Source organism: Astyanax mexicanus, chromosome 2 (genome assembly GCF_023375975.1).
Source record: "Astyanax mexicanus isolate ESR-SI-001 chromosome 2, AstMex3_surface, whole genome shotgun sequence".
Lineage (NCBI taxonomy): Eukaryota > Metazoa > Chordata > Actinopteri > Characiformes > Acestrorhamphidae > Astyanax > Astyanax mexicanus.
In genome coordinates, this window is record NC_064409.1 from 58579439 (window position 1) to 58826552 (window position 247114).

Genomic DNA, 247114 nt, shown 5'->3' on the forward strand with positions numbered 1-247114 from the left:
ATATATTAATTCTAAAAACTGGGGTGTCATAGACATCTTTATACAAGTAGACAAGTTATCTATGGTGCTGTTGTCACTCCCCGATCTGTACCCCCTGCCCGATTTGTGCCGCGCATGCGCACTGCAAAATGAGCAGGGGGCACAGATCGGGCAGTCACGGCTGTCAACAGTTTTCGGCGCTGTGAGATCCCTGATCAAGCTTAACTTCCGTTTTCTGAATTATAGATAGACTGATTGGTGTTTAAAACTAATTATAATTGGAAAATAATCTGTTTAAATGTATAAGCCTGTGGTGTTTTTATTTATTTATTTTTACATATACCAAGTCTAAACTACTTCACATTTTATTAGTTTATCTTTCTGTAATCTAGATAGACTGGGAGATAAATTACAAACAAAATACAAACATCAACCAGAAAATAATTTATAATTAATAATAATTATTAATTAATAATTATTAATAATTTTCTTTGTCCTTGAGCAGTTGATATATAAACTGTGCATTTTACACTGTGTCAATTTAGTATTAACGGGTGTGTAAGACATTTTAGAAATTTAATGTCTAAGACATTTTAGAAATTAATTTAGTTTACCATTATAACAAACCTATTTGGGTTATACCCATATTATGGAGGTGGTTGTAGTATTTCTCAAGCTAACAAAGAATTTATGTAAAAAAAATATTATTCTTAAAATACACAGCAAATTATTATAAATAACAGGTAAAACACATTAATCAAAATATCAGTTTATTTTACTCTCAGAGAAAGCATGAGAGCGAACCCACATCCCTCTTAACACACACACAAATGTGTATGAGGTGGAGGGACTGTGTGTGGGGAGTGTCCTCAGTGTGTGAGTGAGTCCTGCTCGGGCTGTAACTCCGCCCCCCGAGCAGCTGCAGGAAGATTCTAATGAATATTCAAATATATGTCCAATCACAGCAGAGATCTCAAAGTTTTAGAATACTTAAATGACAAGCTCCTTTTTCATTTTACTTAAGCCCTGTCCACACGGCATTAATTTCTCAGTTTCTCAGGGGTCCTGGGGTAATTTTCTCTTTTATGGCGAGTCCTCTGTAATTTTATTCCATCCAGAACGACTATATAAGTGTTTTTCTCAGGCGTCCTCTGAGAAATTTACAGGCTGAATTACCTACTGTTTTTGCTAAACTTTAATTTTTTATTCCCGTCTGGACGCACATCTGAGTTTCATCCTCACAAACACAAAACCAAGTGGAAATGGATGAGCACGAACGCGATGTCATGTGACTAAGAAAGCCAAAAAAATAACTGGTCCGCCTGTTTTTTCAATTGCAGTCCGGACACAAAAGTTTCATCACTGAGTAGAAGTGTGACATATTTTTTTTTTTTTTTTACAGTTTTTCCCCTTGAAAAAAAAATCCCATCCAGATAGGGCCTATACCACACTCCGGTTTCATATATAATTTCTCTAAAGAAAAAAAAACTTTTAATAGTGTTTTGACTGGTTCAGGGGTATAGGACAGAAAAGTTATAGTGGGGGAATGAAATGTGAAAAAGAAAAAAACACACACACACACAGGGGTTTAAAAAAGCTTCAAACTGTAAAAGTGTTCCTACAACTACTTACAAACAAACAAAAGTAAAAAGCCATCTCTACAGGGCTAAGCAAGACCAAAACATTAACAAAACCCACTCTAACTTCACCCAAAAATCAAAAATAAATTTATCTGCGTTTCTGTCTTTTTTCAGTTATTGTGATGAATGTGTGAATGTGCTGTGTAACTGTTGTGTTGTGTAAATGCTGCAGTAACACCATCTGTTCCAGCACTGCTTTACTACTAACAAAAGCTTTGGAAAATGACATTTTTAAAATCCATTTCCAAAGCTCAGTTTATTTCCATTGCTACTCACCAGCTGCAAGCTTTTAACGAATGAATGAACCAGTGAATCACCCTCTCTTTTTTTTTAACTATATATCATTTACTATTCGGACGACAGCGGCTGAAAAGTAAAGTCAAAATGACTCTGGCGCCCTCTGGGGGCAGACTCTAGTGCAACTTCAACTCGGCCCTTTCTTATCTAATATTTTAGGTTTCCATTATCAAGTACTTTATTTATTTGATTTTTTTTTATTATGAAAGTGAACTGAACTGCTTAAACCCAGATTTGATCATCATGCAATAATACACCAATCAAAAAGGTCATTGGGTGGACAGCACTTGTCTTCAACATTCAACATGCATTTAGTCTCAAGTCTGGAAACTTTCCTTTCTAGATATTTGCACAGCTCTGCACAGCCCTGCATACATACCCCATGCATAATTAAGAAATTACACCACTTCCTGCTGTTAGATCATTTGTGCACAGCTTTACAATTATGAACACACAAGACACAAATGATATCACACAATGTTTTATTTACAGCTTTGAGGTGCTGGTTACTCAAATCATATCTCAGGCGTGACCTGTAACATGAAAATAAAAGATTTGGGTAATTCTTACATTCTTTAATATTTATTTTTTCCATAAATAGAATAACAGATAACAGTTTTAGCAGGCAGGGTCCAAGCTGCAGATGTGATTAAAACGAAAAGCACATTTAATGCTTAAACAAGTTACAACAAATAGAGTGTAAATAAACTATAAGCTCTGACCTTTAAGATGCAGTATGTCTTGTTGAAATAATGTTTACAAGTATTTTTTAATAAACCCTCTAATGGTCAAACTCCTGATGAAAATTGTAAGTGAAGTGTGAATTTACCAACAGGGGAAGAGGGTCTTTCCAAGTCTCCTGTCTGCTGTTGGCCACATCATAGATGAGAGCTGTAATAGAGCCGTAAAGACAAGGTTAAGCAGATTCACTTCTCTAAAATATTAAGAGAAGAAACATAAAGATTTTTTCCAGCATCAGCTGGAGAACTGATTATGTTTTGATGAATTTTAAATATTGCAACACAGTGTACACAGAGAAGCACAACAGAACATTGGAAAACAGTGTAAGGTGTTGGGACCTACTTGGAAGCTTATTCTCTATGCTAATTCTTAACTTTTACAGTGTAAAAATACAAATTGTCTATGTTTAAAGGAAAACACAAAATTCTAAACTCACTGTCAAGCATTGTAAGCACAATCTCTCGTTTCTCCAAAGCACTGTCCACTTCTGCCATCAGCCAGGGGAGGAATCCTGTCTCTATATCTGAGATACAATGGAAAGAATATATACAAAAAATATATAATAAAAAGCATAGACTGATTTAATAGATGTTTAACTGTGTAATCTTCAAATGCCATATTTTAAAAGGATATGAATCACCTCTCTGCACTGGGTCGTAGAAATAGCCCTGGTCTCTCAGAGTGTTGTAGACGGAGGGCAGCAGGTCAGCCAGGTATTGCTGAGCAAATACTCTAGCTGCTATTTTCTCGGCTATCACTCTCTCATTCTCCAAGACCTCTCTCTGCTGCTTAAGTCTGCGAATCTACATCAGGAAAGCAACACACAAGTCTGAAGAGCTGAAGGGATATTATGGCCATATTGTGCCAATTTATGTTTTTTGATTGGCTATTTATGGCCTCCTGGGGCATCACACAGGCAACAAAATCATCAATGGGAAAAGACCTGTAGCACTGGTTAGTATTATGAACAAATATAAAACATAATAAAGCAATGAATAAATAAAATTAAATAGCAAAAACTGTAGTTCTTGGCTTACTAGGAAGATACTAGATCATAGAAGCTCATAATCCAGGTGAGGTTACCTTCTCCTCTCGGTGGCGCCTCTCCTGTTCCTCCAGTCGCTGCACCTCAACAATTTCAGCATTACGCAGCTCCTGGAAGGCGCGCTGTTGAGCCCTAAGAGACGCCAGCTCTTCCTCTTCCAAAACTTCCAGCAGAGCCTGTTCCATGGTCTTTCCTATCAGCACCTCTAACACAGGCTGCACCTCTGTGTCAAAGTGAAACAGCTGTAACAAAAATGGAAAGATTTAGTCTAATGAAGAGTAAACATAAAGCTGTGTAATCCTTTCTAAAAAAGTTTCAAAGGCCTGTTGTACATTATAGATTATTTACTAGTATTCTCTCCCCCAATACCTGAATGGGTTTTACGTGTTACACAAATAACATGACTGCTATGCAAAACCATCATTTAAAAAAAAACAATATGTATATTTTATGAAGGGCAGATTTATAATACTTGATAGTGGTGTTACATCAATTTTTGTTTTTGGTCAGAAACATTTGGAATCTGTGAAATTCTATTGGCTGTTCTTCTCTACAAGAAGCTATGGGTTTAACTTATTGTAGCTGAAGGCTTTAATCTGAAGGGGTGTCCACAAACATTTTAACATACAGTGTAAGTAAGGCTCTGGTAATGTTAAATACATTTTAAAAAACAATAAATGTGTTCGGTCTGTACCTCTCCTTCCTCTATTTGTGTGGCTACATCTTTTCCAGACTTGGCAGGGATAAAGAGAGGAGTGGCTGGTTTGTCTAGGAATGCATCAGTCTGACATCCCACACTGGCATCTTCAGGATGATCACTCAGCTCCTCCAAGTACAGCTCTAAGCCACAAATCAAATATAATAGATTATTTATTAAAATATTTTTGACTCATTAAACTCATTGAAACATGAAGGCTTTGGGTCCATTCCCTTTCATTCTATAACTAGTTTGCCTGGTAAGTACAATGTTTCAACAGTAAAAGTACTATTCTTGTCATTTCTACTGCAGCTCAGCTACTCCATGAGTTGGAAATTAATATACACCGAAAGGGTGTGATGTAGATGACTAACCTCTTCCTGCCAATATTAACAAGAAGCAGCAGCAGCACAGTAATTGTCTCTTTCTAAAATACATAAAGCTCACCGGTCTGCACATCCGTGTGTTTCCTCCCTTCAACTGCTTCTGGGGTTAATAAGCGGAACTGCTCTTTAGCCCTCTTTCTTGCCAGGGCTCTCCTTCTGGCCTCTTGCTGTTTTTGAAGCTCAGCAGGGTCAGGCTGTGACCTCTGTTACACACAGGTTTTTAAATCACTAATTTTGAACAAAGTGACACCTTATATAGCTATATTGTACAGCAGATAAATAATGTCACTTACAAGTGGCAGAGTGTGTGGTGCATAGGTATTTCCTCTGACAACACGCCGATCGTACATAATGTTTCCATATACATATGATTCTTCATTTCTGCATATAATAAAAAAACAAAATAAATATATTTGTACAATTAGTTATACAAACTAATGTCACTTATTGATGATACAAGTCAAAAAGCTATTTTACCATTCAAATCAAACTGAAGAAAACATTCATTTATAGTACACATTCTTATTTAAAAGATTATCAATTAAATGTTTATTATTATTATTATTATTATTATTATTATTATTATTATTATTATTATTATTATTATTTGATCCACAACCCACCCTGACTAGTCATGTTTTAAAGATACATGACCTTAATGTAAGTTGCACTAATAATATGTTACCATTAATTTACTAAAGGGTCCAATAAGATATCCACAATGTATAAATAAATAAATAAATATTTCTAATAATAAAGATGTCTATATTTCTACAGGAAAATGTATATCTATATCTATATATTTATTTACTGAATGGTAAAATATTATTAAGTTAGCAAGTCAGTTGACTTTTTAGTTACATTTTATTATTATTACCTTAGATACACTATTAGACAAAAGTAAAAAAAGAGCGAAAGATAGAAAAACAATAAGTGAATGTTGGTCAAATATAGCTAACCAAGGTAAATGATCGGATATTATAACTAGTAAAACTTTCATAGTTGATTCTAATAGTAAAATGCAGTAACAGTTACAGATATTTCAGTCCGATTTTACTTTAGTAAATAAAGTCACGGTTGGCTGGTTTTACTCTGCTCGCTGTAATAGGTTAAACAATGTCAGGTGAATTAATAGTTACTGTCTTACTGAATCACCGCAGGGTTCTTGTATTTGAGGCGCGTTGGAGCAGGTCGTGGTCGACTAGAGAACACATACGCTCCGTTTGGAGCCTGGTTGTAGGGCTGTAACGGCGAAGCCATTCTTGCTCAGTTAAATATCTGTTGAGATATAATATTTAATGATAATATAAACAAAGAGACGCAGCGGAGTAAACAATTTAATGAACCTCTGCTGCTGCTGTTGTTGTTAATGGTGGTTTCTAGGCAACAGTGACCGCTACAAGTTAGTGACGTGTCGTTTTAGCCCCCCCTTCCCCCCCACTCTCTATTTATATCAGAGTTTATTATACATATTATAGTTCATTATATATATATATATATATATATATATATATATATATATATATATATATATATATATATATATATATATATATATATATATATATATATCAGTGGTGTGCAGTGAGAATGTATGGGGTAATGTAAGGGGTGACAATAGAATGTATAGAATAAACATCTAAATCCCAAATCTAAACCTAAATCCCAAACCTTACGGACATCAGCTTTAACATATTTGTATAGTTAGCATTATGTATCTAGAGTAGCTATAGCTAGCTTATATAGGTTTTTTCTGTTTCTGGCCAGATATTTTCCAAGCCATTACGTGTCTGGCCACAAAAAAATGTTTCAGATACATGAAGCAGGTACACCCAAGAAGAAAGGAAAAAATAAATAAATACCCGTCAAACCTGTCGTCAAAACTCTTGGGGGAAAATGAATGGACAACACTGGATTGAAACAAATCTTGTGAGGTTGCAGAAGCGTATCGAATCAATTCCACAGCGAATGCGTGCTGCGATGGCGGTCCAATGAGATATTAGAGTGTGTGACCCTTTTTTTTGGCCAGCTGAGAGCTGGACAATATATCTATCATATTGTGATACAGTTTCATTGTGAGATGTTCACCAGAAAAAAATATGAATCACTGTATTAAGCACAAAAGAGCATTTGAATAACAGAATAGCAGCAACTATTTTGTCTGCATTTTAAAACATGATAAATACTGTGTATTGTGAAAATGTTGTTAAATATTGTGATAATATTTAACTATACCATATCACCCAACTCTATCAGTGCGTGATTACATAACCAAAGGTGCTGGCTTTTGTATTGTTCATATTAGTATGGAATTGTATTGTATCGGCCAAAATTAAGAAATATATTGTGATCTAGATTTTTTCAGCCCTAATTTTTTAGATCATGTTATACATATATTATACATATATTGGATGCTACGCAGTATGTTTTGCTTTCAATTTTTAAATAATAGCAAATATTTGGTGGTTTTAGAGTTGGAAAATTAAAAAAGAGCCTTTTTTAATTTTAACATTTTGAATATTTACTGTGAGAAATCTTCCTCGTTATATCATATCAGTAAACACATCGAAACGCTAGAGGGAGCCCGAGAGAGAGTACTCAATGAATTAGATGAATGAAGCTAACCGGCTAAAAACCTACTGGAAAATAATGTAACCCCTTCTATTAATTATTTAATTCATGCAGGTACAACGGAGTATTTATTTATACATTTTCCTTTTATACAGGGAATGGGTTTTAGGCAGTAAAGGCGCTAGTATTTCTGCTACTGTGAGCTGATGCTGGAATTACAGTCAGAGCACGTTTAAAACGCTTATAACTGGAGTTTAAAAGCTTTAAAAAATTATGTCTTCGGTACTGAAACATTTTATATTGTTCTGTGTAGAGAAATGTTGTTTTTTTTTTCAAAATAAATATTGTTAAACAGTTATAAACTCAGATTTTGCTTAATTGCTCTATATGAATACATTTGTTGTGGGCTTGTTTGAGAGCGACCTCTGGTGGTCAACCAAACCCAAAAGAGGTTCTTAGTGTTTATTCTCCTCTTTAGAAATGCTCTAGTAATATGTACAGTTGGTGAGCTGTATAATAATTCTTTTGTTTAATATTATTTGTTTGATATTCCTAAATTTTATATAGGAATTTATGGTACAACATTTAAAACATAGGGAACATAGCGTCTGTAATGATAGTTGTGTACAAAGTTTTGGGAATCCCTTTTCAAATTAAAAGAAAACCTTAATCACACATTGGTCCCGTCTAGGACCGACATTGTACAACAGTGTACAACCAAAATGAGGCCCATATTTCATCCCTCCTGGCCCTAACTGACATCCATGTGTAGGGCCAACACGGAAACTGTGTATATATATAAAAAAAGAAAGATCCCACATGGGCATGCACCCCAAAATATTAACTTCAGACTATAAATATTAATTGTATCTTACATTGTGTATAAACATATTCTCTCTAGAGAATGCACATTAATTTCCATTTAGCAATTCAACAAAACATGTTATTTGACTGGGGTGGCCAAATCTTTGCAATACAATAGGGCTAAACTGGATGTGACATTCTTAGGGTGAAAGAAAAAAAATGACACAGGGTATTTTATATTATAAATCCAGTCAGCCATAAAAAATCACACACACAGGGCTTTTTTTGTTGTTGTTAAATGCAGCATTCAGCAATTCTGTGACCCAGTCTCAAAGAAGCTCACAAATCCAACATTTCTACTAGGACAGCAGTTTCTACACTACTTGTCATATAGCCCGCGTCACATAACCTGGTTGGGAAAATGTCATATGTCCAATGATTTGTTTTCATTTCATTTTGTCAGCAGAACGCTGTAAACCACACTGTTGGCAGTGGGGTAAAATGGTGGTAAACAGAAACATGGCTATGCTGAATACAGCCATGGTGGATATTTTTTGTGTTACTTTTCTCACCGCACATGGCTTACAAATACTTCGATAAACAAATTAAAAAAAGGTGTTAAGATTAATTATGTCCATTAGTGGACACATTGTGTAAACATCAAACAGTGAAGGCTAGGAAAATAAATGAAGGCAAAACCTGAGTAAGAATTCAAGTCTAACAGGAGAAATATGTTTGGAGGACAAAAAAAACAAAAACCCTACCCTAACTGTGAAACATGGTGGAGGATTCATCATATAGTCCTGCTTTTCTGCCTCGGGTACTGGACAACTTGTGATCAGGGTGCAAATATGAATTAATTCAAATGTGTATCAAAACAGTTTACATGATTAATGTAGTACAAGAGCAGTAGAACATGAGGGTAAAGAGATGTTTAGTGATACAACAAGAAAATAACTTAAAGAACACAAATAATTCAGGTAATTAATAGTTTACATTAATTGTTGTTTTTGAAATGGCAAGTTCAAATGCTAAATTGAGAAGCTTTTGAGACAACATGACCTGAAGAGGGCTATGCAGGTAAGCAATGTTTTGTGTATTGTATTGAAACATGTTTGGATATCCAAAATTCCTACAAAACACTGTGCAAACTTTATATGCAGATACATAACAGTGCTAGTAACTGTTAGAAACTGTCTAAAGTTGCTACTCTAACTGCTACAAGAAAATGTTTGGTCAAGATAATTGCTGATAAACAATATACATGACTTTTCCTAGCCTGCACGGTGTATTATTAGATTAGTTAGATTGTGATTAGCCATTGTCTTGAGTCAGATAATGATCAGACCACATTTTACAGGAAATCAAATGCAGAAATTGGGTGCTTTCAAATAAAAAATGTTATGACATTATCTCATAAAGTAGAAACATTAATATAACAAAAAACCTTTATAACAACTTTGACATGGCTCACAAGTACAAATCAAATGTGTATGCATACACAGAACAATTACATTTATATAACACAGACATGCACACTCATTTTCTAATAAAATAAACAAACATTTCATTTCTTTGGCTAATTCTCCAGTTCTTTTACAGATTTGATTCTTTTTACTTTATATGATTGTCATCCCTTTATAAATGTTCTATAAGATATGCCACATGTGTAGGTAAAGCTGGTGGACTGGGGTACAATATTTCACAACATACAGATACTATGTAGTGTAAAATTATATTTTTTACATATATAAATTATTATTTTAATGCTGACGCAGCACATAATCAATAATAAACAATGTAGGGCCACAGAGAGCTTTCAGTTCTCTTCTGTAGGGCTGCACATTAAGTGTCGGATTCCCTGACAAGGATTAAGGCGAGTCCTAGACTACATTTTCCTTTCATGGAAATGTGTATTTAAAAAGCTCTGTAGTCCAAGATTAGGCTTAATCTCTGTTTGGGAAACTACACCTTAAGGTTGAACAGAGGTATAAAGGAGTTGCTTAGAGTTACCTTATTAAAACACAGAACAAATGGTCAGAGGAAGGGCACTATAGTTTAGGGTGTGTGTATGTCCATCCATATTGAAATTTCCAGCTGCACAATATCCAGGTTCCCTCACCTGGAAAACCTACCCATGAACTACATTTCCACTTAAATCTTCTTGGTTTAAGCACAAGTATAACAAGTACACACAGATTACACAGTTGTCAGTTCAAAATGGACTGTGGAAAGGGCTTTAACAGCATGTCACCAAAGACAAGCCCATCTATACACTGAATATTATAAGTCTTTTCACAGAAGGTGGAGTATATTCTGTAGCAACAAAATTCCTAATAAAAAAATATACAGTACATCTAAATCCAGCGTTATAAACAGGTGTCCCTTAATTGTGCAAAATTTCCAACAGCAGTGAGATCACACATTTAGGTCCCTTTTTCATAAAGACGAAGCCACGGTAATTTCAGAGTGGAGAGGACAGCAGAGTGTTCGGTGTTGTTTCATACTGAAACGTTTGTGTGTGGGCCTGCTCTCTCATTTTGGCTTTGATCTGTTCTCTCAGTTCACAATGTGCTTTCAAATCCTTCACTTCCTGTGGCAGAGTGCTGCTCCACACCATTAACACAGATTTCTCGTCTGGCACACACACAAAGAGAAAATAATGAACAAAGAAATGAACAAGTCAACTGAAACCTCCTGAAATAACATACAAATAACTGCAATACTAGCCCTTGTTGAGCACCAAGATGTACTTACCAAGCCTGTTCTGCTCTTGAGACATGTGGAGCCGCCTACCCAGCACCAGAATGACGCTTTTCCGGCTTTCTGTTTCTGTAACAAAAAGTAGTATTTAAATCACCCATCTTAAATTCCTGCATACAAGAAACAACTATAATGCATTATGAGCCAGTTTCTTTTTCAAACAAGGATTAAGTCTCATCACCGTTTTCCTTTCGATGCACAATCTCGACTCAGAATTTTATGTAAACCAGGTCAAAGACTAATACCCGCCTGTAAAAGCAGCCCTACAGTATAAGACACTGCACAATTGGACACATTTGGAAATTTGTATCTGAGACATGATCTGTCTTGGACAGATTTACAGAGATACTGTAGATAAGGATGTCCAAGTGTAACAAGTGTTCTACATACACAAACGGAGCCTAAAAAAAACAAAATAAAAAACACAATAAAACATACAGAACTAGAAAATGACTACGTTGGCAATATTGTATAAACCATACTTACAAAATAAAATAATTACATTATCTTTATTATCATTATTGGAGATGTAAAATAACAAAGTAGAACTACTTCACTAATGTACTTAAGTACTTAAATCCTGTATCTGCTATCTGAAAATGGTGTATAATTTTTTTCTCCAACTTCCTATTTTATTTCACTACATATTTTAGATGTTTAATACTTTTACTCTGATTCATTTCTTATGTGCTGTTCAGTGCTAGATGCAGTCCTCCAGGTGGACAACTGTTTTCGGTTGAGCTGCCACTTCTTACGTGTGTGTGTGTGTGTGTGTTTGTGTTGACTATAAATTGTATAAAATATGATACTAAAGTGTCCTTAGGTTTTTAGAAAGGCCCTATATACATGTACCTTCATTCATACATTAATAACTGATTTCTAAACAATAATTTCTATAAACATTAAAGCACTGTGTGAAAAGCCCAGAGCAGAGCAGGTACCTATCAGAACAGAGGCCATACTGCGCACTGAGTGGCAGTTGGGGTTGATTGCCTGCAGCAGCTCACGCGTGGACAGATCCACCAGCAGGATGTGCCCGGCTCTGGTGCCAATCCACAGGGTGCCATTATGCTGCACCAGTAGGGTCTTCACACAGGCCCAGGACGACTCCATTATTCCAGCTGTCTCACAACTCAGTTTGGTCTTCCTGAAACAGCAAGTTCATTAATTCAGAGGTTAATATACCATCTATGAATCAAACTGAATATCTGATAATGTTTCATCATTTTCCTTACAAAGTACTTCAGACATTAATGTAATAATTGACATTATTAACCATAAAAAAACTAAATGTCATTATTATTTACAACATTCTTAAGAATTAAAATTTAGTAACGACTAATAATGTCTTAACTAGTGTCAATTAATTATTAATTGAGATTCATTCTACCCTTATCGTAAAGTGTTACAAAAGTTGAAATGTTTGTGGACATCTAATCTTTTAATGTATGCATTCAGCAACATTCTGAATGTAGCTGAACAATCTATGTTGCACCCACAACATAAATTTTTAACCTAGATGTCATTATGTAGCATTTTATCTAAAACGAGCAGCTTTAAAATCACTGCAATAAGGAGAACTGTGTCTGCTTTTATTATTATTATTATTATTATTATTATTATTATTATATGCAAAAATGTACGTGGTGAAATTTAATGAAAAAATAGAAAGTAACACTTAGTTAAGTATCTATGAGTCCTATTGAACCTATTGAAATGCAACTGAACTGCAATTTAAATGTAAATGATTCACTATTAAACCCTACACCTAGCCCTAACCTTACCATTTACCCTTATTTTAGGATTAGAACTAAGGTTAGATTTAAAGTTTTAGGATTGATTTGTGGTTAAAGTATGGGTAAGGGTTAGACACTTATAGACACTTAGAGTTTAACTACATTTAACAGATATTCAGTTAAATGGTACTTTTAAAACATGCTTGTTTAATCTAAAATGCTTATTTATGAAGTTATGTACACATGTTCACAGCATGTAAGTGTGTGCCGGTGTTTACCTTAACAACTGCACACAATCGATGAGGTCAATCATCTTCCCGCTCTTCTTGTCCCACACTTCTACAATGTGTCCCCCGGTCTTACTCAGATAGATGTGCTTTTCCACCACCAGTCGAGAGATACACGCCTCACTGCTGGTTGATCTTTGCTGACTTTTCAACAAATGAACAGCAAGAACAAAGCATGAGCTAAATGGCATTTAATGCCTACAATCTAAACCAATACACAATACAGAGGAGGAATTCACGCGGGTACATACACAAAGAGTTTGGCAGTCCAGGTGTCTATAGTCTTTGAGATGCTGTAGTCCACAGACAGTGAAAACGCTTTAGTGCCACAGCCGGCCCAGATAGTGCTGCGGTCCTGAGAGTGGCCTGACAGACCCAGACACATCAGCGGTGTATTCACATTCCCAACCTTCACCACCTTCACTGGAGCACCATCTGCACACTGGGTTGGGAAAGACCAGAAAGAAAGCTTAAGTAGCTTTAGCTTAAAGAATTAATTCCAGCAAATATTCCATTGTAAACCATGAGGAGAAATACCTTTATTACTGCATCTTCATAAATGACAATGGTTCCATCTGCTGTCCCCACTAATAGGTATTTCTTTAAACAGCTGATAAAAAGACATAAAAATGAATATTGTACTTAAGATGCAGATACAGTACCGTGGAATTGAAATGATGAAAAATTGTGTGTGTATGCTCTCTGTTTTAATTCAAAAGGATTAATAAACATTTAGCATGAACTGTTAAGGAAATACAGCCATAGTCCTGTTCATGGGAACCGTCAATATGCAGTCAAGCTGATGCAAGATTTTGAGCATTTTTAGAGGTAGGTAGAAATATATTAATCTGGATAGCAGAACTGTAGAAGTTGCCAAATAAAGCCATTATTTACTGGCAAGGAAATGCTTTAGGTGGGCATCTGGGATGCCCATGGGTTTGTTAAAAGTGATGCACATATTTATAATTCAACTTACTGTATTTTTCAAAAGGTGAAACAAAAATTCTTTAATTGTCCCAAAAATCATCAGGGCGCCTTTTGTATGGAGCAGTAAAGCCACTCTGCTGAAGTGCAGCATTATAAAGAGTTTCAGTTTAGTTCTTCAGCAGTAACAGCATTAGCCGCTAACCGTACTAACCGTGATCTGTCAATCTAAGCTTACTGTAAATAAACAGAAGCACTTAACTCACCCAAATTTTCAGAAGAGAAAACATCCAGTATTAAAGTTTGACTTGTTTGACCTGTATGAAATGTTTTTTTAAGAATTACTGTTTTGTTTACTTAGCTTAGCGTAGATGTTCAGGTCTCGCCACCCAGCGGCGAGATCTGCTGAATTGAAAGAAAACATGGCGACAACCCTGTTCCTTACTAGAGAGAATCTGGTACGCCTTATAGTGCGAAAAATACAGTATAATAAAAGTTATATGTATACATGTAATAATTATTTTTGAGCCTGTGAAAGTGGAGGGATGTTAATTTCTAAACGGTTAATATATTATTTTGGTTACACTCTTCAATTTAAATAGAAAGTCTCTACCGTAATCACACAATGATTGTTTCATTTCAAATCCACTGTACTTGTGTATAGAGGCAAAATGACCAAATATTAATGATGTGACTTTACAAAGTAAAGCAACATACAGAAATGAGAAGCCAATGAAAAGCTACCTGCGCTGAGTGGGTGTGTGAAAGAACAAGGAGGTGACTGAATCCTTCACACTCTGCAAATGGTGCAAAACTTGAGCATTCTTTGTATCCATTACAACCAGTGATCCCAGCTGTGTCCCTGCCACCAGCCAATCATGGGACTCCTCAGGCACTCTTACAGTCACCAGGCAGAGCACAGGGCTTTGGTCAATCTCCTGAGAGACGAAAAAACACAAATCAGCATGTTTCAATGTCATTTTACCATGTCATATTAAAAACATATGAATCATTATTTTTTAGTAGTTTAGAAATGTAGTCCTCTGTAGTCTGATATGTATTGTACCTTATCTTATATGACCGTTTTTTTTTTTTTTTGTAGATTTAATGATTTGGCACTACAGTGACAATAGGTAAATAATTAACAAGAACATGTGTTAGCTAAATAAATACTAAAACTTTTTACCAATCTGGTGCTTTTTTCAGTCTCTAGATCCACACAGGTGACACAGCCGAGCTTCTGGCTGCTGCTGCCACCTCCCATCCAAACTCTAGCACCTGCACCTCCGTTCACACTTCTGCCCACACTTCCACCAACACAGGAGACAACAAAACATTCACAGGGCAGCCCGTCCAAAGTCAGCTCCCTAATCAGACACAGCATCTCGCCTGAGCTCAGACGATCAAAGACCTACAATGGGGTAAAAGCAACAAGTTAAAAAAAAACAAAAAAACGGAAAAAACCCTTACACACAAATCACCCCTGTATAAACACATTGCTAAAAGAAAAGTTTTTTTGGGGGGGATGGAAGTAACATCAATGTTACCTGTGCAGAAGTGGGTCTGTCCTGAGGGTTCTCATTCAGACAGTCCTTCATTAGGTTCTGAAATCCTGACCATGGGGAACAGTGGTAGTGCTCTACTGGATCTGTAAAAGTAGTACCAAGACAAGACATATGTTGGGTACTGTTGAATTAATTGTGAATTAATTGTGATTTTTAAACTATCCTGTGCATCACAAAATGTATGATTAAATTGATATATTTTTCATTTGAAAATAGCTTAAACAGTACTAGTAATTTTTGCATGGTGTGTGCATATACAGTGCCCTCCCTTGTGTCTGGGACAAAGACAATTTTTTTCTTTGATGCTCCTAAAGTTGAATTTCCAAATCAAACCAATCAGATGAGATTTAAGGTCTCCTTCTGCTAAAATCCACTTCGAATCGATCAAGAAAGGCTCTCTATGAAGTCTGAAGGAGCTATAGCTAAGGGAAGCTTACAGCTCTGTTTACTGCTTACAGCTCTGTTTACAGAGCTAGTTAGCATTAGCTTTCTTGTGTAAGTAACTATAAGTTTAAATTGGATCTCCGGTGGATTCTGCATTTTACAGATACCTTAAATATACACTAGAGAAGCACGGTTTGACAAGGTAGCACGACTTAACAGAACACCGGTCAAAGCAGGCACCGTTCGCTTATGGATTTTGTGACTTAGAACTGACTCTGGGGCTTTGATGTGGTGAAACTGCACATCAAAGCACAGAATCTTAGTAGCGTTTGTTTAGCTGAAAGAAACGTTATCAAAGGTATCAAACACTATTCATTTTAATAGTGTTAGGTTAAGTGTTCATTGTACAATAACAACATTAATTTAGCTTCATATTTGAGCAAATTATTGTAACTGAAATATTCCTAAATAATTGATACTGAATTGAAGCAAATTGATGCGAAACATGGATGGCATTATCCCACCTTGGGAGAGCAAGGCCAATTGTGCTCTCAGGCTCCAGCTGCTGATTGTAAGCAGAATGATTGTGATTGATTTTCAGATCATAATGACAGATACTTAGTTTGCTGGAAAGAAATAGAATTTTTACAGTAGAAAATAAAAAAAACTTACATTCTGAAAGGAAGTCGATCTAGATTTAAGTTTTTAATCTTTAATAATAAGTTATTTTGTATTATACTGCCAAATCCCAAAATTGGAGATTTTTGCCACCAAGTTTTTTTGTGAAATAGCTAAGAAATAGCTTTAAGGAGTTCTAACATTACCTGGTAGCTTGCCTTGCACAGCAATCTCATCAAACTCGCTGGGGAACTTCACACCATCCGAGATTCTCTGTCCGCAGGTCAAGAGGTCATAAAGCAAAAGACCAAACGAGTAAACGTCCGCCTGAACATCATAGATCACATTACCGCGAGCAACCTCAGGAGCACGGAACCCTGCGAGACACAAAACATCCATCAGTAATGTAGCTGAAGATATAAGACATGAACACACACTGCCTAAAGTCCATGAAACTGGACACAACTGAAGTGAAAAAATAAATAATTGCATTAAAATATCATAAAATGACTTTTATGTGGTTGACCTAGGAGAATCATGCACATGTATGACCATTTATTTTACTTTAAGGCCATGTTGTTGTATAGGTCATCTTTTTAAGTGGTACCTGGAGTGCCCTCTGAGCTCTTGACTCCCATACTGCAGCAGTACTGAACAATGCCGTAATCAGTGATCTTAGCTATGATCTCCGAGTCAGTCTTCAGAGTAAACAGCAGCACGTTGTGAGGCTTCAGGTCTCGATAGATGATCATGGAAGAGTGCAAATACCTGATGTGAGAGTAAAAGAGACAGAGAGAGAGAGTTACCGGTAATTATTTCAAACTGCATTAACTTTTGCGTCTGTTTCTTTAAACACACTGGTGCACGGGGTAGCGTGGCTGTACCTGAGGCCATCTGCCACCTGTAGTGCTATCCTGTGCTTCAGTTTGCGACTAAAGCTGCCATCTTTGTTTTCAAACAGTGAGTCCAGTGAGCCACACGGAGCCAGTTCCATCACCAGCACATGAGGGGAACTTCCTGCTGCTAGCAGAGCCACCAGACTGGGGTGATTCAGCCTGCCCAGCACGGTCAACTCCTGCAAAACCAAAAGATCATGTTATTTTTACATCAAATCCACAAAACTGTAAAATTTACACTGATTTAATCTACAGAAAAAATATTTCCAATAAAAATTGTCATTAATACTCTAAGAGGGTTATCAATCATGTTAACATGCTCCTTGTAGTTAATGGCAGTGTGTAAATCAAGTAGCCACTCCCATCTCAGTCATTTATGCAAAGATTTCTTATTCTCTCTTATTCTTTCATAAATTGTACACACCTCCGTAAAATTACATCACTCCACCCCCCCTCCCACATAAGACTGATCCCATCCAAATAAGACTTTAGAATAACAAAGAAAACTAAATAAGTACAAAACGTAAACCAAAACATACAGTCTTACCTGTCTCACTAGTCTATGAACATAGAGCTCTGACGCATGTTTATTAAAAATCTTAATGGCAACATCTTCATTTTTATATATTGCTCTGTACACCGAGCCAAAGCCTCCATCTCCTGTAATCAAAACATAGAGCAACATTTCATTAGAGTAACAGTAGGGTGACAGAAAGTACATTGCTATGATACATTGGCTTTACAGACCAAGCAGGTACTCTTTGGAGAGTTCCTTCTCCAGTTCTTCAGGGTCCAACATTGTACTGGCAGGCTGATCAATCAGGATCAGGTCGGGGCAGATTTGAGAGATGGGTATTGTACACTGAGGGTCCTCTTTGTTCACCAAGAGACCATCTAAAAAATACAGACACATAATAAATCCTTCAAGAATGTGCACAAAATGCCACAGCATTCATCAGTATTTAAAAAATGAAAGTAATTTCTGGCCTGAATATGGAAGTGATGCAGACCTTTATCAATGCTTTTCAGCAGCTCCTCCAGCTGCATCTTGCTCTGCTCTTGCGCATCATTGAAGCTGTACAGGGCCCATTTCTTCAGCACAGTTTCCCCATCACCATGAATATCAGTGTTGAGGAGGTCAGGATACCACTCCTCCAGCACAGAGTCAATATGATCCACCACCTGCCCCAGTAACACCTGACCTACGAATCCAACAGACAGTTCGGCTTAAATCATTAGAACATTCACATGAAAACCTTTACATCTGCTTTTACATCTGAAAAACTACTGCCATAGGACCTTTAGACCTTTAGCACCCAAGTGACTTTATTACATTTTTCAAAATTTCCAAGAAACACTTGCACTAATATTAGTCATTTAATCTATGTACCACATTTTGAAAAGTTTCTGACCATTTTATATCTACAGGAGGATCTCAGGTAAAAGACATCTAAATATGTATATGTATTTAGTATATGGGGAAAAAGAAATATAATGAAATATAAAGATATTTTCATGACACAATTTTTTTGGTGATATTTTGACAACAGAAAAATAATGTTATTTAATTTTTTCTTTTTTAGCACTGACTAGATTCATGATATGTTCCGATAAAAATATAGTGTAGTATAATGACAAAATGTATCATAATACATTAAAACAATAATGCACAATTTTAATCAGAACAGAATTAAAATAATCAATAAATGATGACCAGTAAAAAACAGTAGGTAATTCAGCCTGTCTTTTTCTCAAAAGTTGAAAGTGAAAAATACTCAAATGGCCAATGCAAACGAATACTCTTTTTAAAAGGTTCTATATCTATTCTACTAACTTACCTTTGCGAGAACAAGGCACAGTAACTTTAACAAAGCTTGAAGGGTTTTTCTCTATTGGGTATGCTTCCACCAGGCAGTAGGTCTCAGCATCCCACGTTAGGTAGATGCCTGTCCTCCAGGTGATAGGTGTGGGCTTTAAAGGGATCTCTGAAAACAGAGAGGGAGAAATGTAACAGTTCACTTCTGCTGCTGTTACATAAGAAATCTGCAAACTTACCTCAGGTTTTAAAAGCCAGTACCGAGGCATGATACAAGCATTTATAGTACTATTGTATTTTTAATCATGTGAGCATGCCAGAGTGTTGTGTAAGCTTGCATTTGATCTCGTTTCAGCCTTACCTCTGCCACACAGCATGAAGGCGGAGACCTCTAGGAGCCGGTTGATCTGCCTGGACCAGTAGCCCATGGGGAAATAGGGCATCTCATAGATCCTCATGATCATCTCAGAGTTCTCAGAGTGAGGGAGGTTAATTACTGGTTTATGATGAAGCAAACTACGGAGAAAAAGAAGAATGAGATACTTGAGAAGTATTAAGAAATATTAACTGGATTAGATTTGTAAGGAAAAGTAAATTTCCTGATTATTGACTAGGCCTGTCACAAAAACTACATTATTGACGTATTGTTATTGTAAGATAATATCGTCCATTGTGTTTGCATTTACAAAATGCACTTACATATATTATGACTGTGGGCGTGGCTGCATTGATGCGGTAGTGCGGAAGCACAGAGAGACATGGATTGAATTAATTCAAAACTTACCTTTATTAGGAAATGCCCTCCATCAACACCAAAAACAACTTAAAGAAACATAGTAACAGCCCAGTGCGGCTCTAGTTGCTTAACTTTAGTGTCTTAGGTTCAAGTTGCCTCAGCAACATTCGCCATCAGCGCATCTCTCGAGTGAAGGCTGAGGCAGGGTCTTTATTCCGCTTCAACGCGGGCCAGCTGGGACTGACCGGGGCTGCACGTCAAAGAGTTGATTCCTTTGTTATGATATTATGTTATAATTTTATTAGTGCCAAATTTGTGGTCTAAAAATGCCAACAATATTGTTTATCGCAATTATTTCTGGGACAAAATTTTGTTCGCAATTTTTTTTATTGTGACAGGCCTATTACTAATTGAGCAAATGCCTAAAATTACAATTAGCATTCATACTAATACCTCCCATCAACATACAAAACAATGCCTGGAATGTTTCCCAAGGTAAACACAGTACAGTACAGAGAGCGTACCTGCTGGGTATCAGCAACTGCTCGTCCCCGAAAGGCAAAGCAATCTGAAACTTCTCCAGCAGTTTAAAGTACTGCATGAGATGTTCCCTGGGAAAGCAGCGGCTCTCAGAGAGACACAGAGTCAACACAGAGCGGAGCACCACCCCCGTGGTGTTCTCACACAACCCTGAACTGCTAAGAATGAGAGTCTAGAACCAAAGAAACAAAACAATAAATTAGAGTTAGGCAAATCTGAATAGGTATGAACTACATAACAATGTTTCTGAAGATGTTTATTTGTAACCTGTGAGATAACGTTGCACAGCCACTGGGGGTCAATAAAATACAAGTCTCTGAGCTGGAGTGCAGGGTCATCAAAGTGCAGGAGCACACCTAGGATTTTACAGACAAACATTAATGTAAAATAAAACGTATATAAACCACAAAGCATTCACCAAGCATTCACCAGCTTTCACCAACATGTGGATTTTCCAACCCGTGGAGCTAACATGCTCGATTGTGTGTATACTAACATTCCCGGTTCGTACAGAGCAGAGCCCCGCCCCCACTACGTCTACTCTGATCATATCACTGTCATGCTCATCCCAGCATACAGACAGCTCAGATGTGCCAAATCAGAGAAGAAGCAAGTTACAACCTAGCCTCCAGGAGCCATCTCTGCCCTTCAGGACTGTTTTGAGCACACTGACTGGGACATGTTCAGAGAAGCTGCTACCTCTGATGACTCCATCAACCTGGAGGAGTACACAGACTCAATGACTGGCTACATCAGCAAGTGCATTGAGGATGTTACTGTCTCCAAAACCATCACAACCCGCCCCAACCAGAAGCCGTGGATGACTGCAGAGGTGCGTGTGCTGCTGAGATCCCGAGACAAGGCCTTTAAGTCAGGGGAAAGGGCTGGCCTCCGAACAGCTAGAGCCAAGCTCTCCCGGGGGATCAGAGAGGCAAAGCGCACCTACGCAAAGAAAATCCACGCCCACTTCCAGGACACTACTGACACTCGGCGCATGTGGCAGGGCATCCAGACCATCACCAACTACAAGTCACCTCCCCCTGCTTGTAACAGTGATGCCTCCCTTCCAGATGCACTGAACTCCTTCTACGCAAGGTTCGAAGCACAGAACTACACGACAGCATGGAAGACTACACCTCCTCCAAACGACCAGGTACTGTGCCTGTCCTCAGCTGATGTGCGGAAAACTCTACTCAGAGTCAACCCACGGAAAGCCCCAGGACCAGACAGCATTCCTGGCAGAGTGCTCAGAGGATGTGCAGAACAACTCACGGATGTTCTCACGGACATTTTCAACATCTCTCTGAGTACTGCAATCGTGCCGACGTGCTTCAAGACGACCACCATCGTCCCTGTGCCGAAGAAGTCTCAAGTGTCCTGCCTTAATGACTACCGTCCCATTGCACTTACTCCCATCATCATGAAGTGCTTTGAGAAGCTGGTCATGAGGCACATCAAAAACCAGCTCCCGTCCTCACTGGACCCTCTGCAGTTTGCGTATCGTCCAAACAGATCAACAGACGATGCCATCTCTACTGCGCTCCACCTGGCTCTCACCCACTTGGACAACAAAGACTGCTATGTTCGAATGCTGTTCATCGACTTCAGTTCAGCATTCAACACCATCATCCCTCAGCATCTGATCGGAAAACTGAGCTTGCTGGGCCTGAACTCCTCCCTCTGCAACTGGGTTTTAGACTTCCTGACTGAGAGACCACAATCAGTCAGGATTGGAAACAACACCTCCAGCACCCCCATACTGAGCACTGGCGCCCCCCAGGGCTGTGTGCTCAGTCCACTGCTGTTCACTCTGCTGACTCATGACTGTACTGCAAAGTACAGCTCAAACCACATCATCAAGTTCGCTGATGACACAACTGTAGTTGGCCTCATCAGCAAGAACGACGAGTCAGCATACAGAGAGGAGGTGCAGTGGCTGACGGACTGGTGCAGAACCAACAACCTATCTCTTAACGTGGATAAAACCAAGGAGATGGTTGTTGACTTCAGGAGAGCTCCAGGTGTCCACCACCCGCTGAACATCAACGGCTCTGCTGTGGAAATTGTGGATAACGCCAAGTTCCTCGGTGTTCACATTGCAGAGAACCTCACCTGGTCCCTCAACACCAGCTCCATAACCAAGAAAGCCCAGCAGCGCCTCTACTTCCTGCGGAGACTGAGGAAAGCACATCTCCCACCCCCCATCCTCACCACGTTCTACAGAGGGACTGTAGAAAGCATCCTGAGCACCTGCATTACCGTCTGGTTTGGGAATTGCAACACCTCAGACCGCAAGAGCCTACAGCGGATAGTGCGGACAGCTGAGAAAATCATCGGAGTCTCTCTTCCCTCCATCACCGAGATCTACACCACACGCTGCATCCGCAAAGCCACCAGCATTGTGGACGACCCCACCCATCCCTCACACGGACTCTTCGCTCTGATGCCGTCCGGCAGAAGATACAGGAGCATCCGAGCCTCCACTACTAGACTCTGCAACAGCTTCATCCACCAGGCAGTCAGACTTCTCAACGCACAGAGACAGAACTGAACCCCCACCCCACCCACCACTCACCCAACACACTCACACAAAACTAAACTGTACACCCCCCCCCCTTTACACTCACAAGAACTGAACTTCACCCACACACACACCCAGTCAGCACACAGAGGCTGACATGACTTTATTTGCTGCACTCTTAAAAACTATAAACTCTACCTCAGTAACTGCTGTGATTATATATGTTCTATATGTTACAGTATGTCACACATCTCTGCACCTTATCCCCACTATACACTTTATTATACCGTATCGGTACTGCACTGTCCTGTCTTTAAATTGTCTCGTCTTTTGTATTTATTGTATTTATTGTTATTTAGTGTTATAATTTTATAATTTTATGTTGCACTGTCGTCACTCCTGCACTTTATGTTGTCTATTGCTTGTTGTTCTATGTTGCACCATGGTTCCGGAGGAACGTAATTTCATCACACTGTGTACCTGTACTCAGATGTAATGACAATAAAAGCCTCTTGACTTGACTTGAAGCACTAAATTCAGTCTTTTTTTTATTTCTAATTTTTCCCATTTTCTCCCCAATTTACAGGGCCAATTATCCAACCCACTCATTAGGACTCCCCCTATCACTAGTGATGCCCCAACACACCAGGAGGGTGAAGACTAACACATGCTTCCTCCGATACATGTGAACCACTCGGCGCCCTAAATTCAGTCTTTTAACAGCCTAAAACTATTATTCAGTTATGTGAAGACACATTTTCACAAACTACTATACATGATTAAGTAGCTATATAGAAATTATTTTTTAAGATATGGGAATATGCCTCGATCAATATATACAATTTCATTCAATTAAACTTAATGCCTAACTCTATACATAGGTAAAACAAACACTGTGCTGGAGCTTGGCAATTCTAGTGATATTCAATGTGAGCTGTTACTATAGTAGATCATCTTTGGCACCCAAAGCAGAAGTAACACTGAATAAAGCTAAAAATGATAGCCTCAATGCTATTGATGTTTTTCTGAGCTGGATTACTCACTGATGTTTGAGGCACTGCTTAGATAGAGTAAGTCTTGCTTTGTGCTATGATAGGTATATTATGTCTATATGTCACTCTGGTCTTTAGTAATGAGGTTCAGAACAATGGCATGTAGCTACCAGCTCAATAGAGCACTTGGGCAGGTTCTGGGTGATACTGAAAGCTAAAAATCTAGATTAGGATTGTGACAAATAATGATACTCGCATTACTGTGTCTATGCCCTATATAAGTCTACAAACAGAGGGAACATCTCACCAGTCTCACTGAGGAACCTGATGGCGTGAGGGAGTTCTCCCTCCTCCAGCTGAAGCTGGCTCTCCTGTATGAGCTGCAGGAGACGCTGGTGTCTGAGCACAGGGAATTCAGGAGGGACGCGTGTCCTCTCCTGCAAAACTCTCCGTTCCAGCTCAACATAGCAGTCAGGAACCAGCTGCCCCATCACTGGCTGCCCCTGGATCTGCACAAAGCAGGAAACAGGAAGTCAGTTTTGTTACATTTGTTAGAAAAAGTATCTAGTGTGTGTGACTTTTTAAACTTGACATATACTTGCATATTTAAAGTGCATATTTTAAAGTTCCTAGTTCAGTTAGTCACCTTAAAACAACTGGCCCCCGAGGCGATGGACTTGCGCAGTTTGCTAATGGAGTCTGACTCCTCACAGGCACACAGAATGGGGCATTCCTTGATGGCTGGGAAACCCAGCTGGATCAGCACATCCTCACGGAGCTTCTGCATACACTCTTGTAATACGTGGTCTTCACACATGTCCACGTGAGTCCCAACAAGTATAACAGGAGATAGAGGGGCTAGTGCCTTTATGGAGGGGAAAACAGAAGACCACAACAGAAAGGAGAAACATTATCTTAAGTGGGTTAATAATAAATTACATTAAAAATGGTTATCCTATATGTAAACACAAATTTGATTTTGCAAATATCACACACTGTTTAAAAATATATGTCTACATAAAAAAATATTTGATCTACATATTTGCTGCAGTTTGTGTTTAAACATAGAGAAGGTTGTATGACTAGAGCAACTCTAGATAAGCTTTAATTGCACCAGAAGAGGAAAAAATAAAAATAAAATATAAAAAACTTAGCAGTGCAAAGTGAAACCCTAAACAACTGGAGTTGAGTAGCACCAACCAAAGTCATAACTCACTTTGATGTTGAAAAGCCAGGGTTTGACTGTGTCCAGCTCACTAACTCCTTTACTCAGGTTATAGAGCACTAAGTACATGGCTCTGGAGCTCATGAAGTGAGGGTGAGTTTCACTGTACTCCTCCCCACCTGCAAAGAGACAGAGAGGAAGATTACACAGGTTTTTATGGTTAGACAATATGTAACAACAATAATAATAGTTATAGATTGGTGATAGGGTATATTAAAAGACAACAAGGCCTTTGGCAACAAGAGAATCTCACCTGGGATATCCCAGACGTTCAGGATCATGTTTTTCTTGTCTCTGTCTCGAACTGTCCAGTCTCTGACACTGATTTTGGTTCCACCGATGCCAGATTTCCACTGGGAGCGCTTATGCTTCATCAGCTGCTGGATCAGCGTAGTCTTCCCACTGCCTGCAGTTCCGACCACTATCAGCTTCATGCGGAAATAGGGAACAGCTTTCTTTAAGCGCTGCTGGAAGTACCTAAAGAGGAGTCGAGGCAGGGAGACAAAACAAACTCAGAATCTTTGGTCTAGAGCTACAGGGTTATATTCATATCACTAGGGGTGGACGATATGGCCATTAAAAAAAAAAAAAACATGACATTTGCTCCCTGCTCTGCTCCCTGCTCTGCTCCCTGCTCTGCTCCCTGCTCTGCTCCCTGCTCTGCTCCCTGCTCTGCTCTCTACTCTGCTCTCTACTCTGCTCTCTACTCTGCTCTCTACTACTCTGGTCTGCTGCTGTGCTGGTTTGCTGCTGTGCTGCTCTGCTGCTGAAAGCTTGCTTTAATCTTCAGCTTCTACACTTTTCTCTGTTTTCTTCTCTTTTACTCTCTTCACACTTACTAATCCACTTTTAGTCTGCTTCCTCTTTGCTCTACACACCTATTAATCCACTTTCAGTCTACTTTTATAGACTTTTTCCTCAGGTTTGCTGGATTAGCTGTTTGCTGCTGCAGTTTGTTTGTGTAAGTTTCTAATTTCAACTGAAACAAGGTGAGTGCTTTTTTCTCCATGGCTTCTGCTCAGGTTTACACCTGTTTAGAGTGTGGCATGTATAGCTTAGATCCCTTATCCACCGATACTGGTAACAATAGTGGTATTTGTACTAAGTGTGAGATAGTTAGCTCCTTGGTGGATAAGGTGAATAAGTTAGAGCTGCACGTCCGGGGTTTAATAAGGGATAGACAGCAGGATTCACTGTTAGCAGCCCCGGGTGTCTCAGGGAGAGTTAGTACCCCCTCGACTCCGGCCTTAGAGCCCTCACAGCGGGGCGAATGGGTAACGTCTCGGCGGCATAGTCGAAAGGCTAAGGCTAATGCTACCGCAAAGGCCACAGCCAGCCCACCTGAACACCACGCTCCCCCAGTTCACGTGTCAAACAGGTTTGCCCCGCTCAGTGAAGCACCAACTGAGGAGCCTGTTAAAGGTACTCTGGTGATAGGAGACTCTATCGTCCGACACGTGAAATTAGCTACTCCTTTAGGGGCACCAGCGGCAACAGTTACTTGTTTACCGGGAGCCAGAGCACCGGACATTAGTGGCAACCTTAGGTTAGGGAATAGGAGATATTCGAGGGTAGTAATTCATGTAGGGGCCAATGATATTCGTCTGCGGCAGTCTGAAGTAACTAAGGCTAATATTAAAGAGGTGATTAAACAGGCCCAGACGCTGTCCGAGGAGGTAATCTGCTCTGGCCCCATCCCAATGAGGCGTGGTGATGAAGCTTACAGCAGGCTTTCTTCGCTGAACCGCTGGATGTCCAAGTGGTGTGCAGAAAATCATGTGGGCTTTATAGATAACTGGCTACACTTTGAGGGCAAGCCTGGTCTTTTAGGTAGGGATGGTGTCCAAGGGTGCTGCCTTACTTTCATGCAGCATAGCTCATAGTCTTTTAGTTAGTCGGCAGAGTAGTATTAGAAGCTGCTGACAATCCAGAGCCGGGACCAGGCCGCAGACAGAGAGGCTTAACCGACCGTCTGCGAGCTGCAAAGAGACGTTACCTAGATACCAATGTATTCAGACTGTGTCTGTCCCCCGAGTCAAACAAAAACATCAAAAAACTAAAACAGTAAATCCAAATAACTTAACTTATATTAAACAATCATATCCAGACTGTAGTACTAACATTTCAAGCCTAAAGATTGGTTTACTTAATATTAGATCTCTAAATTCAAAAGCAGTTCTGGTGAATGAAATGATAACTGATCAGAAATTCGATGTTCTGTGTCTGACAGAAACCTGGATTAGGCCAAATGAATATGTAGCATTAAATGAAGCCACCCCTGCAGGCTATAATTATATACACAATCCGAGATTGTCCGGTAGAGGAGGTGGGGTCTGCATACTTTTCCAAAGTACCTTAGTTAGCAATCAGAAACACTATGAAAATTTTACTTCTTTTGAGCTTCTTTACACCAGTATAATTAATCCAGTTACAAAAAAGAATGCATTTTCTTTAATTAACATCTACAGACCACCAGGGCCCTATTTAGAATTTTTAAAAGAATTTAGTGATTTTGTCACAGACTTAGCAGTAAGTAATGATAAAGTGATTATAGTTGGAGACTTCAACATTCATTTCGAAAAATTGGATGATCCATTAAAAAAGGCATTCACATCGATTTTAGACTCAGTTGGTATTATTCAAAATATAACAGGACCTACTCATTACTGTAATCATACTCTGGATTTAGTTTTGACCCTGGGTGTGAGCATAGATAACCCGAATATTCGTTCTCAAACCTCCGCAATTTCAGATCATTACCTTATTTCATTTAAATTACATCTTAGTCATAATATACGTACATCCCCTAGCTACTCTGTAAAACGTTCAATTACGCCTTTTACAGCCCAACAATTTACAGATAAGCTTCCAGACTTATCAACTCTAATGTACTCTCCTGTAGACCCAGTAGAACTAGACAAACTAACCGAAGGTTTAGAAAATACCTTTCGCTCTACCTTAGATGTTGTAGCACCCCTTAAACACAAAATAGAGAGACAGAAAAAGCTCGCACCGTGGTACAATGATCAAACTCGTACCTTAAAGCAGTTAGTACGAAATTTAGAGCGTAAATATCGATCAACTAAACTGGAAGTGTTTTACTCTGCGTGGAAAGACAGTCTTGTTAAATATAGAAAAGAACTTAATAAAGCCCGCTCAGCATATCTGGCCTCACAGATCGAGATAAATAAAAATAATCCTAGAGTTCTCTTTAGTGTTATTTCCAAATTAACTAAAAACCAGGCAGGTACTGAACCTCAGATTCCAGCCATTTACACCAGCAACGATTTTATGGACTTCTTCAATAGTAAAATTGAAAACATTCGGGATAAAATTAAACAGATAAATATTACATCCTCTCTGTCATCTGGTCTGGCTGATCTAGAACAAAACTCTGTTACTGAAGTTAGGTTGGAAGTCTTTAACCCACTTCCACAGCTAGAACTAGAGAAAATTATCTCCTCTTCAAACAGCACAACCTGCACACTTGATGCTGTTCCCACAAAATTATTAAAACAGGTACTGCCAGATATAATTAAACCTCTGTTAATGATAGTAAACTCATCGCTCGCCCTGGGCCATGTACCCAAAGCCTTTAAAACAGCTGTAATTAAACCTCTGATCAAGAAACCAAATCTTGATCCTAGTGTACTGTCTAACTATAGACCTATTTCAAACTTACCGTTTATTTCTAAGATTTTAGAAAAAGCTGTAGCCCAACAACTTTGCTCTTACCTGCAAAGAAACCAGATCTATGAAAAATTTCAATCTGGATTTAGGCCTTATCATAGCACTGAGACAGCTTTAGTTAGAATAACAAACGATCTACTTATAGCCGCCGACCAAGGCTGTGTTTCCTTACTCGTACTTCTCGATCTGAGCGCAGCCTTTGATACAATAGATCATACTATCCTTTTAGAAAGACTAGAGGACATGGTCGGTGTAACCGGAACTGCCTTAGCATGGTTTAAATCGTACTTAACCGATCGCTATCAGTTTGTGAGGATAAATGATATGTCTTCCAGTTATACCAAGGTAAGATATGGAATTCCACAAGGCTCTATATTAGGACCGTTATTATTTACATTATATATGCTCCCACTGGGCAAAGTTATTAGAAAACACAATGTGAATTTTCATTGTTATGCGGATGACACGCAGCTCTTCATATCAGCCAAACCTGATGACAGAGTGAGATTAAAGAAAATCGAGGATTGTGTAGAAGATGTAAAATCATGGATGTCGCACAACTTCCTCCTATTAAATAGTGATAAAACAGAAGTTCTCCTATTAGGCCCCAAAGCTGCTAGAAATAAATTATCAGACTTAATGCTAAATCTGGCTGACTTCTCAGCCACCCCTGGTTCAGCAGCTAAAAACCTTGGAGTTATCATAGATTCAGATCTAGCATTCGATAAACACATATCTAATGTTACTAGAACAGCTTTTCTACACCTCCGTAACATCGCCAAGCTAAGAAATGCCCTATCACTGCATGACGCAGAAAAATTAGTACATGCCTTTATTACCTCAAGGCTAGATTATTGTAATGCGCTACTGTCTGGATGTTCCGGCAGTAACTTAAATAAACTTCAGCTAGTTCAAAATGCTGCAGCCAGGGTCCTTACTAAAACTAGAAAATTTGACCATATTAGTCCAGTACTATCAGCACTGCACTGGCTTCCAGTCAAATTCCGCATAGACTATAAAATTCTCCTGTTAACGTATAAAGCCCTACACGGACTCGCTCCTGAGTATTTACAAGACCTCATCTCCTGTTATGAACCACCGCGATTACTCAGATCTCAGGGTGCTGGTTTATTAGTAGTGCCTAAAATTCAGAGGAGCTCTGCAGGAGGAAGAGCTTTCTCTTATAAAGCGCCTCAACTCTGGAATAATCTCCCCGAATATGTTCGGGACTCAGACACAGTCTCAATCTTTAAGTCTAGACTGAAAACTTACTTGTTTAGTTTAGCTTTTGGTAATTAATGTTTTTCCCTTTAGATAAGGCTGCAGATTCAGGGGTTCATGGACAGAGGAAATTGTGGTAAACTGAGATGCTGGTGCTGTTGTTCTCCCACTGCACACGGTCACTCAGGTTTGTGGACGGTGGAGTGGGTGGATGCTGGTGTTTCAGGGTGCCTCCATGTCTATGTTACCTTCTGGCTCTCTGCCTTTAGTTAGGCTGTTTTATTCAGTTCTGCCGGAGTAATTTGCCACACTCTGATAATGTTTTAATATTCTCAGTTTTGCATAAATCCAGTCAAAACTAATTCCATCTCTCTGCCTTCCTCCGAGTTACTGACTGCCCACCTGTCTGACCCGATACCGATGTTGGACCCTCAGGCTCTCGCGTCTCCTGTCCGGCCAGACTGATGGAAGTTTCTGAAGTCAGCTCTTCTCCACCACCACCACAGATCAGCTGCTCATCATCCATCTTACTCTCCACTACAGATTACATCCAAGCCATTAGTGGCGCTATTACACTCCTGAGTACATAAAACCTATATGGATGTATAAAAGACTTTTTAAATTTTAATTTAAAAGCCGTTTGACCAGTGGTAGGATGGTCCCCCCTTTAATGTGAGTCTTGGTCCTCCCAAGGTTTCTTCCTCCTCCTGCAGCTCTGAGGGAGTTTTTCCTTGCCTCCGCGCTCACTGGGGGTTCTGTATTCTGTATTTTCTATGTGTAATGTTTTGCCTGATTCTTTGTCCTGTAATCATGTTTCTGTAAAGCTGCTTTGTGCCAACACCTGTTGTAAAAAGCGCTATACAAATAAATTTGATTTGATTTGATTTGATTTGACATTTCAGGGTAGTTTTAAAATAATAATATTTTCGGTGATAATGCATTGCGATTTTTTATTAATTTTAACATACCTGTACTACTGCAACAAAATCAATATTAAAATTTCATTTAATATTAATATAAGTTTCATATCTTCAGTAGAAAAAAAAAATATATATATATATATATATATATATATATATATATATATATATATATATATATATATATATATATAAACCTTGGATTATTTCATAAACAGTAGTAAAAGTAACAAAGACTGTCATTTTGTATAAAATAATAGTAACAAAATGAAAATATAACAAAAATAAAGTAATGTAACAATAAAAATCTACCAAAAAAAATAAAGTGTAGCAAATTTAGTGTATGTAAACGGTAAACAAATAACTTTAAGTAAATACAGTAAATAGCAACATACATACAAACCAGACTGCTTACGAATATTTAGATATCACAATCTTAAATGTTTTTTTTAAATAATATTAGCCTTAATGCAATATTATTGCCCTACCGTAATTATATATTAAATTATTTCCATTATAAAAAAAGAAAATGAATTTGCCTTTTTTTTCCCACTTTTTGACATGGTGTAATCTGGAAGTTTAATGACAAGTGGACCAACAGAAATGCTCAAAAATTTCATAAGAATTATGACAGTCCTTTTTTAATCATTCATTATCCATTTTTTTCAGTTACACTGCTCATATAGGAACATTTTGTAGTTCTATTATTAAAGACCGTAGTCCCTCTGTTTCTCTGTATACATTATTATCCGCATTTTACCCTATTCTTCAATTATCAGGACCCCACAGGACCACCACAGAGCAGCTATTATTTGGAGGGTGGTGTGTTAGTGTGTGTCTAGCTGATACAAGTAAATCATACACAGCAGTGTGGAGTCATAATGTAATGCTTGATCTTTGTACATCATGCCCCTGTGGATAAAAGAACACACACACACTGACTCTGACCTGACAATGTCTTTGGTCTTGTTGCCGATGTGTTTGAGGTCAAGTTGGAGCTGTAGTCCATCCAGGGGAAGATCCCACAGCCGCACCAGTTTTCCCAACTCGTCAGGGAAAGAGCGCAGGCCAACATTTCCACTCACGTCTAGAGAGGTCAACTCCTCCAGCAGCCCAATCTGAGGAGGAATCTAACAACAGTGGAGGAAAGCATATAGTTTTTGAGACATTGAGTACCAGTCAATTCGATCGTGGAGCTGGATTTAGGATGTGTTGGTTTGTCTTTCGTATCATAAGGGTGCAAAAAATATGCCTTGCACAGCACAAAATGCGCAAAAGCCATGTAGTTATTGTCTTATTTAATCATGGGTGTGTTTTGGGGGTAACGTGAAACAAACCAATTAGTGTGTCACTTGCCATTCCCTTTAAGAAGCAGGTGTGCTCTGACTTTGGTGCGTTCATATTTTAACAGTGTGGTGCTTTGTGCGTCTTAGCAGATGATACTGACCTGCGCATTCACGCTGCGAAGGTACACCAGCAGCTCTTTTAAGGGAACATCAATGTTAATTTATTCTTTATTCTGTTTATTGTTGAGTTAATGTTGGCTTTGAGCATCTACAGAAATGAACTGTTGACAACTGACTGTTGTCTAGGTTTATTTCAGTCAGTAGCGCACCTGTGTTTTCCGCCACCAAAATAGCAACACACCAGAAATGTACCTGAACACACCTCACTCCCAGACCACCACATCTATCAGTGTAGATTTATTCCTAAACTCTGACTCTATGGGCACACAGCATGAAAATAGAGTGCCAAAACACACACATACATACTTCATATAAAAATAGAAAGAAACAAACTTAAAGCTTGATCTCATATATTCTAAATTCTGGCCAGAAAAAAAACAAGCCAGGGCTTACCTCAGTAAGCTTGTTATTACTCAGTTGCAGCTTCTCCAGACGGGCCCACTTCTGGACTGGTTCTCTGAGGTCCAGCTCAGCGATCTGGTTCTGACTGAACAGGAGCTCTTTTAGATTAGCACTAGCCCACGCAGAGGGACCAGGCAGGACACTGATACTGTTACTCTTCATGTCCACTGACCGCAAACTAAACAAACAAGACAAGACATTAATGCTCATCTGATGCATGCAGATTTGGAAAAACACTGACATCACCTTAACAAGTCTACATATTATATAGTACTTACTTTGGTAAATTGAGAAGTGCATAGGGAACACTTTTGAAATTGTTCTGGGATAATTTCAACGTTGTAATTTTAGAAGGCAAGTGTGACATAGAGCCTGTAGAAAGAACCAAAAAACAAACTCAAAACTTCAAATTATAAAGCTGTGAATTATTTTGTACATTGCTAAAATATGTAAGAATCAATCAGCATACTGAGCTTATTGTTGGATGCACTGAATGTCTCTAGCTTAAAGCACCCAGACAAGAAGTCATCAGAGATCATTGCTACTCCATTTTTAGAAACATCAAGCGCTTTCATCTCTGCTAGACAGAGAGGGAGCGAGAGTTCAGAGATTTGATTCCTATAAGACACAAAAAGGCAGAAAATAAACATATTAGTAACCACTGCAATTGCAAAAATATTCATATTCACTCTTAGGCCCAATCGCATTTCACCCCTTGGCCCTACCAAGGGCAGAGTTACAAGAGGAGCGGGTGAAATCTCCCCCCTAAAAATTGGGACAATCCTCTCTAGCACCCGATAAGTCATCAGGAGCGCTAAAGTTCAGTAACCTAATTGCTGCTGGTTAACTAGTTAACTTTAGGTCATTGTATGTCTTCAGAAAGGGAGAAAATGGTGCAGAAATTATTTATTATAGTCCATTCTTTAATTCCTCTGTGAAGGGGAGCTGAAATCAGCTTTGTTTAGCTTTTATTTTATTACATTTTTCCGTTCCGCCTTAAATGCTGCAGGCCCTGCCGTCTGTTGCAACATTTAAGGTGGAACAGGAAAGTTAGCTAGCTAGCTAGCTAATGAGACAAAGCACTAGCAACTATTTTAAGCTTGTTATGAAGAATTTGGCCAAAAAAAAAAACAAAACTACATATTAAACTCTGGTAAAACAGTGCTTGTCACTTTTAACAAGGAAAATACTTACATTTGTGTGTTTCTTTTGCCACTTGTTCCACCATCTTACCAGTGATTCTCATATCCCTCGGTTTAAAGTGTGCATCTGAAAATTCTCAATTTGAAGGGCTAACAAGCCCTATCCCTTTCCCCCAACAAGAATCGATACACCCCAACCCCTTGGCGTGCACACAAAAACAGAAGGGTAGGGGTAAGTGGTAGGACCAAGGGGTGAAATGTGATTGGACCTTAAAAATACACGCATCATCTATAACATTTCCTAATCATACTGGTCTTTATTAACCAAGCAAGGTCCATCAAAATACATTTTACTTATTAATTACAGTCATACCCCTCCAGGTTGAGGTCCTCCAGGTTCTCCATGGCCTGGCCCAGCTGGTAAGGGAATGCAGTGAGGCAGTTAAAAGACAGGTTGAGCTGGCGGAGAGTTGGACAGCGTACGTGTGGTTTCAAAAAGAGCACAGGGCCGACACAGTTCTGTGCCACACTGAGCGTGCTCAGAGATGGTAGACTCAGGAGCTCTGCAGTAAGTGACTTCAGTTGGTTGTCTTGAAGATCCAGTCGTGTTAGATTCTGCAAACTCTGAAACATTCATCAGATTATCAGGATACAGACAAGATCATACAGTAATGAGAACACTACACAAGTTCCAGAAAGAGACTGTACCTCACAGAGAGTGCTGGGAATCTCTGATAGCTTGTTGCCACTGAGATCAAGGTGTAGGAGGTGCTTAAGCTGCTGCTGGACAACACTATCACCCATGAAGCACGACAGAGAGTCCAGTTCATTTCCTGACAGATCCAGCAGGGTGATGTGACCATTTACCACACCAGACAGTGGACCACCAGGGGAGGAAGTCTCGGAAAAAAACATTCCTGCACATTTCAAATAAAAAGAAATCCATATAAGGTGCTGAAGGAGTTCTCTATAACGTACACAGTATTTGCATGATTTAAAGTTCTAAAGTTCTGGAGATGCACCTCTTTGGATCTGGCCGTTCCTGTTCAGTCTCCTGTGTAGTGACCCATTAATATCAGATTCACCATGGCTTCCCTATGGAGAAACACACTGATTTTATATTGTGTATAGTCAAAATTTGGACACACCATCTCATTTAATGTTTACATTTTTTTCCCTGTGTTGTAAACAGGGCTGAAACTAATGATTATTTTGGTAGTCGACTATTCTGATGATTTATTTTTTTTTATTAGTAGATTAGTCAACAATTATTTCTGCCATGTCCTCCATCTCTAAAAACAACAGAAAAACAATTAAACATGAGATTTAAAAGGCATTTAAATGTCTAGGTGTTGTTTAAACGTGAAGAGTACTGATATTTAGTGAGTAAATATGTAATCTGTTGTGTTTGGGCACTTTTGGAGACACAGACTAAGTTAAGTGTAAACTGTGTGAGTGAGCCATTTTTACCCATCTCCCATTGCGCTTCTGTCCGATTAGTCGACAATGAAATTTGAAGTCAACAAATTTAAATAATCGATATTTTCAATTATATCAACTAATCGTTGCAGCCCTAGTTGTAAATGAATACTGACAGTCATCTAGACTATGCAGCACACATAGGGAATCCTGTAATAAACTTCATGAAAACAAACCAAAATAACATGTGAAGCATTTAGGTGGCTCTTATCTGAGGTGCTGTTAACTTTCAGATTCTAAGGCTCTTGGTAACTCTTGGTCTTCACTTTCTGTGGCAGTCCTGATGAGAACCAGTTTCATCATAATGTTTCTGATACTTTTTGTCACCGCACTTAAGAATAATTTCATTAAGTTTTCTATTTTTATTGGATTTCAGACTTTACTTAGTCGAGTAGTTCTTGCCATACAATTAATTAAAACATTACTCAAATTATTATTATACAGGTTATTTACTGTATACCAACTCTACTCTTCATAACTTTACAACTGATGCTCTCAAACACATTAAGAGAGCAAGAAATTTAAGTAATTATCCAATAAAGCTGAAATTTGCAAAGTTGTCATCTAAGCATAAGCTGCTACTTTGAAGAATAGAAAATATAAAACATATTCTGTTTTTTGTTTTTAACACATAATTCCTTATGTTTGACTTTAGTATTAATTTACAATGCAGGACATTTTCAAATAATGAAAACCACTGAACTTGAGTTAAGTCCAAACTTTGACTGGTACTGTATAAATACATTCAAGCATCACAGGTATTTAGAAAGACAATAGATGACAATAATGTGATCATGCTTCTGAATTTACCTCAGAAACGGCACGTCTTTGCCGTCCCTGCTGCCTTGCTTTGGGCCGCCCTCTCAACTCCTCCGGTGAATCACAGTAAAGTCTAAAAGCTCGAGCAGAGCCATCGCTTGCTAACAAAAAGGAACATTAACAGCAATATAACCCAGAGAGTCAACTTTTATTATGAAAATACTCACAACAATAAAACCTATAGAAAAGTTTTCAAAAATTACCATCACTCTCTACATCATCAAAGACCATGCTGCCATCTAAAGAGATGTATGAGGAATCATCGCTTTCCTCATCAGAGAAATACCCTGAAGTGTTTACATCACTCTGTAGACCAGAAACTCCAGCCTGACCCCTCTTCCTTTGGAGGGCAATGATGTGCCTCGCAAGCCACTGGCCTTTACCTGCATACACACACACACACACACACACACACACACACACACACACACACACACACACACACACACACATCAGAGGTGGAAAGGTCATATACATTTATATATCTTCAATTAGTTACAATTAGTTTTTGAGTCCCCTGTAAAGTTGCTATTTTATAGATTTATGCGATAAAAGATAGTATATAAATGTTGTCGCTGTTGTACAAAAAACAGATCTGCATCTGGCAGTTCTTTAGTGTTTGTTAAATTTTAATGATTGATAGACCAATAAAATGCTTCAAAATGACTTGGAATAAATCATATATATATATACATATATATATATATATCGTCAACAGACATTAATTAGCTTTCCCCTTCTCCTGTAAAGTTTCTATTTTGGTGACAAAATTATGAATAAACAGTGACTGAATGTTATGTTGGCCAGTGTAATGGTAAACGAACTCTAGTTTAGTAATCAAAAATACAAAAATTTGCTCTGTCAGATAAAAAAAATATAAGGTCTTATTAATCTTATTAAGACTGATCTGCCTTAATTTACATAAAGTAAACTAAGGGTGTTTTCACACTAGCACCATATGGTCCGGTTAAAACAGAACGTGGTTTGTTTGTACGCTTAGTGCGGTTCGATTGAGCAGGTGAAAAGAAAAAAGAAAAAAAAAAAAAAAAAAAAAAAAAAAGAGTAATCGCACTCAGGTGTGGATCAAAACAAACGGACCGAGACCAGCTAGAGGAGGTGGTCTTGGTGCGGTCCCAAATGAACTCTGAAACGGTTCACTTGTGGTGAGAACATGATCTGGTCTTGATCTGCCCCAGCTATCAAATATACTCCTTTTATTTCAGCTAAACTGCTGATAAGTCGCTGTTTAAACTGATATATTAGCCAGATAACGTTAATTACCACAGCTATGAACAAACACTGTCTCTGCAGCTCCATGCTGTGTACACGTTCGGCCAGTGCTGTGTTCATTACTCGCAGCTGCACGTCTCCGTTTACTACATGTATATCTGTGCTGCACGTCCTTTTAAAAACACTGTGTTTGAAAGCTCAGCGTTTCAGCGTTTAGTGTTTAAGCAGCTTTAAACTGCACAGATATTCACACTGAAACACAGAATCTTCTTCCTATATTTACTTTCTTGCTCCCGCCCCAGACAGCTCTGACCAATCAGAGGAGATAATTGGTGCTTATTGCTTATTGGTGCGCATTTTGGTGCGCTTAGGTTTGTGCTTGTGTGAAACCAAACCAAACAGAGGGAGAAAATGCAATCAGAGAAAACCAGAGTAAACTAACTCAAGAACTGATTTGGACCATAAAAAAAAAACTACTGGTGTGAAAACGCACTAAAATGCAGATGTCGACAAGGGATAAAAAATAGACTTCACACAGAGTTTGATCATGTATAATGTGTTCACACAAACATATTTGCACTTCTAAGTTAATAACCTGACACAGTAAATGCAACACAAAGCACATGGTGTGAATTAGTTTGAGAGACTCACTGTTTTTCTTCTGAGCTGTAGAGGGCGCTCTCTGCTCCAACAGGAGTCCACTGATCCACGAGGTCTCCAGACGTCCCAGCTTAAAGCCTCCCAGACAGAGTGCATTTCTGGTGGGTTTTAGACCCAGCCGGCCCAGGAGGAAGGTGACAACAGGGCCGTCTCCCCTCTTCACACACACCGCCAGAGCCCCACGCAACTGCTGCTCATGAACACCACCATCAACCAGCACCTCAACCAGAGCCAGGGCCGGACCATGCTCACACACCTGTAAGATCACACACACACACACACACACACACACACACACAGGGGAGAGAGAGGGCTTAAAATGTGCATTCTATTAACCCACTGATGTTTCTTTCTATTATAATATTCATCATTTTGTACAATTCTAAAAATACAACATACACATTTTCTAAATATTGGTGTATTTTTTCTGTCCAGGTGCTTAAATTTATGCACCTGCCTAATTTTGTTTAAAAGATTATTGCACAATCATTTTACTTCTCAAATATCACTGTGTTCTTCTGCTATATGATATATTAAACTGTAATTGCTGATCTGAATAACCAATAATTTATAAAGGAAAATCCTGAAAATTATCAGGGGTGCCCAAACTTCCCAGAGCCAGTAGATCATAAATAATAACTCTAAAAATTACATGTTTTAGTGTAAAGCTACCTGATGTATCAGAGATTCAGTCTTGGCTTTCTTATTGACATCAGCCCCCAGCTGAATCAGACACTCAGCCATTACCACATCTCCCTCCTCACACGCTCTCTCCAGCAGACGATAACGGATATCACTGTCCACCACCATCTTCGACAGGCACAGGCAGCTCAGCTTCTGAAGCTAACACACACATACACACATACACACAGGCAGGTCATGAATTGAAATCCCATTTGGTGAAGGGTAAATGGGTTTACCTAGGTTGACCTAATTCAACATGTACATACACACATACCGTATTTTTTACACTATAAGGCGCATTATGCAACACTAGTAAGGAACAGGGGTGTCGCCATGTTTTCTCTCTAATTTAACAGGTTTTGCCGCTGGGTGGTGGTGGGGGTAACTTAAGCAAAGCTTGGTAACCAAAACTGTAATTCTTAAAAAAAAAAAAAAAAAAAGTTTCTTTGGAAGCTTCCGTTTATTTACAGTTAGATTAGATTCCCAGATTTCCACTAAAGCTGGGTGCATCAGCATTAGCAGCTAACCTCGCTAGCTGCACTTAGCGCTTGTAAATGCCGCCCAACAGTGCTACACTGAGGAACCATGTAGCTTGTTTTAAAAGACAGTAAAAGTAAAAGATAATACTCGCCTCTGAAAGGCAAAAGAGCTAGTGCTTAGCACAATTAGCCGCTAGCTGGGTTAGCAGCAGGCTACAGGATGTTTTTTTCAGACATAAGGCGCACTGGATAATAAAATGCACTGGTGATTTTTGGGAAAATTAAATCATTTTTATGGTGTGCCCTATAGTGTGAAAAATATGGTTCACACACATACACCACAGATACACCAGCACTCACCGGATCACTTCTCTGATCAGGAGAGCTCTCTCTCAGCTGATGGAAAACTTCCTTCTCAAAACCCTCTTTCCCCAGCTCAGGAGCTGCACCTGAGCAGGTGTCCAACAGCTTCCAGATTACCTGAAAACCCTGTACGACAAAGACATTATTAGTTCTAATAGATCCCTTAGAGATATACACTGCTCAAAAAAAATAAAGGGAACACTCAAATAACACATCCTAGATCTAAATGAATGAAATATTCTCATTGAATACTTTGTTCTGTACAAAGTTGAATGTGCTGACAACAAAATCACACAAAAATCATCAATGGAAATCAAATTTATTAACCAATGGAGGCCTGGATTTGGAGCCACACACAAAATTAAAGTGAAAAAACACACTACAGGCTGATCCAACTTTAATGTAATGTCCTTAAAACAAGTCAAAATGAGGCTCAGTATTGTGTGTGGCCTACACGTGCCTGTATGACCTCCCTACAACGCCTGGGCATGCTCCTGATGAGGTGGCGGATGGTCTCCTGAGGGATCTCCTCCCAGACCTGGACTAAAGCATCCGCCAACTCCTGGACAGTCTGTGGTGCAACGTGACGTTGGTGGATGGAGCGAGACATGATGTCCCAGATGTGCTCAATCGGATTCAGGTCTGGGGAACGGGCGGGCTAGTCCATAGCTTCAATGCCTTCATCTTGCAGGAACTGCTGACACACTCCAGCCACATGAGGTCTAGCATTGTCCTGCATTAGGAGGAACCCAGGGCCAACCGCACCAGCATATGGTCTCACAGGGGTCTGAGGATCTCATCTCGGTACCTAATGGCAGTCAGGCTACCTCTGGTGAGCACATGGAGGACTGTGCGGCCCTCCAAAGAAATGCCACCCCACACCATTACTGACCCACTGCCAAACCGGTCATGCTGAAGGATGTTGCAGGCAGCAGACCGCTCTCCACGGCGTCTCCAGACTCTGTCACGTCTGTCATGTGCTCAGTGTGAACCTGCTTTCATCTGTGAGGAGCACAAGGCGCCAGTGGCGAATTTGCCAATCCTGGTGTTCTCTGACAAATGCCAAGCGTCCTGTACGGTGTTGGGCTGTGAGCACAACCCCCATCTGTGGACGTTGGGCCCTCATACCATCCTCATGGAGTCGGTTTCTAACCGTTTGTGCAGACACATGCACATTTGTGGCCTGCTGGAGGTCATTTTGCAGGGCTCTGGCAGTGCTCCTCCTGTTCCTTCTTGCACAAAGGCGGAGGTAGCGGTCCTGCTGCTGGGTTGTTGCCCTCCTACGGCCTCCTCCACGTCTCCTGGTGTACTGGCCTGTCCCCTGGTAGCGCCTCCAGCCTCTGGACACTACGCTGACAGACATAGCAAACCTTCTTGCCACAGCTCGCATTGATGTGCCATTCTGGATGAGCTGCACTACCTGAGCCACTTGTGTGGGTTGTAGAGTCCGTCTCATGCTACCACGAGTGTGAAAGCACCACCAACATTCAAAACTGACCAAAACATCAGCCAGACAGCATAGGTTCTGAGAAGTGGTCTGTGGTCCCCACCTGCAGAACCACTCCTTTATTGAGTGTGTCTTGCTAATTGCCAATAATTTCCACCTGTTGTCTATTCCATTTGCACAACAGCAGGTGAAATTGATTGTCAATCAGTGTTGCTTCCTAAGTGGACAATTTAATTTCACAGAAGTTTGATTTACTTGGAGTTTTATTGTGTTATTTGAGTGTTCCCTTTATTTTTTTGAGCAGTGTATATTAAATGTTATATATCACATCCAAACAATACATTTATTATTTCCACTTTATTTTCTAAGAATGCACTAAAATTCATATACACATACGTTCTGTATAGTCTCACACCACTGAGAACTGCAGACCACTGATGTTAGATGAACAACCTCCTACTAAAGGCTCATTTATGCTTTATAACGTTAGATATGGATACAGATACGATTACAGAAATAAACACAGCAGTGTCTTTCCAGCAGTGTGATAAATGAAACATTCATGCACACTCACAAAACCTTTATGCCATACTGATCTATAGTATTAAATTAATCAGTTGCTCATAAACTCATAAACTCAGCTTTTCATCATAATACCAGTGAAACACCTTAGCCACTCACCTTCAGAAGCATTGCTGCATCCTCCTTGTGCTGCCTCACAGAGGCGACCAGAACAGAGGCTAATACAGGCACAATCATGCGCGACAGCTTCTTCTTAGAGATCAGGTGAAACAGGAGGCTCAGACCCCAGTAGTGAATATCTACAGATAATAAACAGAATATTAAAGCATAAAGCTCTTCCCACCCCCATGACAGCATTTTCTATTCAGTTCTGCACTGGAGCTCTGAGGTTAATATAGATAACATGTAATTAGTCATTTTAGTACTCTAATAACTTAAAATATCACTGCTTAAAATCAAATCTCAAATCTGAGCTATTAAAATGTTAAAACATTTCAAATAGAGTTTCTAATTGTGTGGGATATTTAGGTTATGTGATATGTTAACTTTCCAACTGTTGGAGCTATTTATATTTCTTATTTTGAAATCTTCATCTTGGGGGCGCTGCCAAGATTTATAGGTGAATGTATGGTAGAGCAGGGGGAAGAGCTCCGCGAGGAAGTCAACAGTATTTTGACCGCACGGTGAACGCTATTGTGTGTGTGTAAAGCGGGACATTTAAAGATCATGAATGCTGGAACTACTGCTGGAATATGTACTGCTGATGTAAGATCAATCAATGGATTGGTATATCCAACGTTTTAAAAGGTATGGGCTTTGTTATAATACCCGCTACAGCGAGACAAAGCCGCTATCACCAGCTCTTCTTCTAATTGTGGTGGCTTAGGTTATTTTAGTTCATTTGGTTTAAAAGGTCACTACACCAACACCATCAACAGAGAACAGTACAATGTATCATTTGTCATTAAAAGCAAATTACAAAAGCTGCACAGGGCTCCCACTCTCCACAAGAAGAATGACTTCATACATTTAAAAGTTTATAACATTTATAAACAGCCCTATGTACATGGCCTTTAGTTTAAGCAAGCAAGTGATAAAAAGCTTGTCCGGTCCCTGTGGAGAAGAATGGCCAATTTCTAGAGCATTTAAACATTAACCTATTAGAACTACTAGCACTATGTCTAGTGCCAGAAATGGGCTAGAGGGATATAAAGCTATGAAACTGTGTTCACTGGAATTATGGAGCTCCATCAAATATCTTTGAAATGAGAGAGTTGTGAATGAGGTGGGTGGAGATTATTCTATGTCCTGCCCTCACTAAATGTTTTATCATTGAATGTAACCAAATTCTACCAGATTTAAATTATTTAAAATCTAGCAGAAAGTCTTCTCTGGAAAGTTGAGAAAAACTCTTTAAATACCCCTGATTTAGAATAAGCAATGAAATGTTAAAGCATCCCAATCCTTTTGTCCATATATTACTTGTGTTCAGACAGTGTACAGTTGATAATTGTAGAAATATTGAGTTAACTAGCCAACAAGCTAATCCTTAAAATGTAGGACTGGTTGTTCAAAACCATCAAACACAGGTCATTTATGCACAAGGAGCCTTTGATTGGACTTGCTATTATTAATATTAAGAAGTTCACAAATGAGATTTAACATGATGTCATTAATGACGACGACTTCTTAGAAAATATCAAATGTGAAGGCAATCATTTAAATAATGATCTTACTCAAGTGATTCAATGCAACAGAAAATCTGATGGGTTTATATAATTAACAGCCAATTATTGTAAGCTTTAAACAGTTCATTTGTGTGTGTGAACATTTAACCTCACATTGGTATGTAGATTAATTAACTGTGTTAATTCAGTCATGGTTTGCACAATGCTAAACTGGTGACAATACGCTTTTATTACTGGAAGCAGTGCAGAAACCAAAAGACGCAAACTCTGGAGACAAGTATCTCTGTTGATCATTTCCACTGAGGTCACAGACACCAGATTAAAAGGTCATATCTAATGAGATTAACTGTGCCCTGCGGGCAGCAGCAAGCACTCACCCCGTTTCCGAGGAAACATCTGTAGTGTGTGCAGCACTGTGTCTATCGCCCCCTGCTGGCACATGACATCAACAGCTCCAGAACAGTCAGCCAGTGCAGAGAGGACACCGAGCCCACACACCTGAATCTCCTCACTGCTGATGAACTGCATATGAGCACAAATAAAGGTATATATAATCCACACCATTTGAACAAGAAACTGAACTAAGATTTATTCTGCACTTTTTTATGTTCTGCATGTTCTACATTAAAAGCACTGAAGTTGCCACTGTAGTCTTTATTTAATCTTATTGATGAACCCTACTGTTTAAAGGTGTGGCATCAATTGACATGTTAATAATGTTGTTTTATTTAACATATGGTTTATTAACTACATATGATTTATACACTTAACAGCACTTTTGAGTAAAATATTTATACGATATTATTAAATTATTAGACATCATAGATTCTTTTTTAATTAAGTAATACGTGAGTATCTGCTAGTCGTATTTTCTTTACACATCATCTTTCTGAGGGTTGACTGCTATATTTTATATAAAAAAACAATATGGATATTACTTTCATTATACATTCAATCTAAAAATGTTATATAGCTTTCTTAATAAATACAAAATCATCTTGAACTTGTTTATAGTTACAAAATAGTTGTGTAATAAAATATACAGTACTATACAAAAGTTGGGACACACCTGGGACACACCTGTTCTCATTCAATGCGTTTTCTTTCTTTTTATGATTTCTTTACATTGTAAATTTAATATTGAAGACATTAAAGCTAGGCAGAAACGCATGCAAAAAAAGAGAAAGGGTTAAATACACAGAATATGTGTTTATACTTTAGATTTAGCTTTGATGACAGATCTGCACACTCTTGGTATTTTCCTATGGGCTTCATGAGGGAGAGTCACCAGGAATAGTTTTCTCAGCATCTTGAAGGAGTTCCTGGAGGTGCTGAACAATAGTTGCTGCTATTCCTTCAGCCTATGCTCTATATGTGTCCCTTAATTATTTTAATGTTTAGAACATAAATTAAATAAAGAAATATAAAAAAAATAAAAATAAAAAGGTGTGCCCAAACTTTTTACTGGTATTGTATCACTGTTATGTATTGGTTTCAAAGCTGTATCTGGCACTATTTTTATATTTTACTGAAACTCAAACTTCTGAACGCATCTGAACACTTAAGTATGTATCTACTAGCTTTTGAACAACAATACTGTGGTAAGTGTAAACAAAAGTACTGATCCTAACCAGTTTACAAATAAGAAATACTGAGATTATAAGCATGTGTTCAAGTCTTACTCTGTTCAAGGCCTCCAGGTAAATGGTATGAGCTTCCTCTACCACACACTGGTTCTTCAGCACTCTCAGAGACACATCTGAAGCGTCTGGATCTGCCACAGACACGCCGTGCTCCCTCAAACTGAGGTCTTCTCACATACACAAACATAAAAAAGCATCATTTAAAGTTACTCATTCACAATTTATTTAGTGTGTGCTGTAGAAGCCATTGGGCACTGCATAAAGCTCTTACCTGGGTTCAGAAGCACCAGGCTGACTCTCAACCCCTCCAGCTGGACCTCAGGCTCAAAGTTATGATCTTTCATTGAGATCAGGATGCGCCCCAAAGCCATAACACTGTCATCCAGACTTACCCTTCTGATGGTACAGCAACAGACAGAGAGGCAGTCATTGGTAAGAGGATTCAGAATTTGATATTACAACTGAAAAAGATATGCTGGAAAAAAAATCTGCATGGAGATAATGAGTGAGCTCGTACCCTCCCTGGAAAAGTATGTGTAGAAACTTGCAGGCACTCTCACACACTTCACTGGAGTCAGCGTGTCTCTTCATCAGTTCCACAATATTGTAATGGATGCCATGGGACAGCAGCAGAGACCTCATCTTACCTGAACAAGAGCACAAACACTGCATGTTCAAGTGTTTATAAAAATATGTTTCCATTTTCCCCCTCATTAGGACTCCCCCTATCACTAGTGATGCCCCAGCACCAGGAGGGTGAAGACTAGCATATGCCTCCTCCGACACATGTAAAGACTCCGCCTCTTTTTGAACTGCTGCTGAGGCATCATTGCCGAGTAACATCAAAGTGCACTCGGAGGAAAGCTCAGCGACTCAGTTCAGATACATCAGCTCACAGATGCCTTGTGCTGATCAACATCACCCTTTGGAGTGATGTGGGTGTGGGGAGAGAGCACTATCTACCCAACCAAAGATAGCAAGGCCAATTGTGCTCTCTCTTAAGGCTCCAGTAGCCGATGGCAAGCTACATGAACAGGATTCGAATCAGTGATCTCCTGACCCTTGTTTTTCTTTGTTAAGTGAAGTTAATAATGTGCTGTAGATCAAATCTACTTTAATTAAGGACTTAAGATAAACTAATTGGATAAAAACAGTAAAGCTGTGATAACTAGAGTAGAATATTGCTCATATTCTTACTATCATCTATTTATTTATTTTTTTTTATAAACGCTTTCTGCCATAATAAGCAGCACCAAATACATTTTCTCAAAAGACCTATGATGTAGAGCTGGGCGATTTATCGATTTTATCGATTAATTCGAATTTACAGTTAAGGACGAAAATCGATTTTCTCTGAGTTTTAATTTTCACCATCGACGCTCCTCGGTGGGGCCCTGTACTGAGCTTAGCCCCGCCTCTCTCTCGCGCGCGCACCCCGCCCCTCTCTCCCTCCCTCCCTCCCTTCCGCGCGCACCCCCGTTCCTCTCTCCCTCCCTCCCGCGCGCACCCCCACTCCTCTCTCCCTCCGTCCCTTCCGCGCGCACCCCCGCTCCTCTCTCCCTCCCTCCCTCCCGCGCGCACCCCCACTCCTGGTTCGGTTTTACGGAGTCGGGCGTGGACCAAACAGGTCCTCGCTGTAAGGCGTGTTTATACCGATTGCTTCTAAAGGAAGCAGCACGACAAATGTATCTCTACACCTTAAACTGAAGCATGTAGCGGAGTGGGAGAATTGCTGATCCCAGCGGAATGAACGCAGCAGCAGCACTAGTTCACTATTCAACATGCAACTGTCCCTGACACATCTTCCAACCGTGTACCAGGTTCTGTATGCACTACAAGTTAAGATTTTTTGCATATTCATGAGAGAAGATCATCTCATTTTATAGAAAACTGGCACTTATTTAAAAGCTTTATTTTGCAGTTCAAGCCCAATGGCGAAAACTCTTTACTTAATAGCATATTAAATTGTACTTGTTTTCTATTTTGTACGTTTTATCAAAAAGGGCACCATTTTATTTCTTTCTATTTGTTTCTTGAGGGTGTGTTTATTTATTTATTTTTTAAGTTTGAGGGTGCATTGTGTCAGTACCTAAACTTGTACCTTTGCTTGTTTCTGGTTTCACTTTAACCACAAATGGAACATTTAAGTGAAAACTAAATAAATAATAAAAAAATGTTTTTACCATTTTGTAAAATCATCTTTATTTTGCTTTTTAGTAGGGGGAAAAAAATCGATTTAATTTTAGGGCCATATCCCCCAGCTCTACTATAATGTATACTCACTGTGTCTACGTATGAGAGTGCCTAGTGTGGATGTAGCAGCCTGGAACACACGAACATTAGAGGAGTGCAAAAGCATCACAGCCATTATCTGAGTATGTACCGGTGGCCTGTGAGAAACAAAGCAAAGAGAGAGATATTACTGCTTACAGAACACTTTACACAACAAATTTTTCTGGGCTTAAGTAGTTTTTCTGAGATTTTACTGAATACAAACCTTCCCTCTGGCTCCAAATATACATGACTGCGTGCATTCCCATAAAGCAGCAAGCTGTTTAAAGCCCAACAGGCAGCTTCCTGATGACACAGTAAATAAAAGGATGACAATATATCATAAAACATCCACAGAAAAAAGTCATTAATTTAAAAGCTGCACTTAAATCATGTATATGATCAATTTGCCCACCTGTACTTTCTCATTCTCAGTATGTCTTTCCAAAGCTATGCAACAAGCATCTCTCCAAACCAAGCTCTCCTCTGCGCCATCACCATCTTCTTTCATCCTCTCATCCTCCTCCTCACTGACTTCTCTCTCAAGGCTTTTATTCTCCACAATGCTCTTTGCTAATAGATCAGAGGTAAGACTTTAGTGCAGTTTTGTCCTATTACACACACTTAATTTTTTTTATTACAACTTCCAAAAAAAGATTATTCTATCACACAGGGATGTATTTGTGCTACTCAGTGAATGTGTCTGTTTATATAAACGTCATTTAGTGTTAATATTACTCACAAATAATGACTTACTAAGTGCAGCAAGGCAAGAAAAGGCAGCAGTCTGGATTGTAGCATTGTCAGGATAGCTGAGACAGGCATTCACAGCAAGCCTGTGCACACCATTTAGCACCAGGATAGTGAAGTAGCTTTCTGTAAGAACGCATAAAAATAAATAAGAGTCTTAATCTTTACATTAAAATTATGTATGTATTATGTATGGCTTAAAATATACTGTATGTTATGGACTGGATTATAAGGTGCACTATCAAGGAATGTCTATGTCATGTCTATTTTCATATATAAGGAGAACCGGATTATAAGGTGCAATTTTTAATTGACAATAGTAAGAAACAGGAGTGTAGCACAGCAATCTACACATATTTCTCTCCTGAAAACTGTTTATTTACTTTTATTTACAGTAAGCTTAGATTTCCAATATATATGAACAGTGCGGTTAGCAGCAGCACGGTTAGCAGCAGGGCTAGCCACGGTTAGCAGGGCTTAGAGCAAATAAATGCTGGCAGACACCACTACACTGAGGAGCCCTGAGTGTTCTGGTAAGGCGCTAGTGATTTGTCCCACATAGTTTGTTTTAACATGGTAAACACGCAGACCACAGTCTGTGGTTTGTGGGTAATGCTAATACTGCTCCAGCCTTGGTGCTGGAAAAACTTCTTTATAACACTGTACTTCAGTGGAGTGGCTTTACTGCTCCTTAATACCTGTCTGGTAAAACTCATACATAAAATGCACCGGGTTATAAGGCGTAATGACAATTTTTGAGAAAATTGCCTTATAGTGTGAGAATTACAGTTATCATAGTCACTCAAAAACCTTGTACCTCAAAAGTGGTAACTTTCTTGGAGAATAAAAAAGCTCATACAAATAGACCAAATCATGTTTAAGCATTTCTACTTGTGCATAATTGATTCTGCAGTAGAGGCAGAGTGTTAATAACAAGTCTAAGAGCCTCCCGGACATTTTCAATCAGGAATAGTACTGTGCAGTAGGCCAAGGCATAGTATCATGTCTTTAAGGCAGACATATGCGGATGAGCATTGTCCTGTTGGAATAGCACCACAGTGTGTTTGTTCAGAAAAGGAAGGTACACTGGTTACAGGAGTTTATCAACATAACATAGTGCCATAGTGCCTGTAATAAAGACAAAAACTGCTCTGGCATCCTATGAAATTGCACCAGACACCAAATATATACCAATATATAGTAGTGTAAAAAACACAACACATATATTTTTGGCTTCTATTTTCACTTTTAACTGAAATCACAGCTGAAGATAGATAAGTAATAGTTATTTGCAAAAATATAAATGTATTCTAATATGGACTTTTAAGCACAAAGCCACCTGTAGGATACGGTCAATAAGCCCACCTGAGGTCAGTTTTTGTAGTAAGCAGCATCCCACCTCCTGCACAGCCTCCGACTGTGAGCACGCCTCCACTGCCTCACACACCAAACTGTAGCATTTTTCAGTTTTGGACATCAGGATCTCAACATTGCTTTCTGCAACCCAAACACACCACAAAAACGCCGTTAATGTCCTGTCGTGTTTCCCCACCATATAACATGGTTACGTATGAAAGAGTGTTTCACATAATTAAATAAAGAAGTCTGAACTTGAGCCAGATTAAATGAATAGAAGCTTGAATTTTGCTGCCTCTGGGTATTTCAAGCTTAAGTCTATTACAACTTAATTGCTTAATTTCTGCAATATATGTCTTTTGCGTAAATCTTTCCATGATTCTAACCTTCCAGCTTGGAGGAAGCAAATATTTTGGAAATATTTTTTTTTATCAAAATTGACAAAGGAGTACAAACAAGCCTTTAGGGCATCAGAAGAAAGAACCTATGAGAACAACAAGAACAGTATGACATACCAGTTTCAGTCAATGGTATGAGGAGCTGCAGTGCAGGCAACACTACAGTTTTGCAGTCCTTAAACCTCGAGAGAGCACGAAGAACCACTGCATGGTCCTTCCTATCAACAAACTCCACCAGATGGCTTTCTGTAACTGATCAGGATAAAGACAAAATATTAATAAATAGTCTAATATCTAATCTTCTTTTAATTTATTTAGTGCTGTCATAGATCTAGCAAATTACAGAAGTTCAGCAACAGCAATAAAAGGTGGCACTAACAAACTGGTGCACAAAAATTATAGTTATTGTTGTAAATAGTTAAAAGTTAAGCAAATATACAAATGGAAATTTACTTTAAAACTGAGTCACCCTATTTGTTACTCTGACAAAACAACTCTAAGGGTGTTTTGACACTTGCTCTTGTAATCTGGTTAAATCAGACTCGGGTTTATTTTCACTGTGGTGTGATTTGTTTGGGCAGGTGGGAGTACAAGAATTTGATGCAAACCAAACCAACTGCACAAGATCCTTGAGATTCGAGACCTAAATGAATTTCTGCATGGTCTGTTTGTGGTGAGAATGTGTTATTGTTATTATTAAAGTAGAAGTAATAGTATTAACACCATTAAACATCATTATCATTACTTTCATTAATCTTCAGTCAACAGTAAGACTAAAGCAGTTTTGATCAGAAAAGGACCAACAAACAAAAAGAGCATGCTCATGCGGTTTAATTTTTCCCCCCCCCTGAATGAAAACAAACCAAACCAAAAGGGAAACGCTTCGATTTTGCTGTCTGAAATGAGTTCTGAATGTTTATTAATGGTTTTGGAAACATTATCAAAGGGTGCATCCAGAAATTGTTTTTTTTTTTTTTTGCATGTACATAAAGTAGACCATAATTTTACAATATACATTTTACTATGCCTAATGTGGGAAAAGGAAGATTAGTCCCTACATTTTTCACTGGTAATACATTAGGTATAATAAACTTAAAACAGTAAAGGATAGTATATGTACGGCACTATGATTTCCACAATGTAAAGAAAACATGAAAATGTAGAACTGAGGCTTGTAATGGATTTTAAACACAGACAAAATTGCAACAAAAAAAATAAGGAAGAAAAAAAATAATAATAAAGAATATGGGTTCTATACGTTTTTCTTAGGTAACAAAGTAAAAACATAAACAGAGCCCCTCATTACTAATTATTACTAAAGAGTGAATCAAAATTTGCTAACTTGCTTACCTCTTTCCAGCAGCAGGCGGAGAGCAGAGCAGCCTTGAAGCTGCACCTCCTCACTTTCAGGAAATGTCTTCATAGCCTCCACCACCAGCTCAAACACATCCATCTCCTCCTCCAGAAGAAGCACCAGCAGCTCATCTGAACAGGGCACACAGTAACAGCAAGAAACACATCGATAATTTGGGCAACAAAAACATGTTTTATAACAGTGTTCAAAGAAAGAAATGTTAGGTCAAGTTAGGCAAGTTCAATTCAAATAAATTCAATTCATTATACTAATACAAGGTTGTGCAATGCAACAAAAGCTTCCAGTCTCCAGTGTGATGTAAATTAAGTCTTGATAAACTAATACTTAATTCCACACTGCCTTCATGCTGTCCAAGCTGTACCAAACACAGAAACCTCTTGCAACAGAAGCTCACACAGGGTTCCACCTCTATCAGCCAAGAACAGACAGCTGAGGCTGCAGTAGGCATTCATCCATGGCCCCATTTCACATTATGAGGTGTGAACTTTCAACATAAAAAAGTACTGTACAATAAAACGAGTTCAGTCTTCTCCATTGTATGTCCCAATCACCAGACCGGAATCCAAAAGAACATCTTTGGAATGTTGTAGAACAGGGCTGCATGTAGGCTGCATGTAAACGCATGATGCAATCATGTCAATGTGAACCACAATCATATGACAAGGTTACACTACAAAGAACTGAAGAGGTGTTCCTAAAAGTTATTTGTAATATTATATTATATTAGACATATTATAATATAAATATCCTTTGGCAAGCAAAACATTTAAACTCATCTGGCTAAATATAAAAAAAAAAAAACTTAACTGGTTTAACCTCTTCCCAAGATGGCGCCGCCCGAGTGGCAGCCTGTTGCAGCAGCTCTGTATTTTAATGTGTGTGTTTGGTTGTTTTTAGTGTATTTTCATCTCTTTTTCACCACTAGTTTTGTTCTGCACATGAATGTGCAACATTTTAAGTCAGCTTTCTGCCTTTTTTTGCTTTTTGGTCATTTTTATGGAGTTTGTGGCGATCCACTGAGCCAAGACTCCATTGTTTACACCCGGAAACAGCTGCTGGCACTGAGTGACATGAGGACACTACCATGTGAGACTCCACAGATCCCCAAGGAGGTTAGGAGAAGGAAGCGTGGATGTAGAGCTGGAGTGAAGTGTCGTGAGAAGAAACGCAGGTACAAACCCACAGTACCTTCTATTATTATGGGGAACTTAAGATCACTCTCTAATAAAACGGATGAGCTTGCGGCACTTACAAAGCTTCAGTGGGAGTATCGACAAGCCAGCATTATGTGCTTCACTGAAACATGGCTGAACAACAACACACCTGACTCCATCATTGCACTGGATGGCTTTCAGCACATAAGAGCAGACAGGAATGCTGAAGACAGTGGTAAGAGGAGAGGTGGGGGTTTGGCACTGTATATAAACAACAAGTGGTGTAATCCTGGGCATGTGCATGTGAAGGAGTTGCACTGCACTAAAGATATTGAGCTGTTAGCTGTTAGCATTCGGCCTTACTATCTTCCCCGGGAGTTTTCACATATTATAGTGTTAACTGTTTACATTCCCCCATCAGCCATTGCTGCAGCAGCCTGTGAGCTCATTCACTCCATTATGTCACGGCTACAGACAGCACATCCCCAAGCCCTTTTCATTATATCCGGTGACTTCAATCACGCCTCCTTAGCCACTACTCTTCCAAATTTCACACAGTATGTAAAATGTAACACTAGAGAAAATAAGACATTGGACTTGCTGTATGCAAATCTCAAGGACGCATACAGCTCCACCCCTCTCCCTCCGCTCGGCCGCTCTGATCACAACCTGGTCTATCTTCATTCTGACTACATACCCATGGTGAATAAACAACCACCTACCGTGAGATATGTAAAGAAATGGTCTGATGAGGCCAGTCTGGCTCTAAAGGACTGTTTCGAGTCTACAGACTGGGAACTGCTGTGTGGCTCTCATGAGGGAGACATTGACAATATCACTGACTGTGTTACAGAATATATTAATTTCTGTGTAGAGAACACTGTGCCAACAAGGAGGGTACGGTGTTTTTTCAATAATAAGCCCTGGGTTACCCCCGATCTTAAAGCTCTGCTGAACAAAAAGAAGCAAGCTTTTAAATCAGGTGACAGAGATGAACTGAAAAAGGTTCAGAGGGAACTTAGGGTGGAAATTAGGAGGGGCAAGGACTGCTATAGGAGGAAGCTGGAGGAGCGTCTTCAACAGAACAATGCCAGAGAGGTGTGGAGAGGCCTAAAGACCATCTCTGGCCACAGCAAGGAAAGTGGGAGGGGGCCTGAATCAGGAGATAGGGAGTGGGCAAATGAGTTGAATCTGTTTTTCAACAGATTTGACACCTCTCCTGCACCCGTCTCTTTCTCACCTCAGAATACTGACCTACTGCATCACACTTCTCCCTCTTGTGTCGTAACATCTTCAGCGCTTTTCCCTAAAACTACTCCTCTCCCTACTAAGGCAGCACCACCCACCTCTATTCCTGCAAGTCTCATTACTCCTGCTCTTCTCATTACATCTGAACAGGTGAAGTGTGAGCTGAGGAAGACCAAGGCTCATAAGGCGGCTGGCCCTGACGGTATCTGCCCTAGATTGCTCAGGGATTGCGCGGACCAACTTTGTGATGTATTGCAATACATCTTTAACCTGAGTCTGAGTCTTATGAGGGTACCAGTCACGTGGAAAACCTCCTGCGTGGTTCCAGTTCCCAAATCTGCACATCCGAAGGATCCAAACCACTTTAGGCCTGTTGTCCTCACCTCTCAACTGATGAAGACGATGGAGAGGATTGTACTTAAACATCTTCAGTCCTTGACAAGCTTCGAATTAGACCCCCTTCAGTTTGCTTATCGTCCCGGGATGGGGGTTGAGGATGCAGTTATTTATTTACTTCACCGAGCCTATTCTCACCTGGATAAGTCTGGGAGCACTGTGAGGGTCATGTTTTTTGACTTCTCCAGTGCTTTTAACACCATCCAGCCAACACTGCTGAGAGAGAAATTGTTGAACGCCGGAGTGGACAGCTCTCTCACTGCTTGGACCATCAACTACCTGACCAACAGACCACAGTATGTGAGGCTAAGCGACTGTGTGTCAGACGTGGTAGTCTGCAGTACAGGTGCTCCTCAAGGAACTGTCCTCTCTCCGTTCCTCTTTGCTCTATATACCTCAGACTTCAGACACAACTCTGCCAGCTGTCATCTCCAGAAGTTCTCTGATGACACAGCCATTGTTGGCTGTGTGTCTGAGGGGAGCGATCTGGAGTACAGGGAGATCATCACAGACTTTGTTGACTGGTGCACAAGGAACAATCTACGCATAAATGCCAGCAAGACAAAGGAGATGGTGATTGACTTCCGTAGGAAGGCCACACCCACATTACCAGTGAACATCCTGGGTTTGGACATTGAGACCGTGGAGGAGTATAAGTACCTGGGTGTTCACCTTAATAATAAACTGGACTGGTCCACACACACCAATGCCCTGTACAAGAAGGGCCAGAGTCGACTCCATCTTCTGAGGAGACTAAGGTCCTTTAATGTGTCTAGGGCTCTGCTTAAGACTTTTTATGACACTGTGGTGGCCTCTGCAGTGTTTTACGCTGTGGTCTGCTGGGAGAGCGGCTGCACAGCTCGAGACAGGAGTAAACTGGAAAGGTTGGTCAGGAGGGCCAGTTCAGTAGTGTCCTGCAGTCTGGACTCTGTTGCTAAGGTGGGAGAGAGGAGGATGTTGGCTAAACTAACATCCATTTTGAACAACACATCTCACCCTCTCTATGATACAGTGAGCTCTCTAAGCAGCTCCTTCAGCAGCAGGCTACGGCTGCCACAGTGCAGGAAGGAACGCTTCAGAAGGTCCTTCCTCCCATCAGCAGTGAGACTGTACAATAATAGCCTACAGTAATATATAAAATTCTATATTTTCTCTGGTTCTTATGTATATTAGTATTCTGATTGTGTTTTAAATTATGTTAGTTATTGTTATGTTGCCCTTTGTTGCACAATTTGCCCTTTTACTTTTTATTTAAATAGAAGTATACTTTTTTAGTTACTGATTATGCACATTGATTTTGTCTTGCTGCTGTAACAAGTCAATTTCCCCTTTGGGGGATCAATAAAGTCTTATCTTATCTTATCTTATCTTATCTTATCTCTTTAAATGCCTTATACAGACTACAGGTGTAGGTGATACAAAACCCTTCTTCTCTGCAGTAAAATAATAACTTACATTCTGAAAATTTGAGGGCTTTAAGATCTCCTACAATACAGTCGAAGAAGCTGCCTGACCACTCTCTACTCAATTTAATATTTTCAGATCAGTAATAGGAATTAACATGTTTAAAAATAGACGTAAAAACTAGACAAACATAAGAAAACTAGAAGTTTGAACTGTTTGATTTGTATTCAGGATTTGTATTGATTTCAAAATGAAGTTCAGGATTTATGATTTTATTTATTATATTTTGACATAAGCAGATATACTTAACTATTTTTCTATACTTTCTATGACAATTACAATTATGTTTTTTCTGTAATGTTCCTAATCAAACTGAAAGCTAACTCAAAATGAAAGCTTTTTACGTATTGCTTAAATAGAAATCCTCAAGATTTAGTGGTGTAATGTCAGGCAGACAATTGACAAAAATACTGGCCTGTTAAGGGGTTCATATTAGTACTATTTTAGTATTGGTTAGACTTAATTTAATTGTAGAGCTGATTTCAGTTGTGGTGCTGTTAAACACTAAGACTCTACCATTGTGTGCTACCATTGGTCCTGTTTACACCCGGTCACGTCATTTGTCTTATGCAGAGTTATATCTAGATAAAGCCAAGCCTAATAAAAATGCAAATGTAAACACATTCAAGATACATTTAAAACACAACAGAAACACCAATTATAACAAATAACTGCTGTACAACTAGCAAATTGGCATTTTCTGTTCCACACAGTATTCACAGTTCAATTTCAATCTGACTGACAGAAATGAATTTGACAACCAGCTGTAAATGCGTGATGTTAACATCTCATCAAGATACAATCCAGATACTAGCAAGAACAACAGAGGTAAACACAGTCTGAGAGTTCAGTCATCCCTGTGCTCAAACCAGCAGCACAGAGAGAACCACACCTACAATATAATCTATGTTTCATACTGTTATGTATTACGATATGTTGGAGTTTTTCATAATTAATTCCCTCCCAGGAACTCCTTGTTTCGTATCTGCACCAGCTATGGGAAATTCATAAATTACCTCACATGAGTACTAAAATTGCTCCTTCCCCAACACAGAAGTAATTGTAATGAAAATGAAAGGTAATGAAAATGAAAATATCAGGAGAGAGAAAGTGCTAAATATTTCTGATTGTCTTTTGCAGACCCTAAAATTGACCACCACTGCTACAATTAACTGACATAAATGAAATACACTACTAACAAAATGATTGAATAATTAAATAACCTAGTCAATGTGACTAGTATGATCAGTTTGTTTTTAGCAAAAGACAAATTCACACTGTTCTTATTTCCCATTATATATCTACTAGAGACAGATTATATCTGTGCAGTATCATTTATTTTACTTATCCTGGATATATAAAGATATTTGAGTGCATTATTAGCATCATGATATTCTGTATCACTGACTTCTGTTACAAATCTGATAAAATTCTTGATTTTTTTTCTTGATCTCTGGTAGCGGTTTGCCTAAATTGAATTTTCATTTTGTTGCAGTAGTGTATTCCTCAAATATATATATGTTTTAATTTAGTGTTTTATTATGTTCATAGTATCTTTATCATTAAAATACCTGAAATATTGTGAAATTATATTAGGGCAATATTACCCACCCCTAGTGACAAGCCCTGATTATTCCAATTAAGTGTGGTACTTTTTGAGTAAAAATTAGTATTCTGAAAATCTTGGGGGTAGTGCTGGCGCAAGATTTCAAATGGGGTGAGGGGCGGGGTGCACTTTGAAGAGGGTAAGGGCACTAAGACCCAAACGGGCAGGTGCTCAAGCACCAATTTTACTTGATTTGAATCTCATTAAGAGCCTATCAAATGTATACTGATTAAAAAGTTAATGTTGAACTAAAGACAAAAGTGTTCCTTGACATAACAACAACAATTGTGAAAAGATTTTTGGCACTTTTTACAACCAACATGCTTGCTCTACAGAGAACCATATTCACAAATATAACCACTTACATATTTGGTTCTATCTAAAACCCCTGCCCTGAAACTGCCACGTTATGTGTTGACTGTTAATGGAGTTTTAATTATGGAAACAGAATTACGTTTAGGCTTACACACAGCACTCATTATACTAACACACTGTCTACTATCACACACTCATTTGTTTTGTGTGTGATATTAAGTTAATGCAGTGCATTAAAAGCAGCTTACATAAGGAAGTACCGATTTACAGTAATGTAGCCTGCCTGGGTGTTTGCTGTAGAAGACAAGCAGCTGAACCTGATTAAGTAGGGCAGTGGTACAGCAAACTTGGTGCAGCATGGTGCAGCATGACCCAGACTGAGACTGAATACAGAAGAGGCCGTACAGCTGCGCACTCATGATCAGCAGTAATAACCGCATATCTCTCCTTAGTGCCATAAATCTTCACTATAATATAACACACATCTATAAATAGCATATAGGGAGTCCATACAGTCTAGGAGGAACAGACTCCAGATAAACATCACTTATAATCTGTGATTGGCCCAATTTTCACTGTCCATAACAGTCTTCTCTGGAAATTTAAAAAATGCTGTGTAAAAAAAATAATAAGTGAACAATTAGTAAAACAGACTGATTAGAACAGGCTTACCTGACTTTAACAGCAAGGCTAGAACCCGCAGTCCTATCATTACCACTTTACAGTCTTCATTATGCACGAACAGCACCTTCAGAATTTGCCTGGATTTGCAAATGCGCACACACACACACAAAAGCCAGCATTCAGAAACACACTGGGAGCATATCATAAACACTGTTTTTCAGCTTAACCTGTTTTTCAGACTTTCTTACTGGGGCAATGGACAGGCATTACATACCTGAAGTTAAAATAAGGCTACTTTCACTTTCAGTTATATTATTTTTCTTTCCCAGCTCTTATCAGTCAACTCCCTAAAATGTTTCTGGCTCCGTCATAAATATCTAGGGACAGGTATGTATTGACACTCTACTGTACCTTTGCATAGGGTGGGAGATATGGGAGGATAAGGTTACAACACAATGCAACATCACAAGACGTTTTCACAATACAAAATATTTTTTGCAATAGTCTGACATGTAGACAAAATATACCACTAGCAGCAGATACTTATTTAAAACTGATATCTCAATAATGTCCTGTACTTAACACTGCAATGTCTTAGACTGTACTCCATCCAAACAAGAATTAGAATAATCATACTGTTTGTACACCCTTAAATTAGGATGATTAACTTTGAGCCCATTCTTTCTTTGCTGCTTATATGTTTATTAATATTACAAGCATCACTGCACTGCAAATAAACAGCCAGTTTCATACTTACTGGTGGACACCTAAAACTTCCCAGCTACTCCCAGCTCCCAGCGGCCTGACCAGCTTGTCTAGAGTGGCAGGGCAGATCTCCATCAGACGACACAGTAGAGACCATCCCACCTGCGTTAAAGGAGGCAAGGGTCCATCAATACGTTGCTTTATGTATATGGCTGACATAGTATATATATATATAGTATCAGTCAAACATTTGGGCACACTTTCTCATACAATGTTTTACGTTATTTATTTATTTTCTTTATTTATTTTCTACATTGTAGATTTATATTAAAGACTTTAAAATTAAATGTCTTTGGTCTCCACAATCCTCTGATCTAAACCAAACTGAGATGAGTGATTTGGGATTAAAAGCAGCAACTATTGTTCAGCACCTCCAGGAACTCCTTCAAGTCGCTGAAAAAACTACAGCTCTGAAAAAATAAATAAGAGACCACTTAAAATGATGAGTTTCTTTGATTTTACCAAATTAAAAACCTCTGGAATATAAGCAGGAGGAAGATGGATGATCACAAGCCATCAAACCAAGGTGAACTGCTTGAATTTTTGCATCAGGAGTGGCATAAAGCAGTGTGTAAGACTGGTGGAGTAGAACATGCCAAGATGCATGAAAATTATGATTAAAAACCAGGGTTATTGCACCAAATATTGATTTTTGAACTCTTAAAACGTTATTAATATTAAGACTTTAATATTTTGCATAATTTGAGGTGCATGTTTTTTGTTATTTTGACCATTTCTCATTTTCTGCAAATAAATGCTCTAAATTACAATATGTTTATTTTGAATCTGGGAGAAATGTTTATAGAATGAAACAACAACGTTCGTTTTACTCAAATATATACCTGCAAATAGCAAAATCAGAAAAACTGATTTAGAAACTGAAGTGGTCTCTTAATTTTTGGTCAGAGCTGTATTTCAGGTGACTATCTCTGAGATATAAATACCAGTGTGTGCAAATCGATCCTCAAAGCTAAATGTGGTAGATGTGTGTCAAAATATTTGTTTATTTTATGTAATGCAGTGTAGAAGTGATTCTTACCTGTTGAACTTTGCTGTTGCTGTAGGTTGATAACACCAGCATCAGTGGCTCATGGACATTTTTGTCCTCAAATAGCTCTGCAGCTGAACACCAGAAGGGAGAGAGGGGCTTACATTTCCAAAAATATCCCCCCAAGTGACAGAAGCTCATTCAAATATAGCCCAGCCTGTGTGTGTACTGACTACTGACTACAGCCTGCTGCAACAATAACAACACTCAGAGAGAATTGACCAGTTAATAGACTACACTCCAACACAAATGACCTAGCTAAACTAGCTAAATCCCCAGCATGCATGTTTATTTACACTGGCCATAGCTTGCTAGCTGGCTAATGATCTTACCATATTCCTCTGTGTGAGCGAGGAACAGCAGGTCCTGCATGATCTGGACCATGGTGCCCAGCTGCTTGCCCTCCTCCAGGTTCTTCAGCCTCACTAACAGCTTCTTCACGCTTTCCTCCAGGTCCTGTTTGTTCACCATGGTGCTGGTTACAGTGCTGGCCCTCGGCTGGCACTAAACACATGTGTAAAACCTTTCCACTGGCACATTAAACACAGTGTAAATACAGCGAGCGCCACCACTGCGCAGCACAGCCCGCTTTTCTCCAACACCAGACACGTGAGGAAACTTCACTGAGCGTCTCTACCGCCGCCGCTGGACTCTCTAACTCTGTGAAATAGTGGAAACATGCTTAGTTCCCCTTCTGCTCCACGCCGTGTGAGGAAAGCATGCCCGTCTCTTTAGCGGTCTCTCCTCGGCTGTAGTCCTCAGGCGGGACTGGCCGCAGTAATAAGCGACCTGTGAGTCATATGACTGGAGGAGCAACTTTCAAACAGGAAGAAGCTTCAGCAGCAGGAGCAAGAGGGGGAACTGCACAGACTACTCCTCCAACACCAAGACCTGTAACTAATAGAAGATTTACTGCGAGAGGTGAGTTAATCTAACAGCTAAATATAAATATAGGTGTTTATAGCTAGTCAGCTGTTTAGGTTGTATTTTTTTTATTGAAAAAATTGTGCCGGTGTCCTGACGAGTTGTGCTTACTCCGCAAATCGTGCTACCACAGAGTATATTTGGACGTAAAGCTAGCTTAACTAAACAGGAGATTTGCTATTTCGATAGGCTAAAAGCACCACGTCAGAAATACTGTATAACGCAGCTATAATGCACCCCAGAAAACAGAATTATGATTTTTTTAAAAATCACACGAAACATACTAAACTTGAGTCCGCGCATGCGCAATGCAGCCAAGTAGCACAAACTGATGGGTAGCGTAACTCGGCAGAACACGCTGGTTTCGGGCTTGTGTTTTCTGAACACAGAAACCAAACCTTTGAGATTTATTTGTCCAGAAATGTAATGTGTCTTTCAAAACGACAAAAATAAGTTTATTTTAAGAATGTCACACAGATTAAAATATGTAAAATTGCAGAACGCCCATTAGTTAATGTAAGAAAATATATCTTATAATATTATTTCTATTTGTTTGTATGTTTTCTAAAATAATTTAGCCTATCGCGTATTTCTTAAACTGAGCTATTCCATGTCAGACCACACCCATTGCTCGACGTCATATTTATGGTCTCGTCCCCACGGCGTGGCGCTATTACACTGTATTATGACCGTATATTAAGTAAGGGAAAACCTGAAAAATACTTGATGCAGTATCAAGCAACTGAATTGGACTTATTCAGCTCAAATAGATACTCTGAATTAAATAATGATTAAGACAAATATTTATTTGATTTATTAAATATTTATTCAGTTTATTTAATTGTAACCTTAAAACTACTTTTTGCAGTGTAGTTAACACAAGCCTGTTGGAGCGAGTTGTATATGTGACTCCACAATTTGTTGTTTTAAAATGTAACTAAAGAGAGCATAATTCAATGTTGTCAGTTTGGAAGATCTGTGCTAAATTTTGTCTGCAATCATGTATCGCAATCAATGTAAGGTTTTATAAAAATATATATATTTTTTTACTTTTATCAACCAACCATAGATTTGGTAAATTACATTTAATCTAATTTCCTAAGGCTAGGACTAGATGTGTTTTCACATCAATATATTAAAATTAAGTTACACTATCCTAACAAAGCTGTACAGTAGATCTTCCACACAGATCGCCTGTATTTTAAACCTTTCAGACCTTAATTTCCAGTGATGGAAAACTGAAAGAATACTGTTTTTTTGTCTGTAATGCACAGAAAAGAAGACTCTAATATTCTACTATAAAATCTATAAAGCAAATAAATTAAATTAACTAAAATATTTAATAAATTATAAATTATTATTTTTTATTTACATTTCATTTTCATTGTTTGTAATATTTTTTTATTCTTATTGATCTTTTTATTTCATAAACCATCCCTAAACAGTTTTTTTTTCCAGTGTTTTTGCTGTGGATGGGTCCAAGTTACTGTTTCGTTGCTTTATAAACTTGATCATTGGCTGGTTTCTTGTCTGTTCTGATGAAAAGCATCTCTCAATTAATGTTATGTGCAACAAAACATTTAAAAATGAAAGCAAATATATTATGTCCATTGTAATGGATGCAGTGTCTGAAAGAGTTGAAAAGACTCAGGAAGAAGCTAATTCGAGTGACTATTAGGATTTTTTTTAAAACTGGGGTATGTGTGGGAAAGGGTTTCAGTCATGCTACGTAGATTTTAATTTGAGTGTTTGATTTTTTTTTTAATGTGAAAATCAGCATTCCTGTCTTTACACGCCCATTAATTGGCGTCATACTCGTGACCACGCCCCCACTGCGTGGCGAGAGAGTAGTGCGCATGTTGAGTTGTGCTCCACGTTTCGATGTTTACGTTTTGTATAAGCTGCTGAATTTCAGTCTGTATGTCAGTGTCTCTGGAGTTTAGTGGGGTTTAGAGTTTTAATCTGTGCACACTTCCTCACCTCGCGGTCTCGCGTTGTCGGCTCGCTGGGTGCTTGTTTTAAATGGATGTCTGTGCTTCTCTGTGATTTGGAGGAGGATGGTGGTGTGGAGCTGTGGATCATGGAGGAGGAGGTGATGAGCGCTGGGAGGGGGATGGAGGAAGAGCGCAGTCTGATCACCGCTCCGTCCATCAACACCCGACCCTCTAACTCTGCTGCTGCTGCTGCTGGGGGAGGTTCTGATGGCTCCGCCAGGTTCGTCTACCTCCTGGCCTTCTTCTCGGCGCTGGGAGGATTCCTGTTCGGCTACGACACCGGGGTGGTGTCTGGAGCCATGCTGCTGCTGAAGAAGGAGCTGAAGCTGAGCGCACTGTGGCAGGAGCTGCTGGTCTCCAGCACGGTGGGGGCGGCGGCGGTCGCGGCCCTGGCTGGGGGTTTTCTGAACGGAGCGCTGGGGCGTAGACTGTGCATTCTGCTGGCCAGCTTCATCTTCTCAGTCGGGGGCGTGGTTCTGAGTCTGTCACCCAATAAAGAGGTCCTTCTTGTTGGGCGACTCATCGTTGGGCTTGGCATAGGTAAGTCCCAGATAAATAACACAATATATATATATAGACGTGGTTTATAGAAAGTACTTTCATCCCTACCTTGCTCTGGACTAAAACAGCTGGTCTTAAATGAATAATACGATCCATTTTTTTGCAGTTTGAAAGGACTTTTTAGTTGGTTTGTACTTTCTGACCAGTTACAAGAAGTAAAAAAGTGGTGATGGTGGCAAAAAAAAAATTAACTGAAGGTAGATGGCAGAAGCTGGAGGCTGGATGGTGAGCAGCTGATCTGTGGTGCGTGACAAAAGAGCCTAAAGGACAAATCCCCATCAGTGTTATGCAGCACAGGTTGGACAGGTTTACGTCACATGTTGGGTCTCAACATGTGCAAATTCGATTGCATTCTGCCACAAGAACATAACTGTTATTACTGTTATTGGTATACAATTATTATTTCTGGATTAAAAGTTCCACCTTTATTTTCCTGTTCACTGCAGAGAACACAGCTTCACTGCTCTGTACACCAATTCTGATGGGCATTATGCTCTTTTAGCCCATTCTTGGTATTGGGCATTGTCACAATTTATGTTTCTCTAGAACATCTAAATCTAAAAGCAGTGAATTCCTGTGCAAGTCATTTTTACTATTTAGAAGCCTGGATTCTTTTGGAGATTGATGTAGTAGACATTTAATTTATTTATGTAGACCTACTGTCTTAAAATTCAGTTTAAAAGTATATACTGTTTTATTTCCACAGGTATAGCTTCTATGACAGTGCCTGTGTACATTGCTGAGGTCTCTCCTTCTCACCTCAGAGGTCAACTTGTCACCATAAACACCCTCTTTATCACCGGCGGTCAGTTTATAGCCAGTGTGGTGGATGGGGCTTTCAGTTACTTGAGCCATGGAGGATGGAGGTATGTACATGAGTAGGCTTATATATATTTTTTTCATTTGTTTTGCTGTTTTGATTTATATAAAAAATAGATTAATTACACCCTTGTTAACAATGTAGTAAACATGCTTATATGAGTAGCCAAAGTGGGAACTAGAAAGTTTTTTTCACATACAGCTCTGGAAAAAATAAGAGACCACTTAAAAATTATGAGTTTCTTTGATTTTACCAAACTGAAAACCTTTGGAATGTAATCAAGAGCAAGATGGATGGATCACAAACCAAGCTTAACTGCTTGAATTTTTGCACCAGGAATGGCATAAAGTTATCCAAATCATTGTGTAAGACTGGTGGAGAAGAACATGCCAAGATGCATAAAATTTTGTGATTAAAAACCAGGGTTATTCCACCAAATATTGATTTCTGAACTTCTAAAACTTTATCAATATGAACTTGTTTTCTTTGCATTATTTGAGGTCTGAAAGCTCTGCATCTTTTTAGTTTTTTCAGCCATTTCTCATTTTCTGCAAATAAATGCTCTAAATGACGATATTCTTTTTTTGATATTTGGGAGAAATTTTGTCTGTAGTTTATAGAATAAAACAACAATCTTCATTTTACTAAAAACGTGTACCTATAAATATAAAAATCAGAGAAACTGAAGTGGTCTCTTATTTTTTTTCAAGAGCTGTATGTATGTCAGTAATGGGCTACATCAGAACAAAGATGGAGAAAGAATAAACATGTGCCCCATCTGGGTTGTACACTGCATATGGGGCCTAGATAGGATCCACATGAGACTTAGGCAGACTGTCATTATGGGGCCCATTTAGGAAGCCCAACCCGGTCCCAGTAACAACACATTTACAAACCCACTCAGAGCCACATGGATCTCGCCTAGCCATTGTTCTACACATGTGAACAACATAGCAGCATGTTAGCTGGAACAGTAAGATTACATTGTAAATGTATTACATTTAAAATGTGAGGAAATAACACAACAAAAACAAATAAAAAAGGAAAGATCATGACATTTCTGACCTATGATATGATTGTGTACATTTTATTGGGGGTTTCTGTAGGTATATGCTGGGTTTATCAGCAGTCCCTGCTGTGCTGCAGTTCATAGGCTTCCTCTTCCTGCCTGAGAGTCCTCGCTGGCTCCTGCAGAAGGGTCGGTCTCAGCAGGCCCGTGAGGTGCTCACACACATCAGGGCCACGGAGAATGTGGATGAGGAGTTCAACAACATCAAGAACATCATCGAAGAAGAGGAAAAAGAGTCTGGAGGTGAGCCAACTGCTGTTTGGCAAGGTTTTGGATTCAGATAGAGAGTGCTTTCATACCTAACTTGCTCTGGACTAAAACAGCCTGTCTAAAACAATTTGTTTGCAGTTTAAGAAAACGCTTTTTAGATGGTTTTAACTTTTTGACCAGTTACAAGGTGTTAAGCCAGGCTGTCATCACCCATTCTACAATAGAGGATAAAACAAAATCAATGTTGTGGCTCCCTTTACATATGTCACACAGCAGTATAAGCGCAAATGATTATGCTTGTGACTTCTGTATCTGCTGTAACTGTAGATTATCCTTATTTATGAACAGAAAACAAAGATGTATTCTGTTGCACTCATTCTGATGTATGATGCAGATACACACAAAGAAAAATTAATTCAGACAGGGAGATTTGATAAGGTACAGCCCCTGAAAAAGCAACACACAAAACTAACAACATTCTACAAACCATTCATTTTCCGGTATAGGTAGATGTAGCTCTTGTAGGTGTTTGGGACATGATACTTTTTTTTGTATTTTCTAAACTGTAGTGTGAAAACAAAATTAACCAGACCAAATTAAATATACATTGAAGCACATTAACCTTAAACTATGATTCCAATAAATGCCGCAAGTTTACTAGAATGTGTAAAAAAGTGTTAATCCTATACACATGAGAAAATACCTGCTTATTTTTGGAAATTATATACAGATAACTTTAATGATGCCATGACATTTATTGGCTGTTTGACAGGGGGTCTGGTCCTGTGGCGTATCCTGACTTCTGCACCTGCCCGGAGAGCTCTCGTCGTGGGCTGTGGCCTTCAGATGTTCCAGCAGCTTTCAGGGATTAACACTGTAATGTAAGACACTCATTGACTGAACACACTGCTCATGTGGGTGGACAGTCTACAGAAGACAATGAGTGCTCTGTGTTTTAACTCAACACGAAATAGTTTGCTACAGTGAAAATGTTACTGAAGTAAGCATGGGCACCTTGTCTTCAGTAGATAGTTTTTATGTTGCTCTAAAAATGGGCCGGGCCTTTTTTCTTGTTTAAAAAAATAATCGTATTGTGTACACTGTGGAAACGCAAATATGTTCACATGCTTTAAACATACTTTGCTTTATTTGCTCTCTCAGCAATGATCTCCTCAAGGTATAATCTTTTGGATTATACGGCACACCTAAAACCCTTGAATATAATCCACTGCATAAATATACAGGAATTGGGGGAGACAGGAAAAAGTTCAGGTCTGAAAATGAATGAAAAAAGAATGGTGATTATGTGTTTGAAATATCATGTATTTAGTGTATTTACTAAATGTTAAATTGTTAGTAGTTACTATAGTTTTACACATTTTAATTATTAGCATGTAGAAATTATTTTTAATTTTGTGCTAAAAACTCAATTTGTCCCTAATTTCGTCGGCAAAAACAATTAGAAAGTTGTAAAATACAGAATTGTAAAATACATCTGACAGATCTTTGATTTTAAAAGTTAGCCCAGTGTGTCCTCTATGCAATCATGAATTGGTTAGCATTTTTATATGTTTAGTAAATAAATCTTGGTCAAAAGTTGTATTAGTTTTATTGTATTTGAGGATTTTGGTTTTAATCTAAATCCTTTTACATTGTTTGCGATGTTTGGAGTCACATCCATTTTAAATCTTAAATCTCTTAAAATATACCCTTTATTAAAATCTGAGAATGTTCAATTTTGGCTAAATATGGATTGCTGGAGTTCAAACGTAAAAGTGGTGAGGTAAAACTGTTCTATATATATATATAAAGTGCAGTGTATACTCTGTCCTAATTACTGTAGGTGTAGACAGAAATTCCCATGGGATCAGGGAAAGTACAGAATGAGCTACAAAGTAAACATCCTTGAACCAGCCAAGCATATAAATGGCCATCATAATTTTAGTCACAAGTTTGTGGAGATCAAAGTCCAGCAGACATTATGCTATTCAGTGAATTTCCGTTGTTGTGCTTTACATAAAGCAGAAATGTACATGTTTCATTGTGTTATTCATTGTGTTTTTTCAAGTAGCCTCCCTAACAAATAATGTTTAAACTGCATTACAGTTTTTAGCAGGTCATAGTTTTGCATTTACCTGTTGTTTTTGCTATTGTGGTATAAGAAACACCTGTCCAGTATTTAAATATACAGAAACAGAAAGTACCATCTGAAGATGGTCATGGTATACATTCTGAGCCTGCTGGTCAAAGCTTTGGGAAAATTAATTATGGAACATTTGGAAGCAGATTAAAAGTGTTCATATGGAAAATTGAAGAACAAAGTAAATGTGAAATTGATTAAAATATGCAGTATAAATACAAATTACAAATAGTCACTCTATTTTTTTGAAATTTAAATCTTGCACTTGTTCTTTGCATTGTGTCAAAATTTCATTATTTAATAAACCAATAGAAATGCTTTAAAATGATAAAAAAAAAGAAAGAAACATTAATTTATATTTAGCTGAATGCCATTTTAGAGGTAAAAGGTTTTGTCTGCCTTAGTTCATCTGAAGAAACTTGTTTCTTTAAAAAAAAAAATAATAATAATAATAATAATAATCTAATCTCCCCCATCACTAGTGATGCCCCAACACCAGGAAGGTGAAGACTAGCATATGCCTCCTCCGATACTTGTGAAGTCACCCACCGCCTCTCTTTAAACTGATTCATCACAGCACACTCAAAGTAAAGCGCAGGGACTTGGTTCCAATACATCAGCTCACAGACGCCTTGTGCTGATCGACATCACCTTAGGAGTGATATAGGGAGAGAGCGCCATCTACCCACACAGAGGGAGCAAGGCCAATTGTGCTCTCTCTTAGGGCTCCTGTAGCCGACAGCAAGCTACATGAACAGGATTCGAACCAGTGATCTCCTGATTATAGTGGCAGCTCCTTAGTCCCCAGGACCACTTGGAGCCCTTTAAGAAACTTGTTTAATGGAATATTTTATCATAGGATGTGGCACAACTAATTTTAATGTTTGTGTGATCTAATTTTGTCACTTCTTGAAATAAAATGCAAAGGGTAATAAAGAGAACTGGTGTGTTTAGTAACCATAATTGGTGCTGGTAGACAAAGGAAGAAGAAAAATTCTCACCATATAAGGAATTTGTCTGATAGTACAATAATATGCATTAGTACTTAAGAAACTATTTTATTTAGGGATGTGTTATGAATTATTGTGGTATCTATGTATGACACTTTAGCACATTTCCTTTTCTTGGTCTTTAGGTACTACAGTGCTACCATTCTGCAGATGGCAGGAGTGAGGGATGATAAGATGGCCATCTGGCTGTCTGCTGCCACGGCATTCACCAACTTCCTGTTCACACTGGTGGGGGTTTGGTTAGTGGAGCGAGTGGGCCGCAGAAAACTGATTTTGGGCAGCATTGTTGGTAAGAAGACAGTCCCATTAACAATAATTCAAAATAATTCTCTATTTAAATTCAAATTCTAGTAAAACTAAGCTGTATTTACTGCTTTCTTCAGGTACTACAGTCAGTCTGTCTGTTCTTGCGGTGGGATTTCTACTCTCTGCTCAGGCCTCTCCACCAGTCACCATTCACCCCACCTCTCTCAACACCACCTGCTCACACTATGGGTGAGTGAGACTGAGGGATGCGTTGTTGGTTTTATGCAGATTACGTTGTGTCAGAGTTTTTCTGTAGTTAATTTCTTTGTAAATTATCGTAAATATGGCATATTCCCCATTTCCAGGTTTTGTGAAAACTGTATGTTGGATCCGGCCTGCGGCTTCTGTTACCGTGAGAATGGCTCAACCATACTGAGCTCCTCCTGTGATCCTGTTGATCCAGCCAACACTGATGAAGCAGTTAGTGGCAGGTACATTTTTTTTTTTTGTTTCCTTAATTTGTTTCTCAATATTTTTCCTCAAAATGTTTTTTTTTGTCTCATTTTCTAATTATTAAGCCCCATTTTACACTGTTTGTACAGTGTAAGTTTATAATACACGCCTTGTACTTCATTCAGGTGCTCCAATGCTACACAAGGTAACACAGGTGCATTATGGGCCTATAACTACTGCCCAACTCCCTACTCCTGGATCGTTATGCTGGGTCTCATTTTGTATCTGGCCTTCTTTGCTCCAGGTAAGAAGATGAAAGGAATACTTAATAATTGTTACCCAAATATCAATGTATAAACTATAAATAAAGATTGCAATTTCTTGTACTTTATCTTGTGTGTTCGTGTGGGTATGCCTGAAGGGATGGGGCCCATGCCGTGGACAGTAAATTCAGAGATATATCCACTGTGGGCTCGGAGCACCGGTAACGCCTGCTCTGCTGGAGTCAACTGGATCTGTAATGTCCTCGTATCTCTAACGTTCCTCCATGTGGCAGAGTACCTCACATACTATGGTAAGAGTTTACACCAGGGGTGATCTAAACTGATGGTGTTTGATGCTTTCTGCTGGTGATCACTTATTGCAACAGGCTGTTGTTGTCTATTACATCATTTAGTTAGTGTTTTATTACTTAAAGCTTCATTATTCAATTTTACACTGAAAGAACAGCATCAAAATTATATTGATGCTTCATTGACTTGTAATGGAATGGAATATCTGTCATTTCCACTCTAGACCTACACTCTACAGTACTGCTACTGCACTATGTAACTTTGATGGAGTGTAAATGAGAACTGAGTAAAGGATACTTAACTAGAGCATATACAGCTCTGGAAAAAATTAAGAGACCACTTCAGTTTCTGAACCAGTTTCTCTGATTTTGCTATTTATAGGTATATGTTTGAGTAAAATAAACATTGTTATTCTATAAACTACGGACAACATTTCTCCCAAATTCCAAATAAAAATATTGTCATTTAGAGCATTTATTTGCAGAACATGAAAAATGCCTGAGAAAGAAAATGAGAAATGAGTTTTAAGAGTCCAGAAATCAATATTTGGTGGAATAACTCTGGTTTTTAATCACGGTTTTCATGCATCTTGGCATGTTCTCCTCCACCAGTCTTTCACACTGCTTTTGGATAATTTTATGCCACTTCTGGTGCAAAAATTCAAGCAGTTCATCTTGGTTTGATAGCTATGATCATAAATGTTTGTATATTGTATTGTTTACTGGCCCTAATGAAGATCTTGGTGTTGTTTTGTGTGGGTTTTGAGGATCTATTTATCCAAAGGTTTGGATAACTAGTGACTTTTAGTGTTTATTAAAACAAAATCCAGCTTAAAATGAAACAAACTTTGGACATGGAACACTGCCGAGTGTTTCTTCAGTCGTATTGCTGATATACAATGATTCTGAAAAAAAAACATTAATTTTGAAGATTGTGTGTTGGGAACTAACTGTTGTGTATGTTGCTTTTTGTAGGTGCGTTCTTCCTGTACTCAGGTCTGGCACTGCTAGGCTTCTTTTTCGTGCTGGGCTGTCTGCCTGAAACCAAGGGCCTCATGCTGGAGGACATAGAGACTCTGTTCAGCAGGAATCTCTGCACCTGTGGTGCCTTTGGTGGCCAAAACATGCATTACACCAGGGTAAAAGGAGGCAACCGTTTCTCAGATGAAGATGTCTCTGATGGGGATTAGATTTTAGAGGCCTCTTTTACCTCCCTTTATCCTGAAAAAAAATAGCTTGTATCATGTTTTTCAGTATCCTTGGTGGGAAAGTTTTTATAATATTCCAGATAATCACTGTTACATATAGAACTGGGAACAAACTTCAGATTTCTTACAGTCACATGCTGCTTATATACTGATGATATATCTGTTCTCTAACTGTAAGGATCAGGTGATTAATGCTTTTTTGCACATACAGTAAAGATTTAATTGCTTTATTTGTTCCCTTTTTGTTTTTGTGGATTCAATCTAAAATAATCTCAGTCGTTCAGATGCATACAGAGAGATAATTGTGTCTCTGATTGCGTTTACACTGGTAAACTGTGGGGATCTATAGTACACTATTCTGTAAAGGTTAGTGTGTAAAATTTCCATCCAGCATTAGGTGGGGAAATCATTTTAAATACTGTTGTATTTTATGCTGTATTTGCCTCTTAATCTTTGAATCTTGTAGACTCATTTAGGTTTGGAAAAAATGCATTATGGGACACTGTAACAAAAAGAAGGACTTGCTTCTATTTTTATATTTTTATTATTGGCACTGTTGCACAATAAAAGAGTATTTAAAATAATTTCAAAAATTACATTACAATTACAAATAAAAAAAATAGTGTTTTCTTTTTGTGTTCTACTACTGCAGCTACAGTAATGGTGAAGTGATACCTGGGCAAGAAGGTTCAAAATCATTTGAGGAAAATGCTTTAAAAACCTTAAAAAATGTTTTTTATTAAAGTTCATATGGGTCTAAAATTAGTTTTCTACTAATTTCTTAGATTTAAAAAATGAAATTGTTTAAAAACAGTTTCTGTCTCATTGCATCTATAAACAATATTTTTTTCAGAAATTATTATGGTGAATTTTGGCAATCATACATTGACATGCCACATGTCACAAACAGGACTAGTATTGTGTACCATGACTTTTGCTATGTCCCATGGAAGCTAAAAAAAAAAGCTGCACTGGCCTGTGGGATATGTGCGTTGGGCATCCTGCATTGAATAGGGAAGTGATTTCTGTCTGAGTGTCCTTTGTCTCTTCACACACACAGTTCTAACCAGATGCAGCTGGTCACGATCTTTACCACCCACTGCTCTGTCTACTATGGGTGGTATCACCTTCTATGACATTTTATTCTCGGTACAAATGTGACAATTCATGTCACCTCGCTATGGCCAGTGTTCATTCAGAAAATTACATCTCACAACTTATACAGGTGTGAGCATTTACAAGGCCTCCCCTGAGGTGACACTAAATGACCATTTAAATACTTGTTGTTTTGCAAGTCAGTGAATGTCTGTAACAGTGGCATTGAGTTTTTCTACAATGTTCTCAACATTATTTTTAGCATACTCTGGTTTATTGGATAAGGATTATTAAAAGCAGGATCAGCATCAGTTTAGTAATAAATTGGATTAAAAAAACTTCTGGATTATAATCAAGAGGAAGATGGATGATCACAAGCCATCAAACCAAGCTGAACTACTTGAATTTTTGCACCAGGAGTGGCATAAAGTTATCCAAAAGCAGTGTGTAAGACTGGTGGAGGAGAACATGCCAAGATGCATGAAAACTGTGATTGAAAAACAGGGTTATTTCACCAAATATTGATTTCTGAATTCTTAAACCTTAAACCTTTATGAATACTGCAAATAAATGCTCTAAATGACAATATTTTTATTTGGAATTTGGGTGAAATATTGTGTGTAGTGTATAGAATAAAACAACAATGTTCATTTTACTCAAACATATACCTATAAATAAAAAAATCTGAGAAACTGATTCAGAAACTGAAGTGGTCTCTTATTTTTTTCCAGAGCTGTATAGGGGTCTTTTGTACATTTTCAGACATTGAAACATAAATTAATGTATATTTTGTGAAATACATTTTTTATGAAAAATGTAATGTTAATACAGATGTTTTCCTTCTCACTTTACACTTTAGCTGAACAGGTCTTGTGAAAACCTGTTAAGTCTTTGACCCTTTCCTCATGCTGTGTGACCCCTCTGACCTCAGTAGCACTGACCCAACACGGTCAACACCTTTACATTCATTAAGAAACCTTTAGTTGCCTGTGATAGAAAAACATGTATCTTCACAACATGTACCGAAGTGCGTGTCCAACACCCAGACACATGCTTTTCATAACTAGCCTGCTGCGTTTTGCACAGTCAGTCTACAGTTTCTGTTGGATTACACAGCAGGAGATACCCCTCGCCATACTGTAGCTCTGACTGTCTATAAATGAAACCCGAGAGCTGGTAACCGGACACTGCCATCTGGAACCAGGTCAAGAAGCCCTGTGGTGAGCTATTTCCCCTCACTGCCAGCTCCGCTCTCCATGTAAAGAGCTATAAAAGCTGGTTAATTGTAATTTATTAAGAAAAATGAATGTAACATGAAATGTGGTGATGAAGTTTTTGTGAAAGCAGATACACAAGAACCGCCCACTCCAACTCTCTTGTTCCTGCAAGGATTGCAATATATAAAATTAAAAAAACTCAAGTAGGCTTGTCAGTTCTTTGGATGTTATACCGTCCCAGAAATAATAGTGATTAACAATACTATTGTCACTTTAATATCATTTTGTTCCAATCATATAATGATAATATAAAAGCATAATAATGCAAATACAGCCTTTAAAATCAAACAGAAATAAAACAACTCTGTTTTACAAAGTGGGCATCATGGCTCATCATATATCATATATGTGAATGTGCCTCTCTCTCTAAGTAAAAATCTTATAGGCCATATACTGTACATACATTGTATAATACATCGTAATTGTAAAATAATGTAATTATTGTGGCAGGCCTAAAACTGACCACTGCCCAGAACTGGCCATCTCTGATTCATGTTTATATTTCTTAGTGTAAAGTTGGGTAAAGCAGTCATGGTTTGCTTTACATAAAAGCATGTAATGCACACAGACAGTCCACATGGGTGCGCCCAATACCACCATACCACCTGTTCACACAGTATTTCACTCAACTGTCATCATTTTCTCAGCAGTGCACTTTCAGCACACACACTTCACAGTAAATTTGTCAGTGTTAAATCAACACTGTAAGTGCTGGTTGATTCAGTGCCGGCAAATGTCCTGCATTTGGCTTCTTCACTGAAAATGTACATGGATTGGTGAACCTTATTTGTTTGCATCATAGCCTGCATATCTATGTTAGCATCAAGGATGTACTTTAGAATAGTGATGTATAATATTTATTGTTACACCATATTAATGAGAAAATGAACAGGTACATTCAGGTACAATAAACTAATTCATGATGTTAATCTAGATAGACAAAGTGACAAACAAGTATGAATAGTATAACAACAATACAAATATTATTAAAATAATAATGATTATAATAATAATAATGAAGGAGAAGAAGAAGAAATAGACTATTAATAATGTAAAATTAAAAACAAAGTTTACAACTCACAACTGAGTATGTGGTACTGCACGGGTACTGTATGGGTATTTGTATGGGTGTTATGATTAGTAAGATTGTGTGTATTGTAATATGCACAGGTATTAATATTGTAATGATATGGGTATGGGTGTTTATATAGGTATTATTATTGGTAAGGGTATTGTGTATTTGCTGTGCATGTGTATTTAAAAGGGTAAGGGTATTTGGGATGGGTATGGTCATGATGGGTAAATTTATTTGGGATGGGGATAGATAATATGATGGGTAAGGGTATTTGGGATGGGGATAGGTAATATGATGGGTAAGGGTATTTGAGATGGGTAAGGGTATTTGAGATGGGTAAGGGTATTTGAGATGGGTATGGTTATGATGGGTAAGGGTATTTGAGATGGGTATGGTTATGATGGGTAAGGGTATTTGAGATGGGTATGGTTATGATGGGTAAGGGTATTTGAGATGGGTATGGTTATGATGGGTAAGGGTATTTGAGATGGGTATGGTTATGATGGGTAAGGGTATTTGAGATGGGTATAGTTATGATGGGTAAGGGTATTTGAGATGGGTAAGGGTATTTGAGATGGGTATGGTTATGATGGGTAAGGGTATTTGAGATGGGTAAGGGTATTTGAGATGGATATGGTTATGATGGGTAAGGGTATTTGAGATGGATATGGTTATGATGGGTAAGGGTATTTGAGATGGATATGGTTATGATGGGTAAGGGTATTTGGTATGGGGATGGTATGGATGTGTAAGAATACTAGTATTTGTTATGGATATTTTGATTGGTGTTAAAATCAATATTTATGTGGATACTATGTTGAATATATGTATGGGTATTATGATAGATTGTATTGTATATTGTTTGTTGGGTAAATACATGGGTATCAAAATAAATATAGGTATGGGTACTATACTGGGTAAGTATACATTATAATATGGAATATATGGGCACATATATTTTTATATGATACTATGTTAAGTAAGTGTATGTATAATATAATGGGTATTATTAGGGATTTATTATATAAATATAATATTATTTATATAATATATAATTTAATTGTGATGCTGTGTGGGTGTGTGAGTATGGGTAAATTGTGATGTGGGTGTGTGTATAGTATGGAGAAGTGTATGGGTATATATTGTGATGCTGTGTGGGTGTGTGTGTATAGTATGGAGGAGTGTATGGGTATATATTGTGATGCTGTGTGGGTGTGTATGTATAGTATGGAGGAGTGTATGGGTATATATTGTGATACTGTGTGGGTGTGTGTGTATGGGTATATATTGTGATGCTGTGTGGGTGTGGGTGTATAGTATGGAGGAGTGTATGGGTATATATTGTGAGGCTGTGTGGGTGTGTATGTATAGTATGGAGGAGTGTATGGGTATATATTGTGATACTGTGTGGGTGTGTGTGTATGGGTATATATTGTGATGCTGTGTGGGTGTGGGTGTATAGTATGGAGGAGTGTATGGGTATATATTGTGATGCTGTGTGGGTGTGTATGTATAGTATGGAGGAGTGTATGGGTATATATTGTGATGCTGTGTGGGTGTGTATGTATAGTATGGAGGAGTGTATGGGTATATATTGTGATACTGTGTGGGTGTGTGTGTATGGGTATATATTGTGATGCTGTGTGGGTGTGTGTGTATAGTATGGAGGAGTGTATGGGTATATATTGTGATGCTGTGTGGGTGTGTATGTATGGGTATATATTGTGATGCTGTGTGGGTGTGTGTGTATAGTATGGAGGAGTGTATGGGTATATATTGTGATGCTGTGTGTGTGTGTGTGTATGGGTATATATTGTGATGCTGTGTGGGTGTGTATGTATGGGTATATATTGTGATGTTGTGTGGGTGTGTGTATAGTATGGAGGAGTGTATGGGTATATATTGTGAGCTGTGTGGGTGTGTATGTATAGTATGGAGGAGTGTATGGGTATATATTGTGATGCTGTGTGTGTGTGTGTGTGTGTATGGGTATATATTGTGATGCTGTGTGGGTGTGTATGTATGGGTATATATTGTGATGTTGTGTGGGTGTGTGTATAGTATGGAGGAGTGTATGGGTATATATTGTGATGCTGTGTGGGTGTGTGTATTGGTATATATTGTGATGCTGTGTGGGTGTGTATGTATGGGTATATATTGTGATGCTGTGTGGGTGTGTGTGTATAGTATGGAGGAGTGTATGGGTATATATTGTGATGTTGTGTGGGTGTGTGTGTATGGGTATATATTGTGATGCTGTGTGGGTGTGTGTGTATGGGTATATATTGTGATGCTGTGTGGGTGTGTGTGTATGGGTATATATTGTGATGCTGTGTGGGTGTTTGTGTATAGTATGGAGGAGTGTATGGGTATATATTGTGATGCTGTGTGGGTGTGTGTTTATAGTATGGGGGAGTGTATGGGTATATATTGTGATGCTGTGTGGGTGTGTATGTATAGCATGGAGGAGTGTATGGGTATATATTGTGATGCTGTGTGGGTGTGTATGTATAGTATGGAGGAGTGTATGGGTATATATTGTGATGCTGTGTGGGTGTGTGTGTATGGGTATATATTGTGATGCTGTGTGGGTGTGTGTGTATGGGTATATATTGTGATGCTGTGTGGGTGTGTGTGTATGGGTATATATTGTGATGCTGTGTGGGTGTGTATGTATAGTATGGAGGAGTGTATGGGTATATATTGTGATGCTGTGTGGGTGTGTATGTATAGTATGGAGGAGTGTATGGGTATATATTGTGATACTGTGTGGGTGTGTGTGTATGGGTATATATTGTGATGCTGTGTGGGTGTGTGTGTGTATAGTATGGAGGAGTGTATGGGTATATATTGTGATGCTGTGTGGGTGTGTATGTATGGGTATATATTGTGATGCTGTGTGGGTGTGTGTGTATAGTATGGAGGAGTGTATGGGTATATATTGTGATGCTGTGTGTGTGTGTGTGTGTATGGGTATATATTGTGATGCTGTGTGGGTGTGTATGTATGGGTATATATTGTGATGTTGTGTGGGTGTTTGTATAGTATGGAGGAGTGTATGAGTATATATTGTGAGCTGTGTGGGTGTGTATGTATAGTATGGAGGAGTGTATGGGTATATATTGTGATGCTGTGTGTGTGTGTGTGTGTGTATGGGTATATATTGTGATGCTGTGTGGGTGTGTATGTATGGGTATATATTGTGATGTTGTGTGGGTGTGTGTATAGTATGGAGGAGTGTATGGGTATATATTGTGATGCTGTGTGGGTGTGTGTATTGGTATTTATTGTGATGCTGTGTGGGTGTGTTTGTATGGGTATATATTGTGATGCTGTGTGGGTGTGTGTGTATAGTATGGAGGAGTGTATGGGTATATATTGTGATGTTGTGTGGGTGTGTGTGTATGGGTATATATTGTGATGCTGTGTGGGTGTGTGTGTATGGGTATATATTGTGATGCTGTGTGGGTGTGTGTGTATGGGTATATATTGTGATGCTGTGTGGGTGTTTGTGTATAGTATGGAGGAGTGTATGGGTATATATTGTGATGCTGTGTGGGTGGGTGTTTATAGTATGGGGGAGTGTATGGGTATATAATGTGATGCTGTGTGGGTGTGTATGTATAGCATGGAGGAGTGTATGGGTATATATTGTGATGCTGTGTGGGTGTGTATGTTTAGTATGGAGGAGTGTATGGGTATATATTGTGATGCTGTGTGGGTGTGTGTGTATGGGTATATATTGTGATGCTGTGTGGGTGTGTGTGTATGGGTATATATTGTGATGCTGTGTGGGTGTGTGTGTATGGGTATATATTGTGATGCTGTGTGGGTGTGTATGTATGGGTATATATTGTAATGCTGTGTGGGTGTGTGTGTATGGGTATATATTGTGATGCTGTGTGGGTGTGTGTATAGTATGGAGGAGTGTATGGGTATATATTGTGATGCTGTGTGGGTGTGTGTGTATGGGTATATATTGTAATGCTGTGTGGGTGTGTGTGTATGGGTATATATTGTGATGCTGTGTGGGTGTGTGTATAGTATGGAGGAGTGTATGGGTATATATTGTGATGCTGTGTGGGTGTGTGTGTATGGGTATATATTGTGAGCTGTGTGGGTGTGTGTATAGTATGGAGGAGTGTATGGGTATATATTGTGATGCTGTGTGGGTGTGTGTGTATGGGTATATATTGTGAGCTGTGTGGGTGTGTGTATAGTATGGAGGAGTGTATGGGTATATATTGTGATGCTGTGTGGGTGTGTCTGTATGGGTATATATTGTGATACTGTGTGGGTGTGTGTGTATGGGTATATATTGTGAGCTGTGTGGGTGTGTGTATGGGTATATATTATGATGTTGTGTGGGTGTATGTATGGGTATATATTGTGATGCTGTGTGGGTGTGTATGTATAGTATAGAGGAGTGTATGGGTATATATTGTGAGCTGTGTGGGTGTGTGTATAGTATGGAGGAGTGTATGGGTATATATTGTGATGCTGTGTGGGTGTGTCTGTATGGGTATATATTGTGATGCTGTGTGGGTGTGTGTGTATGGGTATATATTGTGATGCTGTGTGGGTGTGTGTGTATATATTGTGATGCTGTGTGGGTGTGTGTATAGTATGGAGGAGTGTATGGGTATATATTGTGATGCTGTGTTGGTGTGTGTGTATGGGTATATATTATGATGTTGTGTGGGTGTGTATGTATAGTATGGAGGAGTGTATGGGTATATACTGTGAGCTGTGTGGGTGTGTGTATAGTATGGAGGAGTGTATGGGTATATATTGTGATGCTGTGTGGGTGTGTGTGTATGGGTATATATTGTGATGCTGTGTGGGTGTGTGTGTATGGGTATATATTGTGATGCTGTGTGGGTGTGTGTGTGTATATTGTGATGCTGTGTGGGTGTGTGTGTATGGGTATATATTGTGAGCTGTGTGGGTGTGTGTATAGTATGGAGGAGTGTATGGGTATATATTGTGATGCTGTGTGGGTGTGTGTGTGTGTGGGTATATATTGTGAGCTGTGTGGGTGTGTGTATAGTATGGAGGAGTGTATGGGTATATATTGTGATGCTGTGTGGGTGTGTGTGTATGGGTATATATTATGATGTTGTGTGGGTGTGTATGTATAGTATGGAGGAGTGTATGGGTATATATTGTGAGCTGTGTGGGTGTGTGTATAGTATGGAGGAGTGTATGGGTATATATTGTGATGCTGTGTGGGTGTGTGTGTATGGGTATATATTGTGATGCTGTGTGGGTGTGTGTGTATGGGTATATATTGTGATGCTGTGTGGGTGTGTGTGTATATATTGTGATGCTGTGTGGGTGTGTGTGTATATATTGTGATGCTGTGTGGGTGTGTGTGTATGGGTATATATTGTGAGCTGTGTGGGTGTGTGTATAGTATGGAGGAGTGTATGGGTATATATTGTGATGCTGTGTGGGTGTGTCTGTATGGGTATATATTGTGATACTGTGTGGGTGTGTGTGTATGGGTATATGTGTATGGGTGTGTGTGTATGGGTATATATTGTGATGTTGTGTGGGTGTGTGTGTATAGTATGGAGAAGTGTATGGGTATATATTGTGATGATGTGTGGGTGTGTGTGTATGGGTATATATTGTGATACTGTGTGTGTGTGTGTGTATGGGTATATATTGTGAGCTGTGTGGGTGTGTATAGTATGGAGGAGTGTATGGGTATATATTCTGATGCTGTGTGGGTGTGTGTGTATTGGTATATATTATGATGTTGTGTGGGTGTATGTATGTATAGTATGGAGGAGTGTATGGGTATATATTGTGATGCTGTGTGGGTGTGTATGTATAGTATGGAGGAGTGTATGGGTATATATTGTGATGCTGTGTGGGTGTGTATGTATAGTATGGAGGAGTGTATGGGTATATATTGTGATACTGTGTGGGTGTGTATGTATAGTATGGAGGAGTGTATGGGTATATATTGTGATGCTGTGTGGGTGTGTATGTATGGGTATATATTGTGATGCTGTGTGGGTGTGTGTGTATAGTATGGAGGAGTGTATGGGTATATATTGTGATGCTGTGTGGGTGTGTATGTATAGTATGGAGGAGTGTATGGGTATATATTGTGATGCTGTGTGGGTGTGTATGTATAGTATGGAGGAGTGTATGGGTATATATTGTGATGCTGTGTGGGTGTGTATGTATGGGTATATATTGTGATGCTGTGTGGGTGTGTGTGTATAGTATGGAGGGGTGTATGGGTATATATTGTGATACTGTGTGGGTGTGTGTATGGGTATATATTGTGATGCTGTGTGGGTGTGTGTGTATGGGTAGCATGATGTCACTGTGATTGGCTTCGTCTCAGTGGGGTCTCGGGGGGCGGGGCTTGGTGACGCATTGCGGCTCCCGGTTCGTCAGCGGCGGCGGCGCGTGAGCTGCGCTTCTCCCGTCCGGCTCGCGAGCTCTCGAGCAACGGAGTCGCTTCGGAGTGCATAAATCTACCGACATATGTGCAGACGGAGCGGGGTTCCTCCTCCGGCAGGCGCCCGGCTCGTAGCTGTTTAATGACGGGGGCGAGGCGGAGGTGCTGCTGCTCGTGCTGCTTGGTTGTCGCTGATGTTTGGCGGAGGGCGATAAATTAACACGGCGACACGGGATCATGACGACCGGGCAGGACGAGAGCTCGGTCCGCGTGGCGCTGAGGTACGGAGTTCTGCTGTTTCTGGGTTTGCGTGTTCTGCTGCTTGTTCTGGTTTTAGCGGTGCTGCTGTAGCTACCTGCCGCCTGCAGCCTGAGACACATCAGTCTGTGAACGTGGAGCCGCCCGCTATCATCAGGCCTTCTGCTGCTTCTGCTCCTGCTGGGGCTCATATAATCAGCGCAGTGCCCTGTCTGACCGCACTGTTTACACCTGTACTCCACAGTGTAGTCTGTCTATCAATGCCTCCCTCAATCATACAGCATGAGCTAATGATCAAGAGCTCCTAGAGCTGAATCAGGTGGGTCAAAGCAGGACAGAGTGAATGCAGTCGGTGCAGGTGGGGCAGGCAGATCTGCAGCTACTGTGTGGATATACCCTGCTGAAATAGACACAGCATGCTCAGGTTTAGACTGTCTGTTTTAAGCTTGACAGCCAGGGTGACGAGCAAAACTAACAACAAAGGCAACATAAACTATGTTTTAGTCTGAATAACCAGTTTTCAACCACCCTGGCCATTACTGGGTACATCCAGTTTTAGAGCATTTCCCCACTTTGCACGCCTGTCCGGAAAGAACTGCACAGTCTCTACTTTATGGTATTAAAAGGTGAATCTGCAGATTTCTTGGTTGTGCTGTGTTCACATTCATCATATGGCCTAACACACCTAAGCAAAATGCAAATGCATGATGTAACCATTCTGCACCTAGGGGGAGAATGGGAAGTTCTAAAGCAGGGTTGATGACAAAATTATTAAAGTTATTAAGTGTAGTATCCGGGATTTAGATAATCTAGAAATAGGAATGTTAATTAAAAAAAACTGACTCGATGAAATAAAAAAATATATGTTCATTGTCTTTAAATCGATACTAATTTTTAAAAATAAATATCAGCCGAATGCTAGCTTAGTTAAATAAAGTATTGAAAATTACATAAGGAAATTCAGAGACAGTGCCAGCATCTGATATTTTTGTTTGTGTGCAATGATGCAGTTGTTGATATACACACACACACAGTTGTAGACATTAGGGCTATATAGGGCTGGACAATATGGCCAAAATTACAAAAGAGTGCCGAGGACAACCCACAACAACTACAAACCTAATGAACAAAATTATTTTGCTCTTCATGTAATGATCCCTATAATGAACATAAGTCAGTGACATGCTGTGAATAATATATTGAAATATTGGAAATGTGTTTAAAAAGCATTGTCGGTGTATATGTGTGAATATTGTCCAGGACTTGGGCTACGTAAATATTCTTATAAAAGTTGTATATAGGACCACAAAAGTATATATATGTAATATATGTCATATATGTTTGGTGTCATATAGAACAAGAGTCTGATAGAAACCATAAACATGTTTTCTGTCATACAGAAACCTTTTTAATCAGGTAAGAAATTATTTAAATACATTTTAAGTAGTTTTTTGACTGGTTCTATGAGTAAGCACTGCTCTTACCAAAGAGCTATTGAAGAACCCCTGTCTGTCTGTCTGTTTATCTAGCTAGTTTATCTATCATTTTACGGTATTTTACTGTGTAAAATTATTATATGTATCTTGTCACCTAATCTGATGGGTCACCCCAAACAGTGAACTCCTTCAGCAACTTTGTTTACTGTAGCTCAGAGGATTGTCCGTAGCAGGAGTAGGTTTATTGATAGCTGGTCTGAGGCGGCTTAGAAAGAAAGCTTGCAGTCAGAGCGTCAAGAATGGTCGTTGAATGACGGTTGGTCGATGAAAGAGCAGCTTTATTGACGAGCCGTTTATCCAGAGCTTGTTTCTCGAGAGCTTCACAGGCCGGTGGGAGTTGGAGCTTCCGTTTGTTACTCAGCTCCCAATATCAACCTGAACAAAGCCAGCGTGCTTGGTGGTTTACCCACCCTTCACCGTCTTTGTGTAAGTCTTTGTTGTGTCTGCCGGCCATGACCAGACCAGAGCAATGGGACATCACCAGTACGTAATCCCTTATTCAGGAAAAACCACTGGTTTGTCTGATGCTCTTGTGTGTGCCGAGGTCCTTATTAATGCTGTTCGGACATTAGCAGACTGGGCACATGGAACAAAATGGCTGGGGTGGCATCTGTGATTAGTGTTGCACATAATGAAATCATGGCTAGAGTTGTGGTAACACTTCAAAATAAATAAGAAAACGAGCATTTTTAGTAATGTGTGAAAAAAGAAATAATATGTACTAAATAACTGCAAGCATGTAAAAAGGCTAATTTCTGCCCCACCCTCTTTTCCCCAAATGACAGGTTGAGGGCATTTAATCAGCACAAAGGAGCAAAAGATCAATTTAAGAACTTTTCACAATAGCAATGTATAATCACTTTCATTGTTAAGTAAGTCGGTATAGAGTCAGAGATTTTGTTTCTGTAAGATATATTTCTGACATGCTGGTTGCAGCTGACATAGTAAACAGCTGCATACATTTTAGCATGTTGTAGCATGGTGGCAGTAGCCAGCACTAGTCTGGATCACTTTACCTGCCCATTGACAACTGTGTATGAATGCAGGGACTCACATGTTGATATTACTTATAAGCCTTTCCCTATTACTGAGCTAAAGCTCAGGAAATTAGCCAGCTATGCATCCGTCTTGTAGTCCTTATGGGCTTTAAGTTGTCTCTATCGATCAAATGCATTGCCAATATTTACTCATTAAGCTTTTCAGAAAGACAGTAAGGCTGCAGTGATCTTGCCTGCTATTGCGTATTATACCTGTCAACCTGGGGACACATCTTGATCATTTTATCTAGAGTTGGTACAGATGAGTAAATATAATATATTGCTCCTTCAATTCTGATATTGTCTGTTTTATCAGGTCCGTTGTAGTTTCAAGACTGTTTGCTTGTTTTTTTTTGTGTAGATTTTCAGATTATTGCCTGATCAACAGATGATGACCAACCGTTCATAATTTGCACAACGTGTACAGCCTAATTTTGAAATGTCCTCTTAAATCTGAATTTAGGCCAAAAGGCTCTGTTGCAGAAACTAATCCTGTGTTTGCTGCTGTGTTGTTTACAGAGGGACACTGTAATTTGCATGCATTACATGTTAAGCAGATTCCTGCTTTCCCCTTCCTTGCTAAAGCTTGCTTTTCATGCCAGCAGGTCTTTGCAGTCTTTCCTATTGAGAGCAATGACATACAATTAAATACACAGCGTAGCTGACATGATACTAATAACATGTTGCACTGTTATGTCAAGTGCCTAATCCTTCTTTGAGCAGCCCCCTGCACACTGAGCGTTGAACTGGGGGTGTGGAATGAACTCTTTAGGTCAGAGGCTTTGTGAGGTGGGTGGGGAATGGCAGTGTCACTGTGGGCCTCTGGCTGTTGGCACAGCAGAGCTGGAGCTGACCCAGACTGCCTGTAAACTGTCAGCATGTCTCATTGGGTCTGTCTTTTTGCCCAGTGAAAACATAAAAAGTAATCCATTGTTAATCCTGTAATCCAGCTGTCTTCTGTTTAGAATGCTACACAGCTCACTTCACTGCACCTTGTTTATGAATTAATTGTAGTCATGCCCCCATTTGACTGTATTGTGATATGTTTTACACAACTGTACTAAATTTAATGTGTAATTATGTGTTTTTGTAGTATAACAGTTTTCCTAAAATTATATTTTAAAATAACTGCAATATGTTCCTTCAATATATTCACTTATGTCCTGTTTCGTGATTCTTCCCAATATTGGCTGTCAGGGTCTCCAAAGGGCACGTCACACTATGAATTCTCTATAGATCATTTCATATTCATAAAGTTTTAAGAGTCCAGAATATAATATTTAGTGCAATAACCCTGTTTTTTAATTACAGTTTTCATGCATCTTGTCATGTTCTCCTCCACCAGTCTTACACACTGCTTTTGGATAACCTTATTCCACTCCTGGTGCAAAGAATTCAAGCAGTTCAGCTTGGTTTAATGGCTTGTGATCATCCATTTCCCTCTTGATTATATTTCAGAGGTTTTAAATTTTGTAAAATCAATGAAACTCATAAGCTTTTTTCCAGAGCTGTATATTTATTACGTTAAATGTATTGTCTTGTTTACAGTATCGCAATATATAGCAGTATATTGAATCATGACCCCTGTGTTGTGATACATATTGTACTGTCAGGTTCTTGCCAGTACAGAGACCTGCTGTTATGATGCCATATGGTTGCACTGGCCTCAGTCTTTCAGAAAATAAGCAATTCATGTTTGTTTTACTTTACTGCTACAAAATACCAGTGCCATTGCAGAGCACTGCTACTGGATCTGCAGGAGTTGAGCTGAGGTCAGAAAACTGATAACTGATTTGGAGTCAGTGGAAAATGTTGGGTTGGTGTATCTCTAATGAAGCAGGTGGCTGATTTCATGCTTTGGTTGGGTGATGCTGAGAGTGTGATTTACAGCTCAGCATGGTCAGGTCAGTGTAATGTAACACTGTAAGTTTCAGTTCAGTGTCAGAGTGCCAGAAACCACATACTGTAAGTGTGCTACTGTGCTAGCTTTAGCTTTAGCTAGAGGGACAGTGACGTATATGAGGAATATTTGTGACAGACAAGTCTGTTTGGGTTTGTGTTTTAATGTAAGAACAGGTATATGCGAGTGTGTGTGTGAGTGTATGACAAAGCAGTTTTCTCCATGGTGACAGGCCTGAGACAGTGAGTCAGCGTCTCTGAGGCAGTACAAATGTGCTCTGGCTGCACTATGTCCGCCACTAATGCGTGATGTGATAAAAGCAGCCAGCCCTGCTCTAAGAGTGGAGTCGAGTCCTCTTGTACATCACTGCCAGATCAGGAAAGGTCACAACGGCATTGATTTAGAGGATGTGTTAAGAGATCTGTTCAGTGATTACTAGTAGGCATGGCTGGAATCAATTCCTGAGCCTGTGCATGCTCTGTCCAAGTCGACCCAGCCTGCCCAATAAACTGTCATCATGAGCCTGAGCCAGATTTAAACCCAACATTTTTTTGGAGGTAGAGTTTTTCAAAATTACCATTTAAATACCAGTACAATTCCGAGTTGTTTGAATGAGCAAAATCTGTTAAGAATGATGTAAATGAACAGTGCAACACGGTAGATGCATAGGCCTATTATTTGAGAAAACAGTGTGGTTTGTTACTTTGCTATATTGTGATTTGTACACCATAAACACTTTTATTCGAGCCCAACCCAACAAGGTCCAAGATAAGTGAAATCAGGCAGAGACTCTAAACTCAAATACAAGTGGTCTGACTTAGTTTTTGATGGTCATGGTAGTTGGAAATCTGATCATCCAATCCAATCAAAAACATACCCTATGTTTGAAAGCTAGCTGGGTAACCTCATGCTTGGTCTTACTGTCCGATTGCACAAACTGTTATGCAGCTGCTCCAAGTCTGTGCCATGTTTTTTCTACGCCGATTATACAAGCTGTCTAAACACCTGTCACTTTGGGTGCACTTTAAGTAGCTGATTCCACTGATATGAGTGGTACTCAGGCCTGTTGCCACAACTGTGTTATCTAATTGGCCTCACATGGCCTCAGTAACAATGTGCAAGTAAAGCACATTAACGTGAATAAGATAGTATGGTGACTTTGTTTAAAAACAGTCTTTATTTTGTTTTTTTCCTATTTTCTCCCAATTTACATGGGCAATTACCCAACCTACTCATTAGGACTCCCTTATCACTAGTGATGCCCCAAAACCAGGAGGGTGAAGACTAGCACATGCCTCCTCCGATACATGTGAAGTCAGCCACCGCCTTTTTTAAAACTGCTGCTGATGCAGCATTGCCGAGTAGCGTCACAGCGCACTCGGAGGAAAACACAGCGAATCGGTTCCGACACATCAGCTCACAGACGAGGTGACATCCCCCTTTGGAGTGATATGGGGAGAGAGCGCCATCCACCCAACCAGAGAGAGCAAGGTCAGTTGTGCTCTCTTAGGGCTCCGGTATCCGATGGCAAGCTACATGAACAGGATTCGAACTAACGATTATTATTATTCTGCTCTTATAAAAAAAACAGCTGTGTATGAATTGATCTTGAAATGCTACCTCAGCAAATGGCTCTGGAACACCCCTACACCTGTATATGTTGTTAAGTGCTATCTTGTGAGTGAAGTTGATCACAGGCCAGAGTTCGAGTTGGATCTGATTGTGGGTGCCCGATGGATAGGATATTCCATTTCAAAAGTTGTGTGGGCTTTTAACATTCCTCAATCACAAGTCTCACGTGTATACTGGTAACAGTAATGTCTGGGTATAATTGTTTATGTAAACAGACAATAAAAGAGACTCTGGCAGAAATTACATCAACATTCAGTGCAGGAGCCGTCACACTTCTTGTTCTTGGCAAAAATTACGGGACAAAGTATTAGTTCTTGTTCCATGACCTTTGGCATTGTAGTCTCTTTTTAAGACAATAAATCATCCACAAAGCATTAAGAATAGCATACACTCCTTTTTTTTTTTTTTTTTTTTTTAGGCATAATACATTTTAGGAGATTAGCATTGATGCATTCTGAACCTGAATTAAAATGATCTAGTCAGATAAAATATGACTACATTCTAGCCATCCATAAACAACGCACACTTTGCATTCTGAAACATTCTTTCCTAGCCTTTGAAAAGCCTCTACTTAAGGATCACCAAAATAGACACTGACCACTGAAAGCTAGGGTGAACTTCAGCTCCTCTAACCCGACCCCTATAGAGTCAGCATATTTTCCCCGGTCACATCCTAAAGAGGGTAAATACGGTGCGTCTGTGGATTCATCCGACCACATACTGAGCTACATTCCTGGTTTTGGCACAGAATGAAGGATGATTGTGTCTTGTAACGTGCTTTAAAGAACCGACTCTCTATGCAGAACAGATTGAGAGTAATTATACATTGGCTTACATGTGTTTGCCACACCCAAACTGGCTTCTGTTCTTCTGTTCTGTTGCTGAAGTGTTTTGTATGTTGCCATTCTGTTTGAATTCCCAGAAAACCATTTATTGTATATATTGTTTATTCAATGTTCATGCTTATTCATGCTTGAGGCAGTGTTGTATATGAATGCAGTTAAATTTAGGAACACACAATTACTAGTATAGCTGTATAGCTGGTTTAGAAACTAGTAAAACAATCACTGCACCCGTATAAACGTTTTGCCCAAGTAAAACTATTACTACACACACACCCCTCCAACATACCTTCTTGCCACTTTTCACTCACCACCCATATTTGTCCATTACACACTGATTACTTCTCACACCCTTACAAATAGTTCCTATGATCCTCACATGACATGATTTACACATCTGTAATCCAATGGAATTATAACCACAACCTCCACAAAGACGACTCGTGTATCATTTCATATTCATGCAGCGGGAGGTTCGACTATTCCAGTATCATTGCTTCAGTTTTCTGATTTAGATTTTATGTGCTCAAAAGAGAGATCAAATGCTCCTCTGATACATCAAATGAATGAAATAATAAAATTAGCAATGCATCTGTTCCCATGCTGGCATGAATATATCAGACACTGCAGTGCTGCTGAAGTTTTTAAACACTGTTCTTAGTCCAGCAGTGGATTTGAGGGGTTTAGGAACTCCACCAACACTGCTGTGTCTGACCCACTCATACCACCCCAACACACGCTAACCTACCACCACTATGTCAGTGTTACTGCAGTGTACTGAGAATGATCCACCACCCAAATAATAGCTGCTCTGTGGTGGTCCTGTGAGTGAAAATGATAAAATATACATAGAAACAAAAATAACTAGTGGCAGATTTACCATAGTGGGAAAATGTGTATGTGAATATTTGGAGGACAAGGTATAAAAGCACAGTCAGTCATTGCCGTCTACTCCTATAGAACATTTTCACTGGTAGCTGATGTTCTTCTGAGCCCATTGTGATTTTTCCAAACTGTAGATATAGAGTTCACAAAGACATGAGAACCTTCTGTCAGCACATCATTCTTCAGCTTTATGATGGAGGCCCACATCTAGTTACGAAAGCAGATGCTGTTTGCACATGTTTGTCTGTTTTTCCTTACATTTAATTTTTTCTTTACTTTTGAATTCAAGTTCTTTTAAAAGAACTTGGCGATATAATATCTATATTTCAATATGCTAAAGGCAAAATGGAGATGACCTAATGTAAGTATAATGTTAAAGTATTTAAGATTAATTAATTAAAGGATTTTAATTGACAACACAAAAAATGGAAGACAGTATATTTATTTTAGTGATTATCAAAATGTATCAAGTAATATATTTCATTTAATAGTAAACATAATACATTTGCATTATTCATGGGATTTAACTGGATTATGTTGTTTAAGATCAAGTCAAAATCAAGACAAAATGCTGCTCCTTTAATAACCATGTTTTTCACAGCATAATTTGCATAAAACTCTGCTGTGTTGAGTGTTATTACTTGGAAATACTTTCCAAGTATTTTTGCATTTGCATGCTTTGTTGCCTGCATACAACATATTGCTCAGCTTTAGGTAAAAGGTTTATTGCTATTTTATTGTTACTTATATTCATTGGGATTGACTGTTTAGTTATGTCTAAAACACAATGCTTAGAAATTTTGGGTTATGAAGGTATGTTTAATTGTCCATTTCTGGAAAATCTATTATTCACCTACTGAATTGTCAGTCATTGTTTTCTAAGTGTATTTTATAAGTATATAAATGTACCACATATCTGATTGAGAAGTTGCCGTAAGTTAGAGGTAGTAGTACACTGTTCAGGTGTTTAAGGTCTGTCAGTGGACACCGCTTTCAGTATAGCTCTTTCTCAAATTACCCCTCCTGCACTCTGTGCCCTGAAAGAAACTCTGACCCTAAATGACCCAAACTGACCCCCCTGCACCCCACACCTGTAGAAGCAGGGGGCTGTTTGTGTGTGGTAAAGGCCTAGCGTGACTCCAGCAGTAGGAAATTACACCATTTTGTTACATTTACACTTAGAGGTCTCTAGAACTTCCCTGGCACTGTGTGATTAACACTGAAGTGCCTTTTGTGAATGTAATATCTCCAGGGCAGCCACACACATAAATAATCCACAGTCTGGCATATCTAGTTATTTAGCTTTTGTGTGATGGATATGTGAAAGGAAAATTGCGCTAACTATTAGACACCTGACTCCCAGCATGTTTAAAATTGGCTTCAGTAAGAGCTCCATCAAAGAACAGTATTTTCGGTAATAATTTATATGTTCTGCTTTTCAGTAATGGGGGTTTTCCTCCTCATGTTTGTTGTAGTTAAATGATTTTTGACTGCAGACATGGATGCTCTTGTGCTTTTTTTTCCCTGAAGGACTTGTTTTTACCTGTCAGACGTTCAGGAATGAATGGCTGGTGCACTGTCACCAGTGTTGCCAAAACACTGCTGTTGTCATCAACTTGCATTTTCAGAAGGGCTCCTTGGAGGAGGTTCACAGCACTCATTAGAGAACATATAAGCAGACAGAGCTCCTACAAGGAGCCTAAAGCCACAGTCATCTGAAAAATGTGTATGCATACCTTGAGACTAAGGCTGGACCAAAACATTAGCAGCAGAAACTTTCTTCTGTTTGATGCAGTTAGCAAGCTAGCTAGTGCTTCATGATATGCTGATAGTGTAAATGTATTTAATTACTTTGTCATTAAAAACAGTACAAATACCCCATTTATTTAGTACCTGTACTTTATCCAACTTTGATTCCAAATGTAAGCAGGTGTGGGGGGGCGTGGCTGCTGACATCACTGACATTTTTTTTGTTTTTCAGAGATTTTCTCATTAGGAGGGGCTCTCCTTATTTAACTATCAAAGAAATATTGTGTTCTTACTTGAAATTAAGAATAAACAGCGTCATTCTTAATCTTTTCTTTTTTCTTTTCTTTTATTATTATTATTATTATTATTATTATTTATATTAAAACTAATATTTTTTAGATATATTTATTTAATTTCTGATCTTTTAGGCGTTTGCTATGATTTCGTTCCAGTATCGATATTGAGAAATTTAGGCAGGTATCATAACAAAAGTCACTATCATTGTATTTTGACAATAGTAATGCTAGCATGATAGCAATTTACCATAAAACACAAGCACTGAGACTGTATATGTGAATTTGATTTTTTGAGCTATCACAGAATGCATATAATCAGTATTATATGTTTATTTCTATTTATAAATATTAAGTATATAACATTTGTTTTCTAAAAAAGTAATTTTTATGTAGGGGATAAAATAAAAGAATATGCTTTTATTTGCTCCTTTATAACACTGCAACAGAAAACAGTAGCTATGTAGCTTAGCCTTTTGAGGCATCATAGAATACATTTAATCAGTATTATATGTTTATTTTTTATAAATAATAAGAATATAACATCTGTTTAGTAAAAAAAAGTACTGTTTTGCACAAATTATATTTTTCTTTTATTAGCTTCTGTATACCACTGCAACAGAAAACAGTAGCTATGTAGCTTAGCATAGGATAGCATAGCATAGCTTGGCACTGTAGCAGTATTTGCTTTATTTATAATTATTACCAAATAGTGTTGCAGTTCTGTGAGGATAGCTAGCTGAAGAGATGCTGGGTGCTGGGTTAGCTTGTAGCTTCTACTACTTGCTATTACCAGCTTCCTCCTGCTGTGTTCACCAGAATGTGTTTCTACTGCATTTTAAGTTCTGTGTTTTCAGTTCATAAAATGGCACTGAATATTAATAAGTGAGTAAATAGATATCTAGGGAAATACAGTTCTTCATTCTAGGTCTGCTTTAAGACGGCCATTCTTAACATCATTTGAGTCAAAATAAAAATAAAAGTTCATGTTCAGGACAGTATATTTTTACATGATCCTTCCATATCAATAATTTCTCAGTTATTGTAAGCAAAACCAGAGCATGGCTGTGTAGATTAATATGTGATATCTATTATGAAGCAAAATGTGTTAAAGGGGAAGTCATTAGCAGTGCCCAGCAGTGCTTAGTAAAGCAACTAATCATGCAGTTAGCAAGCTAATTTACTGTAAGCAGTCAAAAGAAAGTTATAGCATCGGATCCAACCTTCTGCCCAAAAGTGCATGTTTAAAGTCAGGTAGCTATTGCTAAAATTAGAACACCACTGTTTATTTTGTGGCTGACTCAGATATGTATGTAAAACTTAAAGCAACACTATATTACAGTTGTGGTCAAAAGTTTACATACACTTGTAAAAAAACATAATGTTATGGCTGTCTTGAGTTTTCAATAAGTTCTACAACTCTTATTTTTCTGTGATAGAGTGATCGGAACACATACATGTTTGTCACAAAAAACAGTCATAAAATTTGGTTCTTTCATAAATTTATTATGGGTCTGCTGAAAATGTCACCAAATCTGCTGGGTCAAAAATATACATACAGCAACATTAGTATTTGGTTACATGTCCCTTGGCCATTTTCACGGCAACTAGGCGCTTTTGGTAGCCATCCACAAGCTCCTGGCAAGCTTCAGGTCGAATGTTTGACCACTCTTCTTGACAGAATTGGTGCAGTTCAGCTAAATGTGATGGTTTTCTTGCATGAACCCGTTTCTTTAGCACTGTCCACATGTTCTCAATGGGGTTTAAGTCAGGACTTTGGGAAGGCCATTCTAAAACCTTAATTCTAGCCTGGTTTAGCCATTCCTTTACCACTTTTGATGTGTGTTTTGGGTCATTGTCTTGTTGGAACACCCAACTGCGCCCAAGACCCAACCTTCGGGCTGATGGTTTTAAGTTTTCCTGCAGAATTTGGAGGTAATCCTCCTTCTTCATTATCCCATTTACTTTCTGCAAAGAACCAGTTCCACTGGCAGCAAAACATCCCCAGAGCATAATACTACCACCACCATGCTTGACAGTAGGCATGGTGTTCCTGGGATTAAAGGCCTCACCTTTTCTCCTCCAAACATATTGCTGGGTGTTGTGGCCAAACAGCTCAATTTTTGTTTCGTCTGACCAGAGAACTTTCCTCCAGAAGGTTTTATCTTTGTCCATGTGATCAGCAGCAAACTTCAGCCGAGTCTTAAGGTGCCTTTTCTGGAGCAAGGGCTTCTTTCTTGCACGGCAGCCTCTCAGTCCATGGCGATGTAAAACACGCTTGACTGTGGAGACTGACACCTGTGTTCCATCAGCTTCCAAATCCTTGCAGACCTGCTTCTTGGTGATTCTTGGTTGACTCTTGACCATCCTGACCAATCTCCTCTCGGCAGCATGTGATAGCTTGCGTTTTCTTCCTGATCGTGGCAGTGACACAACTGTTCCATGCACTTTATACTTGCGTATAATTGTCTGCACAGTTGCTCTTGGGACCTGTAGCTGCTTTGAAATGGCTCCAAGTGACTTCCCTGACTTGTTCAAGTCAATAATTCGCTTTTTCAGATCCACACTGAGTTCCTTTGACTTTCCCATTGTAGCTTTTGTAGCTGAGTCTAATCACTGGGTCAAATGAGCCTTATTTAAATGGGCTCATGAGAAGTCAACAGCTGTAGTCAATCAGAATCACTTACAAGAAGTGAAGAGGCCATGACATGAAGCTAATTTGATTGACACAACTCGCTACATCACCAAAATTGACAAATTTTGTTGCTGTATGTATATTTTTGACCCAGCAGATTTGGTGACATTTTCAGCAGACCCATAATAAATTTATGAAAGAACCAAATTTTATGACTGTTTTTTGTGACAAACATGTATGTGTTCCGATCACTCTATCACAGAAAAATAAGAGTTGTAGAACTTATTGAAAACTCAAGACAGCCATAACATTATGTTTTTTTACAAGTGTATGTAAACTTTTGACCACAACTGTATGTTGCTGTTCCAATAACTTGTAATGGGGAGAATATCATCAGGGCTGTTTCAAGGCATTTGTGGGCCCCAAGCTAAAAACATAGCCGATTTTTTACATTTTGCTGTTTGAGAATTAGACACAGATAACTGATGCTTTAAAGCTAGTGTACCTGATATTAAATCACACCATTTGTGCATGACATTAATTTAATTAATTTATCCAATGTAAATTATCACTCACAGCTGTCTGTTTTTTCTTCTTCTTCCTTTTTTCTCCTTTCTTTTTTGCCTTTCTGAAGGGTAACTCACAAACCTAGCTGGCTGGCTACTGCTAGCAACTAGGGGCCCCCTTGAGGGGAATTTCAACAAGAGCAGTGTTGTACTTTCCTGCATTGACTCACAGAATTTAAAGGGGTGCGTATACAGTTTGTCACTGCATTCAGTTCACAACCTGTCGCTGTCTGGGGACCCAAGGCCAGCTCGGGACGCTAGGCAATTGATTGGTTTGCTTGCCTTGTTGCAACGGGCCTGAGTATCGTTGTGGTCAGTGGTACTTCATGTTTGGCACTTTGCTAACTGCAGTACACAAGGTAGTGTTGGTAAAGCAGGCAGGTCTAATATCTTAATATTAGAGTCTGTATTGTTCTTTGTTCATCTTTTATTGATGCTATGAGGTTTACTGTCAGTTATATAGTTTACTTAGTTCATCTTCTTCACAGGCACCAAAAATCAGGCTTGTATTTTTTTTTTTTTACCAAGAAGCCCTTTTATTTTGCTGAACTTCTTAAAGTTCTTTTAAGAAATTCTCATGTTACCTTTACCCCATGCTGTTCTTCAGATCCAGACCCTTTTCCTTTTAACTTGTGTTCCAAGAGTCTTGATCTTATTTGCCTCTGAAGAGCAGCTACTCGTCAGTCACCATTTACAGTAGTAACCTTTAATTGCCCGCTAAGGGAATAGTGAACAAGGAGTCTATTTGAAGCTACCTCAGTGCTTCCCAGGCTGTTTTGGGTCTGACCCACTCTCCGTTTATTCTGGTTTATTCCGTAGTGCATTCAGGTTGACCCAGTATCTGTTTACTCTGGATATATCTCATGCTGCATCTAGGCAGGGACTATATTCTCTGGAGTGGAGTCAGTAGCATTGGGCCTTCGGTGGCCTACGTGACCCATTGGTCTTCACCCAATAAAGTCAGGACTTTTTTTTCCTCTGGTGTGAATTGAAAAGCTGTCCTGCTTCATTGCACTCTATCAATAGCAGTGTGTAATGTAGCTTGGATCTCTCTGGACATGTATGTGTAAGGCTGTATTCTCTGCAGATCCTAGATATTTGGTATATCAGTGCAACTTTCATGTTCTTTTTTCTGTGGATATAATATCAAGCATTTTTGGTATACTATATTTTTCCACTGTTGTAAGAAAACTCAAAAATATATCGTTTTGTAATGCAACAAGGTTTTATTTTAAATAATTTATGACCATTTCTATCATGCTCTATTTCTTGTGCAGGGCTTTTGAGGAGCAGTTTGTCACTGGAGGATTGTGTGTCAGCTGACAGCACCGTAAAATAAAATTTTATATTTAGGGGCCCTTGTACTTGCCAAAGCCTGTGGACGCTGTGGCTGTTTAGGTTTGTACATTAAGGCAGGAGTAGCTGTAGACCAGGGGTCGGCAATAGGCTGTAATAAACGATAATGTGTGGAAAAAAATACTTCTCTTATGAGCTTTTGTTTACATTCCTCCCCTGTCTCTCTGTAGCGTTCGGCATGGCTTTAGTTTCCGCCTGTTCTCGTTTTTCCATCGGTTCTTGGGCTCCTTATCTCCATATAAGGCCATTTTTTCCCCCGTCGTGTCCCAATTCACTAGCCGGGGCAGAGGTATCTTGGACCCATTTTATGTGGTACTTTATGTGGATATTTTAGAATTCATTAGACTATATTCCTTTTAGCATTTTGAACTTAGTTTAGTTAGTTATTTTCCTATTTTGTATTTATTTTTCTGTTTTTATTAAATTTTGTTATTAGCTTATTAGCTTCTAGCTTGTTGCTGCCTTCTTTGTTATTTAGCATACAGAATGTCTCACTGGTCTTTTCAATGAATGTTGATTTATTAATTTAATAGCTGTATCTAACAATTTTAATCCAGACAGACCCTGTGTGTTTTTTTTTAATCGGGTGCGGAGAGCTCATCCGCACGTTTGAATGGTTTTCCTACAGTTTGTCCTGTAGGAAAACGGACGCGATTTATATGCTGACACTGTTGTCTGAGTGGCAAGTTGAGAGACGGCATGTCATGCAGCCCGTAAGCAGTAGAAGAAGCGCCAAATCCCCAGAAAAACTCTAGTATGCAGAACTATATTATTATTGTTATTAATTTTCCTTACTTTCAATTAGCAGGATACTTTGACTTTTATTTCTTTTCCGGACCCGACCCGAGATTTCCCTGGATTTCCTGGGCCTGGTTGGGCTCCAGGAAATAGCCTGTGATGTAGTCATCTGTTTTTCAATACTATTTCGAACGAAATAATGGAAACTGAAAGTGAAAGTTCTCCTTAACTAAAACTAATAAAAACGGTAATTAAAAGAAAAAACTAAAGCGAACTGAAATTACAGATTGAATACCCTCATTTTGTGTTTGTTTATTTATTTACAATTTATTTATATAAATGTGGTATATCATGATATATATCGTTATCGTGATATAAAAAAATCTATATTGTGATATTTGATTTTTCCCATATCGCCCAGCACTAGACTATGGTACACATGATTTGATTTGTTTGTATTTATAGGTTGTTGGATTGCATACAATCTTGCAATATATTATGATATATTGACTCTGGACCCCTGTATTGTGAATTATATCATATGCCCAAGTTCTTACCAATCCACTACCTTAATGTAGAATGGCATATGACTTGGATTGTGCAGCGTTACACAGTCCACACAACACAACACCTCTCTTGCAGTTCCATCAAAGATATACATCGTAGTAATGACTAAATATGTGTACAAGCTTGTGTGTGAACTAGCTGTTTAGCTAAGGAATACAGCAAGATGGTAAAAAATGACTCCAGTGCTGCTGCATGCATTCATCAGTCTGCTTAGTAGCTGCATGAACATGGCATCCTCCCAAAATTCCCTACTGACCCCTTTTCACCCTCTGAAAAAACTTTCCAGATCTGCCACTGGGACTGACCTGCTGTCAGCTTTACTAAAATCCACGTTTCACAGCTGAAGGTCGAGTTTAAGAGGATAAAAAGAAAATTTACTGTACAACCACCACAAAACACACTCAAAAATACTTAAAATTAGTAAACAAAATTACAGAAGTCAGAGGTGAAGTTTACCAACTGAAGGACAGATCCAGGTCTGACCTAGTTTTACCTGTCCTCTGCTACAAGTAAGTGCGCAGTCTGCTGCCACTCTCACTGTGACTAATGAGAGCAGACAGATGAAAGTGTGTGTGGCTCACACTCAGAGTACACAGTGCATAATGCAGGAGTTTGGATGAGTGCTTTCTATTTGCTTTTTCCTTTTTGCACCACATTGGATCTGAAGACTCAGTGCCATTGGTTGGGATCTCTTCAGTTAACTCCATGAATGTAGCTTGTGAGAGTAATTCAAAAAGCCAGACAGAATGCTTTTCAGCCTTTTTGTGCTCTTCTTTTATAGCCAAGGATAAATAAGTGCAACACTTTGTGCAACACTTTATATGCAGGGTACCTACATAGGGGCTTCATATCACATTTATAAACATTAAATAGTGTATTTTTAAAGCTTTTGTCAGCTTTTTTGCCATTGCTTATATAAGAATGTGTGAGAATGTATTGATATTACATGCTTTTTTAATTATTTTAAACTTTATAGATATTGTTTATGAAAGGGAAAACATGAAATAATATTTGACTTATTCTGCATAATTAAATTCTGCTTAATGAAGGTGTTATAAATAGGAAATGTGTTACCACTATAGATTAAGGGCCCCAAAATCATTCGTAGAACTTATGTCATGGTGCGTGTAAAAGCATAATATAGTCCTAAATTCAATGAAGCCTCTTATGTGGGTAACCTTCAAATAAAGTGTAGTCAAAGTTTCTTTTGTTGTACACTACTATAAATCTACAGTATAGTATCCAGTGCTTAAATAACACTAAAACTAATGAAACTAATAACTAATAATAATTAAATAATCAATGACTATGGATGATAGCTATAAAACAAATTCAGTCAATGGACAAAATCTCTTAGCTAAAAAGAGTATCAGCCATTTTGAAGACAAACTTTTCAGGCTTTGCCCAGGTTTTGTAGATTATCTTGATATCTTAATCAGATTAAAATCCTGATGGTTTAAGGTATGAAGTCCACGTGATTATTAAAGGCATTTGTATGCTTCCATTACCTCTTAACAACATTAGCCTTGTAGCTTCCCAAACCTAAAGTGTTTAAGGAGTTCTGATAGTTGCTGTTTATTACTACTTAGAGACCACATCTCATATTTATAGCTTCTTGGTGTAGAAGAGCAAAGCTTCATGAACACAGACCCGACCAATTTTTGACCAAAAATACGCTGGGATTGGGTAAAAAAAAAAGAAAGAATCCTGATTCCAGATCATCTGAAATACTTGAGCAGGATTTTCGTTTTTGCTGGCTCAACCTGAAGAGAAGCAGCTTTTAATAATTTATGCTTAGCTAGTGAAGCGCTCTGGAGGGTAGCGACAGGTAGAGACCTGCCTGCAGATTGATACTGGGTTAAAAGAGTCCTGCACACTGTTCAGACCAGAAGGTTTAATGCTTGCTTATTTTTGTTCCCTTTACATATCAATAAAAAGACTGTGTGTGGGTTAATATGATACAGAACAGCAGGTAATTGTTACTCTGGGCTAAAATACAGTTACATAACAAGATTATGGATTGGCGTAAAGCATTAATTATATGTTATGACTCCCTTGGTTGTTGGGATACTCGATTAGTGTCGCTCAGGGATGACCTGAAGCACAGATGTACATCTGTTACTGTTGACATTATATACTCTTGATCTTTATTCATATTGAATGGGTGGATGTGTGACACTCACAGGCCTGAGGTCAGTGATAAACTTATTTCATTACATTAATATATATTGAGTATATTAAAATAGATGTACTGGCACCTGCCCTGCTTCAGGCGGTATTCTTGCCTTTGATGGATGGATGAAAGTCAAAAGCAAAATACTGTCAAACTGTGGGCAAATTTCTACACAATAAAATACTTCTGTCAAGTGTAAACATAGTACAGTTGCTCCTCTTTTATTTGCAGTTTGCCAAATCTTTAGGTGATGTGGAACTATCATACAATAATTTAATAATATAACAAAATATAATAATATTGAGGAAAAATGTCTAATTAATCATGAAACTGATTGAAAGTCATATCACCCAGCACTAAAAATCATCATGTTGCCCGACCCTGCAAATATTGTACTGTGTGCCACATAAGTCTGTGGAGGATAGAGGATGCTGCAGTTAGAGCTTTGGGAACATGAGGTAATCTCATATTTAGCAGAGAAAATTATACCTAATTACAAATGCATCAGGAGGACCCACAACTAATTGATTATGGAATTGAATCTTGTTATGACAAATTTACCATGACTTCTGAAATATACTTGATATCTTGATTACATTGGCCTCATTAATGTCTAAATGTGTTTCAGTAGACGCCGATTTGTTGTCTGTAGAGATGAGGATGATGCAATAAGAAACACATGATTCTGTAACCATAATAAATCCCCAGGCATTGGCCATGCTTTTCTTCCTCCATCACTCCACAGAACTCACCCACACACTATTTACCACCAGTTCCACTTCAGATCTCTTGCCATTCCTGTCTCTCATGTTCCCTCCTGCCAGCGTCCAGTGCATGGTTGTCCCAGCGTCCAGATCCAGTATCGCACTCGGACACAATACGAGCTCTGTGCTGCCCTCAGTGTATTGTCTTCTGCTGCTCAGCCTGCACAAAAGAGCTGTTATACACACACACACACATACACACAGGCAGCACCAAAGCCCACTGTCAGGTGCTCCACACAGCCGGCCAGGACCAACGGCAAGGACGACCTTCTTCTTCTCTCATACTTGCTTAGCACTGGTGTTTAAGACGTTTTATGTAGAAGTTTTCCTGAAAACTACAGCTTTACAGAAATGTTGATGTTCCACTGATTTGGCCATCAGCTACTGTACTATATAACTTGGATGGAGCTAACTCAAATCATATTCATATAAAATCCTTTAATTGTACTTTTGCTGCATCAGTTCATGTGCTTCTTACACTTTAGAATTTGCTTCTGTATCACTCAGGTTGTCAAAAAATGCATATTTATACACTATATGATTGAAGGGATTAAACAGCTTGTTTAATCCCTGTAGGGAAGTTTTGATAGAAGAAAAGAATCGGAGGACTCTCTGCAACAGATAAACATGGACCTGTTGGCACTTGGCACCATATCTAATAACATTGTGTGGGCTAGAGGAGTTTACCACCCCCCTAGTATTGAGCTGTGAAGCAGTGGAACTGTGTTCAATGGGAATGATGGTATTTCATCCAGTACTTTTGGGGTAACTAAAGAGTTGGGGATAAAGTGGGGGTAGGGTGGCAATCTAGTAGAACTGTAGAACCCTGGACTCCAACAAAAGCAGAATAAACTCTTAAAGGATAATCCTGGTATTCCTGATAGCCTTAATTTTAGAAGAAACAATGACAGAACAAGTGTCCCAATACTTCTGTCCATATAGTATATCTGTCCACAAGGTGGGCTCAAATAGAAACCTTTGTCTTTTTACTTAAAAAGAATGTATTACATGCACAACATATTGTTGCAGTAGTAAAACGTAACATAATGTCCCATTTCTTAAAGAGACAACATGCATGATAAAATCTCAGGTAAGCTGTACTGTGTGTTTCTAAGAAACACACACACGCGCGCACACACACACACACGGAGTGCTGGCAGCCTAAGCCACGGATTTGGCACGGAAACAGTGTGTGCTGTTGTCCAGACTGAAATCTCCTCTGAGCGTCTGTTCACTGTAAAGGCCGTCAGGAAGAATGGCAGCAGATTGAAAGAAGTGACCCTGTTTTGGCCAGATCCAGTTCACTCACTTCGTTTATTTTATATAGGGCTGTAATTCAGCTCAAATTTATTAAAGCAGTCCACACCATCAGCTGTGAATCTGAAGCTGAAGCAGTGATGTTTGGAAGGTGTGAGAGAGCACAAGCGTGTGCCAGACACTTCATTATCACCTACAGATCTGATAATTAGGCAACTAATTTTACCAGGCAAGAAATAAGCAGTTTCCCCTCCCTGCGTTTTTTCACCTCTTATCACCAGCGGCAAATTCAATCTTCAGCTTTTCACATTTACATGTGAATATGCAAATGAGTTTGAATGAAATGAAAATGAATGCGTCTCTCTTTCTCTCTTTCTGTTAGGATTCGTCCCCAGCTGGCCCGTGAGAAAATAGAGGGATGTCACATCTGTACGTTTGTGACCCCAGGAGAGCCCCAGGTGATCCTGGGGAAGGACAAGGCCTTCACGTTCGACTATGTGTTCGACATGGATTCTCAACAGGACACTATCTACTCTAACTGCACAGAGAAGCTGATAGAAGGCTGTTTTGAGGGCTATAACGCTACCATCTTTGCCTATGGACAGGTGTGTTTGTGTGTCTTTTTGGGTTGTATTAATTGTATTAACTTTGGAAAATGTTTTAAAATGTACACATGACAGTTACACCCAGAAAACAGCGTTCAGGAAAGCAAGCCTCTTTTTTTACTGGCAGAAAAAGCCTATTAGGCAAAAACTACTGTGTTAGTAGTTTACCTATTACCACCTATTCAGTAAAATACTTCAAGGAGCTTTTCAGCTCAGTCTGCATTGCAGCAAGTCAGAACAGTGTCAAATATATGTAACATTCCATTTTCAACGTGATGCCAACTATTAACACACAATCCATCGGGTCATGTTTCTACCGGGAATACATTATAGAAGCCATTACAACTCACAGTGGACAGCGCAGTTAGTGGTAATCATTGTGACCAGCAATATCTTGACCAAGATTGTCCATGTGAACAGACAGGTGGCTCTGTATTTACATTCATCAATCACATATCCTGCAAGTCAGTCCAGCATTCATAAGCTTCCATGGGAGTTAGTAAATATCATGGTGCAGGAGAGTACTTTCTGTCCCATGACATTTGGCATGTCCTTGTATTTACATGTACTTATTTACTTATTTACATATCCTTCAGTTTATAACATAGTGGTTTCATTCAGAGGCTATTAGGAGTTTTTCAGAAAAAATTAAGAGACCACTTCAGTTTCTGAATTAGTTTAGTGTAGTAAAATGAACATTGCTGTATTATTCTATAAACTACAGACAACATTTCTCCTAAATTCCTAATAAAAATATTGTCATTTAGAGCATTTATTTGAAGAAAATGAGAAATGGCAGAATTAACAAAAATAGTACACAGCTTTCAGACCTCAAATAATGCAAAGAAAACAAGTTTATATTCATAAAGTTTTAAGAGACCAGAAATCAATATTTAGTGAAATAACCCTGTTTTTTAATCACAGTTTTCTTGCATCATGGCATGTTCTCCTTCACCAGTCTTACACACTGCTTTTGGAGAACTTTATGCCACTCCTGGTGCAAAAAAAATCAAGCAGTTCAGCTTGGTTTAATGGCTTGTGATCATCCATCTTCTTTTCAATTTGGTAAAATCAAAGAAACTAATTTTTAAAGAACCCTTTTTTTCTAGAGCTGTATGTCTTTAACTCTTTAGCATGTGTATGCTAATCTTTCAGGTACGAGTAATGATCATATAAAAATAAATTCTCAATGTTTTTGTGTTCATAAACACAACAAGTTTACAATATGACCGTGTTAGGCCAACACTTGAAGTAGAGGACTGGAGAATCCCCTTAAGAATTAAATTTAGTCTAAGACTAAGGATAATCCATGTCTATGAAAGCTGCTTTTAAAGGTTTTTAAAGTCTGTAAGTCTCAGATTGTTTCTTAAGCAGCTTTATTAATCCTTTACTTTTGGTTTGTAGTCTTTCCATGGCAAAACAAAAAACAAATCCTTCCCATTTAATCTTACTGGAAATGCAGAAAGCTCTTTACTCTCTTGTCTGTCTGTCTGTCTGTCTGCCACACATTCTGTTTTTTTTGTTGTTGTTTCCTCACTCCCTGCTGTCCTCTTTAGACTCTTTCACACTCTTTCTCTTGCTGTCTTACTCCCTTTTTTTTCTCTCTCACACATGGGCCCAGTGTTAGGTATTTAAATGACATTGAGTTTGGATTTTCACTTCTCTCGCTCCCCCAGCTCTTGTCGCTGCTGCGTTGCCATGACAGCGGAGCCTCTTGAATCCCTCCTTTCGAGGGGCTTGTATTAGATCTCCTCTCACCCTCTCTTTTTAAAAGCGAGGAGGACTTTTAGCAGCTGCGTTCAGCCTATATATGATCAACATGAATATTTCATACTCTCTCCATCCCTCCACACTACTGCTTGTGACCTACATCCTGTAGCTGTCCCCGTTATACCTGCCTCTGAACACTGCCCCCCCCCCGCCCCCCGCACATCCCAGTGTTAATCCAAGCTTTATCCACTGCCCCTCTGACCACTCAACCGCATCAGCAGATCTCTGGCATTCCCACCCCACTCACACAACTGACAAACACACACATAACACATACACCCCCTACACTGCGTGCATTTTTAAGAAATCTTATTTTTGTAGATAAGAGTATTGCACACAGTGTATTAACCTCCAGAATAGTGTCCAAAATACAATTTCAAAAGTAAGGAAAACACCTTCAGTATTGTATTTTTCGCACTATAAGGGGCACTTAAAATCCTTTAATTTTCCCAAAAATCATCAGTGTGCCTTTTAATCCAGTGCACCTTATGTATGAATTTTACCAGTCAGGTTGTAAGGAGCAGTAAAGCCACTCCGCTGAAGTACAGCTTTAGACAGGAGTGTTAAGTTTAGTTCTTCAGCACCGGGGCTAAAGTAGCATTAGCTTTAGACGTTACTCGCTTTTTCCCTGTTCAGAGGTGAGTATTATCAGCCTGTAGTTTGGTGCTAACCCCGGCTAGCACTGCTGGAGCAGCATTAGCATTACCCGCTAACCGCGCTAGCTCTATGAGAGATTTTCTAAATTTCTACATTTGAATTAAACTATCAATGCTTCACCTTGCTTACAAAATTGCAATATGTCATAATATATTGAACCGTAACTCCTGAATCATGTTATATATTGTATATCTTGCCAATACAAAGCCCTAATATTCTGGCTAATCAACCGTATTTAATTTGCTGTGTGAAATCAGACTGTTTTTGTGTTTCTCTGCTTCAGACGGGCTCTGGGAAAACCTACACAATGGGCACAGGGTTTGACGTGAGCATTCCAGACGATGAACTGGGCATCATTCCACGGGCAGTCAGTCACCTTTTCAAAGGTATCGAGCAAAGACGCCAAGCTGCGACTGATCAGGGTCGACCGGTCCCCGAGTTCAAGATCAGCGCCCAGTTCCTGGAGGTAAGTGTACCAACTGCACTTCACTGAACCACTGCCTGTAGAGGGCAGCAGTGAGTTATTTTTTGTATGATATACACTAAGGAAAATAAGTATTTGAACACTCTGTGAATTTCTCCCACTTAGATATCATGGAGGGGTCTGAAATTCTCACCTTAGGAGCATGTCCACTGTGAGAGACATAATCTAAAAAGAAAGATATCCGGAAATCACAATGTATGATTTTTTTTATAATTTATTTGTGTGTTACTGCTGCAGATAAGTATTTAAACACCTGCCAATCAGCAAAAGTTCTGGCCTTGAAAGACCTGTTAGTCCACCTCTAAAAAACGTAACCTCCACTTATTATTCTAAATTAGAAGCAAGTATAAGCTTAAAACAGTCTTTATAATACTTATAATAAATAGTACTAATACATACAATTATACTTGGAGTATATAATTTATAAATATATATAAATATAATATATATCAGGAGAAAAAGTAAATGTGAATTGAATTGAAACTTTATTTGTCGCAGCTCGAGCGAGGTCTGATGGGGGTGTCAAATGGAATGGAGAGTGTCTTGTGTAACAGGAATATGTCAGAGAAGGCATGGGTGGTAAATTCTGGTGGCATCTGGTTATAATTGTCCATTGAGAAAAAGACAAGAGCCTCCACATTCAACAGAAATCACATCAATATACACTTTAACTATTTCTTTATTTTTTTAACTCAGTGACATAAATTGTGCAGTGGAGTTAAAAGGCTTTAACAAAGAATCATATAGGATCAGGCTTAAAGCTGATGTTCGTAAATTTAGGGCCCTCTCTGGTGAGAATGGTTAATTGCGTAGAGCATGCAAAAGAATCATTTTAAACTGGGCTGGTGTGATGCGGTCTCCTTTCAAAACGGATGAATCTGATTCCAGATAATGTTCAGTCAGAGAGAGAGAAAGAGAGCGCTCTTTGTTTCTTTGGTTTTACTGTGAGTGAATGAGCTAATGAGATCTGAGTTTCCCCTTCTGAAGTCTCCATTGCTCCACCAGTCCCTCACGTTCACTAAAACTGATCCGGATCCACTTTAAGAGGGTGTAATTGTGACATAAGTACATAAAGGCATGTGACATGGCCAGAAGAACTCCTGCAAAAACGATCAGACACCCCAGTTTTTAGAATGAATATATTAGGCTTAGCAGGGATAGTCGTTTTAGCACACTGGTACCATTAAACACAATATTTTATCCCTTCTCTGCTCAGAAATGCTTCTATTTTTTTTATTTTAGAAACAAAATAATATGGACTGCCACTTTAATATAGTCGATCAACTTTCAGATATCCATATTCGCAGTAGTCTGTTAGACTGTTGTTATAGGCTGAGATTCACATTGCTATTATTGTGGTCTACTGTAGTCTGGTTATCAGACTACAGCACAGGAGCTGATGTTGACCGTGAAGTCCTGAGTGTCACCATGGTGTCCCTGCACACAGCGGGGTCTGTTTTTGCCTGTCTGTGTGTGTGTGTGTGTGTGTGTGTGTGTGTGTGTGGGTGCACTGCGCTGGACTTACTGTTCCCATAGTGATGCTGTGATTGGTGTCCGGGGCCCAGGCTATTTCAGGGGCTATTTATTGAAGATGAGGGTTATTTACTGCTCTTCTCTCTCTGCTCTGCTTAGCCTGTGCATGTTCCTAAATTAACTCCCTCACAAAGTGCCAAGATCAGCTGTTTAGAATGAGTGGATAGAAAGTGGAGTATGGACCATGTGACTTTACCATGATCACCTACAAAAAATATGTAACATTTCCGCATGATGAAAAAAAAAATAATAAAATATAGAAAATATGTGAATTACACCCATTTATTAAAAAATAGTTTAATATTATCAAAATATCTAAAAGAAATAAAACTTGGTGGGTAGTAAGTCCTGCCAGAATGTCATGGAGTGACTCACAATGGCAGCGGGTCATCTTGAGTGGCATGTTATCTAGTCACACTATCAGAATGCCTGGTGTCATGGTGTGGGGTGCGATTTCGCTCAATGCCAAATCACCTTGAGTCTTGATGGGCTTTGACAGTCCAAAGTTACGTTAATGAGGTCCTGCAACCAGTGGCTCTACTTTTCCTGAATGCACACTCCAGTGCACTGTTTAAACAGGACAATGCTTCTCCACATACTGCTTCTATCTCAAAAGCTTGGCTTGACAACACAGGTGCTTTGCCACGTTCAGCTGCATTGCCAGACCTGTCAACACTTCAACCCTAGTAGAGATTTGCAGGAACTGTGTGAATTTTCAAGCTGCATGGGATTGGATAATTGCAGAGCACCATTAGGAACCTCTAAAGCTCCATGCTGAGACTATATACCAGCTATTTTTGCAACTATTTATTTGATGATGATGATAAAAATTATATAAAAAAATGAGAATAATGATTTATGCTCTTCTGTCTCTTTTTCATTGTGTGTGTGTGTGTGTGTGTGTGGATGTGGTGTGATATGATGTGAAATGACTGTAGTTGTATAATGAGGAGGTTCTGGATCTCTTTGACTCCACCCGTGATTTGGAGGTCCGGAAGCAGAAGTCTCACATTAAGATCCATGAAGATGCCACTGGGGGCATTTATACTGTGGGAGTGACCACCCGCACTGTCTCTTCAGAGGCTGAGGTGAGTGTAAATTCTGTGATGTAAATCTCTGACTGTTATCTTCACAATAATTAGATTTTTGAATGACCTAGCTCTCTAAGCATTGCTAACATCTCTAACCTGATGCCACAGCCATCCATAGCACAGAGTCCCAGAGAGCAGAATAGATTCCTTAACATTAATTCAGGGGTGCCGTGCAGTCCTTCTGTCTAAAGCGCTTCTACTGTGATCGGGGGGTTGCTGGTTCCAATCCTAGTCATGCAGCTTGCCATCAGCTGCCGGAGCCCTGAGAGAGCACAATTGGCCTTGCTCTCTCTGGACGGGTAAATGGCGCTCTTTCCCCACATCACTCCAAAGGGTGATGTCACTTAGCACAAGGCATCTGTGAGCTGATGTATCGAAACCAAGCGCACTGATCATCAGCAGGTAGTGACTGACTTCACTCTCTTTGTGTTGTGGCGTCGTTTGTGATGAGTAGCACTTGAATGGTTGGTACAGCTGGCCTAGCTAGGTTGGGAGAAAATCGGAGAAAATTAGAAATACATTTGAAAAGAATGATCATTTAAGTTCATCACCTAAAATTCAGTTTTGTGGGGGTGATTTTTAAATTAGTTAAAAAAATGCACCCAATCCAAAAGAGCATTTTGCTCTCTCTTGAAGTTCTTTCATTTATCACTTAGCATTTTGCTAACCAACATGAACATGTGCTAGCTGTTCTAACAGAACTGGTAGTTAGTGATAGTTTTTCCCCTCAAACACATCCAGCTGTCCAGAGTCATTCAGCAGCAATTAAAAAAATATGTGTTGGATGATTAAAAGGTAGCATATGTAGTCAGTGTCAGTGTCAGTGTCTGGGGCATGTTGTGAAAGAGGGGGACCTAGATACGGAAAAGAAATTGGACAAGACTTAACTGGAGATAAAATAGGGGAAATAAAAAATAATTAACTTTTTAAGCCAGTTCTTCTTTTGGTATTTGAAAATAGACATATATTTTAGCTACAACTGAGTACGTACTTTATTTAATTTCAGAATGTGTGCATTTGCATCACCTCCTTTTATATTGATACGTTCCTGTTCACTGATTCTTTTTTACAGTTTGTAAAAACTGCGAGTACGCTGTAGTGTATATGTTGTGTGTGTGTGGATGTAATGTGGGTTTTTTGTTTTTGTCTTTTCTGTGCACTGCTTGTATTTGTATATGTGTAATCATTAGCAGTATTTTTTGTATTTATTGTGGTTTTATATGCTGTTGCAGATGATGCAGTGTTTGAAGCTGGGTGCTCTGTCACGTACCACAGCCAGCACACAGATGAACGTGCAGAGCTCACGCTCCCATGCCATCTTTACCATCCACCTGTGCCAAGTACGCGTGTGTACAACCTCGGACAACGTAAGAAGTGTTTGTCTTACTGTGCTAGTTTTCTGCATTCTCTATCCACCCAGAGACAGCTATCCAAAGATCTTCACATACTTCAAAAACAAATGGCAGACTGAATGGGACAGTAAAACATTTAACAAACTGTATGACATACAGGACAAAGTCGGACGAACCTACACTAAAATGGACAGTCGCCTACACCAAACCATCCTTACAAAATGTAGAATCGGTCACTCCAAGTTGACGCACCAACATCTACTGACTAGAGAAGATGCTCCAACCTGTCATCTTTGTAAAGACAGACTTACACATTTTAATGGACTGCAAACCACTGCACTCAGATGGACTGAGGTTTTTTAATGAACGTGAGATGCCAAATGTGCTTAAAACTGCAGCACCTGGAAAAATTATAAATTTTTTAACTTTTTTAAATATAAAACATCTTTTATAATTATTTTGTATATATATATATATATATATATATATATATATATATATATATATATATATATATATATATTTTAATGACACAGTTTGAAGAATTGACTCAAGTACCGCTGTAAAAATGACCCTAGTGTGTCGGCACGGCGTTAAAAACCTACTCAATCAATTGAAGAGTCTTTTAATAAATCTCAGTATACAACTATATCTATATATCTAGTTCCCTCTCATTCTATTGTCATGGCTTTAGAATTTCAGGTGGTTTTATGAAAGTACCACATCAGGCTTTGTTAAGGAGGAACGGTGGGTGAAGGGGTGTTAAATCTCTCACTGTTCTGCTCTTTTCTGTCAGGAAAACGAGACTGATAACCGGCTGGCTAACGGCTCCTCTGATATGGAGGAGTTTGAGACACTGACAGCGAAGTTTCACTTTGTGGACCTGGCTGGCTCAGAGCGTCTGAAGAGAACAGGAGCCACAGGGGACAGAGCCAAAGAGGGCATCTCTATCAACTGTGGACTGGTGGGGCAATCACTCAACATCATTAAGCACAAACAGAAATTCTTAAACATCCACCCCTTAATATTATCAGGTCTCTACTTACGGAGACAGGCCTTAGCAATGAATAGGAAAGTCAAAAGGTTGCAAGTCAGAGACTGATTAAAATGAATCCCTCCTTTCTCATTAGTATTGTGATATATAGGGGGCTGTGTGGTTTACTAAATGGGGTGGAAACTTTAACACCTTTTCATCATCAGCATGCATCAGTATTGGTCACATTAACCATGACTGTAGTGTTTCTCAGCAACCGTAGCCTACTGTTAACAAGCTTTGTATATAAAAAAATATGAAAAAAGCCTGGTAATGCCTTTTAATATACAGCTCTGGAAAAAAGTAAAAGAAGAAGAGATCAGTTTCTAAATCAGTTTCTTTGATTTTGCTATTTATAGGTATATGTTTGAGTAAAATGAACATTGTTGTTTTATTCTATAAACTACAGACAACATATAATAATTACAACTCAAATAATTAAAAGTAAACAAGAGCATAATTATAAAGTTTAAGAGTTCAAAAATCAATATTTGGTGAAATAACCCTGTTTTTTAATCACAGTTTTCATGCATATTGGCATATTCTCATCCACCAGCCTTACACACTGCTTTTGGATAACTTCAAATTCAAGCAGTTCAGCTTGGTTTGATTGCTTGTGATCATCCATCTTCCTCTTGATTATATTCCAGATGTTTTTAATTTGGTAAAATCAAAGTAACTTTTTTCCAGAGCTGTATGTTCAGCTAATGTAATGAGCTTTGCTGTTCACTAAAAGTTATTAGTGCATTGTGGGAGTAACCACCCACCACTAGATAATACTGTGGAAAATTTTCAACAGACCCAACGGAACAAAATGATTAATACCTTGGGGTGTGAACTGGGTTCGGAAGAGCAAAAGTGTAATTTTTGTTTTTGTTGAACAAATCAATTGCTTTAACTAAATTATACAAGAAATGTGTATGTGGACATTTTGTAGATAATTATAACAACTATTATTAAAAAACATTAACTCTCACTAAATACACAAAAAAAAAACCTCTCACTACATTTGGAGTGAATAATTTTATTTATCTATATATTACATCAGCTTGGAAATAAATTAATCTGATCTGTAATTCAAAATAGAAAATACAAAATAGATTTCAGTAATTATGCAGTAAGTTCAGTATATAGTGTGCAGATTTTAACGCTGGTTATATTTTCCATATCTGTGATTTAGTTGGCATTGGGGAATGTCATCAGTGCCTTAGGAGACAGAAGCAAGCGGTCAACGCATGTGCCTTACCGGGACTCCAAACTCACTCGCCTCCTCCAGGATTCTTTAGGAGGCAACAGGTATGAGCCTGATCAATAAGCTTAGAAAATATTCTCTGAAATGTGATTGTTCATTTTGATTAATCATTTGAATTCGTTATGAACACTCTAAACATGACGTGGTGCTCTCTATTCTACAGCCAAACTGTGATGATTGCCTGCACAAGTCCTTCTGATCGGGACTTCATGGAGACCCTGAACACCCTGAAGTATGCTAACCGAGCGCGCAACATTAAGAACAAGGTGGTGGTGAACCAGGACAAGGCCAGTCAGCAGATCAGTGCTCTGAGGACAGAGATAGCCCGGCTGCAGATGGAGCTCATGGAGTACCGCACGGTAAGGGATGACTCATTCTAAAACAGGAAGGAGGCCAAAATCCTGTATCTAAAGCCAAGCTGAGCGACACTTCTCACCCTTAATAACATTTCTTTCAGCTAAAATAATGCTACTAAACTCTTACTACAGACTGGGTGATTTAAAGCTTGGGCAGTTTCACCACGTCGAAGCACCAGAGTCTGCTCTATATCATAAAACCCGATGCGAATGGCGTTGGATTTGACCGGTGTTCTGTCAAGTTGTGCTACCTTGTCAAACCCTGCTTCCCTAGTGTATATTTAAGGTCTCTGTAAAATGCAAAATCCGCCTAAATTGGTTTTAAAATTAGAACTTATGTCATTATACATGTATTACTCTTAAAGGCACAGTAACAAAAACAGCATGTTTGATTCTAAGGCATACTTATGTACTTTGTATATAAAACCACAATACTGTTAAATGCAGGCCTCAGAGTTTAAAAAGGGAAACAGATTGTGGTTTGAGAAACCACTGCTTATGTTTGAGTTTATGAATTTGTGCCAGTGTTCAGAGCTTGGCTGTTTCTGTACACATACAGGGGAAGCGAATGATTGGAGAGGATGGCATGGAGAGCATTAATGACATGTACCATGAGAACTCCATGCTGCAGACTGAGAACAACAATCTACGCGTGAGAGTTAAAGCCATGCAGGAGACCATCGACGCTCAGCGTGCTCGCCTCACTCAGCTCCTGAGTGACCAGGCCAATCAGGTTCTTGCTAAAGTTGGTATGTAATTCATATGTAAATCAAAGGCTACATCAGTTGTATCTTTAAAATTGTTTTGGATGTTTTCTTCGTTTCTCATTTCTTACATATTGCTTTTTTTGCTATATAAGAAGGCTTTACTTAAAACCGACTAAAACAACCTTTTACCTTCAACTGCAGCCTGGATCTGGAAATTGGCTAAAGCCCTATCTGGACAGGATTAGTTTCTCAGTGGGTTCTTAGGGTAATTTTCTCTTTTCTGGAGGGTCCTCTGTGATTTTATTCCCGTCCGGAACGACCATGAATGTGTTTTTCTCAGATGTCCCCTGTGTGAAGGCCCATCCGTTCCAACTTTTCTCTCATGTTCAGGACATAGTCAATCACATTGATCTTGTCTGAACTTTTGGGGCTTTTCCCAGGTTTCCTTCGTCAGAGAGAGAAAGGTCCTCGCACTTGCGGAACTTGCATAACTTAAGTTGCGTAACTTCTCAATATGCAAATTAAAGATAAGGCAGCCACTGGTCCCAATCAGACCCTATTTCGTTCACAAATTTGCTAAGCATTTGCACTAGAGTCTGGTTGAACCGTTCTACTAGCCCATCTGTTTCTGGGTGAAATGGTGTACTTCTAAGTCTTTGATTCTTAACACATTATAAACTTGTTTTAGAAGAGACGACATAAAATTAGAGCCTCTATCAGTCAAAATTTGTTATGAAAATCAAATTACAGGATGAATTACCTACAGTTTTTCGCATAACTCTGTGGTACTACAGTATTTTAAGAGATGTCCTGAGTTTCATTACCTCGCATTTAATAAAACAGCTATTTGTCCACTGCCACAAACTGTACTTACACTTTGGGCATGTGTTTCCATAGAGATCCACGTAAACACAACAGCGAGTGGAAATGGAGGAGCTACTGAACGCAATGTCATGTGACCGAGAAAACCAAAAAACTCACTGGTCCTCCTGTTTTTTCAATTGCAGTCCGGATGCAAGAGTTTTATCACTGAGTAGAAGTGTGAAATATTTTTCATAGACGTCCCATTGAGAAACTAATCCCGTCCGGATAGGGCTCATCAGGCTGTGATCTATAAAAATGAACAGAAGTGCAGACAAGAGTTTTGTTTCTTGGTCATTGCTCACATTTTATTGATTTGGTGTCCTCAAAATACAATATGCGTTGTCTGTGTCTAGGTGAAGGCAGTGAGGAGATCGGGAAAATGATCCAGAACTACATCAAAGAGATTGAAGACCTAAGGTGGGGCATGCAGTTTTATTTTTATAGAAAGTATTCTTATTCACTGTCTAAAAATACACACGTTTCTGTGCACTAAGACGCTCATCTTCGCTCATCTTTGATTCCACAATTTTCAGAGCCAAACTGCTGGAAAGCGAGGCAGTGAACGAGAACCTGAGGAAGAACCTGTCCAGAGCGACCACTCGCACGTCTTTCTACGGAGGACCTGGAGGTTTTTCTCCTGCCCTGCTCGGACCTGACCCCACCCAAGAGACCTCTGACATCATCGAGCTGGCTAAGAAAGATCTGGAGAAACTGAAGAGGAGAGAGAAGAAGAAAAAGAAGAGGTAAGAAGAAGAAAGAACACTGAGGGTGTTTTTGGGAGGGGAAGTCATCATGTACTGGAGATCTGGTCTCTTTGTGTGAGCAGTTAGAGTGTGCTTTGTGTAGTGGGTGTGCGTGAATACTGTCAGCTACAATTACACTGGAGAATGTTGTTCTAATGACTGTAATTATCACTATGTGAAGTAGTAACATTCGTTTGTCTGCCGAGGAACATCAGGCTAAATGTCACAGCAGGAAAGGGGTGTGGAAAGAAGCAGTGTCAGTCTGGTTGAGGACAGGAAATATGATTTTAAGATTTAAAATTCTATACAAATAATCTTTGCCATAGAAAAAAACAATTTAGATTTAAAAAAAAATTGGCGACAATGTGATAACAAATATAACATTTGAAGAGATTATAATTAGGGTTGCAGCTATTGGATATTTTAGTAATGAAGTATTTTTACTGAAAATTCCTTTAATTAATCGAGTAATTGGATAAAACATGTTTTTTACAGTTAAAGATCAATTATTAATACACAAGAGAAAATAAAACATTTCACTTAATAATAAATTTTGTTACTTTGAAGGGACGATTATTATTGAGTGTTGAAAATTGAAATTGAAAAGAATATAATCAAGAGGAAGATGGATGATCACAAGCTCTCAAACCAACTGCTTGAATTTTTGTACCAGGAGTAAAGGCATAAAGTTATCCAAAAGCAGTGTATAAGACTAGTGGAGGAGACATTCCAAGATGCATGAAAACTGTGATTAAAAACCAGGGTTATTCCACTAAATATTGATTTCTGAACTCTTAAAACTTTATGAATATGAACTGAAAGTTTTCTTTGCATTATTTAAGGTCTGAAAGCTCTGCATCTTTTTTATTATTTTAGCCATTTCTTATTTTCTGCAAATAAATTACATTATTTTTATTTGGAATTTGGGAGAAATGTTGACTGTAGTTTATAGAACAAAACAACAATGTTAATTTTGCTCAAACATATACCTATACGTAGCTAAATCAGAGAAACTGAAGTGGTTTCTTTTTCTTCCAGAGCTGTATATGATTTTTGCAGATTTGTTGTGGCATTTTTTAATTATTCAGCTGAGAACATGACGAGGTGTGTTTTTTGTGTGAAATGCGCCACCTTCGTAATGACATTGTGGCACATTTAAAGTAGTATGTGCAAAATACTGTGCTTTGCGCTTTACTGTTAAATAAAAGACATGGATGGAATTTGGCATCTGTCTTTAACCCATCCGTACACATATACACACAAATAAGCACTTGTGCACTCATTGTATATGTCTCTAGTGGTGGACTGCCTGGGAGCCTATAGTGTTTAGGGTATAAAACTCACAACAATGGCTTTGCTAATCTGCCACTGTTGGGCCCATAAGCAATGCCCTTAATCCTCAACAGAAAAGTTCTACCGGAGAATGTCAGAAAACAGGTCTGACTACTTACATTTATTTATCAGTTTTTATTTTAAATTAACAGTTTCAGAGTCAATGTGATGCTCTAGTTACTCTAACAGGAAGAATAGCATTCCTGTCAATTTGAGAACAGTGTAATTCTCAAGACATATTTGTGTACATTTATGTTATATTACTCTACTACTAGTCCACATTCTCCTTCACTTCAGAATTTGTGTTTTTACAGTTCTGTACCACTGAGCTTGTTAGCAAATGCAGATCTGCAGTGTGGCCTTAAGGGGGGAGCTTAAACGTAATTTGTATTTATGACAGTAGTGTAAAAGTGAATTACACTACCATTTAAAAAGAAAATACCAGTTATCACATATTGCTGTGTTAATTAATTAGAATACAGATACAGATACAGAATATTTTCCTTGTTTTGAATGAATAGCTTAGTCAGTGTAGTCAGCCAAGCCCTTCTTTTCAACCAAAACTGTTGCAGTATTAGTGTTTCAAATACCTTTAAAGGTCCATAGAAATGTCATTTTTTCTAATACAAAACAATCTAATAAAATTGTACAGGCTAAAAAGAATAAAAGTAAGCCTGAAGATTCTTTCTTGAGCAAAGAAACATAGATTTTCTCATAATCTCACTGGGGGTGTCCTCCTGCACCTGTATCTGTCTGTATACGTCCAATACCCACCCTCACCCCTCTCCTCTCCCTGACCCTTCCCCTCTGACCCGCGACCTGTGAAGGCTACAGCAGCTGCTTGAGGAGCGGAGAGATGAGGAGGAAGAGGAGATGGAGGTGGAGGAAGACAGGTTTGTCTCACCTAAACTCCACCCACTGCGTCCTCCTGCCCAGCCAGTGCCCCGCCCCTCCCCCCACTCACTTTAAAACTCTCTTTATTTTTGATGCAGGTAGTTACCACACTTGGAGGAAGAGCCAAAGAGTGCCTTTAAAACATGTATATTAATATTACAGTCTATTAATGTGACCCTCATGTCTGTGAGGAGGTTTTTTTTTTACCATGTTGCCTGATTTTTTCATACTTTGAAAATGTTGAACTATGATAAGGATTTGTATTCACATAACTGTGGTTTGGGAACTACCTGATCATTAGTTTGCTTTTTCTTTCAGTTTTTTCATCCAGCTAAAATAAAGCAAATCACACCATTTCATTTCCTTTCTAATGGCTTCCCTGCACCCTTTGACTCCTTTGTTGAGGTTCACAGGAATGCTTTGTTTTGTAATGTGCTTTTTATTTCAGTTCCTCCACAGCGCTGCATTTCTGCTCAATGCAGCAAGTTTCTGTTTCTCCCCAGCCTTTGCAGTGGTTTATTGATGTAAAGGTGCAATGAATAATCAATTGCAACAAATGCATTTCACTAAGGAGTGGGTGTGACTGAATGTGTTGCTCTTATCATGGTCAATTGCATCATAATGTGCTTTTCTGAGTATACTGTGGTTCATTAAATAATTTCTTTTGTATGTTTTAGAGCTGCAAATGTCATATAAGGACAGATTTTGCTTAGTGTAGAGTGTCTGTAAAAGACTAACCAGTTGCGTTCACACAGAAAACATGAATCTCTTAAGTTGGCAAATTCACAAAAGCAGAAAATTATAACTTTTAGTGTAAGTCAATGTAAAAATATTTAATTCTAGCTAATTTTGGAGCATTTCGATTAGTGCATTCCTCTTTAAAAAGTCTTAAAGGAGTGGACTAAGGCACAGCCACTATGATCAGGAGATTGCTGGTTCGAATCCTGTTGATGTAGTTTGCCATCGGCTACCGGAGAGAGCACAATTGGCCTTGCTCTGTCTGGGTGGGTAGATGGCGCTCTCTCCCCACATCAATCCAAAGGGTGATGTCGATTAGCACAAGGTGTCTGTGAGCTGATGTATCGGAGCTGAGTCACTGCGGTTTCCTTCTAAGTGCACCGTAATGCTACTAGGCAATGCTGCATCAACAGCAGTTGGAAAAGAGGTGGAGTCTGACTTTATATGTATCGGAGGAGGCATGTGCTAGTCTTCAGACTCCTGGTGTTGGGGCATCACTAGTGATGAGGAGGGAATCCTAATGAGTGGGTTGGGTAACTGGCTAAACTGGGAGAAAATGGGATAGACATTGGAAATAAAATAACAAATAGTCATAAAAAATATAAATACAATTAGATAGAATGACAAAAACTTACATACGCCAAATATCATGGGATAGCAGTATGTCAATTGATCATGAGGTGTTACCTCAGGGAAAGGCTTGTGTATGCGCACACCATTGTAAGTTTTGTTTACCAGGAATACATCATATTATAACACAAGTATTATAACCCACAGTAGACAGGGCAGTGGGTGGTAATGATCATGGCTGGTGGTGTCTGTCTGCGTGAAAAGATAAGCAACATTGGTAGAAACCACATCAATGCAATGCTCAGGGCCCCAAATGCAAATCCTGCAGGGTTTTTACAGCTTTCTTTAGCGTCCACGGAACATGGCAAAAGTCATGGGAGGCAATACTACCCTTACTTTTGCCCATGCCGACTTGTTCACAAACCTCAGAAAAGCTAAATAGCTGTGATGCATATTATGGACCATGAACATTATTGTGGTATTGTGATGTTATATTTTATAAACATCACCCACGTTTTATTTGACTGGTATTAAAAGCACGATCTGTGATTTTACAATAATAAGGCGATGCTCAGTATAATAGCTTTTGAATCATAAACCACTTAATTAATAACCAATAACACAGTTGTTCTTCTAAACTCGTGGGTGATGTTCTTCTAAACTCGTGACTTCTTCATAAAACCTCAGCAAAAGTTATTCTCAGGTTTACATATTCCGAGATACAAAATGGCTTTAAAAAAATCACAGTGTGTGGCCTTAATGCATCACTGATGCTTGAGTAGAAGGTTTTCTATAATGTAACTGTTCATTCCTGTCTTGTAGTGCTGTGAAAGAAGTTCCAGACAATGATCAGGAGAAGGGCAATGAGAGAGAGCAGCCTGAGCCAGCCAATGAGGAAGCAGAGACGGTTAGAACCACACACACACACAGACATATTTCTAAATTATATAAATCTTTCTAAATGAATTAAATTAAACATTTTAGTCATATCCAGATTCCAGCTGGTAGTTAGTAATGCTGGAATTCTATAGATTAAACCGGTGAGAATGTCCTATTTTAGCGCATTGTTGTTTTGCAGGAGGCTCAGGAGGGCAGTGATCATGATGAGGGTGAGGAGGAAGAGGAGGATGATGATGAGGAAGAGATGGATGCAGAGGAGAGCTCAGAGGATTCAGATTCTGAACTGGATGAGAAAGGTAATGTACAGTGCTTTTTGTGGTTGTGGTAGTCTTGGAAGTTTCTAGAGGTTTTATTTTATTCTTTATCAGTCTTTCACTCTTTATGCTTTTGCACATTATGGATTCATTAGTTCATTTCTTGAATTAATGAATCTTTGAAAGACAATATTGTGGAAAAGCAAATTCTATTTTTTTGATTTAAAAAAAATATATATAATTATGTAGTAAATAAACACTTATTTTTCATATATTTTTAAAATGTACTGGCCACTGTGGTAACATAGCAGTTAGCTATGGCTGTTTTAAGGACATACAGCTCCAAGTTGGAACACAATAAAATTTCCAGTGGTCATTTAGATCTGACTATAAATGTAAATGAATATATATGTTTATTAATTAAAATGTAACATTACTCAATGATGTGAAATGCACACTTTGAGGATTACAATCCCTATTTGAATCCGTATTAATGCAGCCAGTTTAATCCTCTGGGATGCACTGGCACGTGCATTTCTCTTTTTATATATTTATTATAATCCAGCACAGATGAGAATCTCCCCAGTCTCTTGCTGTGGATTTGGTAGATTTGTGTATCTGTCTATGTTTTGTGAAAAAACTGACCAATGACACTGTGGAAACCACTAAGGACATCACAGGTAATACAACAGCACAGTATTATAGCAAAGATAATAACAGTAAGAGAAAGGGGGTTCAGAGTTGGGAGAGCACAATTGGCCATTCTCTCTCTTGGTAGGTAGGTGGCACTCTTTCACCACATCACTCCCAAGGTAATGTTGGTCAGCACAGGCTTCTTCTGTTAGCTGATGAATCAGAGCTGGGTTGCTGTGCTTCCCTTTGCGTGCACTGTTAATATAGATAATGCTAGCTACATATCAGCGGCAGTTGGGAAGAGGCGGTGGCTGGCTTCACATGTACAGGAGGAGGCATGTGCTAATCTTCACCCAACCACGTGTTAGGGGGCATTACTAGTGATAGGGTCAAAGGAGTGATCTGGGTAATTGGCCTTTTTTTAAATTGTGTAGAATTGTTCTATATAGATAAAAAAGTAACCTTGAGAAACATTGCAGATTGATGTGTGAAGTTTAACCTGTAGTAGTTTACATGGAGTATTGTTTATTTGTCACCAATATTGCTTAGTGCCTCTCTTTATTGCAGTTATAAATATTTGCATTGGAATTGCATTATGTATTTTTACTTATTTATTTTATCATATTATATTTTGCTTGCATCTTACTGAACACTTTTTACCATAGCAAAATCAATGCAGTTCCATCTGTAACGTTAATTACACTTGCATCTGGTGTGTGTCTGTGTGTGTTTGTGGTCCAGAGGACTTCCAGGCTGACCTGGCCAACATCACCTGTGAGATCGCCATCAAGCAGAAGCTGATCGATGAGCTGGAGAACAGCCAGAGGCGTCTGCACACGCTCAAACAGCAGTACGAGCAGAAATTGATGATGCTGCAGAGCAAGATCCGCGACACCCAGCTGGAGAGAGACCGTGTGCTGCACAACATGGGTATGCACTGATAAATTAATATGCAGAGGGTTTTTTTTATGAACATCTCCTAATACCGGGTGTATGTGTGTGTTTATAGGCTATATGGAGTCGGGTTCAGAGGACAAGGCCAAGCGAATAAAAGCAGAATATGAGAAGAAACTGAGCGTCATGAATAAAGAGCTGCAGAAGCTACAGGCTGCTCAGAAAGAACACGCCCGTCTGCTCAAGAACCAATCACAGTACGAGAAGCAGCTCAAGAAGCTCCAGCAGGAAGTCACTGAGATGAAGAAAACCAAAGTAATTAGCATTTACCATGCTATAGAATTTTAAGTATGTATACTAACTGACACCTATGGTGAAATGGCAGAAAATACAAGACAAGTTTTTGATTTAGGTTTTAAATAATCAAACAGCACCTCCTAGTGGTCACCAAGGGAAGTTCTTTTATTTTTGTAGGTTTTGTCTTTACTTACAACCCTAAACCTTTTTAAAGTATGATAAGCTAATTATTATGCTAGTTTTAACCAAAACGATTTGCATGTATAAACAGTCTCTCTGTCTGGCGATTGTTGCTAGGTGCGTCTGATGAAGCAGATGAAGGAGCAGCAGGAGAAGAACCGGATGGCAGAGTCTCGCAGAAACCGAGAGATCGCCACGCTGAAGAAGGACCAGCGCAAACAGGAGGTGCGGCATGGCACTGCTCTGTCCGTACACAGATGGGATTGGAAAAGTGTATGTGTGTGTGTGTGTATAAATGTGTGTTAAAAGCTTTTGGTTTTGTCTTTATTTTTGCAGCATCAACTGAAATTGCTTGAGGCCCAGAAGAGACAGCAGGAGCTCATACTGCGCAGAAAGACTGAAGAGGTAAAACATGAAGATGCACATGTAAAATTGATTATTTTTAAGTTTAAATTTACAGCTTGTTTTAAAAAAAAAATCAACAATTTCGATTTAATTTTATCAAAACAATTAAGCAACGGGTTCTTATTTTTCTCTATTCTTTAAAGATGCTCTTTGTTAATAACTTACAGCTACGTGTGCTTTTTTAGACCTCCCATGTCAGTCTTTTTTACACTGTTATTACATAAACAAGTGTGCCAGAAAATAATCGTGCTCTGTGACTTTCTAAATAGTAACATTTTAAAACACACATTATGGTTTTTAATCAATCAGACACAATTAGCTTTTTTTTTTTTGGAGCAGATCATTCTGGCTTCAAGTCTGGCTGGTACAATCTTAAAGAAAAAAGTCTTAAAAATTGAGTTTTTGATGTGCATTTTTTGTAGTGTAATAAATATGTTTAATGCCTTTTTAGTTTTAAAGTATTTTAACCATTTTTTTATAACCTGAGTATATCAAATGTCCTTAGCTATATGTTGATGTGTACCATAGGTGACCGCTCTGAGGAGGCAGGTTCGACCCATGTCTGGCAAGGTCAACAGGAAGGTCAGCCTGCCTGAGACCCTATCAGACTCCGCCCACCGACCACCCACAGGACGCATACACGGCTCTGGAGCACCCAATGGAACCAGGTATGGAATCGATTGACGTCTATGGATCTTTAAATAAATGTTTGTTGGATATTTGACTCTTACAGTGGCTGCATGTGTTCAGCAGACTGTACCACCGCAGACCTGTGGGGGTGTACTCTACCCGCGTGGCTCGGGTGAAATGGCAGAGTTTGGAGCGCCGCATTTCTGATATCATCATGCAGCGCATGACTATCTCCAACATGGAGGCAGACATGAATCGCCTGCTGAAGGTGAAACCGAACTCCTTTAACCCTTTATTCATTCATTCAAATCTACAGTGCATAAAAACATAATACATAATAAAGAGTTAACTTGGTAATAATATGAAGCTTTGGTGGTCTTTGTATCCACAGCAACGGGAGGATTTGACCCGGCGGAGGGAGAAGCTGAGCAGGAAGAAGGAGAGACTGGCAGCTGAGGGTCCAGAGGGAGAGAAGGCTGTACAGACTCTGAGCGAGGAGCTGGAGTCCCTGTTAGCCAACATTGACTACATTAATGACAGCATCGCTGACTGCCAGGCCAACATCATGCAGATGGAAGAAGCTAAGGTCTGTTACCTCTGAACTGGAACAGAGAGGCACAACACAGGGCACATATAGAAACCAATGACCAGGATAACATACATAAATTCATAAATCCATTTAGAATTTAGTCATCTCATGTTAAGGAAAATTGTTGTTTAAATTTTCTTTTGCAATGTTATTTAAGCAGATTGAAGAGAGAAAAAAAAGGACTTAAAGGGACTCTATCTTGGAAAACCAAATCCTCAAAGAAAATTTTAAGTTTATTAAAATTTAAGGTAATTAGTAAAGTAAAAATTTCACAACGTGCCATTCACTCCCCTTTCTAAACAACCTATATTAAAGAAACTCATTGGAATGACTCATGTCTCCACTTATCAAGCCTATCACCATTTACCCTGCTCATTCCTGCAGCAGCTGTTAGTAGTATTTCAGCTCTTATTCAGTATTTTGATACAGGGCAGCAAATCAGATAATTATTTATTTGTATTTTATTCATATTAAAGGCACAGTAATAAAACTGATTACAGCCTGATTAAATCAAATGAATAAAATGCTTTGAAAAAGAAATAAAATGTAAAAAATATCAACACATTTGTAACTTCCTAACTCATTTTTTTCAAAAAGGTCAAGTTTTTAAACGAACGCACAAAAAACAAATAAAAACAGTACAAATTAAATTGTTTTTAATATTGATTGAAAAGAAATAGCAGAAATAACATTTAAATATTTTAACAGCCACAAATTGCTGAGCATTTCTAGCTAGCTTTATGTACTTAGCTTTTTTGCTGACTAAAATGCAGACTAAAAAACTAAATAAAAAAAGACTATGCTATGTGCTGTGCTATGCTATAGCCTTTAGGCTTAATAGTAAGTAAGCTTTATATTATACCAAAAATATCACTTACCAGTTGGGGATAAGCCTTAAATTGTGGAGATAAGTTCAGTGAAGGGAGCCGCCATCCTGCTACTAAAACTCTTAAAATTCACATTTTTTTTAAAAATGTCACATTTTTTTTGGCTTAGGTATTATAAATTATGTGGGCATTTATCCTAAATGGATCTGATCAACTGAGGGTGTAGGCGGTTTTACCACAGGTGACTAGGATTGTGATTTCTATGACTAATTGGCTATTTTAGGTGATTATTTTTGGAAAGTGATGATCTAGATAATTTGATGCATATTGTGTGTTTGTATTTGTGCAGGAGGAGGGAGAGACTGTGGACGTTTCTGCAGTCATTGGCTCCTGCACTCTTTCAGAGGCTCGATTTCTTTTAGATCACTTCATGACAATGGCCATAAATAAGGTACCAATCTTTATAGAGAAATCTCTATCTGATCTAACTTTTTAAATAATGGAATTTAATGGAATAAATAAAAAATAACTTTGGATCAAAGAGTGGTAATGCAGCAAATTAGCATTTGGGTACATGTTAAGTACATGTTCAGTAACAACTTGTTTAACCCCTTAAAATGCCTTGTCTTGTATATGGGCAACAGGTGTAGGTGATACAATTTTTTTTTCTGCAGTAAAATAAGCTATTTACATTTTGAAATCTTTGTGGGCTTTGGAGAGACTCCCATGGGACACTTTGTAGAAGCTGACTTTTCATTCTCTACCCCACTTAATTATTCCGGATCAGTAACAGGAATCAACCGCAAATTCTGCTTGTTTAGAAATAGACATAACACCTAGACAGCGTAACGAAACGAAAGATTCAGATAATACAAACTGTTTCATTTGAATTCTGGAAAAAATAATTTTAAAATGAAGTTCAGGAAAGCACTGATTTTATGATTTTTTTTATTAATTATATTTTAACAGTTACAGATTTACCTAGTTTTTTTTTATATATAATTTCTATTACAATTACAATATGATTTTCTCAGTAATGTTTCTTGTCAAACATGAAACCTTTTTATGTAATGCTTAAATAGAAATTCTCAAAATATAGGCGTGTCATATCAGGCCTTAAAAAGAGTTTTAAGCGGATAAACTCTTCTCTAGCATCATGTTCTACTTTCATCAAATTAACAATTTTCATGTTGCTTACGTAAAAAATTTGGTTACTGTATTGTATTGTATATGTATATTCCCAATACTACTGATAACATGTCAGTATCAGTATCAGTAGTAGATATCAGTATTGCATTCAGTGTCGCACTGTTAGCTGCATGGAGCTGAACTGAATAATATAATAGAAACACTATTTTGAATAGAATACACACTAAAACTCTCAGTGAATGTGTGACTGTCTCAGGGTCTGCAGGCAGCTCAGAAGGAGTCTCAGATTAAGGTGATGGAGGGTCGGCTGAAGCAGACTGAAATCAACAGTGCCACCCAGAACCAGCTGCTCTTCCACATGCTGAAGGAGAAAGCTGAGTTTAACCCAGAGTTGGATGCGCTACTGGGCAATGCTCTTCAAGGTGAGGCTGATCTTGAGCCTTCCCTGCTCTCCAGCTCCACAGACACACACTGATCACACTGAGCAACTCTGCCCTGCCTTGCTCACTACCCTTCCATAACTCCTATAAAATCAGAAGCAGACATGTCGTCTGAAATTTGTCAGATACAGCTCTGGAAAAAGAAGAGACCACTTAAAAATGATGAGTTTCTTTGATTTTACAAAATTGAAAACCTCTGCTTGAAATTTTGCACCAGGAGTGGCATAAAGTTATCCAAAAGCAGTGTGTAAGACTGGTGGAGGAGAACATGCCAAGACTTATTTCTGCAAATAAATAATCTAAATGACAATATTAATTTTAAATAAATATATAACTATAAATAGCAAAATCAGAGAAACTGATCTAGAAACTGAAGTGGTCTCTTTATGTCTAAAATGATCCAGACAATATATGATATAAATTTGATAGGAAGGGTAAGGGCTAGGCATCAGATATGCACTGCATGACCTGCTAAGATGTTCTGTCTTTGTGTTTTGTGAGATCACTCCTGAATAGATGCTGCACTGCTGCAGAAAATCAGAGTTGTTCAATGTCAGTTTTTTAAAAATCTCATTTTCTTTAGAGATCCAGTTTTGACAGCATCTGTTCAGCAGTAGTAGGCTGCTCTGTGGAAGAATAAAGGGCTTTTTCTTTTGGTTGAATTGGACTTAGTTCCGTTTGTACTGGGGGAATGTTGTTTTTGATTTGTGTGTTACCTTTTTTTTCTGTTCCCCCTCCCCCCCTGTTGCCTGAATTGAAACAGAGCTAGGTAACATGCCTGTGGGTAAGTACCAGACGCCAGCCTCCCTGTACTAAGTTCTGAGTGCATGGGTTTCCCTCCTCAGACTAACCGCAGGCTAGCAGTTACATCTGCAGGTGCATGAGGCGTACCGCTCCCAGGCTTTCCCTCATCTGCCCACCCCTCCTTTCCTCCCCCTGCTCCATGTCAGTTCCTACCACTTTTACATGTGCTACAGCCTCGCAGTTAGGAACAACATGCTAACTGTTAACCATTAGCCTTATCATTAATCATAATTCCAGGCTCTTAGTCGGATTTATAAAGAAAAATAATTTCACATTAGCTTGTTTATAGGTGAATATTATTAGGTTAGGTGTCACTTTACTATTACTAATATTTTCTTGGCACTTCTTGGAACAACTCATAAAGTTCTTTCACGCCTCACTTTCTGTCACAGTAACTCAAATTAACTCCAACATTATGTGTTCTTGATATATAGACAGTACAGTCTCATGTTTCAAAGCAGCCGAACACAAGCATGGCAACGCTGAGCTCATTCAATGACTGTGCTCATCCGCTTCCTATGTAATATTAATGTGCTCATCAGATTGACAATTAACAATTCAATTGAAGTTATTTCAAGTTAACTCAATGTGACTCAACTCCAGTTCAGAGCAATGTTTGTATAGGGCACATTCAAATCTCGAGTTATCCGAGCTAAACAATATTTACTGTTTTGTGTTCCTCTCTCTTTAGAGAACGGAGACGACAGTAGCAGTGATGAATCAACAAGTCCTGCAGCAGATGGAAAGTAAGTCAACTAAACAGGATCTGCAGTAAATTCTTCACACAAGCCTTTAATCCTGAAGGCTGTATTTAAATAAGGCTTGTGAATAGTATACACACTGTAAAATGACGCAGCATTTACTCTTCCATAATCCAGCACCCTGGCCTCTGACCTCATGAAGCTTTGTGGAGAGACCAAGTCTAGGAGTAAGGTAAAACCTTCTGTATTTACCACCACATAAAAACCTCAGAGCTTCCACTTTCCTTCTTTTATTTTTCCGTTCTGCCATTTACAAATTCTTACAAATCCTAGCTTCCATTTACAGCTATGAATGGTCCAGCATTGAGATTACTTGCAATAGAATGCTGTTATTTTCTTTTTCTTTTTTTGTTGATTCAGAAAGATAGAAACTTGTTTTATTTTTGTTATATTGATTTGCTGCTACTTTGCACATCATTGGTTTTAATGTATTTTAATGAGAAAGATATATATTGTTTTTTTTTACCTATTATATAAAAATTATTTTTGAAAATATATTCTGCTCTTATATTGCCTTCTTTAAAGAACCATTTGTATCACTTTTATTTTTAATCATTAAATAATGTTTTTGAGATCGAATCCAAGTCATGCAGCTTGCCATCGGCTACTGGAGCCCTGAGAGAGCACAATTGGCCTTGCTCGCTCTGGGCTGTAGATGGCGCTCTTTTTCCTCATCCTTTCAAAGGGTGATGTCGATCAGCACAAGGCATCTGTGAGCTGATGTATTGGAACCGAGTCACTGCACTTTCCTCCGAGTGCGCTGTGACTACTGCTACTTGGCAATGCTACATCATCAGCAGTTCAAAAAGAGGCAGTTGCTGACTTCACATGTATCAGAGGAGGCATGTGCTAGTCTTCACCCTTATTGTGTTTTGTGGCATCACTAGTGATGGGGGGATATACAGCTAACTAGTAGCTAAATGGGTGAAATGGGAAAAAATATAAATAAATGGTCAAAGAAAGATGTTCTTGAATTCTTTTGAATGTTTAGTTTGGCTTTGCTTATTCTTCTGGTACAGGCTCGCAGAAGAACCACCACTCAAATGGAGCTGCTTTATGCTAACAGCTGTGACTCTGGTCCTGACACACAAAGTGGAGATTTTGCTGGCCCTCTGCACCCCATGGCTGAAACACCTGAAGGGCCCTCAGATCTTGAGTCTGCTGGCAATGCAGTCAGGGACTACATGGTCCCTACAGCTGGCTTTTCCTCTAGAATGGGTAGCATGTAAGTAGGGTAACAAAGCTAACATCTTCAGTTCACGTCCACTGACTGCTGCATGCTCTGCTTCTGCTTCTTAACTTTTAAGTTTGCTTAAATCATTTAATGGTGCTTGTACATATTTATTGTATTTTTTATCTCATCACTTTTTTAAATACATATTTCCCTTCAAGGCATGGTGGGTAATTTCCAGTCTTTCAGCGCTCTGGGATTCTCTAAAATGATCTAAAATGTTGAAAACATATTATACCATATCTTGGTTTGAAGATCCCAACAGACTACATATACTTTACACATCCTGACTCTCTGCTGCTCATCTAAGTATTTTTTGCACATATAGAATGTTTCTCGCTTTTAATGGCTACTTAGTTTTCTCTCCATGGACCGATTTACTAATTTAGTGGTTCCGAAAGGTTTTTTCTGTCTTGTAGCTTGCTATCAGCTGCCAGAGCTTTGAGCATAATTGGTCTTGCTTTGTCTGGGTGGGTAGATGGCGCTCTTTCCTCACATAACTCGAAAGAGTGATGTCGATCAGCACAAGGCGCCTGTGAGCTGATGTATCAGAATGGAGTCGCTGCGCTTTTAGCAATGCTGCATCAGCAGCAGTTCGAAAAGAGGCAGTGGCTGACTTCACAAGTGTCTGAGGAGGCATGTGCTGGTCTTCACCCTCTTGTTTGTTGTGGCATCACTTGTGATGGGGAAAATATTTGAAATAAAATTATAAATAATACAAATAAATGAATATTTATTTACTTAAATTAATTAAGTTTAATTTAAAGTTTCCTGATTCATGTAATGTAATGTATAACATGTTAACAGTGACAACGCTAATTGTGACACACAATGCACTGTGAAGCCAAAGAAGATCTATGCCTATGTCATGTTTTCTAGCCTTTGCTTTAGAAAATTGAGCTTTGACCTGGTGAAGACTCATCTCCTGCTGTACGTTTACCAGAGCCCTCTCACAAACATGTCCATCTTATGCTAGCAGTGCTCAAACATGCCTGACTCATCTGCCTTGCTGCTCCCCCTGCACTAGATCCACATCCCCAGTTTGGAACAACTGTACTAATTATTAAGAGGGTTTATTAAATTACATCTAACCAGCATTTAACTATATCCGTCATCTCATTGAAGGATTATTAGGCTTTTTTTTTTTTCTTCAATATTAGAGATTAGAAATGACATTTTTTGATTCAGCACAGTCACCACATCTGATACATAATACCTATGTTTTCTAAAAGTCTCTTTAGTGTAGTTTGATAATCTCTTCCTCCTTGTATTATCAGGTAATAGGTGTCTATATTTGTTGTTGGTTGTATTTTTTATTTTGAATGCTGCTCATCATTTGGTGTTGTCATTGTGTTCAGTGGATGTCTGTGTTTTTTGTGTTTTTATTTTATGTTTCTGTCTTTACATCACTAATGGACACAAAAAAATAGCACCTCTGGCTCAAGACCACCAACGGGGGTGGAAAAGAGAGTCCCGGAAGCGTCTCCTCTCACCCGCAGGAAGACCTATGACAAGGGACAAGCAGCAGCTGACAGAGCTAAAGCCAAAGAAATCAAACAGTAAGCGATAGCACCATCCTAGGGGCTGGAGGACAATCCTGCTACCAATTAATCTGAAAAGGCCTCTGCCTGTGTGAGCTGATGATCATGATAAATAACTTCCACTTTATTCAGTTTTTGGTGGAGAGCAGCGCACACAGCAGAATCTGAATCTGGAATGTGTGAATTAAACCAAAGAATTTCCCCTTAACCATTTTTCCTCTGCTTTTGAGGAAGCATGCTTACCTGAGTTGATCTTGCCTGGTGTGAGCAGCCCCTTACAAATCCTACGCTGAATGTCCAATCATTTTATTATCAAATCAGCAGATCCATTACCTACCATACTCCTCCTCCCTGTGTCAGTGTGTGAATGACACTGCAGCTACTCTTTAGAAATAAGAGATTGTGCCAAAACCGTTATTACTAAGGGTGTCATGATAAATATATAGTACACTGACATGCCACATGTAATCGGACAGTCCCCTTACTTTTACCATGTCCCATGAAAGTCGCATGCACAGTTCTAGCCTGACAAAGCTGGTCGCACTCATTACCACTCACTGTGCTGTTAACTATGGCTGGTAATGCCTCTTCTGACATAATACACATAACTGGTATATGTGACACAGCTTTGGAAATGAAATGTCCCATCCAATATTAGGCCCTGTCAGCCAATATTAGGCGTTGCTATGAGCACCCTGGCCACTGGTTCACAAGATAACACCGTCAACCTTATACCAGTGTGTTTGTTTCAAAGCTGTCCGATTAGCAGTGCTAGCCAGCCCCTGTTAGCAGCATAGGCAGCCCGGGTTAGCAGTAGTAGCCAGCCCTGGTTAGCAGTGCTAGCCAGCCCTTGTTAGCAGCTTACCCAGCACTGGTTAGCAGTGCTAGCCAGCCCTGTTTAGCAGCATACCCAGCACCGGTTAGCAGTGCTAGCCAGCCCCGTTTAGCAGCATACCCAGCACCGGTTAGCAGTGCTAGCCAGCCCCGTTTAGCAGCATACCCAGCCCCGGTTAGCAGCTTACCCAGCACCGGTTAGCAGAGCTAGCCAGCCCCGGTTAGCAGAGCTAGCCAGCCCCGGTTAGCAGCTTACCCAGCACCGGTTAGCAGAGCTAGCCAGCCCCGGTTAGCAGAGCTAGCCAGCCCCGGTTAGCAGCTTACCCAGCACCGGTTAGCAGAGCTAGCCAGCCCCGGTTAGCAGCTTACCCAGCACCGGTTATCAGAGCTAGCCAGCCCCGGTTAGCAGCTTACCCAGCACCGGTTAGCAGAGCTAGCCAGCCCCGGTTAGCAGCTTACCCAGCACCGGTTAGCAGTGCTAGCCAGCCCCGTTTGGCAGCATACCCAGCACCGGTTAGAAGTGCTAGCCAGCCCCGGTTAGCAGTGCAGCTGGGCTACTCAGCCCTGGTTAGCAAACAAAGCCAGCCACAGTTAAAGCTGCACTTAGCAGTGCTAACCAGCCTGGGTTAACAACGATTCCCAGCCTCGGTTGGCAGCGCTAGCCAGCCGCAGTTAGCAGCACTAGTCAGCCCCGGTTAACAGTGATTCCCAGCCATGGATAGCAGCTCTAACTCCCTTATACTCTGTAATTGATCGAAAAAGCCTTTCTGCTCCTTACAACCTGACCAAGAGAATTAATACATAAGGTGCACTGGACTATAATGCACACTGACAATTTTTCAAAAAATAAAGGATTTTAGGTGCGCCTTATAGTCCGAACAATATGGTATTTCATTATCAGTTTGCATACTGCTGTCCCATGACTTTTGGCATTTCAGTGTATTTTCAAGTTTAGTACTTAAATTCAGTACAATTTTATGTGTTAAAAATGGCTCCAACGCAGTACAAAGATTAATTAAATAAAGCTATTCATGTAAGTCTTTGATGCCTTTCTTACGGCGCATTTGTCAAATGTCATAAATAAAAAAATAAAATAAATCTTACAATGAAAAACACCCTTTAGTGTGTGTTTATACCTAAAATAATTTGGATCATTAATTGTGTTTGATTATTGACACTTTTTAGAGGTAATCAAATTGTTACACCCACACAATAAAATACACATAAATAACTGTAGAGAATCTGGTGTCTGCAGCACCGATCATTTCGTGTTCAACTTCCCTCTCAGACCCTTCCATTCAAACCAAATATCCACCCAGCTTAATCTCATAGTGATGTGTGATTACCTGCACTAACTCTGTTTCTCTGGAGTCCTCCATAGCAGACACCATCAGAGCACTGGCCTGAGGTGAAGGGAAACATGGCTGAAAGCTGCTATCTTTTTGAATGCCCTTCGTTTCTTTCTTTAGCTTTAGCAGTCAGAGTTCTGCACAGGAGCAGAAGCACGATGTTAGCCTTCGACCCTGTGGTATTTAGAATTAGACACATTGGATTAGCCTTGCGCTGTAGCAAATGTTGAGCGAGTGTGTGTGTTTGGGTGATTTGTGTGTGTTTATTCTCGCTTACTCATGTAGCTTCGAGGTTCATGCCGACCCCCCCCCCGCCCCTGCAGGCTGTGTGTGGGGTCAGAATGTGTTCACTGGTCTGACTGTGGGGGTTCTTTGCTCTGGGCTTCAGTACAGGAAGTGTAGAGAGGAGCTAAAACACTGGTGCAGCTGCACTGCAGCACCAGAGCTAAGCGCAGACACGTCACTGGCATAGCACAGCTACTGTTCACTGCAGAACACTAAGAGCTAAGAGTGTATTTGATTTAGAATTCTTAATAAATGTAAATACATTTTGTATTTTTAAACAAAATACAGAAATGCAAAGGAATACAAAGGTTCAGGATCCTTTCTTCCAAGTCATTGCACTGATTACTTCAGTTTTACTTCAGCACAGCTGACTTCACTTAATCAATTAAAAATTAATGGAACATTCATTAGCCTAATTGATCATTGGGTTGAAACTGATAGGGTTGATACAGGGCTGTCTCCTTCGGAGGTTTTGAAAAAGCTGCTTATCTGCTAACTCACAATTTATTACCTGAGCATTTATAGATTTATTCCATTGTTATTATTTATTTGTATTTATGTACATTTTGAAATGACAATATTATTTGACATTTCTACTATTAATAAAGAAAACATAGCCATATTTAATCAAAATAAAATATTTTTCTGTGGTGTCTCAAAACACAGCATAGTAATTGGTGTATTTATACAATTAATTATTTATATAAATATTTGGACAATATTACAGCCACCCTGTTTATGAGCAGTACAAAATAGTCTACAAAAATAGAAACTATTTTAATTTCAAGGTTTAAATTTAAAGTTGAAGGAAGTTCACTATGAACAAATTTATTAGTGTTAAAGTGTTGAGTGCATGTGTGTGCCTTATCCACCAGAGGTCTCTATTCTCACACAGTAAATCTTGATTTTCCCATTCTCCAGTATATGCAATAGAGTTCTGGTCTAATCTACAGAAGTAAAGCTTTATTTTTTTCAGCATAGATTTTTTTCCTGGACCACAGACATTCAGGTTGCAGGTTATATAGTTTATGCAAAACATTGGCCAAATGACATATTTTTGATTTTTTTTTTGAGAAGTAATAAATACAGCCTCTGCAAATAATGAGACTTATTTACAACATATTTTCAGCAAGACTTTTATAACACTATTATGGCCTATTGCTTTTTATTAATTCACTGTCTTTCTAAACCATGCACAAAACTGCTTCTAATCAGTTGAATAAAAAGATCTGAAAATCTATGCTCACTAGGGAGTGTAAGGCTATTAAAAAGTTAGTAACAATAGAATAGGACTCTAGACCAGGTAAACAAGATTTGTAATACTGGATACTGGCAACTGGAGTCTAAGCTGTGGAGCAGTGGAACTGTTTTCTTTGAAATTATTGTTCTTTTTCCAACATTCTGACCTCATTAACACTGATGAATGCATTACAATCCTTGCATTACAATGATAGTCTAGTCTAGTAAAACACAGTAAAGACAGCTCCAACAAAATCTGGATTAACCTTTTTTGTAATTCCTTTGGTTTGATAATAAACGGTCAATAAGCTAGTGTCTCAGTTGTGTTGTTTATATGGTGTACCTGCAAAACTAAAAAGAGCTACCTAAAAAGACACAAACTGAAACTTTTACATGAATTAGATGACTTAGCTATTATAGAGAGTGTTACCCAGCTGCAATCTATTATAAGAGTGTTCATAATTTTTTTTCTTAAGACATATTGATTCTTCATTGATTGATTGATTGATTGATATAATTCTCTTTAATAATTGACAATGCATTGGTATTTGCTGGGATTTACTCTGTTTTATATGTGTTAAGCTACAGAGGCAGTGTTCATTTCTTCCTAAAAACATCTAAATGTGCCATTTAACCAAGATGGCTGAAAAGAGTATTTATCCTAATTATTATTTTGTTGTCCATTTTAGTGTTTTTTTTTTTCCCTATGTTGCAGTATGTGGCTGAATTGCTGGACATTCCGCATGCACATACATGCATGTTCTGCTATAGTGTTATCTGCACAGATCACCATATTCAAATGAAGGCTTCCATATGCATGACTCGAGTGTTAAAATGTGCACATTCAAAATGAATTGGAAAATAGTTTGATAGCTATTTGAAATATCTCTGTGTTTATTCCTCAGAGGGGTGATAAACCCTGTTCCCGTGTCTAAGAGCAGCCGTGGTGCTACACTGCAGTGTGTGCATGTGGCTGAGGGCCACAGTAAAGCTGTGCTGTGTGTGGACTCCACTGATGACCTCCTCTTCACTGGATCCAAAGGTCTGACTCCTGTACCTTCAGTTCACATATGATGGATGATGAATTTGGCCCTTTTACACAAAGTCCAGTTTTATGGATGAAAAAAGTTTTGAAATCAAAGTCTGCCTAAAACTGACGATGCTCGATGATGCATAAATGTGCGAATCTTAGCTGTTCTATTGGTTGCTTTGTTGGATTTGTTAAAATCTGGCTTCAGTCAGAGCTTTGTTGTCTTGCTTGTAGACAGAATAAATGAGCAATAGAGGGCGGAGAACTAATGGCCATCACACAATCTCTTAATGTCCACAAAGAAATGCGAACTTTAGCTACCCTCTAATGAACAGACAAGCAAATGAGGTTAAACAGAGCAGAATTCAGACAGTGAACGGAGAAACAGAAGAAAAAGTGCAAATTTATGAGGGCTATGGAGTTTCTAATACAGTTACTTGAGCACAGAAGTAAAACATGCATTAGACTTGGTGTGAAGGTTAAAAATCATGTCCTTTTTCCTTGTCCAAACATTTTTGAGACAAGTTATGATCTGTTGGAGCTCTGGCTTAAAAATGCTGTGGCATTGCCAAAGATACATTTCCTGATGTTGAAACAATCCAATTCTTTAGTTATTAATAATGAGACACTTAAAGAAACATTTTCCCATATTTTCCATATTTCTGCATAAATAGAGCAATACATTTACCTGATTTATTTATTTACTTATAAAAATGAATAAATATTGCATCTGTGATTGCATCTGTTCTCATTGCTGTACATTGCTTGGAAGTTCTAAAGTAATCTAAAGTTGTCAATCAGATCCCAGTAATAGGGTTTTCCATTACCTTACTGTAATTCTGAATTCTGAAACTGCATCCTGCTTCTCCCCCTCAGACCGCACCTGTAAAGTGTGGAATCTGGTGACTGGTCAGGAGATCATGTCTTTGGGTGGCCATCCCAACAACGTGGTGTCAGTACGCTACAGTTCCAGCCTGGTCTTCACCGTCTCCACCTCCTACATCAAAGTCTGGGATATCCGTGATTCAGCCAAGTGCATCCGCACACTCGCGTGAGTTTTTTGCACAATAAATTAAAGTGTAACACTATTTGAAGGTGGCAACTCATTACTGAATTGGAAAGTAAATTACATTATTTGAATTGTCTATTATGTAAATGTTTTCTCTAACATTGTATGTATAAAATATCTGATATTTCACTCAGATAGATGAGAATAATTTAGGTTGTAAACTCAAGAAACGTTGCATTAGAAGCATTGGCATGAACTATTCCACCTCCACTGTTTCCTACAAAAGCTTCATGTTTTCCTCATGAGCAACTTTTCTCCTCAGCTCTTCTGGTCAGGTGAGCTCTGGTGATGCATGTGCAGCCACAACTAACCGCACAGTCACTATACCAACTGGAGAGAACCAGATCAACCAGATCTCTCTCAACCCAACGGGCACAGTGCTCTACGCAGCTGCTGGAAACTCCGTCCGCATGTGGGACCTCAGAAGGTAAAACTGTCCTACAGCTTTTTTTTTTTTTTTTTTCTCATTTAGACCAATATAATAAAGATATGACTCTTTCTGGACCAAAGCAATGCAGAAATTAGTTTTATCCCCTGAATTCATTGCAGGACAGAGAACTGAATTTACCGGGATTCATTTTGGTAAAAATAAAAAACAAAAAACACAAAAACATACATAATTTAAATTATTATTATAAAATATATTATTTATTGTTATTCTGATATATAGCCAATATTATATTGCTTCATAAAATATAACAGACAATAAATAGACAACATTTTCTCCCAAATTCCAAATAAAATATTACAGCATTTATTTGCAGAAAATGAGAAATGGTTAAAATAACAAAAAGATGCAGTGCTCTTAGACCTCAACATTTCATATTAATTACATTCATATTAATTTAGAAACAAGAATATTAATGTTTTAATATTAATACAAAATTTGGTTGAATAACTCTGATTTTTAATCTTGGATTTCATGCATTTTGGCTCCATTTTGGCATGTTTTCCTCCACCAGTTTTTCACAATGCTTTTAGGTGACCTTATGCAACTCCTGGCGCAAAAATTCAAGCAGTTCAGCTTGGTTTGATGGCTTGTAATCATCCATCTTCCTCTTGGTTATATTCCAAAGATTTACAGTTTTTTTGTTATTATTTTTTTTCCAGAGCTTTACATATGTATATATTTTGTTTTACTTTCTTAAAGAAAATATAAAACATAAGCAGCTCATTAAGTTTTTTATTAATACAAAATATAAATAAAAGTAATTAGTAATCTGGGTAGAAAATAAGAACATAGTGATGAAAATGAGGGTAAAAATGCAATGAAGCTTAAAAATAGAAACCTAATTAAAACTTTTATTATGCCACATGGAGCTCCACATTATCTACTAAATTATATGAAGATTGTTTTGTCTGCGTTGTGAGTTTAGTCAGATATTTAATGAGGCGGAAACCAAAGTCTGCAGTGCTGCGACCTTCTAGAACTAGAGTCTGATATATGCTCGCTGTTACGCAAAACCTTCTATCTTCATTTAGCTGTTTTTCCCTTCATCATTTTGAAGATATGAGTTTTTGTCTGCCACCAAGGATATAGGAAACAGATGCATGCAATGCAATGTGTTCTCAGTGTAAAAATAACCTATATCTGGAAGGATTTTCCTTTTTTTTTCTTTTTTTTTACTGTTTTTTATGATTAGGTTAAAACTCTGAAATAACACATGCAGATTTATACGAAGACCAATACATTGTTAATAATATAACCTTTTTTATATAGACTCATATAAAGGCATTATCTTGGCTATCTATATCTGTCTTATCATTTAGATTGAAGCCTTTAGGACAGAACGTCTTTATGATTTCTGGTATTGTACACAGTTATTGCCTCCAATGGCAAGGTGATATGAAGGTAATTGATTTTTCTTTCTGAATGCTGATGTCTTTTTCTGCTCCCTTAGGTTTGTCTCTACAGGCAAGCTTACAGGTCACCTTGGACCAGTCATGTGCTTGACTGTTGATCACTCTGGTAATGGCCAAGATTTGGTCATCACTGGTTCCAAAGATCACTACATCAAGGTATGTGTGTATTTGTGTGTGTGTGCCTCTTATAGTAACTATGTTACAATAAATTGTTCCAGAAATAATTGTTTCTGTTTGACTCATATAATGATAATGTTGTGTATGTGTAGCAATTCATCCTGCCTAATAAAATTATACATTTATGTTGTTTGTATGTGTACGTTTTTAAATGATGGGGACCCAACACCAAATGTTTCTTAATGTGCATATGTATTTTTATATATTTTTTGCAGATGTTTGATGTAACTGAGGGAGCACTAGGCAGCATCAGTCCTACGCATAACTTTGAGCCTCCACACTATGACGGGATTGAGTCGGTTGTGGTGCAGGGAGACTGCCTATTCAGCGGATCCCGAGACAACGGCATCAAAAAATGGGACCTGGCTCATAAAGACCTGCAGCAGGTAAGCTCAATAAATCAATACAGCATCTGCTGTAGGTTACGAGAGAAGATTAATCTTCAGTCATCCATTGAGTGAATTCTGTCAATCAAAAGCAGGAGCGTTGCATATAAATGATAGGTGTAAATCAATGAAGGATTTAGTGAAGTGAGCAGAAGTCTTTTACAGGATGATCCTTGGAGTGGAAAAAAAAGATGAAATGAAAAAGAATTATGTGTATCTAACTCCTTATACACGTGTGTGTTGTGTTGGAACAGCAAGTGCCGAATGCTCACCGGGACTGGGTGTGTGCACTGGGCGTGGTTCCTGGCTCTCCAGCACTGCTAAGCGGCTGCAGAGGAGGAGTGCTCAAACTCTGGCACACAGACACACTGAGCGCACTCGGAGAACTGCGGGGCCACGAGAGCCCCATCAACAGCATCTCCACCAACAACAGCTTAGTGTTCACTGCATCTGAGTGAGTAACACACTCACAGACACACACACACACACACACACACAAACATAATGTGTTTCATCTGCTCAAGCAATGTCGATGAACCTGGCAGCTAATTAACACTTTTAACTGGGGAAATTAAAGCATGTTTATATAATTATATGTTAATTCTTTCTCACTCTCAATTCAGCCATATTCTTCTATAAAAATGTAGGTATTTTATAACTACACTCTATGTTTTACAGGGGACGGCCTGTGAATGCCCACATTTATATAAGTTGTTGACAGCAAGAGGCCATAATGCTCTATCTCTTTCTATCAAACAGTATTCCTCAAAGATTTAGCTACTTTAAAAACATACATTTTACCACAGCTCTCACTGTGACTGCCACAACATTTTCAATTTCATCTCAATACCTGAAAATCCATGAAAATCCACCCTCTTACTTGTATCTCATTTCCTGTTCTTCCCTCAAGTACATGATTTAACGCAAAACAAAAAGTAATAAACTGTACAGGGCACTACTGCACTATGCACAATAACAATCTTTATCCCTCCTTTTATCCGCAGTGATCGGACAGTGAAGATCTGGCGTGCGAGAGGAGCTCTGGACAGCACTACTGAAATGACGGACATGGCCGACGAGTCTGCCAGCAACTGATTATTCCCTCGGGTCACTGATCCTGACTGTGTTCCTTTGCACTTTGTCCTTAGCCACTAAAACTAGACGCCTAATCAATACAGAGACCCTCAGCAGAAGAATAATACCTGAATTTAAGTGGACGTAAACAGACTGGAATCGACTACTTCACCACGTCTCCTTCTCTCGGGGGTCTCTAAGCCTGTGTCTTAATATTGTGAAGATGTTGTGGAAGGTAGCTGCAACATGCAAGTCTCATTGCAAAATAAAGCTCCCATAGACTCTACATGTTGCAGATTCTCCATGTTGATCCTTATGTTGATTGGATGTCAGATAGGGGAGAAGAAGCCGGACCCTCTGAAGCTGGCTCCAGTAGTCCGGATTCTGTGAGCTCATACGGAAGGCTGTGGATCTGGGCGTTTGACGCTTTATGCATATGATGCATATGTTAATGAACTGTAGTTTTTGCGTAAAGTGGACTAACTGGAATCACCATGCCCTTAAATTTATGTCTGCGTGTTTCAGCTGTAGGGTTGGCACCTGCAAATCACTGCTAACCAAAGCGTAGAACTACAGTTACAGCTACAGTAGATTACAGTCATAACTATGGGTGGGACTCACAGGGCAAATCATGATACGATATCACAATACATTACCCACAATACTGATAATATCAGGATACTCTTATTCTGTGATACTCAATATATTTTAAGGCAATTCTCTATGAAACTTCACACCATCTGTATTACTGAAGAGGATAGAATACTCCTGAATAAGCAAATATTAGGAATTATGGATTTAATTGTGTCAATTTCACAGAATTTGACATCCAATATTCTTCACCACAGGTTTTACCCTATTCGTTTAATTAGCTCTGGCACGTGGAACAGTGGAGCAATGAAAAAGTAACTTTAGTAAGTCAAATTTGGGGAGATGATTATGTATTGCAAATACAATTGGTATATCTCAATATCAATATTTTGTCCCACCCCTAGTCATAACTAGGTAAGAGTACATACTTTACCACTTCTCTTTACATATAGAATCATCTCCTAATCTCATCTGTCTTTCATTCTTCTTTTTTACTTTATCTTTCTCTCTCTACCTCCCCTCTCCCTTCATTTACTCCTCTTCTCGCCCTGCCCTCTCTTTCTTCCTCTCTTTCGGCTCATCTTTGACATTTTTTTTCCTTTCACTCCCTACTTTCTCTCTTCATGGTTTCCCCATCCCCTATTATTGCATACGTTCTGCTTCTCACTCCCTCCTTACACCTCTTTTTGATTTCTCTTATTCTCCCTGCCCTTGTCTTTGCTTCACCTCTCTCTTCTGCTCTTTTTATTTTCCCTCTAGTTTTTTTCTGTTTCTCATTTTCCCTCCCATCTCTGCTCTTCCCTTTCCCTCTATCTTCTCTCTTTTCTCATTGCTCTCTTCCATCGCCTCTTTGTTTCCACTCATGTTTTTATTCCCCCTCTCTCGCTTTCTCCCTCTTTCTTGTCTTCCTCCATCCTTCCATTCTTCTGCTTTGTTCATTTCCTCCCCATCCATTATCTTTCCTTCTCTTTTCTGTCCTGTTTCTTTACTTCTGTTCTCCTTTTCTGTTCCCAGTTGCTCCCTGCTTTCTCATTCTTTGCTATATTCTTTCTCTCCATCTGTTCTGTTCTCTTTCTTTCAGTCCCAGCATCTTTCTGTCAGCATGTTTCACTAGTCAGTCACTCCTCACTCTTGTCAGATCTCAGTACTCTCACTCTCGCTCAGCTCCTGTGTAAAACGTTCTCGCTGATTGTCTAACACTTATCTTTAAGCTTTACTAGAGCTTTATCTTTAACGTGTGAGTGAAGTCTTACTAGTAACCAATGCTCCTACTGCTATTTACCTTAATGTGTAGATATATGTATATGTGGACGTACAGGGGGAAGAGATTATTGTGCCTGTAAGCCTAAACTTCAAGAGTAACGGTGTTCCCGGACCTGGTCTGTGTGTGTGCTAAATGAACATTCTCACCTGCTGCTGTTTCTGCCATTGTTCTCCCCATTCAGCTCTGACATAATGGACTGTTCATAAATATATAAATATATATAGCCTTATGTATCACAGTGTAGCTACAGTAAGTTAATGCAGTACCTTGTGTAACGTGAGGTCTTAAAGGAATACTTGACTCCAAAATGCTGAGGCAGCAAACAGACTAACAAACACTGGTCTGTGTTGTTTGGATAAGCTTAACACTAGCCCTCATTAATATCAGCAACATCAGGCTTTTAGGGATGCACTGATTATTTGGCAAACAACAAAAAACATAATGGGTAAAATAACTGGATCATTAATACCAAACATTGACTAATTATTTTATCTAGTCATGTTTCAGCATTTCAGCAATGGTTTCAGGAGCCGGTAAATTGCCAAAAAATGGTGGTAGGTTTAAGTTTGTTTTTTATGCTGTACTCACATAAATCTAACTAAATAAAGTATTCAGCTTTACTTATTATTATTTTTAGTGTAAGTTTACAACCTCTTCACAAACCTGCTGTTTCCCTGCTGCAACAGACAAGCTGTACAGGGCTAGCTAAGTAACTTAGCCTTAGCATTTGTTTAACTAGTTAGCCGGACTTTCTCTGTGTAAATTTCACTCACATGTGACTTGGGTTAAGTAGTTAGCACTGCTAACGTAATGTATGACTAAATCACACTGCTTACATATATTTAAAGTTAAAGTAGCACGACTGGGGTGTTTTATGAACAAAGTTGCACTGCTAAGGTAGCTAAGTTAGCTAGCTAAATGTGTAGCTAAAATGCTAGCACCGCTTAAAATGTGTTCATGATTAGGAAAGCACAGCTGTGGTAGCTAATGTAGTTAACTATAGTGCTTTGTTGGTTTGTCTTGCTAGGATAATCAAATCTTAAAGGTTAAATAAATAATTTTTAATTGTAGATTTGTTTTGTTTTTGTTATTTTTTGCTAAAAGTGAGACAAATACAATTCAATTGAATTATTAATACAAATCTCTTTAGTATTTAGCCTCCTGCTAAATCTTTTTAGCCAAAATCATATTTGTGCATCCCTAGAGCCCTTGGCTGAAGTGTAGCTTTATCCTGACAAGCTTTATTAACTGACAAAGCTGGCTGCTCGTGGCCTCAGCTCAGAAGCAGTAGACCAGGATTTGGGAATGCTGTTTTAGGCTGATCAGAAATGGCATTTGCAACAGTAGGATTGATCTCAGTTTAAGCTTCTTCTCTCCCCATGTGGGCTTCTCCTGTGTAGTTGCTCTGTCTTATTCTGGACACATTTAAACCAGACGAATTTATGAAGTCCTGGATTTTCACTGCAGTTTTAGCTGGCTGACCCCCTTAGCGATTTGAATGTCAGATGCCACTTGAATTAAATGCCATCTGTCAAAAACCATTCTTGCCAGTCATCTGTGTTTCTTATTGAAGGGTGAAATTGAGAGATTGGGAAATGTGATACAGTGCACACAGAAAATGCTTCCACTGTGTGTGTGTGTGTGTGTGTGTGTGTGTGTGTGTGTGTGTGTGTGTGTGTGTGTGTGTGTGTGTAATAAAATTGAGATGACTCTCTCTGCTCTGTGGGCCTAAAGCAGGATTTTGAGTCTGGAGCTGTTGGTTAGCCTTGATCGGTCTCTAAGATCTGCAATAAGATGATTTGTCCACTGGAGGGAAGTGTGTTATGTCTCTATTCTTTTGTATGACACTCTGCTATAGACATTATTTCCTCCGATACCCTCCTGAGAACTGGCAATTCATATTTGTCCACTGTAGTCTACATTGGTCTTACTTTATGCAATCTTTTTAAATCCTACTGTACTGTGAAGAAGACCTAACCTGGGATTCCTAACGAGGCTGTAAGCTTTACTAGAGGACCATTCCACAAAGCAGGGACATTGCAGCCTTCACTCTTTTTGGCAATAAGAGGGACAAGTGATAAACGTTTCTTTCAAACCAGACAAAAGCTGCCTTCCATTTTTATCCACTTTCCATAGTTAGGAAGCAGGACTGTAGGCTGAATAGGGCAGAGAAATTGTGTTCAGATTTGTTGAGCTGCAAATCAGCAGGATGTGCTAATCTCTGGATGAAGCCTTTTCCTTTATCCTCCTGAAAATAATTAACACACATCTTTACAAAACAAACAAAAAAAATCTTTTTACCTTGTAATCTGGAGAATTTTAAATATTCAAACCTTTTTTCTGCGTCTCAGGAGGATATAGTATTCCTGTGTGTGCTTATGTCCTCTATGGACTGTATGTCTTGGGGTAATTCCTTCAGACTCAGCCGTGCTGAGGATTGAGATGGGCACCTTTTCTTCTTCCGTGAGACATTTTAATCAGTGTTACCCATCAGTGCGCAGGTGTTCTTCTCCTGCCGCACTTGCCGCTCATTATTATCATAATGTGGCTGCACCTGGATTCAGAACAATGTCATGGCTGGATAAAAGGCAGACTAGAATAGCAGCCTGCCAACTGCTACTTCTGAGCTGCTTTGGTGGAATGGTCCTCTCAATAAAAGCAGGAAAATCATGGTGAAATATTTATCATCTCGCCTGCACTTGTCATGAGTTTGCTCTCTCTCTCCGAAGACTTTCTTTTATTTCTGTCTGGGCGGTAATGCTGAAATGCACATGAAAACATGACATATCACCATTGTTTTTACTCATCTGAATCAGTCAATTATTTATAATGAAAGTACAAAAGGCATTTCCTCTGGTAGAACTTTCTCCATGCTGTCAAACTTGTCCGCACATCATCGTCATCTTTGAATTTATTTATTTATTTATCTTTAATCTTTGTGTGCTTTTGTCATTTTGGCTCATATACCACGGACTGCTCCAATCAAATTTCCTTTGCTGTTCAGAATGAAAGATGGCGAGTTAATAATGCATTAGCCCGAGTCTATTCCATTAAAACCACACAGCCGTGGTACATAATGACTGTCTCTATTTTAAGCCTGGGCAAGCCTTCCCCGCCCTAAGGGAAACATAGGGATCTCCCTGATGCTGTTCATTAAAACTCAACATTGTGCTCAAGAATTATTAGAACCATCTATTAGGTAGAAACAAATTAGAAGGCCTGCACCACGATCGAATTTTAATTTACAATCTCAAGTGGATTTTTATATAACCTATTAAAAATCTGCCAAATAATACATTTTCTGGGTATTTTGTATTGTTCTGTGTTGTAAAAATTGTACGTATTTGAAATTTGCTGTAGAAAAACAACCTGTAATACCATAACTTAAAGGACCATTAGGGATTATATTTTCTGTAGTAATTCATAACATGATCTTGATGTATCATCAGATATTAAGGAAACATGCTAAGTTATAGCACGGACAGCTCCTGTCAGCAAAGCTTCAGACAGTGTTTTTTATTGAAACTATGCATTGCGTCATGGAAATCTGTGTGGGATGTAGCCTCAGTATCTACCTGCCGCCATTCCCCCAGTCACATTTCCCACATAGGGTTGCCAGGAATAGACAATAGCAAACTAACAGTGTAGTGCCATGGAAATGCTTTTCTGCTGCACAAGTAATCATAGAGCTTCAGTAGTAAAGCTAACCATAGCTGGGTAATAGAGTAGAGAATATATATATATATATATATATATATATATATATATATATATATATATATATATATATATACATATATATTCGCTGATTAGCTATAGAGTTGTAATCCATGAAGCTTCGCATCTGGGGCAGAAAAAAACTATCCACTATTTGGAAATTGGACTCCTGTAGCCATTTTACACACTTGTATATATTGCTGGTTGTTCCTTTAAGAATCTGATGATGATGTGCCCCTCTTCAGTATCAACAACACCCCACATAATCCATAGGTAGAGCCAGAAAGCCTTTTGCTGTTGTAGACTGTCTTTTAATGTGTGGTGTAGTTTTAGAGTATCTAATATTTAACAAAATCTTAATGAAGCCTGCAAAACTAAGCTCACTCTTGTTTTTAGCAAATGCACATTAAAGACTAACACACCTTCAAACTGTTGGTCTGGAACTTGTCTGGAACTGCAGTTGGAATTATGGCCTGGAACTGCTTATCTGAAACTGAGGACGGTCCTCTGGCACTGCAGATGGATGCATGTGGTTGTGCCAGCTTTGACAAAGGCTTTCACTAATGGGCTTGGTGTAAATATATTGGGTGATAAATAGAATTAATTAAGACTGTAGTCTAATATTTGTTGGGGTTAGGATTGTTCCAGTTCTATTAATTATGCCAGATTTTCTCTTGAACATTTTAGGTTGATGATCTATCCATTCCATGCACTAAACTCAAACGAAAATACAGTTAGATATTCCAGGGCTCCTCGACTGATCGATTAGTATGACTATATCAAATATATTCTAAGAGCAGATTGCTCTGTTGAAGCTACATTCTATGGATGGCAGGCAGCCATCTCTGCATTTTTGCAGTGTGCAGGTGTTCCTGCTTTAGATCCCCTGGGTTCTGACAGGTAGCTTCACTCCACTCCACTGCACACAGAAATCCATATCCAGATGGCTTCTCCTGATTCTGCAGCGTGTTTTTGAGTGGGCGATATCTCTAGTGTGCAGTATTATGAGCTACTATCTAAATGTGCAGACAGTGCAGCTTAACTACTTTCTAATGGAATGATGGAGAATTATTAGAAGCATCTATGTCTACAGTGCACTTTATTGGAAGCACCTAACACCTAGCTCCATCTCGCCTGAGTGCTGTTATAGACTGTAGCTCAGCATGTAGCCTACGGTTTGTCCTGCCCACCCTCTTGCTCTTCATTAGTGGTCAGTTTCGGTCAGTATTTTTAGTAGTGGACAATTCTCAACCCAGCAGTGACACCACAATGTGTGCTGCGACTGATACACTCATATTGGCTGTGCGCACACACACACGCTGTCTTGACAGTAAATCCACTGTATTGAAAATGTTCTGCCACTAGGGCTGCCACGATTAGTCGACTAGTCACGATTATGTCGACTATTAAAATAGTCGACGACTAATTTAATAGTCGATTAGCCGGTTTTTTTTTCTTTGTTTTTCTCTCCAAACTGCTGCGACTGCCTTTCTGTCCTGGACGCACATGCGCAGTAGTGGAAACCGGGGTAGGTAGTGGACGACATCTCAGGACATTATACAGACAGGCTCTGGTTTCATGGCTACCCCGCTACAGAACTCAAAAGTGTGGGATCACCAAGAAAATAAAAGTGAAACGCGTGCAATGCAATATCTGCAATGAAGAACTTGCCTTCCTCGGCAGCACAACCGCGATGCACGAGCACCTGAAAAGGAGGCATGTTGTGGCTGATTAAATGACGAAGAAGCTTAATTGCTATTTAGCTGCTAAAATTAGCGTAAACAGAGCGTTAACTTAGTACTTAACTTACTCATCTTGATAGCTTTAAAACAGAGGTCACTAATAGGCGGACCGCGATCCGGATCCGGACCCAGACGTTGTCACAAATGCCGTCCCAAACCGATAAACTACAGAGAAGGATTTCATTCTGACAGTGGCTTCTGTTTTCAGTGCTTTTCGGTGCAGTAAACTCACAGATCAGTCATGTGTGGTGTAAAATCACCAAACGCTCTCCTCTGCCAATCAGATCTGTGCAGACCGCTGCCCTGTGTACGGTAATGTACACAATATCTGGACAGAGAGGCATTTTTTATTAATATACTTTTTTTTCATAATAGTTCAAACAACCTCACGGTTGAGATGTTTCATAAATGCCAGTGCCTTATCCTTATTTTACACAGTTGTTTACACTTTATGCTAAACAGTAAAATAATTGTCTGTTACAACAAGCTGCATATTTCATTAAAGGTTTAATGAACTATGATTTTAATTGTTTTTATTTTTAGTTAGCATATAGCTGAAATCTAATGTTGGTTGTATAATAGCAGCTGCATTCTATTGTGATAAACTGTGTTTTATATTCAATTAACGTATGATCCGATTAGTCGACTAATCATAAAAAATAATCAGTGATTAGTCGACTATAAAAATAATCGTTTGTGGCAGCCCTATCTGCCACCAAAGTAATATCTGGTCAGCAGGGGTCCTGAGGTCAGAAACTGACAAAAAACGAATGGGGGAGGGGACACTGGACACTGGCTACTGTTTGGTCTCAACAATGTTAAAAAAAGACCTCATAAACGTGCCAGCCCATAGAGGTGCTATCATTATTGCAGAATGACCTCTGGACAGAGGTCCTCTTATGATGTGCATGGTTTTATGGACCGATAACTTCATATTTCCATGACTATCTAACAGGATTTGGTAGTAACAGAATGCATAGGAATAAGCATGGGAACAAAACAGTATATAACTAAAATCATTTACAGTTGCAGTGAAATATATGCATACCTGATTTTAAATGAAAGCCTGGTTTAAACATTTAAATTACCCAGCTTGCTTCAGTCATGCCAATTAGTCAAATTAGCAGGTGCTCCAATGACCACACACTGTATAAAAAAAAAAAAAAAAAAGAAAAAACAGTCCTCAACTGTCCAATTTTTGGTAATCGGGCACCCACTGCTGCTTCAACTTTTTGTTTTTTTGGCTGTCTTGTGCTGTTGCAGTCCTTCTAGGTCAAGATATGAAATGTTATCTAAAATGCTTTTCTATTCAATGTAGTAAAGCATCTTAGATAACAGAGTGGTTGTCTAAATTACTCTTGTCTGTTTTTATCAGCTTGAATCAGTTCCAGCTGGCATTTTAATGTTAAATCAATGCTGGATTTGGTGTTGATTTTGAAAGGTGAATCAACATGGATATGGCAGCTTTGTTTCAACATCGTACGTTTAACCTTTAATAAACCATCGATCACTAAAATTAGAAAATCCTATGGTTTGCAGAGTGTTAACAATAAACTTCTATCACTGTAGTAAAGCTGAGTATAAAGAATGTTACCCACCACTACCAATCTGATTCAACATCTAATCTCAAAACACAACAGTAAAAGTAATAGAACATGATCATATCCCCAAGAATGGTGAAGAATTGGTGCCAAATGCAAAAAAAAAAGCAAATGGAATAAAAACACTTTTTCATCCCTCCATCCATTTGAAATTCTATGCTGATGAAATATAAAATGCTCATTCAAAAGGCAGAAGGTTGGGGACATTAAGTTGACTCAACATTACAATTTCAATATTTGCACAACCATTTAACATTAAATGTTGTTCAACGTTGAAACATCAACAGATATTTCTTCAATCATATTTGAACCACATTTCAACTTTAAAGGTTGGTTGTGTGCCAGCTGGGGTCTGTCTCTCTTGAACAAGGCATTCCATATTGTCACTTAGTGGATGTGTTTTCTTTATTTTACCATTCTGAGTAACCTCTAAAGACTTTTTGTTACATACTAAGCCAAATACGCATGTAGAATAAATAGTCAATAAATACGCTGCAAAATATTAAATAAAATTAATTAATAGTAATCAACTAAGCATTGGTGTGTAATTACATAAAAACTTTATTAAAAAACCCTTAGCATCAAAGTCTCCAAAACTGACTGAGGATATTCTATAGTTATAGAAGTGTAATTTGCTTCCAATGAGCTAATGGCCTGTTAAGGGATTAAACATTTACATGCAATTTCCAAGAGATACAAATGGTAGTTCTTACTTTCCAACAACATTTGAAAGCATGAGACACCCTTGGTCTGGGAGACAAGAATGACTCTACCAAATGATTAGGTGAGTTTGGTTCTGTCTCTAGTATCTACTAAACAGGCTCTGGGTGCAAACTGGCAACATAGTAAGTGGTTTAGACAAATCATTAGACTAGGAAAGCTGTGTTTGTGTGTATTTGCACATTTATATCAGTGATGGGTGCAACTTGAACAATCAGCTAAATGCATTCTTTAAAAAGGTGTCCACAAACATTTGGGAATACAGTGAGTGTATAAGTAAGGGTATGGGACCTACAGTATACTCTACAGTATAGTTGGACAGGTGCATACGTAAACAGCCTAACAGAGAAAGCCCTGCTCTGTGAAATACCCCCCCAGACCTGCATGATGGAACGAGGCCATCATGCATGACTGGGTCAGAGGCCATCTCTCCCTCTCTCTCCCCCTTCCCTCTCTCTCTCCCTCTCTCTCTCTGGCAACGATGAGACACAGATGAGTCACTCATGTCTCTCTCCCACATTCTTGCCTGTTCACTGAAGTCTTCCAGCGACATTGCACGCGACAGAATGATATGCAGCAATGCATTCGCTGATTGAAAGGAAAATCTTTTGGGTCATTCTAGAATTAGAGGTACATTGTGTGTATATATTATATCAAACATTTCTGCTGTATATTATATTTTTCAAAATGCAATCTTTAAAAAATAAAACTTATTACAATCATTTTGCACTATTTGTTATTAATAATGTGGAGGAAGGAAGGGCAGCAGGACACAGTGGCTTGCTATCCCATTCTAGCTAAACCCCAAATTATAATGTTAATTATAGTTCAATTATGTTTTGGTGTGTGTTGTTATGCCCTGTGTTTTTTTATGTGGCTGGCTGGAGCTACTGAACCTGATGTCATGTGACCCAGGAAACCAAAAAACTCACTGGACCTCCTGATGCAAGAGTCTTACTGAGTAGAAGTGAGAAATATTTTTCCCAAACTATTCCCGTCCGGATATGGCTTGAGGCACATGATTACTACAATAGTAGTAAATGTAAACTGTTTTTATAGCTAATGGTTTAAACTGTCTAAATGGTTTAACTGGGTTAACTGACGAGTCAAATGTTTCCATACCCGCAGTTCTAGAAAGAACCCAATAGATATGAGCGCATCTTTACTGCAGCTCCGATCACGTGCGCGCGTCAGAGCGCCGTGTTTACAAGCCGCAGTCAGTCAGTCTCGCGCGCGCAGGGAAACCGCGTCACGTGAGCGCGCAAGGGGGAGTATACGCGCCTCCGCCGCCGTGGCCGCCGCGCGCGCGCTGAGCCGTGGGTTTGATTCGCCGGGATTCTCTCGCGCTCCACTGGCCCGCTCGCCCGTGACGTAGCGCGCGCGCGTTCGAGGAGCGCCGTGACTCCCCCCGTGGCAGCAGCTCTCGCGCCTCGCTCGCTCGCTCGCTGGCGGAGTCCGCGATGGAAAGCGCGTGCCTGCACGCAGAGCTCTGAGAGCGCGGGAAACTGAAGCATGTCTGCGGCCAGCGCCTTCCCCAACATGGCGAGCATCGGAGAGCTGGACCCGCTCACCGCCGCCATCCCCGCCACCAAGGTGGAGATCACGGTGTCGTGCAGGTGAGCGCAGCGCGTGCGGTTCAGTGTGGGGGGAGGTTTGGGGGAGCGCGCGCGGTGCCTCCGGATGGGACTGGGGGGACGCTGTGCCTGCTTGTGCTCAGCTGCTGCTTTCAGCCTGATAATTCACTGTAGTTCTGCTGTAGTGATCATTATTATAGATAGAGCCTGTACTTCACTATATGAGTCCACAACCAAACTAACCTACTACACTAACTGCTGTAACCTTCAGTGCACGCGGGACTGTAATAACGCTGTAATAATAACGTGTTATTATATATATGGTATTATTCTGTTTTTTTTTTATAGTAGTAGTAATAGTAAATGCAGTACATACACAGTAGAGCAGTTTTCTGGACACTGGTGAGTGGAAAGCCTGAAAGCAACTGCTAGTTTTATAAGGAGGTTAGAGGTAACCAAAGCTGAGGTTAGGAATGTGCCATATCATATTGTTCATAATAATATTGTTATCTCTCTTTTTTGAAACAATAAAAAAAACCTGTATCATGAGAATAGTGGTATTCTGTATTGAAATCTGTGTCTTTTATATTTGTTTTTTCCTGTTTACAGTGAAGCAGCTGATATAAACACAGTACTTTGTATTGTGGGATGCACTAAGATTTATATCAGAATTAAATCAGCATCAGCCGGTTATTGGTCGGTAATTAATTTTTTTAAGAATCATCTGCATTGGGTGATTTGGACAAAATTTTAAACCGATACTTTCTGACGTATTTATTGTTGCTGGAAAAGCACCAAACAAGCGACACTGGTCGTTCTACTTTAAAATCCATTGAGGTTTTAAAAGAGGGTTTAAAGAAGATGTGAACACTGTGTAAAGATCATTTAGCTAAATGGGAAACTAAATTTCAATAAATTAACTAACTAAACTAAATACATTTATTTTTTGCATACAGTTGATTGAAAGCTTAAATGAAAGGTATGTAAATGTTACATTTGTTTCTAAAGCCTTCTATACCGGGGTGTCCAGTCTCTCTTTAAGTTATAAATGTGTAATACTGGTTATCCCTAGTTTATATCCATGGAAAAACAGTCTGCACTTTACTATTGTGTTACTTTTTTTGCAACATTACATTACGTTTATAATAAATTATTTATTTTGGTCTGCATTTTTAGTATTTGAAGCAAAATCTAAAAGTTTAAAACTGTTGTATTAAGTAAAATGTTAACATACTGATACGTTGTTGCAGTAGAATAGCATTATTGAAATATTGTGATATTGTTTTAGGTTAGTGGTAATGTTTAGGATACTGTACATTGAAATGTGGTGTTGTCATTATTTTGTCTGTGCTAAAATTAGAAAGATACATGCTGCAATTGCGATATTTGACAAGAATTTATTATATACGCTGCAGGGCCTGTTTTATGGACACTGGTGAATGTAAAGTCTGTAATGAATAGATAAGAGATGCGTATACCAACCGGTGGTTCATCTATTCATATATAAGCCATGTTGTGATTTGCTGGTATGTGATCGGAGGTGTTAAAATGTTCTATGTTCTTTTTTTGAAAAGCAAGATATACATACATCTAAGCTATATTGTTTATGCAGTTACATTGGTTTTAGTCTGGACTGGAAATGACCATACTCTGGGTTTGGGAAGCTTGCTCCAAAGGTTCAGAAATATCCAGACACCTGATCTGAAGGTAAAATATATATCTTCTTTAAAGTGCACTTGTTTTGTTGACACAGGTGGTTGAGCTCATGCTTGTAAAGCCTAATTTGCATAAAAATGCACTACTAATAGAGGGGGATGCTCTGAGCCTAAGGTCACCGCTCCAGATAATAAGCATCAGCTAGAGGGGTATGAGGTGTGGAGCAGTAGAGCTGGAGATTCATCCAATACCTTTGGGATGATTTGGAGCTGTTGTCATTCTGGTGGTGCTTGTCATGCAGAACTAATTCTCTAACAGTGTTACATGATCACAATAATGCTTTTTGTAGCTGAATGCAGTCAGATCCTCACAGCATTTTGTCCTCAAATTCTCAAGCATCTAGTAGTGGAATTCCTCACTGGGAAGAAAAGGCTGTTACTGCTCCAAAGGAGGATCTATAATTCCATTTATATACTTGATATGTTGAATGAGCATGTATCTAACCCCTGGACATACAGCTCTGGAAAAAAATAAGAGACCACTTAAAAATTATGAGTTTCTCTGATTTGATCAAATTGAAAATCTCTGGAATATAATCAAGAGGAAAATGTATGATCACAAGCCATCAAACCAAACTGAGCTGCTTGGATTTTTGCACCAGGCGTGGCATAAAGTTGTCCAAAAGCAGTGTGTAAGACTGGTGGAGGAGAACATGCCAAGATGCATAAAACTGTGATTAAAAACCAGGGTTATTCCACCAAATATTGATTTCTGAACTCTTAAAACTTCATGAATATGAACTTGTTTTCTTTGCATTATTTAAAGGTCTGAAAGCTCTGCATCTTTTTTGTCATTTCAGCCATTTCTCATTTTCTGCAAATAAATGCTCTAAATGACAATATTTTCATTTTGAATTTGGGAGAAATGTTGTCCGTAGTTTATAGAATAAAACAACAATGTTCATTTTACTCAAACAAATACATACAAATAGCAAAATCAGAGAAACTGATTCAGAAACTGAAGTGGTCTCTTAATGTTTTCCAGAGCTGTATATGGCTGGCCCGACAGGCATTAAAGCCAGTCGTGAACAATATACTGTAATTGTTTTTTTTCTTGCCATTATTTAGTTTTATTTAAAGTTTTAAATGACCATAAATCCATATGTAGCCTTTAACTACATAGATGTTATACAAGAAATCAGAGCAGGATTGCCGGGTTAATGGCAGGAATATACTGTTAAACAGGCAAAATGCACTTTATAAATATCATACCATTCCATATATATACAGTTCTGCAGGTAGCATTATTAATCCTTGCAGATGACAGGTCCAAATAAAGGACGTCCAGAAGGCAGGGTGTGGAGCCAAAATCTTTCTTAGCTGCTGTTAAACCAGCAAAACTTTCTCATTAAGTAGGTGTAGAACAAGGTGCATGAGAAATGTCTATGTGTCTTTTAACATTAAGATCAGGCCTGTCACAGTAATTACATTATCGACTTATCGTACAATATGACACATCCTCAATCATTTTTGCACACCTCAATATTTCCCATTATGTTTACTTAGGGAGAGGAGCCCATTAATGTGAATGAGACGGCATAACGACTCTGTTTACAGATAGTGTTTTCATTTTGTTGATTGTTTTTATTTATTCTGGATATTATATATGAAATTTGTCTAAATATTCTCATTAATTTAAACTTCATCGCCCTTTAAAAGCAAAGTTGACACCAACAAAAAAAGGTCACATACTCTAATATTTTGTTGGAGCGTCTTCAGCTTTGAGTGCAGCACACATTCAATGTGGCATTGTTACAATAAGCTTCTGCAATGTCACAAGATTTATTACAATCCAGTGTTGCATTAATTTTTCACCAAGATCTTGCAGCAGCATTGATGATGGTAGAGTCTGACCACTGCACAAAGTCTTCTCCAGCACATCCCAAAGATTCTCAATGAGGTTAAGGTCTGGATTCTGTGGTGAACAATCCATGTGTGAAAATTATGATCTCATGCTCCCTGAATCACTCTTTCACAATTCCAGCCCCATGAATCCTGACATTATCATCTTGGAAAAATCCATTGATGGAATAACCTGGTTTATATTCAGTATATTCAGGTAGTCAGCTGACCTCATTCTTTCAGCACATAATGTTGCTAAACCTAAACCTGACCAACTGCAGCAACCTCACATCATATGCTAAAAGGTGGCGACTTTTTTTTTTGGCCAGGCAGAGTGTATCAGTGACAATAAATAGTCTTAAAATAACATTAAGTCTCATTTGAGTACAAAATCGCAGTATTTAATCATGTTAATCACAAGTTTGTTGTCTTCACATAAAATATCCTTTACTTCACCTAGTGCACATTTCATTAGTGACATAAAGTAATCTTAAAATTATAATAAATATGGTCTATTGCTATTAGTTCTGGGACAAAGTAATTGGTTATTGTTACAGGCCTTAATAAGATTAATAAGATAATTAAACGACCATCTCCCAAAATACCTATATGCTTGGGCAGTCCCACATAGTGTGATAATTTTGTTATCAAATATACACTTTAAATACTTTTACCTAGAGCAAGTGCCTTTCATTACAAAGAGTGTATAGCAGGGGTCGGCAATTAAGTTTGGTCGCGGGCCAGATATTTTTCAAACCATTATGTAGCGGACCACAAAAAAAATTAAGTATAATGGGATGGAGTGCTACTGGAGACTAGTAGCTCTCCAGCCCAGAGGGTTATTGAACCCAATTGCAGAACAGTTGATCTCAAAGCAGGTAAACCCAAGAAAAAAGAAAAAATAGATAAATTAACACACCGTTTCTTATGCAGGATCGAACCTGTGTTGTCAGGGTCTTGGTCCAATACACTACTGCTGCCCCAGCTAGGGAATTGGGACACGACCGGAAAAACGCTCTTATAAGGAGAAAGGGAGCCCAAGAACGGGATAAATAAAAATAAAAATGGGCGAAAAATAATTTAAGTATTATTTTTTTTTTCATTATAGTTCATTACAGTTAAACAACCTCATGGGCCAGATGTTTCATTGCCGACCCCTGGTGTATAGTGTTGTGTACGAGTTTAGGTGTAGCTAATGTACTGTATTAGTTTTTAAATAAGAAATCTCTGAAATGAATCCTTTAAGCAATCATTTGCTTTTAAAATCTGCATTTAAACACAAATGATCACTGTAAATATTAATCCAAGCCGAATGATTTTGTACATCAATCCTGTACATTGAAATGTTTTTGCAGAGGTAATGAAACTTTCTTCTAATCTGATCCTCCCCATAAAGGCTAGATAAGTTAAAAGAAAATTTAATTGGCTCCTTTAAAAAAAATTATGATACATACATATGTGGTTTGATGTGTTTTTTTCCCTAGCTCTTTGAATGCTCTGAATCTATATGTCTTAAGAAGATGTGAGGGTGCCCTAGTTATCTCCAAGCTTACATCAGAGCTGTATTAAGTGCACGTTCCTATGTGCAGTCTGCCTGGGAGGGTTGTTTAGGCTGCTGCTCTGTGTGTGTATGTGTGTGTGTTTTTCATTACCGTAGCCTATGTCTTGCCTATTATAGTTATTCATGCCCTCTTATATATTCATTAGGCTTCTCATTATGAGAAATTGTAGATGTTTGTCCAGAAGGACCATCAAGTGTTTCAGCTCAGTGGCTTGAGGATTTCCAGCCCCTTTGTAGTCTGCCCTGTATCATCAAATATTAATAGCACTAAGAACACCACGCAGCACGCAGAAGTGCACGAGGAAGGACAACTGAGTGCGACTCTCAGACTAAAAACTGTTAAGGATTGTTAATGCTAAAACAGTTCCTGTGAATAGAAGTGAAAGCGTACTGAAATGCTTTGACTTTAAAGGCGTTTGAACGCTCTCCACAGACTGCAGCTCTTCCTGTGGAAAAAAGCCAGGTGTAATGTCTTCTGCAGATTAGAAAAGTAATTGCTGTGAATTGCTCAGTGGTCTGTAGTAAAGTTAAACTTTTAATGAAATTTGCGGAACACTGAGATTAGATAGCTGCTTTTTAATAGAAGCTGGTTCCAGCAGAAGGAACGGGCCTTCTTCCCACTCTACAGCTTTAGGAAAAGTAGGACACTGAGCATGTTTTCATTTATTTGAGTGTATTTTGTAACTTCAGCAGTAGTTTAGTTCTCTGATTTTGCTATTTATAGGTATATGTTTGAGTAAAAGGAACATTGTTGCTTTATTCTATAAAGCAAGGACAGCATTTCTCCCAAATTCCAAATAAAAAGATTGTCATTAAGAGCATATTGTAATTTATTTGCAGAAAATGAGGAATGGCTGAAATAACAAAAAAGATGCAGAGCTTTCAGACCTCAAATAATGCAAAGAAAACAAGTTCATATTTATCAAGTTCAGAAATCAATATTTGGTGGAATAACCCTGGTTTTTAATCAGTTTTCATGCATCTCTGCATGTTCTCCTCCACCAGTCTTACACACTGCTTTTGGAAAACTTTATGCCACTCCTGGTGCAAAAATTTAAGCGGTTCAGCTTGATTTGAAGGCTTGTGATCATCCATCTTCCTCTTGGTTATATTCCAGAGGTTTTTAATTTGGTTAAATCAAAGAAACTCATCAATTTTAAGTGGTCTCTTATTTTTTGCCGTAATGACAGACAGGATGTGCTTGTTAGTGTCTGTTTAAATGTTTTCTTGAATAGTTTCTATTTTATTGTCATAAAAGTCCATAAAAGTGTTGCTGGTGTGAATAGCTGGAATCTTAGGTTCAGAGCCTGTGTGATTTATAAGATGCAATATAGTCGGTACTGGAGGGTGAGCAAATAGTCCAAGGCAGGTGGCACAAACTGTACGGTGGGTAGCTGATCTGTGGAATGTGATAGGAAAGCCTGATGTCCAAAGACTTCACTGGCTGTCTGACCGGACAGGCTACAGGAGAACCTGGGGGTCGAACATTCATCTGTATCAGGTCAGACAAGTAGCCAGTAGCAACTCGGAGAAGGGCAGAAAGATGGAATTAGTTTTTACTTGATTTATAGGGAACATATAATATACAACATAATCAGAATGTGGCTAATGATCTGAGTATAGCAGCATAACTAGGGGAAAGACAGAAGGTAACATAGACATGGGAGCCTCCTGAAACTCCTTTTGTCAAACTAGCATTAGCTTTTGGCCGTTTTAGGTGTCTTCCATATATTCTTGAAGTGTACCTTTGTACCAGTACCTAAAGTGTTTAGTGTAAATGTAAATTGTAAGATGAAAATTTTAGGGCCATAATACAATGCCCCACAACAGACTTTGACATTTCTGAGCCTGATTTACATAATGAGGATATTTGTGTTTAATTGACTATTTTGATTGGCTGAAGGCCTCTGTAATTGCTGTATCAACCTATGGCTTCCAGCTGCCGTCATTCTTAAAAACATCAGTCTGGCCAAAATCAAATCTGACAATCAGTACATCTGCATAATTAAATATTCATTAGGTGTAATGAATATTAATGGCTACTCAGGTTTTACTACAGTGAACAAATTAGTCTATAGAAGGTAATTTTCCAGTTTAAAGACAAGCAAAACCCACTTTGATGCTGTGGGAGTAAATATTTTAAGACATCTACAGCCAATAATAGCTTGCAGTCCAAATATATTCATTAGGCTGTAGATCAATGCCTTTGCTGTAAGTCAGGATTTGTTCAGAGCCGCAGGGATCCAGTGACATATTTGCTTAATGCATGCTGGATACTGTGATGGATGGAAACACAAAAATGATTTTTCATGAATGTGTTCAGAGCAATGATGCTGAAAGGTACAATGCTGCACTACATAAAACACATAACATGACAGAAAGCTCATTAAACTTTCATGGCTTGAAGATTAATCATAGCACAAGTAACAATGTAAAATGAGGACCTGCCTGACAACATGGAAGCAGAAGGTCTTTTTCTGTCTCAGACTGATTCTGACCTTTGCAGTTAACCTTTTAATAGTCAAGGGAAGAAGTGCCTCTGTTGACATGTGTTGTCTCAGTATATTGAAGGCTGCAGGCTAGCAGGGGGTCCGGTCAATAGAGCGCAGCCATAGATGTTGGACACGTCAGGGAGACAGACGCTCTTTATGCTAAAACTTTTTAAATGTACCTGAGCATTCAGCTGACTGGACTGTTCGTGTGATCTTAACATTCCCTTTAATGTCAAACTGCATTTTAACTTGTTGTTGCTTATTTGTTACATTTGTTACTATGTTTTAGATCATCACACTAACTTTTTTAAACATTTTTACATTAAAACAACATAAGTAAACACGTAGTGTCACTTTTGAAAGGTAATTTATTTATTATTATTAATTTACTTTTTTAAAACCTTTGGTACTGTCGTGTCCATGCTCTCTAGTCTGTCCCTGTGTTTATTTACCCTCTGCTGGTGCCCTGTGTGCATCCCTTGTCTCCGCCCCTGTCTTCTGTGCGCTTACCTGTTCCGCCCCCTTGTTACCTGGTCCCAGGTGTTTCTCGTTTCCTGTTCCCTTCAGTGTGTATAAATAGTCCTCCTAGTTCCTGAGTTCCTCCTCTGTGGTTGTACGTTGTAATGTCAGTCAGGTTTGGTGTTCCAGTGTATTCTATGTAATCCGTGTTACTTTTTCTTTATTCCTTTGTTTGCAATTTTTATTCGCAAGTGCGTCCGCTCTCCACGTCTCGTTCCTGCTCCCTACCTGACAGTTACACATGTGAAAACTGATTTCCCTTGTAGGATAATTTCCTAATTAAATTAATAAGTAATATAGTCTTATATTTGCCCGTTTAGGCATTTCTGTATAAAAGTTTGTCATATGTTTTCTGGACTATTCTAATCAAGGTGTCATCTGTAAAGACCTTAGATAGTCATTCACATGATATTCCAGCCTCATAGGCCAAGTCAAATTCCTTTAGACTGTGTTGATTAGCACTGCTGGACATCTGATTTTAGTGTTATATGGAAATATGACCATAATTAGTTTCTCTGAACACATATCTTGTTCCAGCCCCCCTTTCTATTGAAGTAGTCAGACCCTGAGTCAAGAGTCGAGTTGCACCATGGAGTCGGACCATGGAGTCCCACCATGGTGTTGGACCATGTTGTGTTGCCATGGAGACCTAGTCGGGGAGTCGAGCCATCAGTGCCATGCTCTGGCCTGGCTACTGTCAGTGTCTGAGCTTGGGACATACTTCTGCACTAAAGGTCTCTTATGCTACGTTTACATTACAAGCCACTTTGCTCAAATACAATTTTTTGCTCAGACCCAGACTTGGCTGTCCAGACAGTTCACATTCACAAATGTAAGTGACCTTGTAAGTGATATGTGTTAAACGTGATTTAATCTGTCTCCGAAAGGCCTCACATGTGCACATTGATACGTGTATAAACATCATCTTCTTTACCAACAACAAGAAATTGCATATTTGAGAGACGACTTGTAGCTTTATAATACATTTATATGAAATGTATGTGTTAGCAGCTCATATGTGGAGCATCTTTTGCTGGAGTGGAGAGTAAACAGCTGGTCTGAAGTATATGTTCAGGTCAAGGAGGTGAAAAAAGGGCAGGCGGTTTGCTTTTGCTGTTTTTTTAGCTATAGCTGCACAGCTGCACCAAGAGATGTGTGGGTACGAGAGAGAAGCACGTAGCGCATGCCTAAAAGCAAAAAGACGCATAAATTCTGATTTGATCGTTCACATTAATTTTGCATGATTTAGGACCACATACTAAAATCTGATAAAAAAAAAAAAAATTGAATTTGGCACGTTCACACAGCCATGAAAAAATCAGCTATGAGTCACTTCAGTAATGTCATAATGTGGTAATGTGAACGTAGCCATGGACTCTTCTTTCTTCTATTATCATCGAGAAGAGAACGACTGTGAGGAAGATGAGATGACCATATGGCTCTTCACTGACCACTTATACAAGAATTTCAGATGAAGATGGAGCCGACATCCAATATACAGCAGTTTGGCGCTGTGAGCAGAATAAACTTACAACACCTCTCAGGGTTCTAAATCAACCAAAGCCAAAAACTCTTCCACAGCAAAGAAAAGGACCGATTGCAAGTTAGAAGTTAAAGGAAACATTGGAATGGGTTTCTTACTGTCAAGAGTGACACAGCCAGTTATCAGGTTTAGGGAAGCAATTTACAACATAATTTTTTTCTTGTGAGTGCACTTGGTTGTGAATAAATCTTTTATATTTTTTGTGCAATAAATGTAATGATACTTATAAAGCTACTGGCAGCAGCTGGATAGAATTGTGCATACGATCAGACAAGCAACTCAGAAATCTGAAATCACATCCACATTCAGTGTAGGAGGTCCCACACACATCATGGGACACAAGGCTAGTATTTGTCAGTGTAATTATGTTTTTCACCCATATGCTCCTTGTTGCATTAATACAACAGCATTTTAGGGCCATGCCAAAAAAATAAAAACAATTCACTTCGGAAATAAAGATGTAATATTACAAGAACAAATTTTACAAGAATAAAGATACAAATTTTCTTTTTTCGATTATGTATATATATCACGATATTAAACAATGCAGGGCCCATGACGTCACCAGGCCCGCACCCACCCGCACGCTGCCTCATGTCCGGACCGATCAAGAGCGGAGTCAGAGCCGAGCACTCAAATAAAAAATTATTAAAAGTACGGTTACAAGCACACGCCCAACCTCATGCTCCCCCTCCTGCTTCTCAGGCAGCAGCAGCCTCTCACTCACACAGACACAGAGACAGTGCTGTGTATCTACTTCTTGTGTCAAGAATCAAAACATTGCAACATGACGTGTTTGATTACGAGAAAAAGTAGTTATATTATGAGAATAAAGATGTAAAATTTCGAGAATAAAGACATTATATTACGAGATTGAAGTCATAATATTACTTAATGACTCTAAAACGCTGCTGTACATTAAAACAAGAAATGTGTCCAATAAAAGTTTTCTTATGCAGATAAATGCAGATTTTAAAGACTTTGTTTTAGGACCCAACAGTGGCCAGAGGCATCTTGTCAAACGTGGGAAGGTACTGAATCCACGACCCTGTGAATATGAGTAACCCAGATATACTAAGCCCTGCCTTCACTCCCCTGTTATTGACACTCTAACGTTTATTTTCAGAAGTGCTGTGAGGGCAGGCGATCTGCTGATACTGAGGGCTGAGGGAGGCTGTGCATTTAAACATCATTTGGAAGATCTGAAACATTAAATAGGCCACATATGCAAAAAAAAGTGGAATGGGAGCAAATGCTTTTTCATAGCACTGTACATCAAAGATGACTCCAGCAGGCTGTTCCCTTAATTCCACCGCAGTGTAGATATATCCTTATTAACCTGGTTTCTTACATGCTGTGAAATCTCTCTCCTTATGACAGCCGACATCAAAGGTGATTCATATTTCTCCTCCACAGGCGTGGAGATGATGTTAAGAGAGACATGTAGATTTTTCCTGACACAAGCCTTTCCCTTTACGCCTTCAGAATCTAGGGCTACATGGCGCTGTAGTTTTTCCCGGCGTCAGCTGTTTTCTGGGACTCTGATGATTTAAAATTTAGCATCAATATTGATGACTGTGCTCCGTCAGTACGCTAGTGATGCACTCATTAAGAATATTGACCTGAGGTGGGCTTGTGTGTAATAATTGTTTTGTGTGTAGTAACTGTTTCTTTTGAAGCAGATGTATTGTGTTGGTGTGCAGCAGCTCAATACTGTCTCTCATACTAAACTGTGTAAAATGGGAACTTTATGGCTGATTAGCATAAAACTGTTTCTTTGAATTTTAAAGAGCAATTTGCCTGGATAAAATATCACATGTAGTGCCCAGCAGAAATGTCATTTATGTTTCTCAGAGTGATGTTTTTGGTATGGTACAAGCTTCAACACTAGGTTCATATTCCAGCACCAGTCAAAAGTTTGGGCACACTTCTTTTTTAGATTGTAAATTTAATATTGAAGACATTAAAGCTATACAGAGACGCATATTTTGTAAACAAAAACTGTTAAACAAACCAGAATATGTTTTATACTTTAGATTCTTCTAAGTACCACATTTATCTTTGGGGACAGTTTTTTAATCTCAGTGTCTTCAGGTACAGTCACCTGGAATTGTTTTCTCAGCATCTTGAAGGAGTTCCTGGAGGTTCTGAACAATAGTTGTTGCTTTTTCTTTATGCCGTGAAGCTCCAGCTCATCCCAAATCACCATCTCAGTTGGGTTTTGGTCAGGGGATTGTGGAGCGCAACATTTTTTTCTATTACATAATTTATATCAATCTCTAATAGGGGCGTAACGGTACGTGTGTTCTTTATGAACTGTCACGGTACATGGGTCACAGTTTGGTTCGTGCAAACGCATGCAGAATCTTCACCTCTCTTTCTTTCTCTCTCTCTCTCTCTCTCTCTCACTCTCTCTCTCTCTCTCTAGTAATATGCTTAGTAAAAGTAATGCTGTTGTTTTCGTTCTTAATAAAGCGTCACAATCAGGCTCATTGTTTGTTTGTTCCAACAAGATCCAAAAGATGGATCCTCTCATGATGACAGTAAGAGAGAACCCTGCTTTTAAGCATTTAATAAAAGTGCTTGAACCCTGTTACAATATTCCATCAAAAATACACAACATGATTATAATTAAAATTCCATTGTTATTATGGAGTGAATAGGGTGAGGCTATACAGAATGCCCAGCCTCTTTATTTTTTTACCAACCCTACCGAAAACATACCGAATCGTGGGGTTTATACCGAGGTGTTAACCGAACTGTGAATTTTCTGTACTGTTACACCCCTACTTTCCAATGTAGAAACAAAAAAGAAGAAGAAGACTGAATGAGAAAGTGTTTTCTAACTTTTGACTGGTACTGTATGTATACTGTTACAACAGAATCCCAGAAAATAATTAGCATCTGAAGTACTTAAAAAGGACTTGCTTTCTTCTCCATTTGGTGTTTCTTGTTACTCCAGTGTGTGTTATTTAGAGTCTCAGCATTCATTATAAAGCACAGATCTGATTGGCCCTCCCTCTCCCTATCACTCAGCATGCTGATAAAAGTTAAACTTATTGGCACCAGGTGTGGCGGGAGGAAGGCAGAGCCGTAGAGTTCAGTCCTGATTTGGACTGGCTAGCGTTGTCCTTAAATTGTTTACAGGTGCTACTCATGAGGGAATGCTACAAACACTTTTTAAGCTCAGCTCTCAGTGACCACAGGAGAGAGACTAGCTGGTGGCTGGAAGGGCTGGAGAGACTTGTGAGTGGGAGCAAGGGGTGTTAAAGCAAAAGAAAGACATATAAGTATAGTAACTAAGTGTATAGGTTATTTTGGGTGCTTTGTGTTAATAAACACTGGTTGGTGACTCGCATCTGCTGCCTGTGTTCTTGTTATTGAGTCTAAGCTCTGCTGTCCTTTCCAATACAACATTCATATTATGGGATGAGCTGTGAAGTTGGAAATAAGGTTGGGGTGGTGATTATCCAATATCTTGAGCTTACCAATATTTTTGACTTAAGTGCAGTCGAACTAGGGCTGGGCGATATTGTAAAAAAAAAAAGAAAAATCTCAATATTTTTCAAATATACAGTTCAGGAAAAAATAAGAGAGCACTTAAAAATGATGAGTTTATTTGATTTTACCAAATTAAAAACCTCTGGAATATAATCAAGAGGCAGATGGATGATTACAAGCCATCAAACCAAACTGAACGGCTTGAATTATTACACCAGGAGTGGCATAAATTTATCCAAAAGCAGTGTGTAAGACTGGTGGAGGAGAACATGCCAAGATGCATTAAAACTGTGGTTTCCACCAAATATTGATTTCTGAACTCTTAAAACTTGTATATATATATTTGGAATTTGGGAAAAATATGGTCCGTAGTTTACTGAATACAATATTAATTTTACTCAAACATATACCTATAAACCCATATACCTAGAGAAACTGATTCAGAAACTGAAGTAGTCTCTTAATTTTTTCCAGAGCTGTATGAGCGATTCTCGATTACGATTACGATTTTAAGTTCTTACCATTTAAAGTGATGCAGAAGCTATTGTTTCCTTTACATTTTTTTAACAAATTGTAAGCAGCCCCCTTCAACCTTACATAAAGCTTTTACATTAAACATGATGCAAACATAACCTTTTATATTTCAGTGAAGGGAAAGTGCAAAAAATGAAAATCACTGCCAAATAAAAGAGTTCTTTACAGGTTTCTGACAGAAGCAAATGTCTGCCTACTGAGATTCCCTCTGGTAGCTTCTATATGGAAAGATGCAGAATCTCGATTATCCCATTTTGAAAAATTTATTAAAACGGTAATTCATTGAATCAAATTAATTTGATTTACCTTAAGTTGAGTCCTCACATCTAGTAGAAAGCCTTTATTGGACAGTAGAAACAGATATTAAAAAAAAAGCAGGATAAGCTCTTTTTATTACCCTAGATTTGCAATTTTGGGGGCTCCGAGTGGTCCAGTGGACTAAGGTGCTACCACTATGATCAGGAGATCGCCGGTTCAAATCATGTAGCATGTTCATGTAGCTTGCCATCGGCTACCGGAGCCCTGAGAGAGCACAATTGGCTTTACACTCTGTGGGTGGGTAGTTGGCGCTCTTTCCCCTCATCACTCCAAGAGTGATGTTGATCAGCACAAGGCGTCTGTGAGCTGATGTATCGGAGTATATCAAGTTGCTGAACCATTTATAAACCTCAAGGGTTTATAAATGGTTTACAATTAGTTATTAATGTTACTAGTTATTATAATAATTTGTTATTAATGGTTGCTAATTAGGTTGTAAATGCCTTAAAAATCATTAATAATCAGTTATAACACATATGTAGGAAGGCCAACAATGAGCTGTTGTTTGCCAAATAGTGAACGCACAGCCATCTATATTGTTGCTCTTTCTACGTATGTTATAACTGATTATTAATGATTTTTAGGCATTTACAACCTAATTAATAACCATTAATAAACTAATTGTAAACCTTTTATAAACCCTTTATAAAGTTTGTCTTATTTTTACCAAATAAAAATCATCAAGAACAGAAAAAAGCTAGGTATCCACAAACTTGCAGCCTGTAATTAAAGGAATAATTTGTCTTTATTATCCCTCTTTAGTATGTGCTCCCAGCGCTGGGTGCACACTGTGTTTAGAATGACGTGGTAGGAGGACCCCGCTGTGCAGGGATTTAAAATGGAAATGTGGTGTTATGTGGCAGATCTGACGTGTAAATCTTTGATGAGAAGGATTCCCCACAAGCTTTCACTCACTTTTAGTCTCTCTTCTTTCTGTCTTTCTCTTCCTCTCTTCCTTCTCTCTGCGGATATATAATGTGCTGAAAGAACCATAAATGTTGAAAATGTTGGAAGTGTTTAAAGCTCCCGGTGCTCAGTATGGTTCTGCATAAATATGGATGCACCTTTTCAGTTCATTACATGCAGGATTTATGCACACGCTGTTTCAAGCGCACAGGTCTTTAAAGCCGCCTAAACTCCAATATCTGTACACCACATTTGCCCCTTAAAACTTCCTCACTGCTTAGATCACATTTTCATTTAATGGTACATATCAAATAATTTATACAGTTACTGAATAATGAGTCATAAAAATTAATAATTTAACAGTAAACATAGAGCTTTAGGCGCTAATGAAGTTAATATGCCTGAAAATAAGCGTTCAGAAGATGGAGGTTAGGCCGTTTTGAGAATTATAGCGTGTGTCCTGCAGAGCGTGTACTGTACTCCTTCAATCTTGCATGAATATGTGGCATCTTACGAAACCCCTTCTAAAGGGTGGAACGCACATGCACGCACGCACACACACACACACACACACATATACACACATATACACTCAGATGGCTTGCACTGGATGAACAGTGAAGCGTGGTGGAGTGGGCTATCACTTGTTATCAGTTTCTGTGGTGTAATCGAACAGGGAAGTGGTGCATATGCACTGACAGAATGCCTCTCGCCCACAGCCACGCGAGCCTGCCTCAGTGGCAGCCTGCCTCAGCACCAGTGGGGCGGCTGATCTAGATACATCACTCTCCATCAATCGCTCCCACAACCCGTCCTTTCACATGGCTGCAGAGCCACACGGGAAGAGGGCAGGGTGCAGGCTCTTCCTCATTTTCAGATGCCAAAAATGTGTTTTTGAGCATTTCAGTAAGTAAATAGTAAGAAGGTGACTTTGGCTGGGGTAAAATTGCTAACGGTTGTTTAACCAGTCAATCAAATACTTTGTTGGTTTGCCTTATAACAAAACATGCTCATTTTCCTTTCACACAGTATTTTGAAACAGCAAACACGACACGCTAACAGCTTCTTCCCCAGAGCTGTAGCACTCCTTAACCACAGTGGACACCCCTGAGCCCCACCTCACTCACTGAACTGTACTGTCTAGACTTCTTACAATTTACTCACTTGCACTTTGCTTATGTGCACAGCTGTACTGATGTTCTTCTGTTATGTAAACATCGTCTGCAACTTTCTTTACTGACAATATTTAACATAAATCTCAATAATTTTTGGATACAATAATATTCATTTGTGTACAGTTCTGATTTTTATATTATTTTATTTCATTTAATCTATCTCTTAGCTTCTATTGCTCTTCAGTGCTCTTTATTCCTTTAGTCCTTTTGCTATATTCTTAATCTATTTATTGTTTATTGTATTTTCTTTCGTATTGTAATGTCTATGGTCTTTGTAACTGTTACATGTCATACATGTGTTGCTCTCACTAAGCCAAATTCCTTGTATGTGTAATGTACTTGGCGAAATTTAAGTGATTCTGAATCTGATTCTGACATTTCTGAAATTTTCTTATTTTTATTTATTTTCAAAAAAATAGTTTTAACACAAAAATACACTTAGAGTGTACACACAGTAGGCATTGCTCAATGACTAGTTTGATCGCTCCAAACTGTGCCTGGACTAGGTACGCTAAACCATGCCCTGGCCTGCTTGGAGAAGTGGGCCAGAGCACGGTTCAAGAAAGTTAAAATGGATTATCTCCGCTTTTATTAAGAAGGCACGCTCCCGAGAGGGGGTGCTTTGCATGGCAGGGATACTGACTTTGGCACAACACCAGCAAGCCCACTGACCACAGTCAGCAATGACCTAAGTGTGCTCGGGCACGTATTGTTTAAATGCGGTGTGATTGCAGGCCAATGGGGAGTTTTGAGGGGGCAGAAACTTGCTCCAGCACAATTTAACCAAACCGTGCTAAGTATGAGTACACCCTAAAAGTCTGATTAACAAGTCTTGCTGAACACTGTCTCTGTCCTTTTTTCCTTTTTGTGTCGTCTCAGCTTTATGTGATGTTAGCATTGTGCTGAAGAGACTTTTTGTCTGGCTCTCACTCACTTCTCCAGGTTCAGCTTTTTGTAGCTTCTTTTTGGTGGTCTGCTGATGTAATTCAGATTGGTTTTGAGTGAGCAGATAATGAAAAAAGATGGAAAAATAGTCTAGCACAGAACCCTATTTGAACTTTTTTTACTTCGCATTCAGTGTTTGAGCTCCTCTGTTGTGAACGGTGGCACAGAAAAACTGTGGTTACTAGACCACTTTTTATGGTGACACGTTTTCTATTAACTATCAGTGTCTGGTGGTGATTGGTGATGTGCTGCTCTTCAGTATCAGCAACACCACATTCTCCCATTGTTCTTGTGTTTTATAGACTAGGGCTTTTGCTGGTGGGCAAAGCAGTGCAGTTTTGAATTTGGTATGTTTTCCAGCTCTGTTTTGGTCATTCTAAATTATCTTTTGAAGCAGCAAACAGCAATGTTTCGTGTTTATCAGTTCCATGTACCATACCATACTACAGTTTGACATTCTAGGGCTCATTTTTTAAGCCTACGTTTATTATTAGGTTATTTAACCTCATGAGCATCTAAACTTTTTAGTGCCTGTGTTAGTTCCTTATTTGGGTAGTTACATAAATTACATCGCAGTTTCATATTAGTTGCAGAAAAATGTGTACAATTTATATAACAAATAGTGTCATAATATTGTTAACTGAGAAAATATTCAGGAGATCGCCGGTTCAAATCCTGTTCATGTAGCTTGCCATCGCCTGATGGAGCACCGAGAGAGCACAATTGGCCTTGCTCTCTCTGGGTGGGTAAATGGCGCTCTTTGCCCTCATCACTCCAAAGGGTGATGTCGATCAGCAGAAGGCGTCTGTGAGCTGATGTATTGGAACCAAGTCGCTGCGCTTTCCTTTGAGCACACTATGATGCTACTCGGCAGTGCTGCATCAGCATCTTCACATGTATCGGAGGCGGCATGTGCTAGTCTTTGCCCTTCTGGTGTTGGGGCATTGCTATTGAAAGGTTGAGTCCTAATAAGGTGGTTGGGTAATTGGTCGTGACAATTGGGAGAAAATGGAATAAAAATAAGAGAAATAAGAAAAAACTGAGAAATTGATATTTCAAATAATTGCAATATTATATTTTGCAGTACTGTATCAATTGACAAAAACACTGTAGCAATTTGCAGTCTGCTTACCCCTAGAAAACACTTTTCTATTTCTTTTCTATTTCATTTCCATTGCATGCAAATGGTGTTTTTTACGCTATATACACTGTCCCTGAAATTTGATTTTTAAAAGCAATTTAAAAGTCATTTATTCAGTAACTACCTAAAATCATTAAGGGTGTAAATCTCTACTGAACGATTTGATATGATTTCAGTTCAGTTTAGTGTGCCGTTTTTTTGAGGTATCCTAGGACTCTGGAAGCTGCTCCAAGGCACCTTCCCATCTTTAGGCTTTTGCATCCTGGCCTTTTTGCTCCTTGAATAAATCATATTGTGGTTTCAGGCCCTTGAACACACACCTCAGCCAGAGAAAGGGTCATGAAAGGTTTATGTTTTAATGTAGGACTTGGCATGAATTCAAACAGTGTGAGAAGAGAGGAGAGATGGCAGTTTCTGGGTGTTTTTCGCTTCCTTCCTGCTGGGTGCCATACTGAGGCTTTGTTTAGGAACGCTCACTGTGGATCCGTCTGACTGGCCAGTCCAGCTTCAGAGAAACATCTGAATCTAGCTTCTGTTCCCTTTAAAATAACAGAGGATATCTGAGCAGTAGCCCTGTACACTAATACATGTGAATTCTGAGATCTTGATGCTCTTGAGCTGAAAAGATTCTAAGCTCTGTACTTGACTCAGAATTTGTCAGACACACATTTGTCAGACTGCGTTTCCACCAAAATAAATGAAACAATCACTACCATGGCAATGAACTGCAGTACCTTCCCACTGTACTGTCACTTCCACAGTGTGGATACTAATTGCTTATACTAACTAGTTTTTAATTATAATGTATGTAGTAAAGATAAAAGTCTAAAAGCTGTGTAAACCTAATAATAATAATAATAAAACATACTCATAACTGGTCAGTATTGAGTGTAATACAATGCAAAACAGAAAGGGAAGAGCTACTCATGTCTGAAACAATTTTAGAAAAATTTTAATACCTGTTTCTTATCATATATAAAGACAAAAATATGTATAAAAAATAATTGAATGAAAAATATATATTAAGAAAAAAAAAATAAAACAGGTTATTAAGTTAATATTTAGTGTATTAACCTTCCAGACCTGCACTATTAAGACCAATATTGTGTTTCAGGTTTTACTAACAGGAAATAACATTTATTCTAATAATAATGCTCCAGACGTGAATAGCACCTTTCCGTTTATCATTGCATTGTGGGATGCAAGTTTTTTTTGTGTATGTATTATGGATAACTAAGTGTACTAAAATTGACTCATTTATCTATATTACATACTTCATATTTAAAAGTTAGTATAAAAAATGTACATGCCACTGTGATGCTTCTCTTGTGTTTCTGTGTTAGTGTTTATGTATACATGGGTTACACAATGAAACTGAAACACCTGCCATTTTAGTGTGGGAGGTGGTTTCATGGCTAAATTGGAGCAGCCTGGTGGCCAATCTTCATTAATTTTACTTTGCATCAGTAAGAGCAGAGCGTGAAGGTTCAATTAGCAGGGTAAGAGCACAGTTTTGCTCAAAACATTGCAATGCACACATACCAGAGTTCAAAAGAGGACAAATTGTTGGTGCAAGTCTTTGTGATGTATCAAGAGCCACGGTATCCAGGGTAATGTCAGCATACCACCAAGAAGGACCAACCACATCCAACAGGATTAACTGTGGACACAAGAGGAAAAGGGCTGAAAGTGATGTTCGGGTGCTAACCCGGATTGTATCCAAAAAACATAAAACCACGGCTGCTCAAATCACGGCAGAATTCAATGTGCACCTCAACTCTCCTGTTTCCACCAGAACTGTCCGTCAGGACAATAAATTATTGTGGCCTAAACCAGGTTTCAGTTTCATTGTCCAACCCCTCTTTATATACAACAGAGCTGGTCATTTTACTAAAACCTCTCATATCTTAATATGTGTAAGAGAAGGGGGGATGTACAATATAATATGATGAAACCATTAAAAGTGTACAAAGTTGAAGTATTGCCATTTATTTTTAACACAAACAACACTAAATCATATTTTTTTTATAATACTTAAAATATATATTTTAATATCATTTGCTATTTTTGGTATTTCTCACTGTATTGAAATAGAAAACTGTATTAAAATATGCAGTTTGAAGTAAAAAATAGTCGTCAAGCTGCTCATTTAATTAGTTAGTGATTTGCATAAGACTGTGCTTTGGAGAGTCCCATCCTTCTGGAAACCAATCTGTTTCAGATCAAACAAGCCATGAATGTCCTTTTCTGGAAACAAAATGATAACTTTGTATTTTGTGTAAAATAATATTAAATGTACATATATTTACTATGTATTTCTCAGCCTTAATATCAATATTCATGGGGCGCCGAGTGGTCCAGCGGTCTAAAGCGCTGCCACTATGAGCAGGAGGTCGCCAGTTCGAACCCCAGCTCATGCAGCTTTGCCATCAAGCTGCCGGCGTCAGAGGGAGCAAAATTGGCCCTGCTCCCTCTGGGTGGGTAGATGGCGCTCTCTCCCCACATCACTCCTATGGTGATGTCTGCAGCACAGGGCGTCTGTGAGCTGATGTACCAGAGCCGAGCCGCTGTGCTTTCCTCCAAGCGCGCTGGCTGCTCGGCAATGCTGCATCGGCAGCAGCTCGAAAAGAAGCTGTGGCTGACTTCACATGTATCGGAGGAAGCATGTGTTAGTCTTCACCCTCCTGGTGTGTTGAGGTATCATTAGTGATAGGGGGAGTCCTAATGAATGGGTTGGGTAATTGGCCGTGTAAATTGGGGAGAAAATGGGAAAAATTAAAAAAAAAAAAAAAAAAAAATATCAATATTCACAAGTGTTAATGTATTGAAATATTGTGAGAAAAACAGGCATTATCAAAGTTACATCAGACAACAAAATTACCACAACTTTGATTCAATTGCATTTAAACAAAAGCCACATTTTGATTTGTAGCTAAATATTTTATACAGGTCACATATAGATACTTACCTATATTAAATATGTATGTACATATATGTAAAACAGACATATTATGGCTAACAGATATCGGACATATTAAAGCCTGTGAGTCAATTATTGTTACATGTACAGTACTGTAAAAAAATAAAGATACTGTATAGCCCTTAAAAGACTAAAATATATATAGTCATGTTAATTAACAGCAATATACAAACCATACAAGACACATTTTTACATATACAAAACCTATAGAACATATTATTACACATAGGCACTTATATATATATATATATAAATATAATATTGACTTATTGTAGGAGTCTTCAATATATTGTATATATATATATATATATATATATATATATATATATATATATATATATATATATATATATATATATATATATATATATAAAACATGGGCTACATGTAATTCACATATAAGCTACACATACACACGTATATACTTGTATGCAGCAACCGTTTCACTCCACATTCCTTCAAGGTATATAAACAAATGTGTGTATATGTGTGTGCATCGTGACAATTGGCTGGAGATGCCATAGTAATATATGTACTCTATTTCCATTTCTCATCACAGTCCCCATGGCATGCTGATGAGTTAAGCTTAGCGGCTGTGTGGGAACAGTTTGATACTGTGGCTTCTTGTTTGAATCTCATTTCACAGACGAGAACCGCACAACATGCCCTGAAACTCTCAATCAAGAAATCAGGCGCACCACAGATTGAATCATGGGCGACAACAATTGGGGTGAAAACAAGCGTGCCTGCTCTCAGCGCCTGTACAGAATATTTGGAATATGGTGGTCATTTCTCAAACCTTTCCATTCTCTTTCTTTCTTCTTTCCACAGAAACCTGCTGGACAGAGACACATTCTCCAAATCGGATCCAAGTAAGCTTTTCCGTCTTCATCCTCTGTATGACTCATATTTATACCAGGAATGTGTATTACTGTATTTTTATTCCCTTTAATATGATTACACTGTTTGACCCTGAGGCCAAAAAGAGACTCCAAATGTTAAGATAGTTACGTCATGTTTATTTCAGTCCTGACTTGCTAAAAATAGCTCATCTCGAACGCTTGTAGCACTGGACCTTAGCCACACTGTAGTCATCACTGTTCACAGTGCAGCCGTGTTATAATACAGGATATTTTACCCTGCAACCTCATTTCAGTCAGTGGAAGTGCAACTAATACAAATCGGTAAAGATACTTAGCTGAATGCAAAATGCTCAAGCATGTACATGAGTAGGTTTAATATACACGATTAGTCAAAAGGAATATTTACCATTAAGGACGGTAAAATAAAAAGTAAGGAATGTTACCAGAATAATAAATTATTACAAATTTTGACTGTTATAGAAAACACTTACAGAAGTAGTATGTAATGCTTTTGTGTAATACATGTTTAACACAACATGCCTGATGGATGTCCCGGCATGGATTTCTTGTGGTTCCAAATGGTGTCCTGCCGTAATCCATCCCATGCAGCATGAACATTTACACAGTTCCTGCAGATTCTGTGGTAGAAGGCGAGTGCTGATGGCGCATACAATACACCTTTATTCACCTACGTCACCATCGTCTACCAAAATGAGGCTGTGGGGGACGGGAGTAGCGTTGGATGGCTGGGTACTAGCAATGCCGCCTCACTGCTGCGTTCCCAAATACACTTCTTTAAAAATCTTTTAAATCGAAATTTTATAAAGGTCAAACCTTCTATAGCTTCCCCAAAGATCCCGTATTTCAATGTGCATGATTTCACAAAATCAGTAGAGACCGCCATTTCAATTTAAGATGTATGTTACCATGCTAGCTTGCTAGCTTAGGCTAGCCATATTATTATTGCTTAGCCAGCCAATCTAACCAGATGAATGCTAGCAAAGCGACAGCAAGCTAGATAAACCCAGAACTCCGGCAATGACTTGATTAAACATGAACTGGATATTTTCTTTGTTTAATGTCAAAACGAGTAAAGGTTAATATTAGTCAAGCCTTAGCTCTTTAGAGTAGCCTGCTTAGCTAGATAGCTAGTTAATATCCTACTGTGGGGAGCCTGTGTACACTCCCATACTTAGCTGGACTGTATTTGGCTGTATTTAACGGTCGTGTTTACGTTCATTTTATGTCTGATTTGGTATTACAGATTAATGTGGACAGAAAAGTAAATTCAGAACACTTCACAAAAGAGTGTTTCTTTAAGACACTGGTTTGTATGAAAGTTAAAGAAGGATGCTGTCCCCTTGTTATTTTCCTGGACAGATTTTTATACAGTCACTAAGCTAGTTAGTAACTAACTAGCTAGCAAGTTAGCTAACATGCGAGTTTTTAATACAGAAAGCAAACTAGCTACCTTCCACGTCATGCACATAACCCTTAATCCAGTTACTGTAGCATTTTAGTAAAACAGCCTGAGGAATCTTGCACTTATTTTCTGCCCTTTTTTGACTACTTTCACCGTTAATTCGAGGAGGTGTGTGAGGTTAGTTGTCCACACAGGTGCTGCTATTTAAACTGGTGGATATTTTGCCGGCTCCCATGCTGCCTTGAAATTTCTGGTTTAGAAGCTTGTTTTTGCTTCAACATGGGCGCTTGTGTATTAGGTGCATAGCATCCTGCACATTTTAAAACAGTGATATGTCTGGAAATGGGGCTGGTCATGGCATAATTATTTGTGTCTCGAAGGCTAGCTCTTGAGATGGCAGCAGTATGTGAAAGAGCATTGTCTTGTTGGAATAGCACACCAGAGTGTGATTTCAGAAAAGGTAGGGCCACTGGTTGTAGGATCTCTTTACCGTAAGGCTGGGCTGTCAAAGTACCAGTAATGAAAACCAAAGGTGATCTGGCATCGTACTTCACCAGGCCTTCCGGACATGACACATAACAACCAACCAGTGAGCTTGGTGCACCACAGAACCTCTATACACCTTCTGCCTCCTTCTATCTGTGTAAGATTGTTGGGCTCTCTTGCATGCTCTGCTCTTTTGGGTTCTATTCACAGATGATCATTGATGTTTAGGTCAGAGGACAGTGAGGGCCATCGCAAAACCTTTAGCTTAAGCCTTTTTAGGTAGTTCACTGTGGACTTTGAGTTGTGTTAAGGATTATTATTCTGCTGTAAATGTCATTCTCTTTTTATCATCAGCTTTTTTATACTTAGTGTAATGTCTGCTTCTATTTGCTGGTGTTATTCTGTATATATATATATATATATATATATATATATATATATATATATATATGTCATATACATATTATTATGTTGTTATTATCTATTCTTTCAAATAAAAAAAACAGTGCACTAATTTTGTTTTATAATCTATAATAATAAACTGTCAGTAACAGTAACACATGTTGACAAGAGGTGCCCAAACTTTTGTATGACACAGTATTTAAGCACAACTTCCATGAAGTAATTTTATACATATTTTGCATAGTAAAACACTTGTATTAATTTGGTAACATGTTGACTTGAATAGGCAAATGCTAGTGTGGATTAGTTCACGTTGATGTATTTATTTAAATTACCACATTTTAGCATGAAATCTCTGAAATTGTGCGGCCTGAGGCACATTTATATTTGGATGTTTTTGTGACTGTGTTTATTGACTGCAATTGTGTTTTTTTAATGAAATGGGAAGCTTCTGCTTGTTGTAGGAGCCTAGTCCCCCTCTCATACAAGTATCCCATAAGTATATAAAATCTAATTAAATTTTTAAACTTATATAGTGTGATTTTCAACTGATGTGGTACAGCAGCTTTACAGAAATCTGGTAGCAGGACAAAGAATCAAACAAAACATTAAACACTCAGTGAGCAGGCTGAAGTGACAGTGGTTTCCTCAGAGCTCAGAGCTCTTAAATGTAGTGCCTTCAACTATAATATATTTTTCTACTGATTTTATGTGTTTTTTATTGTTGTGGTTATAATCTATATCAACATGATCTGCTGTTGTACCAGAATACAAAGTGCCTACAAACAAATATGCCTGCTTAATTATAAATATTGTAAGAACTGGAATATCCAATATTCTCCTGCTTTTCAGTCTGTTTTGTTTTCCTCCCCATGTGCTCTTCAAGCACATGACCCTGTGTTGTTATTGTCCTGTCTCTGCCTTAGCCCCACCCTGTCAGCAGTGTTCCTTTGTAACCACGCCCCCTCGTTTCCTGAACGTTTGTTTTATTCTTGCTTGTTCACTGTAATAGTTCTGTCCTTAGTGTTTTTTGTTTTGTCAGTTTAATATTCTTATTTTTTATGTTCTTAGTTTAGTTTTCTCAGTTTAAGATAGTGTTGTGTTTTCACTTCCCGTGTTTATTTTCTGTTTTTTGTTTTTTTTACTTGTTTAAATTAAATTAATTTTATACCTGAACTCACGTCCAGTCTCTCATCCTCGTCTGTGACAGGTGGGGTGACATTGGTAACATAAATTAAATACAGTACTACAATTAAGCTTTATTGTTTATTTATAGTTGGTATTTTTACTTACACAAAATGTTGTGTGTAAGCCCCGTTTCCACATACAATGCAGTTTTACCTAAATTTCTTCAAAATCTCTGTACTAAGAAAGTAAATGAATGAAGCAGCCTTATTAAGCAGCATCAGTATTGATCTAATGCCAGCTGACCTTGTATCTTGAGAAGGACTCAAATTCAACTACAAGGTCAAGAACATCTTATAGCAGGGATACATCAGCTCCATACAGATATAATATGATGTCATCGTCATATAAGAGAATAGACCGTCTGTGGATATGTGTAATGATAATGAGATTTGGATTGCATACTTACCCTCACGGCTTGTGCAGATGATAAAATAGTAAGAAAAAAACAAACACCCCTTCCTGCTTCTGCATACTGAATACTGAATACTGGTTGGTACATGTTGTTATTACTGCTGCTGCTTTTGGATTAGAATGCAAAGTTTTAATCATGCCAATATATTTCTTTCCAAACCCAAACTGTTCTGGTACCATCCATAATTATCTCCATTCTAACTTATCAAAGGCGTTCTGAAAGAACTGACTGAAAAAACTGACTGAAAGAACAGACTGAAAGAACGGCTCATGACTGTGTGATTGTATCAGCCAAGTCTATGATATGAAGCCAATAGCTCTTGTTATCAGCAGTCAGACGTCCCCTTATGAAACCTGTCTGGCCTTCGCTTATTATATAATGTAATAGGATTTCCTTTCCTACCACTGGAGCTTTTTTAGGAGCACATTTTACATTTCACAGATACTGGTGTATTAGTTAGTGCACTAGTAATTAGTACATTTTAGTGCATATTATTCTAATTCACTAGGAAGGAAAAGAATTACATTGCAAAATTAGGAACATTTATCATTAACAGGACAATAAAGTCTAATATTTCTACAACTGAGAATCAATGTTTTAGCTGAGCATGAGCACACACTTCCCTTACTTCCCTTTACATTCTCCCTCTGATATGTGTAGTTTAAGTTAGTCAGTTGTTTTTTTTTTATTACTATCCCATTTTTTCACCAATTTACATGGCCAATTACCTTACCCACTTATTAGGACTCCCCCTATTACTAGTGATGCTCCAACACCAAGAGGGTAAAGACTAGCACATGCCTCCTCCAATACATGTGATGTCAGCCACCGCCTCTTTTCAAACACATTTCCGAGTAGCATCACAGTGCACTCAGAGGAAAGTGCAGCGACTCGGTTCCGATACATCAGCTCACAGATGCCTTCTGCTCCGGTAGCCTATGGAAAGCTACATGAACAGGAGTCTTATTTGTTTTTAACCTGATGGATGTTGGTCAACTAGTATCAGCTTTTAGTCTAGCACAGATACCTGCTTGCTTTCCCAGTATCTATAGTATCTTAAGACATGATGAGAACCAGTTTAATAACCCACGTATATACCTACCTATTCATAGAAGTTTTGCACCAATGAGAAGTTTTTTGACTTGTCTTTTGGATAACACCTGTAGTTTAAAGGAGAACTCTGGGGTAACATAGACTTTTGGTGTATTAAAACATGATAAAAAGTACTTACCTTTGATGAGTAGGACACCTCCATTCTCCCACATCATTCTGAGATCCAGAAAGTTTAACAGTTTGTCCAAACATCCTTCAGACTGGGTGACACGCAGCATAATTTGCGCCGATAAATCGCTTTTCCACCGTTATCCAGGCTCGAAGTAGCTCCACACCTTGTTTCTAGAATCTGGAGAGCCCAGACATTTAAAACAAGGCATTAATAACTTAAAAAGTGCACAAGAAGCCTAATAAAAACCTCTGTTTACATCCTATAACGCAAGCTTCAGCTCCAAGTGCCACCATCATTGAATTGAAAATAACATAGACATATATACATAGACTCCACATAGCCTGCCTCCTGGTGCCGGCTGCTACGCTATGGAGTCTATGTTTATAAATGTTTATGTTATTTTCATTAATAACATTACGGGGTGAAGGCAGGCGCATGCCTCCTTCAATACACATGCAGTCAGCCACCACCTATTTTTCTGCTGCCACTGATGTAGCATCACAGGATAGCCACTGCACTTAGAGGAAAGCACAGTGACCCAGCTCTGATACAACAGCTAAAAGATGCTTGTGGTGACCAACATTAGCTCCACACTGGGAGTGACGTGTGGAGAGAGCACCATCTACCCACCCAAAGAAAACAAGAGCAGTTGTGCCCTCTCAGACTCTGGCTGCTGATGGCAAACTGGCAATCCTCGGATCATAGTGGCAGTGCCAATTCTTTACCATATATTTTCCTACCATGACATCATCAGTAATTAGCTTTTTTATTTTAAAATAAGTATCGAAAGTGTTTGCATCAGTCAGCCTCTGGTGTTTGTTAGTATAGATTTGCATTTGACTCTGAGAAATGCAGCTGTTGAGTGCCAGCTGATGACGACCCTGGCACTAATGAACACACAGATGCCTGTGACTGCAGGCTTCTCATTGTTCACTTTCACAGCATGGCTGACTTCACTGGCTTCCTCCAACACACACACACACACACACACACACATATACTCGCAGTGTTGAGACACTTCTAAATGCTCTAAAAGCTTTTGTAGTTAAATATCCTCTCAGCTGAGTCTTATTAGCTATAATCCATCTTGCTGTCTGACCTTTTCAGCTGTTTGCAAACTACAAACTTTTCCATCCTCCCTCATAAATTACCACAACTGGAGAAATGGAAAGAGAAAGAGAGCGTGTTTGACACCAAATAGCTGTTTTCTTTCAGTGCTGAAAAGACAGAGAGTGTGGGTGAGAAAAATAGAGTAGGGAGGATGAAGCCATCAGAGTTGTTTTTTTCTCACTCTGTCACACACACACACACACACACACCACACTAGGGCTGCACAGTTAATCTCCTTAAATTTCCATTCTTGTTACATCCTAAGGCTTGTAATATTGTCAGCACATGAAAAACAATGCAAACCCTTAAGATATAAGATAGAAGAGAGGAAGCCTGGACCTGCATTATCTCATTATTGGGCTTTGTGATGTTGATACCAATGAAAACGGCGATATGCAAACATGTCACAGCTTGTGTTTATTTCTTCTGTCAGAATCGTAATCAACCTTAGATGTTCAAGTCGGGTTTCTGTAAGAGTTATCGACAAAAAAGAGATTACAGTTACATTTAAATGATCAAACCAGCGTCTTTATGAATGAATGATTTTGCGGTGGCATATTGTAGAAATGGAGTCATCAAAGTGTGATAAGAGAAGCAGATATGCCTACAAATTTGGTAGACCGTTTCCTGTCTTCTGTCTCTGAGCAAGTGTCTCAGCCTGCTTTTATTGAATTTACAGATCAGCCAGAAAGGACCAGAACCTAGGCAGATTCACCTGGATCCCAGATCTGAATTCAATAAAATCTCCTGTAAAAAAAATGAACGATGTAGGCCTGTCACAAGTATTACTTGATCAACTTATCGTACAATATATGGACATGAACTGATTGTCAAGTCAAGTCAAGTAGTTTTATTGTCAATACTGCATATGTACAGGACATACAGAGAACTGAAATTACGTTACCCTCCTTCCCAAATTACAGCAAGTACAGAAAATAGATATATAATATAAAGGAATGGGAGACCCTATATGTACAATACAATAAGGACACAGTAGACATACCTGAGACAGAATACAATAGTGCAATAATGATGGGGTGAAAATAAGATTCAAATTAAAAAGAATGAGAGACACTTTATGTACAATACACACATAGACATACATAAGACAATACAATAGTGCAATAGTGATGAGGGGTGATTAAGATGTATAAACAGAACCCGTATAAACAGTAGTTCAAATGGTATGATAATAGCTTAAGGCTGGTAAAGTGAATGAGTGCATAAAGTTCTTAAAGTTCACAGTTTATGGAGAATTAAAGATTGGACATGATTATTGTCAGAAAATGACAATAAAATTGTTTATTCTGGGACGATGTTTCTACCAGTAAAATATTTATAATGACAGGCCTAGACTGATGCAATCATGTATCTTTTTGAAAGCTATTATTAAGTATAGTGTTTCTAATGAAGTGTTTAGTGAGTGTATAGTACCGATATAGGAAGGGTATGTAGCCCAAAAAAATAAATAAATAAACCGAAGGCCCCTTCAGGCTCTGTTTCTTAATGTAAAATATGCAAATTGTATTTTTTTTAAATAGAGGAATTGATGTTTATGTTTATGGATATAATCAAGATCACCACATTATATTACAGTTGCAATAACTAGTCATATCATCTGAATATAAAATTCTATATCATGCATCCATAACACACACACACACACACACTCTCTCACATACACACTTATTCTCTCACACCCCCCCTTCTCTCTCTCTCATACACACACACACACTCTCTCACATACACACTTATTCTCTCACACCCCCCCCCTTCTCTCTCTCTCATACACACACACACACCTCTCTCTCTCTCTCTCTCTCTCTTACACACTCTATTTCCCCTTCTCTCTCACACACACATATACACACACTCTTTCTCTCTCTGTCACACTCTAACATACACAAACTCTCACACACACATACACTCTCTCACTCACTCTCTCACACTCTATCTCTCTCATACACTCTCTCTCATACCCCCCCGCACACACTCTTTCTCTCTCTCTCTCTCTCTTACACACTCTATTTCCCCCTCTCTCTCTCACACACTCTTTCTTTCTCTCACTCTCTAACATACGCACACTCTCACACACACATACACTCTCACTCACTCTCTCTCACACTCTATCTCTCTCATACACTCTCTCTCATACCCCCCACACACGCTCTTTCTCTCTCTCTCTTACACACACACACACTCTTTCTCTCTCACTCACACTCTCTTACACTCTATCTCTCTCATACACCCCACACACTTTCTTTCTCTCTCTCTTACACACACACTTTGCTTTCTCTCTCTCTCTTACACACACACACACACACACACACACACTCTTTCTCTCTCTCTCTCTCTCTCTCTCTCTCGCTCTCTCTCTCACACACGCACTCTTTCTCTCTCTCTCTCTCTCACACACACACACACACTTTCTCTCTCTCTCTCTCTCACACACACACTCTCTCTCTTTCTTACACACACACTCTCTCACTCTCTCTTTCTCTCTCTCACACACACACACTCTCTCTCTTTCTTACACACACACTCTCTCTCTCTCTCCCTCACGCCTTTTGGCCACTTCCTCAGATGTGAATGGCCGTCAGCAGTGGCGGAGGCAGCAGGCTGGCAGTGGCAGCGCTGGACTCCTCTTATGTAGGGAGGCACTTGTGCTGAGTTCATGTCTTAGCTATGCTGACGTGATTGGGCCAGTCGCACACGATTAGAGCGCCTGAATACCCTCTCCGGCCAAAAGACACAAGTTTCAGGGGCTCCAACGAGCTAAATTTAGATCCACTCTCATGCTGAGCAGCTGGCACTATGTGTGTGTGTGTGTGTGTGTGTTTGTGTGTGTTGGTGTTAATGTGAATATCGCCATAAGTATGTTGTTATATTGTCTAGCCAAATATATGTAAATACAGCAGATGAGCAGTGAGCGTGGCTGCTGTAGCGGGGGGGGGGCAGTGGTGGGCATCACGTCACTGTGCGTATGCGTGTGTGTGTTTGTGAATTCAGGCTGGTGTGTGTCAGGCGCTACCCAACAAAGAGGACGTCTCAATCAAGCTGTGCTGACATTAATATTGTATTTCTCTTGAGCAGTAGCTGGCATTCTCCGTGCCACAGGGACAGTGCACAGAACACACTGTGGGTACAAAAGAAGCATAAGATAAAGGCCTCGGTGCTGTCGGTGTGTGTGGACACGATACTGTATGCTGTTCACGTTCCCACTAATCCTCTAGCTACACAGAGTGTGTGTGGGTGAATGTTTTTGTACATTTCCAGGACAATTGCTTTGACTTTAAGGCAGAGCTAGCCTTCAGTAATGCCTTTAAGAAATCGTTTTAAGGGGTTCTTTGGTAAAGGCAGTGGTTCTAAATAGAACCAATGAAATGCAGTTTGCTTAGGTAGTTAAATGTTTTTTGATTACATGCTGTGCATGGTCCTTTACTTTATTTTAATTTAAATGTATTATTTTAAGCAGCACAAAGGATTCCTGTTATTACAAGATAAAGAAATTTTTGAAAAAAATAAATGTAGCAAATATGACCAGCTATAACATTAACAATTTGTATTTCTATAATTACAGACTATAGTCTTTCTGTTTCTTTATATACCTTATTATCCTACTTTCACACTGTTCTTCAGTGGCCAGGAACTTAAAGGACCCCCACAGAACAGGTATTATTTTGGGTGGTGGGTTGTTCTCAGTACAGAGGAGACACTGACATGGTGGTGGTGTATGCGCTGGTACAAGTGGATCAGCCACAGCAGTGCTGATGGAGTTCTTAAACGCCACAGTGTCCACCAAAAAGAAATATCCAGCCAACAGTGTCCTGTGGACAACATCCTGTCACCACTGGTGAAGAACTAGAGTATGACCAACACAAACTGTGCAGCAACAAATGAACACTTGCCTCTGACTGTGTTTAAAACTCCAGCAGCACTGATGTTTCTAATTCATTGGTATCACCCAGATAATCACTGGTTGGCTTGATCCACCACCCAAACAATACCTGCTCTTTGGTGGTGCTGTGGGGTCCTAACATTGAAGAACAGGGTGAAAGAAGGATACTAAAATATGCAGAGATACAGATACAGGAATACAATAGGTATTTAATAGGAACTACAGATATGCTGATGCTCTTATATGCTGGTAAAGTTTATAAGCTGGACAATGGCAGTAGAAAGAGAAGGTTGTACTAATGCTGTGTTAATCGATGCATGCTAGTTTTTAATTTTTAACAGTTTAAATAGCAAAAGCAAACATTTGGGCACTCTGCTTGTATTTTGCAGTGTTTTCCAGCCTGTAAATAGTCTTTCAGTTCTTGTTTGATGGATTATTACCCATTCGTCCTTTCTAGTTTTAGGGGATTCTTGCACCATCTTGCATGTACCATTCTTTTAAGGTCCGTTTACAGATTTTCATCAGTGATGAGTGGACTTTGAGGGTCATAGAACCTTGAGGTAGTTTTTGTTGATGCTGAGTTGTGTTTAGGATTATTATCCTTCTGTAGGATCCATTGTCTTTTCATCAGGATAATTTATTTATGACCAAGATAGCTATTTATATTCAGTTTTAATTTGTATCCAATAACGTAATTATACATGACCTATATATATATATATATTTATTTTTTGGTTTGTTTTACTCACCCTATATATTTCACCCTATATATGTTTTAATTGTTTCATATTGCTGGACAGAAACCTAACCTCTTCTGTGTCCTACTGTCTTCACTAAGGGTGTTATGTTTTTTTTTTCAAATGTTCATTCTCAAAAACATAGTGGTGCTGCTATCTGCTTGTGAATTTTAGGTGAACTGAAGTTTTGTATTTATTTACGTTTTGTGTTTTTTGATATTGCTCTGTTTTTTTATTCCAAGTAATCTGCAAAAAGAGAAAAGAAGAGTAGACAGTATTAAATAAATGTTCAAGTTCAGTAGGTTTGTGTTTAGTTTATTAGTATTAGTATTTTTATTGTATTTTATTAGTTGCTAAATGGGAATCGGCTTTACATATGTTTAGTTTGTGTTTTTGTAGTTTATATTGGTTATAGGTTTCCTTCCAGAGTTAGTTTGTTAGTTTTTAACTAAATTCATTATTCCACTACCAATAAAATGTTCCTGATTGCACTGGTTGCAGCACAAGCCAGAATCACAATCAAACCACCCCCATGTTTAACAGCTGGATTGGTGTTATTTTTAAGAAATTTTGTATTTTGTTTATTTCAAACATGCCTACCTTGCCCTGCTTTGAGGGCATCAATTATTATCGCAGACAAAATGCTAGGCAGCTGCTTAGAGGAACACATGGCTACTAATTGTTAGCACAAGCTAATTACGATCTGAGACCCTGATATAAAATTTATCTGAGAGATGGTACCGTTTCCTTTTTTTTTTAAATGTGTATGAAACAAATGAATACAGTACACATACATTGTTTTAAATGTTGAAAATAACATTTTATCTGCAAAGTAATGTTCTGTCTTTAATGCTTTTTGGAGATCAGTTTATGTTTTTCTCACCTAACTGTATTTAGAGTAACAGAAATGTTGAGCATGTGTGTCATTTTTTTTTCAGTGACCAAGAGTCTGACATATTTACACACTCAGCTGCACTGGATGAAATTGTATGTTTAGACTAGAGACCGACCGATATGGGTTTTTCTAAGGCCGATGCCGATACCGATCATTAGTGGTCAGAGTCAGCCGATGGCCGATGTGACCTGCCGATTTTTAGGGCCGATATGCTATCGTATTATATTTATTTGGCATGCTTAAAATCATACTAGTAAGAGGAGGCACAACAGTTGTAAACTTCACACAATTTATTGAAAATAAGGTTAGCATTTTATAGTGACTTTAATGTTACTATATCACTATATGTTAATAAAAAAATATTAATTTTATTTAGATTGTATTATCCATAACATTTTATTTTATTCATTATATAACATATGTTCTATATACACTATATATTCATGTTTATAGTAGAAATATTATGTTGGCTATTATATAAAATTTACTGTAGGGGCCTACTAATTAACAAATGTATGACTTGTTGCAGTCTGTTAGTCTATTAATTATTCATTTTAATATGTTTAACAGAGTGCAAGAAGACTTCCATAATGTGACAACTTTAGATAGTTACTCCAAAACGGCAAAGCTCATTTCTTCTTCAACTCCATGCAGTTGAAAACGAATGGACATGGGAGGACAATGTTATAAAATGTTCACATTAGGGCTGCAGCTATTATTTTACAAAAATGGGTGACGTTTAAATTAAGAATAAAATTATAAATAATGCAAAAACAGACAGGTGCTGTAATTTAAATATAGCTTTATCTGTTTTTTTTTCTTCTTCAAATGAGCTCCTTAGCCAGAGAAACGCGTCTCATCAGCTGTACTGGAGGTTCGGTGCGTGAGCGGAAAATGAGTTGAGAAAGCTGAAGAGCGCGGACTTTATAGGTTCAGGATAAAATGAGCTTTTATCAGAAAAGTCTGGAGGGGGTTCTAAAGTAGAACCCGACAAAACAGAAAATTCTGCTCATCGTTTCATTTAATATCTAACAGCGCAAACCGCTTTAAACGGGTGAGTTTTACAGCAGAACAGCAGGAGGCGGCATGATTTAATGTCTGTTTGTAGTGAAGGAAAAAGAGATGTTTTATTTTAACTCCATTATTTTAGAAACTATTTGTTTTATTAATTCGTTTACAATAAAGCTTATTTATATACAGTGTTGGGAGTAACGGCGTTAAAACTAACGGCGTTACTAACGCCGTTACTTTTTTTCAGTAACGAGTAATCTAACTAATTACTATGACTGTAACTATAACGCCGTTACTATTTCCGACACCCCGTTACTGCACGTTACTTTAGCAGCTCTATGAACTTTTTTTTTTTATTTCGCTTTGCCCTGGTTAACCCCTCCTCTGTCCGGTGAACTTGAGCTTCTGGCCGCTGTGCCTGTGGTTTGGCGTGGTGAAGTGAGGCACAATTGTGACGATTTGCGTGCTCTAATCAATTCAGTGATTGCCGTGGACAACCCAAGTTCCGAATTAAGGACGTTAAGCTCTTTTTAGCTGCTCCGGTTTTTGTGCTGCTTTCTATTTTAGAGCTTAGATTCTCTGCCCGAATCCCACCTGACCTGAGGACCGACCCGAAATCAGGCTCCTATTTTTATTTTATATAAAGCTCTGGTGTGATAATTACAACGTTGCTAAGTAACCAATTATTATTGTTCACTAAAGCGAACGAAATAGCGAAAATTGAAAGTGAAAAACATTTGTGTTAACTGAATCTAATAAAAACGGTAATTAAAAGGAAAAACATAACTATCTCGAACTGTATTTTGTGTTTATAAAACTAACTAAAACGAACTGAAATTACTGATAGAATACCCTCATTTTTGTGTTTAATTTATTTATAAGCGCTGTTGTACAGCGGAGTTGTACAGCGGGAGTTGTTGTGCCGAGCGCGCGGCACTCGTGGTCCGTTAGTCCGTTAGACGCGTTTTTCCGCTTTTTTCAGTATTACAAGTTTTAGTAATTTTCTTTGGTTGTGTGGAGAATTTCGTTTTATTTTTTTGAAATTCGTTAGATTATATTTTTGTCAACATTTTGGGTTTATTTTCGTTTGTTATTTTTTGTTATTTTTCTGAAATTTTCGTTTCTGAAGAAGAGACGTCAGTTATTTTATACTAGAGCTTATAGATAGGGCTTGCCTTGCATAGTCAGGGCGCATTCCAAATGCACTCCTGCCATCAACGCTAAGCATAGTTTCGTTTGGAGAGAAATGCTACAACATGCAGTTGAAATTCTATTCTTTTTCAGTAAATGAAGCAACATCACAGATTACTAATCATGAGAGAAAATATAGACTTTGGGACACTGGATTGTAAAAATGGATGCCTTACCCGTTGAAAGTCTTGCTCACTCTTGAAACCTTGCTCTGCGTTCCAAGTAGCTGCCCGCAGATGTGCCGGATTAAAATCGGCGCGGCCAAATAAGAAAATCGGCCGATGCCGATTGATAAAAAAATAACAAAAATCGGCCGATTAAATCGGCTGGCCGATCGATCGGTCGGCCTCTAGTTTAGACAGCTGAGGGAAAATTCTCTATACACACACGTGCACACACACACAATCTACAGTCTACTCTTCCCAGACAGACAGCAGCTTATAGGGGGTGTATTGTGAACTGATGGCTCTCGGGGGTCCCATCCCGTCACGTAGGTGAAGGATTATCACACACTTGGAGAATGATAATGCTTTTTTTTTTAATTAGGAATATTTTTAGAAGCTCACTGGTAGAAGGACAGCCAAGCAGATGGGCAACGCAAAAGAGAAGCTGTGAGCAGCTTGATCTGAATTGGCATCAGTGTGTAGGTCTCAGTGTGTGTGTGTGTGTGTGTGTGTGTGTGTGTGTAGCCTACTGTCATTTCTGCATATTTGAAAGCCATACTGAATCTACAGATCTGTGAAAGATTCATTATTATTCTAATTAAATGCAGGATAAATAAAACACATATAAAATATATGCTGTCTATTTTTAAAGTCTCTTGAAGTTCATTCGCTATTGATTTTACTGTCCCTGTCTGTCAGCTCGAGCAAGGCTGAACTATTTTCATTTTCCGATCTAAGCTATGCAGATTTGCACTGTCACATCCTGAATACACATGCTGATTATTGATTTGCATAATTAGTGTTTCGTCTCATCAGTGTGCTGATAGACAAACTCTAAAAATATCACCTCTCTGCGCTCAGGATTAGTCTGGCCTTCTTCTGTCTGCTCACATTTCTTTTTGTCTTGCTTTTCTGCAGTATGTGTGCTGTACACTCAAACCGTGGCATCCAGGGAGTGGCGAGAGGTGAGTGTGTGTGTGTGTGTGTGTGTGTGTGTGTGTGTGTGAATCCTAAAACTACCTGCCTCATCATTTTTTATCTAACAGTGATTAAATGCTTACTGCAGCCGAGTGCTGAAAAGCTAACTTTAGCACTTCTATTAAACCTCGCTCCAACAAGATAACTGCATGAACAGTCTGGAATAGTGTGATGAAATCAGTGAGATGTTATAAAACACATTTTATAAACTATAAACTACAGTGATGAGAACAAGTATTTGTGCTGCAATCAGGTCTTTTTAACAAATACAATGTAACATTATATAAAGAGTACCTTATGGAAACACAAAATTTATTTTACATATTGTTTAATTTATTTAATGAGCTTTTAAAAATGTAAAGCACTCGTGAGCTCATGCAACACATTAACTGACGCTGAGATTTAACTTATCAAATATAACCAGGCTTCAATGCAGCAAGCCCGGCTGTATTTATAGGGCTATTTACAAACTAGCATTTTTTGATCTGGTTTCAAATCGTACTGGTTTGTTTTTGATCTGGTTTCAAATCGTACTGGTTTGTTTTTGATCTGGTTTCAAATCGTACTGGTTTGTTAGTACAGGTGTGAATACAGTTATCACACACGCATGCAGACCAAAACAACCACACAGTCCCAAACTAACTGAAACGGTTCCTTTTTGGTTCCTTTGTGATCCAACCTAATCCAACCCAAGTATCTGGTGTACTTCACAATTTTGACCTAAATAGCTCCCATAGCCAGGTGTTAAACCCAGATAATAACTACAGCTATGAACAAACTAAACCAGAGCAAACCATGTATTGGAACTCCTGAACATCCTGAAACATTGTCCAAGTAATATGGTCACCATAAACTTTTTAACAGGCACTCTCAACCACATCCAGTATATTTGTCTGGAATAGATAAAAAGAATGTGAGGAGGATATAGCATATCACTGATCCACAGTGAGAGTTTTATCCAAAAATTAAGATGAATTGGAATAGTGTTGAATCTAAATCCCAGGAGAGTATATTTTTCTCAAAAATCTCTGAGAAATCATCTAAGACGCCACCTAATTTTCCTGGAGAGCATCAAAGAAGGCTGAACTACTGTATCTAGCCTCTCAGTGTTCCTGAGTCTGTAATAAGAAAAAGTGGCATTAAAAACATAACTAAACATTGATTACCCAGGTGAAAACACTAAAAAAAACAGTGTGTAAATAACTTTTGTAAAAAATAAAAAAAACGTGTAGAATCACTAAGCCTGTAATGTTTTATGGACAGATCAGTAGAGCTGTAGAAAAGTTTTTTACTGCATTTTACAGTAGACATATCTTACTAGCATTCAAACATGGTGGTAGTAGTGGAATTATTATGTGATGTTTTGTTGCCTCATGACCTGGACAATTTCCTATTACTGTCTGTTCATCTCTGCATAAGCTAAAGTTAAAATAAGGTTGGGTTATGTACCTAGACAATGATCCTTAGCACACAAACAAATGCAAAACACATCTCAAACATAAAAACAAGTATGTGTGGGTCATGCTTGAAACCCTTTCAGTATATGAATTTAAGCCATTCTCTGAAAGAAAATTGGGCTCAATTCCTACATAGAAACGTAAGGCCAACATTAAATTATATTAAATGTCGGATGCAGTTATGCAACAAGTGTGTGATTTGCATGCATAAAACCTGTAGTAAATGACATGTTCATTTAAAAATGTAATTTTGTGTTCGATAAGGTTCTCTTTGTTCAATGTTATATTTATTAAATGTCAATAATTATTTAAAAATCAATGATTTCTAAAGATATCTATGAAAACCACTAGTCAGCTTTGTAGTGACCCTATATCACTTAACAAGTCATGAATTGGTGTTATCTGTTTTCTTTTTAGTAACATAGTGGTAACCCTTTTCTTTATGTATGGCTTCTGTTTGGCGTAGTTTGGGAGAACGGAGGTCATCGATAACACACTGAACCCAGACTTCGTACGAAAGTTCATCCTGGATTACTTCTTTGAGGAGAGACAGAATCTACGCTTTGACTTGTGAGTATAAAGGACTGTACATATCTGCATGTTGGTGTGTTCAGGATTAACGTATTGTGACATATCTTACAATGTAAAATTCACAGCTTTTATAATGACAGCATATTTTCATGTATGTGCAAACGCACCGCATATTTACAAAGAAAACGGAATGGGAGAATAACTTAGCGTAGGTGTTTTTCCCCTGGAGTATTCCAGATATGTTGATGCATCAGCACATGTGCGCTGACACACATGCAGACACACACACACACACACATTTCTTGGGTTAAGGCTTATTTGCTTCGCAGCAAATTATATACAGCACCTTAGAAATTACATTAATGCATTATTCACTTCTGTCACCACACACACATGCACACTCACACACACAAAATATTCCATTAAAAAATCCACACAGCATTTCTTACTCTGTAAGTACAGAGGGTTTCACATATAGTAGAGTAGTGTGTGTCAGTCAGTGTACACTACTTATACTATACATATGAATATTTTGCTGAAATATCCTCCTCTATAGTGTATAATGGCCTTCCTCTAAGGCTATTATTAACATTTGTTAGAATTCAGACATTAAAAACATTAATTCACCAAACCATATTTTGTATTGTACCGTTTTTTTTCTGACTTTAAATCCTTAAATTTTCCCAAAAATCATTTGTGTGCCCTATAGTACAGTTTGCCTTATTCTACCGGTCAGATTTTAAAGAGCAGTACAGCCACTCTACTGAAGTACAGCTTTATACGGGAGTTTCAGTGGAGTTTCTCCAGCGCTGAGGCTAAATGCAGCGCATAATAGCACCCTGGGTTACTGGAACACTACCACTGTCGGGCAGCTGGCTAGCGCCGCTAACTGCGGCTGGCTAGCGCTGCTTATTTGCGCTGGCTAGCACTTGCCAGCCATGGCTAGCACTCACCCTTAAGCAAAATATTGGAATTCTAAACTTACTGTAAATTAACAGAAGCACTTTACTCACCTAAATTCAGAGAGGAGAACATTGGACTGTAGTCTGCATGTTTACTGTGTTAAAACAAGCTACATGGGATTAACCGCCAGCTGATAGCGCCCTGGGATACTGCTATTGGGCAGCTGGCTAGTGCTGCTAACCGGGGATGGCTAGCACTGCTAACTGGAGCTGGCTAGCGCTTGCTAACTATTGCTAGGGCTCACCCCTGGACAAAACACTGGAATTTTAAGCTTACTGTAAATAAATGGAAGCCCTTTGTTCACCCAAATAAACAGTTTTCAGGAGAGAAATCTGTGTGGATTAACATCCAGTGATTGTTTGACTTAAAAAATATATATATATTTTTAAAGAGTTACAGTTTTGTTTACTTTGGCACCCCCCAGTGGCGAGACCTGCCGAATTAGAAGAGAAACATAGCGACACTTTGGTTCACTTCATTCTTACTAGTGTTGCATAATGCACCTTATAATCCAGTGCACTTTATGTATGAAAATAGACCAGAAAATAGACATTCATTGATAGTGCGCTTTATAATCTGGTGTGCCTTATATTTTTAATACATTGATTTATTTCTTAGTTTACATGGAGACATGTAAAACACCACTTAGTGACACAACTAGTGAGAGTTATTTGTTTATGTTGTTTGTACAAAATTACAGTAACAGACAAGAAGAGAGTAAATTTGTATTAGCTCAGACAGCAACAAAGGTGATGCTGTCCAGCATAGAATCATAGGATATCTAAAGGAAATAGTTATACATATTGTGGCGTGGAAGAGGAAGGAGGCTCTTTATTAACTGGCTTGCCACTCACTTACAGCCTTTAACAAGGCTAGGAGAGCAAAACCCAACTGCCAACACAGCACAAACAGCCCTGAGGCCACCAACCCAGCTATCCAACACAAAGATGGTAGGTCCACGTAACCCACCCAAAACATACCCCCATAATGCCCTGCTGGCCCCGGATTACCATAACCCGCCCCCACAGGCACACTACAAGCTGGCACCCACACACACACACACACACACAGACGCCACAATATTTATAAATAAATCCAAATAATCTCTCTGTGCCAGCAAACTATTTTTTTAGATCTTTGTGGCTATAAAGCCCATTGTAAATATTGTATGATCAGTTGCTAAGAAGCTTAATGTTAGACAGAACATCAACAATGTTAGCTTTATGCTAAGTTTAGCTAAGCATAGATAATATTGCTACAGTTGCTGCTGCTATGCAAACTATTATCTATCACTAACATCCACAAACAGGATACAATAAAAAACTGACCTCTTTCTATTCAACAGCAAAAAAAAGTCAATATAATCCAACTTTAATTAGGAACAAGCAACGTCCGCTTTCATGTTCATGCCTTTCATTGTACTGAGGTCTCTCCAGTGTCCAAATCCCTCACCAGTGTTTACACTTATCTTTGCCTCTGCCTGATCTAAGAACATTTTGTTCAGCTTTGGTCATCAGGTCTTCTACTTTCTTGGACATCTTGTTCTGACATCCTTTTCCCCCATCTTTTGGGAGAGTATGAACCCTAAGTGTTGCTGATTGGCTGAAATAGTATTGTTTTTTCCTGGCCTTCCTGGTTTGTACAGATCCAGGTCTGAGTAAGAACACCAAACTGTTAATCAGCTTTAAAACATACAAGAGAACCAATGACCCATAAGGAATTATTTACTGAATTTGACAAAAATTGTATATAACACCTTTTGAGATGATAGCTACAGCTGTTCCAAGCTTCTGGGCTTTGAATGTGGATAGAATTACATTTACTTTAAACTATTGCATTAATATTCATGTGTATCTGTGTGTGCAATTCAGTGTGCATGCTTGTGTGCAGTGTGGTGGTCTATGTGCCTGTGCATCAGTGGTGCATGTGTGTGTGTGTGTATAAGGATGCATATATATATATATATATATATATATTTAGCTGTATGTGTGTTGCCGGTAGTGCACTGAGGCGTGCAGGAGTGAGCGCTTGTGAACGAGTCTGGCAGAGTTGAATAGAACATTAGGCACATGTGCCTTTTGCCCTGAGTCACTCATATAATCAGCTCTGTGCACTTTCATGAGGGTGTATAAAAACGGCACGATAGGGTGCACACATGGTTTGGACCTCACTGCTCGTTAATGTGAATTGTTAACGGCAAGATGTAAACATTTCACTTTCAAAGTGTTTCTATATGTTAATCATACAGCTCTCATTCAGTGACTGAAACACCTTCCACATTTGATTCATCATGGTTTCATTTGTTTAGTTAAATTGGCAAAAGAGCAGAATTTCAGTAACATTTTGGTTTCACTGCAGACAGAACAGTAGGCCTTTCACAATAAATACATTAGCAGCTTATCGTACAATCAATGGATACGACCTCAGTAATTTTGATAATCGTGATTGTATACAGTATACAGTACAGTATTTTAGCCAGTTGCACAAGAACTAGTGCTTATTTAACTGGTTCTGTTTAGGCTTATAAGAACAGGAATAAGTTTTCTTCAGTGAACAAGCTTGAGTTTGCACCAGTATTAGTGGAATTGAGGATACAACACAGAGTAAAACGGTAAGAGTGGCACAATGATTCTTGGTTTTCGCTGATAAATAACATTTTAGTTCTAGAATCTATAGGGGAAAATGCACAGAATGGTTCAAAAACTGGAATAGTTGCACAAACTGGAATTATTGTTCCATTATTAGTGGTATCAGCTGATTTTCAGATCAGGTATAGGAGCTGGTCAGATAATATGATCCATATTTTGTTCCATAAGTTGCTGCAGTATAGCCATTCTCATAAATTTGTTCAAATTTTTCCACTACATTTTAGTTAACATTATTTAGCATTTGTGTATTTGTAGAATGTGTAAAACTAGAGTGTGTCATGGGGGAAGAAGAGTAAAGACTTTTAATACCGCTAACTGGAAACCTCTCTCAAAAGTACATTAGTCAGCCCAGTACAGTGAGTATCAAAGCACAGTAGAGCTAGTACAAACTGCTAACAACACTCTACAAGCTCTGCAGTGTAGTTATTTATGGAATAACATTTGACTACATTTAAAATGTATTTGATTCTGCTTTGTATCTTGAGAAACAATGTAGAGCATTACTAAAGCCCTGCACGATGATACAGTACCAACCTTACCTGTAAAGGTTAATGTGGCATTCAGCTCTGTCCACAATCAGTCCTGGTGATTGGTCAATGGAATAGAATGAACATATTGCTTCATTTAATTTTATTATGCGTCATTTCTTACGAAAAGAGAGAAACATGCACCGTGGAGTATGTATAATTTAACGGCTTTAAGTCTTCACTTGTACCTTTTATTCTACACATGTGCATATCCACACACACACAGACACAATCTAACAGTACAGCATGCAGTCCAGTCATTAGGTAAGGGTGATTACACAGCGGTTGATTGGAGCATATGGGTTGAGTAAGTTGTGATAATGAATGAGTGTACAGAGCTAGGGTCTCTCCATCCGCAGTTAAAAATACCTGCTCATGTGCTCATTTCCCTTCAGGAGCCCTGTTTGAGTCAAATAAATAATCAAGTGAACTTCTGAGTTTAACGATGAATGTTAGGAGCATTTAGTCGACATTTTAACAAAATATATTTCTCTTTACTGTGAGTGAGAGAAGATTGGGACACTGTTTCTTTCATTAGGTGTGCATGTACAGTAACCTGAATCCCTCAGCTTGCTTTCAAAAGACATGTTAGCATAGTAGTACGTAATGAAATGGATAAATATACTGCAATGGAAAAGTAATTGAATCATTGTTGCAGATATTTAGAATCACCATGCACTGTCAGATTTCATAGCTGAGATGAGGCCATTGCAGTACAGATATTACCCTGGTAGAAAACTATTCTCGGAATAGCAGTGAGTGTATCAACAGTCAGTGGCATTTTAGAGTGTGTAGTGATGCTATATTAGGTGCAGCAGTGTCACAGCTGGGTTGAAAATAGTCTACCATCCAGAAATATCCAGCAAGCAGCAGACCTGCATTTAGAAACTGACCATTGGTGATGAAGGGCTAGAAGAAGAGTGACAAAATTGGTGCAATAAAATGATATTATCCCTTATCCCTTCTTTTCACCTGATACGTAATCAGGAGCGCTAAAGTTTTAGTAACCTAGCTATCTGCTGGTTAACTAGTTAACTTAGGGCATTGTATGTCTTCAAAAAGGGGGAAGATGGAGCAAAAATTAATTATTATTGTCTGTTTCCTATTTTCTCTGTCAAGGGGAGCTGAAATTAGCTTTGATTAGCTTTTTGTTTTATTTAATTTTTCCGTTCCACCTTAAATGCTGCAGCCCCTGCAATATGTTGCACCATTTAATGTGGAACAGGAAAGATAGCTAGCTAGCTAACTATTAAGACAAACTACTAGCAATCTTTTTTATGCTTGTTATGGAAAATTCAGCCATAAAACATTGAAACTACACATTAAAATATGGTAATATAGTTCTAATGTTCAATTTTAACAAGGAAAATACTTGTATTTATGGGTTATGGGTTTATGGGTTTCTTTGGTAGTTTTTTCCACCATCTTACCAGTGGATCTCATACCCCTCGGTTTGAATTGTGCCTCTAAAACATCTCTGTATGAAGGGCTAACAAGTCCTATCTTTCCCCCTACGCTTCCAGCCTAACAAGAATCGAGACACCCCTACCCCTTTGTGTGCACGCTCAAAACAGAGGGGTAGAGGTAAGGGGTAGGGCCCAGGGTGAAATGCGATTTTTACCAAACCCTATATGAAATACAGTCATTGTTAGCATGTTGCAGCATGACTGCATTGGTCAGCACTAGTATGGATCACTTTATGTATCTTAAATACGTCCTTCTGGGTTCTAAGCATAGACTGTATATAAGTATGGACAGCACGTCAGGGGTGAAAAGTGAAGCCACTATGTCTCTTACGCCTTCTGGTGGCTGGCTCCAGTACAACTTTTAACCCTGCCTATTTCCTTTTTTTTTTTTTGGAAGTTGGATTCTGTACATTCTGCAATCCCCCTCCTGTATTATTAACCCCCAGTGTTTTTCTTTACAGTTAATACGTTTTATAGGAGTTATTCCGTTATATATTTAAAGGGGTGTGGCTATGTGGTGATTGACAACTGAGGGCAAGTTGATTGACAGGTCGCCTGAGAGCATGAACGTGCACCGCCACTGTGGCTCAGTCTTTCAGATATTCTGATTTTATTGTTAAAAATGACATTTCTAAAGTAAAGTCATGGCTTGTTCAGCAGTGAACTGTTGTAACAGAGCCTCAGGGAAACATTCTCTGCAGTTTTTTCGGTAAGTAGATAATTTCCCTCCATCAATTCATTAGTATTTATACTTTGTTCTTCTCCCTAATTTTAGTATCTAGGTTAGGTTTTTAACCTAGCGTTAGGTACTTAATGCTAGCTAACTAGTTAACTAGGTTAGCCAACTCAGGTTAGCTAGGTTAAGTAACTTGTTTGGTGAAAATTACGGTGAAACGCAAAGAGTAATTGAGGGGAAAGGCGCGGTTTGGGCAGTCACATGGCCCCGACTCCCACCTCTGCCGCGCCAGTTCTGGCTCCAATTTGCCTCTACTGCACAAGCGCACACAAGATGGCAGCTTCCATTTCGGCCATATTTTGTCTTCAAAACGCCGTAATGAGACATCCTGTCCATACTTATATACAGTCTATGGTTCTAAGGTACCTATTAGACACCAATCTCTCAAACACCAATAATAGTATTTTATTATAGTGTTTTACTCAGTTTTTGGTCTTGGAGGTTTTTATAAGGATGTCGAGGCTGCAGAACACTGAGTTTTTCTGCCATTCCATATCTGGGTTCTATACCTGGCAACTCAGGGTGTGGAAATAGTACTGAGGAGTAGCAGCTGACAGGATCAGAGACTAAAACACATACAGATTTTCTCCATAATGAAGAATTAACAAGAGAGATGCAAGTGCTTAAACTTAGCAAAGGACACATCCTGAGCATTTTATGAGTTAGTAAATAAAATACAGTATAAAAAATATTGTTACATATTGTTATTTTTTTGTTATTTTTGTAAATTCATACTGAAGTCATCCAGACTATAAAGGAACACAGAAGGACTCATGTAGTAACTTAAAAGTGTTAAACAAACAAAAAACTCTATAAAACATTCAGTTGGGCTCTTCTCTTGGGTGCTGTTAAATTGCGGTTTCTGAGGCTGGTAACTCTGATGAACTTATCCTGTGCAACAGAGGTAACTCTTACATTCACTTTTACGTCATTTAGCTGACACTTTTATTCAAAGTGACTTAAAAAGGTTACTTCTGTTGCAGAGGTGGACCAATGAAGTGTTAGGAGTCTTGCCCAAGGACTCTTATTGGTGTAGCGCAGCATTCAGTCATCCAGACAGGGAACTGAACCCCAGTTTCCTACTTCTTGCTCTGCCTTTCCTGGAGTGGTCCTGATGAGAGCCAGTTTCATCATAAGGTTTTTGATGGTCTTTTTGTAACTGCACCTGATTACACTTTCTAAGTTCTTGAAATGTTATGGGTTGACTGACCTTCATTTCTTAAATGTCATTTTTTCTTTACTTAATTACGTAATTAAGTAGTTCTTGAACACTAGTCAAATATTACTCAGAGCTTTTTACAGTGCTTAAACTTTGCATGTTTTCTTAATATCTGATGACACATCCTCATAACTTTATGAGTCAGTACAGAAAATACACTATAATACATATTGGTACATATTGGATTTTACCAGCAGTGGTCTTTTGTCGGCCCCTTGCCATTGACGGACTTGAGCAGATGTGATGCAGTCAGTGTAGCTGGCCCACATAATAAAACAGCTAGTGAGTGTTGCTACAAGGTAAGTGGATCTAATAGAAACTGGCACACCAATTTAGTGTTTACCATTTCCAGCCTGCAACCTCAGAGCAGTAGAAAAGGCCAGAATTTCCATAAGGAATGTTATAGTAGTAGAATTTTGTAAGGCTTAGCGAGGGCTTTGTATTTTCTGTCAGTGTTACAGTCCTGGGCTGGGGATGGGGCGAGTGCGCTGCTGACAGTAGCTGAGGGGGAGAGTGCTGTGTGTGATGCTGGTGGACTGGGTGAGAATGTTCCAGACTTGACTGAGTTTCTTATCTTCCCCTCCAGGTACGACCTCGACTCAAAGAGTGAAAACCTGTCCAAACATGTAAGTGAGTGATGGTGGCTTACACTTTGTAAGTGTGTAAGTGTGTGTATGTGTGTGTGTGTGTTTGTTTGTGTCTGATTTGTTCATGATGGAGCCTGTGCAGCACTGGCTGCATATGAAAAGTGCAGCAGCTCTGTAGACTTGATGGGGTCAGAAATAGAGGTCACTTCATTTTTCCTCGTGCACCTAAACAACTGATCAAGAAAGATTTTCCCTTTTATCATCTCCACATTTTTGAACCGTCGAGAAATAAACAGCCCCGTTTTATCGCCTAGCGCCTTGGTGTAAGACTGTGAACAGACCCTTGGCAGCAGAGGGCTGTAGGCTTCCTCTGCCAGAGAGGGAACGCCACTAGCTGACAGAGGGTCGCTCAACCTCGCAAAGCCTTTTTGTAAATAACACACTTGTGTTACATTGTAGGACAGAAGTTGGAACAGCAACACTGCTGTAATCTTACTGTTTCTTCTGCAGGCAAATGACAGTGACACAGAATCAGGGCTGTCTCTCATCGTTTCTATTCTCTGTGGGAAGTGTGGCCTTTTAGGGTCACTGACTATTATCTTATCTGCAGTGTTCTGCAGGAGTAGATGCAGTGGAAAGAATCTCGATGTCTTAAATGTCGAGTTTAGACAATTCTGCTGTAATACACATACCAAGCTCTTTCTTAGGAAAACCTGTACACCTATTCATTCCAGCAATTATCTAATCAGCCAGTTGTGTGGCAGCAGTGCAGTGCATATAATCATGCAGATACGGGCCAACAGCTTCTGGTAATGTTCACATCAACCATCAGAATGTGCAACAACTATGACAAAACGTGGCATAATTATTTCTACAACTGCTGATTTGCTACCATTCTTAGCATTTCAGTCTCTAGAGTTTACTCAGAATGGTTTAATCAAGAAAGCACATCCAGTAAACAGCAACACAGAGGTCTATAAAGAATGATAGACTAAGTTGTTCACCCAGATAAACACTCTGCACTATTGTGGTGAGTAAAAATGCACAAAAACGTTGCACTTTAAGGCTGATTACCTACAGCAGCAGAGAGCTACGTCGAGTTCTACTTCTTTTAGCCAAGAACAGAAAGCTGAGGCTGCAGTAGAAACAAGTTCACCAGAATGGTTCTATGGTTTCTTTTGGCACACTTGTGTTATCTTCAATTGTTTCAGTGTTCTCCTGAAATCTTCCTAGTCACCAGATCTAAACATAGACCAGAATTTAAAAGGAATTGTTTCCTGCTTTTCTATTTCTGCCATAGCCCGCCCCCCAGCCTGGTCTTGAATGTGGGAGTGCTGGTGCTTAACTTGTGCCTGGCTCACTTTACAGGATTTTTAAAATCCTAACCTTTCGTCAAAATGTAAAAGACCTTTATAATTGATTATTCTGTCTCTAATCTTTGTTAGTTATCAGCCCCTCCACACCACACCATCTGCCCTGAATAAAAGCAGGAGTGAACTGTGAACAACAGCAAAACTACTGTTATGCTAGATGTGAAGCTTTCTGCCTAAAAGCCAAGAAAAAGAAAGCATTATGGATGAATCCATGGCTGAATAGAAGAAGTCACATGTTTCATAATAACATTTAATGATCAGAGTGTTAAGATTAGACTATATACACACCACACACTCCATGATAATCTGGGATAGAGCTTGCAAAAGATATGGCAAAAATCTATATCACAATATATTTCTTCATTTCAATAGATTCAATACAATTCCAATATTGATATGATTATCCAGCACTAATCTGAGAAAATCATTGTTTATAGTCACCCTTAAATTGGGACACTTTTTGCGATTGTGATGAAGAGCAAATTGAAGAGCCTCAAAATCTGCCTGATTATCCTTTAGTTAGAATCGATTGTGATTATTGACACAGATAATTAGCTGGCTAATGTCTCTTACAGCCCAGAGCTAATGTTTGTGTTAGACAGGCTAATTGTCATAGTAAGCATGTTGCTGTGCTAGCTAGCTTAGCTAATTAATTTTTCATGAGCCTATTTGTATAGCAGAAGTCAATGTCACCCTCAGTGACCTTCAATTTCCATAGCTGTCACCAGTGTTGGAATGTACTGTACTATACATGTTCCCTTATATCTTTGCTCTTGGTAGACCTAGTAGACCTTGAGCAGACCTTGAGCTGCACATGCACAGTATCTGATCGAACCCATACTGCCATACTTGCCTCATCCTTAAGCCTGTTAAAAGAAACAGCAGGACAGTTGCCCCCAGCAAAAATGCTAATATCATTGCTGTCAGAAATTAAAATACATTTTGACATTTTGGAGCATCATTGCTTTCATTTAGCAGTAATACTATTTTTAAAGTCAGGATGCTGGATGATCACCACCTTACCTCTTTCCCAACTCCCTAATTCATCCCAAAGGTATTAGATGCACCAGGGCCCCACAATTACAGAGAACACGGTTTCACTGCTCCACAGATTAGTGCTGGGGCCTTTATGCCCCTTTAGCTCATCCCTGGTAAGGTGCCAATAGATTCATTTTTATTTGCTTCAGAGAGTCCAATTCTATTGGCAGTGCTTCTCTACAGAGACTAGACAAGCTGTGTGAGTCACAGCAATGAGTGTAACTTAAAGGAGCTAAAAGCATTCATTATTCAGGAGATTGCTAATTCAAATCCCGTTCATGCAGCTTTCCATCAGCTACCGGAGCCCTGAGAGAGCACAATTGGCTTTGCTCTCTCTGGGTGGGTAGATGGCGCTCTCTTCCTACATCAATCCAAAGGGTGATGTCGATCAGTACAAGGCGTCTGTGAGCTGATGTATCTGAACTGAGTCACTGCGCTTTACTCCGAGTGCACTGTGAAGCTATTTAGCAGTGTTTTACATCAGCAGCAGTTTAAAAAGAGATGGTGGCTGACTTCACATGTATCAGAGGAGGCATGTGTTAGTCTTCACCCTCCTGGTGTTGGGGCATTACTAGTGATAGGACTCATAGAGTCCTAATGACTGGGTTGGGTAATTGGCCTTGTCAATTGGGGAGAAATAAATGGGATATAAATAAAAGAAGGGGAGTGCAAACATTTGGACATACAGTGTATATTCAGTTAATTACTACAGGAATAACATTTAACAAAACACTTTTTAAATGTCGAACCTGTAATCAATGACTGAACAGGTTGTCAGTGCAGAGACTGAGGCTGCTGGTATTTGAATGGAAGACATGACGTGTTTGTGCTGTGAGAGGTTGGTGGGGAATAACAATCAGGATTAAAAAACAGCTGCCAACAGCTATTGATTAGCTTACCTGTTCATTTTAGGAGCTGTCTGCTCACATCACAAGAAATAGAACATGTTGGCACTAGTGCTATTACAGATATATACAGAAATTTTATTGCTAATATTTGAAATTATTGCTCAATTTGTAGTGACCAGTGGTAGAGCTGTGTATTGGGAAGGACTTGGTGATACAATGCATAATGATCAAGATAAAATCGTTACAATTCAATTTATTGCAATATAGTATTGTGATTCTGTAAGCAAAATTATATATTGCGATTTTTAAAAATCAAATTATATCCAATCATAACAATGGGATCTAATGACTGAGCAAAACACTAATATCTAGAAGGCAGTATGGGTAGGCGATATGGCCCTAAAATAATATCACAATATTTCATAAATTTTTTGCGATATTGATACTCTTGTCAATATAACAAAACACTGAATTTTAACATTTTTTCAAGAATACACTACTGCAACAAAATAAAAAATAAATGTTATTATTGCATGTAATATGAAATGGCACACCCCTAACTGAGATCAGTTGATCAGATGATCCAGAATGTCATGCTACTAATAATGCACTCCAAATATCTTCTTATATCCAGGATTAAAGTAAAATAAATGATACTTAACAGATATAATCTGTCTCTAGTAGATATAAAATGGGAAATGAGAACAGTGTGAATTTTTCTTTTGCTAAAAACAACAAAAAAGTAGTACCCTGATGTGATAATTAGGGGTGGGTGATATGGCGCAATATTTCAGGGTATAATATTGTTCACGATATTCAAAAATGTTGGCTATATTATTGCGTATGATATGATATGGCACACCCCTAGTGGGCAGGACTTAAACTCAACAGTAAATAAACCACTTCTGACACCAATCATTAAAAAATGATACTGAGATTTGGATAGTTGGTTGATACAATGTTGCAAAATGATACAATATCGGTATTTTCTTACAATACAAACAGCTGGAATGGCCTGTAAATGTTATATGCATGCATGCATTGTAATGCTATGTGAATTATAGCTGCTATGCCTGCACCAAAGTAGATCTACGAATAATAAATGTTAAATGCTTTAATTATAAATAAAATGCTTTTGAATAGATTTCAAATGGAATGTTAGCAGGATGGTGTCTGCAGTCATACTGCAGAATCATTTTATTGAGTAAAAATATAGTAAATTCTAATAATTTAGGAGAAATAGCAGAAAGAATAGAGAGAATATTTAGTACAAAAACTGGTGTTCCTGATGTGATATGGTTTAGAGAGCTCTGAAGAAGCATAGTCTAAACCCTGAGGAGCACAAAGCTAGCTGATCTGTCAGCTGAGAACTTCTGACAAAATGTTTTTCTGAGCTGTTGGGTGACCAGATCAGGCATGACATCCTCCTCTGGAGACCAAGCTTGTGGCAGACAAGCATACACACAAACACACACACACACACACTCACAAAAACACAGATGCAGAGACACTACACAGCATATTTAAACATGTGCAAACTCATGCTACAATGACCACTGAAAAACAATACCATGTATGTATTTGTTTTGTGTATGGGTATGTCCTGAATATGCAGTAGAGTCATATAAGAAATAATAGCAATAACCTATATTATTATAAAACTATATTAGTAAGTATATATGAAAATATCAATATACTGAACGATTGGGATGTTTTGTTTTGTGATACTATACTAAATATAAAAAAACAGTATGGACTTTTAATTATTGTAATAGTTTACATGCAAATATTAGTGACTGAAAGTGGTTTAGTTTGTGTTGTGTGTCACATCCTGGTCTCGTCTCGTGTCTCTGTGTGTCTTCCCCACGTGACCTATGCTCCCCTGTGTCTCCCGTCTCAGTACCTTTCCACCACTTGTCTCATTTTTAGCTCCGCCCCTTCCCCAGGTGTTTCCTATTCTTGTGTGTTACATGTTACTATAAATAGCACTCCTTTGCCACTTTGTCTCCGTCAGTCTTTGCACCTTCCAATGTTGTTTTGTCTCTCTCAGTGTTATCAGTCCTCTTAGCGTTTCTCTGTTCTCTGTTTTTGCCATATATATATATAGTCTATTTCCTTGTTTATTTCTTAGTGTTTTGCTTCTTGTTGTTTCCCTTGTATATACATCCCTGCCCTGTTTAGTTTTGGTTATTTCTTGGTTATTTTTGGTAGTTTCTAGTTTCTTGTTTATTCCTTGTTTATGTTCTTAGCTTTGTTTGTTTCTTTGTTTATTTACTCCCTGTTTGTATATATATATATATATATATATATATATATATTTAGTACTTCTTGTTTGTTTAGTTTATGTTCACTAGTTCCTCTCGTTTGTTTTGGTTTACTTTATTATTACATGTTCTTTGTTATTTGTTTATCTTTGTTATTTATATATATATATATATTTATTAAATTATTCGTTTCGTCCCTACCTGCACTTGTGTCGGCCTCCTCGTCTCCCTGCCTGGGTTTTCCTGACATTGTGTTTAACCCTCTGGGGTTGTCAAACACGCTGGTGCATCAAATTCAATATTTATTGATGTTTCTATCATTTTTTTTATTATACATCTAAATAAACATTATTACAATATTTATTAAACAAGGCATATCTTATCACAAGACTGTAGGTGAGTTATGGGACTATGACAGGAGGTTCAAATTTCCATCACACCAGATTGTCTGATTTTTTGCCTCAAAGAGAAAGCAAGTTTAAATGGAAGACTCTTTTTCAATCTTTTCAATGTGTCATGTTTTCTAGATGTCCTGCAATATCACAATGTTTTCATTTTTCATTTTTAGGTTTGGGAATTTTACTTTTAACATTTCCATAATTTTATTATTCGCCCTAGCTGCAAACGTTATGTGAAAAACGTTCTAATAATGTTATAATGCAAATAATTATTACTTCACACTTTTTTAGAATGATTCTAGAATATTATTTCTGTAATGTTACAGGCTAACGTTAACATAACGTTATAATAACATAACATAACGTAACGTTCTCTGTTAGGGATGAATCCACCAGAAAACAGGTTTCTCAGCTGCACTGTATTATGACAAAAATTTTAATAGAAACATTAGAAACATTGCTTTTTGGCATATTTGCTGACCCCAGATGTAAGGAAACTTTTATTTTACTCTTCTATGCTTATAATAGTGGTTTCTTTTTTATACCATGACCTACACTTTTTTTCCTAAAATTAAATTAACAAAAAGAAACTGCTCTTGTTTACAATATTGCAGTGTTTTCATGATCATATATCATAATATGTATCTTATCACCAAGTTCTTGCCAATACAAAGCCCTAATCAGGACAAACAGACTGGTCATGACTAAAAACCGCTAGCTTTTTAACTGAATATGTAAAATGTAAATGTTAGCATTTAAATGTAACTTAAATGTAAATGTTAGCAATTATTAGCTTGAAAGAACACAAAATGAAAATAAATGCAAATTACTTTAAATACAAAAAGTAGCTATTTAACTAAAGGTCTTTTTAAGGTGTTTTTCAACCTTGGTCCTTGAGACATCCTGCCTTACACGTTTTTTTCCCTTTAATGCTCCCATCACTACTAGTCGACCAATCAGCTCTTAACAAGTACCTGAGCACCAGTGGGTGTTTTAAAACTGCCTAACCTGTGTTTATATAATTAGGAAGTCTAATGACTACTGATCTTCTTTAAAGTATATATTTTTACTTTTCACTGTCACTATCTATATTTATTTTAATAGACTATTGCATGTCATTATATAGCTTGTTTAGGATGCACGGTGATTCTTTACAGTACTGTATGTAAAATTGTATGTATGTTAGATTGTAAAGATATACTGTATATATGTTACTGATACTGTATAATGTGTGTTGGTGCATCTTCAGGACTTCTTGGGCCAGATGTACTGCACTCTGGGAGAGGTGGTGGGTTCTCCGGGTAGCCGTATGGAGAGACCCCTCATGTGAGTACGGCTTTTGAGTTCTAATTCCACGACTGTCACCCCTCCTCTCTTCTACAATCCATCACACCTGTCCGTGTGGAAAGCGCTTTATTAGACTTCCATCCAGGTCTAATACAGTTTGCATCTCAAATGTGGTCCCATGTCCTCCTCCTTGTTTGTGTGTGTTGATGCTCATACATGCATTTGTGCACTGAAGCGTGTGTGCATTCCATGTGCCTGAGCGTGTACGTCTGTGTGTGTATGTGTTCCTAAGGCACTGCGTCTACATACATGAATGAATTATAGACTTAGTGTACAGTGACACATTGGGCACCGCAGATGATGTAAGAATGTGCCTCTCCTAGAGAATTATATAACTGGAGATGGCTTCATTCAGCAGCACAGCACCCAGAATCCTCCCTGAACACAGATTCATTCAGTCAGCATAGAGGCAACATGTTCATTTATTAATATCAAACATTGTATAAAAAGTCACTCTTTCACTCTCCTGGGTCAGAAAGCACCTGTTCATTCAGTCTCTCCCTCAGTAAAATCTGAATGTGCACCAGCACTGCGGGATTACATCACATGTATTCATTCATTAATTTATTCATTTCATTCATTCAGTTTCTCAGTTGATCATTTCATTTATTGATCAGAGTTATAGTGTCCTACACAAGTATGGAAAAGTATGGAATTGATTTAAATAAATATTCTGGTCTGGAAAAGTGTGGAAAATGGAAATTATTATATGGAAAAATATGTATGTTTCCAAGACTAGTGGTAACAGTCTTGTTCTATCTTTGAAAAAATAAAATTAAGAATATATATATAAAAAAAGTTGGGGCTTTAGAATGTTTGTGTGAAAGCTCCCTGCTCTTATTCTCCTCCAACTAACTTTATGGTCCACCCAGGTGTCCTCAAATTTCACTGCTGCTTGGACAGGTGATGTCCACAATTATAATTATTTAATAAGGAGTTCAAATTAATGGACTGGAATGTCCCATTAATAAGACAAACAGTGTGCAATATTAAGATCAGCAACATTGAGATCAGCTGGTTTATCTTAATTCAGCAGTTAATCAGATCCCACTTTACATCTAGGGGTTGTGGGGGTCATTTTCCAATAAAACCAGTAAAATAAGGTTAAAAGGCACGAGGAAAAAGTTAAAAATGTTTATTTACAACTATTTGCTATTCAGACACACATTCGAAAATTGCTGTGTTGCCAAGTAACACATGGGAAAATTCAACTGGACAGCACCAAAGAAAGGAACAGAATAAAACATAACACACTTCCCTAACTTATAAAAGTTACAAAACATAAACCAAACAAAGCAAACTACACTAAACATTCCTGGTCAGTAACCAAAATACATTGTGTGGTGCTGCAGGACTAAAACATATTAAAATAACTAAGAGAACATGTTGGTAAATACACAAAGTGAATAAGAGATTTAAAACTAAACTAAAAACACATCCGCCCTCTTGGATTCTTGCATTTAAAAGGTTGGCTCTTCCTCCAATACTCCTGAAAGGCCTTCCATTGGTCAGTAGGTGGAGTCATTAGTAGTTTCAGTGGAAGTAGAGCCAGAGAGAAAAAGATAAATAAAAATAATGACAACAAAGTGCTTGCATTTAACACCTTCTTTAAAACAACTGTAGGATTTTGATTGCATTCAGGTACTGATGTTAAATCATTAGGTCTGGCTCTCTAGCTCAGCGTTGCCATTGGGCATTGTGACCTTAAGTTTTTGTGAGGCTGGTACAGAGCATCCCATTCCTTTGGCAATGCTTTCTCTGGAAGCTATACGAGCTGTGAGTCCATTTGAGCTCGAGTGCCAGCAGTGGGTACACCTATATACAGCTGAATTTACTATAAAAATCAGGGGTGTTTTTAAAACTTTTTAACCTTTTATGACTAGAGAGATGAACATTAATAGTGTAGCATAGCACTGCATATCGGAGCAGTATTATATAAAATGCTGGCAGGGGGAACTTATAAACATTTTTACATTATACTCTCATAAATGATGTAAAATAAAAAGTTTTAAATATCTTGACATGCTTGGTATTAGTTACTTCAGTTTTATTATCTGAGGTAACTTAAGCTTAGCATTTATTTGTTTAGCAAAAGACTGGCTTCCTTTTTCCATTTCTTCATTCATTAATCCATCGACAGTGCCTAAACATGCTGTTATAGAACCATTGGTTATGTCATAAATATTGCTTAAAATATCCATTTTAGCACCTCATTAATTGCCTGTCAGGCAGGTCATATTGAAGTAGACCTTCAACCTTTAAGTAGAACTTAAAAACTCAATAAACATCATGGCAATATCAAAAAAAAATCAGGAAAGAATGAGAAAGAAAGAAATTGAGATCTGTTAGTCGGGAAAAGGCTATAAAGCCATTTCTAAAGTTTTGGGACTCCAGCAAACCACAGTGAGAGCAATTATCCACAAATCGAAAATATTGAACACTGATGAGTAGCTGGTCAACCAAAATTACCCCAAGAGGACAGCGACCACTCATCCAGAAGGTCCCAAAACACCCATCAACAACATCCATAGAACTGCAGGACTCACTTGCCTCAGTTAAGGTCAGCAGCGTTCATGACTCCACCATAAAAATGTCTTTATCCATATGAGTGTATTGCAGTTTTTTTGTGGTGTACCTGTTAATCTGTTTTTTATTAAAGGTAAACCACACAGGCCTTTACTCTTCAGTCATTCTATATTACATTCACAAGTCAAGGGGAGTCAAAAAGTGCTTTATTTCCCCCCTCTCTCTTTCTCTCTCTGTTTTTCTCCCTGTCCTCCTCGAGAGGGCTGCGCACTGTATACGTGTGCTGTGAGTTAATTTACGTGAGTGCCTCTCTCCCTGTACCATAGGGGTTTGTCCACATTCAAACCAGATTAAAGGACTTGCTTCAGTTATCCATTGATTTCTGTCTACATCCATCTCATCATCAATGTGACATTACACTGAGCTACTTACAGCAATTGAAAACAACAACTCAGGGCATTGCGTAACGGAGGCATCAGTTTGTCTGCTGTTGTGGGTCTTCAAGATCCTTTCTTCCTTCTTTTCTGCCAAGAAAGTATCAGCAGTCACTCATCAGCAGTCAGGCTGTTATCAGCGATGATCCCAGTGCCAGAATATCAGAATATGCTGTTGTGTTCCACGTTTGAGTGGATCTTTTGACGTGGTGGTTTCTTATGAAAGAATAGAATGTTTATGCTGTGTTGACCCTCATGATATTTTGATCGTAGGTGTTGGAGGGCTGCTGGAATGCTTAATTGAACACTGAATGTTTTGCAGGGGCATTCCTGGGAAAAACTGTGGAACCATCATTGTGAAAGCAGAAGAACTTGGAAACTGCAGAGTAAGTACATTTCTAGTTTTGTTCACTTCATCTTCTACTCCTTCTCATCTTCTTTCTTCTCTTCTTCTTCTGTTTCTTTTTATCAACTTCCCACTCTCTCTTTTTCCATCTCTTTCTCATTTCTTCTTCTTATAGAACTTCTGATTCATCTCATCTCTCTTTCTTTTACTTTTCCTTGTTCTTGATCTTGTTCTTCTTCTTTTTCTTCTTTTCCATCTTCATCTTCTTCTCCTTATTAATATTCTTCTCATCCTTCTTCATCTCCTTCTCATTCTCTTTATGTTCTACATTTTCTTCTCATCTGTCAGTTCTGCTTGTCTTCACATTCTTTTTCTTTTCCTTCTACTTCTCTGACTTCTTCTCCTTCTGATTCTTTCTTCTTGCCTTCTTCTTCTTTGTCTCTGCTTCTGATCATTCTTCTTTATCTCCTTCTCATTGTCTTCATCGTCATAATGTTCTTCTTCTCCTTATCTGCCTGTTATACTTTTTATTCTTCTTTGTTATTTTCCTCTTCATATTGTTCTTCTGATTTGTCTTCTACTCTTTTTTGTCACTCTCAGTCTTCTTTTTCTTCTTGTCACCCTCTTCTTCTTCCTCTTTTACTTTTTCTTCTACTTCTCGTCATTTCAGTCACTCTTCACAGCTGTAATGTGCTGGGTCTGTGCCTCTGTGGTTTCCATAAAACCTTTTCCGTTGAATAATGAATGCACAACATGCTTGAATGCACACAAACACGCTTGCACACATGCTGAGAGAGCCAAGGCCTCGGGACACTGCAGCTGTTTATGTTCTTTATGTTAGGAGTCGGTTCTGCTGCAGTTCTGCGGAAACAAACTGGACAAGAAGGATTTCTTTGGCAAGTCCGACCCATTCCTCGTCTTTTATCGCAGCAACGAAGATGGAACGTGAGTTTCAACAACTGTTTTTTAATTTTCTTCTGATTAACTGGCCAAAACACAAGTAATCTGAGTGGTCATCTCCAGCACTGCTGGGAAATACAGTGTGAAATGTTAATCATTGAGATTCAGCACTATAGAACTGCATGTGAGTAACTGTAATGGATGATGTTGAACAGGTACACCATTTGCCATAAGACTGAAGTAGTGAAGAACACTCTGGATCCTGTGTGGCAGGCCTTCAAAATCCCAGTTAGAGCCCTGTGTAATGGAGATTATGACAGGTGAGTTCACAGGACTGAAGGATTTATGTATATATACAGTGGGGTGAAAATGTCATGGTGTGCACAGAATACAGACACTTGCGGATACAGTAAAAATGGGTGTTTATTAAAACGTTAGGCAGTAAAAGAGCAGTTGTACATACACAAAGTAGAGCACCGGTAAACAGAAGCCTCAAAGAATAAACCATACCATTAACGGGAGACAGTTCAGAGTTCATACACGAAGAAGCCAGCATCAGAGATAATCCACAAATCGGAAACGTTAAACAGTCCAGGTCAAACACAGTAAATCCACAATCAGAGGTACAGGCAGATTTGAATTGGCGTCGAAGAAACAAAAAACAAGGTCATAAACAAGAAAACAATCACAGAGAAAATAACGCTTTGTAAAGTGGATAAACCAAACAATACACGAAACAGGTGTGTGTGTGGAGTGTCCTTATATACTGCAGGTAATCAGTATTCGGGCTTCCTGGAGGAAGCAGGTGAGGTGTCACGTGAGTGGGTGTGTGTGTGTGATGTCAGCGGGTGGTGCGTTCTGGGTAGTGTAGTAGTTAGAGCTGGATGCGGGAGAAACAGGATTGCCTACAGCACCAGACGTGACAGAAAAAGTGTTTGCATGTATGAATATTCATGAGCAAGAGCCGAAATCCTGTCTTTCTTCAGAGACCACTAATTCAGTGATCTAAAGCAGGCTAAATAGAAACACTGGAGCACTTTTTTTTCACAAAAAATGGCTCCAGTGATTCTATTTAAATGTGAATAAAAGAATTAATGTTAGAACCACTTAGATTTGTATTATTTCTGCCAATCCCTTAAGAAAATAGTTGTATTAATCACAACAATATTCTGTGACTAAATCATGTATAAATTATGCTTACATTTTCTTAAAATGATGGTACTTAACTGTATTTTTGGGAAAGAGACAGTAAAAATGGTTTAGTGTGGTTTACACCTGGCAGACTAGAATCTTTTTTTTACTGTATTATAATATCTCAGGGTAGTTTTGATGCTTTTTTTTAATTAAAATATTGTAATGTGCCGAGATACTGAGTTTAAATGAGAGTTTAAATTGAGAAAATAAACAAGTGTTAAGTGTTTACTTCATATAAAAAATTATTTGTTAACGACATGCATTGTTTTTACTGCAAAACAATGGAAGTTATATTATTTATTTATTATATATTTAGACTATTTTAAATCTGTCTACAGAGCAATAAAGATTGAAGTGTACGACTGGGACAGGGATGGAGGGTGAGTAGACTAAGATATGATTTTCCTAACCAATACTAAGAATACATGTGCCGTTATGCATATGATTAAAGATAAAAGGATGGTACTGCATGGTAATGAGTGTGTCTCTATAGGCACGACTACATCGGAGAGTTCAAGACGAGCTATAGGGAGCTGTCTAAAGGCCAGTCTCAGTTCAATGTGTGGGAGGTGAGTCACACATATTACTATATACAGAGAGGGACACATATACAGTGCTGCTCACATCGTAGGCAGACATTAATTGCTGGCTTAAAGCAGAGATGTCAGATAAAGAATAGACAAACGTAGACATAATTGTCTTTAGATGGAAGAAGAATGTGTTGTTTGAAATTTAGTTAGAAGAACAACACAGAGTTGGTTGGTTGTAAACTTCTCAGTGAACTCCAGACACTTTGTTGTTTCATTTTCTCCCTCTTATCCTCCTTTTTCTTCTTCTTCTCATTGTTCTTGGTCTCCTCCAACTTCTTTTTCACATTCTGTCACTGCATTTCAAAGCCTAGGCTGCATTTCTAGACCTCTGCATCATAAAAGGCTGTTCCAAAGTGAAGGACCCTCCATATAGAAAGCTTTCGGAGAGGAGTTCGTTTTCACATACTTGAATTAATCTTTGTTACCTTGTAAAGTGTAGACTGATTGACTAATTAAAGCATTTCTCTTTTATATTGTATCTTAATCAAAAGTATTTTGTTTATATTAGATATTATAACTAGGGCTGGGGCGACGCATCGACATAATCGACGTCATCGATTACAAAAATACATCGATTTGCATAACGTGCGTCGGCGCGTCGTAAACATGGCGGCGCCTGTGGAGAGCATTAGAGGTTAGATCGGGCCCAAAAATTCCAACTGGCTGTTTTCGGGCTGTTTTAATGAGCGAAATATGATCAGAATTATGTTAATTAACACGGTAACATAGAAGCATAGAACTATTATTTAATTAAAATGATTTTTAAGAACAGCTAAACACAGTTCTGCAAGTCAAACGCGGAGGAGTTCACGTGCGAGAGAGAGAGAGAGAGAGAGAGATTTGCTTGTTCTACTCACAGGTGAAGGTTCTCTTTGATCTCCTCGTGCTCATATTCTAGTCCCATTCATAATTCTGCAGCTCCCTCAGTGTTTTCTGCCGTATTTTGCGGCTAGCGCGAGCGCTTACAACTGACACCGCGGACCGCGAGGTGCCGCCGCGTTTGTGCCGAATCCGACTCTCTGCTGAATCTGACTCCCGCTTCGCGGACAGAATCGGCACAACACCCCCGCTGTAGAACTGCGGTAGTGAAAACAGCGCTTATAAATAAATTAGTTTAGTTTCACTTTCAGTTTTCGTTATTTTTTTTAAAATAAAAATATAATTAAAAAACAGACGCCTACATCTCGGACTATTTTCTGGAGCCCGGGTCGGATTTACGGGCGGGCCTCGGGTCATGTCGGGTTCGGGCAGAGAATCTAAGCTCTAGAGAGCTTGGACTCCGGAGAGCAATCTCCAGCTACAAAAAAACGCCAGCGGGCATCTAAAGTTTGGGAGCATTTCACGCAAAAGGGCAACAATGTGGTCCTCTGCCATACGTGCAAAAGGAGCACTTGAAGCGCAAACATCCAGGAGCACTATGTCAACAGGGTCACACAGTAAGTTACCGTTTACATCAGGGTCTCCGCGGGTGTCCTTAAAAAGACTTAAGGCTGTCTACCAAAGGTTTTAAACCTGCCACAGGCAGAAATTATACATTTTTGGTTTATATTTGTGCATGGCATTTCGCAGTTTCCAGAAACAGTAGCATTATTCATAAGTTCAGGTGTTTAGCTAAGCTAGCTGCCTTAAGTTATTTTAGCTAGCGCCGTCGGCGCTGCGGTGTCACACCGTTTTCTGTCACCGTCGGAATTTTGTGACCAGTGCTCACGGTTATGAGCGTTCATTGGCAAAACGGAAGCTTTCTATACCTACACCTTACCCTCAGCCCTAAACTGAACCGTTTTGGCCAGTCGGGGTAAACATTAGAAACGAACACGTTTCGAATCGGCCAGTGCACCGGTCTGCTGAGAACTACTTGCCAGTGGTCACAAAATCTAGCGGTCACAGAAAACAGTGCAACACACGGTTGTGGTGTATGGGAGCTTATCCATTTTTAGCGTTATAGAGCTAAACAACGTGCTGTACATGTAAGTGATTATAAGTGTGGGGTTTGGTTTAGTAGGCTTGTGTTGTTGTTGTTGTTGTTATTATATATAAATATAGTAATTTATCGTTTGCTTTAAAACGTAAAATAATTATTTAAATATGTTTCTCAATGAATAGATTAGTCGACTAATCGAAAAAAATAATCGTTAGAATAATCGTTTAAAAAATAATCGTTAGGGACAGCCCTAATTATAACAATACCTTTCCCATGATAACGATAATGTCATACTGTAATACTGTGATTCTGAAATATTCAATATATCGCAAGACAATTCATGCTATATGTGTTACAGAAGAGATTAAAATACAACCAACCAAATAATATTCTTCACTGCAGGTTTAACCTATGCATTTGGTTAGTGTCACCGCATGACATAAAAAAGCAGTAACTAAGTAAATAAATCGGTAAGGAGTCTAGAGCCATGTCATATTGGGACACGCAAAGATACCAGTTAAAATATACTATATTAGATAAAGGTTTTGGACAAAATGGGTAGTCAAAACAAGCAAGGTAATACTGGTAAACAGCAGCAATGAAGGTTAAACATAAAATCAGGGTTGGTGACAACAAACAAGGTCAAAAACAAGAGAGCTAACACAGGCAATGAGTAAACGATTTGTATGAAGAAAAATCCTTAAATACTCGGAAAAGAGTGTGTGGGATGAAGGGCCATTTATACTAAAAGTCATTAGTATTCTGGAGAAAGACTTCCTGGTGGTGCCGTGTGCAGTAACGTGGTGTGTGTGTGTGGTGCATTCTGGTTAGTGTAGTCTGGAGACTGTAGATTGCAGGAGCGCTTTCTGCACCACTCAATAAAAATTCAATAAAAATACTGATATTTGATGCAACGTGTCGATAAGGTATCGAAAATGAAAACAAAACACCATATTACGATATCGATAGTTTGTCCCATCCCTGGTTTATATATGTAGTTTGTTACACTATATGAGTTTGTTGCTGATGTAGTTAGCCACCATTACTAACCAAGCTAGCACACATTTTACTTAGTGGTAGTATATTTGGGATCCCAGTAAAAACTCTAGTTTGTAATTGAATATTAATAGCTGAGTTCTACCGAGGGCCCGTCCTATGATGGCTGCAGCCAAGGCTTTGGATCTCTTTTCTATTCTTGTTGTTGTAGTTCTTCTCTTTCTCATTCTTTTTCTCTTCTTCTTGTGTGTTCTTTTTATTCGTCTCCTTCTTTTTAATTTTTTTTCTTCTTCTCCAGCAGTTTACATGAATAAATTAATAAATTGGACGAATGTTATTTCTGTTATTAGTTTGGGGTGTAACAGTGCAGGTAGTTAAAATAAACCTACGTTGTAAGGAGGACATTGTTTAGTTCACAAAATCACACAGAGACACAGAGAATACACAGTATTATAAGCTATTAAATTAAGTATGGTAATTAAACAAGAGTGCAGGAAGTGCTATGCAGTATTAGATGGAACAAACTCCCTCTGTTCAAAAAGTTCAAATTTAATTAAAGTGTACTGAACTCAAACTCAAATGATGAACTCCAAACTGCAGTCCAATCCAAACTGTGACTTTTATGTAACGTTACACTCCTGCCTTCTGCACAGACAAATGACTTTCTTTATTTTTATCATTTTCCCAGATTGCCTGAAGGCTTTTGAACAGTACTGTTTACACACACACACACACATGCACACACTCAAATATATATATATATATATATATATATATATATATATATATATATATATATATATATATATATATATATATATATACATACACACTTAGATTTTTTCATTATGTATCTGCAGAAATTGCTCTGACGTTTGTTTTTCTCTTTGGCCTCTCCTATCAGTTTCACACACACACCCACACACATATATATAAACCCACAGACACAGAGAGATAGAGAGAGAGAAGGTGCACCATCCTTTGTTTAGATGCACATGAACGTCTGGCTCTGAAAAATGCTTCACATGGGAGTGGAATCAAAATGGTCCATGTCTGAATGTAAACATCCAGTTTAAAATGCTAAAACAGCCAAAACTTTAACCCACCTACATGTATACAAAAAGCTTCCAAGCTAATAAAGCTTGGAAACAATAAATAAAAGATAATAGACTATGTAGCATTATGTACTACAGAGATCAGTATGTCATACAGTCTCAGAAACATCCCAAGTAGGACTTGTAGTGAGGTTTGAAGAAAATGTGTGATAATTTAAGCATACATCTGTTGAGTAATGATGTAATAAAATGTGAAATATTATTATATCTATTATTATATTATATCTTTAAAATATATATATTGTAGAGAGGTAATTATAGAGCTGTGTATTGGCAATATGATATATATCTGTATACAGGCTTTACGATTCACTATATTGTGGTATATTGTGATACTTTAGGCAAGGCTATATATTGTGATTTCTTAAATAAAATATTTGAAACACAATCATATTTATAAAATTATTAAACAGTGGGATCTAACGACAGAGTACAATACTGCTATCTAGCAATCAGGGTTTAAGCACATTAAAATAAATTAAAAATACAAAATAAATCTTTATGACATAATATCTAATATAATCTAATCCAGTGGTTCCCAACCTATGGGTCGCCAAAGATCCACGATGGGTCGCGAAGCCCTCTTGATTTTAAGGGGTTTAATTTCAATACTATATATAGTCTAGGGTAAGCAAAATTCGCCGCGCTGCGCTCTCCCTGTCTCTCTCTCTCTCTCTGGCGCGCGCGGGCGCTCTCTCCGGCAGCGCGGAGCTGAATTCAGCGCGAGGCTGAATATAATAATATAATAATATAAGAATATAAAACTCAGTTTAGTTAAATAAATGAAAATGAGTGAGGGCCTGTAAAGTTAATCAATTATTGTCCAATATTTGGACAGGTTGAGGTTTTGGTGAGCTGTTTTACTGATTTGAAACTGAAACTGATATTATTCTTTTTTTTTTGTTTGTTTTTATTTTATATAAATTATTTTTTATTCATTTTAAATAGTTGTATTATTTTATTGATCTAATTATTTTTTTCTTCATAAGATAAAAATTCCTTATGTTTTATGTATCAATTTTTCCTTTTTTACGTGTTTATTTTATTCATCTATAGTAAATGTCAGTTTTTATTTGTCATTTCTAACCCCCCCACCCCCCTCCTCCCCAACCCAATTATACACTTACATCTTTTACATTTGGGGGGGGGGGGGGGGGGGGGGGGGATTATGTTGGGTCACCAAAGCTTACAATGGTAAAAATATGGGTCCCTGAAGAAAAAGGTTGGGAACCACTGATCTAATCAATACATATCAATACATTTATACAGTTTTTCGAATAGATATTTTGTTACACCCCTAGTAGTTGATGGGTATAACATTCCACTGTTTGTCAGCTACATTACTATTGTAAGTACAGGATCAGTCAAAAGTTTGTACACCTGTTTAGTGTTTTTTCTTTCTTTTCATGATTTTATTTACATTGTACATAAGACATAAAAGTTATACAGGTATACATGAGGAATTATTTTTTTAAACAAAAAACAGAATATGTTTTATATTTTATATTTTTCTAAGTAACTACATGTATCTTTGAGGACAGATCTGCACATTCTTGGTATTTTATTCTCAGTGTCTTCATGAGGTAGAGACACCTGGAATAGTTTTCTCAGCATCTTGAAGGAGTTCCTGGAGGTGCTGAACAATAGTTGCTGCTTTTCCTTCACACTGTGAAGCTCCAGCTCATCCCAATTAAATCACCTGAAATCACCATCTCAGTGGATCAGGTTTAGATCAGGAGATTAATGTGGATGACAAACACTTTCTTCTTTACTACATAATTCCATAAGTGTCCATTTGCTTTCTTTAATATTAATCTACAATGTAGGAAATAAGCAAAAATGAAAATCCATGAATGAGAAGGTGTGTCCATACTTCTGACTTGTACTGTATTTTGAATGAACTATCATTTTATGGGTCAATCTTGACTGATACAGTGGTGGTCAAATGTATTGTTTTGGTTACTGGAGAAAGAGATCTTTTTTGTTTGGTTGGTTTCTCTCTCTCTCTCCCTCCCTTCTTTTCTCTCTTCCATCTTATCACTTGTCGTGACTGATTGTCTCCTTGTGGCTCCTCAGCTGTTGTTTTAGAATTCTTTATGAGTGCAGGCCGGCAGGAGCAAAAATCGGTTTCAACTACATTACATAAGCTTGCATAAACTAGTCTCCGCTGAGCAGCTCAGGGTCAAGGTCACTGCATGCCACAAGGTCAAACAGTGGCCTATCGCTGACCTGCCAATCTGTGCTCGGAGATTTATCCAGCATCGCTCTTAGCGATTTATACCAGCCTTCAGCTATTGGAGAGTCAGCTCACTGCTTTTCCATTTCACATGATCGTGTTCAGGCACCCTCACCATTATTAGTCTCACTCAGATGGCAAAGTCTTGTTCTGCTCTATAAATCCCTGTGCAGTGAGCATCCGCTGTTTCCCTTCAGGTACTAAACATGAAGAAAAAGAAGAAGAAGAAAAAATACCTCAATTCAGGAACCGTGAGTACATTCTTAAACTGTGCCTTTCTTTTATTCTTTTGAAGAAGAGCTTAAAAAAAGCTGACAATAGACGCAGAATATCTTAACATGTCTGTTCTAACAAGTGTCGTTATTGGTAAGACTTCTTATTGAAGGTCCTACATTATATCTTCATAAGCAATGCACAAAGCCTTCATAAGCTGTGTATTAACATTCATAAACGATCATGTAGCTCACTTCTCATACGCACAGGTGCTCTTTGTCCCCAGTGAGTGGCATCATCACAGCAGTTATGAATATTTATATGATGTTTATGATGCAGGTGCAGGATGCATTGCTTACTGAAAGTGTAATGGTGTCTTTGAGGACTGTAAATAGGAAGTGTTACCAAACTTCCATCTCAACAGGTGACCCTGCTGTCATGCCTCATAGATGTGGAAGTCACTTTTTTGGACTACATCAAAGGAGGGTGAGCATTATGTGTATCAGATAGCATCTTCTGTGGCTTTTTGCATGCTGGGGGTTAATGCTGGGTGTGGTAAAACCAGGCCAATCTTCATTATAAGATGTATAATGGTAATTTTAGTCAGTAGACTGAATCAAAGTCATACAGACAATGCACAGGCTGGTTAACTTTGTGCAAAACCATGCCATCTGTCTAGAAATGTAATAAGAAAATATGAAATATCCTTTTTTTGCTATTATATTTCTCCAAAATGTGAGTGTATTGATTGTATCATGATACAGGTTTGTGCCATTTTACAGCTCGATTCTAGAGTGGGATTTAAAAGGGCTGTGTATTGATAATACAATACATATTATGAACCAAGGGTTAAGATTCACTATATTGTGACATACTGTGATAATGTTGTACAGAGAGAGCAAACTGTGTGTTTCCTGCATTTTTAAAATGCCTCTGCTGCTTACACACTTGTTCATGTCAGAAATAATTCTCTTTATCTGCAGAGACTGATTAGTTTCCTCCAAAAAACAGTAAACTGCTGCAGACAGTAAGGATGATCAGATATAGAGCAGCTGACTGAACCAGTATACAGTATACTTAGTAAAAATGGATACAGATACTTCTTGACACAAGAAGGTTTTAACAGTAAGCTGTTAGCAAGTTAGCAACATGCCATGCTTAAGCTTAGCTCAATCTATGTTTTGGTTTCTGTTTTCCCCATTGTACTACAATTGTACTGAATAGAAAGGTCCAAATTGTAGTGTACTGAACAACACCATTTGTGTACTGTTACGCCCATAGTCTGTAAGTTAAACTCAGTTCTAATACAACAGATTTAAATTTAATCTGCCTTTTTTGAATAACCTTTAATTACATTGAAATTACTGATCTGGTTGACGTGAATGCTTAAGTTTAAAATGTATTTTTTTTTTCTTCATTTTCAAACCTCTTATTGTCATTGTGCATAAAAATCTGAATGAAGGGGCCCAATCCCATTTCTCTTGTGCACCCCTTCCACTTGTTTTTGAGTGTAACTCATCCCATTGGAACAAAGTTACAAGGGAAATGGCTGAAATTGTCCCCCTAGGAATTGGAACAACCCTTCAAACACCGGATACAGATATAGTTATAACAGAACAGCGCAGCGCTAAAGTTTAGTAACCTAGGTGCTGGTTAACAGGTTAACTTTAGGTTCTTTCCATTCCACCTTAAATGTTTCAGCCTCTGCTGTCTGTTGCACCATTTAAGGCGGAATGGGAAAGTTAGCTAGCTAGCTACTGAGTCATTAAACTATGCTAATGTATTGTGTATTGTAATTTTTAACTGGGAAAAAAATTACAATTGGGGGTTTCTTTGGTCGGTTGTGCCGCCATCTTGGCAGTGATTCTCGTACCCCTCTGTTTTGAGGGCTAAGTGGTAGGGCCAAGGAGTAAAATGGGATTGGGCCATAAAGTTTAAAAAAACATCCAAATATCACAAAAATATTTTTCTTCAAGGATGAGTTGGAAAAGCTAAGACATTTTTAGAGAAAATAAAAAAAAAATAGTGATGAAAATGTTTTTTTTTTTTTTTATAAATTTGAACCTACTCTTATATAATCTAATACAATCTTGATTGCTTAATTTCCAATCAACTTGAGGTAGTTTAAAGACTCAGTAATATAAATCATGTGTTATTGTCCAAATATTTAAGGACCTGTCTGTATATTAGCCTTTTTATATACACCCACTCATGTAATAACCCTATGTTTTTATTTTGTAATATCCGACTGAACCGCTCAACCAAATAACTGTTGATTACATCCAGCTAGGGAGGACATTTGTTCTAGAATGGAGGCTTTAACACGCATGGAGAGTGCCCTGCCCCCCTTTCTGCCTTACCTTGTCCACTCACTGACAAGGGGCCATGCTACATTAGAGACACCGTAATAACCTCAGCTAAAAATAGCGTTGTCTATGCTGAGACAGAACAACATTCATAACACAGGGGCTGCTGCTTAAGCCGGAGAACAAACACTTGAAGAATCCTATTTGGACAAGCATCTATACTGGTACTTAGTATTCACAGTGGCTGTTGTACTTCTCTAAATTTAGCACACAAGAAATGCATGAATTATGCATTTTCTTTCTTTTTATATCGACCCGTAGTAAAAAAAAGAAGGAAACGTTTTAACCCCAAATTCTCTGTACAGTGCATGACCATGAAATGGAATCCCGTTAATCATTTAATTTCTTTTATTTCTTGCAAAAAGGCTATTTTAGTGGGTATTACTCATTTTATGTTAATTAGCAGTTATCGAGAGCAAAGGTTCTGATCTGTTCTGTCACTTTGTATTCTTTTGCAGCACTCAGATTAATTTCACGGTGGCAATCGATTTCACTGCATCAAATGGTGAGCTTATCTTTCTGGAAGATTATGCTATAATTAAACGCTTTCATCTGAAGATTTTATGTAGCGATAAGTCTTTGTAAGTCTTTTTGATGCAACCTCAATGGGCCATGTGTAGTTCTGCCCTGCTTCTATACCAGACTGCTCCTCAAACTTTAGACACACAGTATTGGCTATAATAAGCATGCTAATAGCCTGGGCATAGTTAACTGGCACAAATACAAAAAAACAAATACAAAAAAAATAGCCAGAGATGACATCAAATCATGTTCATCTTCTTTAATGCGCCGCCTACACGTAAGATCAGTCATATCAGTGAGTCAGGGAAACATGAAGCGAGTGCTCATTATCTAAAGTGCAGTGGATCATGCTTATGTTTTGTTTGTTGTGTCCTTTTCTATTTGTGGACAGGCAACCCTTCACAGCCTACCTCTCTCCACTACATGAACCCCTACCAGCTCAATGCCTATGCCATGGCTCTGAGAGCGGTGGGGGAGATCATTCAGGACTACGACAGTGATAAGATGTTCCCTGCGCTGGGGTTCGGAGCAAAGCTGCCTCCTGATGGCAGGGTATCGCATGAGTTTGCCCTGGTGAGTCAGTCAGTTACTGCGGATGGTACTTTGACATTGCTGGGTTTCTAATCACAGGGAGATTAACATATGTCCAGAAAAAAGAAAAGAATATTGTAATTTTAACCTTTTTAGAGTCTTGTGGCAAATTACTTTAACTGTTACTTTTAGGGCTGTCAACATTAACATGTTACTGCATGCAGTTAATCTGGAAATTTTTAACAAGTAAATATTTTTTAACACAAATTAATCACATGACAAAATTATCAGAGGCAGGTGGCACCTTTTTATTTAGCTATATAAGACAGCAACACTTGCTGTTAAATTCAGAAGGAAGATTACCTTTTATTTATAATGAATTTCATGCTCTCTCTCTCTCTCTCTCCCCTTACACTGGCATGGTCATGCACACAAAATCACACACAAAGCTGTTGGCACGTTTCCTCTTTTTAGACTGTAGAAGGTGGAATATGGAGCTAAAATTAACTGAGTTTTTATTTCCTCTCTTAAAAGTTAAACTCAGCTCTGTATTTTACAATATTCTACTATAAATAGCATCAGAAGTACCACGCAGTACCCTGACATATTATAATACAGTAAAAAAGGATATAGTCTGCCAGGTGTAAATCTCATTAAAAAAAATGTAACCCATGATTTAGTCAAATAATATTGTTGTGATTAATACAATTGGCACTAATAATACAAATCTATGTATTAGATTTAGATAGTGTTAAATAGACTTAAGGAAGAAAAAGTGTGATTAATCGTGAATAAACACAGAATTCTATTGTGATTAATTTGATACATTTTTAAACGATTATCAGTGCTAGTTACTTTATATACAATACTAACATACAAAGTAGTAGTAATGCACTGAAATGTAAGCCACTGTTGTTAAATAGAACTGTCTAGCCTTAGGAAATATGAGTGTGTGTGTGTGCGTGTGTGTGTGTGTGTTGTTTGGTTTGTTGTATTTGATAAACAAATGCCCAACAACCCTGTGTTTGAGTATAGTGCTATATACAGTAAGAAAAGCAAGAAATTCAAAAGGAAAATAAAACTTTTAATTATATCTAGGAATTGTCCTATCCATACACCACAATGCATTTTTAAAACATCAAATAAAACCATTTTAAGTAATTTATTCAATTATTTTAATTATTTAATATTTCTTATTATGTTGGGTAATATACCAAAGTAATAACTATGTTAAAAAACAGAAAAAAATGCATCAACAGATCAACACATTTACAGCCCAGAGAGAGAGAAAAAAGAGAGAAAAAGAGAGAGAGAGAAAGAGAGAGAGAGAGAGAGAGAGAGAGAATAAAAAGAATGGTGAAGGGGTGAGAGTGCACTTGAGAGTCCCCTCCCCTACACTAACATTGATATTATCAAATAAATTATATATGTATGCAGATTAGATGTAAATCAAGCTTAATCAAAATAAGTAACCCTTGATTAAAATCAACAACTTCATTACCCTTACGATTGGTCATTAAAATGTGATAAAAGCTATTGGCTGGTATGTATCAGTAAGACAGTGTCCGCAGGGTGTGATGTTTGTGCAGCAGTGTAAAGATGAGCATGACAAGATATCTCATGTCACTTAAACACAACAGCCTGTCCTTATGTGTCACAAAAAAGCATCAACACAAATCCTCAGTCCTCTCAGAGCCCTCAAAATTCCACGTAAACATCTTCCGTCTTCCGTGCAGGACGTGGTGATTTTACACTGTGTTGAGTAAGATGGGTGAGATATACGGGTGACAGGAAGCTCGCACGTCACCAAGATAGCTATTATCCGTGGTCCTCTACTCCTCTCACAGAACCACAGAGGAAAGTTCCCAGTCTGCCAGGGTCATTTTCTCTTATAGTGTGTCCGAACATTCTCCAAGCCCTTGTCTTTTAAACCTCCTATTATCTTGGAGTAAAGTAGTTTAACATATTTGAAAAAATGATTGACATAATTTTTTTGTGCTTCATATTGAATGGCTTGTCCTAGGGCTGCACGATATATCATTAAAGCATTGTCATGGCGATGACAATCGCAGGATGTGCAATGTCACTTGCGGCAATTAAATCAAACACGTCATGTTGCAATGTTTTGATTCTTGTCACAAGAAGTAGATACACAGCTCTTTCTCTGTGTCTGTGTGAGTGACAGGCTTGTGCTGAAGTGTGGGTGGGGGGTAGGTAAGGCTGGGCATGTGCTTGTATGTGTCGAAAGCTGTGCACTTCAGTCCAGCACAGTTTTGCACAGATATTTCTAGTTACAGCTGAATTTACACTTTTAATCCCAGAGAAACGCTCTTATTTACATTTTAAAATTGACATTTAAATGCCTGAATGAAGGGCCGATTACTGTTGTTTTGCTGCTTTTCTCGGGTTTTGAGTGCTCGGCACTGACTCAGCTCTTGATCAGTCCAGGCACGAGACAGCACGTGGGTGGTGGCGAGGCTAGTGATGTCATGTGCCCTGCATTGCTTAATATCGTGATATATATAGACGAAAAAAGAATATTAGCATGTAAAATGTTTCCAATATCGTGCAGTCCTAGCTTCCCAATATAATGAGAATAACAGTAAACATAAAAGTAACATAATAATTGATTTTCTATTGTCCTGTATACCTTGAGTTTGAGCCCAGCCTATGCGAGAATCTCTGATAATTCAACAAAGAAACATATAAACAATAAATACATGATGCAAAAAAAAAATTCACATGTTTCCTTATAATAATTTTTGTTTGTATTGAGTTTTTATTGCTGGGGTTAAACTGACCGCACGGATGAAGAAAATCAGTAAATTGCAGGTAAAAGGATTTACATTTGTAAAACAATTAGAGATGTCCCCAGTCCAATCACATGATCGGAAATCTGGGTCAATCACATAAATCACAAAGAATCAGAATTGGATGGAAATGATCCGACTCACCGTATTGCATTTCTTTGAGTGGGTGAACTGTTCAGGCAACGTGATTGGCTGTGATTGGGCCGTGAGCTGGTGGCTGGTAGGCTACGAAAGTGGTCAGAAAGATACCCACTGAGCCACCAGCTACTTTCCTCCACGCTTCATTTTCCTCCAAACTGTCAACACACTCTCTCTCACTCCCCCTCTCTCACACTCTCTATTTCTATCTTGTTATCTCTCTCTCTCTCTCACTCCCTCTCTCTCAATCTCTCACTCACCATATCTCTCTCATGCTCTCTCACTCTGTCTTTAAATCCCTCTCTCTTACACTCTCTCCATCTCTCACTCGCCATCACTCACTCTCTCTCTCACTCCCCCTCTCTCACACTCTCTATTTCTATCTTGTTATCTCTCTCTCTCTCTCACTCCCTCTCTCTCAATCTCTCACTCACCATATCTCTCTCATGCTCTCTCACTCTGTCTTTAAATCCCTCTCTCTTACACTCTCTCCATCTCTCACTCGCCATCACTCACTCTCTCTTTCACTCCTTCTCTCTCACACTTTGTCCATCTCTCTCTCGCCATCTCTCACTCTGTCTCTAAATCCCTCTCTTACACTCTCTCCATCTCTCACTCGCCATCACTCTCTCTCTCTCTCTCTCTCTCTTTCTCATGCTCCCTTCATCTCTCTCTTGCCATCTGTCTTTTACTCTCTCTCTCTGACTCCCTCACTCTCACACTCTCTTCATCTCTCTCTCGCCATCTGTCACTCTCTTTCACTCCCTCTCTATCATGCTCTCTCCATCTCTCTTTTGCCATCTCTCAATCTTTCTCTCTATCACTCCCTCTCTCTCACACTCTCTCCATCTCTCTCTCGCCATCTCTCACTGTCTCTCTCTATCACTCCCTCTCTCTCACACTCTCTCCATCTCTCTCTCGCCATCTCTCACTCTCTCTCTCTATCACTCCCTCTCTCTCACACTCTCTCCATCTCTCTCTCGCCATCTGTCACTCTCTCTCTCTCTATCACTCCCTCTCTCACACTCTCCATCTCTCACTCGCCATCTCTCACTCTGTCTCTAAATCCCTCTCTCTTACACTCTCTCCATCTCTCACTCGCCATCTCTCACTCTGTCTCTAAATCCCTCTCTCTTACACTCTCTCCATATCTCTCTCGCAATCTCTTACTGTCTCTATCACTCCCTCTCTCTCACACTCTCTCCATCCCTCTCTCACCCTCTCTCACTCTGTCTCTAACTTTCTCTCTCTTACTCTCCCTCCCTCTCTCTCACCATCTTTCACTCTCTCTCTCACTCCCTTTCTTACCCTCTCTCCATCTTTTTCTCACTCCCTCTGCAACTCTCTCACTCCCTCTCTTTCATGCTCTCTCCATCTCTCTCTCACTCTTTCCCTTTCACCCTCTCTCAATCTCTCTCTCTCCATCTCACTCTCTTTCAGTTAAGCTTGCATTTATTATCCTTTAATAAGCATAGGATAGTTCAATATAAGACTTTCACACAAACACATTATTACAATAAAATGGTTTTTGAGCGTTTCAACAATAATTAAAAACACTTTAATGGACAACTTGGATGTATTTTTATTTTTACTGCATTGCTAAAGTATCGAATCAGGCCTTGATCGGGACATCTGTCAAAACAATCAGTAACACGTGTGCTTGCTGGACCCTCTAATCTTCACTCCAGTAAAAAAATGTTCATGTCTAATTTGACATGTGATCAGTGTTAAAACATGAGTCATTCTGAGTTCATGAGTCATTTTATCACACCAGTGCAGCAATGTAGATCTGTTTGACCTGAAGGCAGGAAGCCACACCAGCTACAGGTTCTGCATTTTTAGTGACCACAGTGTAGTGTAGGCTTCAGGCAGTGGGTCACATCTACCCACCCGATTAGCTTAATTTTTTTAAAGGAATCAGAAAGAAAACATTATTCTAGCAGTGAATATTTTGAGTGTACTAATAAAAATGTGAGGAAGTAGCTTACAGAATATATGCCGTGGAAAATGAAAGACATTTAAGCTCTTTTATATATTTTACTGCGTTTTCTTCATCTGTTTTTGATTTAGGCTGTAGTGTTTGGGGGTTGTTTTTTCTCTAAAATGCACTCTAATGATAATATTGAGTAACATACACCAATTATTTGGGTGTGTTAGTGTGGTGTGTTGAGCTGGTACGAATGGATCAGACAGCAGTGCTGCTGGAGTTTTTAAACACCTCAGTATCATTACCCCCACCCAAATAATAGCTGCTATGTGGTGGTTCACAGAGCAGCTGAAGTGGTGAAAGTAGGATAATGTATGTATGCAGATAAACAAAGATTTGTATTCTTCTATTCAGAATTACATTTAAAGATCCATATTAATCTATACAAATTTCTTCAAACAGCTTATATTTAAGATCTAGTAGGCAGCTTCAGTATTTGTATTTGAGGTTGAGAGTTTTCAGTGAAGGGTATACACTCCCCTGCACATAAACAATCTAACAGACTCATCCTATAGGTCGTTTCCAGATGCTACGCCCACAGCCAGCTCCCCTGTTTGCTAACATATCTCCCCTCAAGGCAGAGGGTTGCACACTGGCTCCATATGCACTCAGCTGAGCATTAAGGGCTTACTTGAGGGAATAGCTGGGTTGTAAGTATGCCTCACACAGGCCAGCAAATAGAAAACAGTGAAGGACCCTTCTGGACTCGTCCTCAGCAGATACGTGCACTGCCCAAAAATATGGATGACTGCTTCAATTTGCAGTTGTTTGTTTTTGATATGCATGGCGTGGTAATTACTGAGCCTGCCCTCTGTACACGTACATCAGCAGCCCAGTTATCTTTCTTATCCACCCCTCAGAGAAATATCACATATTATACACCAGTTCAGTTAATATAAACAGTACAGTGTTTGGCAGAGGTCACTAATGGGTGGACCGCGGCCCGGGTCCGGACCCAAACGTTGTCCAATGCGGACCCAAACCTACTGAGAAGGATTTAATTGTATACACGCGTTGCGGCGCAGTAAATCACAGACCAATCTCGTGTAGGTTAAGATCACTAAATGCTCTCTTCAGTCAATCAGATCTGTGCAGACGAGGTAAGGAAAAAATAAATATATAAAAACACTGCTCCTCACGCGGGATTGAACCTGTGTTGTCAGGGTCGTGGTCCCGCTGCTCCGGCTGTTGAATTGGGACGCGGCCGTGAAAAAACGCTTTTATAAGGAGATAGGGAAACTAAAGTCACGCCGAGCGCCACAGAGAGAGACAGGGGAGGAATGTATACAAAATCTGGCCAGAGAGGCATTTATTATTATTATTATTATTATTATTATATATTTTCATCATTCAGTTCAAACTAACCTTACAGGATATAGCACTGAATCATTACACAAGTTAACAATCGGTCCGGACCTTGGCCTGAAGAAATTTTCTAATTTTCAAACTGGACCATACTGAATTCTAATTAAATACCCCTGGTGTACGGTATATGTGTATTTGTATATGTATTTATGGTAAATATGTCATGACTTGGTTTGGTTGGATGATGCTTATATTCAAACTGCAGTAGACAAATAATACCTACATTCTCATTTAGATTCAGACCTTAAGTTTGATTTCATTGTAGAGCATTCAGCGTTTTATTGTTCAACCATTTCTGTCTGTGTGTTCTTGTGGTTATGGACACTGTCCTGCTGAAAGGTACTGTAAGTTTTTCTCAAGATTTACACAGTTTGTGATATCATTGACTGTTGTACCCTTACTGCTGTCTCAAACACTGTAGCTTTTTAGAAGTCATTTTGGCCTCTGAGAAGTGACCTTTTGTTCTGCTGCTGACCTTGACATTTAACCTTTCAGTCTGGGGGGTATGATTCAGCTTCAGTTTGCTCACAGTTGATCCTGCAGTGTTTGCCGGAATATTTTTATACCTTAGGGTGTTTACAAATTCTGTGTGTGTTCTTGTGGTTGTGGACATTGTCCTGCTGAAAGGTACTGTAAGTTACTCTCCAGATTTACACAGTACCAGTTTTACTTGGGAAGGTGGGGAAATGTGTTTTTATTACAGGACATCTGTAAAATTTTACACAGGAGAAGAAAATTTCTGCGTATATCACTGAGATGGGAGTGGCTACTCAGTTTATGCACTGCCATCACCTCTGAAAAAGCAACAATGACTAGTCCTATAACCCACTTCTAGTAGTAATAAAAAGGTTTAGTTTGAAAATGAGCAAAAATTAGTTCATAACATGCAGGTTATATGCTTTTTTTTACACTGTTACACAATGGCTTACTTAAAGCTTGAGCCTCTGAGGAGTCATTTGGCTTCTCTTCTGGATTTTGATTGTCAATTAGAACCCGAGGTTTGCCCAAAACTTTAACCACCCAAGGTATCTGTGCCATGAAAAATGAAACTAAACATCTATTCAAGCTTCTCCATACTTCAGAAAACTCATTTCCTGTACAGTGTCAGAATATTTGCCTACTTGTTGATTCACAATAAAAATAATAGGTTACAATTTAATTTTTTGAATGGTAAAACACTCTGTAATCTTATTGATCTTAGTGATGCTGAAGCGCAGTTATTTAAATGTGATTAAAATCACTGAGAAACTTTACCCCACATTGTCTTGCATTATTTTCATGTCCAATCTCCACTGAGGAAATACACTCAAACAGCATGATGCTGCCACCACCATGCTTCACTGCTGGTGTAATATTTTAAGGAGTTAAGTGGCATGTAGTGTTAGGCTTGTGCCACACATAACATTGTGATTTTTGGCCAAAGGGCACAGGTTTTTGTCTAATCTGACCATAAACCTTAACAATATGTGTCCACTTGCCGTTTTTCCTCCTATAAGCATCCTATTTATTTAAATGGAGGGAGCTGCTGCATGCTGTGGTGCATGACTTCATTTGCCAAGATTGCATTGCATTGGGACCAGCCTTACTTTATATATGATTGCCTATTTCAAGACTGTTTTGTTGCTTCAATAGCGTTCAAAAACATTACAGACACGCCCACTCACTCTAACCGAGAGATCTGGCATAGAGGAATGCGTAGAAGAAAAGTGCTAGAGGACATTTTACCTGGGTAAAATGAGATGCTCTCATGTAAAATTTCAGTTTGTGATATCATTGACCGTTGTACCTTTACTGCAGTCTTAAAAATTGTAGCTTCTTAGAAGTAATTTTGGCCTCTCTGTGGCTTTTCTCAGAAGTGACCTTTTGTTCCTCTGCTGACCTTGACTTTTAACCTTTCAGTCTGGTCGGTATGATTCAGCTTCAGTTTGCTCACAGTTGATTCTGCAGTGTTTGCCGGAATATTCAAACACTTGGAAATTGTTTTAAAGCATTGTCACACCTTAGGGGTGTCTACAAATTCTCAGCATCTCTAATGTGTTTGTTTGTGTTTACCAGTGTTTGTCTGGCTGGGCTGCTCTGCCCTTTAGAATGCTCTTTACTCTTTTCATTTTTAAAGCTTTCCCTCAGTTTCACAGTCTGACAAATGGTACTTGAATCAAGGGGATATTTTGTCCAGAGAACAGGGTTTTTTATTGTTCAAAAGGTTTTTTTTTTTTAGTTTGCAGTCTCACAGAATGTTTTCTTCCCATAAAACAAATATCATATATAAATAATTCACTGTGATTTATAAGCTTTCTAAAACAAACAGCCCTATATCCTGACACTGTACAATGTGTTTGTGTGTATGTTTAGAATGGGAACCCGGAGAACCCGTACTGCACTGGAATAGAAGGAGTACTGGAGGCATATTACCGGAGTCTGAAAAGTGTTCGTCTCTACGGCCCCACGTTTTTCTCACCCGTTATTAATCATGTAGCGAGGTGAGTCACAGCATGGATCATCACAAACACCGGCAGCTGATTGCCTTAAGCCAGTAATTGCACTTCAGTACACACACCAGCATGCTCCAACCTGGCCTTTGACTGATCTACCTATGCAGCAGAGCGATGGTGTTTCTCACCGTGTCCTGAGACAGCTGGGGTGCTATTAGTGTTTTTAAATAAACTGGTATTTTACATTCAAAATGCACAAAAAATGTGACAGACAGCCTCTTTAAGTCGATGCCATGATGAATTTGCATGTCATTACTCTTCCTTTTTTCATGGTTGAGTTTAATAGTCTCTGCTGTCTTTCTCGCTCAGGTATGCATCGCTGGTAAAGAACGGCTCAGAGTACTTCATCCTCCTCATCATTTCAGATGGAGTCATCTCTGATATGGCTCAAACCAAGGAATCCATTGTAAATGTAAGTGAAAAAAAAAAGAAAATGTGGCAGCTGAGGCCCATAAGTAGGCACTGGCTGTATCTTTGGGGAAATTGCGAAATTGATCCCTGGCAATTCCATCGCAATCCATGGCTGAGAGGCCAGAAAAGTATAATTGGCTCTTGGTTTTTCTGGATGGTGGGATGGTGCTTTCTCTTTTCAGTGTAGGGGTCTATACTGCAGTTAGCACATCCCTTCTTTTACATTTATGACAATTCACCAATGCATTAATTTAGAGCTACTAGCTAACATTTGAAGCATATGTAGCAATAGGAGTCCTGCCCAAGTGTTCTTACGGGTTTTACCCTGGTGTGGTTTCTTGTATGGGCTATTGAACCCCAGTCTGCCATGGGGAAGATAGTGTTGTTGTTTTCGGCTCTACACCAACCAACCAACCTGTATGCATTTATCTGCTCAGTGGGCTGATGCATTATCTGTCCAATGGTAGTGTTCAATTTGTGGCAGTTTGGAAACTTTAATGGCATGTCACATGACATTAGGGGCAAGCATGTGTTAGTTCTCACTCTGTGAATGAGTTGGTAGCATCATGTGATTGGTAGAGGACGCTAGTGGATGGAACAAACCACAGTTAAGGTTTATTTGCATACTGCACAAAATGTCAGAACATTTATGCATTGAAATAGGGGATAGCTCAAAATAATCAATTTTTACCCAAAACCAAACAAATTGAATTATTTGGCAAAAAACAGACACATAAAACCAAATGCTGAACACAGTTTATTTATTTTGCCACTTTTTTATCCACTGAATATAAAATAACCTAAATGTATAATTACAATAAAAACACAGTTTTGAGCACTGAACATTCTGACCATTCTAGCAGACATTTTAAACAAATTAATTAATATAAATGTTTCATTGTTTCAATAGTTCATTTTGATAAATAAATCAGCTAAAAATAATAATAAAATGTGGAGTTATGAAAATAACTTAATTTTGGGAGATTGATCTATGCCCTTACTCCTGCCACTTAGCTCAATTTAAACCCTCACTTTCTCTACCGCTACCTGCGTGTCTTCGCAACTTCCTGTTGCGTGCTTTTTTGCCATTTTTGCCAAAATATTTGGTGCATCCCTAATTGAAAACTACAATGTAAAAGCTGCCAGCTGACATAAATGGCAACATATAGTATTTAGAGATGTGTGTAACAGCATAACACTAAAGCACATTTTATATATAAAGTGTTAAGAACAGCTTGCTTTTCTTTATTTTATTGTAGATTTGTCTTTATAGACATAAATATAGATATTATTGTATTTTATATGGAGCAAAAATGGCATTAAAATTATATCATAAGTGCAATTTTGCTTACAATGGAAAAGCATTTGTTAAATGCAGCTTTTCTATTGAATTTCTAGCAGATTTGATTACTTCTCAGACGTAAAAATCACAAAACCATCTCAACAGAAAGCACCAGCTGAATATGTGGATTGCAGTTAGGTTAGACATCACTCCCACTCAGAGAAATTCCTGTGCCTTCAGGCATGACGTATAAAACGATAAAACTGAATCATAAAGAATTACCAAAAAAAAGTAATGGGATATAAATTGCATCCATTTTTCATTCCCTCCAAACATATGGCAATTAAGTGACTGAAATGTGATTTTCAAAACTAGAATGGGTTTGGATAAGGAAGGGAAAAAGCCTCCAAGCTCCGACAAAAAAGAAAAGAGTCATTTATAATATGACGGCATGCCAGTCTCACCCAGCGCTGTTCACATCTGAGAGCTGCTCATCCTCTCTAACTTTTATGAATCCGCTTTGTCTTTTATATCATGTCATTATATATCGAAACTCCAGCCCTGACGTACATCTCTTTGACAGTTTGGCACGTAATTAAAGATCTGATCTAGTTATTCCTTTTGAACTAAAGCTGAAAGAGAAGCATAAGTGTTTAATATTTTCTACACATGTGTATTATATTATTTTTTAATGCTGTAACTCGATGTGTTTTCTTCTGTTTTAAGGCATCCTGTCTTCCAATGTCCATTATAATAGTAGGAGTTGGCTCTGCTGAATTTGATGGTAAGATGATTTGACACTGATACCAGTAGCACAGAAATAACAGTTATTTATGTGTGGTTGGCTTGTCACAACACCAATACCAGCAAAGACTTTTCTAGTGCAGTACTACACAGCAAATGTCTCAGTGTTCAATTAAAGCCACTAGTGTTACATTAACATTACAATTACAGTGTTCATGTAACACTAACAGTGTTGATTTAATAGTGGCAAATTGGGTGTTTAGTAATAAACCTAAATAAATTGACTCTTGTACAAATTGCAGTGTCAGTTGTGAATCCCCATTGGAATCAATTACATTGAGAACCCTGAGAAGAGGTGGTTTTGGGCAAGTTCCAATCAAACGCTGGAGTAGTTTGTTTGCTGTAAAACATGATCCGACCTTCATCCGACCCAGAAATATCAGATTAACTCTGCAATGGCTCTAATAGCACAAATGCAATCTCTGCTGTTACTCCATGTTAAACTGCATGGAAATATGAACTACTCCAGAACACACAATCTTCTTCCTGTATTTACTTTCTAGCTCCTGTCTCAGACAGCTCTGACCAATAAGCTGAGAAGACATTCTCACATGGTTGATTTATTGCAATGCCTTTTAGTGTGCTTAGATTAAAAAAAAAAAAAAACTAAACTAAATAACAATAGGAAACAAATTCACAAACATATTATATGATTCAGATTATCCAGATGAATGATTTTAAAAGTGTGAAAGTTCCATTAGAAAACAGGTTATTGATAGTTGTAACATGTCTATTATTAATTATCAGTACAAAACTCCTCTGGCATATTTAAATAAAGATCTGAAAGTTGAAATGTACTGTAGTGTGTGGGTTTTCCAGTATATGCCTGCATTCTTGCGAGTGAGGGTGTTCACATATGTAGATGTTTATTAATGCATTCCCACAGAGATTTATCATGTTCAAAAGCATACAGTGAGGAGCAAAGCCGCCTGCTGCTGTGAAGCTAGCCAGATTCTCCTCAGTTCATCACTTCTGCTTTGAACAAGCTAAAGCTGCTTTGAAATCTTTGTTTATCTCTCAAATCAGCCTTTAGCTTTGCCCATAAATATTTCCTTCACATCCTACTGCAGAAAAAAGCAGATGTAGTTTTTTTTCACACTTTACATCTTACCCTGTTCTTTTTGTTTTCATCTAATCCTTTTATTGCACACTTTCTTTTGTTATACAACAGAGCATCCCAAGCCTTGTCCTGGCTTTTTACATTTTAGTGTTCACTCTGCTCCCAACATACTTGATCCAGCTAATCAGCAAATTATTAAACCCCTTCCTGGGCTGATGGTAATGAGTGAGATCCGGAAACCAGGAAGGAACAGCCTGTTAATGAGCTGATTACCCCTGCATATGTTAACATTAACATATGCAGGGGTCCTCCAGGACCAAGCTTGTGAGCCACTGCTGTAGAAGAACAGTGTTTTTTCAGATGCTCCTACTGTGTAAAGATGCTCTACCAGACGGTTTACTGTTTTTTCTCTTAGACATTTTCAATAAACAGCTTGATATTTTTAAAAACTGAGATATCTTTGAAAAGATTCCATCCACACAAAAAAAATATAAAGCACTTGCATAATGGTGCTAGCCCTGTATTGAGCGTATTTGAGCGTATTTGATTACCTCATAATCAAAAAAATGTACAGAGAAGGAGGAAAACATGAGGTTTAATCCCAAATCACACACTATTCCCTATGTAGTGTACTATGCAAGTAACAAAATGACAGAATATGAATCTAAACATAGCAGTATATATATATATATATATATATATATATATATATATATATATATATATATATATATATATATATATGCTCAATACTGACTATATATACAGCTCTGGAAAAAAATAAAAAAACCTCTTCAGTTTCTAAATCAGTTTCTCTGATTCTATATTCTATGATATCTATAGGTATATATTTGAGTAAAATAAACATTATTGTTTTATTCTATAAACTACAGACAACATTTCTCCCAAATTCCAAATAGAAATATTATCATTTAGAGCATTTATATGCAGAAAAGAACAAATGGCTGAGTTTTCAGACCACAAATAATGCAAAAAAGAAAACTAGTTCATATTTATAACGTTTTTAAGAGTTCAGAAATCAATATTTGGAGGAATAACCCTGGTTTTAATAACAGTTTAAATGCATCTTGGCATGTTTTCCACCAGTCTTACACACTGCTTTTGGATAACTTTATGGCACTCCTAGTGCAAAAAATTAAGCAGTTCAGTTTGGTTTGATGGCTTGTGATCATCCATCTTCTTCTTGATTATATTCCAGAGGTTTTTAATTTGGTAAAATCAAAGAAACTCATCATTTTTAAGTGGTCTCTTATCTTTCCAGAGCTGCATAAAAACTTTAGGCTTAATGGGTTTTACCAAACAAATAGTTTGGTAATATTTTGTGTTCTATATTTTCTATGTTTGTGGATTTTTTTTACCCTAAAGTGACCCTGGTGAGATACATGTTACAGATCCTCTGAAAGATGTGGAAAGTTCCTTATAGCTCTCTGTATTTTAAGTATTCAAATGACATATACTGAACATCCTAGACGCAGCATAAATAAATAAAAAACAGCTATTTTAAAAGAGTATTAGTTTGCTTTTAAAAGGCCCATTCCAACACATCTAACAATTCAAACACTCTGATAAAAGGTTACATAAATTTCATGTATTACCCAAATTTAACCACATTTCTTAAACAAGGATAAAATACAAGTTATAAAATTACTTTTGTGATTGTGATGTGTAACAATGTGTAACACTCAATCAACTGCTCAATTAATTTAACTGATTCTCTGAACAGATCTGGTTCTGGGTTATACATTATTGAGTGGACCATTTTTGTTGCTTCAAATTAAGTGTGAATGATGCAAAATAGTGAAAAAGAGAAATGCAGTATGTTTTAAAACTAAATAAAAATATGTTAAAAAAATTGGGAGCCATTGCTATAGAAGAACCATGTTAATATAGACTCTCCACATAATGTACAGATGCAATTGCAGTTAATTTTCTTAGAGCTATGTGTCGATTTTGGAAGATTTAAAAGGAGATTTAACATTTTATTTTCCTTTTTAATCAGAAATGATCGAGCTGGACGGAGATGAAGTGAGGATTTCGTCGAGAGGAAGGTTTGCGGAGAGAGATATAGTACAGGTGAGTTCTGGGGAGAGTCGCTTGTGTGTGTGTGTCCCTTAAATCTATTTGCTCAAGCAAAATAATCCCTCACACATTTTACCTTCTCTCTCTCTCTTTTTCTCTATCTCTCTGTCTCTCTCTCTCTCTCTCTGCAGTTTGTTCCATTCCGAGACTACATTGACCCCAGGGGGAACCACATTCTCAGCATGGCCCGTCTGGCCAAGGACGTCTTGGCTGAAATCCCAGACCAGTTCCTGCACTACATGAGAACCAGAGGCATCAAACCCAACATCTCTCCTCTTTCTTACTCCTCTAAACCCATGTCAGCACTGGCACACCCCGCACTTCCACTACAGACTCAAATCTGAGTGCAGCTATGGGAGCTGTTCTTCTGGTGGTTTACTCTCTTTCTCAGGATCATTCCGTGGTCCAGTGGGTCAGTCAGACGTTAGGCTTTCTACACTCTGCGTCATACAGTAGCTGGGTTTAAGGGAGCTGACCTTGACTTCTGCTTGGAGTCTGTAGCTGGCAGCTCTCTCCATTGGACTTGTAGGTGTTGGATGTTAGTGGAGAGGCTGTGGAATCTTTCTGAATAATCAGGAAGTTTCTTGCATGCTTTGGACCATTGAGTCTGATCCACCTTCATGTGTCTCATACCACTTTTCAGTCTTTTCTTTCAGACTAAAAGCTGAGCAATGAACTAAATGTTTACAGTTTTCTTGGTTTATACGAGCAAGTAATTTTATACCTCATGCATATTCAAGTTATTGAAGCTCTATATGCTGTTTCACAGACAAAACGAGGGTTGTGGCAGCTTTCTGCAGTGAAGGCAGAGTGAGCACATTTCTAAGAAGCTGCTGAGTAGTTTGTACTTTTAGTGCATCTTACTGAATATTCTGGACTCTTCCACTCTACTGCCTCAATGCAATTCTGCTCAAGTCTTACAGGGGGCAGGGAAGACAAGCCTTACTCTCGGTTATACACTAATCTGTAGCTGCTTTCAGTTCTATGCGTGTGAGAACCAGTCATTAAAGACACTGCAGTCTCCATGTGTGCCATATATACATACATACATACATACCTACCTATATCAGCTTTTACACACATACAGCACCACCTTAATGAATCCTTGAAATGCTGCTCTAGAGCTACGGTGGCATTTCACTGCATGCACTTTTTTATGAGGTGAGCTGTGTAAAATATACTGAAGTGGTTATGAGGTTTATGTGTTATAAGGTTATTTTTCAAACAAGAACTTGAGAGCAACGGCATGAGACATTAATGTGCTTAGTGATGAGATCAGACACCATTGATGTAGAACTGGAGCGTAACCATTTAACGTTTCACTTTTATATGTTTCTCATTTCTTATGAGCACCACATACTTCAAATAAGCCATTTTTAGCCTTCACAGACACCATCAGTGGTCTTGAAATAAGACAAAAAGCGTTGATAGTATGTTTTTTTTTTTTTTAGATCAGATGTTGTTTAGAAGCTGCACATTAAAAGACAAGAAAAAAGAAATGAAAATGAGGCAGTTCAAATTATAATAAGACTTATTTCAGATAAGAATTGAGCTATGTTAAACTATAAAGCTATTTTAAACCTTCCCCTCAATGATAAAAACAGATAAAAGTGATAAAAGAATGCTGGAAGCTGCCCCAGCAACCCAGCTCAGAAAAAGCCCACACAAAGCCATGGAACTCAGGACTTCATTTATTCAACATGACAGGATGTCAGCTTAAAACTTACGCCCACTCATGCTGGCTCACATACTGTATTATTCTTATAAAACATGCATTAAACATACATCAATGTTTAAAACATAGTGGAATGGGAATTTTTCCCCCCTTTTTTCTTTCTTTTGTCATGTTTAAGCCAGTGCAGTATAACAGATCTCCACAATCATCTTTGTGACTGCTCTAAGTAATGAATATTCTCAGTATTTAGACCTTAGGATATATTTGTGGTAAATATATTTTTGAAAGTATTAATATAACATATATATAACGATATATAATATCGTCTGGCTGTTGCAATAAAGGACAGCATGTTTGAAGTTCATGTATGTGTCATGGTGGAAAGAGAATGAATTAGGCTGTTAAAAGCTGAAGTACAACATGATGACACAGCCCACCTATTAGTAAACACATCAGTCAATCAAATGTTACATTAGAAACATTAGTTAGACCAGTGTTCATGATCTCACACAGCTATGGCCTATTACAGGAGAAAATGTGGCCAATCACTGACTCTCTGCTAACAGACATTGTAGTAGATCTTCTCAGGAAGGAGGTAGTGTGTGTTGCTTATAACCCTATCTTCATTTAATGCAGAGTAGCAATCCTGGTTGCTGTGCTTCTTCCATTAGAAATGATTATTGTTTGTTCTATGTTTTGATGGTGTTTCGATAATAAGTTGAAACCTGTTAACTCGTCCACAGCAGCTCATATAAGAAAGAAACCATAAACCATACATACGTCATATGCTTTTATCTACAAAGCGCAAACACAAATCTACTGAACTACAAATCTACAGTATTTACCATGGTAAACAAGCATTTATTTGCAGTCCAGTGTAAAAATAATTGTAACTGGGACATTTTGAAAAAGTCCCAAACAGATACTGTTTACCTTTCCTCATCAAGTCATATTTGTTATTATTGCCTGCATCATGTTTGCATGTGCAATGTTCTGAAAAGTGATGCATCTTTTTATTTTTGTGAATCCTATTATTTTTAATACTATGGATTTTGCCTTAATATATCACTAAGTCATGGATTTATGTCATGCCTTTACTGTTTGTTGAGTAAGTATTCTTTTAACAGCTTTTTGCTTTCTGATATGATTTATTTGTACAGATTCAGATTAGACAGAGAACTGCTTATTTGTGGATAAATGGATTTCTGTTGGGTGCATGTTGCAGCAAAGGCTGTAAAGTTCCACACTGAACAAACTCACCCTACTGCATAACCTAACTTATAATAAATGTTTTAAATATTTTTGTATAAATATTGTTGCATGATCCAGCTGAAGAAAACTACCCAGTGGCTGGCTGTCCATCACAAAAATGTGCAAAGTGTTTTTGCTAAAGTTAAATCAATGTAACTGATTTTATAATAATTTATATCTACTATGAGAATCATATGAAAATCTAGTATATTTACTATAACAGTCTGTGGTAAACGGAATAAGATTTCATATCACTGACTAGAGGATCACTGACATAAGGTCATCACAACACGGTCTTTATCATCCTGAGATGGAAACATAGACTATGATAAACTTCAGATGTGTAACATGACTGTTTATGAAATGTAATTTTTTAAATAAACAATACTATTTAACATTTGATAATGTGTGGATGGTATTATTTGTACCCCATGCAGCCAATCAAGGACTTCTGATGGCAGTAATTATCCCAGTTGGATCAGGTGGGTGGATTAAGGTTGGATGCAAAGTCTGCGCGAAGGAAGCACTCCAGGAGCAGGGTTGGAGATTTCTGTCTTAAAAGAAAATATGTTAACAAAAAACTGCTTTGGGTCAGTATAAATATAACGTGACTTTGTGTTGCAGCATAGTTGTTTAAATCTTTTACTAACACTGTGTAACAGTACATCATTTATTCTTAAAAAAAAAAAAAATCTCCTATTTTTCTGCCAATTGTTTCACCTATTCAGCTGCTACTGAGCTGTATATTCCCCATCACTAGTGATGCCACAAAACACCAGGAGGGTAAAGACTAGCACACGCCTTCTCCGCCTTTCATGTTGATCGGTGGCGACTCGTTCCTCACAGATACCTTGTGGTGATCAACAGCACTCTAGGAGTGATGAGGGGAAAGAGTGCATCTACCCACCCAGAGAGAGCAATGCCAGTTGTGCTCTCTCAGGGCTCCGGCAGCTGATGGCAAGCTACATGACCAGGATTCGAACCAGCGATTTTCCAATCAAAGTAGCAGCGCTTAACCCGCTGGACCACTCAGAACTCTTACATTATTTATTCATAATGAACACATTTTTACACATAAAGAAGAATGTTAACCTTCACTTTAAAGTACTTTTTGTAAGTTATACAGTTTTCTTTAATGTGGGGGATGTGATGTGTGTCCAGTTCTGCCTAGTTAAATTTAATAAATCTTTTAAGAGGGTTCATAACATCCAATTATTAAAATGCATCTTTAAAACAGAACCATTTCAAAATATTTTCACGACAATTGTCTACTCTGTCATTGTCCACCCTGTTGTACAGCTTGCCATGACCTGGTGGCCACATGCATGGATTTTCCTTGAATGAGTAAAAAAAAACCTTCCCCAGGGTTTTTATTTTAAAACGTCTAAAGCTTTCATGACAAATTCATAGCTGTAGTATTAAAACTAAAAATTACATTTAAATTTTGTTGGAATAACTGTATCTACTGTACAGAGGACACTCACTAGATTCCTTAAATCCTTATCCACAACTCATCCCAAAAGTACAGGAGCACCATCCTTCCAGAGAACACAGTTCCAATGCTCCACAGCTTAGCCAACAGCCTCCATACATTATGCATGGAGCCAAACAGGTTCATGTTTCTACTGGCAGTATTTATCTACCGGGGCCAGACAAGCACTGAGTGTGTGTCCACAAACTTCTGGACATAGTTTATCAATTTTGATTCGTTGTTGTGAAGCAATAATGGTGTGTTGGTGCCATCTACAGGGCAGAATGTAATGTATTTAGTGTTGAAATTGAAGTTTTACACACACACACACACACACACATATATACTGTATGAGTGACATGTACACTGAAACCGTTATAACCAATGTACACTTAGCCACGCCCACCCCGCATTTCCAAACATGGAAACATGGACCTCCTTCCAAAACACAGCGACGGTTAAACTGAGTTTCTGCATAATAAGTTGATACAAATGTTATGATTAATTTCTGTGATTTGCATATATCAGAAATACTTATTTTCACTGCATTCAGTTTACTATACGTTTAAAGAGCTCACGTCAACAAGTTAGCTAGAGTTAGCTAAATGCTCATGTTAGTGCACATGAATCCGGGCATTTTTATAAACTTTTTTTTCAAATAACTTTGTCCGCCCCAGCAGCGTTTTTGAAACTATCCCCGTCCACACAGAAACGTACGGAGCCCGGGAGGGGCCGTGGATAAAAAATAATAATTAAATCGAGTGAACGCTATAGCAATTCGTGCTCACGATTTCTGTAATTCGTGTGAATGATTTCTGTAATTTTTTTTAACCACGGCCCCTCCCGGGCTCTGTTTGAAACAGATCAAGAGAGGAAAATGCTCCTTTCCCTCCAAGCTTTTTGTCTTAGTGCTCATAAAAAAAACATTCGCTCGAATTACAAAAATCGTGAGCATGAATGACAGAAATCGTTCAACTAAAGAAAATGTGAGCACGAATTGCAAAACGTTCACTTGAATTAGAGAAAACGTGAGCACAAACTGCTATATCGTTCACTCGATTTAATTATTTTTTTTATCCATGGCCCCTCCCAGGCTCCGTAGTTCAGTAATGTAAGAGGAAGATTAAATTAAAGTCACCATCACCTGGGCAACCCAGTCAGAGCTGATCAGTCCCTGACTTGTGTCCATATAGTGAGCTACCCCATTACACCATGACCCCTTTTGATTCACAGTCACCATGCTTTTTCAGCAGCATTAGTGATGTTTGTGTTTTTTTCTCGTGCAACTCTCTAAAATTCCAAGGAGGCTGAGGATCCAATACAGTGACTGCCCTGCAAAGCACTGGCAGCCGGCTTCAATAAACTCACAACCGCGATCCCATCTATTCGATCTGCAGAACACTGAACATATTTAGGTTTCTTTCGCTCACAGGCCTCCTCCATGTGGTCTACCTAGGTGACAGTAAGTTACACTAAAAACCCCTGCCTGGAAGCATCCGATATTACGACCAATTTTGGCCTGAGAGATGTGCTCGAAATGAGTTGTTGATACCTCAACTGCTTTCCTAGGTCGACTTTAAGCTGCCAGTCACAAGCTGAGGCTATGTTCTGGTTGCCATCTTTCCCCGGCACACTTTTAACTTTGTGACATCCTTCAAAGATCTGCTGCACCAGGTAGTTAAAGGAGCATTCAGCAGGAGATGAGAGCGAGCATGTGAAATAGCTAAGCAGTCTAATTTCAAAACACCACTGAGAGTTGTCTATTTACTAATGAAAATGTAATCCTTACATTTTTAAACTAAATGGTCCTTTTTAACTTTAGTAAAGCTTTGGTTTATTATGCTTATTTTGGGATCAGGTATCAAGCATGGTTAACATAATCTCAATAAGAGGAGATTATTAGTATTATACTAGTGATTTTTTGCCAGGTGAAACAGAAGACTGATGTTATATAGATAACAAAAGATAAATAAATACATAAACAGATAAATGAAAAGTTAACACCTGTTAACTACATCCATCTGAGTGCCTGTTAAACTAATGTTTAGCTACCATTAGTTAGGTAGTTAGCTAGTTCGCTTGCTAGCTGCCTAAGAAAAGAGGCATTGCCAGCAGGTTCAGGTGGTTTAAGACTTCTGAACAAAAACTACTAACACTACAAACACATACATAAACATTAAATGAACCGACCTGGCCAAATTTACCTTACAGCTTGTGGCACACACGAGTCCTGTCCTGAGCTGAGCTGATTTTCTACAACAGCTAAAACATGCGTGCTCACAGATCAGAGTGGAGTTTGAGTTATGATGACCTGCGGTCTCAGCAAATCAGAGTGGCGCTGTCTAGTTGAAATTTGTGGAATCAACCTTAAAATGTTCCACACAAATTGCATTTCCCCAAAAAAACCCATAAATAATACCCAAATTCGTTAATTAATTAAATAGACACAAAATTAAAATGTAATTAGTAATAAACAATGCTTAATAACGAATAATATATATTCATATTAATCAATGATATTGATAACAACAAGGTTGATAAATTAGTATAAAAATAATAAATATATTCTTTAATAATGTACGTCCCCAGGACGTCCAAAAAAGTTACCTGGTCCGACATTCAAATGTTTAACATAGCATATTGACGTCCAATTAGGGTCATAGTTAGACGTCCAAATAGCGGACCTAGTTTATAGACAATATAGACATGATCTGCACGTCTATAAGACGTCTAGTAGAGGTGGGCGATACCGGGAATTTTGGTATCGATCCGATACCAAGTAAACGCAGGGCCAGTATTGCCGATATCGATACTGATACCGATACTTTTTAATATTTAAGCTTTATAGATCCAAATGATCCAAAAACCTAGGACATAATTTCACCAAACATTGTAAGTGATAACAAAATACTTTAGTATCACAATCAACATTTTTTGTTTAGAAACAATGGAACAGTAACAAAACAAAGTTTAAATATAAAATAAAAATATATAAAAAAATAAAATAAAAATTCTCCCCTCACTAGACATCTTTTCTAGTTCTTTGTTTCTTTGTTTCTTTTTTTTTAATAGAATTGTCATTTGGAAAAACAATAAAAAATAAGGAATTGTCTTCCTTTCAGTGCAATTCAAATGCAAGTTTTTCTTAAATAAACAGAGTGTAAAAAAATATCACTCAACACTAATCTCCTGAGGTAGAGGCGTGTCGACTCGAGGAGAGCGCTGAGTGGGCGGGGCCAGGCTGAGCCTACCTGCGTGGCGGTTTGGCTGGCTTTGCTGAGCCATGTGACGCATGTGCAGCAACAAGAGACCAGAGAGTAGACTGTGGTGAATCTCGTGCGAAGCAGTCAGTGCGTGCGGCAGAGAAAAAAGCTTGAATATCGATATTTTTACACGAGTATTGCTCAATACCAATACCAGCGTTGGTATCGATATTATCGATATTTGGATCGATCCGCCCACCTCTAACGTCTAGTGCTTCGTGGGTACAGCTCATATCAAGACGTTAACTGTGTATGTGCTTCAGCTGCAGGTAGAGTTAAATGATCACAGAGTGTCTGATTGCGAGTGAAACTCTGCTCATTTTCTGCGATTTCTTTGTGAAACGCTCAATAAAAAGCGACAGAAAAGCGTCGCATCTGGAAGATCTTTGCACGGACGTCGCAACGTTAGTGAAACGAGCCCCTGACTGTGTACAGTGTGTGGTATAAAATAGCACACTGCCGCCCCCGAGTGGAGACTGATAGAACAACAGGTGACTGAAATATATTATGCTCCAAGAGGCTCAAAACTCTGTGACTCTGGGGGTGAATTAAGGTGCAAAATCCAAACGATAAAAAAAAAAAAACATTGGCACAAAATTAACTCAATAGGATGGACATATATATTTCTAAGCTCAAACTAAATTAAGTAACGGTCTGGTTTGAGAAAGAATAGGTTATTTTTGTTAACACCCAGTGACACATATAAATACCCAAAACTTTCCTTCCAGCACAAAACACCACTCTGACCCAGTGAGACACTGTAACAAACAAAGAATATTAATACATTTATTACATTTGTAAAACAATAAGTTCTGTTCTGTGGTTTCAAACAGTACTTTGCTTTACATCTACAATAAATATTCATTAAAAACCTGAACCACACATCTTGCAGAAGGCGACTGCAGAGGAGAAGCACAAACAGAGATAAACAATTACTCCCAGAAGGACTCCTTTTAATCATGGCCATCATTCAGCTATTGAGCCACAAGGGGAGCAAGACCACGCCCCTTCCGTCTTGTTCAGCGTGATGAGTGGAGGAAACTATAGATTAAGATCTGTTTAATTAACCCTAGAGCAGGTTTAGTGGAATGTTCTCACATTACCCCCAGCTCTCCAGATCCAGTGACAGGGTCCAGGTCCAATAATCAGATTATTATAAACAATATATATGCATAAAGAAAGAAAATGGAGAAATACATATTTAACACATGATAAGTAGTTACGTGTTTGTTTTGCTCCATAACTGTTGGAGTTTTGGTTTGGGCACTTCCTGCAGGGGGGTTTGCGCACGGTGCTCGTCCTTACGCACGGAATGCATTTTTACGCTCGACGCGCGTCTTTACGCACGCAATGCGTTTTTACGCACGGTGCGCGTCCTTACGCACGCTATGCGTTTTTACGCACGGCGCGTGTCTTTTCGCACGGAATGCATTTTACGCACGATGCGTGTCTTTACGACTATTTAAATTATTTATTTTCATCTACTGTAAATACTGGTGCATTGCTATTGGTACATAATTAATTTATTACAAAATTGGTTAAACTGACACAATTTAAAGATATATTGCCAGATTCAAGTAATGTAACTAAAAAATGGTAAAATGGAGATGAGGAATTTACTCAGAGAGAGGAGATGCATGTAAATAAACTAAACTAACTAAACTCCAGTGCACTGAAAATCTCCTTAGCATCATTTTATGTTAAAGTTACCGCTTTAAAGCTTCACATAAAGTGCCCACATTCTTTTAAATAGGGTGCACCGCCTGTGAATTTCTCTGTGATGCTCTGCACAGGTATAGTTACATATGCACATGCATAAAATCCAATTAAAGCCAATTTCAGCTTTTGAGCAGTGGCCACAGATAAGATAATTTGCTGTCTAATAGCCAGTTCACATGCTCAGATTTTCCTTTCAGAGCACCTTCCATTTTTGCATCCATCAGGCAAGTACAACAACAACAAGACACTTTGAAATGTCCAATAGGACACTTGGAGATGCCCAAAATGACACTTAAAGAGACCCAAGAGGACACTTGGAGATGCCCAAAAGGGCACTTGGAGATGCCAGAAATGACATTTGGAGATGGCCAAAATGATATTTGGAGATGCCCAAGAGGAAACTTGGAGATGCCCAAAAGGACACTTGGAGATGACCAAAATGACAGTTGAAGATGCCCAAAAGGACACTTGAAGATGCCCAAAAGGGCACTTGGAGATGCCCAAAAGGACACTTGGAGATGCCCAAAAGGGCACTTGGAGATGCCCAAAATGACAGTTGAAGATGCCCAAAAGGACACTTGGAGATGACCAAAATGACAGTTGAAGATGCCCAAAAGGGCACTTGGAGATGCCCAAAAGGGCACTTGGAGATGCCCAAAAGGGCACTTGGAGATGCCAGAAATGACATTTGGAGATGGCCAAAATGATATTTGGAGATGCCCAAGAGGAAACTTGGAGATGCCCAAAAGGACACTTGGAGATGCCAAAAAGGACAGTTGGAGATGCCCAAAAGGGCACTTGAAGATGCCAGAAATGACACTTGGAGATGCCCAAAATGACCTTTGGAGATGACCAAATTGACAGTTGGAGATGCCCAAAAGGACACTTGGAGATGACCAAAATAACATTTGGAGATGACCAAAATGACATTTGGAGATGCCCAAATGGACAGTTGGAGATGCCCAAAAGGACATTTGAAGTTGACCAAAATGACATTTGAAGTTGACCAAAAGGACACATGAAGATGCCCAAAAGGACACTTGGAGATGCCCAAATTGAGACTTGGAGATGCCCAAAATTAATTTTGGAGATGCCCAAAATGACACTTAAAGAGGACACTTGAAGATGCCCAAAACGACGCTTGGAGATTCCCAGACCGACACTTGGAGATGCGCAAAGTGATAGTTGAAGATGCCCAAAGTGACAGTTGAAGATGCCCAAAAGGACACTCGGAGATGCCCAACAGGACACTTGGAGATGCCCAAACGGACATTTGGAGATGCCCAAAGTGACAGTTGAAGATGCCCAAAGTGACAGTTGAAGATGCCCAAAAGGACACTCGGAGATGCCCAAAAGGACACTTGGAGATGCCCAAAAGGGCACTTGAAGATGCCAGAAATGACACTTGGAGATGCCCAAAAGGACACTTGGAGATGCCCAAAGTGACAGTTGAAGATGCCCAAAGTGACAGTTGAAGATGCCCAAAAGGACACTTGAAGATGCCCAAAAGGACACTTGGAGATGCCCAAAAGGGCACTTGAAGATGCCAGAAATGACACTTGGAGATGCCCAAAATGACATTTGGAGATGCCCAAAATGACATTTGAAGATGCCCAAAAGGACACTTGAAGATACCCAAAGGGACACTTGGAGACGCCCAAAAGGACACTTGGAGATGACCAAAATGACAGTTGAAGATGCCCAAAATGACATTTGAAGATGCCCAAAAGGACACTTGAAGGCACCCAAAAGGACACTCGGAGATGCCCAAAAGGACACTTGGAGATGCCCAAAAGGGCACTTGAAGATGCCAGAAATGACACTTGGAGATGACCAAAAGGACACTTGGAGATGACCAAAATGACAGTTGAAGATGCCCAAAATGACACTTGGAGATGCCCAAAGGGACACCTGGAGACGCCCAAAAGGACACTTGGAGATGACCAAAATGACAGTTGAAGATGCCAGAAATGACACTTGGAGATGCCCAAAATGACATTTGGAGATGACCAAAATGACACTTGGAGATGACCAAAATAACATTTGGAGATGACAAAAATAACACTTGGAGATGACCAAAATGACAGTTGGAGATGCCGAAAAGGACACTTGGAGATGCCCAAAAGGACACTTGGAGATGCCCAAAGTGACAGTTGAAGATGCCCAAAGTGACAGTTGAAGATGCCCAAAAGGACACTTGAAGATGCCCAAAAGGACACTTGGAGATGCCCAAAAGGGCACTTGAAGATGCCAGAAATGACACTTGGAGATGCCCAAAATGACATTTGGAGATGCCCAAAATGACATTTGAAGATGCCCAAAAGGACACTTGAAGATACCCAAAGGGACACTTGGAGACGCCCAAAAGGACACTTGGAGATGACCAAAATGACAGTTGAAGATGCCCAAAATGACATTTGAAGATGCCCAAAAGGACACTTGAAGGCACCCAAAAGGACACTCGGAGATGCCCAAAAGGACACTTGGAGATGCCCAAAAGGGCACTTGAAGATGCCAGAAATGACACTTGGAGATGACCAGAAATGACACTTGGAGATGACCAAAAGGACACTTGGAGATGACCAAAATGACAGTTGAAGATGCCCAAAATGACACTTGGAGATGCCCAAAGGGACACCTGGAGACGCCCAAAAGGACACTTGGAGATGACCAAAATGACAGTTGAAGATGCCAGAAATGACACTTGGAGATGCCCAAAATGACATTTGGAGATGACCAAAATGACACTTGGAGATGACCAAAATAACATTTGGAGATGACAAAAATAACACTTGGAGATGACCAAAATGACAGTTGGAGATGCCGAAAAGGACACTTGGAGATGCCCAAAAGGACACTTGGAGATGCCCAAAGTGACAGTTGAAGATGCCCAAAGTGACAGTTGAAGATGCCCAAAATGACATTTGAAGATGCCCAAAAGGACACTTGAAGATGCCCAAAAGGACACTTGGAGACGCCCAAAAGGACACTTGGAGATGACCAAAATGACAGTTGGAGATGCCCAAAGTGACAGTTGAAGATGCCCAAAAGGACACTCGGAGATGCCCAAAAGGACACTTGGAGATGCCCAAAAGGGCACTTGAAGATGCCAGAAATGACACTTGGAGATGCCCAAAAGGACACTTGGAGATGCCCAAAGTGACAGTTGAAGATGCCCAAAGTGACAGTTGAAGATGCCCAAAAGGACACTTGAAGATGCCCAAAAGGACACTTGGAGATGCCCAAAAGGGCACTTGAAGATGCCCAAAGTGACAGTTGAAGATGCCCAAAGTGACATTTGAAGATGCCCAAAATGACATTTGAAGATGCCCAAAAGGACACTTGAAGATGCCCAAAAGGACACTTGGAGATGCCCAAAAGGGCACTTGAAGATGCCAGAAATGACACTTGGAGATGCCCAAAATGACATTTGGAGATGACCAAAATGACACTTGAAGTTGACCAAAAGGACACTTGAAGATGCCCAAAAGGACACTCGGAGATGCCCAAACGGACGTTTGGAGATGCCCAAAAGGACACTTGGAGATGCCCAAAAGGACACTTGGAGATGCCCAACATTAATTTTGGAGATGCCCAAAAGAACACATGGAGATGCCCAAAATGACACTTAAAGAGACCCAAAAGGACACTTGGAGATGCCCAAACTGAAACTTGGAGATGCCCAAAAGGGCACTTGAAGATGCCAAAATGACACTTGGAGATGCCCAAAATGACATTTGGAGATGACCAAAATGACATTTGGAGATGCCAGAAATGACACTTGGAGATGCCCAAAAT

General features: G+C 38.5%; 6 protein-coding genes and 2 long non-coding RNA genes across 13 annotated transcripts; 5 read left to right on the forward strand and 3 right to left on the reverse strand.

Moving 5' to 3' along the window:
* Window positions 1–2381: 2381 nt before the first annotated feature.
* LOC111193056 (radial spoke head protein 3 homolog) lies at window positions 2382–6163 on the reverse strand. The gene is made up of 9 exons (XM_049474649.1): window positions 5933–6163; window positions 5079–5166; window positions 4847–4988; window positions 4397–4542; window positions 3741–3944; window positions 3298–3460; window positions 3094–3180; window positions 2746–2807; window positions 2382–2449 (listed from the first exon to the last, which is right to left on the reverse strand). The coding sequence occupies exons 1-9, from the start codon at window positions 6043–6045 to the stop codon at window positions 2432–2434; spliced, it is 1023 nt and encodes a 340-aa protein (XP_049330606.1). The 5' UTR covers window positions 6046–6163; the 3' UTR covers window positions 2382–2431.
* A 2914-nt stretch (window positions 6164–9077) lies between these two features.
* Window positions 9078–60536, reverse strand: lrrk2 (leucine-rich repeat kinase 2). The gene is made up of 51 exons (XM_007228205.4): window positions 60121–60536; window positions 59780–59862; window positions 58733–58842; window positions 58024–58112; window positions 51144–51278; window positions 49911–50045; window positions 49405–49536; window positions 48046–48165; window positions 47705–47862; window positions 47516–47595; window positions 47302–47408; window positions 45536–45665; window positions 45290–45414; window positions 45058–45185; window positions 43753–43897; window positions 41847–41986; window positions 39716–39844; window positions 38865–39035; window positions 38184–38448; window positions 36506–36685; window positions 36294–36403; window positions 35027–35099; window positions 34713–34921; window positions 34378–34628; window positions 33332–33480; window positions 33141–33234; window positions 32854–33040; window positions 31943–32124; window positions 25417–25640; window positions 25155–25282; window positions 24585–24803; window positions 24246–24447; window positions 20693–20781; window positions 20410–20597; window positions 19511–19665; window positions 19172–19318; window positions 18344–18535; window positions 18081–18227; window positions 17881–17993; window positions 17322–17512; window positions 17045–17205; window positions 16644–16814; window positions 15418–15518; window positions 15057–15281; window positions 14615–14808; window positions 13484–13556; window positions 13198–13388; window positions 12938–13090; window positions 11865–12070; window positions 10918–10992; window positions 9078–10797 (listed from the first exon to the last, which is right to left on the reverse strand). Exons 1-51 carry the CDS (start codon window positions 60257–60259, stop codon window positions 10625–10627), a joined length of 7674 nt encoding a protein of 2557 aa, XP_007228267.3. The 5' UTR covers window positions 60260–60536; the 3' UTR covers window positions 9078–10624.
* LOC125799027 (uncharacterized) lies at window positions 25772–27184 on the forward strand. The gene has a single exon (XM_049474650.1). The coding sequence runs from the start codon at window positions 26171–26173 to the stop codon at window positions 27044–27046; it is 876 nt and encodes a 291-aa protein (XP_049330607.1). The 5' UTR covers window positions 25772–26170; the 3' UTR covers window positions 27047–27184.
* Window positions 47788–51245, forward strand: LOC111193098 (uncharacterized). The gene is made up of 3 exons (XR_002650247.2): window positions 47788–47876; window positions 50375–50466; window positions 51157–51245. It is a non-coding gene; the product is annotated as an uncharacterized LOC111193098 (long non-coding RNA).
* Window positions 60537–60577: 41 nt separating the features above from the next.
* Window positions 60578–72785, forward strand: slc2a13b (solute carrier family 2 member 13b). Of its 2 annotated transcripts, XM_049474648.1 has the most exons (11): window positions 60578–60709; window positions 62766–63246; window positions 63974–64133; window positions 65194–65399; window positions 66139–66247; window positions 68642–68805; window positions 68900–69011; window positions 69128–69253; window positions 69401–69519; window positions 69637–69789; window positions 70762–72785. In XM_049474648.1, exons 2-11 carry the CDS (start codon window positions 62793–62795, stop codon window positions 70974–70976), a joined length of 1818 nt encoding a protein of 605 aa, XP_049330605.1. In that variant the 5' UTR covers window positions 60578–60709; window positions 62766–62792; the 3' UTR covers window positions 70977–72785. The 2 variants fall into 2 exon arrangements, with proteins under 2 accessions (XP_049330605.1, XP_049330604.1); XM_049474647.1 differs by lacking the exon at window positions 60578–60709 and having other exon boundaries at window positions 62553–63246.
* Window positions 72786–80840: 8055 nt separating this feature from the next.
* kif21a (kinesin family member 21A) lies at window positions 80841–141228 on the forward strand. 5 transcript variants are annotated; one of them, XM_049474641.1, is made up of 35 exons: window positions 80841–81143; window positions 101393–101615; window positions 104326–104508; window positions 106998–107147; window positions 108383–108517; window positions 109299–109466; window positions 110716–110831; window positions 110951–111146; window positions 111703–111892; window positions 113068–113131; window positions 113248–113457; window positions 115617–115682; window positions 117814–117898; window positions 118070–118187; window positions 119520–119708; window positions 119788–119987; window positions 120267–120374; window positions 120486–120554; window positions 121083–121222; window positions 121305–121452; window positions 121576–121770; window positions 122950–123051; window positions 124006–124171; window positions 124953–124973; window positions 125685–125739; window positions 125872–125926; window positions 126774–126979; window positions 128416–128544; window positions 133139–133275; window positions 134140–134314; window positions 134595–134759; window positions 136234–136351; window positions 136588–136758; window positions 137013–137212; window positions 137763–141228. In XM_049474641.1, the coding sequence occupies exons 1-35, from the start codon at window positions 81100–81102 to the stop codon at window positions 137851–137853; spliced, it is 4788 nt and encodes a 1595-aa protein (XP_049330598.1). In that variant the 5' UTR covers window positions 80841–81099; the 3' UTR covers window positions 137854–141228. The 5 variants fall into 5 exon arrangements, with proteins under 5 accessions (XP_049330598.1, XP_049330599.1, XP_007228276.3 ...); XM_049474642.1 differs by having other exon boundaries at window positions 121308–121452; XM_007228214.4 differs by lacking the exon at window positions 128416–128544.
* Window positions 141229–148811: 7583 nt separating this feature from the next.
* cpne8 (copine VIII) lies at window positions 148812–237268 on the forward strand. Its single transcript, XM_007228204.4, has 20 exons — window positions 148812–149083; window positions 171045–171085; window positions 186137–186183; window positions 188120–188223; window positions 196330–196369; window positions 203501–203577; window positions 206881–206944; window positions 207746–207849; window positions 208020–208124; window positions 209337–209378; window positions 209492–209567; window positions 216054–216107; window positions 216494–216555; window positions 218894–218940; window positions 219349–219530; window positions 228141–228268; window positions 228590–228692; window positions 230700–230757; window positions 233858–233931; window positions 234069–237268. Exons 1-20 carry the CDS (start codon window positions 148980–148982, stop codon window positions 234279–234281), a joined length of 1725 nt encoding a protein of 574 aa, XP_007228266.1. The 5' UTR covers window positions 148812–148979; the 3' UTR covers window positions 234282–237268.
* On the reverse strand, window positions 167568–189558 carry LOC125799029 (uncharacterized). The gene is made up of 4 exons (XR_007437845.1): window positions 189198–189558; window positions 176219–176389; window positions 168776–168893; window positions 167568–167772 (listed from the first exon to the last, which is right to left on the reverse strand). It is a non-coding gene; the product is annotated as an uncharacterized LOC125799029 (long non-coding RNA).
* Window positions 237269–247114: the final 9846 nt, after the last annotated feature.

Bases quoted from the DNA above. Each gene is read 5' to 3' on its own strand.
- LOC111193056 (XM_049474649.1), bottom strand. From the start codon at position 6,045: ATGGCTTCGCCGTTACAGCCCTACAACCAGGCTCCAAACGGAGCGTAT. The intron at 3,945-4,396 runs GTACAGACCGAA...TTTTTGTTACAG, and splicing joins CACAAATAGAGGAAGGAGAG to CTGTTTCACTTTGACACAGA. The intron at 3,461-3,740 runs GTAACCTCACCT...TTCCTGATGTAG, and splicing joins GGCGCCACCGAGAGGAGAAG to ATTCGCAGACTTAAGCAGCA.
- LOC125799027 (XM_049474650.1), top strand. From the start codon at position 26,171: ATGGCTTCTGCTCAGGTTTACACCTGTTTAGAGTGTGGCATGTATAGC.
- lrrk2 (XM_007228205.4), bottom strand. From the start codon at position 60,259: ATGGTGAACAAACAGGACCTGGAGGAAAGCGTGAAGAAGCTGTTAGTG. The intron at 32,125-32,853 runs GTAAGCCCTGGC...CACTGTTGTTAG, and splicing joins GTAATAACAAGCTTACTGAG to ATTCCTCCTCAGATTGGGCT. The intron at 13,389-13,483 runs GTATTTCTCCTC...TTCCCAACCCAG, and splicing joins ATGAAGATGCAGTAATAAAG to TGTGCAGATGGTGCTCCAGT.
- slc2a13b (XM_049474647.1), top strand. From the start codon at position 62,739: ATGTCTGTGCTTCTCTGTGATTTGGAGGAGGATGGTGGTGTGGAGCTG. The intron at 68,806-68,899 runs GTAAGAAGACAG...TGCTTTCTTCAG, and splicing joins GATTTTGGGCAGCATTGTTG to GTACTACAGTCAGTCTGTCT. The intron at 69,790-70,761 runs GTAAGAGTTTAC...TGCTTTTTGTAG, and splicing joins AGAGTACCTCACATACTATG to GTGCGTTCTTCCTGTACTCA.
- kif21a (XM_049474641.1), top strand. From the start codon at position 81,100: ATGACGACCGGGCAGGACGAGAGCTCGGTCCGCGTGGCGCTGAG. The intron at 109,467-110,715 runs GTGGGGCAATCA...TCTGTGATTTAG, and splicing joins TCTCTATCAACTGTGGACTG to TTGGCATTGGGGAATGTCAT. The intron at 123,052-124,005 runs GTACCAATCTTT...TGACTGTCTCAG, and splicing joins TGACAATGGCCATAAATAAG to GGTCTGCAGGCAGCTCAGAA.
- cpne8 (XM_007228204.4), top strand. From the start codon at position 148,980: ATGTCTGCGGCCAGCGCCTTCCCCAACATGGCGAGCATCGGAGAGCTG. The intron at 171,086-186,136 runs GTAAGCTTTTCC...GCTTTTCTGCAG, and splicing joins ATTCTCCAAATCGGATCCAA to TATGTGTGCTGTACACTCAA. The intron at 219,531-228,140 runs GTGAGTCAGTCA...GTGTATGTTTAG, and splicing joins TATCGCATGAGTTTGCCCTG to AATGGGAACCCGGAGAACCC.